At 42.5% G+C, this 288,358-nt stretch overlaps 2 protein-coding genes and 1 pseudogene across 4 annotated transcripts in view; all 3 read left to right on the top strand.

Annotated features, from left to right (window-relative positions):
* Positions 1-30,644: 30,644 nt before the first annotated feature.
* On the top strand, positions 30,645-235,230 carry camkvl (CaM kinase-like vesicle-associated, like). Its single transcript, XM_034172524.1, has 11 exons — positions 30,645-30,884; positions 203,859-203,965; positions 207,073-207,204; positions 210,675-210,749; positions 224,922-225,060; positions 226,897-227,017; positions 227,627-227,702; positions 227,915-228,051; positions 228,588-228,666; positions 228,760-228,847; positions 232,614-235,230. Exons 2-11 carry the CDS (start codon positions 203,871-203,873, stop codon positions 234,096-234,098), a joined length of 2,427 nt encoding a protein of 808 aa, XP_034028415.1. The 5' UTR covers positions 30,645-30,884; positions 203,859-203,870; the 3' UTR covers positions 234,099-235,230.
* On the top strand, positions 178,072-178,190 carry LOC117513145 (annotated as a pseudogene).
* Positions 235,231-261,212: 25,982 nt separating the features above from the next.
* Positions 261,213-288,358, top strand: part of uba1 (ubiquitin-like modifier activating enzyme 1) — a 57,150-nt gene continuing 30,004 nt past the window's right edge. The window contains exons 1-7 of one of the 3 annotated variants that reach the window (XM_034172527.1): positions 261,213-261,450; positions 283,766-283,882; positions 283,956-284,014; positions 284,139-284,307; positions 287,731-287,865; positions 287,962-288,068; positions 288,187-288,277. In XM_034172527.1, the coding sequence (XP_034028418.1) occupies positions 283,766-283,882; positions 283,956-284,014; positions 284,139-284,307; positions 287,731-287,865; positions 287,962-288,068; positions 288,187-288,277 (678 nt within the window). In that variant the 5' untranslated portion in view covers positions 261,213-261,450. Of the gene's footprint in view, positions 261,451-276,501; positions 276,743-283,765; positions 283,883-283,955; positions 284,015-284,138; positions 284,308-287,730; positions 287,866-287,961; positions 288,069-288,186; positions 288,278-288,358 lie in introns of those variants that run through there. The other 2 variants (XM_034172526.1, XM_034172525.1) reach the window with 2 other exon arrangements.

Genomic DNA, 288,358 nt, shown 5'->3' on the forward strand with positions numbered 1-288,358 from the left:
TAGAAGATCTGAAGAGTCTGAGATCCAGATTTTTGTGGTCAGTCTATAACTTTGAGATTTGGAGAGCTAAGTGCATTCCGCGTGGTTGCGCATTAATAAAACTGTCATTCGGGTTGAATGATGAACTCTTCATTTTGAAATGGGAGCAAATTTTAAATAAATGCCCACTTGATCTGATGCTTTTGATAATTGAGAAACTAAATCTGACAAGAGGAATCTGAGAATGGATGTGCTGCGGGTAGAAGAAGAATGAGGAGCAAGGTCAATGCTGAGTGTTGCTGAGATTATAGAGAAAATCCTCCATCTCCGTGTCGTCCTTTGTAAAAGATCTACAGGCATATAAGATAAGGAAGTATGAACGGGACACTAAAGACTATGTGGATGGATCAGTTTATGACTGGCATGCAAAAAGAGGAAGTTTTTTGTGAATAAACGCTTGCCTCTCTTAAGTACAAACAGGGACATGCCTCTTTCTACGGCAAGTGAGAGAGATTTCTTCTGATGAACTGAGTAGACGCGGAGGTCGTGGTGCCTCTCAATCCAGCAGTTCCTCTTTTTAGATCAAGGCCCCACTCGTCAAGAGTAAAACGCGGCCGGGATTTGAGGGGGAAGAAGAAGATAACCCCCGCTGCCCACTCGCTGGTCTATGCGGATGCATCAGAGGATTTCTGATTCTGTCCTCACAGATACTGGAGACAGCAGTTCTACAGAAAGGACTCTCCTTTGCCCGTCTAACCACCTTGACTCTTTCTCTCTTTATAGTTGACTCTTTCAAATTCTTACACAGTTGCATTTGAATATTTTTTTCCAAATCTAACAATGAGCTATAATAAAAGGGATTGGACTCTAACATTAGTGAGTCTCCAAGAGAAGTTACTCCTTTTAAAAAGAAATAAAGTTTTTTGCCGTCTTCAAATTTAATCCACTAAGTGACTGTAAGCCAGGTAGTTTGAGCGGGAACTTGCTAAATTAGGGGGCTTTATGTCCATCTAAACAATAAGATATGACAAGAGTGATTGGATGTATTACGATCTTGTGAATCCAGACGGGATATCATCATCCGCCCCCCCCACCCTCCCCCGATAAGGGGGGTGCTGTTGTAGTTATGGGGTTGGAGAAGTATGAAAATGGCATACTGAAATTGGTTGAATAATGCCAAACATTATCAACTCTTATCAGTCCCTATGAACATTTTTTTCAGCACCTTATTAAAGACTTTTTGCACTTATTTCTGTGCTGCACCAGTTATTTCTTCTTTTTTTACAAATTGGTCCTGCCTGGTTGCAATCAGATTTGTTTGTGCTGTGCAGAAGCGCGGTGAACTCTTTGTCTTTGCTTTATAAGATATTTAATGTTCAAACTGATAAACTTTATTGTTTTGTGCAAATATTTGCTCATTTTGAAATAGATGCCTGCAAACATGTTTCAAAAAAGCTGGGACAGTGGTATGTTTACCACTGTGTTACATCACCTTTCCTTCTAACAACACTCAGTAAGCATTTGGGAACTGAGGACACTAATTGTTGAAGCTTTGTAGGTGGAATTCTTTCCCATTCTTTGCTTGATGTACGACTTCAGTTGTTCAACAGTCCGGGGTCTCCATTGTTGTATTTTGCGCTTCATAATGCGCCACACATTTTAAATGGGCTACAGGTCTGGACTGCAGGCAGGCCAGTCTAGTACCCTCTAGACTACGATGCCACGCTGTTGTAACACGTGCAGAATGTGGCTTGGCATTGTCTTGCTGAAATAAGCAGGGACATCCCTGAAAAAGACGCTGCTTGGATGGCAGCATGTGTTGCTCCAAAACCTGGATGTACCTTTCAGCATTGATGGTGCCATCACAGATGTGTAAGTTGCTCATGCCATTGGCACAAACACACCCCTATACCATCACAGATGATGGTTTTTGAACTTTGCGCTGGTAACAATCTGGATGGTCTTTTTCCTCTTTTGTCCGGAGGACACGACGTCCATGATTTCCAAAAACAATTTGAAACGTGGATTCATCAGACCACAGCACACTTTTCCACTTTGCGTGTGTCCATTTCAAATGAGCTCAGGCCCAGAGAAGGCGGCGGCGTTTCTGGATGTTGTTGACGTTGGCTTTCGCTTTGCATGGTAGAGTTTTAACTTGCACTTGTAGATGTAGTGACGGACTGTGTTAACTGGCAGTGGTTTTCTGAAGTGTTCCTGAGCCCACGCAGTAAGATCCTTTACACAATGATGTTGGTTTTTAATGCAGTGCCACTTGAGGGATCAAAGGTCACAGGCATTCAATGTTGGTTTTCCACCTTGTGGCTTACATGTAGAAAGTTCTTCAGATTCTCTGAATCTTCTGATTATATTATGGACTGTAGATGATGGAATCCCTAAATTCCTTGCAATTGAAAATTGAGAAACGTTGTTCTTAAACTGTTGGACTATTTTTTCATGCAGTTGTGCACAAAGTGGTGATCCTCACCCCATATTTGCTTGTGAACAGCTGAGCCTTTGGGAATGCTCCTTTTATACCCAATCATGACACTCACCTGTTTCCATTTTCTTTGACCTTTCATCAACTTTCCCAGTCTTTTGTTGCCCGTCCCAACTTTTTTGAAACGTGTTGCAGGAATCCATTTCAAAATGAGCGAATACTTGCATAAAAACAAGTCTATCAGTTTGAACATTAAATACAACCCCTGGCAAAAATTATGGAATCACTGGCCTTGGAAGATGTTCATTCAGTTGTTTAATTTTGTAGAAAAAAAGCAGATCACAGACATGACACAAAACTAAAGTCATTTCAAATGGCAACTTTCTGGCTTTAAGAAACACTATAAGAAATCAGGAAAAAAAACTGTGGCAGTCAGTAACGGTTACTTTTTTAGACCAAGCAGAGGGAAAAAAATATGGACTCACTCAATTCTGAGGAAAAAAATACGTAATCACCCTGTAAATTTTCATCCCCAAAACTAACACCTGCATCAAATCACATCTGCTTGTTAGTCTGCATCTAAAAAGGAGTGATCACACCTTGGAGAGCTATTGCACCAAGTGGACTGACATGAATCATGGCTCCAACACGAGAGATGTCAATTGAAACAAAGGAGAGGATTATCAAAGTCTTAAAAGAGGGTAAATCATCACGCAATGTTGCAAAAGATGTTGGTTGTTCACAGTCAGCTGTGTCTAAACTCTGGACCAAATACAAACAACATGGGAAGGTTGTTAAAGGCAAACATACTGGTAGACCAAGGAAGACATCAAAGCATCAACACAGAAAACTTAAAGCAATATGTCTCAAAAATCGAAAATGCACAACAAAACAAATGAGGAACGAATGGGAGGAAACTGGAGTCAACGTCTGTGACCGAACTGTAAGAAACCGCCTAAAGGAAATGGGTTTTACATACAGAAAAGCTACACAAAAGCCATCATTAACACCTAAACAGAAAAAAACAAGGTTACAATGGGCTAAGGAAAAGCAATTGTGGACTGTGGATGACTGGATGAAAGCCATATTCAATGATGAATGTCGAATCTGCATTGGGCAAGGTGATGATGCTGGAACTTTTGTTTGGTGCCGTTCCAATGAGATTTATAAAGATGACTGCCTGAAGAGAACATGTACATTTCCACAGTCATTGATGATATGGGGCTGCATGTCAGGTAAAGGCACTGGGGAGATGGCTGTCATTACATCATCAATAAATGCACAAGTTTACGTTGATATTTTGGACACTTTTCTGATGTTTGGGGATGATGAAATCATTTTTCAAGATGATAATGCATCTTGCCATAGAGCAAAAACTGTGAAAACATTCCTTGCACAAAGACACATAGGGTCAATTTCATGACATAGGGTAAATGTCAACGAGCAGATGTGTTTTGATGCAGGTGTTAGTTTTGGGGATGGACATTTACAGGGTGATTCCATAATTTATTCCTCAGAATTGAGTGATTCCATATTTTTTTCCCTCTGCTTGGTCTAAAAAAGTAACCGTTACTGACTGCCACAATTTTTTTCCCTGATTTCTTATAGTGTTTCTTAAAGCCAGAAAGTTGCCATTTGAAATGACTTTAGTTTTGTGTCATGTCTGTGATCTGCTTTTTTTCTACAAAATTAAACAGAATGAACATTCTCCCTGGCCGGTGATTCCATAATTTTTGCCAGGGGTTGTATCTTGTCTTTGTGGTGTATTCAGTTGAATATAAGTTGAAGAGGATTTGCAAATCATTGTATTCTGTTTTTATTTACATTTTACACAATGTCCCAACTTCAGTGGAATTGGGGTTGTTATGTAAATTTTATTAATCAGGTTTGAGCTGCATTTTAACTTTATGCCACATGTATTGCCTGCCAATACATGAACATTAGTGTCTTACTGGTTGTGTTTATTCTGCATGACTGTCTCCTTGGGCAAAATTTCCAAGGTGGCATTGTCGGCTTATTTGAATAGGTAAAATTTTGTGTTAACAAGTTTGTGACACGTTTCCTCGACACTCAGTTACACACAGATTCTGCTAAGATCCCAGCATCCTCACTCAAGTCGAGGTCAGTTAACCTTTCCTCGTCAAAAAGGCCTCTAAGCCACTGGTTTCTGCAACCCTGCCTAACACCAACAGGCAAGCATTGAACAGTGTAGGAACCAGAACACATCCTTGAAGAATGCCAATTTTCAGTGGCCAAAGTCACATTCTACCCCTGCTCCTTACAGCACTCACAGCATCTTACAGGCTGGTTATGATGTCCAGCAAGTCCTTGGGGATCTCATGAGTTCTCATGCCATTTTCCATAGAGCAGCTCAATCACACCTGTTCAGCATTTAACCTTTTACACGTGCAGCTCTACAGAATTTGTACACCAATGAATGTGAGATATTTGCAGTAATATTTTCCTTTAATTTTGTCACATTCTCATTGGAAATAAAACCTGAATAAAGCTCTTAAGCATGCTCAATAAAGTACGTCTTATTTAAATTTATTTCTAACACAATTACAGAAAAGATAAGTGAACAGTAAAGGGTGTCAGATGTTCTAAGACAACATCAACTATTACAGAAATGATGCCGAGCCATCAGTGCATTTGCTTTGTGCTTGGCGTCCATGTGTACTGTTTATACTGGAGTATTCTGAAGTTTGCTTCTTGGTCTTCAAGCCTGTGGATGTCACTGAGCATCGATCAGCAGATACAGGGTTGGCACAGAGACAGCAGTGAGTGCGTGTGTCACAGCGCTTACAGCTGCAACGATGGGCCATGGGATAAAAGAACAGAGCGTAGATGTCATGAGGGCATCCTGGCACATGAGCAGTCTGGTAAACCAAAGACACTGGCAGACAGTTCCGCTGGATTCAGAACTTTCTTCCAAATTGTCCCTTTATTAAATTGGTGTCCTGGTGAAGAGGAAACATCAGGAATATTCCTGTATATTTTTACAGACAATGTCTGTAACGCCACCTGGGTGAAACAATATCTGCTGCAGATAGTCGTGTTGACAGCCACACACTGGGTGCAGTTGTGCTTCTCAACCCAAAAGGTGTAATTCTGCAGGCATACACCATTCCACCCATACGGGCGCCCAGGAGCATGCACGTTAGCACAAATGAGGGCATGCTGAAATGCGGGCATGCCAGGCGTCACATTTGGAGGAAACCAGGCACCATCACTACAGTGAAGCATGGTGGTGGCAGCATCACGCTGTGGGGATGTTTTTCAGCAGCAGGAACTGTGAGATTAGTCAGGATTGAGGGAAAGATGAATACAGCAATGTACAGAGACATCCTGCATGAAAACCTGCTCCAGAGTGCTCCTGACCTCAGACTGGGCAACGGTTCATCTTTCAGCAGGACAATGACCCTATAAGCACAAAACCAATATCAAAGGAGTGGCTTCAGGACAACTCTGACAATGTCCTTGAGTGGCCCAGCCAGAGCCCAGACCTGAATCCAATTGAACATCTCTGGAGAGATCTGAAAATGGCTGTGCACCGACGCTCCCCATCCAACCTGATGGAGCTTGAGAGGTGCTACAAAGAGAAATGGACAAATCTGCCCAAAGATAGGTGCACCAAGGTTGTGGCATCATATTCAAAAAGACTTGAGGCTGTAATTGCTGCCAAAGGTGATCAACAAAGTATTGAGGAAAGGGTGTGAATGCTTATGTCCATGTGATTTCTTAGCTGTTATATATATATATATATATATATATATATATATATATATATATATATATATATATATATATATATATAAATTTGCAAAATTGAAAAAAAACAACTTCTTTCATGTTATCATTTTTGGGTGTTGTGAGTAGAATTTAGAGGGCTAAAATTAATTTACTTTTATATATTTATTTATTGAGTCAACATGATGAGGAAAATATATTTCTTTATTGCATCGAAAATATTTTTAAAAAATATATGTTTGAATACTTCAGTTTTTGAGCACACTTCAAGGAAAATAATTTATTTGAAGATAGGAAAACTCACATTTGAGTGAAACGTCAGATGACATTTAATTTGTTGTTGCTATATTGATGAATAAAAAATGTATTCTTGTTATTACACAGAAAACAATCTCACATTTGGCTTTGGAATGTTTGGACATTTCAAATTAGATTTACTTCTCATTGTTGACACTCTGAACTTTTACGTGATGTGGTTCATTTAACAGTAGAGGGAATGACAGAATGAGAATCATATAGATTTGTGTATGCTTTATTATGTTTCATACATCTATAGGTCAACAAAATAGAAGATATTAGGACAAAAACATCTTTGCACACTTCAGTTATGACCGTATCATTATGTTCGAGGATAAGTCTGATAGAAAACCAATATTTACCAATGTTGACACTCATAACTTGGAATGATGTTGAAAATTGTGGATGATGATGAAACATGGCTGGACTCTTTTGCCAACTAAATTATTTAAAGATTTGTGTCCCTCATTAAGAGGGTGTGAAAGGGGTTTTAGAGAGATTAAGATGAGGACGATCACTTACTTGTACATTGTGAGGGATCGCCAACCTTGACATTTTGCCCATGCGGCCCATTTCTCTGTGCATGATTCAGTATACAGGTGTCTGAGTGTTGAAACCACAGTAGAAGAAGAAGACCAAGGGTATGCCTACGTTTCACCTGGTTGTGGTAGATAGATGGTTATTTTAGATGAAATGTAAAATTAAATAATTTGTAATTAGAATAGCTATGGCATTCATCATCATGCTTTGGTACACTCTCCACAACCTCATCAAACTCACTCCAGAAATCTCTCTTAATCTCACAACCTAGCTGTGGGACATATGCACTGATGACATTTGTCATTACTCCTTTAATTTCCAAGTTTACACTCATCACCCTGTCAGACACTCACCTCCGTCACACTTAACAACACTCTTTCTTTACAATGACCCCAACACCGTTTCTCCTCCTATCCACTCATGGCACTACAGTTTCAACCCACCTTTGATGCACCTGGCCTTACTGCCCATCCACTTGATTTTTTTTGTTTTATATGCACAGTATATCTAACTTTCTCCTCTCCATCATATCAGCCAACTCTCTCCCTTTGGCAGCCATGCTGCCAACAGTCAAAGCCTCAACTCTCACTACCACACTTTGAACTTTCCTTCTTATCTCTCCCACTGACTTCGTACACATTCGCCACCTCATCTTATTTTCCCAACAGTAGCCCAATTTCCAGCGGTGCCATGATGGACTATAGCACTGGAAGTGATCCTTGTTAACCAAGGCCTCAACTGATCCTGTATGAAAATTTGATTTGTGATCACCATGATAGGTTTTCAAAATTTCGGTGTGAGCATGTTCATTTGTCTATATGCAGCCTTGCATCCAGGGTGTACCGCTCACCCTGTCACATCTGGGATAGGCTCCTACCCCTGTGACACCTTTACAGTACTAATCAGTGTTAGAAAATGTATATGTATGTTTGATGGTTTGCTTTTTCCAACATCCTTCCTGCTGTGGCTGGGTCTGACCACCAGATGGTAGGAGAGCACAAGCCTAACCTTGGTTTTCAGCCACTGAAAGGGATGTTGCCTTCTCTTCAGTGCAATTTGTTCAAATCTTCATGTAATCTTAACAGTATTAATTGTGTGGGCAGAAATCTTCCATAACACTCAAGAACACACACACACAGGGATAACACAAATTTGAGAAGCAAAAGTTGGATTTGACCTGCCCCTAATATCAAAGCTTGTATCAAAGGATACATGGCCCTTCTTTTCATGATCATTCATGCATTCATTTTGTGTAGTTTATCCAGGTCTGGGTCACAGTGGCAGCAGATCAAGCAACTCATCCAACACTTCTCCATCCTCTGCCAAGTCCTCTAGCTCTTCCTGGGAGTTTATGAGCCATTCCCAAACTAGTTGGTAAATATAATCCCTCCAGCATCTCATGGATCTTCCCTGACATCTCCTCCCAGTTTGACATTTCTGGAAGTGCTCCGTAGGGAGACGACAAGATGGCATCCTCACCAGTTGCGCACCTTTTGATGCAAAGAAGCAGTGACTCTACTCTAAGTCCCTCCTGGATATTCAAGCTTCTCACCTTGTCCCTCAGTGTAAGACCACACACCCGACAGAGGAACCTCATTTCTGCCACAAATCTGTGACCTTGATTTTCCATCATTACCCAAACTCATGATCATAGATCAGGATAGGAGTGTAAATCGACTGGTAAATCGAAAGCTTCACCTATAACTCAGCCAAAAGATACAGCCTTCTACTCGTAACTACACAAAAAATATGTATTGTTATTTTATTAAAGTCAACAAACTGTATAAGGAGAGGCATAAACATGGACTGTGGAGGTAGTTGCAACACGGCCTGTACAATGGGGGACTGACATGGATTATATTGGATCCTGTTAGGAAAGTAAATCAGAAACAAGCCTGTGTTCCAAGGAGAATGCAAACTAACAATCCAGTCATGCCATTTGATGATATATAGATACTACAAAATACAAACCTATTTCTATCATACTTTTCTAAATATATACTTATTTAATTGAATAGGTTTTTAGATCATTTTTATGAGTATTTTCTTGTTTTATTTGGGATTTTGTCATATATAGATATGCAGTAATGGTTGCTGGCTAATATGTATGTTGATGTTTTATGTTAAATCTCGTTTTATTTATGTGATGATATGACACAATTCTGGCTAATTTAGACCGAAAATCTGTTATGATTTACAAATTGTTCACACCTGTAAGGCAAGCCAAGTGATCAGTTATGCTATTAAACATAAAGTTGTTTGCAACAAAAAGTAGAATGTGAGAGAGCAGAACAGGAGGAAAAGATAGCAAACCTCATTAAATTAGAGGCAATTATTTTGGATTTTTTTACAGTGACCAGTAGGTTGGAACAATACACTTATCTTCCACTTTGATAGTATCATGATACTTAAGTACTGAGTCAATATTCAATACACGTTGCGATTCTTAAGAGGAGTCCATCATGATGACATCACTACATATATGCTGCCACCTGACAGTATACAATAATAATAATAAAAAAAATCAGTAACCCTGAAATCAGAAGAGCCAGAAGGATGATGTAGAGTCTCGGAGTGTAATTTATGTGACATTATGATGTCACATATAGATCAACAGATGGTATTTTGCTTTTTATCATGATGTCACATACAGATCAGCCTATAGCAATGTGGTTCATAGCGTATATGCACTTGAAATAATCCTTGTAGCTTTCATCTTTTGATAACCTCATTTGATGATGTCATCATGATGCCACATAGAAAGTAGCAGATGGTACTGGATTTGCTGATCCATATGCACTGGAAATCATCCTTCTAGCTCTCTTTGTTTGAACGTGATTGAAGAAAAATTTGTTTTGATCATATCATGCCACATGATGTCACAATAGCATCATCATAATGCCACATATAGCTCACCAGATGGCATTGTGTTTGCTGGTTTATGTGCACTTGAAATCATTGTTCCGGCTGTCTTAGTTTCAAAGTTATTGAGGAAAATGTGATTTTTATCATTTATTATCACATGATGCAATTTGATGACATCATCATCAATCAATTAACTTTTTTCTTATATAGCGCCAAATCACAACAAACAGTTGCCCCAAGGCGCTCCATATTGCAAGGCAAGGCCACACAATAATTATGAAAAACCCCAACGGTCAAAACGACCCCCTATGAGCAAGCACTTGGCAACAGTGGGAAGGAAAAACTCCCTTTTAACAGGAAGAAACCTCCAGCAGAACCAGGCTCAGGGAGGGGCAGTCTTCTGCTGAGACTGGTTGGGGCTGAGGGAAAAAAACAGGAAAAAGACATGCCGTGAAGGGGGGCAGAGATCGATCACTAATGATTAAATACAGAGTGATGCATACGGAGCAAAAAGAGAAAGAAACAGTGCATCATGGGAACCCCCCCCACAATCTACGTCTAAAGCAGCATAACCAAGGGATGGTCCAGGGTCACCCGATCCAGCCCTAACTATAAGCCTTAGCGAAAAGGAAAGTTTTAAGCCTAATCTTAAAAGTAGAGAGGGTATCTGTCTCCCTGATCTGAATTGGGAGCTGGTTCCACAGGAGAGGAGCCTGAAGGCTGAAGGCTCTGCCTCCCATTCTACTCTTACAAACCCTAGGAACTACAAGTAAGCCCGCAGTCTGAGAGCGAAGCGCTCTAATGGGGTAATATGGTACTACGAGGTCCCTAAGATAAGATGGGACCTGATTATTCAAAACCTTATAAGTAAGAAGAAGAATTTTAAATTCTATTCTAGAATTAACAGGAAGTCAATGAAGAGAGGCCAACACGGGTGAGATATGCTCTCTCCTGCTAGTCCCCGTCAGTACTCTAGCTGCAGCATTCTGAACCAACTGAAGGCTTTTTAGGGAACTTTTAGGACAACCTGATAATAATGAATTACAATAGTCCAGCCTAGAGGAAATAAATGCATGAATTAGTTTTTCAGCATCACTCTGAGACAAGACCTTTCTGATTTTAGAGATATTGCGTAAATGCAAAAGGCAGTCCTACATATTTGTTTAATATGCGCTTTGAATGACATATCCTGATCAAAAATGACTCCAAGATTTCTCACAGTATTACTAGAGATCAGGGAAATGCCATCCAGAGTAACGATCTGGTTAGACACCATGCTTCTAAGATTTGTGGGGCCAAGTACAATAACTTCAGTTTTATCTGAGTTTAAAAGCAGGAAATTAGAGGTCATCCATGTCTTTATGTCTGTAAGACAATCCTGCAGTTTAGCTAATTGGTGTGTATCCTCTGGCTTCATGGATAGATAAAGCTGGGTATCATCTGCGTAACAATGAAAATTTAAGCAATACCGTCTAATAATACTGCCTAAGGGAAGCATGTATAAAGTGAATAAAATTGGTCCTAGCACAGAACCTTGTGGAACTCCATAATTAACTTTAGTCTGTGAAGAAGATTCCCCATTTACATGAACAAACTGTAATCTATTAGACAAATATGATTCAAACCACCGCAGCGCAGTGCCTTTAATACCTATGACATGCTCTAATCTCTGTAATAAAATGTTATGGTCAACAGTATCAAAAGCAGCACTGAGGTCCAACAGAACAAGCACAGAGATAAGTCCACTGTCCGAAGCCATAAGAAGATCATTTGTAACCTTCACTAATGCTGTTTCTGTACTATGATGAATTCTAAAACCTGACTGAAACTCTTCAAATAGACCATTCCTCTGCAGGTGATCAGTTAACTGTTTTACAACTACCCTCTCAAGAATCTTTGAGAGAAAAGGAAGGTTGGAAATTGGCCTATAATTAGCTAAGATAGCTGGGTCAAGTGATGGCTTTTTAAGTAATGGTTTAATTACTGCCACCTTAAAGGCCTGTGGTACATAACCAACTAACAAAGATAGATTGATCATATTTAAGATTGAAGCATTAAATAATGGTAGGACTTCCTTGAGCAGCCTGGCAGGAATGGGGTCCAATAAACATGCCGATGGTTTGGACGAAGCAACCAATGAAAATAACTCAGACAGAACAACCGGAGAGAAAGAGTCTAACCAAATACCGGCATCACTGAAAGCAGCCAAAGATAACGATACATCTTTTGGATGGTTATGAGTAATTTTTTCTCTAATAGTCAAAATTTTGTTAGCAAAGAAAGTCATGAAGTCATTACTAGTTAAAGTTAATGGAATACTCAGCTCAATAGAGCTCTGACTCTTTGTCATGATGCCACATATAGATCATCATATGGTATTCTGATTCGTATGCCTTTTAAATCATTCTTCTAGTTCTTAGTTCTGAAGTTATTGCAAAAAAAAGGGATTTTCAGACTGTTCAATGACCATGATTGACTTGAACTTTGGACTTCATATTGATGTCATACGGAGGTGTTACCACTCACAATTCATATGTGCAATGTGAATGAATGAGGGAAACCTGTTCCTGAAATGTTCACACACACACACACACACACACACACACACACACACACACACACACACACACACACACACACACACACACACACACACACACACAAAGTGAGGACAATAGTTTCACAAGCACTTCTGGGAGCTCATGTAAATAATGAAAGTGTTATGCTATTCTGTTAGATATAAAATTTTAAGATGTGTTACACATGTATTATGTGCAGGCATGCACATAAATGGTATGGTGCTTGCTCGTGCTAAAAATAAATGATGCACAGCAGAAAACATGAGGAAACGCTTCATTAGAGGAAAGCAATGACAGATTGCAGCATTGTATAGTAATGAAGTAAAATACTTCACTACTGTACGTTTTGGGAGACTTTGTACTTTACTTGAGTTTTTTCATTCAGCTTACTTTCACTTTTACTTCACTACATTTCCGACGTTAATTGCATACTTCTACTCCGATACGTTTTCTATGTGCCATGCCATTACTCGTTACAAAAAAAAAACATACACACACACACACACACACACACACACACACACACACACACACACACACACACGAAAAAAGTCATGTTTTCACCCAGAGACAACTAGTGACTGCAAAGAAGTCAGGCCGATTTGTCATGTTCGGTAGGCTTTTTTGCAGTTGCGCACTTGGGGAGTGTTACAGACCTGCAGCGGGTCTGTAATGAACTTTTCTGCAGCGCGGCTTTGCTTTGAACCTCGAACCAATCGAAGCAGTGATTGGCAGATAGAAGCAGTGCTTCAATCTATGATTCGTGGATTCATTGTTTAATTTCATTTTATCCTAATTTTTCCCCGCTAAAACCCCGAAGAGCATATGTCTGTGAGTAATATTTAATGTTTTTATGTTAAACCAACCTGTTATGGTCTTCTGAAACAGTTGATAGATGTATTTTATAACTTAAAAACGGGACCGATGCTAACGCGTTAGCATGTCTATGGCGTTTTCAATGTTAAAGTTAGCATTAAGCTGTTCGCATCAGCACGTTTGTGTTGATCTGTTTTCTATATAATTAATGGCTCAGCGTTTATTGTTGTTAAAGAGTCAAATTGTAATTTTTTTTTTTTTATTCATATATTAATAATAGCAGCAACAATAAATCTACATAATAGACAATAATAGACTAATAATGTTACAATACAATTTTAGAGAAAGAGACAAAAAGAACCTAATGAAACAAAACACAACAGAAAAGATAAAACCATGTAACAATGAAAATAAATAAATACATATAGAAATAAATAACTGTTTCCTGTGAACACCTAGTGAGTAGCCTACTCTCGTTTAGGTTTTGAAACCTTGTTTCTGAAGTGTTTTTGTGTGATGTGCACCATTTTCAGTACTTCGAATAATATTACCAGTCATTTACAAGCCTAGATAAACTTTCTAATATAAAAAAATCAGCCCGTTTTTGATTATTAACATTTACTTGTACTTTTACTTTCAGTACTTGAGTACATTTAGTTGTACATTACTTGTCATACTTAAGTACAATAAATACTAGATACTTTAAGACTTTTACTTGAGTAGCATTTCAATCGGTGACTTGAACTTCTACCAAAGTCATTTTTTAAATGGTATCTGTACTTTTACTTAAGTGTGATTTTCCAGTACTTTATACAACACTGACAGATTGTCGGAAAAGTGTTTCCCCTCTGCTGTGCATCAATGATGTTTAGCACACTCGAGCACAATAAGTACTAGTTATGTGCACCCCTGATTATGTGATAGTGGCAACAAGTAACCGCTCCCTTCTCCAAATTTAAAGTCACTAAGACTTCCCAGATCAGCAACATGGGGCAGGTGAGGTTGAATGGGGAAACTATCCTGTTCACTAAATGCACCCAATCCAAGGAGTTGGACATTAAGCAAATTTCTTTCTATTTTGCTCGATGTAAGGCTTGACAAATATTATTTGGAATAGATCTGTGTGTGGTTCATAACTAATGAGCACTAGGGCCGTCATAACAGCGTGCAGTGAGGCCTGTCAGAACTACCTTATGCCACTGTATTTGAGTATTCTGTGAGTACAGACACGGCTCAGTGGGCGGTAATGAACATCCTGCTTCCTTGGTCATGTAATAAATAGAGGCAAGAAGCTTTTAAGTCCTATTCACAGCATGTCTGCAGACAAAAGACGGGATAGATGGAACTGTGCTATCATCATCTGATGCCAGCTACAACATATGTTTTATGCTCAGTCCTGTATAAAAGAGAGGTGACTCTTAAAACGGAGCAATAAACCTGTCAGTGTAAAAAAATATCAAATAGTTTATCATGTTCTGTCAGTTGAGGTTATTGCCTGTATTTTCATTTGGGAGAGATATTTCTGGGACCAATTTTTGAGTGACCTTGGGACACCTCAGGAGAAAAAGAAAATAGTATGACCCAAATTGTTATTGCTGTCCTTGAAGAAACACTCTTATTAATAACCTCAAGAATCTAGAGACCACCTCTTTTCCTCTTCTCTCCCTCTTCACAGTGATGTTCCCTGGCCTACCTTTTGTTTCACGTTCCTTTTTGTGTGCCTTAGCTTTCATTCACGCAGACCCACAAGGCTCCCACAGGGCCCAAGAATCACAGCGCTTTAAATATTCAACTTAGATGAAGAACAGGGCTTATCGGTAACTTCTGTTGCCCAGCTCTTGGTCAATCCTACCCTACTTTCCTACTTTTCCTCTGAATGTGAGATCCACCACCTGTCTCAGAGCTTGACTGCTTCTCTAATATTAATATGCCTTCTTGGCATTTACTTTACGCATCTTAATTTAATGTTGTCAAGCAGGTAATTCAGTAGGATATGGAACTGGGCTACTAACATGTACACCTGGGTTTGATTCCCAGTCATGCTACAAGTACATGTTTTGTCCAAGGACACAGCATCTGCATTGTCCCAGTCCTCTTGTAAATGGTTACCAGCCTTGGCTGGGGAACTAACCTGCATTAGACTGACAACCTGTCCGGGGTGAATCTTAGATGCTCATCAGCATCATGCTATGGAGTCCAAGGATGAGCATATGGTCCTCAGGCCGTCTATCGGACACAATTTTTCTTCCGATTATTAATTAACTGTAAAGGCAGAAGCCATTGCTGTGTGTTAAATATACTAGAGATTAGATTAGCTAGAACTTTATTGATCCCTTGGGAAGACTCACACACACACAAACACACACACACACAGTCATCTTCATACACTTAGTCCAATCAAGGGTCCCGGGGGGGGCTGGAGCCTATCCCAGCAGTCATAGAGCGCGAGGCGGGGTACACCCAGGACAGGACGCCAGTCTGTCACAGGCAAACAGACAAACAAACACATTCACACCCACTCCCACACCTATGGACAATTTAAAGATTCCAATCTACCTAACCCGCATTTCTTTGGATGTGGGAGGAAACCGGGGAGCACCCGGAGGAAACCCACGCAAACACGGGGGAGAACATGCAAACTCCACACAGAAAGGCCACAGGTGGGAATTGAACCCATGACCTTCTCGCTGTGAGGCAACAGTGCTAACCACTAAGCCACCGTGCTGCCCTCTTGGGAAGACTCCCTCAGGGAAATTGATTCCACCAGCATTGTATAGCAACACACAGGGTAAGAAGTACACAGAGCATCAAAAGTAAAAAAAGAAATGTTATGACCCGGCCTAGGGGTGAACCAAGACAAAACACCCCACTCCCCACTACAAAGGATGACCAAACCCCAAAGTCTACAGTCCAAAATGTAACATTTTTTATTCTTAAATAAAACTTCAGGGTGAGAAAAAGGCCAAAATAACAAATAAAACAAACTTCCAAAACCCCTGCTCTTACCTAGAGCTCAAATAAAACAACCAAAAACAGTGGTCTTATCTAAACAACTATGCAAGAAACAGGAGAAAACTGTCAAAATAATGTGACTTCTCACTCCTACTAACAGAAAATTTACAAACAAAATTTACAAAGAAAGCAAAAGATTAACAACAAAAAAAAGCCAAGTGTCCCCAGACACACACATCAGTTGGGAACGGGAAGAGGGTGGAGCACTGGAGGTTGGTTTCAGCCTTCTTTATAATGTCTGGGCCTTCATTGCTGGTCCAATCAGCTGGTGCCATCTGTACAAGCTCACCTAAAACAAGAGAGACTCACACAGCACACAAAATATGCAGCGCCTCACCCAGGTAGGGAGGATAAATACACTTACATGCCACAATCAGAACTACATAGGACTTCAGGGTCATAACAGAAAAAAACACTTTGCAAATATAAATACAATTATACAATATAAATACCAGACATACTGATCAATACTGGTTTACTGGCTATTAGTGTTCCTCTCATTCTCATTCCTGATCTCTGTCTTCCTGTTACTCCTGTATTTTCCAGTTACTCCTGTATGTTCTCCATGTTTTTTATTCTCCCCACATCAGTAAGAATGCTGATGCCTACACCTATCAATGTCAACACCTAAATGATCTAATCAGCTTTTGGCAAAGCAGAAAAAGTGGAAAATGTGCAGGTCAGGTGGTCTCAGAGGACCAGAATTGCGAACCACCAGGCTAGATGGTCGTTGTTGACTTAGGTTTCGAAGCACACAGCGTCATTTTCTTTCAGAAACATCTGGAATACTGATTTATCTGACCACAATACATGTTTTCACTGCATGATGGTCCAACCGAGATGCCTCCAAGCGCAGAGAAGTTGAAGCCAGTTCTGGACAAGGTTAATATAAGTCTTCTTTTTTACAGTGAACATGGTCTTGTGGTCAATGAAAGAAGCAGAAACCGGAAGTAAATCCGCAAACAAAAAACCAAATGGGAAACTACGAAACATTCCACCTGCTGACGGGAGGGACACATGGTCGGACAGGCGTGCACAATACCTCAGCGACGCGATATGCACGCATGCCACATGCGTTGGGGGGGCGCGACACACTGGTATGCCACATGTGTTGGGGGGAGCTCAACACAGTTGCCCATATGTGTTGCTTGGCAAAGCCACACTCATGGGGCGCTCGAATGAGGTCAGCTGCTCTCTACTCTCATGTCAGGAGGGCGAATAGCCCCGCCTTTTCTAAGTGTCCAGCGAGTGGTGTTGGATGTTCATGTGTGGCTCCTGGAATTGGGCTGACACCTGCCAAGAAGGGTGTCGAATTGGCACTCGCTGTTTTTCGGCCGCAGATGTGTGGTGACAGCTGCACGAGGCGTTTGAGGTGGCTCTGATTTTTCATGAGTGGCATGCAATTCCTCCTTTGTGCACCAGTCGGCTTCAGTCATGTTATGTGTGAAGGGGCCTTAAGATGTTACCCTAGCTCTGACTTCAGAATACATACCAAAGCAGACTTGGGACTCCAGCAAGGGCGGTCACATCTCCTCTTTCCTCTATCTCTGCTCTAACCTTCAAAGTCCCTACTTCACTGGACTGTGAATTCTTCAGACTATATTGAATTAACCATGGAATTGATCAGTTGGTCTCTGAACACTATGGACACCATTTCAACAATGAAATCAGGGCTGGGGGACCCTGCATGCAAAAAATGGAACATACCCTGCAGGCTATGTTCTTGACGCCTGGGAGACATGGCGTGTTGCATGCTTGGTGCCATTCTCTGTGGAGGACATTGAAGATTTATTTATATTTGATTTTATCACAGGAGGGCTGGTACTTATTGATTTATGTGCTGTCCTGACCTTCTGGAGTATTGGCAAGATGGCTGCCACCAGAACCACAACCCCTCACCAGTCTGTCATGATTAATGAATTGGGCAAGGCGATACATTCTCAGACTGCGTTAACCCTTGAACTTAGACATAAGGTGGATAACATCTCTGAGCAAATGTGTGCCTTGCAAGGGAAGATGTCGGAGACCAGGGAATACTCATGAATTGGATTTGGTTGTTCATGAGAGCTGCAAATGTGTTTTCTCTGCTCAGCCCTAAACATGGCAGGCTTATCAGCCTCTGAAGGTCAAAACACCCCATTGTTTCCTCCAGAAGAATTTCTATGGCCTTGGTGAACCATTTGGCTGCCTTCTTATCTTTTGCTATCCCCGATAGTCTGCAACTCCAGACATTGACAGTAACTGTCACTCACACATGGACAGAGACTGATACACATGCTTCCATTCCCACCCCCCCCCCCCACCCCCATCCCGGCCCTCACTCACACCTCTGGGACACAGCGCGGCTTTAACTGCAGTAGCTCCCCCCCCCCCCCAAGCTGACTGCACGACCACGCATTGCTGCCCCCCCCCACACACACACACACACACTCACATTGCCTCAATTTGGATGACGGACTGTTTCAAAGTTTAGCGTACATAAACAATCAAAATATGCAGCGCCTCACCCAGGTAGGGAGGATAAATACACTTACATGCCACAATCAGAACTACATAGGACTTCAGGGTCATAACAGAAAAAAACACTTTGCAAATATAAATACAATTATACAATATAAATACCAGACATACTGATCAATACTGGTTTACTGGCTATTAGTGTTCCTCTCATTCTCATTCCTGATCTCTGTCTTCCTGTTACTCCTGTATTTTCCAGTTACTCCTGTATGTTCTCCATGTTTTTTATTCTCCCCACATCAGTAAGAATGCTGATGCCTACACCTATCAATGTCAACACCTAAATGATCTAATCAGCTTTTGGCAAAGCAGAAAAAGTGGAAAATGTGCAGGTCAGGTGGTCTCAGAGGACCAGAATTGCGAACCACCAGGCTAGATGGTCGTTGTTGACTTAGGTTTCGAAGCACACAGCGTCATTTTCTTTCAGAAACATCTGGAATACTGATTTATCTGACCACAATACATGTTTTCACTGCATGATGGTCCAACCGAGATGCCTCCAAGCGCAGAGAAGTTGAAGCCAGTTCTGGACAAGGTTAATATAAGTCTTCTTTTTTACAGTGAACATGGTCTTGTGGTCAATGAAAGAAGCAGAAACCGGAAGTAAATCCGCAAACAAAAAACCAAATGGGAAACTACGAAACATTCCACCTGCTGACGGGAGGGACACATGGTCGGACAGGCGTGCACAATACCTCAGCGACGCGATATGCACGCATGCCACATGCGTTGGGGGGGCGCGACACACTGGTATGCCACATGTGTTGGGGGGAGCTCAACACAGTTGCCCATATGTGTTGCTTGGCAAAGCCACACTCATGGGGCGCTCGAATGAGGTCAGCTGCTCTCTACTCTCATGTCAGGAGGGCGAATAGCCCCGCCTTTTCTAAGTGTCCAGCGAGTGGTGTTGGATGTTCATGTGTGGCTCCTGGAATTGGGCTGACACCTGCCAAGAAGGGTGTCGAATTGGCACTCGCTGTTTTTCGGCCGCAGATGTGTGGTGACAGCTGCACGAGGCGTTTGAGGTGGCTCTGATTTTTCATGAGTGGCATGCAATTCCTCCTTTGTGCACCAGTCGGCTTCAGTCATGTTATGTGTGAAGGGGCCTTAAGATGTTACCCTAGCTCTGACTTCAGAATACATACCAAAGCAGACTTGGGACTCCAGCAAGGGCGGTCACATCTCCTCTTTCCTCTATCTCTGCTCTAACCTTCAAAGTCCCTACTTCACTGGACTGTGAATTCTTCAGACTATATTGAATTAACCATGGAATTGATCAGTTGGTCTCTGAACACTATGGACACCATTTCAACAATGAAATCAGGGCTGGGGGACCCTGCATGCAAAAAATGGAACATACCCTGCAGGCTATGTTCTTGACGCCTGGGAGACATGGCGTGTTGCATGCTTGGTGCCATTCTCTGTGGAGGACATTGAAGATTTATTTATATTTGATTTTATCACAGGAGGGCTGGTACTTATTGATTTATGTGCTGTCCTGACCTTCTGGAGTATTGGCAAGATGGCTGCCACCAGAACCACAACCCCTCACCAGTCTGTCATGATTAATGAATTGGGCAAGGCGATACATTCTCAGACTGCGTTAACCCTTGAACTTAGACATAAGGTGGATAACATCTCTGAGCAAATGTGTGCCTTGCAAGGGAAGATGTCGGAGACCAGGGAATACTCATGAATTGGATTTGGTTGTTCATGAGAGCTGCAAATGTGTTTTCTCTGCTCAGCCCTAAACATGGCAGGCTTATCAGCCTCTGAAGGTCAAAACACCCCATTGTTTCCTCCAGAAGAATTTCTATGGCCTTGGTGAACCATTTGGCTGCCTTCTTATCTTTTGCTATCCCCGATAGTCTGCAACTCCAGACATTGACAGTAACTGTCACTCACACATGGACAGAGACTGATACACATGCTTCCATTCCCACCCCCACCCCCCACCCCCATCCCGGCCCTCACTCACACCTCTGGGACACAGCGCGGCTTTAACTGCAGTAGCTCCCCCCCCCCCCAAGCTGACTGCACGACCACGCATTGCTGCCCCCCCCCACACACACACACACACACTCACATTGCCTCAATTTGGATGACGGACTGTTTCAAAGTTTAGCGTACATAAACAATCAAATATATATATATATATATATATATATATATATATATATATATATATATATATATATATATATATATATATATGTTTGTTTTTGTTTTTAGAAATTTGCAAAAATCTGAAAAAGAACTTTTTTCACACCGTCATTATGGGGTATTGTGCGTATAATTAAAAAAAATGAATTTCATCATGAATTTCATTCATTTTGGAATAAGGTTAACATAATAAAATGTGTAAAAAGTGAAGTACTGTGAATGCTTTCCTGATACATTGTATATGACATGTAAAAGTCTAAACTGAAATTAAAATGATCTCACTTTTTTCAGATGTGTTTCCAACTAAAACATCATCTTATAATCAGGAAAATGTAGTGAACATGTTTTCATTGAATAAAATTGTGTGTAGCCTATCTGTATTATTACTTAAACTGTGTATTCATTGATGAAAATTAATTTAAATATTTAGAGGCAATGAAATCAAGAAAAAATCCAAAATAGTCCAAAATAAAATAATTGCACATATATATATATATATATATATATATATGTGCAGTTGTTTTAATTCTGATGTGTGCTATTATTACGTTCAACTAGTAATAATTTTGGATTAATTGCTGAAAATTTGTCTGAGGTAATTGGGTGTGAAATGAATTGTCTTTTTAGGGATCAATAAAGTTGTCTGAATCGGAATCTGAAAGGTCAAAACTTGGAAGTGGCTGAAACACTGGTAATGCTCACTTAGAATGCTAGCGAATGCAAGAAATCAGGACAGAGCCATAACAGTCTTGCAAGGAACATGCACAAAGACACGAGAACTTGGGGAATTAATACCTGGAGGAACCGGTACACAAGGAAACAACACTACAAAGAATTATAACAAAAATCAGCATTCTAAGGAAACAAATATTAGACTATGATCAGCGTGAGGATAAGAGAAAAACACAAATGGTACACAGGAAAGAGAACTAGTCACAACAAAGAAAACAAGAGTGAAAAATTGGTGTTAAGGTTGGTCTTTGGTGGAGGTACACATCCTAACAAACACCATTTTGTTTTATCTTGCTTGTTCTTGTTTTGGACTTTTTGAGTTTGGTTTTTAGTTGCATGATTTAACTTTGAAACCCAACTCCTGATGGACGAATCCACTCTCATATTCACTCAATCACTCACACATAACCGATATAAACACACCCAAAAAGATTCACTCCACACATTGTACATATCTGTTTCAAACTATATGCATATACTGACTCACCTCCACAGGAAATAAAAGTTATCGGGCCTGTGTCATTGCTGACCACTGTCTCAGTACGCTGCGGCCCAGACATCTAAGAGAAATATCATTGATTAGCCAGGATAAAAATAGAACTAAGAACAGGAGAACAAAGCTGGCCTGTGGCGTAAACACAAAAACTCTCTCCTTTTCGCTGCAGTTAATTAATGACAGAGTTCACGGTGATGAATTGAGCTCAAGCTCTTCAAACAGCTGCATCTCCTGTCTGTTACAACCTTTAAATAATGAGTTCACCTGTCATTTATAAGCAACCAGAAGGAAGAAATTGGAAAGCTGTCGTGTGACCCAGGTCTGATGTTAAAAGAGATACTTAACAGGGAAAAAAACAGCTGTGGGAGTTTGTTTTGCTTTTTATATTACTTTGACTGCATGGTTTAGTGTTGAAACCACTATTAAGGTTTGGATTTATGTAAGTTAGTGCTGAAGTCAAGGAGCCATTGCAACTCAAATGTAGCTGCACCAATTAAGGCCAACTGCCTTGTGCTACATCAAGCATGCGGATGACATCATTCTATATCACTGTAATATTTTTTCTCAATGTCCCCATATGAACAGATACCTGGACAATGGATGAAATAATCTGGAATGCTGATGATGTCCAGTTTAATTGGCTTCAAGGTGAACATACCAACTTTTGTGGAGATGGCAGAAATACTTGGATATCAGGATCATACTTTTTTTTTAAAGGAGAAAAGGGGAGCTGTATAGGGCAGCGCAGACTCGTTTGAACCGTGTGTGTGATATCGCAGGATTTTACCACTTATGGGGACAGCCGCTCCCGTTGCGCAATATATACACAGCATAACTTCACACGGGAAAATGGTGGACTGTTTTATTTTCGGCTGCAATCACCAAAGCAGTCGTGAAAAGTGGAGGGGTTTTTTTTTTTGTTCCCAGTGGAGAAGGGAAGACGAAGCAAATGTGAGAGTTGGTACGTTTCACCTTACACACTCTGACAGAGTAGGTGTGTTCTCTCGCCTGCACAAACACCTTGATACGTTTGAGTTCCAGGTCATAAACAAACCGCAATACATCTCCACTTTCCCGCCACATTGTCACTTTTTCTTTGCATTTTCATTTTGTTTGCGTGTAATTTGCTCAAAAACTCAGAGAAAGTGCTGTGTTTCTGTCCCCGGAAGTAGAGAAATTACGTCATGTGCGTCATATTTTACCCATTTTAGCACCCGCCCTCAAATGAGACTGTGCTGCCCAATTACAGGCACAAAATTTGGAATAGGAACAAATGAATAATCTATCCTTCTGTTTAATGTCTTAAAGCTGTCAGAACAGTAATGAAGTTAATTACAATCTGCTTCTGACCCACGCTGGCCTGCAGCCCAACAAACAGGGCCAGAGCTGGAACACACACACACACATACACACACACACAAAAGAAAGAGCCATGTGCAAAGAGAAAATGCAGCAGAAATTATTGAATAAATAAAGAAAAACAGTGAGGGACAGTGATGAGTGTGACAGAATGAGGAAAAAGAAGGCAGGTGAGATGAAAGCATGGGAGGCGAGCAGGATGGCAGAAGTAAAGAAAAGGAGGGGAGAGGAGGCACTTCCGACAAAAGGAAGCTGTAGATATTTCTGCAAAACACAAGTGAATTTATGTCAGGGAGTGCTCAAGCAATAACACTTTCAGACAGTGTGAGGGGTAGATGGTCACAGCTCTAATAGCATTATATTATGCAACGCCAAATCTGAAATAAACGCTCAAAGAACACATTGTAGGATCTTAGGGATTTAATTCTAAATTAAGCCCGTAAGGAGAACATTTGCATCTGAAGCCATGTACCAAACCATTACTGCATGTACGTATGCTCAACAATGAGAAGATTTAAGTCAAGGCGAAGACAACGGAGTGGGTGCCAAGGTAGATCATGAAGCACACACACGCACAGAAGTGTGCTTGCAGCAGGATGTGCATGATGCTAATTAAAATGCCTGAGCATTTAAACCATATTTAACAGGAAGGTTTTGTTTTTTTTTCATCATAAAGCCTGAAAAGGATGCACACATTGGAAGGGCAAAGCAAAGCCAATAGACATAAAAAAAAAAACAGTGATTTGAGAGAGATAAGGGAGGCAGAATGTGTCAGGAAGAGTGAAGGAGAGCCAGAGCTGTGAGCCCTCATTCAATGGCTGCCGGCCTTGAAACCTTGCCGGCTCCAAATGGCACATTTGGCACATGGATGTTTGCGCCGAGTCTTCAAAGCTATAACATTGGTGACTTTAATCACAACAGCTGTGCTTTTCTATCACTTTAATGGCATTTTCATTGACCTCTTCTAACTGTACAACATGCTTTTTCCAGAAGGGCAGGGTTTCTAACAATGACTGTGACTGCAGCTTAGTGGGGACACACACTCGTAGAGGTCTAAGGTCAGTGCTTAACATCACACATATACTGAATCATGATTATTCACCATCAAATATAATGGTGCACCCACGGCTCTTTGCCTTCCATTAAGGAAAAGCTGTACTTAATGCCCTTTTTTCTACATCTGATGCAGCCATTGATAGGAAGGACTGAAAAGCACCTGACAATGCAGTGCAGACACAATATCCCAAAAACACTATGAAAGGTAATGCAGAAGAGTGGAAAATGTCACTGTAGCTCAATGATTTAAAAAAAATTGCTTTAAATATCCCAAATCCCAGAAACTACTCAATAGATCAACACATATGTACATACATTCCATATCGTTCCAAATATAAGATGACCCTAATTATAAGACAACTCCCTTTTCAAAGACATAGTTTATGTAAAAGCCTTTCCAAAGGCCCAGTCTTCACTTTATAAAGAAGATGCTTTTATTTGATAATAATCCAGATAAAGGCATATTTTTGGGACAGCTCTTCAATTCTTTTTTTTTTTTTAATCAACCCAGTCTCACCGCAGTTCATGAGACTGGATTACGAAAAGTACATTAATCTGTGGGTTCATGGGTTAGTGGGGCACTTTTTGTGACGTGGGCACAAATGAATTACGTGACAGGGAAGGAAATGTGGGGTAACAAGGGTTCTGGGGGAGTTATGGTTAAGGTTTGGGGAGGGTAGACACTTACGCTATGGTTATAGATAGAGTTAGGAGTAGGAGAGGATTATGAATACCAAAATTTTAAAAATCGTGTAACGAAGATAGGACACTTTTCATGATGGGGCATGAAAAAAAGCATGAGACTGGGCTGTTTTTTTTTCCACAACCAAATACTGATACACTGCCGTTTTTAAGGCCAGACCTTTTCTGATGGTTATATTTTTTAAATATGGTCTTTTTGGGTTTGCCATCTTATTTTTACACTCTCACAACATACAGTATTTCTTGACTGCTTGAGAGTTGCTTTATGATGGTTGCATTAATCACAATAACATTAAAGTTTGCATCATAACTTCTATTCAGTTGTTGGCTTAGTATGCACCTGTGTTTGTTAGTCATGCAACACTGTATGCTAAATAGAGGGGTATATCACTACAGTCCTGGTACGCACACTGGTTTCATGGGTATTTAGTGCCACCTATTGTTATGGAGGTACAAATAGTAAATAGTAAGTCCTGTTGTGGCCCTGCAGGGCCAAAATGTGTCCCCCATACATGAAATAGATGAGAGCTTTGACAGGATGCAAGTTCAATTCAGTCCAATGCAGGTTACTTCCACAAAAATGGCCTGCACACATTTGCAGCACCCAGTGCTGTAAATGGCTCACATCAGGGTGAATGTGAGGCATTATTGTAAAGTGCTTTGAGTGTCTATTGCAGATGGAAAAGCGCTATATAAATGCAGTTCATTTACCATTTAACAATGTTATGGAGGTACAGTGCATCCGAAAAGCATTCACAGCGCTTCACTTTTTCTACATTTTGTTATGTTATGGCCTTAAAGCCAAAGTGGGGCAGCATAGTGGATTAGTGGTCAGCACTGTTACCTCACAGCAACCAAGTCCCAGGTTCACTTCCCACCTGGTCTTTTATAATAATAATAATTACTTTATTCTAGACTCAAGAGTACATACATAGATACATGACATGTACATGGGTCCATATCTGGGCAGTTACAAATTATACAGAGAAGTTTGTATGTAACATCTGTAACTAGTGGGTCCTAATATTGGACCTATATTTTAAGTTGGTGCCAAGAATAGCACATATGATGGGATTCAGAGACTTGTGTAAATGCCGCAGGAACCGATATACCAAATTCCTGATGTTTGTGGAGTTTACATGTTCTCCCTGTGTGCTTACAGGTTCCCTCTGGGTACTCCAGCTACCTCCCATTAAAAAAAAAAAAAACATGCAGGATAGGGGAACTGGACTGTGTGTGTGAATGTGTTTGCCTATAGTGCATGGAGAAAGTATTCACAGCACTTCATTTTTTCCACATTTTGTTATGTTACAGCTTTATTCCACAGTGGAATAAATTATTTTTCCCCTCAAAATTCTACTCAGAACACCCAGTAATAACAACATGAAAAATTATTTTTTTAATTCCTTTAATTTTATTATTTTATTTTATTTAAAAAAAAAAAAGAAATCGCATGTACATAAGTATTCACAGCCTTTGCTCAAGACTTTAGTGATGTACCTTTGGCAACAATTATGTCAAGTCTTCTTGAATGTGATGCCACAACCTTAATGGAACTATCTTTGTGCAGTTTTGCCCATTCTGCTTTGCAGCACCTCTCAAGCTCCAGCTAAACTGAATTTACCCCAGGTGGACTCAATTAAGCTATAGAAACATCTCAAGGATGATCAGTGGAAACAAGGTGCAGAGCTCAATTTTTAGCTTCATGGCAAAGGAAGGATTTCTTAGTTTGTTTGTTTATTTTTTGTTGTTTTGTTTTTATTGTTTTTTGTTGTTTTTGTTTGTAGAAATTTGCAAAAATCTGAAAAATAACTTTTTTCACACTGTCATTATGGGGTATTGTGCGTATAATTTTAAAAAAATGAATTTCATCATGAATTTCATTCATTTTGGAATAAGGTTAACATAATAAAATGTGTAAAAAGTGAAGTACTGTGAATGCTTTCCTGATACATTGTATATGACATGTAAAAGTCTAAACTGAAATTAAAATGATCTTTTTCAGATGTGTTTCCAACTAAAACATCATCTTATAATCAGGAAAATGTAGTGAACATGTTTTCATTGAATAAAATTGTCTAGCCTATCTGTATTATTACTTAAACTGTGTATTCATTGATGAAAATTAATTTAAATATTTAGAGGCAATGACATCAAGAAAAAAATCCAAAATAGTCCAAAATAAAATAATTTCAGTTGATCTAATGAAAATAAAATACTTCACATCACTCACATTGCCTTTTCTAACCAACAACTGAGGACAAAGGTTTTGTGAAAGTCCCTCTCTCTGTTTGATTAACTGTGAACCAGGTAACTTATAAAGCAAAGGATGTTTTTTGACAAAATTCTATGAAGAGCTGGTTCTTTGGATAGAAAATGTTCAATGAATTTTGAGGCAGAAAACTTATTTTCCTGATTTCTTTCTTTAATAGTGAGATTGCACTTTCTTTTATCTCTAAGGGTATTTCAAGAGTGAGCCTTGCAGCATTACAAACATAGATATTCTGTTCATAGCATTCTAACCTTAATGTCAACCTGTTTTATGAGCACATGGGCTCCATTTATATTCCCAGCGACACTAAAATATGAGTTGAAGTAAAAAGATCAAAGTCTTCCATGCACAGAAAAGGTTTATTTTCCTCACATTTTGTTCACAAATTCATCCAGCTAAGTCAAGTTAAGTGAATCAGTCTTGGCTCCTGGATGGCAACCACCCAGGCAACAACGGGTCCATCACCACACCTCTAACATAAAATATCTGCTGCAGCCATGGGAAATGTGGATGTTTCCCTTGTGTGAAATACCAAGGGGCTGAATACTTTTGCAACCCACTGTGACTGATGATACAACCGACAAAGGATGCACTGTACACAATTTATTTTCCAATCACAGCCTAAAACGAGGTGTCTCGAGTTGATTAGATTTTGGGGTCATTTGGACAAAGGTCAAGGAAAACATACTATGAATAAAAGCTTTTTGTATATCTCAAAAATCAAGATGCCTAGATGGATCAAACTTGGTGGAAATGTTTGTCGGATAGATATCTGAAGATGAATAGATTTTGGAGTTGTTTGAACAAAGGTCAAAGGTCAAGGAAAACATGGCATGAAAAACATTTTTTTTTTTTATATATATATCTCAAGAACCAAGAAGTCGAGATGGATCAAACTTGGTGGGAATGTTACTTGTAAAGATGGTTAAATTTGGGGGTAGCTTGATCAAAGGTCAAGGAAAGCTGTGTCTGAAAACTACTTTTTTGTATATCTGAAGAACTCAGAAGCTTAGATAGCTGATCTACAGCATATATTGATGAGCAAAATATTTGTGATTGATTTGTATGAATGACTTCATAATTAAGTCAAACAGAAGTTATATGATGAAGTCACACTTAGTCAAAAACACCATGACAGACATATGTGCACTACCAATCAAAATTTTGGACACGCCTTTGACTGGTAGTGTATATTTATTTGTACATTTGTATTGTGTTGTGGAGTACACTCAGGGTATCCATCAGCCCTCTGATGTCTTTCATTGTTATTTTTGTTGATGAATGTCATTAAGAAATGAAAATAACTAGCCTGTTGCCGGTGGGGATCCATGGACTCTAGATTGGGGAGTGTTTATAAAATAGGTAGCTGACATTTTTCAAGGGAGGCAATAAATTGTGTAAAGTTTCTATAATGATTTTAACTGAACGTGCAGGAAATTAAAATGAGACAGTTTTGTGAATAATTGTATTTATGATTTGGTACATTTACTTGATGTTTACAACTGGCAAGGTTGAGATATTTCCTTTGTTCAGAGCTTAGCTGGTTACCAGGGACTGATTAATGGTGATATCAACATCCACTGTTCACTGTTGTTACCTAATTTCTCCAAAAATATTAGTCCTGTCAAGTTTCCATTTTCACAGCGTTCATCCGAGCCCCAAAATACATAAGCATACCAAACGGCAAATGTCAGCTCTCCCCAGTTTCTCCGTGATTGAAGTTATACACACACATACTTATACACAGAGGCCTCTTGGCTATTAATATATAGATCATAAGACAAACATGGTGCAGTCCTGTCATGCAAAACCTTTATGTTTTTTATTAAAGCAACACAAGGATTCGCTGACTTGAGTGTAAATTCTCGTAGAGTGTATTGCAGGGCTGAGCTCCACCATTACACTATCTTGTGTAAAACTGTGAAGTCAATCAGAAGCAAAGTAGAATAATTAAAGCAACAATATAACTTAAATTTGTTCAACAGTTGGCAGGCATCATATTTGGAGGAAACCAGGCACCAACTGGATGCAACCAGTGCAGAAGCACCAAATGGCTTCACTGCGGGCGACGTGATGCTTCAGTTATCTTTGTTCCTGGTGAGTTGACCCTTTCCCACACACACACTTTTACCTTTTGTATCAATCTGTTTTCAGCAAATGGAAGCTGCAGCAGCCTCAAGGTCTCTTATGCATTTCTGAGGGAAGAGACTGTAAGCACCTGGACAAAAAGCCAATACCATGTGTGTGTGTGTGTGTGTGTGTGTGTGTGTGTGTATGTGTGTGATATGCTAGGAAAGAATACAAATATATCACACTTTTACTGCCGTTTACACACATAACCAACAAAAAAGAAGCTTGCAAACCTCAGAGACACATAGAAACTCAGTAGTTAGTTCCTGCGTCATTACAGTAGCCATCTGTCATTACACGGACACACATACACCAGCTTGGCTGTGTGTATGTTGCCACTACACAAAAACACACAGGGAGAGCTGCATGAAGTCACAGTGCACACACACTTATTCCCATAATAAAGCTCATCCTGGTGACCCTTTACACCCTGGCTGCACGCCATCTTTGCAGTCTGCCGTACTTCGCTGGGCTCATGTGGACCAATCTGAAAGGTTAAAGGTTCCACTCCTTCCCTTTCCTCTCTCTCTTTTCTTTCTCTCCATCCCACATGAATCTGTCTGTTTGCGAGTGCCAAAGACTGATATCACTGCGGGCAGTGACCAGCGTGTGAGATGGAATGATGAGCATTGAGGTATAATCCCGGGGTTTAATCCTGACCACTCCCAATCCGCTGCTTGTCCACTGGACAGTTTGACACACTCTCATGACAAACAGTGTGCTGAACCATCAAACGCATATGTGGATGTAATTGGATGGAGGTGGAGGTGTTTGGGGGGAGACATACATTTGGGCCTCCAGTAGCCTTCAGTAATGATCTGACATTATTCAAAGATGCCCACCTGCCAGGCAGGGAGAGGGAGAGGGAGAGAGAAAGAGAGAGAGAGATGAAAGATTATTTCTCATGGGTGGGAGACAGTGAGTGAGTGAGTGAGTGGGAGGGGGAGGGAGGAGGGCGGCAGTCAGAAACAAGCAAACTAAAATTCTGCACTAGGAGACAGTCGTGCCAGAGCTGGATGTGATCTGCGCGCACATTTCGCCTCAGTGCAGCTCGAAGTGAAACACGTTCACACCTGCAGATAACAAAGAGGAGCAGAGTTCCCATTCTGGATAGGTGCTGCAACAACAACTCCAAAAAAACAAAAACGCACCCACACTTCACCAGCACCGCGGCAACTCAAGGTAAGAGAGCCCGTCGTAACGCGCGCTGCGTTCACTGCGCTGTGAAAACTATACTCACCGAGGGCGAAAAAGAAAAAACTACCAGCGTTAAAAGTGGATGATGGGTTTTGATTTTAAGGGCAAAAAAAAATGAAGACGTGGTGTTTATTTTGTTTTTATTTATTGCCGTACTGGTGATGGTAAAAGACGCGCTCTTTGCGCCGTGCGTAAAACAGCTGCGGAGAAAATCTCCAAGCAGGAAAAAGAGATGGTTCTAAGTAATTCCTCTTATTATTTAAACGCGACACAGTTAATAACATGCTCATATAACAGGTAAATCTGATATATAAATCAACAAATCCGGATATATTTAACAATTCTCATGTGTGCGTATTGTTGGCTCATTTGAAATGGCACGTCTATTGAGGTGTGTGTGTGTGTGTGTGTGTGTGTGTGTGTGTGTGTGTGTGTGTGTGTGTGTGTGTGTGTGTGTGTGTGTGTGTGTGTGTGTGCGTGTGTGTGCGTGTGTGTTCGCGCGCGCGCGTGTTTTTTCTTCTATTCATGTTCTTTTAAGTCTGGAATAAACTTATCATACCACTCTGCACTGAGAGGAGGTACAAATTACTGTTTGTTAATTATGTAGAACTAGTCTTGTAACAGGCCTGCCACATTACTGTATACTAGATCAGCATATGTTTGAATACCTTAGATTAGAAATAGGGATGTGATCTGAGGCAGAATATCTGCAGCAGACCTACATTTGTTGCTTCTTTCTAAACGCACTAAACCCCAAGCACCAGATTCAACATTACCATTTATTTCATATGAAATGTTCAAAACTTTAGCAAAACCCACAGATGTTATATTAGTTTTGCAAAGAAATCAGCATTCACTGGCTCTTTGTTATCAAGTGGCACTTGAAAAAGGAGATCACAGAACCTCAGCAGTTCCACACCCACAGACAGATGAAAACAAAGCGCAGAAAAATGAGTGACTGACAGACAGTGAATACAAAAGAGAAATGTGAATAAAGTCGCTCACATATTTTTTCCCACACGGCAGCTTTAAGATGCTTTAAGTTTTATATAGCAAAGTGAGAAGAATATTTCAGGTGTGACATCTGTGGTTCACGCCGATCGGCTCACACGCCACCTGCAAAATTCTGTCACATGATGCATCTATCTATCTATCTATCTACACAGTAAAATCACCAGTGTAAAACTAACACTGACAGTGTTACATTAACACTGCCAGTGTACATATGGTCCTACTCTGGTCAGGGTGGGACCATATGTACACTGTCAGTGTTAATTTAACACTAGTGATTTTAATATCTATCTATCTATCTATCTATCTATCTATCTATCTATCTATCTATCTATCTATCTATCTATCTATCTATCTATCTATCTATCTATCTATCTATCTATCTATCTATCTATCATCAGTTAAACCTATCAACTAACAGCTAATTAGCTTTTCAGCTAACTTTGAAAGCCATTATCAGACCATATATATATTTGTTTCTGCAGACTAAGTCACCTAACACTTAACTTTTAAATAAAGGTAAACAATCAAAAATGAATCTAAAATCATACATGTTTGTTCCTGTTGGAGCTTATACACAAATCCAATAAGCAGAATTGACACAACACAAACGCAACAACACAAAAAAATGGCTCACTGGATGAACTCAATTCAATTGTGCGCAGGATTTCCATTGAATAAATATATGTAGCCCCGACTCAAATAAAACACATCCATGCAAGATAATGTAATTTAATTTAGTTGGAATTACATATATTAAGATGGAATCCAATCCAATGAGTCAGTTTTTTGAGTGTATCACTCAAATAAATGACTCATTGGATGAACTCAATTCAATTATGGGCAGGATTTCCGGCTAATAAATATATGTAGCCCCAACTCAAATAACGTGCATCCATGCAAGATAATTTAATTTAATTTAGTTGGGTCTACATATATTTATTAGATGGAAATCCTGCTCATAATTGAATTGAGTTCATCCAATGCATCAGTTTTTGAGTAAAGTAATGAGTAAATGCATTATATTCAATGTGTAATTTTTATTTTTTAATATTTGTTATTTAATACTTTCTGTGCTCTGAATAAGCTATGTTGAATGTAAAGTACTGTTTAATTTCATTTGTTCAAACTTATGTATGTCTTGATCGTCATCTGGTTTTGAAATGCTAAACCATTTTGGGAGCATCCATCTTTACAAAATAATGGAGCAAATAAGTACGATTTCTGGCCAGAATTGTTTACTTGGTGATACAAGCATCACATTTGGCACAACTGTTCTTCATAAATCAGTGTCTGAGAAAAAAAAAAAATCCAATATGGCGGCCAGGTTAGGGGTCAATGAAGAAATACACAGGGGTCAAAATTTGAATAACATTTTGCCAGAATTGGAGAAACTTTCACTTTTGACACCTGTATAAACTGAAATTGACATTTGTTACAATTTTTGTTGTTTTTATCCCATAACAGCATAGATGACTACTGTGTAATTCTTCATTGACCCCTCCCTGGCCGCCTGAAGATTCAAGTCAAGTCAGCTTTTTCAAAAAAGTAATGTCTAAGGCTTATTTGTGCCGAATTTGGTGTTTGTATTACCATTTGAAAGATTGTTTCAACTGTCTGCTGCACAAATATCATATATATTGAAATGTCTGTTATTCAAGATTTTAAAGCCACAAAAAACTGAGCCAAACTTTAATTCTTAAAATTAAATTTAGCATTTAATGGCTATCAGTTAGTAGGTGTTTATTGTTTAATGCTATCGCAATTAACTTTTGTGTTTGAGGATTAGCGTTTCTCAAAGCTAACTTTTATGTTAGCTGTGCCCACCACTGCTAGCTAGTTAGCTAACTAGCTGTCTGTCTGTCACAGACAGGTGGCAAATTTAAAGCAAAACCTAAATAAATGAGCAATTAAGCATTTATCATCCAGTCCTGCTTTGTGGCATGTATAAAAATGCTGATCAGGTCCAGGTAATTCAGATTTTGTATCAAGATTGAAAGACAAAAAAATTCCCTGTGACTTTGAAGGAGGTCTGTGTTGGGGCACAGATGGCAGGAGATTTATTCACAAAGACTGTTCAACTGGCTGGAGTTTCAGTCGGAACAGTGACTAAAGTGTCATCTGCATTTAGATCTGTGGGAAGGACATCAGTAAATTGGGTGCTTGATAGCTTACAGTTGATGAGTATGATGTGTGTGCATTAGTGCCATATGTAAGGACAAACTGAAGAGCAGCTCTTCCTCAGTTGAATGAAGAACATCAGTGCAGGATGTAATCGGATTTTGTCAGCAACAGCATCCAGTTGACAGATATGTTGAGAGAGATATACAAGCGAAGCGCCGCGCAACAGCACAAAGCTTGCTCTATGGGATAGGGAGTCCCAAACAGGAAGTGCCAAATTTTGAGTCCACAGTGAAATAGGAAATGTCAAATGGCAAACACTTCCTGGATTGACAGACGAGAACACAAGGAACCTCACGGGAACTCAGTGGCAAGTTCACACTGAAACAGGAAGTGCCAAATTTTGAGTCCACAGTGAAACAGGAATAGACAAATTTTGAACACTTCCTGGCATCGGTGGAGCTAGAGCAGAGGCCGGGGTTTCACTGGACTCCTCTGAAATCTGATTGACACAGATGACTGACATGTCACGGCATTGCACATCTGGTTGAAAAGAGCTACATTTTGAAATCAGTGAGTCATTCTGACTGCTAGGTTCCTCCTGTCCAGTAGTTGGTGCTATGTACCACAAAAAGTTCTAATCCACCTTAAGGTGAAGAAGAAAAATGTTTGCCTCAGATTTGACGTGAACATGTCCTTTAAACCATGGACTAATAATGACCCAAAGTTATATTGGTGAGTAAATGACCATATTTTATGCCAGAAATGAGGTCCAGGTTGTTAAAAGCGGCATTTCTCCTTTAATTCAGGTTGCCTTATATATAAATGTTTTTCCAATGATATTTAAACAAGCAGGCAGCTCTTAAATAAACTCTTAATTTTGCTGTCTGAGTGACACACCAGTTACACAAATTTAGATAAATAAATTTAAAATGATCTTTCTTAAACTCAAACTGAAAGCAAATTTCTACAACTTGATATTAATTAATTAAAAATATAAAATCCAACTTCCTGATGAAGTGGTGTAGAGGAGGATTTTCTTAAAAAGAAGACCCGATACTTCAGCTCCTATTTGCCAGAAAGTACACCTGAGATACAAGCCTAGATTTGATGTTTTGGTGAAATAAACTTTTGTATTTCTTCATAAAGTTCAAGACATATTCACTGACTTGGAAATGTTCATGTTTCCATCCCCTGGGCTTGTCTGAAGAAAACTGGCAATAAAACTGAGTATTATTTATAGGTATTACGAAGTTTTAGAGATTTGCTTTCAGTTTGAGGAAGATAATTTTAGAATTTTTTTATTCTTTATATTTTTTTGTATTTCTTGTATTTGAAATGGCATAAACAAATTAATATGTGTGAAATTCCAAGTGTTCCAATACTTTTGGAGGGTACAGTATCCTAACCTTATGATGAGTGCAAAATGAGTGTGGTATTATTACTGTTTTGTTTAAGAATGTTTGTTTTTCACTGTTGCTGCACTTTGTGTCAAATTATAGTCATATCATATATCATATTTATATGACAATATTGAGATACAGTATTTGGCCATATTGTACAGCCCTACTGTCAACTAGCTGAATCTTTGAATATTAATTTACATCTACATTTTAAAAAATGCTTATAGTGGCAGGGGGTTAAGAGGGCTGTAATTAAGAGGGTCTGGGGGGGTCGAGTCCCCCCAGAAGCTGAAAGGCAAATAAAGAAAAATGCTTAAAAAGTCAGGGGCCTGGGGGGGGGTTTCCCACAGAAGCTGAAAGGCAAAAAAAAAAAAAATGCTTAAAAAGCCCCCCCTCCCCCCAGAAGCTGAAATAATTAGCCATGCTAATGCTCTCCTGAAGCATTTACTCAAAAAACAGTCTGAAGGACCTCAATGACATGGTGAGATGCTGAAGAGCTTTGCTCATTCATGTCTGCGACATATACATATTAGTCATATCGTATATCATATTGATATGACAATATTGCAATACAATAATTTGGCCATATTGTACAGCCCTACTGTCAACTAGCAGAAACATTTGCATATTGATTTACATCTACATTAAAACAAATGCTTAAAACAACATGGGGTGAAGAGGGCTGTAATTAGCCCCCCAGAAGTTGAAGGTTTTTATTCATGCTAATGCTCCTCAAAAGAATTTCCTGAAATAAAGTGTGAAGGACCTAAAATGACATGGTTAGATGGCGAGGAGCTTCCAGGCATGTGAGAGGCGAAAAAAGAAAAATGTTTTAAAAGGCGCCCCCCCAGAAGCTGAAAGGCAAAAAAACAAAAATATTTAAAATGGCGGTGGGAGGGGAGTCTGGGGAATGCTCCGCCCCTCCAGAAGCTGAAAGGTTTTAGCCATGCTAATGCTCCCCTGAAGCATTTGCTCAAAAAAAAGTCTGAAGGACCTAAATGACATGGTGAGATGCTGAAGAGCTTCGCTCGTTCAAGTCTGTGACATACACATATTAGCAGAGCTGCAATGTGTAAACCCTTCAACGCAAAGACAATTGCACATTGGAGTGTTTGGCAGAGGTGTCAAATCCAGCTTCAGAAAGTAAAAGTGCAGCCACATATTTATTCCATCTTCCCAATAAACCAGCTGATTGTCATTAGTTCAGCTCTTCAGGCAGGTGGATGAGCTCATTATTGAGATCACCTGTTTTAGGTGCACAGGTAGAAGCAACACATGGGAGGGTTTTTACTTTCTGAAGCTGGATTTGACACCTCTGGTGTTTGGTGGTGCAAAAGCAGTAAACATTTTTTTTCTACAGAGATATGAGAAAAAGTGTTGTGTTTAGATGAGTCATCTTTCACCATATTCTTAGCAAGTAGGTAAGTTAATGTTGCGTACACCAAAAGAACAGCACAGGCTGGAATGCTTGACGTATACAGTTCAGAGCTCTGGCGGCTCTTACTGGGAAGGGTTACTGTAAACCCAGAGTTATTCTGAACTGTCACCATTATCATGCAATGATGCGTTTCTATCCCAGTGGGTGGTATTTCTTCCAGGTGACAATGCCCCCATCCACAGGGCACCAAGGGTCACCACCTCGGATCATGAGTATAAAGCAAATGATGTGGAAGAAATGATATGGCCTTCTCAATCACCCACAGTCAACCTAGCTGTACACCTATGGAACATTTGTGAGGGAATGTCTTCTGGAAGACTGACGTTCCATCCCTCCAGGGGAGTTCCAGAGACTTGGCAAATCAACACCAAATATATTGAATTGTTCTGGTGACATGTGGTGGCCGGTTGCTTTACTAAGACATTTTATGATGGTCCATCCATTCATCCATCCATTTTCTTCCGCTTTATCCAGAGTCGGGTCGTGGGGGCAGCAGCTCAAGCAAAGCCGCCCAGACCTTCCGATCCACACACACCTCCCCCAGCTCCTCTGGGGGAAACCCAAGGCGTTCCCAAGCCAGCCAAGAAATGTAGTCCCTCCAGCATGTCCTGGGTCTTCCCCGGGGCCTCCTCCCCGGGGAAGATCCAGGGGACGTGCCCGGAACACCTCTCCAGCGAGGCGTCCAGGGGGCATCCGGAAAAGATGCCCGAGCCACCTCAACTGACTCCTTTCGACGTGGAGGAGCAGCGGCTCGACTCCGAGCTCCTCCCGAGTGACCGAGCTCCTCACCCTATCTCTAAGGGAGCGCCCAGCCACCCTGCGGAGGAAACTCATCTCGGCCGCTTGTACTCGCGATCTCGTTCTTTCGGTCATGAGCCAAATCTCATGACCATAGGTGAGGATCGGAACGTAGATCGATCGGTAAATCGAGAGCTTTGCCCCCCTACTCAGCTCTCTCTTCACCACGACGGTCCGATACAGCGACCGCATCACTGCAGATGCTGCACCGATCCGTCTATCGATCTCATGCTCCATCCGTCCCTCACTCATGAACAAGACCCAGAGATACTTAAACTCCTCCACTTGAGGCAAGGACACTTCACCAACCTGAAGAGGGCAAAGCACCTTTTTCTGGTCGAGAATCATGGCCACGGATTTGGAGGTGCTGATTCTCATCCCGGACGCTTCACACTCGGCTGCAAACCGCCCCAGTGCACACTGAAGGTCCTGATTTGACGAAGCTAACAGAACCACATCGTCCGCAAACAGCAGAGACGAGATTCTGTGGTTCCCAAACCAGACCCCCTCTACACCCTGGCTGCGCCTAGAAATTCTGTCCATAAAAATAATGAACAGAACCGGTGACAAATGGCAGCCCTGGCGGAGGTCAACGTGCACTGGAAACAGGTTTGACTTACTACCGGCAATGCGAACCAAGCTCCTGCTGCGGTCGTACAGGGACCGGATAGCCCTTAGCAAAGGACCCCGGACCCCATACTCCCGGAGCACTCCCCACAGGGTGCCCCGAGGGACACAGTCGAACGCCTTCTCCAGATCCACAAAACACATGTGGACTGGTTGGGCGAATTCCCATGAACCCTCGAGCACCCGATGGAGCGTGTAGAGCTGGTTCAGTGTGCTGCCAATTTTATGATGGTTTTTTATTTAATTTGTCTACATTGCAATGAAGTCACAAAATCACCTAGGTTTGGAACTGTTAAAAAAAACAAACAAACAAGCAAAGTTGATGAACTGCAAAGTATTTGTTGGTTAACTGCAAGGCTGTCACCAGCTGCAGCACGCCATCTTGTCTGTCAGTACTAATGGCATAAGCAGTGGTGGGCACAGTTCCGATAACCGATAATTATCTAAGATAATGTTTTCATTATCGGATTATCTTTTTAGATAACTTTAAAAACCATTATCGGACTAATTATCTTGCGATAAATTTTTGTCTGATAATTTTTAGAACGATAACGTGGTAAATGAAGCTGGACAGCTACAAATATTTATAAAACTTAAAATCAGTTGAGCTCCTACCTGTTAAATGTTTCGTAGCTGATGTGTAGTTCTACCGTCTGCAAAACAAAGAAGAGCTGCTTTAAGAAGAAACCACTCTATCCTCTGCAGGAAAAGGAGAACTGGTCCCCCCCCCAAAAAAACTCATTTCTCTTAACCCCATACTGATACGCAGGCAATATCACCCAAGTCATCCAGAGGCATACATTTTTAACTTATTGTTCAACTTTTAACCAAACTAATGTCGGACAAGTTATTTAAATTAATGTCATGTTTGAAGTTTTATAAAGTGAAAATATCAGATATATGTTTTAGTTTTAAAGTAATGTGCTAATTTTTAAGGTTTTAGTGTGGATATATGCTGTGCCCAGCAGTGCATTATGGGTAGGATAGGGTAATCTCAGTACGTTCACGACATGAGAAATGCATTTGAAACACTCTGAACAGGCTCTACGGACAGCAACATTAAACTCTAGTGCCTAAAACTCTCGTGAATATATTCTTTGGGTTTATAGACGTTGTTATTGTGTCTGCGTTTATTAAATTCCACGCATCTTAAATGTAGCAGATACGGATTATCTGGAATTTTGTTTTGGCAAGTTTTCAAGGTCTCTACTGCCATCTACTGGCCAGTAGTGTTCATTCGCCCTATTGACGTATCCCATAATCCCTTGCGTGCCAGAGAGTCGCTGCAGTCAACAACATATAGAGAAGCAACACGATGACAGTTGTAAATTAATATTATACAACAAAAATGTATTTTTTATGCTTTTCATCACATTAATAAGAGACTGCATGCATGATACCCTGAAAACTTGCTAAAACAATTATAACAAATAATCCGTGTCTGTTACGTTTAATCTGCGAGGAATTTAATGAACGCAAACCGAATTTCAAATCAAAATCAAATCAATTTTATTTATATAGCGCCAAATCACAACAAACAGTTGCCTCAAGGCGCTTTATATTGTAAGGCAAGGCCATACAATAATTACGGAAAAACCCCAACGGTCAAAACGACCCCCTGTGAGCAAGCACTTGGCAACAGTGGGAAGGAAAAACTCCCTTTTAACAGGAAGAAACCTCCAGCAGAACCAGGCTCAGGGAGGGGCAGTCTTCTGCTGGGACTGGTTGGGGCTGAGGGAGAGAACCAGGAAAAAGACATGCTGTGGAGGGGAGCAGAGATCGATCACTAATGATTAAATGCAGAGTGGTGCATACAGAGCAAAAAGAGACATTTCAGACATATTATATATATTAGTCTGGAACAAAGAGGACAAACAGTGTTGTAATGAACAATAATCAAGACGTTAAAGAGCAAACTTCACTTTCTCCCACAACGACATGATCAGGAAGTGAGCGTAGCTCAAAGCAGCTCCCATTGAAAATAACGGAGAGAGAGCCTGTGATTCTCGCATGTTTACATAAAATAAACACAATAACATCTATAAACCCAGAGAATATATTCATGAGAGTTTTAGGCACAATATAAAAATAGTTTTATGTTGCGATGTTAATGGTGTTGTCTGTGTGCAGCGGTTAAAGTGCAGCGTGATCAGAGCATCTCAATACAATTCTCAATGTTACGCGGTGGCCTCTCTGAGGTTTTGTGGGATTTGAAACATCAATAGGGCGAATAGCCAACATTTATGTGTCAAGACAATATTATGCGCACGTTTTACAATATATTAAAACGTGTGCACATCATCATAAAACGTTCGCACATTCTCTCCACATGTAAAACATGTTGTGATGACACTTCCGGGGCTCCATAAAAATGCCTATTTGACAAAAAAAAAAAGAGGAATATTTTACAAAAGCACATTTATCTGTAAACACCAACACACGACACACGTTCACATTAGCGTGTTGGTTTACATAACGAATGACTGAACCAATCAGTGTTTAGCAGAGGCACATTTTACCCACAATCCTTTGTGATCTGTCTGTGTTTGTTACAAAACCTCAGAATTAGTGCATTATTCAACATTAAAAGATATATGTTATATTTTAACTTTGTACAAATGACAGAATTGACATTAATGGAGTTATTCTCTCAGTATTAATGTTATTTATAAATCAAAACCATAAGTCAGTATGGCTTTATTTTCCAAGACCTCTGCCTGACCGGAGCATTGTGACCGGTAGAGAGCTGGGCTTTATGGTTGCTCTCAGCTGGCTTCTGTGCTGGAAGCCATGAAGTAAACAAGAGCTTCCAGCAGGGTGCATGATGTTCAAAAACAGAAGTGTGGGCTCATTGTTTGGGTCTGTTGTCACTTTTGATGCTACCAGAAGCGAACGTGGTGTTAAAACTCAAATTCACTTTATTAGTAGTTGCAAATGTACCAGAGACAATACTGGAATTTATCGGTTATCGGTAATGTCCGATACATTTTTGGGTGGTTTATCGTTTTATCTTTATCAAAGATAACTTTTCAGTTATCTGATTATCTGTGTCAGAATTTGGGTCTTGCCAACTTTTATTTCTTGGCTCTGTGTTCTTCAGTTACTTTTGTTTTTTCTGTTGTGGGGTTTTTGTTCTGTTTGGGTCTGTCTTTCCTGTCTGTCTCAGCTGGCTCTTGGTGGTGGGTGTTTCCCTCTGTCTGGCCATGCCCTCCTTCTGGTGTGTTCCACGCACACTTGTTCTCTAGCTGCACCTCATCACCTGGGTGTATTTAAGCTCTCCATTGTGCCTTACTCCCTCGCCAGATTGTAGCACCTTGTGCCTCTTTCCAGCTCTGTTCGTGTATTTCCTTGCCTTGCTTCGTTTGCCTCATCGTGTTTTTTGACTACCTGCCTGTGTACCTCGACCACGCCTAGCCTGATGTATTTGTTACTGTTGCTCTTTTTGGACTGCCTATCTGTGTACCGACCCCAGCCTGTTTACAGAGTAAACATCTTATCTCCACTGAGCTGTGTACCTGCGTCCTGCATTTGTGTCCAGCCTGTCAAACCTGATAGTACAATCTGGCCAACAATGGACACAGCAGACACAGACGTCTTCCAGCTGGCGGTACGCCACCACAGTCGGCAACTCGCTCTGCAAGAGGACCAGCTAGCCGTTCTGAACTCTGGGATCAGTGAGTTAGCTAAGCAGCAGGCTTCTTTCATGGCCTCAGTGAGCTCTCAGATGGAGCAACTACTCTCTACCATTAAGCATCAGGCTATGACTAGTACGGCTCTCGCCAATGCACCACTTCCGGGACCGTTGTTAGCCCCGCCGGCTCCTGTACCCGTGGTTTGTAATCAACTCTCCCGGCCTGAGTGTTTTTCTGGAGAGTCTGGGGATGTCAAGCCGTTCATTACACAATGTGAACTTCATTTTGAATTAATGGCGTCAATGTTTCCGTCCGATAGGGCGAAGATAGCATTCGTCATTACTCACCTGACCAGCCGGGCTGCAGCGTGGGCCACGACGGAGTGGAGCCGCGGTTCGCCATCTTGCTCCTCCCTGGCGGCCTTCACTCACGCTCTAGAGCAGGTCTTCCAGCACACCTCGCCGGGGCGTTCGTTGATGAGGTTAAAGCAAGGCAGTCGCCGAGTGGCAGATTACGCCATTGATTTTCACATCCTCGCCTCGAAGAGCAAATGGAACCAGGCGGCGCGCCAAGATGTCTTCTTCCGGGGTTTGAGTGACGTCATTCAAGACCAGCTGGTGGCGATAAACCTGCCGAACGACCTTGATGCTCTGATAGCACTGGCTATTCGGACTGATCGCCGTCTGTCTGACCTTCCCCGCCGAGACAGCCTTCATTACGCCCAGCAAGACTTCTCGTCGTCGTATCAATCATCCTCTGCCGGCCGCTCTGGCAGCAACTCTCCACCCAGCTCTGCAGAGAAGCCCACGCGAGTAGGACGGACACGCCTCTCCCTGGCGGAGCGCATGCGGCGTCAAGCGGAAGGACTTTGTTTTTATTGTGGTCAGTCAGGTCATGTTGCAACCCTCTGTCCAGTCAAGGGTGCCCCCGTGCAGCCGAGGAGGGTTGTGCAGGTGAGTCAGAGTTCAGTTCATACGTCCTCTCAGAATGGTTTAATTGCCACTTTCTCATCCGACCATACCACCATGGAATGCCCTGTATTCATTGATTCTGGGGCTGATTCTAATCTCATGTCATCCTCTGTTGCCAGGTCCCTCCAACTGAAATTTTTATCAGCTTTCACGCCCATTGGTGGTCCATGCGGTGGATGGCCATGAATTAGGTCAAATTGAGTACCGCACCCAACCTGTTTGCATGATAATTTCTGGCAATCATTCTGAACAAATTAGTTTTCATGTATTTGATAACATGACTCACTCTGTGATTCTGGGGCACCCTTGGATGCAACGCCATAAACCTAGTCTAGACTGGACTCAGGGTAAAATTGAAGCATGGGGATCTTCTTGCGAAAAGTCTTGCCTGTCTGCACCCGAGGTTCCATCCAATATGTGTAACTCTGATCTAGAGGGCGTACCAGTTTGCTACCATGATTTAGCGCTTGTCTTTAGCAAAGCTAAGGCTAAGTCTCTACCTCCGCATCGGGAGTACGACTGTGCCATCGATCTTCTCCCCGGGCGACTCCTCCACGGGGAAAATTGTTTTCTCTTTCAGGTCCCGAACGAGCAGCGATGAATTCATACATCCAGGAGTCACTGGATGCTGGATTGATTCGTCCATCATCATCCCCCGCTGGAGCCGGGTTCTTCTTCGTTGAAAAGAAGGATAAGTCACTTCGTCCTTGCATTGACTATCAGGGGTTAAATGATATCACCGTTAAAAATTGCTATCCACTGCCACTGATTTCATCTGCTTTTGAGCTGTTAGAGGGCGCTAAAGTGTTCACAAAATTAGTTCTTCATAATGCCTACCATTTGGTCAGGATTAAGCAGGGAGATGAATGGAAGACTGCCTTTAACACCCCAACTGGGCACTATGAGTACCTGGTGATGCCTTTTGGGCTCACAAATGCCCCAGCGGTCTTCCAAAATTTGGTAAATGACGTTTTACGAGAATACTTAAACAAATTTTTTTTTGTTTACCTGGATGACATCCTGATATTCTCTCCCGAGCTCCACACACATACTCAGCATGTCCGTTCTGTCTTGCAGACCCTATTACAGAGCAACCTCTTCGTCAAGGCGGAAAAGTGCAAATTCCACAGGACTACTGTATCGTTTTTAGGATTCGTCTTCTCTGAAGGAGAGATTCGAATGGACCCAAACAAGGTGGCGGCAGTGCGTGAGTGGGCAGTTCCAAGCAATCGAAAGGATGTACAAAGATTCTTGGGATTTGCTAACTTTTATCGAACATTTATCAGGAACTTCAGTACCATCGCGGCACCTCTCCATAATGCAACCTCGTCCCTACAGGCGTTCAAGTGGACGCCTGAATGTGACGAGGCATTCCGGGTCTTAAAACGCTTCACTGCTGCCCCGGTGCTACACCTTCCTGACCCTGCACGGCAGTTCGTGGTCGAGGTCGATGCTTCCGATATCGGTGTGGCAGCAATTCTGTCGCAAATAAGTCCTAAAGATAAGAAGTTGCATCCATGTGCCTATCTGTCCCGTAAGTTGTCAGCGGCAGAACGAAATTACTCCCATCGGCGACCGCGAACTGCTGGCGGTAAAAGTGGCCTTGGAGGAATGGCGTCACTGGCTTGAGGGGACACAATTGCCATTTCTAGTGTACACGGATCATAAAAACCTCGCTTATTTTCGCACTGCGAAGCGTTTAAATACTCGTCAGGCCCGGTGGGCAATCTTTTTCAGTCGATTCAACTTTGTTATCTCGTACCGACCCGGTTCCAAAAACGGGAAGCCTGATGCCTTGTCCAGGCAATACGATAAAGCCGATACACCTTCTGATCCCGGCAATATTCTCCCAGCATCATGTTTTATCTCGGCCATTACATGGGAGGTGGAATCACGGGTAAAGGAAGCCCTCCGCAACGTTTGTGTGCCTTCTAATTGTCCTCCGGACAAGTTATTTATACCTGACGCCCTCGGGGGGGGGGGGGTTATCGAATGGGCTCACAATAGCCGGTTTTTGTGTCACCCTGGAATCAAAAAGACGGTTCATGTCGTGCAACAACGTTTTTGGTGGCCGCATATGGTTGCAGATGTTACGGAATATGTAAATGCCTGTCAAATGTGTGCTATGCATAAGTCCTCATCACGCCCACCTGCGGGCTCGTTACTACCTCTGCCCGTTCCCAAACAGCCTTGGACTCACATCACAATGGACTTTGTATCTGGTCTTCCCCCCTCACGCGGCAACACTGTGATTTTGACTGTTGTAGACAGATTATCCAAGATGTGTCATTTTGTGCCATTGCCCAGTTTGCCTACTGCCAAAGGAACTGCTGAAATTATGTTAACTCATGTATTTCGTCTCCACGGTTTTCCCCAGGATATCGTCTCTGACCGGGGCCCGCAGTTTGTGTCCAGGTTCTGGAGGGAGTTCTGTCGCTTACTCGGGGCCATCTCCAGTCTCACGTCCGGCTATCATCCCCAAGCAAACGGTCAGACTGAAAGATTTAATCAGGAATTGGAAAAGGGTCTTCGAATTTTGTGTTCTCAGCATCCCTCTACCTGGTCATCCCAACTGCCTTGGATCGAGTTAGCTCACAACAGTCTGCCCTCTGCTTCTTCTGGTTTCTCCCCTTTTCATGTGGTGTTTGGTCATCCTCCCTCTTTGTTTTCTTCCTCCACCCTTCGGTCCCCGGTCCCATCTGCCCTAAGTCTGATTGTCAGGTGCCAACGAACTTGGGAGCGGGTACGTCGTGCCATCTGCCGTTCCTCAGCACAATACAAAGCTGCCGCAGACTGCAAACGGTCCTCGGCTCCCGTCTACACACCTGGTCAGAAGGTCTGGCTCTCCACCTGGCATTTGCCGCTACGGGGTGTTCCTCGGAAACTGGCTCCCAGGTACGTTGGTCCCTTCCCTGTGTCCAAGGTCATTAACCCTGTTTCCTGGTTACCTGGTTCTATGCATGTTCACCCCACCTTTCATGTCAGTCATGTCAAACCCTTTAGGTCCAGCCCTTTGTGCCCTCCGGCCGTTCCCCTGCCTCCTGCCCGGTTCGTGGGGGGGGGGGGGTCTTCTCTGTGCGTCGGCTTCTGGCTTCGCATCGGAGGGGCCGCGGGTTTCAGTATTTGGTAGACTGGGAGGGGTACGGCCCCGAGGAGCGGTCGTGGATTCCCTCCCGCTTTGTCCTGGACCCCTCTCTCATTAGGGATTTTCATGCCTCTCACCCTGCTGCACCTGGGCCGTCGGGAGCCGGCCTTTGAGGGGGGGGTACTGTCAGGATTTGGGTCTTGCCAGCTTTTATTTCTTGGCTCTGTGTTCTTCAGTTACTTTTGTTTTTTCTGTTGTGGGGTTTTTGTTCTGTTTGGGGCTGTCTTTCCTGTCTGTCTCGGCTTGGTGGTGGGTGTTTCCCTCTGTCTGGCCACGCCCTCCTTCTGGTGTGTTCCACGCACAACTGTTTCCTTTCTGCACCTCATCACCTGGGTGTATTTAAGCTCTCCATTGTGCCTTACTCCCTCACCAGATTGTAGCGCCTTGTGCCTCTTTCCAGCTCTGTTTGTGTATTTCCTTGCCTTGCTTCGTTTGCCTCATCGTGTTTTTTGACTACCTGCCTGTGTACCTCGACCACGCCTAGCCTGATGTATTTGTTACTGTTGCTCTTTTTGGACTGCCTATCTGTGTACCGACCCCAGCCTGTTTACAGAGTAAACATCTTATCTCCACTGAGCTGTGTACCTGCATCCTGCATTTGTGTCCAGCCCATCAAACCTGATAATCTGTTATCGAAGTTAATTTTTTGGTTATCTGTGCCCACCACTGGGCATGAGTACTATAAGCAGGGGTGCACCTAACTGGTAGTCATGGTGCTCATGTGTGATAAACATCATTAATGCACAGCAGAGGGATTCCTTTCCTCTTCTAATGTGTTTCCCCTGTGTTTTCTGTTGCATATCATTTATTTTTAGCACGCAGAAGCACCATGATTACCAGTTATGTGCATGTCTGACTGTAGATCCAACAGAAGCCCTGGGGCCCATTGTGGCCATTCTATAACATGAACCAGATAAGTTTCTATGATTCCAACGGGACATGATGCCAGATGCTACATGCACATTTTCTTACCAACCACGGCTAAAACCCATTTACAGCTGGGAGGACGGGGACAACATAGACAATGCATCTTGTCAAACGAGACAGGTTTTGTCACAAATATGAAACAAAGCGTGATAGTAACAATAGTGAACAATTACTAGCTAGCTACAACAATTTGCAGAAGTTTCTAGCTAATGGAATTGTAAAACAAGAACCAGAAGATAAACATTAGTTAGTAGCTAGTAAATAAAAGTAAGTCCCAACAGCTTCTCCCTTGATTTTCACTTTGGGTCACCACATTTGATTTGGCACAAGTTTTATGCTGGATGCCCTTCCTGACGCAACACCACATTACATGGACAATGGGCATGGGTGGCCTTAAATTGGGAAACACACTGAACACAAGTACGCAATCGCTTGGCCACCACCTCTGCCTAGTTAGTACCTAGTAAACTCTAGGTACTAACATCTATCTATCTGTCTATCTATCTGATAAGCCACTCTGTCTGCTGGAGTTTATATTTGAGTTCATCTCTTGAGAGCTGAGTTAGACTTTGTGAAGCAGTAGCTTTGGGGACAAAAGGCTTTCAATCCATTTGTGAGCCTTTTCCATTGCTCATGGAAAAATCTGCTATTTTTATATTCCCATAGACAAACCAGATGAGTGACAAAGCAACACACCATGCTTGTAACTCAACAAATCTGGATTCAGTCACACATACGTGATGTGGTGTGTGAGCATGTACTATGGTCACAGCATTTTTTGGAGTAGGAGCTTCACCTCAGGTTATTACACCAATTCAAAAGGTTAAAACATTGAGCTTTAAGTACTGTGGATCAGTTGTGAGGATTTTCACATAACTGACCTATATGCATTCCCCACTGGCATAAACCTTTAGAAGATGAACTCAAGGAAGATAATAACAGAGAGGTAGATTTTCAAATATTAATACTGTCATTTGGAGATAATTTCATAAGACAAACTTGGCTAATTTAGAAGTTGGTAACGGTTCATATTATATATTACCTATAGTGTATTATCTATACCAAAATATTATCTTTAATTTAATTTTAGGAATTTATCTTTGGATCAGGTTTTGTGGCTCTAAAATCTTGAATAACAGACATAAAGGTTTGAAATTTCAATATCTGTTATGAGTGCAGCAGATAACTGAAAAAATGTAGGTATAAATTTTTAATATCTTTTTTGAAACTACATAATTCAAAGATACACAAGTAATGAAAGTCTTTTAAATATGAAATAATGAATAAAGTGTATTGAGGATTAAACACTAAACAAAATAAATGTTTAATTTTTCCTATAAAACTGAGCTTTTCTGGTAAATTGTTGGTTTAAAAAGAGCATCTTATTGATCAATTCATGCTTGTTCCTCTATTTCGTATACTATTTTCTTTAATAAAATGAAATCAATACTCTGGCTTTCATTAAATTAACATTTGGATTTTTCAGAACTGTTCTTTTGCACACATACTAATAACGAAAAACATTGAAAACATATTTAAATGAAGCAGTAGGACATTTGCATGCTTCTGCATGCTTGTCTTCATGTAAAAAGGTGTCATAATGTCTTCAATTTACAGTGCTTCTTCCTACAAAAAACTGGATTAAACTCTATTCAACATTATTTTTTTAATGAACATTTTAATTAATGTTTAAAAAAATATTAATGAAGGGGGACTCATATTTAAACAAAAGCACCAGGTTACCTAAGACTTTTACACAATACTGCAACTCCTGAGTAAACATTTAACACAGATTAGTAATTTGCTTCCATTTCATTACTGATGACAAGTGAGATGTGTTTAAACTGGTGTTTCTATGTTTTCTGCATTTTTAATTACTGAACAGAATATCTCAAAAACAATGTGACTGATCACTTTTGTAATGAAACTGATTAAATTTGTTGGAAAGTTACTTATTTTTGCTAAATGCTATATGATTGTCACTGTATTTTAAAGTACAACTATGCATACAGTGCATCCGGAAAGTATTCACAGTGCTTCACTTTTCCACATTTTGTTATGTTACAGCCTAATTCCAAAATGGATGAAATTCATTTTTCCCTGAAATTATACACATATTACCCCATAATGACAATGTAAAAAAAAAGGTTATTTGAGATTTTAGCAAATTTAGAAGAAGAAAACAATATTTAAAAATCATGTGCATAAGTATTCACAGCTGTTGCCATTAAGGTCAAAATTCAGCTCAGGTACATCCTGTTTCCACTGATCATCCTTGAGATGTTTCTACAGCTTAGTTGTAGTCCATATGGGGTCAATTCAACTGATTGGACATTATTTGGAAAGACACACACCTGTCTACATATAAGGTCCCACAGTTGACAGAGTATGTCAGAGCACAAACCAAGCATGAAGTCAAAGGAATTGTCTCTAGACCTCCAAGATAGGATTGTCTGAAAGCATAAATTTGGGGAAGGATACAGAAACATTTCTGCTGGTTTGAAGCATCCAATGAGCACAGTAGCCTCATCCATAAATTGAAGAAATTCGGATCCAGCACAACTCTCCCCAGAGCTTGCATAGTTCATCTAAACTGAGCGATCGGGTGAGAAGGGCCTTAGTCAGGGAGGTGACCAAGAACCCGATGGTCACTTTGTCAGCGCTCCAGTGTTCCTCTGTGGAGAGAGGAGAACCTTCCAGAGAGACAACCATCTCTGCAGCAATCCAATAATCAGGCCTTCATAAAAAGCACATGGTAGCCCATTTGGAGTTTGCCAAAAGGCACCTGAAGGACTCTCAGATTATGAGAAACAAAATTCTCTGGTCTGATGAGACAAAGGAACTGTGAGACTAGTCAGGATTGAGGGAAAGATGAATGCAGCAATGTACAGAGACATCCTGGATGACAACCTGCTCCAGAGCGCTCCTGACCTCAGACTGGGCAACGGTTCATCTTTCAGCAGGACAGTGACCCTAAGCACACAGCCAAGATATCAAAGGAGTGGCTTCAGGACAACTCTGTGAAAGTCCTTGAGTGGCCCAGCCAGAGCCCAGACCTGAATCCGATTGAACAAATGCAGGGAGATCTGAAAATGGTTGCGCACTGACGCTCCCCATCCAACCTGATGGAGCTTGAGAGGTGCTGCGAAGAGGAATTGGCAAAACTGTCCAAAGATAGGTGCACCAAGCTTGTGGCATCATATTCAAGAAGACATGAGGCTGTAAATGCTGCCAAAGGTGCACCAACAAAGTATTGAGCAAAGGGTGTGAATACTTATGTACATGTGATTTCTTAATTATTTATTTTTAATAAATTTGCAAAAAGTACATGTTTTTCATGTTGTCATTACAGGGTTCTGTGAGTAGAATTTTGAGGGGGAAAATGAATTTACTCCATTTTGGAATAAGGCTGTAACATAACAAAATGTGGTAAAAGTGAAGCGCTGTGAATACTTTCGGGACGCACCATACATAATTATGGCACATGTATCCCGTGATTGTCCATCACGACACATGCTGTAAATTTTGTTGTACATAAATTTAGGGGATGCGACTGTATTGCAAATATGTGCTCTATGAGCAATTCATTAACAACTCTGCTGCTGAGCAATTTGGCCATCAATATCAGTTTATTACACAGACAGTTTTACGCAGTATTAATTTACCGGCAGCACTGCAAAATGCTGACACTAAGGTTCTTCAAAGATGTAAAGGGCACCGATATCTATGGTTTCAACCGACAGTGAATTTTGGCTGCTAGTTCCAGACTGTCATCATCAAATGTATTGATCCGCAAACAGGTGATGAATTTTACTATTGATCCAATATAAATACATTATAAGTAATGTCTTAAAAGTAGGAAAAAAAGGGTGAAGATGGACTGATGCTGTGTGTTTACAGTAACATTAATGGTATTGATCTGCCAACATATTTCTTTGAATTGATTCACTGAAGGATGCTTAAAATGGAAAATAGAGAAAACTTCATTTCAGCTCCTTATTTATTCATGCCACTGGTCAGCACTGGAGACAGACAGCACATCATAAGTCTTACTGGGCCAACAGATAAAAGCCATCTTTACGTATTTATGATTTTGTCAGTTGGAAATTTAATCCAGGTTTGCGTAAATGTGAGAGCAGCGCAGCCATCAATATTCCTTTATGGCATAATGGTTTTCCATCTCTTGCTTACACTTATGTGGAATGAATTTAGTTTTCAAAAAAAGAAAATATGCAACATATGTAAATGTTTTAACACTTGTGTTTTCTGAATTATTCACATCGTATTTTAACATGTTATCACAAACATCTGACTTACAATGGGTTATATATGTGTTTTTTAACTATTTCAGTTATTTAAATAGTCTTTTAATACATTTATTACAGTTCAAATTTTGTTTTTGTTTTTTTAATTCCTTAACTTATCTTTTCAACTAAATTCTTACATACAAACATTCTTGTTACATCAAATGTGCTGTTACATTTATGTTGAGAGGAACACATGAGTATAGAAGGTTTTGGGTTTTGGTCTTTTCTTTTTTGTTTTGTTTTTTTGCCACATATAGTGCATGCATGTGGAAAGGATTCACAGTGCTTCACTTTTTCCATATTTTATGTTACAGCATTATTCCAACATGGAGTAAAATAATTTTCCCCCTCAAAATTCTACTCACAACACCCCATAATGGCAACATTAATTGTTTTTGTTTGATTTTCAAATTTTGCTAATTTATTTAAAACCTAAGAAATCAAATCAATAAGTATTCACACCCTTTGCTCAATACTTTGTTGATGCACTCTTGGCAATGATTAAAGCCTCAAGTCCTCTTGAATGAGATGCCACAAACTTGGTGCACCTATCTTTGGGCAGTTTTGTCCATTCCTCTTTGCAACACCTCTCAAGCTCCATCAGGTTGGATGGGGAGTGTCGGTGCACAGTCATTTTCAGATCTGTCCAGAGATGTGTACTCGGATTCAGGTCTGGGCTGTGGCTGGACCACTCAAGGACATTCACAGAGTCACTCCTTTGATATTTTGGCTGTGCGCTTAGGGTCACTGTCCTGCTAAAAGATGAACTGTTGCCCCAGTCTGAGGTCGAGAGCGCTCTAGAGCAGGTTTTCATCCAGGATGTCTCTGTACATTGCTGCATTCATCTTTCCGTCAATCCTGACTAGTCTCCCAGTTTCTGCTGCTGAAAAACATCCCCACAGCATGATGCTGCCACCACCATGCTTCACTATAGGGATGGTGTCTGGTTTCCTCTAAACATGGTGCCTGGCATTCACACCAAAGAGTTCAGTCTTTACCTCATCAAACCAAAGAATTTTGTTTCTCATGGTTTAAGAGTCCTTCAGGTGCCTTTTGCCAAACTCCAGGTGGGCTGCCATGTGCTGAGTGGCTTCCGTTTGGCCACTCTACCATACAGGCCTGATTGTTGGATTGCTGCAGAGATGGTTGTCCTTGTGGAAGGTTATCCTCTCTCCACAGAAGAATGCTGGCGCTCTGACAGAGTGACCATTGGGTTCTCGGTCACCTCCCAGACTAAGGCCCTTATCCTCAATTGCTCAGTTTAGCCAGGTCTAGGAAAGGTCCTGGTGGATCCAAACTTATTCCATTTATAGATGATGGAGGCTGTGCTCATTGGGACCTTCAGAGCAGCAGAAATGTGTCTGTACCCTTCCTCAGATTTGTGCCTTGAGACAATCCTGTCTCGGAGGTCAACAGACAATTCCTTTGACTTCATGCTTGGTTTGTGCTCTGACATGCACTGTCAACTGTGGGACCTTATATGTAGACAGGTGTGTGCCTTTCTAAATCATGTCCAATCAACTGAATTTACCCCAGGTGGACTTCAGTTAAGCTGTTGAAACATCTCAAGTATGATCAGTGGAAACAGGATGCACCTGAGCTCAATTCTGAGTTTCATGGCAAAGGCTGTGAATACTCATGTACATGGGATTTCTTAGTTTTTTATTTTTAATAAATTTGCCAAAAAAAAAGGGAAAACTTTTTCACATTGTCATTATGGGGTGTTGTAAGTAGAATCTTGAGGAAAAATGAATTTCATCCATTTTGGAATAAGGCTGTAACATATCACAATGTAGAAAAAGTGAAGCGCTGTGAATACTTTCTGAATGCACTGTAAACACACCACAAATGCAATTACAAACAAGTGCTTATAATTTTATAGTGCTTGTTGAACTGTATTAATTACCTTGAAGAAGAGAAAAGTGTAATGGAAGAGGATCAGTAAACACACATGCATGTCTTGCCTTCTCTCATCTGAAATAAACAAGGGCTCCCTCTAATTGGATGCCTGAGGCATTACGAAATAATTGCAGATCAAACCACATTTACAAAGAACTTGATTTTTAAGACATTACCAATAAACTGATGAGCAATCAACCCACATGATATTTATATGCAATCAACAATAGATGTTCTGAAAGCTGCTTATGAGTTGAGCCTTTCATGTCTATTTCCACTTGTCAGAGAAGCACAAAGAAGGGGTGCCAGTTTTTGCTGAATTCTGCATCCATCATATCCCCAACCCTGGAGTTTTCCATCACAACAGCAAGAATGGGCTGCAGCTAGTTGCTGCAGGACATTAGGAGGTGCATTGATCCATAATGTGACTTTGCGAAACCTCCGTGAAATGCGATGCAGTAGCCATACTTAGTAATCGCTAATGATCCTACTGTGTCCGAGATGCTCTGGGATAACACTGTCGCTGTCAAGGATGCACAGCATGATTGTGGCAAACTTTGACCCAGCTGAAAAACTTAAGGTGAAGAGGATCAGGAGGTGCAGAGGATCAGTGATTAGACAGTGAAGCTTGCCATGCAGTATGTCCAATATATACTGTATATATATATATATATATATATATATATATATATATATATATATATATATATATATATATATATATATATATATGCAAGTTTTGGATTTTATATCCCCAGTTATACAGCTTCATGATGAAATGGAGCAGAGGAGGATTTTCTTAAAGAAAGTTCACCTACAATTTGCCACAAGGTACATCTGAGATGCAAGCCTAGATTTGATGTTTTAGTGAAAGAAGACCCTCGTCTATACCACTTCATCATGAAACTTTATGACTGGAGATACAAAACGCAGAATTTGCACTGTGCACAATTTCTCCAATCACAGCCACAGAAGCCTTTTTGAGAACTGTCTACTCCACACAGATTTACCATAGAGTGCCATACTGTTTGTATTTCTTCATAACTGATGTAAATAAAGTTCAAGACATATTCAGTGACTTGGAAATGTTCATGTATCCATCCCCTGACTTGTCTGAAGAAAACTGGCAATTAAACTGATTATTTACAGGTGTTATACCAAAGGGGCTGATTACTTATGCAACCCATTATCTTGGCTTTTATATTTTTAATTAATTTATATCAAGTTGTAGAGATTTACTTTCACTTTGAGTCTAAGGAAGATAATTTTAGACATTTTTATATTGAGAAGCCTGATTTACTTTTTGTATTTGAAACACCATAAACAAATTAAAATGCGTGACATACCAAGGGGTTGAATACTTTTGCAAGCCACTGTGTGTATATATTAGGGCAGGGCAACGTTAACGCGCTAACGTTGCTTTAATTATTGAGGTCATTATTGCCGACAATTTTGTTCCTCCCCTTAACGCTGCGTTTTTGTTTTTTTGTTTTGTTTTGTTGTTTTTAGCCTTTTATGACTGTTGCTCGTTGCCTTTTATTTTGAAAGCGTCGGTCGGGGGGGAGCTTATGCTGCTGCTTCCTGCTGATAGCTGAGTTCACACAGAAAACGACACGAGGATCGAGAAAAGTACAGGTTATGCAATGCACAACAAAATAAAATGCAGAAAGATGCCAAACTTTTGAATGGACATTTTCGGTACAAAGTTCTACAGGATCAGGCCCGGATCCAGACCGGTTTGGACCGATGTAGCTGCATCGGTCAATTTTTTTTTTTTTTATGCATCGTTTGTCATCGGTAAAAACAAATCTTGAATAATCTCTAATAGCCGCACGTGTCCCCGTGGTGAACACAGCTTTTCGTTGGTTTTCATCCTTTCAACCTATAGTCCGTAAATTATACGGATTTTTCCGAGTTTCAGAGTCATACGGACGTACAGTTTGGTCTGTAATAAACCATTTCTGCAGCGCGGCTCCACTTTGAAACCATGAACCATAGAAGCAAAGCTTCGATCCAGTAGCTCGTTGGTTCTTTGATTCACTGCTCTTCAGAAACGGCAAGCCGCTTCTTAACCCCTCGCAAAGCCATTAAAATATCATCAGTCACTTTTGTGTGGATTAAAGTCACTAACTGGGACTCTTGTCTTGTTGCTGTCAAGAAACGAGAATCGTCCTCCGTTCCGTTCACACAGCTCGAAACGCTGCACGGCTGAGACAGAGTCTGGTTGGAATTAATAACTTCAAAATGAATCGCCGCTTTAAATCAAATGACACCTCTTTCCAAATGTAATACAGACAAGAAACTACAATCGACTCAGCGGTTTTTTTTTCCTCCCAAAATGAAACATGCTGTGTTTTCTTTTCAAATTACATCCTGAAGTGAAGCACAGCAGCTGTAAGAGCTCAGCTCAGATATATGGAAACACATTCATGCCAATGTCTGAAAGGAAATGCTTTTGACAAAAACTACAGATTTTGTTTATTCCTATTTATGTCCAGAGATCAAGGATTCACCATGTAGAGTTTATTATGTCCAAAGTTTAAGGATCCAGTGACCAAATTCATATTTATTTACTTTAAGACTCAATAAAATGTTCAATTTCAATTCAATTTAATTGGCTTATAAAGTGCCAAATCACAACAAAATCTAAATATACTAAAACAAATACATCACAATTGTACACATATCAAATTGTGGTATGTGTACAACTGTGACGTATTTGTTTTAGTACATTTAGTCATGGACATGAATATTGTTATTTTGCTATGAAACAGGATAACAAATGACCTGCCAGTGGTTTTATATTTGATTTCATTAGTGTGTTTCAGTTGAAATTTACATTTTCAAATATATGCAATGTTCATTTACATTTTGAAATAAAACTGCTTTTAAGCGGCTTTTGAATTCATTTTTGGGTTTCACATATACCATGCGATTAATCATGATTAATCACAGAAAGTCATTGAGTTAATGCGATTAAGATTTTTTATGTTTGCCCACCCCTAGTATATATATATATATATATATATATATATATATATATATATATATATATATATATATATATAAAGTACCTGGTGTTGTGTGTTGGGGGGTTTGGCTGGATGTTTTTGTGTTTTTCTTTGCTCTCCAGGTGGTATGCAAACTGGTTTTTGTCTGTGGAGAAGGTGCTGGCAGAAGAGTCCTTCACCCTCATCAGCATTATTAGCTGCACCTGTGGAGGATGTTTACGTGCAGGCCTACTGACTCGCAGCACATGTGGATGATGCTCACGTGTAAACTTAAAGACTTTCAGCTGAAGCAGATAATGAGATGGCGTTCTGCATTTAAGCCATGAGTGGTTCAAGCAGAATTGCCTGGAACTCGACCTTGTGACGTTTGTTTGTGAGACGCTGAGGACCGCGCCAGGGTTTGACACATCGTGCCTGTGAAGGAGGACGGGTGAGGTACACATGCTGTCAGCTCACATCAGAGGTGATTATTGTCTGAATGATCGTTAATAGTAATTTGGTATTTTGTTACGCAGTATATTTGAACACTGATGAGAATTGTGCAGTTTGCTTCTCACTGCCGTGGCGTACGGACTGATGATCCTCCACCTGTTGTGAGAAGCTGCTCATTTACATAAAGCTTAAATTCAGACCTGAATGTGTTGCTGATAGTGTGTGCCTCTGAAAGATATTAGCTGTAGCTCTGTTGATTTACCTCACCTTTTCCATCCTTCACAGAGTCAGTCTGTCGTGTCCACCTGGGGGGTGTTTGGCGGTGAATCTGAGTCCAGAAGCACCGAGGCTTCGATCCTTTTGGGCGCTGGAGAGCGCGCCGTCCTTCACTCCGCCAGACAAGCCAGATATTTATGTTGTACACTAATTATTGCACTGGAGGGGAAATAAAATCATTTTGTTTGTGGAACCGCTTTCTGGTTATTTAGCGCTGGGTTCGGTCAGACGTTGGTCCACTCCTCAACCTGCGTCTGCACATAACAGTAGTTTCTGGCCATTCCAAAATGGACCCAGCGGCAGAAGCGGTTCCGTTTGCCGAAAGAGTTCAAGAACACTTGAAGAAAATATGGGAGCAATTACAGCATCTCGCAAACCAAATTAAACAAACAGATGCCCGCGTTACGGAGCTTGCAGCGCAAGCCGTTCCGCTTCCTGCTGCTCCAGCTGCGGCACCATCGATACCGGTGCAGATAACTCCGTCACCCAGAGACCGGCTTCCTTCTCTTCTGATGGTAGTCGTGTCTCATATGTGACAAATTTGCTCCGAGGTGACGCTTTAGCTTGGGTCACTGCGTTGTGGAGTAATAACTCTCCATTGTTAGGATCCTTTAAGGATTTCTCCCGGGAGTTCCGCTTGGTTTTTGACCATCCGGTGAAAACAAATACCGTTGCCCAATGGTTGCTGAATCTCAGGCAGGGGAGGCGGAGTGCAGCGGATTATTCCGTGGATTTCCGAATTTGTTCTGCTCAGTCCGGTTGGAATACCGCAGCTTTAAGAGGAGTGTTTGTAGATGGTTTGAATGATCCATTAAAAGACAAGCTAGCAGTCCGTGACGAACCAAAAGATTTAGATGAACTAATATCTTTGGTTATTCTTCTAGATGATCGGATAAAGGAGCGTGGACGCGAGAGAGGACGGACATCAGAGCGGGTTTTTTCGTGTCAGGGCTTTCCCCGACACAGATCTGGGCTGCCTCTTCTTCGCCCCACTGAGACTCCTCTGACGGGACCTCTGGCTCCTCTTGCGGATGAGCCCATGCAGCTCGGACGAGCTGAAGCCGCCATATTGCCCCGGTCACATAAGCGTCAAGAAAGATAGTGATGATGTATCTCCAGGTGTTCTGGGACAGGCATAAAAATGGACACACAAAAAAAACAAAAAAAAACCCTTTGGTTGTTTAGTTATTTGGGCTATTTTTGTATTTTTTTTTTGTAAGGGGTTATAAATTGTTTGGGGATTTAGAGGCGGTTCCGGAGGAGTGAACGACTGGCAGTTCGGAGCTCGGCTGGACTCAGGTAATCGTTTGTTTTCATTATTTGGACTTAGGTATTTTCTGTTTGAGGATTGGGTCGTTTTGTTGTTTTTTATTTCCCTGCTTCCCTAACCCCAACCTCACATTGCTCTGAGACCGTTTTGTCTTTTGGGTTGTGGGGTGGTGCAGGTTGGTCACGCTGAGCGTTTCTTAGAAGACCTCTGCACCTAGGGGGGTGTTGTCAGGGACGTTTTTTTGGGTTTGGTTAGGGCCCGGTTCCTCTCCAGCCCCGGTGGGCCTTTGACCGTTTCGTCATTGGTGTTACCGGGGTGTGGTGCAGTGGGAACATACCTCAGTCGGAGTGGTGGGCCGATCTGTTGCCGTTCACCATTTCGGTAGTTCCACCCCTCCCGATAGGCTGGTGGTATGGTCGGGTTGGGGCACCGGACGTCTTTCCGGTTTTCCGCTGCGCTTCGGGGATGGGACCGGGTTAGTTTTTCCAGTTTCCTTCCCCAGCTTAGTAGTTTTGTGCCGTTCGCCAAAATTGGGCTAACGATAGGCTCGGTGAGTGATCTGGGGTCTTTCGGGGTGCTGGGGGGGGTAACAGGGTTTGATAGTTGTTTTATTTTGCCCCCGGGGTGTTTTGATGAAGTCCGCCGGGGGTTGTATTTTTGTGTGGTTATGTTTCCTTCCAGGTTCCACCTCCAGGGTCGATGGGACGGTCCTCTGGGGGGAAATTGATTGTGGGGCCGATTAACCAAGTGTGTCCAGGTCTGGGGTTCCTGGGTTGCGGGGAGGGTGCCTCCTGGGGTTGATGGTACGGTCCTCTGGGGGGCGCTGTTCCTCCGTGTAAACCTGGGGACCTCTGTAAGATTCCGGTTTTGGTTGTTCTCTCCTGGAACTGGCGGTAAAAGTCTTCTGGGGGGGGGGGGGCTCTGCATATCGTTCTGGGGGGGGGTGTTTGTTATTTTTCTTTGTGAATTTATGTTTGTATTGTGTTGTTGGGGCTGTATTGGGTTATTGCATTTGGGAGTTTTGCTTTTCTTCCCGGGGTTGGATGGGACGGTCCCCTGGGGAGGGTTTGGGTGGGTTTTGTGTTTTTCTTCTATGTTGGGTTGTATATGGGACTTGTTTGGGGTTTTTGTTGATGCCAGCCGGCCTTCCAGCCGCGGTGCCCTGTCCTGCCGTCTGCTTTCTGTCATGGACCCCGGAGGGAGGTGTTGTTCTCAGGCCTGGTCTGTTCGGTCGGCGGGGGGCTTCCCGTTGATGGGGGGGTACTGTTGTGTGTTGGGGGGTTTGGCTGGATGTTTTTGTGTTTTTCTTTTCTTTGCTCTCCAGGTGGTATGCAAACTGGTTTTTGTCTGTGGAGAAGGTGCTGGCAGAAGAGTCCTTCACCCTCATCAGCATTATTAGCTGCACCTGTGGAGGATGTTTACGTGCAGGCCTACTGACTCGCAGCACCTGTGGATGATGCTCATGTGTAAACTTAAAGACTTTCAGCTGAAGCAGATAATGAGATGGCGTTCTGCATTTAAGCCATGAGTGATTCAAGCAGAATTGCCGGGAACTCGACCTTGTGACATTCGTTTGTGAGACGCTGAGGACCGCGCCAGGGTTTGACACATTGTGCCTGTGAAGGAGGACGGGTGAGGGACACATGCTGTCAGCACACATCAGAGGTGATTATTGTCTGAATGATCGTTAATAGTAATTTGGCATTTTGTTACGCAGTATATTTGAACATTGATGAGAATTGTGCAGTTTGCTTCTCACTGCCGTGGCGTACGGACTGATGATCCTCCACCTGTTGTGAGAAGCTGCTCATTTACATAAAGCTTAAATTCAGACCTGAATGTGTTGCTGATAGTGTGTGCCTCTGAAAGATATTAGCTGTAGCTCTGTTGATTTACCTCACCTTTTCCATCCTTCACAGAGTCAGTTTGTCGTGTCCACCTGGGGGGTGTTTGGCGGTGAATCTGAGTCCAGAAGCGCCGAGGCTTCGATCCTTTTGGGCGCTGGAGAGCGCGCCGTCCTTCACTCCGCCAGACAAGCCAGATATTTATGTTGTACACTAATTATTGCACTGGAGGGGAAATAAAATCGTTTTGTTTGTGGAACCGCTTTCTGGTTATTTAGCGCTGGGTTCGGTCAGACGTTGGTCCGCTCCTCAACCTGTGTCTGCACATAACACCTGGTTTTGGATGAACTGCACAATGTATGTTTGTTTTTCTGAAGTGTGCCTGGTGACAGACGGTTCTCAGGACTTGGCCTCATTCCTTTCTTGCTCGTTTTCTTTGTACCCAGTCTTTTACATGCGTAATGCCACATCTAACCATCTTACCTGCTTCCTCTCCAGCTGCGCCCTCTATTGCCCCCCCATAACATTATTTTTCAATCATGATTCTTGAGTGAAAGTCTTTTTTTGTGTGTGTGTGTGTGTGTGTGTGTGTGTACCCTCTCTGACAATCTCTCACTTCCTTCAAATTAATTAATCTTTGACCATTTGAACTCTAACCTGTGATTGTTAACTTTGTGTAGGAGCTCAATGGATGAGATTGTACATAAAAAGCAGCCAAAGGCAATACGCTTCCTTTGCAAGATGGCAAGACTTATTTGTAGGGACAGAAGGATCTTGGGCTATAACCGCTGCTCCACCTTGTAGAAAGAAGCCGGTTGAGATGAGTTCGATATCTGATTATGACTCATGTTAAGTGCCCCACAATCATAGCTTTCATCTTTTCTCATCGCTATCACTTCCCTACTTGTGGTTTGCCATATTGTGCCCGTACTTGATACTGTATTGTCTAGTCATGGACTTTATTTCTATTACCGTGTGTTTGCGCCTCCTCTCTCCATTTTCAGAGTAGCCTGCTTCTGAGTTCAAACCTCCTCCTCAACAGGTCTCCCACTGCCGATTTCTGGCACCTGATTGTTTCATTTAGTGGCTCACAAAATAAGTAAAAAAAAAAAAGGATGCACAATCGGAGCATGTTCGAGCGTGTAATCTGTGGTAATAGTAGCATTGTAGGTCATGAATAAAGAGAAAATTTTGAAAATAAGCACATCCTGATCCAAAAAGTGAATACTCGGATGCAGTTTGTGCAAATAGGAGGAAATGTGAGGGTTTAACTTTAATTTTACAGATGATTTTGGCTTTTATTTTGTTACCGTATCTTGAAATAAATCATTACTGAGTGACTGTCAGTTGTAATCGGCAGTGACTCATGTATGCTCATGTTTAATACAATGACAACTTTGGACTGCGATTGTGATACATCAGATTTGATTTCCTTATTTTTGCAGTCAGGAATGCAAAAATCAGCAATGGGAGATGAGCTTCAGCTAGAACAGTACCACTTGTTTTGGAGTCATAGCTAAACTTTTGCCTTGGCTGAGAATAAAGGTTTGCTAAACCCCTGTCTGTGGCACTATTGAGCAATTATCATCTGGACTTTCATGATGAACTGTTCTTGTGCTGCTGCTGCATTGATTCTTTGTTACCAAATCCTGATATGACAACATTGTAATTTCACCTCTCACGGTAACATGCATTTTCATCCAAATATATGAGCCTGACATGAATTCAAAAGGGCATACGCAGTGCATACAGCACAGAAATTGTTGGAAGCCTCCCTCCCAAAAAAAACCAAAATTCAACAGTTATGCATATTAAATGGTGTTCTTCAAACCAGACCAGGTCAGTGCTTCAAATACAGAGATTTTAGCAATTAGCACACACTTTATGATGAGATCTGATTGTCTACCTGGATGGTTGCCATCCAGGACCCAAGATAGTTTCATAGTGCGGTGGATGTTTCAAAGTGCATGACCTGACCTGACGTCTGTCAAGGAGTTAGTACGCTCAGAAGCAAATACTATGAGTCAAGGTTAGATACCAACAGACAATCAGTAACAGGAAGAAGACAATGCTGGAAGTCAAAAAAGGAACATACAGGACTATCTAGTAGACTCCCTCCTCACAGATTGCTTGATGATTGTCAAATTTAAAAGTGCATGTGTTACATAATGTCATAACTCACTCACTGGATTATTAATAGTTATTTAAAAAGATGATATTTTACCTTGAATAATCAAAGAGAAACAGGGGCTAAACTATCATTATTTAGATACCATATTTACCCCTTTAAAGCCCTCCTTGTTGTGTGTGGGCCGCCAGAAGAGGAGGTACTGCTGGCCCACCACCAGTGGGCGCCCTGCCTGAAGTGCGGGCTTCAGGCACGAGAGGGCGCTGCCGCCACGGACACAGCCGGGGGTGACAGCTGTCACTCATTATCTCTTGACAGCTGTCACCCATCTACTCAACATCATCTCACTCCATAAAGACCAGACGTCATCTCCACCTCGTTGCCGAGATATCGTACTTCATCGGAGGTAATATCCTCAGTCATTGGTGTTATTAATAAGCTGTATATTGTGAGTGTTTGCAGGAGTACCGGTCCCTCTTCCTATGGAGGCTGAGTGAGTGCAGGACGGCGCTCTTTTCCTCTGAGGGATCACTGCGGTACTCTGCTACATATTGAGTGAGAGGTGGAGGTGGCATTCCCACCGTTATTGTTACTGGGTGTACACACACCTACACTTGACTGTCTTTGTTCTCGCCAGCAGTACCAGATCCGACAGTCGGGGACGGTGATCACCTGGGAATTCGGGACTTGGCGGCTCCAGTATTCACCAGGTTCTGTGGCGGCGGAAATCGTGTGGTTCCGGCTCTTCTCAGGACAGACGTCTTCTATCCTCGAGCCTGCCCACACGTCACCTTTGTGATTGGACTGTAATTATATTCTGAGATTGTCTGTATTTCGTTGTGCACATTTCACAACATTAAATTGTTACTTTTTGGCTCATCTATTGACCGTTCATTTGCGCCCCCTGTTGTGGGTCCGTGTCACTACACTTTCACAACACTCCTCCCCCGATTTTTTTTTTTTTTTTTTTTTGGCACATTGCATGTAGTAAAAATTGTGAATTCCTGAGCATAAAATGTAAATGAAATACTCCTACCTCATTGCCACAAAATCTCATCAAGTCTGTTCTGGTTTCCATGTTATGAGGCCCCAGTGCCTCGTATTTCATTCCCTTCCCTGTCATGCAGAAATCTGCTATTTTCCTTTCCTGAAGCCATTTCATCAGCTCCTTTTCATTGCCCTGACAAAGCACTTTCTTCCCCCCACCAGGTAGCCGTTTTGCTGTTTTGGCCTTGGTTGCAAGCTTATCCTTGTTCCTACACCACTCCCAGACACGTTTCTTATCACCTAGGAAAATCCAAGCAGCATGGTGCTTCCCCTTCTCTTCCGTATTTTCACAACTTTTAGCTTGAATGCTGCCAAGTAGCAATGTTTGTGCTGATCCATTTTATGCAATTTTGTAGCAGCTACTGCGTGCAGAAAAACAACATTCATTTTGAGTCTGCGCTGCTTCACTTACATGCAAGCATGTGCATGCAAACATTCGCCAATAAACACCCCGTTCATGAAAATTGCAGGCCCCCCAGGGCATTTAATAGAGTAAGTAGAGTAAGTGTTAAAGTTCATTTTCGCCCAAACAAAGAAAAACTAGCACGGATCACTTTATTCCTTTGCAGTGTCTGTATGCATGCATGAGTGTATGCATCCATGCATACAAGCAGGGGATCTTAGCATTTCCTAGATACAAATCGTGGGATCTCCAAGGAAAAAAGGTAGGAAACCACTGTTGTAGATGACTGGTAGTTAGGTTAAGCCGTATGTATTGAAGGTAAGGTAAGGACTGAAGGAAAACTGAAGCTTGAAACTGTGTGGTCAGGTGACTCAGGCAGATGGGGTTAGCAGGAGTACAGATCATGACTGACAGGAACAAGTGAACTCAAGGAGAGAGAACAGGAAGCAAATTAGTGAGGTTTTCTGGTATAAAAGTATGGGAAAGGGGGAAATGCCGATGAGTCAGTGATCATATTCATGACAGTGAGTCTTGGTGGCATTCCATAAAATTCTTAATTGTAATTATTCACTGACCTATGAGTAGGTATAAACACAATGAGATATGGTTTCTAATTAAAATATCAGCAAATGCAGTCGGAAAAGCTACTGTCAACATTGGTGAATTGGCATCACTTGCGAGCTAGTTTATTCATCTATGAATAAAAATAAAATGTAGTTTACCTTTCCAACACAAATAATACCAGCTCTTTTAGTTTAGGTGGACTGGAGAGAGTTTACCATCATATTTTGGAAAAACTCTCATGGGAGTGCAGGAAACTAGTCAATGGCGTTTGCCGAGAAGAAACATCACCATCAAAATCATAGAAATGGATGTCTCTGAAAATTGATTGGAATTCAGCAGACACTCAGGAAAGTGAGGAGAAACTGGTGTCAATGTGCTACACTTGAACCTTCACTGACATAGTTACGTCACACAAACAGTCTGTGAAATATTGGCCTTCCTGCGAGCATTACATGTTCTCTTTTCTTAAATTGTGGCTGTTTTGTTCCATGAGATTCTCATTCGAGGTAGCTGTGGCAAAGTTCATAAATAATTTTAAACTTTCTGTGAGTGTATATCTGTTCTACATCTGATTTATAAAGTTTGTATAAATGGTGTCCACAGATCATTAAAAATGATTAGATATAGGGTAAGTCAAGCAATAGAATAGCTCTTGAAAAGTGATGCCAAAAGTTCTCTGTTGTTCTTTAGTTTAAGTGAAATTTATTGGAACTGAGACAGGTCAACCTGTGCTGGTGTACAACATGGAATAGCCTTGGGTCATGGATTGCAACCTCCCATGGAGACAACTGGTCCATCCCCACTTCTCAAAAGTAAACACGTATGTGCCACAGCCAGGTAGAACATGGGTGTGTCCTTGGTTGTCTCCAGCCACCAGGGTTCTCAACACTGAAGCACCTAAATGTTGGATGTGGTCCAGAGAAACACACCACATGGCCAAAATGTCATAGCTGGCAATCCCTCATCGTGCATATCATAGACCTCATCTGCGTCTCCCTATATAACCACTTGTTCAACACAAAGCTGTACCCAAGAATGCTTTGAGGAGCCCTATTACTAAAACCTAGTCTAGTCATCACCTTAGGTCACTAGTTATTGTCCAAATCTGACAATGACACAGTAAGACAGAAAGCACCAGGACCCTAAAGTCTTGGACTTTTGTTCTCCTGCAAAGATATCAGTGTAGCCAAACACTTCTCTACAGCAATCACGTGGCTCCATGAGCTCTTTGCAGGTGTTTTTCAATCTCAAAGTTCAAATATGAGATAAGTTAATGTCTTTACAAGTTCAAAATTTTCACCACATACACTTCTGTTGAGTCCAGGAAGTCACTGATAGCCTGGGTCTTAGTCTTCATCCTGGACAATTGCAACATCAGAAACTCTGATTTCTCACTCGGCTTCTCAAGTGCTGCAATCAAGGCATCCATTGATTCCACAAAGCTCACAGCATCAATCGCTATGCCAAGACCAGTGAGAAAATTGGCCAGAATTAGTGTGGCAGGACCATGTGACACACAGAGAGTTATGATTAGAAACTGCCAATTTTGGTTACTAACTAGTTAATTTGACAGTTAAGGGAATTCATTTTTAATTTCCACATCTCTTTTACGCCTTGCTGGAATGTTGTGGTGCATGTCTATTTTTTACCTTGCTCACATTATATTGCCAGAATACCAGGTTCAATTGTGAGTTCAACAACCCATATTTACTGTGCAGAATGTGTCCAGAAATGAGCAGAATTGCAACATCTGTCTTCAGCAAATTTGGCTATATTTTTGTGCTGTGAGATTGAACAGGTTGTCCATTTTTATTTCCTGGCTGCGGCACGAGACAGCAACTTCCGTCTTAGATGTACAGTAACTACAGCTCTCCAGAGTGGATCATTTTGCTGTTCTGGGGTAACACAACTTGACTGTGACCTGACAAAACTTTCTAACAACAACACTGACATGAACCAGTCTGTGCATTGATTTTACGTTGACTGGCAGACAATAGTTGTGATGGAGACACCATCTGTCTGGGGTGTACCCAGTTTGCATCCTTTGGGGTAAGGTCAAGCCTCCCATGTGATCCAAATGGGATAAGATAAAGAAAATAGATGGTCGGTGTTAGTGCTTAGTTGCACAGTGTTAAAAATGATGTATGTGATATGCAAAAAGCAACAATTCATAGTCAGGCTGGGGTAAGAAATGCATAAGTGTGACAGTGGGATGAAATGAAGATTTACCCAAAGAAGCTGCGCTTTCTTTCATGCTTCCACGGAGAGGTGGAAGCTGCAAAGTTATTTTTAGTTTAGCAAAAAATGTTGGTTGTTCCAGTAAACAAAGCTGCAAAAACAATGGAAAGCTGGGCGCATCCATACTTTGCGACATCATTCAGGTGGATTAACGTCAACAAAATCTGCCTGGATAATAACCAGAAAAGCTGAAGCTGCAGAGACTTATTTAAATAGTTTTGTTTGCTGTACCACCATGAAAAAGCACTTGAGCTCTGATGTTATTTCTTCATTCTGTCAAAGTTAGTAAAGGAACTGGGCAAAATGGACTCTCATTATAGACAGATGTGGGCATACATTAGGTTTACACACACCTTGACTAAAAACTTTAAAACTCATTTTTTATGAATTGTCTACTCTTACCTGATAAAGCTGTTTAAAATAAAAGCTACAAGATACTTAATTTATGTTTTTATTCACAATATCAGACTTTCTGTGAGTCAAGGGTTTACATGCACCAAAGCCTAATTCTGATGGGATTTAGTTTTGAGAGTTAGGAAAGGCTACTCGATTTATCAACCACAGTCAAACCTTAGAAAAAAAGGTACCTTGCTTCCTTCTCACTGTTCTTAACTACAAAACATTGTGCCAACCAAAGGCAGGAGGTAGAGGGCAGAAAATGTATATACAGTGGCTTGCAAAAGTATTCAGTCCCTTGGTATTTCACGTATTTTAATTTGTTTATGGCATTTCAAATACAAAAGTAAATCAGGCTTCTCAATATAAAAATTTCAAAAATTATCTTCCTTAGACTCAAAGTGAAAGTAAATCTCTACAACTTGATATAAATTAATTAAAAATATAAAATCCAAGATGATGGGTTGCATAAGTAATCAGCCCCTTTGGTATAATACCTGTAAATAATCAGTTTAATTGGTTCAGAGGAGGGTTTTCTTTCACCAAAACATTAAATCTAGGCTTGCTTCTCAGATGTACAGTAGTGTTCAGAATAATAGTAGTGCTATGTGACTAAAAAGATTAATCCAGGTTTTGAGTATATTTCTTATTGTTACATGGGAAACAAGGTACCAGTAGATTCAGTAGATTCTCACAAATCCAACAAGACCAAGCATTCATGATATGCACACTCTTAAGGCTATGAAATTGGGCTATTAGTAAAAAAAAAAAAAAAAGTAGAAAAGGGGGTGTTCACAATAATAGTAGTGTGGCATTCAGTCAGTGAGTTTGTCAATTTTGTACAACAAACAGGTGTGAATCAGGTGTCCCCTATGTAAGGATGAAGCCAGCAATTGTTGAATATGCTTTTCTCTTTCAAAGCCTGAGGAAAATGGGACGTTCAAGACATTGTTTAGAAGAACAGCGTAGTTTGATTAAAAAGTTGATTGGAGAGGTGCAAAAAATTATAGGCTGTTCATGCTTTAAAATGGACAAAAACCAGAGATGCGTGGAAGAAAACGGAAAACAACCATCAAAATAGATAGAAGAATAACCAGAATGGCAAAGGCTCACCCATTGATCAGCTCCAGGATGATCAAAGACAGTCTGGAGTTACCTGTAAGTGCTGTGACAGTCAGAAGATGCCTGTGTGAAGCTAATTTATTTGCTAGAATCCCCCGCAAAGTCCCCCTGTTAAATAAAAGACATGTGCAGAAGAGGTTACAATTTGCCAAAGAACACATCAACTGGCCTAAAGAGAAATGGAGAAATAGTTTGTGGACTGATGAGAGTAAAATGTTCTTTTTGGGTCCAAGGGCCGCAGACAGTTTGTGAGATGACCCCCAAACTCTGAATTCAAGCCACAGTTCACAGTGAAGACAGTGAAGCATGGTGGTGCAAGCATCATGATATGGGCATGTTTCTCCTACTATGGTGTTGGGCCTATATATCGCATACCAGGTATCATGGATCAGTTTGGATATGTCAAAATACTTGGAGAGGTCATGTTGCCTTATGCTGAAGAGGACATGCCCTTGAAATGGGTGTTTCAACAAGACAATGACCCCAAGCACACTAGTAAACGAGCAAAATCTTGGTTCCAAACCAACAAAATTAATGCCTCGCAGATGTGAAGAAATCATGAAAAACTGTGGTTATACAACTAAATACGAGTTTAGTGATTCACAGGATTGCTAAAAAAGCAGTTTGAACATAATAGTTTTGAGTTTGTAGCGTCAACAGCAGATGCTACTATTATTGTGAACACCCCCTTTTCTACTTCTTTTACTAATAGCCCAGTTTCATAGCCTTAAGAGTGTGCATATCATGAATGCTTCGTCTTGTTGGATTTGTGAGAATCTACTGAATCTACTGGTACCTTGTTTCTCATGTAACAATAAGAAATATACTCAAAACCTGGATTAATCTTTTTAGTCACATAGCACTACTATTATTCTGAACACTACTGTACCTTCTGGCAAATTGTAGCTGAACTTTCAGGTCTTCTTTTTAATAAAACCCTCCTCTATACCACTTCATCCTGAAGCTGTATAACTGGGGATATAAAATGCAAAATAGCACTCTGCACAATTTCTACAATCACAGCCACAGAAGGCTATAACTTTTTCTGGGTTGTCTGAGTGTCTTGGTGGCTTTCCTCACTCTTCTCCTTCTTGCACAGTCACTCAGTTTTTGAGAACTGTCTACTCCACACAGATTTACCAGAGAGTGCCATACTGTTTGTATTTTTTCATAATTGATGTAAATAAAGTTCAAGACATATTCAGTGACTTGGAAATGTTCATGTATCCATCTCCTGACTTGTCTGAAGAAAACTGGCAATTAAACTGATTATTTACAGGTATTATACCAAAGGGGCTGGTTACAAAAGCAACCGATCATCTTGGATTTTATATTTTTAATTAATTTATATCAAGTTGTAGAGATTTACTTTGACTTTGAATCTTCTTCTTCTTTGTCTTTCGGCTGTTCCCGTTAGGGGTCGCCACAGCAGATCAATCGTTTCCATCTCACCCTGTCCTCTGTATCTTCCTCTGTCACACTAACCACCTGCATGTCCTCTCTCAGCACATCCATGAACCTCCTCTTTGGTCTCCCTCTTCTCCTCCTGCCTGGTGGCTCCATCCTCAGCATCCTTCTCCCTATATACCCCGGGTCCCTCCTCTGCACATGTCCAAACCATCTCAATCTCGCCTCTCTGACTTTGTCTCCAAACCGTCCCACCTGAGCTGTCCCTCTGATATGTTCATTCCTAATCTTGTCCATTCTTGTCACTCCCAAAGAGAATCTCAACATCTTCAGCTCTGCCACCTCCAGCTCTGCCTCCTGTCTTTTTGTTAGTGCCACTGTCTCTAAACCATACAACATAGCTGGTCTCACTACTGTTTTGTAAACTTTCCCCTTCACTCTTGCTGATATTCTTCGGTCACAAATCACTCCTGCCACCTTTCTCCACCCACTCCACCCTGCCTGCACTCTCTTCTTCACCTCTCTACCACACTCTCCATTACTTTGAACAGTTGACCCCAAATATTTAAACTCATCTACTTTCAACACTTCTACTCCTTGTAACTGCACTATTCCACTGGGCTCCCTCTTATTCATACACATGTACTCAGTCTTGCTTCTACTGACTTTCATTCCCCTTCTCTCCAAAGCATATCTCCACTTCTCCAGACTAGACTCAACTTGCTCTCTACTCTCACTACAGATCACAATGTCATCTGCAAACATCATAGTCCATGGGGACTCCTGTCTGATCTCATCCGTCAACCTGTCCATCACCACTGCAAACAAGAAAGGACTCAGAGCTGATCCTTGGTGTAATCCCACCTCCACCTTGAATGAGTCTGTCATTCCGACTGCGCATCTCACCGCTGTCACACTATTCTTGTACATGTCCTGCACTACCCTAACATACTTCTCTGCCACTCCAGACTTCCTCATACAATGCCACAACTCTTCTCTTGGCACCCTATCATAAGCTTTTTCTAAGTCCACAAACACACAATGTAACTCTTTCTGTCCTTCTCTGTACTTTTCCAACATATTGATGCTCACAGATCTTCACCTGTTTTCTAAGCCTAGCTTCTACTACTCTTTCCCATAACTTCATGCTGTGGCTGATCAGCTTTATGCCTCTGTAGTTACTGCAGCTCTGCAGATCACCCTTGTTCTTGAAAATAGGAACCAGCACGCTTCGTCTCCACTCCTCAGGCATCCTCTCACTTTCCAAGATTTTATTAAACAATCTGGTTAGAAACTCTACTGCCATCTCTCCTAGACATTTCCATGCCTCCACTGGAATGTCATCTGGACCAACTGCCTTTCCACTCTTCATCCTCTTCATAGCAGCCCTCACTTCTTCCTTGCTAATTTCTTGTACTTCCTGATTTACTCTCACCACATCATCCAGCCTTTTCTCTCGCTCATTTTCTTTATTCATCAACTCTTCAAAATATTCCCTCCACCTTCTCAGCACACACTCCTCACTTGTCAGCACATTACCATGTGCATCTTTTACCACCCTAACCTGTTGCACATCCTTTCCAGCTCTTTCCCTTTGTCTGGCCAATCGGTACAAGTCCTTTTCTCCTTCCTTACTATTCAACTTCTTGTACAGCTCGCAATATGCCTTTTCCTTTGCTTTTGCCACTTCTCTTTTTGCCTTACACTGCATCTCCTTGTACTCCTGTCTACTTTCTTCATCTCTCCGACTATCCCAAAACTTTTTCGCCAACCTCTTTCTCCTTATGCTTTCCTGGACCTCATCATTCCACCACCAAGTCTCCTTGTCTTCTTTCCACTGTCCAGATGTCATACCCAGTACTGTCCTAGCTGTCTCCCTCACCACATCTGCAGTACTTTTCCAGTTGTCCAAAATTGCTTCCCCTCCAACCAGTGCTTCTCTCACCTGCTCGCTAAATTTCACACAACAGTCTTCCTCCTTCAGCTTCCACCATCTGATCCTTTGTTGAGCTCTCACTCTTTTCTTCTTCTTTACCTCTAAAGTCATCCTACAAACAACCATCCTGTGCTGTCTAGTGACACTCTCTCCTGCTACCACTTTACAGTCTGTGATTTCTTTTAGCTTGCATCTCCTATAAAGAATGTAGTCCACCTGTGTGCACCTTCCTCCACTCTTATATGTTACCCTGTGCTCCTCCCTTTTCTTAAAGTAGGTATTCACCACAGCCATTTCCATCCTTTTCGCAAAATCAACTACCATCTGTCCTTCCCCATTCCTATCCTTGATACCATATCTACCCATTACTTCCTCATCACCTCTGTTCCCTTCACCAACATGCCCATTGAAGTCTGCTCCTATCACCACTCTTCCATGCTTGGGCACACTCTCCACCACCTCATCTAACACACTCCAGAAATCTTCTTTCTCCTTCATCTCACAACCAACCTGTGGGGCATATGCACTGATGATATTCATCATCACCCCTTCAATTTCCAACTTCACACTCATCACCCTGTCAGACACTCGCTTAACCTCCAACACACTTTTAACATACTCTTCCTTTAAAATGACCCCAACACCATTTCTCTTCCTGTCCTCACCATGGTACAACAACTTGTACCCACCGCCGATGCTCCTGCTCTTACTTCCCTTCCACTTGGTCTCTTGCACACACAATATGTCTACCTTTCTCCTCTCCATCATATCAGCCAGCTCTCTCCCTTTACCAGTCATACTACCAACATTCAAAGTCCCCACTCTCATTTCCACCCTTCTAGTTTTCTTCTTCTCCCGCTGTTCGTGGCAACGTTTTCCTCCTCTTCTTTGTCGTCTTCGCCCAGCAGTAGCCCAATTTCCACCGGCACCCTGTTGGGCAATAGCACCGGTGGCGGACGTTGTTAACCCGGGCCGCGACCGATCCGGTATGGGAATTCGATTCTGAGTCTGCATAGTTCGGTTGGCTTGTTTTACGCTGGATGCCCTTCCTGACGCAACCCTCCTCATTTATCCGGGCTTGGGACCGGCACTCAGAATGTACTGGCTGCACACCCCATGTGGCTGAGTTTTCACTTTGAATCTAAGGAAGATCATTTTAGAAATGTTTATATTGAGAAGCCTGATTTACTTTTTGTGTTTGAAATGCCAGAAACAAATTAAAATGTGTGAAATACCAAGGGGCTGAATACTTTTGCAAGCCACTGTATGTAAGTTAAAAATGTTATTTTAGTGATGGTCCATTTGGTGTTCTGCTCCACAGCTTGTGTTAAGTACATAAAGTATTTTTCACAGTGCAAGTAACATCGTAATATGTCGCACCTGTCATAAATTACCTCTTGAACAGCAAAAGATATATATAATTCAAACTAGAATAGAAGTCGTACCTTTTTTCTGAATGACCCTGTCTTTAATTTGGGATTTTTGTTATTTTAATTATTGGTGTTTATTCTTTTATTATTACAGTTTATTTTGTTTGGTGCTTTGATTCCTTGGAAAGTCCAGGATAAGATAAGATGAACTTGATTTATCCCAAAGGAAATTATTTTGCCAGAATACTGAAACAGTAACAGAAACAGCACAATAAGTACAACAAATTTCTGCGAAATGACTGGAAGACATTAGCACAAGATGTCTGACAATATTGCACATAACTGAGCAACTGAATAACTCTGTTCATTATGTATTCATCCTGCAGAAGGGGAAGGAATTATAGTCTGATGACCACCGGTAGTAAAGACCTCCTGTGGTGTTCTGTGGTGCACCTCAGTGGTCTCAGTCTGTGGCTGAAGGTGCTCTGATAGGACGTCAGTGTGGCATGCAGGGGGTGGGAGGTGTTGCCTAGGATGCTGAGCAGTTTCCTCAATATCCTCCTCTCTGAAACCTCCACCACAGACTCCAGCTCAACCCCCAGGACAGATCCAGCTCTCCTGATGAGTTTGTTGAGTTTGTTCATGTCAGCTCCCTTCAGCCTGCTTCCAAATAGTTATTATAATTACGTGTAATTTATCAGTATATAATTCACAATGGAGTATAATTCAGAAGATGTAATAAGCCTACAGCCGCTTTCCCCTTACTTGCGATTTATACTATTCAATTTTCTGTTGTTTTCCTGGGATTCATGTAACCGATACAGGCCGGGGGTCAGTCACAAGATGAAGTGTCATCACTGCTGAGAAAGAAGTGAAGCCACACAACATTTTGTTAATCTTTCGTAATAACACGTAATTTTAATGAACTTTTCCTGTCCATACAGTTACATATTGTGTGTACACACACACAACATACTCCCTTCTCACCCTATCTCCCTTAAAGATAGGGTGAGAAGCTCGGCCATTAATGAGAAGCTCAGAGTAGAGCCTCTGTTCCTTTGCGTTTAGAGGAGCCAGCTGAGGTGGTTCGGGCATCTGGTAAGGATGCCCTCTGGACCCCTCCCTAGGGAGGTGTTCCAGGCAGGTCCAGCTGGGAGGAGACCCCGGGGAAGACCCAGGACTAGGTGGAGAGATTATATCTCCACACTGGCCTGGTTATGCCTCAGTATACAGCAGTCAGAGGTGGTTAATGTGGCACGGGAAAGGGAGGTTTGGGGTCCCCTGCTGGAGCTGTTGCCCCCGTGACCTGATCCCGGATAAGTGGTAGAAGATGTGTGTATGTATCTATCTATATACATAGGTACATACACACTATATAGGTCTTGTCTCAGAGTGATGCTGAAAAACTAATTCATGCATTTATTTCCTCTAGGCTGGACTATTGTAATTCATTATTATCAGGTTGTCCTAAAAGTTTCCTGAAAAGCCTTCAGTTAATTCAAAATGCTGCAGCTAGAGTGCTGACGGGGACTAGAAGGAGAGAGCATATTTCACCCATATTGGCCTCTCTTCATTGGCTTCCTGTTAATTCTAGAATAGAATTTAAAATTCTTCTTCTTACTTATAAGGTTTTGAATGATCAGGTCCCATCTTATCTTAGGGACCTCTTAGTACCATATCACCCCAATGGAGCGCTTCGCTCTCAGACTGCAGGCTTACTTGTAGGTCCTAGGGTTTTTAAGAGTAGAATGGGAGGCAGAGCCTTCAGCTTTCAGGCTCCTCTCCTCTGGAACCAGCTCCCAGTTCGGATCAGGGAGACAGACACCCTCTCTACTTTTAAGATTAGACTTGAAACTTTCCTTTTTGCTAAAGCTTATAGTTAGGGCTGGATCAGGTGACCCTGAACCATCCTTTAGTTATGCTGCTATAGACTTAGACTGCTGGGGGGTTCCCATGATGCATTGAGTATTTCTTTCTCTTTTTGCTCTGTATGCACCACTCTGCATTTAATCATTAGTGATTGATCTCTGCTGTCTTCCACAGCATGTCTTTTTCCTGATTCTCTCCCCTCAGCCCCAACCAGTCCTAGCAGAAGTCTGCCCCTCCCTGAGCCTGGTTCTGCTGGAGGTTTCTTCCTGTTAAAAGGGAGTTTTTCCTTTCCACTGTCGCCAAGTACTTGCTCACAGGGGGTCGTTTTGACCGTTGGGGTTTTTCTGTAATTATTGTATGGCTTTTGCCTTACAATATAAAGTGCCTTGGGGCAACTGTTGTTGTGATTTGGCGCTATATAAAATAAATTGATTTGATATATGTTTACCTGCACGCCATCCAGGTTGGCATTTTTTTTTAATGCATGCAATGTCGCTGTGTTATGCTTTGGGACATCAACATTTTATTTGAGAATGACTCATGTTTCACTTCATTGGCCCATCCATAAAAAGTGAAGTTAAAGTACGAGGTCTGTGAGAAAAGTATCGGACCTTTTTATTTTTTTCAAAAACCATATGGATTTGAATCACGTGTGATTGCATCAGACAAGCTTGAACCTTCGTGCGCATGCGTGAGTTTTTTCACATCTGTCGGTTGCGTCATTCGCCTGTGATCAGGCTTTGTGTGAGCAGTGGTCCACCCCTCTCGTCGGATTTTTATTGCAAATAAATGTCTGAACGATTTGGAGCTTTGCTGCTTCAATTTTTTTGCAGAAACTGTGAGAGACCTCCAGGTGGACACCGTTCGGAAAATTAATATGGCTTTCAGGGACGATTTTATGGGGATTATACAGATTAAGGAGTGTTACTGCCGCTTTAAGGACGGCCCACAACTGCTGAGAGCGCGGCGCGCTCCCAGCGCCGATTGACATGCTCAAACAACCAGATCAGGCTTTGTTGATCCGGGGACCTCGTCTGACTTTCACAAAAAGGCAGGATACATGGACATCAGCACTTTTTCGGCACATTCCACTGTTACACGAGGTTTTTTCATGGAAAGAAAAGCGGAGGGACGTGCCACGGAGCTGTTCATTACACGGCACAAAACCACCTCCGTGTTGGTCTCACAGGACGGCTTTCAGGTGGATTTCAGATGGATTCTGGTTGCTTTTCAGTCATGTGATTATCCGATTGTGATTGTACATGAGCTGGACATGCCCGAACATGTCCTGGAAGGCTTCATCACGGCGTTGCTTTGCGCCATGCGGCTCCATCGTGACGCGCGGAACTCCTCCGCACGTCTGTCTTAATGATGTCCGCGTCTTTTCACAATTCCTGTGCTAGTCAGACGACATACCGGATCAAGACAGCGTCCAGTTTAGAAATGAATGGCACATTCCACTGTTACAGGAGTTTTTGTCATGGAAAGAGGAACGGCTCCACCGCGACGCGAGGTGGAGCCGCATGGTGCAAAGCAACGCCGTGATGAAGCCTTCCAGGACATGTTGGGGCATGTCCAGCTCATGCACAATCACAATCGGATAATCACACAACTGAAAAGTAACCGGAATCCAATGGCTCCGTGGCGCGTCCCTCCGCTTTTCTTTCCGTGAAAAAAACTCCTGTAACAGTGGAATGTGCCGAAAAAGTGCTGATGTCCATGTCTCCTGCCTTTTGTGAAAGTCAGACGAGGTCCCGGATCAACAAAGCCTTCACGTTGGAAATGATCTGGTTGTTTGAGCATGTCGATCGGCGCTGGGAGCACGCCGCGCTCTCAGCAGTTGTGGGCTGTCCTTAAAGCAGCAGTAACACTCCTTAATCTGTATAATCCCCATAAAATCATCCCTGAAAGCCATATTAATTTTCCAAACGGTGTCCACCTGGAGGTCTCTCACAGTTTCTGGAAAAAAAATTGATGCAGCAAAGCTCCAATCGTTCAGACATTTATTTGCAATAAAAATCCTATGAGAGGGGTGGACCACTGCTCACACAAAGCCTAATCACAGGCGAATGATGCAACCAACAGGTGTGAAAAAACTCACGCATGCGCACGAAGGTTCAAGCTTGTCTGATGCAGTCACACTTGATTCAAATCCATATGGTTTTTGAAAAAAATAAAAAGGTCCGATACTTTTCTCACAGACCTCGTATCTTCAGTCACTGTTTCTGTTCATGTGAACAGCCAATGCTTCAACCACTGCAGCATAGAGCTGCAGAGAAGTGTATGTATTGGAAACCGTAAAGCAGAAAATGCAAATGTGATAGGTTAGGCAGGCCCAGGAGAGATGAGAGAAGCCTCTTCAACTACTTTGTATATTTGGGGAGGGGAAAAAAATAATGTGAAAAAGTGCTTTTCTGAAAGATATGTTGGAATATACATATATAGATGTCTGTTCATGTGGGATTTTATAAAGTGAGGTAGTTTCTGTGGTTCATTTTAGAGAAGGTAAAAGTCATCATCATCATTACTGAAGCTGGAGTTCATGGTGTGTAAAAATGACTGAATGGCACATTTGAACAGGACTAAAATCGCTGAGAAACTGCTAATAATTACATGACCCTTCCCACGTCAAAACAGTTCTGACAAATACTGCTTAAGATGGAAGCCTTTTTAAAGAGCATTGGAAGATTCCAAAAGATTCTATAAATTGATGGAATTACTTTGAAAGCTGCTTTCTTGTGCTTAATTATGGGACGTTCTCAACCTATTAAGCCAAATATTGGATCTCCACAGGTTTAGCTGCTCAGGGGAGCCTCAGTGAACACTTAGGAATCAGGGAATTTGCTCTGACAGTCCACCGGAACCACAACTAATGAAATAATGACAGTCGTGTCGGAGGCATCAGATGGAAATGTTATGTTGCCCATGTTTAAGAAAGCACTCCGTCACCATGACCTAAAAGGCTGTCAATCAAATAGGAAGTGATGACTCTAAATTATACATAAAAATGCTATGTAAAAGTTAACAGTTAATCACCACAACAAAAGCCAGACTATTTATGTAAATGTTGGAAAAATTTCAATGTCACTTCACAATAAACTACTGACAACTAGGTCGCCAGTAGAGTACTGTTATTCTACTGTGTGCCTATTGTAACATACAACAGCTTATTCCTGTAATTATTACAGTACAATCCTAATGTTAAATTATAGTAACCACATGTGGTCACCAGATTAATTCTATTTAAACAAAAACCTTAAGATTTCATTGGACTTCTTCTGTTTTGCTCATAGTCACCATGGGAGGTTCGGTTTGGGATCTGCATGGTGATTTGGCTTTTCTAATGTGACTTTAGCAGTATAAGGAGTTACTGTGTGTGTGTATGGGGGGGGGGGCATGTCTCCCCACCTTTTCAACCAGGGGGGACAGAATATGGTATGTCCCCCCACCTTCTGACATATATGTGTGTACTTGAAGCATGCTATGCCAGCCTTATGTGCAAACCATGTCAGTCTTATGTACAAGACCATGTCAGAATAGTATCTTTGTTTCTGCAAGTTTGTATTTTTAGCAGCATTGACTTGTTTACAACAGCTGTTTCTTGTTTGTCACATTTTGAATTTTCTGGGACTGCATTTGCCCAGATTTGAAACCAAAAATAGTTGCCTCTAGGGGCTAGTATCTACACATAGGTATCAATGGACCATATGCTAATTTACTAAATTCTGAAGTTAGAAAAGGAAATCAGAAAAGCTATGTGGGATCTCAGAAAGCCCATCTGCAATTATTGCTTAATCTCCAAAATCAGTCTATGCAAGCGAAATTATGTTCAGTATGAGTGTTGTCATTAGTGCCACTTCAAAAATTAAATTCATGATAAGTAATTTATCCTAAACTTATGATCTGTTGTTTTTTCAAACTTATGCAAAAACAAATCTTGAGAAAAAAAAATACAGTATGCGATAGTTAATAATTATTAAGAGCCTGTTCTTTCATATTTATGAATAAAAACATTTTTTTTTTAATGAAAACTCAACCTATCATTCTTTTTGAGTTCTACACATGTGGTGATACCTTATTTACACCAGGATGTTAATAAAACCAGTGCTGGCTATTCTCAGAATAAAGTACTTACGCATTAATTTATAGGTCATCTTAACTCATCTGTTTCAGCCTACTGGTATAGCCTTAACAGCTATAAACAGACATGATATTTTCAAAATTTTTCATATTAACAATGAGTCGTTTACTGTAAATTAATACAGAATTCTGTTACAGTGAGGATGATGTCACATTTCTATCTGATGCCACCAAATTATTTGTCAGTTCCTGAGTTGTAATCCTGACGTTCTGTTCCTAATTCCTGTGTGTTAATTTGGGCTTCATTCCTCAATGATGTAAAGTCACTGTGGGACCAAGCGTCTCGTATTTTTGAAGGCTATAATAGACTGTACAATTCTTGTGGAATGATGACTGCTATCAAGATGGCTCCAAAGGAAGAAACTGGTCCAAAATCTTGCTTTGGTGCCTTGACATGATTTAGCATGAAGGTGCCTCAGTGTTGAGGATCCCATTAGCAACAGAAGGTTTCACTTGGCTCACAAGCATTTCACTTGACTGAGCCTTGATAGATGGTTATTTTCAAGAGGGAGGTATGGGCCAGTTGTCTGCCTGTTACCTTCCAGGATCCAAGGCAGATCCATAGTGTGGCAGATGCGGTGATAATACAATAACATGCTTTTGGAGGGCAGTATGCATTTTCAAGAGGCCCGACGTCCATGCCAAGTCGCCCAAAATGACAGCTATTCGCCCGAATAGCTGTCATTTTGGGCGACGGGATGGATGGAGGGACTCAGAAAAATGCATACCGCATGACAACAGCATGTTATTTGCATTATTATCAATTTTTACTGAGATACACAACATGTAACGCGTACATAAAAAGTTGGCTCACTTTTGTCGTGTCTTGCGCTGTCTGGCGCACGCTGCTCTCCCTCATCAAGCTGGCTGCTTTAGCTGCTGTTCATTGTCGTACTATCCATGAGAAAAATCATCCGGAATACCCATATTGGGACCAAAACACACTTCTCACCTTTTTATCTTTTCCTCTGCGGACAGTTTTTTTTTTTCCCCTCTGCGGACAGTTTTTTTTCTCTCTCTCTCTCTCTCTGCGGACAGTTTTTTTTTCTTTTCCCTCTGCGGACAGTTTTTTTTCTTTTCCCTCTGCGGACAGTTTTTTTTTTTTATTTACCTCTGCGTACAGTTTTTTTTTTTTTTACCTCTGCGGACAGTTTTTTTTTCCCTCTGCGGACAGTTTTTTTTTTTTTCCCCTCTGCTGACAGTTTTTTTTTTCCCCTCTGCTGACAGTTTTTATTTTTTCCCTCTGCGGACAGTTTTTTTTTTTTTTTTACCTCTGCGGACAGTTTTTTTTTTCCCTCTGCGGACAGTTTTTTTTTTCCCCTCTGCTGACATTTTTTTTTTTTTCCCCTCTGCGGACAGTTTTTTTTTTTCCTCTGCCGACAGTTTTTTTTTTCCCTCTGCAGACAGTTTTTTTTTTTTTCCTCTGCCGACAGTTTTTTTTTCCCCTCTGCGGACAGTTTTTTTTTTTTCCTCTGCGGACAGTTCTTGGGCTGCGCGCGCTATGATGTCATTTGTTTACGCACAGCGGGCAGGTATAGCCAGATACCGTAGACGTAAATCTACGATACCGGCCCAATTACCTGATGGTGCTCATTGAAATAATGAAAAATGACAGCAGACTGATAAGATGTTGTTCTATCTTTAAGTCCAGCAGCACTGCTGTCTTTCTGTATGTCAGACACTATTGAAAGAGATGATAACCAAGTGGAAGCAAACTGTCCTGACAGTACACGTTATTACATTACATTAAGTTAGAAAGAAACATCCAATTGACACTGACTCGTAAGTCTGTGTTCCTGCACCATGGTAATATTTATATATCCAATATGCAATTATCTATGAATAAATGGTACGAGACAGCAGGGCTAATATGTGGCGGATGAGCGGATTTTCTGATGAGCTGCACAAAACATTAGCCACTGTATATTTGTTAATGTAATAACTTTGTGTTGGTTTTACCCACACTGGAGAACATTATTGGTAAAGCAACAAAACAAACAGAAAAAAATAAAAATGGCAAAAATCCCAGATCACAGTCAAGGCCAAAGATTTATCAGCTAGCTTCCAAATTTTTTGCCAAATCCATTAACTTTCAAATATTTTCCAGCCAGAGAAACAAAACTGCCAACCAACTTGCACTGTAGAACGCAATGGAAGAAATTCAGCTTGTGTTTCATTAGAGAGCATGCACACATAACAGTGCATCCACAAAACTGAGTCTGGGTTTGTACTTGTACTTCTGGCACAATAAAAGAATAGGAAATGAAACCAGAGAATCTACAAAACTAGAAAATGATTAAAACAATGACTCAAATTCTTCCAATGAGTTTGGTTCCTACAAGCACCACGAACAAAACCACAGCACAACAGGGACAAATTAAATTCTTAATGACATCTACATTATTACAGCTCAACATGAGACAGTTCCTCCTTTCATACTTACAATAATATACACACGGATGTGCAGACCCAGTAGGATTTTAGTGCTATCAAGTGAGCTGTGTTGTAGTGTGTTATATAGTTACAGGTATTTGCAGTGTTGAGATGATAGGTTTACATCCAAAAGTGTATGTACAACCTAGTGTTTTATAGATGTGAGTATTTTTTCAGCTTACCTCACTCTGAGGAGGAAAGAAATAGGGTTCATATAACATTGCAATTGTCCACATTAACTAGTAACTGAAATCTCGCTGCTTCAGTTGAGAAACAGCACACAAGGTGTAGGTTATTTTAACTTCTGCTCTGTTATCCAACATATATACCACAGCCTCTATCTCTGCTTATAGTCATTTTATTTTTCGATATCCACACAATATTGTCAAGGAAATTGTATAATTTTATTGACATCATGCAATTTGCTTGGATATGGTGAGCAGAAATATGTGTTCTCATAGGTGTAGGGGTGTAACAGTACACTGCCATGGTCACTACAAATCAGTTTCACTAAGTAATTACTATACAGGCCCTGAGGTCCATTGGTGCCGGTTAGAGGTGGGCGGATCGATCCTAATATCAATATTATCGATATTAGGATCAATACCTCAGGAGATTCCCTCTACCTCAGGAGACTTTGTTTTAAGTTGTGTTGAGTGATATTTTTTTAAACAAAAATGTTGATTGCGATAATAAAGTATTTTGTTGTTACATACAATATTTGGCAAAATTCTGTCCTTGGTCTTTTGGATCGTTTGGATCTATGAAGCTTAAATATGAAAAATTATCGATATCGGCAATACTGGGCCTGTATTTACTTGGTATTGGATCAATACCAAAATTCCCGGTATCTCCCACCTCTAGTGCCAGTGCTTACCTCCAGATTTGGTAGCGTGAAGCAGGTGAGTCTATTTCCCCAGCCAAGGCTGATACTCATTTATAGCTGGGTGTATTGAGAACATGCAGATTAAAGGCCTGATTTACTAAGATCCCCTATAACAAATGCTTAATTGGATGGCCAATGCAAACTTTTGTGCATTGGGGTGGAAGCACTTTTGCAAGTGATTTAGTAAGAGTAAAGGCACAGTTGATAGTGGGCAGTAATGTTATGTAGACAGCGATGTGTTAATCGCTGGAAGTGCAAAATAAAAATATAACGCAATGTTAAAATACCCTCACCCTTATGAGCATTGTGTTCTTTATAAATTGCAGTTGTTTAATTAATTATTAAGATCCCCATTGTCTTATGTAGAATTTGTACATGTTCAAATCAAATTATCATTTGTTCAAATTGTGCAAATCAAGGAATATTTGTAGATCACCCTCTGTGCATTTGCATGTATTAATATTGAGACAAATTTAACTCCATACAAAGTTAGCTTTGACGTAGCGAAAATTAGCATGCAAGCTAATGTCCACAAAATGTCTTGTAAATGACACCAGAGGTGTTATCAGGTAACAAGATCAGTGTTTTCAGTTTCAGTTAAAGTGTTTGTTCCTCGCTAGTTTAAACGAAGGGGTTAGCAAGTCACTAAACTAGGAAGAGACGTCACCATGCTAACCTCCATTAAATAGCATATAAATATGTTCAGAGATGTTAATAGGTTCCAAAAACAGCAATTTCAGTTTCAGAAGAGCTTATTTCTCACTAGCGTTTACATAATATATGAGAAACATGCATATAAACACACAAAACAGTGGTTTTGAAGAGACCGGCAACTGACGTCACATGCAGCTCTATCTGACTGGCTGTCACCCGCGTCACTCAAACATGAAACGGATCAGATTAGAAGAGAATGTGACTTTTTAAAACTCTTAAAATACACCAAGGTTAGCCATCTTTGAACTTGTCCAAGGTCTGTGTCCCAAGAATGTTCCCTATGAATTTCAACACTCTGGTGATAAAAGGACTGGGCTTATGCTGACCAAAGACAGACGGACGGACGAAAAGCCTTTAAAAGACCCGACAGCCATATTTTGGCCTCGGGTAAGGAAATCAACCACTCAAATTAGTGGATGCAGGTGCACATCACCTCTTTACCCAGATCTACTACTGTGTGTGTGTGTGTGTGTGTGTGTGTGTGTGTGTGTGTGTGTGTGTGGGTGTGTGTGTGTGTGTGTGTGTGTGTGGTGTGTGTGTGTGTGTGTGTGTGTGTGTGTGTGTGTGTGGTGTGTGGAGAGAGAGAGAGAGAGAGAGAGAGAGAGACACAGCATGACACATCAACGACTGTAATTATCACAAGTTGGACCAAAACATAGTCTGGTTCCCCTGTTACACAGGGAGACATTTATTCTGGAAGAATTAAACTGTTAAAATCTTTAAACCGTTAAAATCTTTAAATATATTTGGCTACAATGAAAGATTTTTCTTATTCTGTGGATGAGGAGGCAGCGGCCTTTGTGTTATTAGAACAGCAGCTTGTAAAGCACAATAAATTAACTCCAAGTTTTTAAAGTTGCAAAATAAGGATACAGTCGGCACTCTCTGAACTGCCTTTTGACCTTGGTAAATCATGCTGCATGTGCAAACCTATTTACGTTTGCTCCCAGAAATTTGCACTCTCATGTAGACAAACACAAAATTGCATATTCATGAAGGCAAACACACTAAGTTGACGATACTCCCTATTTTGCACATTTGACAGATGCATCCCTCACTACACTATGTTAGTAAATCAGCATGCAAGTGTATTTCTGGGCACAATGTATTTGCACCTAGTTTTACACATGTAAACCTTAAGTAAATCAGACCCTAAAAGTACCATCTCACTGGGCTGTTAAGTTGAAGACTGGAATCACTGGAATCTCACTGAATTGGTACTTATATCACTTTAGCACATGTCGCGCGAATGTGGGCCAAATGTCGCACGGACTGGCAGTGAAAATAGTCTGCATACATATTGCACAATTGCCACTCAAATGCCACCCAGCACTCTCATGAATGTCAAATGGAGCCTTTGCAGGTGCAAGTATCTCACTGATTGCACACAAATGCCACATGGCACTCTCATGGATGATGGGTGACACTCGTGGCTGAAATGATGACATGTTTGTCAACAAAGCCCTCAGGATGGCTGTGGGTTGTTATTATGCTGTTGCTATGTGAAAAGAAGCTGTGGAAATACCCCAGACTGTTGCCAGGAAGGCACAGCTATGTAATAATAAATAATAATAATAATAAATAAATTATAATAATAATATTTTTAAAAACCCTAGTGTGGCTCCATGGAAAAAAAAAGCAAAAAAGAAAAGTGTGAACAGCGCAATCACCAACTTGCAGAATGATGTCCAGAAGCTGTGTCTCGAAAATATTATTGTTTCCATGGGATCCACTGTCATCGTCTCTTCTCAGGCTCTGAGATCCATGTGAAGTTTTCCTGGACGTGCTGTAATGGGTCATGTCTCTGTGAATGCGGTATCCTCAGGTTTCAGAGATCCACGCAAAGTATTTCTAGACATGCTGGAATGGTCATGTCTCTGTGACACGGTGCGGCATGATATCCAGCAATGCTTCTGGGGTATGCATCTTTTGATTTTATTAAATTGGCAAACAGACATGTATGTTAAAAAAAAAAAAACAATACAATATAGAAAACTGCAGATGATAATACAATAAAGCAATTAGTTTTTTCCATTGTTCTCCTCAATAAAATTTTAAAAAACAGAATAAATCTGGATGGTGCAGCTCCTCCGGCGCCTGACAGGTGTGGTCCAGGCTGTTGGCCATGTGTGCACGACCAGGCTGACACAAAAAACGTATTCTCATTGGAGTCCTCAAAAAATAACTATATTAATTAATTAAATAAGAAGAGGATAAATCTGGTTCACACAGTGTGTGCATAGCGGGTCGGGGTTGAAGGACTGCAGAGCCGATTGGCTGGAGGCTGCTGGACTCGCTTGACCGCTTCCAGAAATGCTGTTTCCCCTCCGACGATATAAAAAGAAAAAGTGTGCCATCACCTTTCACAGTAGTCTCACAAGTTGTTTGAACCGCCCACATGGACTCTGAGTATTTAGAGAGAAAAACTGCCGCTGCGCTATTTCTGAACTGTTTAGAAATCAAGCAACACGAGTGACACCCTGAGACACACAGGAGGGGATGGTGTTGTACAAAATCCCTCCTGAATGCTGTTTGCCAACTGTCACAGCCCAGTGAGATATTACTGTTGAAGGACACAGACAGGTAGCATGAGTGGGATTCGAACATAAGTCTACATATTGCCATACCAGCTCCTTATCCACTGAGCTTACTGTTCTACACTGGTTCAAGGTCACAATACAAAAGAAATTGTACAGGTAGTTGTCTTCATAACTGTTCTCAGAAATAGCATGTTAAGCTCATGTGCAAGCAAGTAATGCACTCTGCTATGTGTTCACTGGAGACCATCAGGTTGTTCCAAGTTAATCACTCTATTTAATAGTTTATCATGCAATACTGACATACATTTTGTGCAATGAATGATGACTGATTGGTTCCACATTGATAACACAGTTACTCAGCTTCCTGTCCCTCTGGTTTCATCAGAACACAGTCCATCCCAAATGACTCATGCTGATATTTCCTTTCATAAATCGTAAATGGAGTGCATTTCTATTTTATCTGATATAGATGCTCAATGTGCTTTACAATATGGCATCACATTCACTCCCACACTGATGTCAGTGCACGCGCTCAACTGCACACCACTACCTTGCCCAATGGCCCTCAAAGATTTTTTTTCTGTTTCACAAGGACTCAAACTTCATCACCATGCCCCCCACCACCTCCCTCCATTATTTCAACTCATTGCACACAGAAGTTAGCCAGTTACTCCCTGCTTGTCCACGGTGGTGGTGCTTGCTTCTTGACAGGCAGATCTAAGCAGTGCTGGCATATCGGCCACTTTTTATTAGCTTCTGTCCAAATTGGAATTGATTTTAAGGTTTCGCTGTTTGTTTTTCAATTCCTAAATCCTGGTAGGGCATTTACTTCATCCAAACAAAAGCTTTTAGTCACTTCAAGGTCTAGATTTAAACAGAAATGGCATATTTGCCGTAGCTTTCCCCATCCGACTCTGGAAGTTTATTTGTAATATTAGGATCTCTTCAACCTTGATAACGGTCCAGTCTTTGTTAAAGGCTCATTTCTTTTACTTTGCTTTTAAACCTGACTATGCTCAGTATTTATTTATTTATGTATAGATAGATAGATAGATAGATAGATAGATAGATAGATAGATAGATAGATAGATAGATAGATAGATAGATAGATAGATAGATAGATAGATAGATGGATGGATGGATGGATGGATGGATGGATGGATGGATGGATGGATGGATGGATGGATGGATGGATGGATGGATGGATGGATGGATGGATGGATGGATGGATGGATGGTTGTAGGTCTGGGTGCATGTGCTGGAACCACATATAGTCAAGTCTGCATTCATCACACGACAGAATCATGTTGGATTCTGAATGGCAACCACCCAGGCAGATATCTGGTCTATCTTCACCTCTTGAAAGTATCCATCTATCTGCCATCTAGATGCTGGACTCCTCAACAGTGAGGCACCTATGTGTTGAATCATGTCCAGGAAAAGTGCCACATGGCCAAAATTTCATCGCAGATGTTCCCTCACAATGCAGGTGGCACTATCTTAGTCTCCCAAAGTAATCATTTGTTTGACACAAAGTCATTCCAATGTTATCCAAGGATTCTCTGAAGATGCCTTGGATCACATACATCTTCTCACCTTAGGTCTGTTGGGAAAGTGTAGTTACACGGACCCACACCAGGGGGCGTAAATGAACGGACAATGGATAAGCCAAATATAACAATTTAATGTTGTGAATTTTGCACAACGGAATACAGACAAATGCAGTTTGATAATGACAGTCAATTATACAAAAAGTGACGTGTGGGCAGGCTCGAGGATAGAAGATGTCTGTTCAGAGAAGAGCCGGGTCCCCACACGGCTTCCACCGCCAACGGATCTGAAGAACACCGGAGCCGCCAAGTCCTGGGTCCGCAGGTGGCCACCGTCTGCAGCTGTCAGACCTAGTACTGCTGGCAGGAAGCAGAGACAGTTAATGGTGGGTGTGGGTGTGCTCCCTCCAACAGGTGTCTCCACTCCTCAAGAGCCTCTTTCACCGCAAGGAGTTCTCGATTGCCCACGTCATAGTTTCGCTCAGCCGGGGTCAACCTGCGGGAAAAATAGGCACAGGGGTGGAGGACCTTATCGGACTCCCTGCTCTGGGACAGCACAGCTCCTATCCCTGAGTCAGAGGCATCCACTTCAACAACAAACTGGCGGTTAGGATCGGGCTGCACCAGGACTGGCGCAGTCGAGAACCGGCGTTTCAACTCCCTAAACGCGGTTTTCGCACCGATTCCACAGGTGAAGGGGACTTTGGAGGAGGTCAGGGCTGTCAAGGGACTAACCACCTGACTGTAATCCTTAATAAACCTCCTGTAGAAGTGTGCAAAGCCGAGGAACTGTTGCAGCTTCCTACGGCTTGTTTGGTTGGGGCCAGTCTCTCACCGCCGCAAACCTTGGCCGGATCAGGGGCGACGGAGTAGTGGAGGAGATTATGATGCCCAGGAAGGACAAGAAGTGCGGTGGAAACTCGCACTTCTCGCCCTTCACAAACAGCCGGTTCTCCAACAACTGCTGCAGGACCTGATGTACATGCTGGACATCATATCGTATCGTATATCGTCCAGATATACGAAGACGAACCGATGCAGGAAGTCCCGCAAGACATCATTAACAAGGCTTGGAACATCGCGGGCGCATTGGTGGAGGCCGAACGGCATGACCAGGTACTCAAAATGACCTAACGGGGTGTTTGAATGCCGTCTTCCATTCGTCTCCCTTCCAGATCCGAACCAGGTGGTAACGCAATTACGAAGATCAAGTTTTGTAAATATTTTGGCTCCATGCAGGGGCGTGAACACAGAATCCAGCAGGGGCAACGGGTATCGGTTGCGAACCGTAATCTCGTTCAGCCCCCTGTAATCAATGCATGGACGGAGTCCGCCGTCTTTCTTGCCCACAAAAAAGAAAACCAGCACCCATCGGGGAGGTGGAGTTCCGATCAGCACGGCAGCTAACGAGTCCCGGATGTAGGTCTCCATTGATTCGCACTCTGGACGTGAGAGGTTGTACAGCCTGCTGGACGGGTACTCGACACCCGGGATCAAATCAATGGTGCAATCATACGGACGGTTGTGGGGGGTTAGAGTGAGTGCCAGATCTTTGCTGAAGAATCAGCAAGATTCATGTACTCCTCAGGAGCACCGCCGTCAGATTGGGGGGGACTTTAACCTCCTCGTTAGCGGTCATACTGGGGGGAACGAGGATCCTAAACACTCCCGGTGGCAGGTTTCGCTCCACTGAACCACACCCCAGACGGCCAATCAATCCAGGGATTGTGTTTATCATCCATGAGGAAGCCAAAATAACGTGGGAGGTAGAAGGTGTTACAAAAACACAATCTCCTCCCGATGTTCCCAGACACCACCAATGTTTACTAGGCTGTGTCTTGGTGTGTGATTAAAGGGAGAAGGGTGCCATCTAAGTGCCCGTACCTTCAATGGTGAAGGAAGGGCCACTAGAGGGAGCCCCACTTCCCTTGCCCATCTGCTGTCCACAGATTCCCTTCCGACCCCGTGTCCACCAGTGCTGGGGCGTGAAGGGTTAGATCCCCACTCAGGATCATAGCTGGGAGTCGTGCAGATTTACGTGCGCACCCCATCGTGCATGTTATGACCCACCCTTAGCCCAGTCCTCTAAGGGCAAGTGTTGTCGTTTTGGCCATTTGGGGCAGTTTTGCTGTATATGCTCTTTTGAGCTGCAGAGAAAACACTCCCCGCGGGCCAGCCTCCTCAACCTGTCATCTGATCTAATTTTGGCCGTGCTCGTTTCCCTAACAACGTCAACAGGGGGAGCTGTTGCCACGCGGAGCCCTCTGGCTGTGGAGCGTGGGGAAGACAGCTCCCTTTCGGACCCGGAAGGAAGAGGGACGGCTCGTGCTTGACCACGCCCTTTGCCCCGCTCCCGTCGACGTTCTGCTAATCGGTTGTCTAACTGTACTACCAGGTCGATAAGCCCGTCTAAATCCCGTGGCTCCTCCTTAGCCACCAGGTGCTCCTTAAGGACCAGAGACAGTCCGTTTACAAAGGCGGCGCGGAGTGCAACAGTATTCCAGCCGGCCCTCGCTGCCGTGATGCGGAAGGCGACTGCATACTCGGCTGCACTCCGACGCCCCTGTCTCATAGACAGCAGCACACTCAAAGCGGTCTCGCCTCTATGTGGGTGATCGAACACCAGTCTGAACTCCCTCACAAACTCAGTATATATTGTTAGGAACCGTGCATTCTGCTCCCAGAGCGCCGTAGCCCAGGCGCGTGCCTCACCTCGAAGCAGATTAATAACATAAGCCACCCGGCTGGAGTCTGACGCGTACATAACGGGACGCTGTGCAAAGACGAGCGAACACTGCATCAGGAAGTCTGCGCACGTCTCTACACAACCTCTGTACGGCTCTGGAGGGCTTATGTATGCTTCAGGGGACAGTGGGGGGGTTTGTTGAACGACCAGTGGAATATCTGTATTCGGCGCCTGAACAGCCGGAGGAGGTGCTGCAGCAGCGCCCTGCGTGCGCGCTTCCACCTGGGTGGTGAGAGCCTCCATCCTCCGATTGAGTATGACATTCTGCTCAGTCACCAAGTCCAACCGAGCACTGAAGGCGGTTAAGATATGCTGCAGCTCACCTAATACGCCTCCTGCCGGCGCCTGTGCACCCTGCGTTTCCATTGGTGGTTCACTCGATGGTTGAGGCCCCTCGGGATCCATGACGTTGGCCCAGATATCATGATGGGAAAGTGTAGTTACACGGACCCACAACAGGGGGCGTAAATGAACAAACAATGGATAAGCCAAAATATAACAATTTAATGTTGTGAATTGTGCACAACGGAATACAGACAAATGCAGATTGACAATGACAGTCAATTATACGAAAAGTGACGTGTGGGCAGGCTCGAGGATAGAAGACGTCTGTCCAGAGAAGAGCCGGGTCCCCACACGGCTTCCACCGCCAACGGATCTGAAGAACACCGGAGCCGCCAAGTCCTGGGTCCCCAGGTGGCCACCGTCTCCAGCTGTCAGACCTGGTACTGCTGGCAGGAAGCAGAGACAGTTAATGGTGGGTGTGTGGATACACACCCAGTAAATCCTCAGACACTGATACAGTTCCTCCGGGAGGGAGTACCTCCACCTCCGAAGTAGGAACACACTAGCAGCTCCTGTTACCACTTATCTGGATGGAGTGAGAGGCGAAGACGTCGCTTCTCTCACTGACCGCCAACCCAGCTGAAAGTGCACCACAGGACAATGGCTGCAAACAGATCAGACATAAGTCACAGTTCAAATACGGCAGAAAATATTACCTAAGCGGTTGATGATATCTCGGCAGCGAGGTGGAGTTGCTGCCCGGCTTTTATGGTGCTGGTGATGATGAGTGACAGCTGGTGCTGTTGATGAGTGACAGCTGTCACTCCCGGTTGCTCCGGCGCCCTCTCGTGCCTGAAGCCTGCACTTCAGGCAGGGCGCCCTCTGGTGGTGGGCCAGCAGTACCTCCTCTTCAGCGACCCACACAACAAGGTCACTGGTTAGAGTCAAAGTCTCACAACCACAGGAAGCACCAAGAATGTAAAGACTTAGGCCTTTGTCCAAGTTGAACAGCTGTTGATCAGCTTGCTCACGTTTGGTCAAGGGTGCAGCTCCTTAAGGCCCCTTCACACAGGGTAATTTTAACACAAATAATCAATTTTATAGCCACTTTTCTTTAGACAGGTAAGGGGATGGATAAGTGAACATTTCCAAGTCACTGAATATGTGTTTGACTTCATTTACAACAAGTATTAAGAAAGACAAACACTTACAGTATGGTACTGTAAGGCAAATCTCAAAAACGACGTGATCTTGTAGGAAGGCATTTTACGAGGGAAGCCACCAAGACACCCGTGATAGCTTTCAAGAAACTAGACTTGAGTGGCTACGACTGGAGAAACGGTGCACAATGCAATTTATTCCAGTTGTATCATCAGTTACAATTTCAGGGTGGAGTGGAACAGAGAAGAATTTTCATAAAAGAAAAGTACCAAATCTAGGATCCCATGTGCATTCTAGCAAACTGTAGGTGTAACTTCAGGTCTACTGTGCGTTCAAGAAAACATTCCTTAAGTCTTGCTGCAAAAAAGCTCATTTTAGCATCTTCCACATACAGACCCAACAAAGTGTCATTATATGAAGCCTTGGATTTGTAATTCCATTTGTGCCAAATAGACACATTCATAAAATTTATTCTCCTGAACACAAATAATTGTTTTTCCACTCACCCAAAAAGTTAACGTTACCTTGACAGATGCATTAAAATTAAACTGCAGTTGATTTCTGCCCTTGAGCCAGTTGCATCTGACTTCTACTTCATCATTTTCTGCTGATTATGTAAAAGACAGGAACAAACCAATATGAAATGCTTCCGGGCCTGGTAGTTTGACCGCAGCTCAGTCACATAAAAAAAAAAAAGTGTTTACTGTTGCCTTCTCGTGGGACACTGTATTAAACAGAATTCAATGCCTATTAAATACAGATGTGAGGAAAAACAATGATTTAATAATGAGTTATTGTATCCCTATGGCTCCAACAGAAAGAGAGCAAGAGAACCAGCAAACAGAGGAACAGAGGAGGGATAGAAAATATAGATTCAAGGAAAAACAAGCAATAAGACAGAAAGAGTGCATCATTAAACCGGTATTCATTACTGCATCTCGCGTGTTCTCATCTGTTATCTTGCCATCTCCCTCACCTCCCTTTTACACGTTCATATTTCATTTCTTTGCATCGCTGCTTCTTTTTCATTGTCACCTTTCTCATCTCTCACTTTCCTTTGCGTCTGCATTGCCGTCTTGGTCTTCTCCGTTTATTTATGTCAACCGTCAGGCGGGATTGTGAAGGACTCCACTGGCCTTTTGGATGCTGGAACAGAGCAAGGAAGTGCTGGCATCAGTTTCATGTCACCAAATAACCCTCTGAAGGCCAGGCAGAGTCTAACACATTCCACCTGGCCCAAAATCCAATTATACCACTCACCTATAAATTGAGGGGGGTTTTTTTCCCCTCATGTTGGTCCATATTGAACAGAACTAAAGTTGGAGTACTCGCTCTCCTGGCTCACTGTGTTGTGATGTTTTTCCCACTACTGCAAGAAAAAGTAGTGAAAGTGGGCTAGAATCTGGGCCAGCATAGCTATAGAACACACATCAGCCTGACAGAAAGAAAACACGTGAAACATATAGTCAGGTCCATAAGTAATTGGACAGAACTGGAATAATAAAGGTGTGTAGAGTTTCAACTTTAACAAAAATATTGTATTAACCATTTAGCAATTGCAGCTGTTTTTATACAGTCCATTTTCAGACCCCTTAAGTAATGAAACAAAGTCAGTCTAAGGAATTTTATTTGAATACAAGTCATCACTTTTACAGCCAGTTGTTGTTGTTGTTTTGTGGTCAAGTCAGGGATCATTTCCAAGTCATTGAATATGTGTTGGGCTTCATTTACAGTAGTGTCCAGAATAATAGTAGTGCTATGTGACTAAAAAGATTAATCCAGGTTTTGAGTATATTTCTTATTGTTACATGAGAAACAAGGTACCAGTAGATTCAGTAGATTCTCACAAATCCAACAAGACCAAGCATTCATGATATGCACACTCTTAAGGCTATGAAATTGGGCTATAAGTAAAAAAAAGTAGAAAAGGGGGTGTTCACAATAATAGTAGCATCTGCTGTTGTCGCTACAAACTCAAAACTATTATGTTCAAACTGCTTTTTTTAGCAATCCTGTGAATCACTAAACTAGTATTTAGTTGTATAAACACATTTCTTCATGATTTCTTCACATCTGTGAGGCATTAATTTTGTTGGTTTGGAACCAAGATTTTGCTCATTTACTAGTGTGCTTGGTGTCATTGTCTTGTTGAAACACTCATTTCAAGGGCATGTCCTCTTCAGCATAAGGCAACGTGACCTCTTCAAGTATTTTGACATATCCAAACTGATCCATGATACCTGGTATGCGATATATAGGCCCAACACCATAGTAGGAGAAACATGCCCATATGATGTTTGCACCACCATGCTTCACTGTCTTCACTGTGAACTGTGGCTTGAATTCTGAGTTTGGGGGTCGTCTCACAAACTGTCTGTGACCTTGGACCCAAAAAGAACAATTTTACTCTCATCAGTCCACAAAATATTCCTCCATTTCTCTTTAGGCCAGTTGATGTGTTCTTTGGCAAATTGTAACCTCTTCTGCACATGTCTTTTATTTAACAGAGGGACTTTGCGGGGGATTCTTGCAAATAAATTAGCTTCACACAGGCGTCTTCTAACTGTCACAGCACTTACAGGTAGCTCCAGACTGTCTTTGATCATTCTGGAGCTGATCAATGGGTGATCCTTTGCCATTCTGGTTATTCTTCTATCCATTTTGATGGTTGTTTTCTGTTTTCTTCCACATGTCTGTTTTTTTTGGGGGTTTTTTTTTGTCCATTTTAAAGCATTGGAGATCATTGTAGATGAACAGCCTATAATTTTTTGCACCTGCGTATAAGTTTTCCCCTCTCCAGTCAACTTTTTAATCAAACTACGCTGTTCTTCTGAACAATATCTTGATTTTCCTCAGGCTTTTAAAGAGAAAAGCATGTTCAACAGGTGCTGGCTTCATCCTAAAATAGGGGACACCTGATTCACACCTGTTAGTTCCACAAAACTGATGAACTCACTGACTGAATGCCACACTACTATTATTGTAAACACCCCCTTTTCTACTTTTTTTTTTACTAATAGCCCAATTTCATAGCCTTAAGAGTGGGCATATTATGAATGCTTGGTCTTGGTGGATTTGTAAGAATCTACTGATTCTACTGGTACCTTGTTTCCCATGTAACAATAAGAAATATACTCAAAACCTGGATTAATCTTTTTAGTCACATAGCACTACAATTATTCTGAACACTATTGTATAGCAGTTATTAAAAAATACAAACCATATGGCAATTCTCAAAAACTGAGCACCTGTGTAAGAAGGAGGCCACCAAGACACGCATGCAACTCTGAAGGAAATATGTGAAATATGTGCATGGTGCAGCTTTTGCCTGTTTTGATACCAGTTGCATACCTTCATTGTGGAGTAGTATAGTGAAGGATTTTCTTAAAAACAAGATATGAAATTTCATCTCTGATTTGCCCGATGGCGTATGGTGACACAAAATTAGATTTGGTTTGATCTGTCTTCTTGTATGAACATTTTTCTCAAAAGTTGAAGTGTGTGCAGTTTTTCCCAATCACAGACACAGAAGACTACAACCCCTGGCAAAAATTATGGAATCACCGGCCTTGGAGGATGTTCATTCAGTTGTTTAATTTTGTAGAAAAAAAGCAGATCACGGACATGACACAAAACTAAAGTCATTTCAAATGGCAACTTTCTGGCTTTAAGAAACACTATAAGAAATCAGGAAAAAAAATTTGGCAGTCAGTAATGGTTACTTTTTTAGACCAAGCAGAGGGAAAAAAATATGGACTCACAATGTAAATTTTCATCCCCAAAACTAACACCTGCATCAAATCAGATCTGCTCGTTAGTCTGCATCTAAAAAGGAGTGATCACACCTTGGAGAGCTGTTGCACCAAGTGGACTGACATGAATCATGGCTCCAACACGAGAGATGTCAATTGAAACAAAGGAGAGGATTATCAAACTCTTAAAAGAGGGTAAATCATCACACAATGTTGCAAAAGATGTTGGTTGTTCACAGTCAGCTGTGTCTAAACTCTGGACCAAATACAAACAACATGGGAAGGTTGTTAAAGGCAAACATACTGGTAGACCAAGGAAGACATCAAAGCGTCAAGACAGAAAACTTAAAGCAATATGTCTCAAAAATCGAAAATGCACAACAAAACAAATGAGGAACGAATGGGAGGAAACTGGAGTCAACGTCTGTGACTGAACTGTAAGAAACCGCCTAAAGGAAATGGGATTTACATAAAGAAAAGCTAAATGAAAGCCATCATTAACACCTAAACAGAAAAAACAAGGTTACAATGGGCTAAGGAAAAGCAATCGTGGACTGTGGATGACTGGATGAAAGTCATATTCAGTGATGAATCTCGAATCTGCATTGGGCAAGGTGATGATGCTGGAACTTTTGTTTGGTGCCGTTCCAATGAGATTTATAAAGATGACTGCCTGAAGAGAACATGGAAATTTCAACAATCATTGAGGCTGCATGTCAGGTAAAGGCACTGGGGAGATGGCTGTCATTACATCATCAATAAATGCACAAGTTTACGTTGATATTTTGGACACTTTTCTTATCCCATCAATTGAAAGGATGTTTGGGGATGATGAAATCATTTTTCAAGATGATAATGCATCTTGCCATAGAGCAAAAACTGTGAAAACATTCCTTGCAAAAAGACACATAGGGTCAATGTCATGGCCTGCAAATAGTCCGGATCTTAATCCAATTGAAAATCTTTGGTGGAAGTTGAAGAAAATGGTCCATGACAAGGCTTCAACCTGCAAAGCTGATCTGGCAACAGCAATCAGAGAAAGTTGGAGTCAGATTGATGAAGAGTACTGTTTGTCACTCATTAAGTCCATGCCTCAGAGACTGCAAGCTGTTATAAAAGCCAGAGGTGGTGCAACAAAATACTCGTGATGTGTTGGAGCGTTCTTTTGTTTTTCATGATTCCATAATTTTTTCCTCAGAATTGAGTGATCCCATATTTTTTTCCCTCTGCTTGGTCTAAAAAAGTAACCGTTACTGACTGCCACAATTTTTTTTCCTGATTTCTTATAGTGTTTCTTAAAGCCAGAAAGTTGTCATTTGAAATGACTTTAGTTTTGTGTCATGTCTATGATCTGCTTTTTTTCTACAAAGTTAAACAACTGAATGAACATCCTCCGAGGCCGGTGATTCCATAATTTTTGCCAGGGGTTGTAGAAGTCATTTAGAATTGTGTGAATGTCTTGGTGGCTTCCCTCACTTGTTTCCTCTGTTTTTGAAAATTCCAACCAGATGTGCCAATATATTTTTACCCGAGGTCATAAAATAGAAGAATTTGTGTCCGTTGCTCTGTCTGTCCGTCTGTCTGTGCTCAACATAAGTCCAGTCCTCTTACTGCCAGATTCTTCAAATTCACAGGGAACATTCTTGGGACACAAACCTTAGATAAGTTCAAAGATGGCAAACCTTGACCTATTTTAAGAGGTATTTTAAGAGGTTAAAATGTCACATTCTCTTTCAATCTGTTCAGTTTTGTTTTTGTGTGATGGGGTGAGAGCCATTCAGAGTCAAGCTGCACCGTGACATAAGTGGCTTGTCTTTCCAAAACTGCTTCATTTTGTCTGTTTATATGCATGTTTCTTATATATTATGTAAAAGCTGAAAACACTGCTTTTGGAACCCAACAACACCTCTGAACGTATTTACAAGACATTTCGCAGATGTTAACATGGTGATGTCACAGGCTGGTAGCTAGCTGCAAAACTCCATTTCATTTGTGTGTAAATATAACCTCTGTGTCATATATTATGTAAAGGTTGGAGAAATAAACACTTCTAAAACTGAAAATGCTGTTTTTGGAACCTGATAACACCTTTGGAGTCCTTTACAAGACATTTCGCAGATGTTAGCATGGTGATGTCACAGGCTGGTAACTAGCTACAAAACTCCATTTCATTTGTGTGTAAATATAACCTCTGTGTCATATATTATATAAAAGCTGGAGAAATAAAAACTTCTAAAAATGAAAATACTGTTTTTGGAACCTGATAACACCTCTGGAGTCATTTACAAGACATTTCGCAGACATTAGCATGGTGATGTCACAGGCTGGTAGCTAGCTACAAAACTCCATTTCATTTGTGTCTAAATATAACCTCTGTGTCATTTATTATATAAAAGCTGGAGAAATAAAAACTTCTAAAAATGAAAATGCTGTTTTTGGAACCTGATAACACCTCTGGAGTCATTTACAAGACATTTCACAGACATTAGCATGGTGATGTCACAGGCTGGTAGCTAGCTACAAAACTCCATTTCATTTGTATGTAAATATAACCTTTGCCTCATATATTATATAAAAGCTAGAGAGATATAAACACTTCTAAAACTGAAAATGCTGTTTTTGGAACCTGATAACACCTCTGGAGTCATTTACAAGAGATTTTGCGGACGTCAGTGTTCATGCTAACTTCTGCTAACTCAAAACTAACTTCCTATGGAGTTAAATTTTTCTCATTAATACCTGCAAATCCACAGAGGGTGATTTAGAAATATTCCTTGATTTGCACAACATGAAGAAATAATGATTTGATTTGAACATGCACAAACTGTACAACTGCAATTATAAAGAATACAATGCTCATATGGCTGAGGATATTTTTGCGTTATTTGTTATTAATGAAAGGAAAAATCATATGTTGCTTATTGATGCATTAATAAAGTGCACAAACTGGAAAAAAGAAGTGTTATGAGTAACAGCCACTGATATCTCTTTATATTTGTCATTGAGAGTTATTTATTAGCTGTGTCTCCACGAACCCGAGCTACATCACCGCTTGCGTAGCACCTCAAGCTGTTGTAAAGATTCATCCAACAAGCTTCCAATCTTTCAACTCCCCGAACAATCAGAATGATAGCTGCCACAACCAGGGCGCCCTCATCTTAACCAGCTGTTGCCTTGAACAGTGTCACAAGATTTACAGTAGCAACCTAAAGACAGCTGCAGCACAGCACGCTTTAATTGAAAACAATTATACCAAGAACTCTGCACCAGACAGGAAATGTTATTGTGCAGAGAGACGGATACAGGCAATTAACTGTGCTGCTGAAATTAGGTAGAAGACAATCTAAGTGCTAAATATCCAGGAGTGTGGATGGACCATAATACGTAACACCTGCTGTTTCGATACTCTGATTCCACTTGGTATTGCTTTGGTGATGAAGAGCATTCAGCAGCTGAATCTGTCTGCACCACAGCAAAGATAAACCTCACAGACGAGGAGACGGTGGAAGAAAAAGAGGTCAGAACTGATCCGGATTTATTGGCTCAGCTGGTCATAAAGGATGCTTTATCCTCACACTGGATTATGCAGGCCAACATCTCTACTAGCTACAGGTGAAAGATAACTACCGTGCAGACAGAGATTCTGTCCCTCTCTCTCTCTCTCTGGTCTTTTTCCTCGCTCTAATTCTTTTTCTCTTTCAGGATGGATGAGTTTAATATGGAGTGGTTAGGAACAAAAAAACAAAAAACAAAGCAGGATTCTTTTTCTTTTTTTCGGACCCATGAAATCCTCAGATCCTTCCACATCTCCTCATTACGGTGCCCTTTGGCCCTTTAGCTTTCTTTGTCTTTGCTCTTTGTTCTTCTTCTCTTTGTCCACAACCACTCCCCCCCCCCCCCCCCCCCCAACACACACAAACCTCACAGGGGCATTACAGAGGGATATCATCCAATCAGTCCTTCACTTATTCACTTGTTTTAAGCCAGACCCTTGTACAGATATAGATTCTTTATTGGCATTGTAACAGGTACAATGAAAGGTAAGGTGCAAGCCTTTCAGTGCAAATATAAACCTGAGTAAACTGCACGCAGACTTGAAAGGCCTGGGGAAGAAAAGAAAAGAAACATAAAATTGAACAGAATGAAAGAAAATGAAAAAGGTATATCCAAAATGCAAAAGAAAAAAAAGAAAAAATTATAAGTATGTAGTAGCAAAGAAACAGATTGCATATAAAAAAGAGAAAAGTAAGTACAAAACTGTGGATATTTCAGCGGCACTGGATATTGCACATAAAAAAAAATACTGCACTCATTTCAAGTGTGGCTTGTGACATGGCTATTTGGTTCCAGTGGCATTGAAAGCTCTAACAGCAGTTGGGTAGAAACTGTTTTTCAATCTATTTGTACTTAGAAACTGTTTTTCAATCTATTTGTATTTAAATGTGTTAGTACTTATACAAACAGTACCAGGTGGTACCACCCGCAAGATCTATAAATGGTCCAAATAATTAGAGCAAATGATACGGGGGACCTTCTCCAAATGAACATGAACATTATGCAGTTTTCTGCAATTTGACATCTATAGTCAGGTCCATAGGTATTTGGACACCATCGTGATTTTGCTTATTTTGCCGCTGTATGCCTTCACAGTGGGAGTTGAAATGAAACAATACAGACTCTCAGCATTAATTCAAGGTCTTTAATACAAATACTGCATTAACCATATGGAATTATAACCATTTCTATAAGGGAAGGGTCCCTATATTTGACCAGTCCCAAAATTGGACCACCAACCTCTTCGCAATTCCATACAAGCAAGGGCGTAGGTTTGTCTCAGCTTTGGTAGGGACAATACACCCCCCCGGCCCCCCGGCCCACCACCACCACCCCTAACCCACTCATACCATTAGACGCACAAGTACAGCATAATACATAACATATGACGACCATAATGCTGAATAATTTAACACTTTATTTACAATATTAAGTGTGTAGGCAAACAAACAAATAGCTAAATAACAAAATTGCACCCAAAATCACGAATCTATTCGATAGGCCTACACCTGAGAGAACAAGACAACAACAAAAAAATACTTGTGGAGCTAACAAAAAAAAAAAAAAGTTTTTGCAACCAAGATGTATAATTATTCTCTTCATCAATAATGCAGTTGTAGGTATCTGGCAACCTAATTAAAAAAAAAAACAGGGATTTCCAATGATATATATGGTAAACGAAGCCTGTGATGTCATAACGCAGAGGAAAAACACAGAAGTTTCACACTAATGCGCCGCTGATTCTCATTACCGTAAGTTCTCATGTAAGCCCTCACTCTGAAAAATTTAACACTGACAGCAAGCCAAGAACCCGTGCTTTCCAACAGTATGCTATATGTTGCATATATTACGGTAAAGTGCGTTCAGTGACTTTTGAAACGAGGCAAAAGTATGAAAAAGAGCACAAAACTGACAAAAAAGTACAGAGACAGACAGCAAACATAAATGTAGTAATTTCTGAGGAAAGGCAGGGTGTTAGTGTCATTTGTGAAGGTGTGTGTGGGTGTGCAGTTTATTTTAAGTGTGGCGCACAGCATTGTTCGCAAGCCCTCCACCCCGCCCTTCTTGTTTTTCTGCACCGGAGCAGTGTTGCCAGATATGAAATATGAAACTATCGTACCAAAACCTCAAAATTATCGTATTTGGGAGAAATGATCGTACACAAACAAAACGCATACACGTAGCTATTTTAGCGTTTTGTTTTGTTTTTTTTAATTTACAAAGAATTTTATGTCACATTTTAAACAGTAATTATAGTAATGGGGAAACTAGAACGCACTACTAGAAAGATTTTTTTTTTCTGTGAAGGGACACAAACGTGTTAATTACCAGACTAGAAAGAGTCGAATTCAACCTCGAGGTCGCTGTCGTCATCCGATGCCATGGCCACTTGTGCAGATTTTGTTGAACACAGAAAAAATGTTGACACCTCCATAAGGAACTTGAACTTTTTTATTTTCTTGTATATCTCTTTGCTCTTGTGTTTTGTTCGTTTGTTGTTGCATTTGTTGAAATAAAGTTTAAAAAAAAAAAGATGTTGGCTGGGGAATCTTCCTGTCACGGCAGAGATTGGATGGGAACTCATTACTTTGTATGGAGAGGGGGCGGGCTTTCAAATGACGTTGTCCCGGGCGGCCAAAGCTGTGTGTGTTGTGTCTTTGATGCCGCCTGAGTGCAACGCCTGCAAAATGATTCTTGGGTGTCAGAGAGAGATGCGTGTTTGGGCAACCAACTGAAATTATCGTACATATTGGATTTTTTCCCATTATTGATCGTACATCGTACAGAGGGCAAAACTATCGTACAAATACGATAATTATCGTACATCTGGCAACACTGCACCGGAGCCACCCATCCTCTGTGCTCCGGGACCTCCCACTTTACAAATGAAGCACTGCCTGCCACGAGATGCGCTTTGTTTACGGCCATGTGAGAAGAACGTGAGCCATGAATTGCAACATGGGTAACCCTGTCACTCTGGCACGTCGAAAAACACAAAACGTGAACGACTAAAATTATAGTATCGAGTTCGCAAAAAAAATAGTGAAATGATTTTGTTATTAAACAAAATTTAAATAGTGGTAGGGACTATTTTGCCATCCCAACATATTGGTTGTGACTTGTCCCTATGGTCCATATTCAAACCTACTCCCCTGCATACAGACTATACATCATTATGACATTGAAATAATGTAGCACATGAGATTTCCCCTACTCGTGGTCTTGCTGTTGTGATGTCATGATGATGTAATTGAATTGGGAACCATTGGTGTTCCAATTTCAAAACCGGTCCAGTATATCAGTCGGCACACTTTCCTACATAGTGCCTCCATTTCAGAAGCAATACGTAATTGGACAAACTAAATATGAGGACTATCGTTGATGTAAGTCATTATTTTTATAGGTTTTCTTCAGTTTAGACAGGGAATGGATGGACGATCCAAACATTTTCCCCAATCACCTTCATAACATGTCCTTCAGTAGAAGGTGGCAGCAAGGTTACTCCTGCAGAGGGAAAACACAAGAGATCTTCTTGTGGTGTTTTATGAAATGTGAATCCAAATGCATAACACAGTCTCAGAGAGACAACGTAAGAAGTAAAGATTTATTACAAATATTCAGGAAAGTGGCGAGGAAGCGCACACAGCTTCCCATCGAGACACTGGTTAGCAGCTATCGTGTGTAGGATTCAGTGGTGTTTATTAGCAGAAATACAAGTACAACATAAAGTTAATAATAACCAGCTGTTCATTACTGTATAATTATATGCAGTTGCTTCCCTCATGGAAGCCGCCAAATACTGCATCACAGACAATGCAAGATTTTTTTTTTAGAACCAAGAAAGTCAGTTGGATAAATAGCAAAAGGTCTTGAAGACCAATAAGATATCAAGTTGGAGTCAAGTATTGTTCTCTATATCTCCTATCTGAATGACTAAGATCCTGTGTTAGCATACTCACAGACTTCATGTACTTTTTCCTCTTGGACTCTAATCTACACCTTGTTGCTGTGTATTCATTTAGGTTTTCCTGCCATTTCACACACTGACCTAGATTTGGTTGTGTCACTTGCAATGTTCCTTTTATGTGTGCTGCGGTGGTTTGAATCATATTTATCTAATAGATTACAATTTGTTCATGTAAATGGGGAATCTTCTTCACAGACTAAGGTTAATTATGGAGTTCCACAAGGTTCTGTGCTAGGACCAATTTTATTCACTTTATACATGCTTCCCTTAGGCAGTATTATTAGACGGCATTGCTTAAATTTTCATTGTTACGCAGATGATACCCAGCTTTATCTATCCATGAAGCCAGAGGACACACACCAATTAGCTAAACTGCAGGATTGTCTTACAGACATAAAACATGGATGACCTCTAATTTCCTGCTTTTAAACTCAGATAAAACTGAAGTTATTGTACTTGGCCCCACAAATCTTAGAAATATGGTGTCTAACCAGATCCTTACTCTGGATGGCATTACCCTGACCTGTAGTAATACTGTGAGAAATCTTGGAGTCATTTTTGATCAGGATATGTCATTCAAGCGCATATTAAACAATATGTAGCACTGCTTTTTTGCATTTACGCAATATCTCTAAAATTAGAGAGGTCTTGTCTCAGAGTGATGCTGAAAAACTAATTCATGCATTTATTTCCTCTAGGCTGGACTATTGTAATTCATTATTATCAGGTTGTCCTGAAAGTTCCCTGAAAAGCCTTCAGTTAATTCAAAATGCTGCAGCTAGAGTACTACGGGGACTAGAAGGAGAGAGCATATCTCACCCATATTGGCCTCTCTTCATTGGCTTCCTGTTAATTCTAGAATAGAATTTAAAATTCTTCTTCTTACTTATAAGGTTTTGAATAATCAGGTCCCATCTTATCTTAGGGACCTCATAGTATCATATCACCCCAATAGAGCGCTTCGCTCTCAGACTGCAGGCTTACTTGTAGTTCCTAGGGTTTGTAAGAGTAGAATGGGAGGCAGAGCCTTCAGCTTTCAGGCTCCTCTCCTGTGGAACCAGCTCCCAATTCGGATCAGGGAGACAGACACCCTCTCTACTTTTAAGATTAGGCTTAAAACTTTCCTTTTTGCTAAAGCTTATAGTTAGGGCTGGATCAGGTGACCCTGAACCATCCCTTAGTGATTGATCTCTGCTCCCCTCCACAGCATGTCTTTTTCTTGGTTCTCTCCCTCAGCCCCAACCAGTCCCAGCAGAAGACTGCCCCTCCCTGAGCCTGGTTCTGCTGGAGGTTTCTTCCTGTTAAAAGGGAGTTTTTCCTTCCCACTGTCGCCAAGTGCTTGCTCACAGGGGGTTGTTTTGACCGTTGGGGTTTTTACATAATTATTGAATGGCCTTGCCTTACAATATAAAGTGCCTTGGGGCAACTGTTTGTTGTGATTTGGCGCTATATAAATATAAATAAATAATAAATATGTGTTAATGCATGTTCTGTTGCTCTTGTTTTGTGCCTTCTGTCTTGATAGAATGACCATAGCAGATGGTCACCTCACTGAATCTGGTCTACCTGAGGTTTCTTCCTGTAAAATACCAAAAAATTGATTCCAGAGTTTGTCCTTATGACTGTAACAGATGTGCTTGCTTGTAGTATGATTGGTGGTATATAAAAAACAGAAATGAATTGAGAGGGAGATGATGGACACACCAACAACACAGACACGCAGAGATAGAAACAGACAGGAGTATGCAAACACCACACAAAATCCCAAAGAAAAACATTGACTGCACCGACAAAGCCATGCCAACTCTTTGCAAGGCATTTTACCGTGAGAGGAGTGCCAATCCCACCTCCAGTTCCTAAAAAGCAAAGGCAGATTGGAAGGTCCTATTCTCGATCGAGTGCCCCATACTTTGAATTGCATTTAACTTATTTACAAATGACTACACCCTATGTATGCATGTGTGATTGAATAACATGTTGCTATCCTAACATGTACACATGATATGTAATCCATTCAGGCAAAACCTTAGCGGAAACTGAATTTGTGACTGATGGTCTTGAAAGAAGTGTCTGGCTTTAAAGAAGGAAGGGTGTTAACCAATCAGTCTCCCTTACCAAAAAAATGACACGCCAAAGTAATGGGAAGCAAATGAAATGAAACCAACTAAATAAAGGAAACACTAGTACATGCTCTGCCTTTGCTCTGACCTGCTTCCAGTTAATCCGCCTACTTCACAGGATGAACATTACCTCCACACTGTATTTATAGAGCCTTTTGGTGTGTGTGTGTGTGTGTGTGTGTGTGTGTGTGTGGTGTTGTGTGGTGTGTGTTTGTGTGTGTGTGTGTGTGGTGTTTGTGTGTGTGTGTGTGTGTGTGTTGTGTGTGTGGTGTGTGTGTGTGTGTGTGCGCGTATGTGTGCATCAATGTGAATTTTCTTTGACAGTGGCGTAGTTGCAGTTCAACCTTGTCGCAGCTGGCCGGTGGGAGTAATGGGAACAGTTAAGGAAAGAAAATCTCCAGTTCTCTAAGTAGATGTTGGTTGCAATGAAGCTTATTTGAAAGAAAGAAAGAAAGAAAGAAAGAAAGAAAGAAAGAAAGAAAGAAAGAAAGAAAGAAAGAAAGAAAGAAAGAAAGAAAGAAGAAAGAAAGAAAGAAGAAAGAAAGAAGAAAGAAGAAAGAAAATGTAGAAGTGATGCTAGACAGCTAGATAATAGCTAGCTGACATTTAGCTAGCATGTAGATTCACATGCCAATCTGTAAGACTCATCCATGAGTTAGGCACAAAGCATTGGTTATACACCTGCCAAATGGCGGCGCAGTCGTTGCACAACAAAAGCTCCAACATAACATAAGCTGTAAGTTTTCCAGTTCTTTTCCTTTATGTTTTTCCTCCCACATCACCATGCTTGTACAACAACATGGTCATGATAATAAGGTTAGAGCTCCCAAACAAAGAACACCCAATGTTCAGATTCAGGTTTCAGTGGTTCTATCACTACTTCATAATCAATAAACGTGAGTGGATCCAGACTGTGCTGTTAGAGGGTGGTGTTAAAAAACAGGGGCTGCATGATTGACATTAACTAGCTCTAGCTACGTATCTAGCTGGCTGTCTCGATCAATGGATGTATGGTGGGGGACGGCTCAGTAATCCTATGGGTCATTGGTCCTTCAGCTCATTGGTCGTGACATCATGACTTGCACTCGACATTATGACGTGACTGACATCACTTGATGTTGATGGTGTGATGCCACTGATGGCTTTGCTTCCTCGAAAAACACAGGACATAATAGGTGTAATGTGATGAAAAATAACAGTTCTCCCAGGGGCAGTTGTCCTGGGGCTGATCTAGGCCAATTTCACACTCAGACCAAGTTCTCCCAGGCCAAGGTCTCTGGGGGAGGCGACATCTCTTATTACCAATGCTGCATCTGGAGTCCTGTGTCTGAACTTCAACATTTGCGAGTACTTTTCCATTTCCTGGACACTGCTACAATGTTGCGGTGGGCAATTTTGTGCTTTGCCTTGCTGCACCATTTGCAAGCACCCGTAGGACCAGTGACCCATAGGACCAATGAGCCATAGGACTACAGACCAGTAATCGATGCATGAATGGAATGATGGAATTTACCAGGGGTACCTCTCCACAAAATGTCTTAAAATCTGGAAGATAGTGTTTCAGTTTTGGCATCCACAGACAGCTAAGACAGCCAGAAGTCTAATAATGTCTATGATTGTTGTTGGAGGTAATAATGTATTTGCAGCTGTGAAACAAATTGTCAACAGTAAATGTAATGTATGTGCTTCACAATCACCTAATGTGAACCAAATGTTTTGGGGCAGTGCATTAGAAAACTATCAAGTTGTATCTTCAAACAAAATATTGCCTTAATTTTCTCATAAGACATTATTTCTGACATCAAAAAACAGACCCCTGTCTGAGTGTTTGTTTAAAGATAGATTACAGTGACATTTTGTGGAAAGTTGGTCCTTGGCTCAATAGTTGAGAAATTTTTGTGGTTTCTCAGTCTACTTCCAAAGTTTTAACTTTTGTCTTTTTCTTCTGATTCTTTAATATTGCAATATAGTTTTGTTTTATCCCATGCTGCAGCATTCACACATTATGGCAGTCTGGAGGAGATAAAAGTCAGAATTCTGACTGCTATCCTCTGTTGGCTGGTGCATGTAATAACTTCTGGCACTTTTACCTACAAGAGCAGTAGAAATACTGCAACTGCAACTTTAAGGTTAACTAAATTAATGAGGCTCTAGAGTTGTTTTGAGGCATGCTGACATGAATGACATGTGCCTAAAGCTATGACACAGAAGGCTTAATACATACCTGCATACCTTACATGGACTGTACCTGCAAATGTAAAAATCACTTTATCTAGTAGGGCCGGTTAGGTCAGGTCAAGTCTGGGAGTATGCACCGGTGCCACATTGCTGCAACCACCACACTATTAGCCTTGCAGGCAGACAACCGGTCCATCGACACATCTTGATAGTGTGGCTGAGTTCCCTCACAGTGCAGTGATATACCTCATCTGAGTCTCCCGAAGTAACCATTCACTCGGCATAAAGTCATTCCAGTGGTACCCAAGGATACTCTGAAGTAACCTTGTACCAAAGACATCCAGGCATCACCCCTTAGGTCACTCGTTAGCATCAAGATCTCACAACTATATAGAAAGCACAAGGACTCTTAAAAAAAGTTGTACCTTTGTTCTCCTGCTACTGGTATCACCAAGCACCTCTGTCCAGAGGCCTCATGACTTCTGAAGAATCTTAATATGACACAGACACATGAACTGCACTGCAGACATTATAAATTAATCCCTCAACAACTTCCACACTTGCACCGCATACAAATACGCTGAGTCCAAGAAGTCAGTGAAAGCCCAGATGTTAGTCGTGATCCAGGATGATTGCAAAACAAGACACTCTGACTCTTCACTCAATTTCACAAGTGCTGTAACAGGGTATCCCTCGATTCTGCAAAGATCACAGTATCATCTGCAAAGTCAGGGTCAGTCAGTGATAATGTTACGTGCAAAACAAGATAAAAAAGTTTGCTGACTAGCTATCTTTCGCATCCAACATTTACGGGCTAGTCAAAAGGCAAGACAAGGATTTTTGTTTGTTGTTTGTTTGTTTGTTTGTTTTGTTTCCCACTAGGTTGTTCACAAAATTAGTTCTACGGAATGCAAACTCTTAAATCTCTTGAAATATCTGTTTCATTAATTGTTTACCTAACTCCAGATTATTGCATTGTCCTTTCCAACTAACCTTTTTGTCTCCACGGTGTTGGTGCATGAAGGTCTGTGACACAGTATTTGGATTAGATTAGATTAGATAAAATAGAATTTTATTAATCCCTTGGGAAGACTCCCTCCCTGCCCGATTTTTTTCAGGGTTACTCAGCAGTAGTACTTGCCCCACAACAGGGATTTGCCTTGCATCCTGTTTTCATGGGTGATCATTGTGGTGAAAACATACGCAAAGGATTGAGAGCACCCCCCACCCACTAAAATGGAAAAAGGCCCAATGGCACCCAAGGTGCTGGTCTCCACAACCTTACCCATCACCAGTCTATGTAAGCAGTATGTAGTGTAGGAGCATGGGCACGTGGCTGATGAAGACCAGAGGTCACTGGGAAAAAGGTTAAGGCTGTTAATATGATACAGCCAGTGTTTTTTAGAGCCAAGAGGAACCATATAATTGGAAGCTGCATCAGGAAGGGAATCTGATGTAAAACTTGTCAAATCAACATGCAGATCCACCTCTGATCTGCTGTGGTGACCCCAAGTGGAACAAAGGAGAATCCAAAGGGGCTTACTTACTTGCTAAAGTGGTTTGCAGATGATATACTGCTGTTAGTGATTGTGTATATATGGCAGAGCAGTAACTTTTGCTGAAGTTTGGGTCAAGGCAATTGCCAGTTTCCCAGATTAGAAAATTCCGTTGCAATATACAAGTAGCAACTCAGAAAATGATGTGCTCCAGGTTGTTGGGAATGCAGCGTAACAACTGCAACAAATCATACACCCAGCAGAATTTGATAATTCATTAACAACGTTTGCATATTAGATTTGGTCTTCCACCTTATGTTTGCTTTTCCACTTTCGGATCAGTGCAGAAACCTGTGCTGGCTTTGTGTCTCACCTCATGTTATTCCTTTGTTAAAAAAAATCAACCTCTGTGTGGGGAAATTGTGTTTGCACATTCTTTTGTGTACACATTCTTCTTACATCTGGTCTCACCTCTGCAGATACTGAATTGTGGTTGTATTGGCACATTATTTTGGAATGAGTCCAGGGACAATTACCCCCCCCCCCCCCCCCCCAAAAAAAAAAACAAAAAACAACCTTATATCCACAGGCAGCTTTTTCTTTTCTAAAAAGGTAGCTGATATAATATTCTGTCGAAGCATTGCTCCGGTAAATTCCACAGGTAGGTTTTAGGTGTGACCCAAGTACCCACACACTTTTTAAAAATAGAGGTTCCTGACAGTCCCACGAAGCTCCCTAGCAAAGACCTTTCTGTAGAAATGGACTCCAGCCTCATGATGCTTACCCAAAACTTCAATCACTACTCCTTCCACCTCTTGTTCTCTGCTCCTCCTCTCATTGGCTTTCTCTGGGGAGGGGTTCAGTCGTCTATCACACTGAATATTTCACAGAAGCTCTCCGTTTTTCACACACTGCTGACTTTCTCACAGAAGTCTTCTCACTTTCATTCCCTCGCTCTTCACATCTGTCGTCTGCCATGCTTTGTCTCTGTGTTTCCATCTGTCTCGTCCTGCCGTGGTCTGCCCTGAATGTTCGTCCTTGTCCGACATCAGAGTGCACTTTTCTTTTTGCTTCACTTTACTGCTAACTTGAACTCACCCGAATCCAACTTTACTCCTTTCTTATATATAATCCACAGACAGATTTAAAATGCACAAGCATTAAAATAACTTTTAAGGGGAATCTATTCAACTTCTGCTCCATTTTTTTTTTTTTTTTTTTTAGGTGTTTTTAGGTTCAACCTTTCCTCAGGACAAAAAACAGTGTTAATAGTTCAAATCTGAGATCATGTTGCTGTACCACACCATAGAACCATGATAGGTCCTGGATGGCAACCACATGCAAACAACAACCGATCCATCCCAACTCTCTTAAAAATAACCATCTATTTGCCCAATTGGCAACCCCTTGGACCTTCTCCAGTCTCTAGAGTCCTCAACATTGTACTTCATCATGCCCAGAGAAAATAACCACATGGCCAAAATTTCATAGCTGAAGTTCCCTCACAGTGCAAGTGATACTCATCATCTGAGTCTCCCTAAGTAACCACTCATTTGACACAATCTTATGTGTGGTCCAAAGCAGAAAGTACTAGAAACCTAAAGACTTGGACTTTTATTCTCTTGCAAAGATATTGGCATCACCAAATACTTCTGTACAGCAACCTTATTACTTCATAGGGTCTTCCAAGGCATCTCTCTATCTCAAAGGCTGAGGATCACTGCCAAGATAGGTGAATGTCTCTGCAAGTTCCACACTTTCACTGTAGAAAATTTTGGGTGGTTTCGTTGAATAAATTACTGAAAAGCTGTATCTTGGTCTTGATCATGAAATCAAGGTCAATAAAACTTTCTTCACCAACCAAGGTGCAGAGGCTACTGGTTTTCACAACCATACCCAACACCCAGTTCTAACAACACTCAAGCAAACCACTGCATCAGTTAATAGCAGTTAGCTGTTTAGCTAAACGGGTAGTACAGTATATTCGTGGTTAGCACTGTTACCTCACAGTGAGAAGATCATGGGTTTGATTCCCGCCTGTGGCCTTTCTGTGTGGAGTTTGCGTGTTCTTCCCATGTTTGTGTGGGTTCCCCTCCACATGCGCCGGCTTCCTCCCCACATCCAGTGACACACAGGTTAGGTGGATTGGAAACTTTAAATTGTCCGTTAGTGGGTGTGTGGTGTGGGTGTGAAGTGTGGTTTGTTTGTCTGTTGTGGCCCTGTGACAGACTGGCGTCCTGTCCTGGGTGCGCCCCACCTCACGCCCTATTACTGCTGTGATAGGCTTCAGCCCCCCATGACCCTTAATTGGAGTAAGCGGTTGAAGATGAGTGAGTGCTTACCTGAACATCCCGCCCCTACAACAGTGCCGGTCTCTACTGACTCATTACAGGCCAGTTTTTACAGAGGGGCTTATTGTTCTGCTTACAACAGAAATGATCTCTCATTCGCAATCAGCTTTTACTGACGTCACTGGCCACCGAATAATCAGCTGTTTTAAAGGTTTCCTTACATTTACTGAAGTATACATGCACACCGCTTATCAACCGCTTATCCAAGATCGGAGGGAACCCACACAAACACGGAGAGAACATGTAAACTCCACACAGAAAGGCCACAGGTGGGAATCGAAACCAATGACTTTCTCGGTGTGAGACAGCAATGCTAACCACCAAGCCACCGTGCTGTTGTTAAGTGTGTTGTTAAGTGTTTCACCCCCCTGTGTGATTACACCACTGACTTGCACAATCATGCCCAATATTTTGTGTGGGCCACCAGAAGAGGAGGTACCTGCTGGCCCACCACCAGAGGGCGCCCTGCCTGAAGTGCGGGCTTCAGGCACGAGAGGGCGCTGCCGCCACAGACACAGCCGGGAGTGACAGCTGTCACTCATTAACTCCTGACAGCTGTCACTCAGTCTTCATCATCGCACTTCATAAAACCCAGACGTCATCTCCACCTCATTGCCGAGATATCGTACTTCATTGGAGGTAATATCCTCAGCCTTTGTGGTATTTTCTGAATCTGTCTATTGTGAGTGTTTGCAGGAATATCGGTCCTTCGTTTGTGGAGGCTGTGCAGGACGGCACTCTTTTTCCTCTGAGGGACCGCTGCAACACATATTGAGTGAGAGGTGGAGGTGGCATTCCCACCATTGTTACTGGGTGTTCACACACCTACACTTGACTGTCTTTGTTCTTCGCCAGCAGTACCAGATCCGACAGTCGGGGACGGTGATCACCTGGGAATTCGGGACTTGGCGGCTCCAGTATTCACCAGGTTCAGTGGCGGCGGAAATCGTGTGGTTCCGGCTCTTCTCAGGACAGACGTCTTCTATCCTCGAGCCTGCCCACACGTCACCTTTGTGGATTGACTGTAATTATATTCTGAGATTGTCTGTATTTCGTTGTGCACATTTCACAACATTAAATTGTTACTTTTTGGCTCATCTATTGGCCGTTCATTTGCGCCCCCTGTTGTGGGTCCGTGTCACTACACTTTCACAACACAATAGTCATAACTGCATCATCTCTCTTCCGTGCTGTAATTCTTTTATCCTTTCTGTCTCCCCCACTTTCCCAACAGGCCAAATGACCTAATTAACATTTTAAATCTTGTTCTTGATCTCTTTCTCTCATATATATATATATATATATATATATATATATATATATATATATATATATATATATATATGCGCGTACAGAGGATCAAGTTCAGCGGTAATAGTAGTATTTGCCTTATAATAATCATTTATATGATGAGTCTCTTCCTAAATGTCTGTAATTAAACAGAAGCTTGGCATTTTATCAAGCCTTTCCGGTTCCATGCCTATACCATCTGCTCAGCTCTGACGTCTGTGAGCAGGATTTACAGACTGACTGTACAAAGACACACAAATGTGTGATGATACAGCTGTGTCCATATGACACTTTTTTTTTTTTAGAGTAAATGTGTGTTGATTTTTTGTTTATACTATGTGTGAAATTTAAGTCTACAAGGCTCAGACTACTAAGGATGACTACACAAAATGGACATTTATTTGACAGAAGCTGTACTAAAATACAAAATGGGGCGAAATGGAGCCTAATAATCAGGAAATGGGATAAAAAGTAACAAAATGGAGCAGAGTGACCCAGACTGACTCCAAATATGATTAAACTAATTACTTTTATTTAATTATTTTTAAGTGAAATGGAGTGAAATTTGGGACTGATAATAATGAAACGGTGGTTAAACGTAGCGAAATGGAGCAGACTGACTCCAAATATGATTCAGTTAAATACTTTTATTAATTTTCTTTAGCAAAATGGGATGAAATGGGGACTGATAATAACAAAATGGGGGTAAAACATAACGAAATGATGCAGACTGACCCACTGAAGTTTCATCTCTTGAACGCCAGATGGCGCACCTGCCCCTACTACATGTACTGAGCCCATCTCACAAAAAACAAAAGCTAAACAATTGAAAAGTAATTATTTGGTGTCAGTCTGGTCTACTCTGCTCCATTTTGTTACATTTTACCCCCATATTGTGATTAGCAGTCCCCGTTTTGCCCCATTTCGCTCCATTTTGTCCATTTCGTATTTTAGTATGGCCCATTTGACAGGGATAAATATGTTTAAATTTTATATATGTTCTGTTATAAAGGTGTAATACACATAAGCTGTCTGTCTTAAGCTAAATTACAGACTTTCATCTGTGTTTTAGCTTCGGAGTTCATGTCTAAAAATAACACATTTGTGTTGTAGTTTCAAGTGGTGGGCACAGCTAAGCTAAAAGTGCTAGCCCACTGGAAAGTTAACTGTGAAGGCATTAGCTGATAACATGCTGAACTGTGTCGTTGAAGTTACTGATCGATAACTTTATGAATTTTGCTTTGGTTTTTGTTTTGGGGTTTTTTTTTTGGGGGGGGGGGGTTGTTTGTTTGTTTGTTTTTGTTCTAAAACTATGGAAAAACTATGTCTCAAATAAAAGGACATGAAAAAAAGATATTGAAAAATAATGTACCTGAGCTGAGCACTGCATGTACAAAACTATTGCAAGATCCTGCGATAGTTTAGTGTATGCAGTGCCCAGTTCTGGTACAATTTTTTTTTTTCAAAAACAAGATTAAAAAAATGTACTAGAGCTGGGCACTGCATATACTAAACTATTGTGCGATCTCGCAAAACTATTGCTAGATCCTGCAATAATTTAGTATATGCAGTGCCCAGCTCTGGTACATTTTTTTTTTTCAAAAACAAGATAAAAAAACATACTAGAGCTGGGCACTACATATACTAAACTATTGCGAGATCTCGCAAAACTATTGTGAGATCTTCTGATAGTTTTGCGATATTTCGTAATAGTTTTTGCAAGATCTTGCAAAATAATTCTGTAAAATCTCACTCAATAGTTTTGCAAGACTGCACAAAACTATTTTGTGAGCTCTCGCAAAATCTCAACGTATATACTGAAAAATCATACATAATTAGAACCCAGTGTTCATCTCGATTATTACCTCTGCCGAGGAGGTTATATTTTCAGTCACGTCCGTTTGTTTGTTGGTTGGTTGGTTGGTTGGTTGGTTTGTTGGTTGGTTGGTTGGATGGTTAGCAGGATTACTCAAAAAATCCTCAACGGATTTCAATGAAATTTTTACCAGGGGTGTATCTTGGCCTAACTTAGAAGTCATTAAATTTTGGTAATGATCTGGAACACGATCTGGATCCAGTATTTTTTTTTTTAAGGATTCTTTATCATTGCAGGATAGGGCCAATTTCAGCATTTTTGCATCTAACTTCATGAAGACGGATCACAAAGGCTGAACAAAAATTAAGTTACAACACAACAATAATTTAGCATTTGTTTCTCCTCACTGAATAAACTTGTTATTATTAGAAATAAAAAAAACTTGTGTAGTTCATGTACTCCTCATAGAAGCTGTGTGATGACGTGAGCAATGTGAGTATCCAGTCAGAAATGGTTCACCATCACATGGTTTTCCAAAATACAATCGTAGGACAGATTCACCTCATGTGACACACCAAAGATTGTTTTTAGGAGTGATGTGTTACTAGTTTATTATAGTTTGCTGTGTGTTTTGAATAAATGTGTGTGGAAAATTATTTTCTGCTTTACTTTTTCCTTTCTTATTTCTAATTGTAAACCTTTATTACACTTATAAAACACCACTATAGCATATATATTTTGAAAGTACAGGATGTCCTAAAAAAAAGAGACATAAAACTTGATTTATGCCAGGTAAGTGAAATGTCTAAAAAATGCCCTCGGACCCCAGAGGGTTAGCCACTGAATCTGAAACATGACGATGTGTCAAACGACGTAGAATAAGTCTCTTTGCCAAAGGGTATTCCAGAGGTTTGCACTCTCCGAGTGCTTCTCGTCTTTAAAGTTGAAATTCATCACACATTTCATTTTATTTATGACTATCAGGTTTTCATAATTTTTAATGCTTTTATGATCTCCTGATACTTTCGGAAGATCTCATAATAGTTTTTGCATGATCTTGCAAAATAGTTCTGTGAACTCTCATTAGTTTTGCGAAAAGTGGCAAAACTATGTGGCTATTTTGTGACCTCTCGCACAAATCTTGATATATATACTGTAAATCACATGTAAATAGAACCCAGTTTTAATATAGATTATTTTTTAACTTGAACTTCATCACACAATTCATTTTATTCATGAATACTTATCAGGTTTTCATCATGTTCAGTGCCTTTATGATACATTAAATGTGCCTAAAACATTTGTACAGTACTGTGAATCATCACTTTTACAGGAGTTTTTCTTCAGACAAGTCAGTGGATGGGTACATACAAGTCACTGAATCAGTTTTGGACTTCATTTACATCACTCATTAAAAAATATAGACAGCATGGCAATGTATGGTAAATTTGTCTGGAGCAAGCAGTTTTCAAAAACATCACCAGTCAGCGCTTCATAGTGAAGTGGAACAGAGAAAGATGTTCATACAAGAAAACAGATCAAATCTATCAGCCTGAGTCTCCCATGTGTCTTCTGTGCAAACATTAGCTGAAATTTCATTCTTTTTGAAGAAATATCTTCTGGTGGTGGTGTAATGATGCAGCTATGGTGTGATGTTGTGAACCAAAATCTCTGTTAAATGTGTCCAGCATCTTGTTGAACCTTAATGACTCTATCACACCAAAAATTAGGTAAGTTTCTGAAGTCAAAAGGTGTCCAAACCCAGGAGTACCAAGGTGCACCTAATGAAATGCATGTAAAGTGTGAGCCCGTGACTGGCCTGTACTGATCTGTGCCGTGCAGCACACCAACTGGACGCTGAACTCACTCAGATAGTAAAGTACCAAACAGTTCACAAAGAAATCTATATTTTGTGTTTTGTTTGTTGTTTGTGTGGTTGACAGTTTATTTGAAAATGAGGTTTGCAACTTAATTGATTGAACAGTTTCTTTAATGAAACAGAAAAGGTCTCATATTTGATTTTTGCTGGAATAGGAATATTTTGACATTTCAAACTTGATGCTCTGTTGACCCACTGATTTACAAATGTTTGCGCATGCACACACACACACACACCAAACCAAACCACACATGCACACACGCACAGAACAAAGACCAAAATGCTTTCACAGCACTTTGCTGTAGATGTCATGCATTTCTCAAGGGCAACACATTCAATATTGTAATAGACAATTTCAACACCGTATCACTTGCTTTTACTATAATGTGCAGTTCTTATGTTTGGTCAGGCTTTCATATTTTTAAATATAACACAATGCTAAAATACAACCCCAATTCCAGTGAAGTTGGCACATTGTGTGTGCATGTGGTTCGCACCCCCCCATAGGTGAGGCGCCTCAGCTGCAGAACATGTACCTTGTTTGACAGACAGGACCTTACAACTGTCCACTGTGACACGCGTGTGTGTACTTGCTGTCCTCATGTGGAAATACATAAAAACATACATTGCTTTTGCAACGGGATGGAGAGTGTGCACAGCGTGCACATTGACAGGTTGTACCAGCTGAAATGGACCATCAGTTCATGTGGACATGCAGCAGGTGATCTGAATGGCACGTCTGTCTGACAGGACACGTGTTTCCTGTGAGCGATGCGCAGCAGGTGAAAAGTCAACAGTGCGACAAATACACCACTTTTAGTCGCGTATCACCAAAAATATGTCATAACAAACGCCGTTTTGTCAGATATTATGGCACTTTTTTCTCTTTTATTTAAAAAACAATACATTTATCTTCTTGTTGATTGTAGCCATTTTATGCTCCTCTTGTAAGACTGTGGTTGTAGTGCAGTGGTAAAGTTTCCATCTGGTAATCTGAGGTTTTGTAAATTCAAATCAAATCAAATCAATTTTATTTATATAGCGCCAAATCACAACAAACAGTTGCCCCAAGGCGCTTTATATTGTAAGGCAAAGCCATACAATAATTACGGAAAAACCCCAACGGTCAAAACGACCCCCTGTGAACAAGCACTTGGCGACAGTGGGAAGGAAAAACTCTTACTTTTTAAACCTTTTAAACAGGAAGAAACCTCCAGCAGAACCAGGCTCAGGGAGGGGCAGTCTTCTGCTGGGACTGGTTGGGGCTGAGGGAGAGAACCAGGAAAAAGACATGCTGTGGAGGGGAGCAGAGATCGATCACTAATGATTAAATGCAGAGTGGTGCATACAGAGCAAAAAGAGAAAGAAACACTCAGTGCATCATGGGAACCCCCCAGCAGTCTAAGTCTATAGCAGCATAACTAAGGGATGGTTCAGGGTCACCTGATCCAGCCCTAACTATAAGCTTTAGCAAAAAGGAAAGTTTTAAGCCTAATCTTAAAAGTAGAGAGGGTGTCTGTCTCCCTGATCCGAATTGGGAGCTGGTTCCACAGGAGAGGACCCTGAAAGCTGAAGGCTCTGCCTCCCATTCTACTCTTACAAACCCTAGGAACTACAAGTAAGCCTGCAGTCTGAGAGTGAAGCGCTCTATTGGGGTGATATGGTACTATGAGGTCCCTAAGATAAGATGGGACCTGATTATTCAAAACCTTATAAGTAAGAAGAAGAATTTTAAATTCTATTCTAGAATTAACAGGAAGCCAATGAAGAGAGGCCAATATGGGTGAGATATGCTCTCTCCTTCTAGTCCCCGTTAGTACTCTAGCTGCAGCATTTTGAATTAACTGAAGGCTTTTCAGGGAACTTTTAGGACAACCTGATAATAACGAATTACAATAGTCCAGCCTAGAGGAAATAAATGCATGAATTAGTTTTTCAGCATCACTCTGAGACAAGACCTTTCTAATTTTAGAGATATTGCGTAAATGCAACAAAACAAAGTTCTGCATATTTGTTTAATATGCGCATTGAATGACATATCCTGATCAAAAATGACTCCAAGATTTCTCACAGTATTACTAGAGGTCAGGGTAATGCCATCCAGAGTAAGGATCTGGTTAGACACCATGTTTCTAAGATTTGTGGGGCCAAGTACAATAACTTCAGTTTTATCTGAGTTTAAAAGCAGGAAATTAGAGGTCATCCATGTCTTTATGTCTGCAGGTTCGAATACCGTGAGTGGCATTTATTTTTTAAGCCTAATTCGCGAAGTAGTCAGTGCTATTTTTTGCAATTATTATCAATGTTTTAAGGCTGTAAAACCCCTCACTACACACTTTATACACTTTTCTCAAACAGGCATTAACATTTTCTCACTTTTCTCTCCTGTGTAAACACTCTCTTTTTTCTTCTGGGTGAGAAGATTATAAACAGACACACGCAGAACTCTCCCTTCGCTCACTGCCTCCGGAGGTACGGATGAGGGACCCGCAAAGAATCCAAGTCCTCTCTTGGTGGCCACAGAGCTCTGCGGTTGCGGTCAACATCAGCATCAAAACAGCGAGCGAAGTCTCTGGACCTGTTGCCACATTTGGCGCAGTTCCACACAGCAGACAGGAGGGCGGTGTGAGTGGCCCGCTGCTGCGTTTACCGAGCCCGCAGACTCAGTAAGTCTGATAAGGACGCAGAACACAATGCGCTGTTAAAGAACAAAAAGCATGCAAAATTGCACTAAAAAATGGACCGGTGGCCCGGTCCATGTTCACAGCCCTGGCTGTTGGGATGTGGAATGTCACCTCACTGGGGGGGAAGGAACCTGAGCTTGTGCGGGAGGTTGAGAGATACTGACTAGAGATAATCGGGCTCACCTCCACGCACAGCTTGGGCTCTGGTACCCAGCTCCTGGAGAGAGGCTGGATGCTTCATTTTTCTGTCGTTGCCCACGGGGAGAGGCAGAGAGCTGGGGTCGCATTGCTTATTGCTCCCCAGCTCAGTCGCCATGTGTTGGAGTTCACTCCAGTGAACGAGAGGGTCACATCCCTACGCCTTCGGATCGGGGACAGGTCTCTCACCATTGTCTCGGCCTACGGGCCGAGCGGCAGTGCAGAGTACCCGACCTTCTTGGAGTCCCTGGGAGGGGTACTAGATAGCGCTACGACTGGGGACTCCATTGTTCTCCTGGGGGATTTCAACGCCCACATGGGCGGCGACAGTGAGACCTGGGGGAGGGTGATCGGGAAGCACGGCCTCCCCGATCTGAACCCGAGTGGTGTTCAGTTGTTGGACTGCTGAAACAGTTTGGTCCTATCCGGACCGCTAACCACAACAAAGAGTTTATATTTACACAGAAACACAGCAGTTTGGGAGCACCAGAGAGAGACCAGCCAGAGACGAAATGGTGCCTCTCCACTCTGATTGGCTCTTGCCCTCCCACCCCCCCAAAAAATGGATACAGAATGGGAAACAGAATGTAACTTTTAACCTCTTAAATAGGCCAAGGTGAGCCATCTTTGAACTTTTCCAGGTTCTGTGTCCCAAGAATGTTCCCTGTGAATTTGAAGACACTGGCAGTAATAGGAATGGACTTGTGGAGAGCAGAGACAGATGGATAGACAGGTGGACGCAAAGCCTTCGCAATACCCTATAGCCATATTTTGATGGCCTCGGTTAAAAACGAGAAGGGTACTCAGAGTGTATACCTCCATCGATGTCCCACTTTCCCCTTTAATTCTGATTATGACCCAAATCAAATTCCAATTCTTAGTCCTAGACCCCTCCTGTCTGAAACTACAGTTTTGTCTGCCAAATCTGGATCACTATCCAGATCAAGATCCAGACAATCATTTGACCCTCAACACTCATTTTTGATCCTAACCATGACCATAATCCTGATCACTTAGTTTTATTTTTAGATTACAGATTTGATTAGACAGAACTTTTCTGATTCCTTGGGAAGACTCCCTCGGGGAAACTGAGATTCCAGCAACATTGTATAGCAGCACACAGGGTAAGAAGCACACAGAGCATCAAAAGTGAAAGTAAAAAAAAAACAAAATTCAAATTTCCAAACATAAATAGAAATACTGGACAATACTGATCACTACTGGTCTACTGGCTACTACTGTTCCTCTCATTCCCGTCTTCTGTCTTCCTCTTACTCCTCCTGGCTGACTGGCATCATCCATAATGTCCAGCAGTTTGTACAGTGTTTTCTACCACCGTCACCAGAGAGTCCAGCTTCATGCAAACCACAGAGCCAGCCTGTCTGATCAGTTTGTCCGGCCTGAATGTGTCCTTCATGGATATGCTGCTCCCCCAGCACACAACGGTGTAAAAGAAGATGCTACTACAGACTGGTAGAACATCCACAGGAGTTTCCTGATGATGTTAAATGACCACACCTTCCTCAGAAAGTACAGCCTGCTCTGTACTTTCTTTTGATTGCTGACATGTGATCCTTATACTGATGTTTATTCCTGATTACCCATTCTTGGTTATAATATTTAACTCTGACCGCTCATCTTTGGTCCAGATTGCTGCACTTGTGAGCTTCCTCATACAGTAGATCTGAATTGACAAACTCTAAGCCTGATCTTTGACGTGAACAGTTGTATTTGATCTTGATTGCCGACCTTTGCTCCAGATCATAGAACTTTGATCCTAAACCTTCAATTCTTATTACTAATCCAGATTTTGATCCTGATCGCTGATCTTATATCCTGATAAGTCATCTTTCATTTTGATCTTTGATCTGTATATTCATCTTTTATTCTGATCTCTGACCTTTGATCCTGATTTTGTACTTGGATGTCGATTGCTGATCTATGATCCTGACTGCTAAACGTAGGTCTTGCTTGCTGATGGCTTTAATCTTGTAATTCAGAATCAAGAAGTGCATCCTGACCTTTACTTCTAATGGCTGAACTCATACTGATTGGTTTGCAGTGATCTCCACAGAGATCCTGATTACAGAATCAGAGATCAAAGATCACAGGCAAGATCCACCCCAGATCAGAATCAAAATTTTTAAACTCTTCCTCCACCCAAGGCTGCCCTTTTTACCAAATTTAACTGAAATCTGTTCATGTAAAAAAAACAGACAAAAGCAATGAAAACAACCTCCTTGAGGGAGGTAATAAAATTTGTTAATAAATCATTTTTGAACATGTGAATATTGAGAGATGAGATAAAATTTTTGATGATTCTCCATCTCACAAGATAAGATAAATACAAAGAACGTTAAAAAAAAAATCAAATGCATATGAATAAGATCATTAGAAAAGAACAACATGTTCACATATCAAACGGCACTCGCTGTGTTGTGATGTAAGGTTTGGTTTATATGCCAGTGATGAGTGATGCTCTCATCTAGGCTGTTCTCACTATCCTGTGCCCACTCGCGCAAAGCAAATAATGCCAATCTGTGTCAGCAGAACCGCCAGCATGTGTCTGACGGCAGTGAGCGCCGACCAAAATACATCTCGAAGATGTGATGTAGTTCTGTTGAACTTTATATTTTTACTTGATTACTCGTTTAGGCAGACTGAGGGAGGGATAAATTGAGTTTGAGACGACTATCTGAACTAAAAAGTGCAATTTGATTGCAAGTTAGAATAACAAGGGGGAAAACATCCTTTCCCACTTGATTAAATATGTTGGGGAATGAAAGCAGGCTTATATCCATATCCAGTTGCATGCCTTACGGGTAAAAAGTAGAGAAAAATAAACATCAAAGGACCTGACTATCTGCGCTCGGTGTCTTCTAACTGTCGAAAAAGAGAGTTGTGAGGATGCAGTTCCTCTCGTCTCTCTTTTTTTATGCTGCGATCATTGACTTGTTCTTCCTGTAAAGTCAATAAGAAGATGTGCACACCTGCATAAGTCAGGACGAGGTACAATAAAGATGTGTTCAAGCACGCTTTCAGCACTTTGGTACATTTATTCAGGCTGTGTTTCGGTGAGGCAACCTTTGTCAGGGATCTCAATTGATGGCGTTGGAACGCACAGCCTGAACTGAGAGGTTTATGTTGCGTTTGCGAGGAGAAAAACAGAAGTGCGGCGGTGGGGTTTTCCTCGCTGTTGACTTTTCAACTGGGGAGAAACGGGCCCCGGAGGGTTCTACGAGAAACTGTTAGAAACTGCAAGAGCTCAATTCTGTGCGGTTTGTGTGTCTCCGCTTATGATTCATTGTGGTGTTTGTTGATGTGTGTGTGCAGGCGTGCAGGCGTGCGGGCATGTGGGCGTGAGCATTCGATCTGAGGTGGGGATTGAAATCTGGCGGTTCAGAGTCACACTCTGAACGGCAGTGTAACCAAAAGGCATGCTCAGCCACAAAAACAGCCACGATCAATGGACATACACACAAACATGTCTGCAAGTGCACACACACACACACACCCAGTGGGAAAGAAAGCGGTTAATTTATTCCCCTGAGAAGACCAGCCTAACAGTGAGACCAGTGGCTGAACACATGTATGTGTGCACAAGTGTGCGTGAATGGGTGTGGGAGTGGGTGAACTGTGGGTTGATGCATTAGTGGATCTCTGTGTGTTTGTTGAGAGAGTGTGAACAGAGGTGGGAGAGAGAGCGAGCTCTTCATGCACATAAGCATCTCTTGCTGATTCAGACCTGGAGAACAAGAAGTGTCTTCAGCTGTGTAGCTCACATACGCTGGAACTGACAGACAGCTGTGAACTTTTCACATTTCTCATTCAGACTCTTACATCTTCGTTTGAATGCATTAAATAGTCTCTGCACCGATGTTGACATTATCTTTCTGTTCTGTGTGCGCCATTTCTTACGTGTAATCTGTCATGTCCACCAACAGCGATTGCGCTGCTCTCTGGTGAGGTGTACGTTTCACGGTGCTGTCACGAGCCATTTCGTTCACTCCCGTGCGCTGTAACGTGATCATCTTTGCCTGGCATAACAATGATTTTATGCACCACAAACATTTCAAATGTTTCCCATGAAATACAGTAAATACACACACACACACACACACACATATATATATATATATATATATATATATATATATATATATATATATATATATATATATATATCAACTTGGATGCATGAGTGAAGCATTAATGAGCTGTCAGAGAAAATCCTGAAGAAAAAGAGAAGTTGGCTGGATGACCGTCACCGATTTCCATGAAACTTTCCAGAAGTGAAGAACAATCATAAAAACTTGGACCCATAACATTTTTTTCACTCCATAAATCATTCTGAACAACCTTAGACAATTTTTAAAATGATCCACTTTTGGCCATGCTTGCCGTCTCTACATCGAAATATAGAGTAAAAAAGCCGATTTTGAAAGTGAATGTTCTCAATTCTCGATGCCTGTATTGCTATTCCCTATGTACCAGAATTTAGGAAATATATTTTTCTAAACGTTTTTAGTGTCTGTAGCGTGGCATATTGCATTAAAGTGACCTTTTCTGAGGGAATGTCAAATTCCCTAGTTACTGTCTTGGTGGTTTTTGAAGGTCACTGGCACCCCATATGAGGAATCACACTCGCTTTTTCTATCAACACATCCAGAACTGAGAACGGATATATCAAAGTTGACCATTTTTACTCAATCCACAATCTGAGGACATTTTGACATCAAATTTTGAACTGACCAAAATTCAAGTAAAATTTTGCCTGATGGAAAAACTAACTTTGCCATTCTTAATCAATCTACTTGAAGGGTATATAATGAAAATTTCATCAAAATCGGAGTCAGTCATCCAGCCACCCCGAATGATTATCAATAAATCAATCAATCAATTTTATTTATATAGTGCCAAATCACAACAAACAGTTGCCCCAAGGCGCTTTATATTGTAAGGCAAGGCCATACAATAATTACGTAAAAACCCCAACGGTCAAAACGACCCCCTGTGAGCAAGCACTTGGCGACAGTGGAAAGGAAAAACTCCCTTTTAACAGGAAGAAACCTCCAGCAGAACCAGGCTCAGGGAGGGGCAGTCTTCTGCTGGGACTGGTTGGGGCTGAGGGAGAGAACCAGGAAAAAGACATGCTGTGGAGGGGAGCAGAGATCAATCACTAATGATTAAATGCAGAGTGGTGCATACAGAGCAAAAAGAGAAAGAAACACTCAGTGGATCATGGGAACCCCCCAGCAGTCTAAGTCTATAGCAGCATAACTAAGGGATGGTTCAGGGTCACCTGATCCAGCCCTAACTATAAGCTTTAGCAAAAAGGAAAGTTTTAAGCCTAATCTTAAAAGTAGAGAGGGTGTCTGTCTCCCTGATCTGAATTGGGAGCTGGTTCCACAGGAGAGGAGCCTGAAAGCTGAAGGCTCTGCCTCCCATTCTACTCTTACAAACCCTAGGAACTACAAGTAAGCCTGCAGTCTGAGAGCGAAGCACTCTATTGGGGTGATATGGTACTATGAGGTCCCTAAGATAAGATGGGACCTGATTATTCAAAACCTTATAAGTAAGAAGAAGAATTTTAAATTCTATTCTAAAATTAACAGGAAGCCAATGAAGAGAGGCCAATATGTGTGAGATATGCTCTCTCCTTCTAGTCCCCGTTAGTACTCTAGCTGCAGCATTTTGAATTAACTGAAGGCTTTTCAGGGAACTTTTAGGACAACCTGATAATAATGAATTACAATAGTCCAGCCTAGAGGAAATAAATGCATGAATTAGTTTTTCAGCATCACTCTGAGACAAGACCTTTCTAATTTTAGAGATATTGCGTAAATGCAAAAAAGCAGTCCTACATATTTGTTTAATATGCGCATTGAATGACATATCCTGATCAAAAATGACTCCAAGATTTCTCACAGTATTACTAGAGGTCAGGGTAATGCCATCCAGAGTAAGGATCTGGTTAGACACCATGTTTCTAAGAGTTGTGGGGCCAAGTACAATAACTTCAGTTTTATCTGAGTTTAAAAGGAGGAAATTAGAGGTCATCCATGTCTTTATGTCTGTAAGACAATCCTGCAGTTTAGCTAATTGGTGTGTGTCCTCTGGCTTCATGGATAGATAAAGCTGGGTATCATCTGCGTAACAATGAAAATTTAAGCAATGCCATCTAATAATACTGCCTAAGGGAAGCATGTATAAAGTGAATAAAATTGGTCCTAGCACAGAACCTTGTGGAACTCCATAATTAACCTTAGTCTGTGAAGAAGATTCCCCATTTACATGAACAAATTGTAATCTATTAGATAAATATGATTCAAACCACCGCAGCGCAGTGCCTTTAATACCTATGACATGCTCTAATCTCTGTAATAAAATTTTATGGTCAACAGTATCAAAAGCAGCACTGAGGTCTAACAGAACAAGCACAGAGATGAGTCCACTGTCTGAGGCCATAAGATCATTTGTAACCTTCACTAATGCTGTTTCTGTACTATGATGAATTCTAAAACCGGACTGAAACTCTTCAAATAGACCATTCCTCTGCAGATGATCAGTTAGCTGTTTTACAACTACCCTTTCAAGAATTTTTGAGAGAAAAGGAAGGCTGGAGATTGGGCTATAATTAGCTAAGATAGCTGGGTCAAGTGATGGCTTTTTAAGTAATGGTTTAATTACTGCCACCTTAAAAGCCTGTGGTACATAGCCAACTAATAAAGATAGATTGATCATATTTAAGATTGAAGCATTAAATAATGGTAGGGCTTCCTTGAGCAGCCTGGTAGGAATGGGGTCTAACAGACATGTTGATGGTTTAGATGAAGTAACTAATGAAAATAACTCAGACAGAACAATCGGAGAGAAAGAGTCTAACCAAATACCGGCATCACTGAAAGCAGCCAAAGATAACGATACGTCTTTGGGATGGTTATGAGTAATTTTTTCTCTAATAGTTAAATTTTTATTAGCAAAGAAAGTCATGAAGTCATTACTAGTTAAAGTTAAAGGAATACGAGGTCTGTCAATAAAGTATAGGTCCTTTTTATTTTTTTCAAAAACTATATGGATTTCATTCATATGTTTTCACGTCAGACATGCTTGAACCCTCGTGCGCATGCGTGAGTTTTTCCATGCCTGTCGGTGACGTCATTCGCCTGTGAGCACTCCTTGTGGGAGGAGTCGTCCAGCCCCTCGTCGGAATTCCTTTGTCTGAGAAGTTGCTGAGAGACTGGCGCTTTGTTTGATCAAAATTTTTTCTAAACCCGTGAGGCATATCGAAGTGGACACGGTTCGAAAAATTAAGCTGATTTTCTGTGAAAATTTTAACGGCTGATGAGAGATTTTGAGGTGATACTGTCGCTTTAAGGACTTCCCACGGAGCGAGACGTCACGCAGCGGTCCCAGGCGCCGTTGTCAGCCTGTTTCAAGCTGAAAACCTCCACATTTCAGTCCGCACGTCTTTTATTAAAAAAATCTCCTTTAACAGTGGAATATCCGGATAAAATGCTGAAACCGACTTCTTCTGAAACTTCTCTGTTCTCTCACGACGTCCTGGATCAATAAAGCCTGAAATGTGGAGGTTTTCAGCTTGAAACAGGCTGACGACGGCACCTGGGACCGCTGCGCGACGTCCCGCTCTGTGGGAAGTCCTTAAAGCGACAGTATCACCTCAAAATCTCTCATCAGCCGTTAAAATTTTCATCGAAAACCAGCTTAATTTTTCGAACCATGTCCACTTCGATGTGCCTCACACGTTTAGAAAAAATTTTGATCAAACAAAGTACCAGTCTTTCAGCAACTTCTCAGACAAAGGAATTCCGACGAGGGGCTGGACGACTCCTCCCACAAGGAGTGCTCACAGGCGAATGACGTCACCGACAGGCGTGGAAAAACTCACGCATGCGCACGAGGGTTCAAGCATGTCTGACGTAAAAACATATGAATGAAATCCATATAGTTTTTGAAAAAAATAAAAAGGACGTATACTTTATTGACAGCCCTCGTACTCGGCTCAATAGAGCTCTGACTCTTTGTCAGCCTGGCTACAGTGCTGAAAAGAAACCTGGGGTTGTTCTTATTTTCTTCAATTAGTGATGAGTAGTAAGATGTCCTAGCTTTACGGAGGGCTTTTTTATAGAGCAACAGACTCTTTTTCCAGGCTAAGTGAAGATCTTCTAAATTAGTGAGACGCCATTTCCTCTCCAACTTACGGGTTATCTGCTTTAAGCTGCGAGTTTGTGAGTTATACCACAGAGTCAGGCACTTCTGATTTAAAGCTCTCTTTTTCAGAGGAGCTACAGCATCCAAAGTTGTCTTCAATGAGGATGTAAAACTCTTGATGAGATACTCTATCTCACTTACAGAGTTTAGGTAGCTACTCTGCACTGTGTTGGTATATGGCATTAGAGAACATAAAGAAGGAATCATATCCTTAAACCTAGTTACAGTGCTTTCTGAAAGACTTCTAGTGTAATGAAACTTATTCCCCACTGCTGGGTAGTCCATCAGAGTAAATGTAAATGTTATTAAGAAATGATCAGACAGAAGGGAGTTTTCAGGGAATACTGTTAAGTCTTCAATTTCCATACCATAAGTCAGAACAAGATCTAAGATATGATTAAAGTGGTTGGTGGACTCATTTACATTTTGAGCAAACCCAATTGAGTCTAATAATAGATTAAATGCAGTGTTGAGCCTGTCATTCTCAGCATCTGTGTAGATGTTAAAATCGCCCACTATAATTATCTTATCTGAGCTAAGCACTAAGTCAGACAAAAGGGCTGAAAATTCACAGAGAAACTCACAGTAACGACCAGGTGGATGATAGATAATAACAAATAAAACTGGTTTTTGGGACTTCCAATTTGGATGGACAAGACTAAGAGTCAAGCTTTCAAATGAATTAAAGCTCTGTCTGGGTTTTTGATTAATTAATAAGCTGGAATGGAAGATTGCTGCTAATCCTCCGCCTCGGCCCGTGCTACGAGAATTCTGGCAGTTAGTGTGACTCGGGGGTGTTGACTCATTTAAACTAACATATTCATCCTGCTGTAACCAGGTTTCTGTAAGGCAGAATAAATCAATATGTTGATCAATTATTATATCATTTACTAACAGGGACTTAGAAGAGAGAGACCTAATGTTTAATAGACCACATTTAACTGTTTTAGTCTGTGGTACAGTTGACGGTGCTATATTATTTTTTCTTTTTGAATTTTTATGCTTAAATAGATTTTTGCTGGTTATTGGTGGTCTGGGAGCAGGCACCGTCTCTATGGGGATGGGGTAATGAGGGGATGGCAGGGGGAGAGAAGCTGCAGAGAGGTGTGTAAGACTACAACTCTGCTTCCTGGTCCCAACCCTGAATAGTCACGGTTTGGAGGATTTAAGAAAATTGGCCAGATTTCTAGAAATGAGAGCTGCTCCATCCAAAGTGGGATGGATGCCGTCTCTCCTAACAAGACCAGGTTTTCCCCAGAAGCTTTGCCAATTATCTATGAAGCTCACCTCATTTACTCTGAGACAGCTCATTAAATAATTATGCCTGTCTTGTAAATATTGCGGACACAAGCCATTTTGTGAATAGAGAAGTTAATGAATGAATGAGTGATCCCATAGCCCTCCAGATTGAGAGAGACAGAGAGAGCACATTTCTGCTCAGAAATCTTTCACATCAGAGAAACCAATATTATACAAAAACGAATGTTTATGAGTTCAATGGTATGAATATTTCATGAGGTGAAAGCTGGAATGTTTCACCTCATGAAATATTTTTTCCATTGAAAGAATGTAAAAACATTCATTATTTGTTTTCGATCCTTGTCATTTGATATTTTATTAATTTGTAAACAACAGAAAAGGGTCTTACATGTTGGTGTTCCACTGGTGCTTTGATGTCAACAGACCTGCATGATTTTAAATTGGAGTCCAAAATTGTTCTCATTCAACTTGGATATACAGTTAGTCTGTGATGCTGTGCACTGACTTTGTGTACATCCAAAAAAAAAAAAAAAAAGACTGTGTACGTATTTTCTCAGTCCAGCAAAAAATCACGTCAGAAATTTGTCCAGCTTTTCATTGTAACAGCTCTTCATGCCTCCAGACGGCTTACAGCATAGTGGATTTGTTTTGTTGTGTTAGAAGAATTAGCAGCGTCAATTAACTCCTTCAAATGGTCATCCACCAGCAAAACAAATTCCGTCATGTTTAGCTAAATGCCACTCCTGGTAGTGTGAGCACATGCGGTGGTCGGGGCGTGCAATAGCACATTTCATATAGCACCAAAATTGCACGCTTAAAAGAACTACTGCACGGTCAATGAATCACAACAGCAAATGGTACGAATAATCCATGTCACGTGACATACAACCCACCAATGAAATGACAAGTATCGTTATATACTTTCTGATAGTTCATCAGCAGTAACATCCTAAAACACAAGTAACATGGTCATACCATTATATATTGTGGGATGAGTAATTCTGTTGTGAAAGTGTCGTGACACGGACCCACAACAGGGGGCGATAATGAACGGACAATGGATAAGCCAAAAAGTAGCAATTTAATGTTGTGAATCGCACAACAAAGTACAGACAATAACAATATGGTGGAATGTCAATTATACACAAGGTGACGTGTGGGCAGGCTCGACGATAGAAGACGTCTGGCGAGAGAAGAGCCGGATCCCACACAGCTTCCACCACCAACGGATCTGAAGAACACCGGAGCCGCCAAGCCCTGCGCCCCAGGTGTCTTCAGCAGTCAGACCTGGTACTGCTGGCAGAGAACAGAAACAGTATTGATGAGTGCGAGTTCGCACACTCAGTAATCCCACAGTCTGTGTTTAGTTAGGAGGGAGCACCTCCACCTCCAATCACACACTCGTGCAGCTCCTGTTTAACCACTTATCTGGTTTGGGGTGTGAGGTGAAGCCGTCGCAGTCCACACCAAACGCCAATCCCACAGATAAGAACACACCACAGGAAAACGGCTGCAAAGAAGTTCAGATTGTTACTCAATGTAAGTCAGCAGAGACGTTACCTGAATGGTAGTTGATTTCTCAGCGAGGAGGTGGAGTCGCAGTCCGGCCTCTATGGAGATGGTGATGAGTTGACTGAGTGACAGCTGGTGCTGATGAAGAGTGACAGCTGTCACCCCCAGTGGCTCCGGCGCCCTCTCGTGCTTGAAGCCCGCACTCCAAGCAGGGCGCCATCTAGTGGTGGTGGGCCAGCAGTACCTCCTCTTCAGCGGCCCACACAACAAATTCATGGTTTTAATTTAATTTGTAAAGGTAAAATATGCAATCTGCAATATGCTTTTGTTTGTATCTTGATATTTTTATGTAGTTTGAGATATCTTGGATGTATGCCATTATGTGCAGCTTGCTACCTAGCTAGCTTGCTAGCTGGGACTGGCGCGAGGCTAGTGTGAAGTGTATCCGCCTGTGATTGCTTTGTGATGGTGGAGGAGCTCATAGAAGTCATAGCTGATAGAAGTCAGTCTCCAAACACAAGCAGCTACAAAAAAAAAAAACAGAAATAAAAGCATGATTTGTCGCTAGTCGTTTTTAACAAAGAAAATCCCGCTATGAGGATTAGGAAAGTCTCCAGTTCAACTCAGAACAGAATGAAAACGCTCCCACGGATGTTTACACCAAAAGATCGCTGATTCACTCATTTCGCTGTCAATCAAAAAGGGATTCAGCCTCAGACAGATCATCCAATCATCATGCAGAAGCTGAGCGTCCGGGCCAGCCGAGGCCAGCCCACTGCCCCATAGACCCCCAGAGATGCTGAGCGTCCGATGGGTGGGACAAAGCCCAGCATTTATCCAATGACTCGTCTCGTTTCGCTGCATGCTTTGTGTCACTGTTGAAGTCTGTGGACTGCGGGAATGAGTGAGAGGAAAGCCGCGTCATTACCAATGATAAGAAGCTGATTCTGAACAAAAGTTGAGCGCGTTGTAGCGCATATTTAGTCAATGACATGTACACACAACAGTATATATTTGATCACTTATTTTTTGACATTTTAGGGGAAGCTGAGCTTCCCTTGCAGTCTTAGAGCAATCGCCTCTGACACACACACACACACACACACACACACACACACACACACAATAAAAATTTGGACCTACTTTGAGTAGAGTGCCAGCGCTGTCCTCTCTTTCGTCCAACCCTGTGTCAGTACAGGATCCACGGAGGTAGAAATGGGTCCAGGGTTTTCCAACGACATCATGTGTTGGTTTATCTGAAGTTACTGATGTTGGGGTTTTAAACCAGTTACGTACGAGGTCTGTTAGAAAAGTATCGGACCTTTTTATTTTTTTCAAAAACTATATGGATTTGAATCACGTGCGATTACATCAGACAAGCTTGAACCCTCATGGGCATGCGAGAGTTTTTTTTACGCCTGACAGTTATGTCATTCGCCTGTGGGCTGGCTTCTAGTGAGGAGTGGTGAAATGAAAGACATGCGGACGGGTCCGTGCGTCGGGACGCAGCCGGCGCGGTGCGGCGGCACAGGAAAAACACCTCCGTGTTGATAACCATTTGTAAAAACCAGGCGGCTTTTGATGGCTTTCAGTTGAGTGAGTATCTGAGAAATTGTTTAACAGCTGGACATGTTCCAACTTGTCCTTAAGGCTTCCAACGGAAGTGTTTTTCCTGTGGTGGCGCGCGGCGCCGGCTGCGTCCCAACGCACAGACCCGTCCGCACTTTCTTTCATTACAAAATCTCCTTTAACAGTGGAATGTCCGGATAAACTGCTGATCCCGACCTCTTCTGAAAGTTCTCTGTTCTGTCACGACGTCCTGGGTCAACAGAGGCTTAAATTTGGAAGCTTTCAGCTCGAAACAGGCAGACAGCGGCGGCTCAGGGCGCGTCGCGACATCCCGCTCTGTGGGCAGTCCTTAAAGCGACAGCAACAGTCCATAATCTCTCATCACCCGTTAAAATTTTCACAGAAAACCAGCTGAATTTCTCGAATGGTGTCCACTTCGATGTGCCTCACAGTTTTTGAAAAAATTTTGATAAAGCAAAGCGCCAGTCTCTCAGGAAGATGTCAGACAAAGAGATTCCGACGGGAGGGGTGGACCACTCCTCACTCAAAGCCAGCCCACAGGCGAATGACGTAACCGTAAAAAAACTCACGCATGCGCACGAGGGTTCAAGGTTGTCTGATGTAATTACACGTGATTCAAATCCATATAGTTTTTGAAAAAAATAAAAAGGTACATTAGTTTTATCACAGACCTCGTATATCCATATTTAGGAAAGCACAAAAACTAGCTGCTGTCTGCTGGCAAAAACTCACACTTCATTTTCCCCCATAAACGCGGTAACTGATTGTTGCTGGACAACACTGACGTGATTACATGCGTAGACAAACTTTCCAACATAGTCACACGGTTTTAATATATTTAATGTCTTAGTGATTATGCAACACTGGCCGTTTTAACCCAAAGCAAGTACAATAAAATGAAATTAGGATTTTATTTATCTATTTATTTATTTGAGATCTGTGACTGTGGTCTGGCTTGGGTGGGCGGGCCCAAGCATATCAGTGGGCGGGCACTGCCCCCTAGGGCCCGCCCATAGCGACGGGTGTGGGCAGGACCTCTAGAAAACTAGAAAAAAATGGTACTTATACTCTTGAAAATCTGCCATTTATGAAGCTGTTTTTCATATATATATATATATATATATATATATATATATATATATATATATATATATATATACTGTATATTCAAAAAGGTAATTTACTTAAAAAATGTAAGATGAGAAAACTGGAGGCAGCAGTAAGGTGTCTGCACCATTATTCTGAAAGGTTGACAAGTTTGAAATTAAATGTCAGCATTTTCAAAAAGTCTTTTTTCCTCACTTTGGGATAAACAAGGTCACAAATAGTAGAGACTATCAACTGTTCGTTTAATGGAATGCACTGTACACTGGCAGCACTTATGTCCTTGATTTACCACACAATCATAATCGCATTGTGATGATTGATTCTGCAGTAGGTCTTGTTTTACAGTATATTCGGCATTGTGATTTTGATTCTGATTATTGATTTAGCAGAAGGCTTATGCTGTGATTCATTTGTGCTTTAATTGTGTATCTGCAGTCATCTTGGTGTATTAAATATGAATTAGTTTTATTGTTCTCATTTAATATTTACATTTATACTGTACTACAATGAAAACAACGTTGTGTTCTATGGTGTAGTGTTCAGAAGCAATGTTGTCAGTTATATATAGTACAATTACTTAATTATTTTTCTACACCCACTTACTCTAATTAGGGGTGGCTGGAGCCTATCCCAGCAGTCATAGGGTATGAGGCAGGGTACACCCTTGATAGGATGCCAGTCTGTTTGACTCCAGTTTCAACTGTACTCTCACACTACACGTATGTATAAATAAACACTAAACACGAAAAAATGTGCAAATAAAATGTGCAAAAAATGTGTCCAACAGACAAACAGACTGGAGTTTACATAAGGAATATGAACGAGTGAGTTTTTGGCAGGTTAAGTTGTTCATCAGTGTGATGGCCTGTGGGAAGAAACTGTTCCTGTGTCTTGTTGTTTTGACATACAGAAGTCTGTAACATCGACCAGAGGGGAGGAGTTTAAACAGTGTGTGTCCAGAGTGTGAGAGGTCTGCAGAGATGTTACCAGCTTGCTTCCTGGTCCTGGACCGTATAAGTCCTGGATGAAGGGCAGGCTGGCTCGAATGACTTTTTTTTCTGCAGACCTGACAGCTCATTGAAGTCTGTGCCTGTCATGTTTGGAGGCAGAGGGAAACCAAACAGAGATGGAGATGCACAGGACAGACTGGATGAAGGATGAGGATAAGATGATGAGCAGTTCCAGGGGCAGGTTGAACTTCCTGATCTGTCTGAGGAAATACATCCTCTGCTGTGCCATTTTTCCTGATGGAGTGTATGTGGGAGGTCCAATTCAGATCCTGGGAGATGGTGGATCCCAGGAACTGGAAAGTGTCCACAATAGGCACAGCAGAGGGGGGGAGTGTTGGGGGATTTCTTCTGAAGTTTTTCACTGCATGCAAACCCTGTGAATAACCAGAATGACTTCATATGATAACGTTGACATTACTGATGTAATGACAGATATATAAATTAAAATGTAAAAACAATAGAAAAGCTCAAGCAGATGAGTACTTTATATGGGCACTATGGGTAACTGTCTTCCTAAAACAATAATAATCATAATCTCCATTCTAATAAACAGCTAAACAGGTGGAAATAGTTTCTCAGCGTATTTGTCAAAATCAACACGATATATGATCACAAGTGATGAGGGCATCTGAATAAGATAATAAGATTTACCAACAAATGTCTCATCGTTAGTTGGATGTTAATAAAATGAATCCATTGATGTAAATTGTGAGTGTGATAAAGCAGCAGCTGAAGCAGCTGAAAACCGAAATCTAAAACAAAATTAATGGCGTCAGAAAGGGATTAAAGTCCAGAGGGTGCTCCAAGTCTGTTGAAATGATGTGAAAGACAGCTGGTATCAGCTGCAGTGTTCTGTGCACTGAGCGAACATTAATCGTCTGCTGCTAGCTTGTTAACAACGTCTGACAGACACCACATGTCAGTGGTGCATTCACCTTGAAAAATGTAATCACTGTCAAAAAAATATGGCCTTATGTCACATTTTAAAAATTTTATTATCAAAATTATTTGTGTTACTTACTGAAAAGAATAACAAGGGTGTCCTCACTTGTCCCCTTCAGCTTGTACAAAGCAATGGGTACGGTTGGACATCCAGGTCACTGATGCACACATATAGCAACGCACATAGCACAGCAAGCCACTGAAAATAAACCGTCGCGCTCATTTCCTACTTGACATCCATCGCATTCACATCGTTCTTCTGCGTTTTTTTCTACTTAATATACACCAGTTTTCACAGAGAATGCTACGATCGTGTGTTGGTGGATCCAAACTTCTTCCATTTATGGATGATGGAGGTCACTGTGCTCATTGGGATCTTCACAGCAGCAGAAATGTTTCTGTACCCTTCCCCAGATTTGTGCCTTGAAACAATCCTGTCTCAGAGGTCTACAGACAATTCCTTTGACTTCATGCTTGGTTTGTGCTCTGACATGCACTGTCAATTGTGGGACCTTATATGTCGACAGGTGTGTGGCTTTTCAAATCTTGTCCAATCAATTGAATTTACCCTAGGTCAGGGCTGGGCAACTTGTTCCAGAAAGGGCCAAGAGAGTGCAGGTTTTCTTTGCAGCCACTGACTCCACCAGGTGATTTCACTGATTAATATCACTTTGAGCAGATGGAATCAGTTAATCAGTGAAATCACCTGGTGGAGTCAGTGGCTGCAAAGAAAACCTGCACTCTCTTGGCCCTTTCTGGAACAAGCTGCCCACCCCTGCCCCAGCTGGATTCCATTTAAGCTGTAGAAACATCTAAAAGATAATCAGTGGAAAGAAGAAGTGCCTGAGCTCAATTATGAGCTTCATGGCAAAGGCTGTGAATACTTATGTGAGTGTGATTTGTTTTTTTAATACATTTTTAATAAATAGTATGTTACTATGCTTCCTACCCTTTTAAATTCATTTTATTTGTAAAATAAGGCAGAGTGGGCCTCTGCCTCAACTTTATATAAAGTCTGGGTCTGTTAGTGAAGCTTAGGGCTAGTGACCGGCGATCACCTTAGTATTTCTTCTGCTTTCCTGTTGCTTAATGCTGACAAATTACTCTTTAAGTGTAGTTTTTCTGAACAACTGATTCTATTTTTCTCTCTGTCCGAGATGCGACTGAATCCACGTGCTGGATTAAATGATTTATGTAACGGACGCGGAACAGATTCTGCTGCAGGAACAGATCCACCGAGTGGCTAGATGAATTGAATTAAATTGAATCTGCATTCATTTTAGAATAAGGCTGAATAGAATGTGCCAAAAGTGCAGCGGTGTGAATACTTTCCGGATGCACTGTATAAGACTGGAAAACACAAATACTCTATCGTAATTGTACATTTATTCTCGACTAACAACTGTGCTGGCCAGCTGAGGGTCTTATCACACTGGGCTGTGACAGCCTGTAAATGGCAGTTGTGAGGGAAATCACTTGATTTCGCATAACATTCACTAGGTGTCGCTGTACCCTTGCTTCACTTGCAGGGTGTCGCCAGCCTCGCACCTAGATTTTGAATTTTTCAAAGTTGGCGAGGCATCAAGGCTCCTCCCAGTTTGCTCCCATAGCCATCACAGGTGTCCAGTGGTGGGCACAATTCAGCTAATCCAATAGCAGATAATTATCAAAGCTAATGTTTTTGGTCTTAAATTAGCTTTTCAGATAAATTTTAAAACCATCATCAGACCAATTATCTTTCGATAAATTTGGTTCCAATAACTTTCAGTCCGCCAACATTTTTTGCTGGTAAAGTTTAATAGATAAAAACGTTTCTAAACCCGAAAATCAAACATTTTAGTAAATTTGTTGTGTGTTTATAGCCAGGGAGCAGACTGGCTGCCTGTCACTTGCTGATGATGTCATCGTTGAGCGCAAAACGTGATTGGCTGCTCAACGCAGGGAGCATTGTGGGTAGTGTAGTTCAGGTTCACTTTGGACGTTACAGTGACTTGTCCACTTGACACAAAAACAAAACAGACTTGTTGTGTGGGCCGCTGAAGAGGAGGTACTGCTGGCCCACTACCACCAGAGGGCGCCCTGCTTGGAGTGCGGGCTCCAAGCACAAGAGGGCGCCAGACCCAGAGGAGGTGACAGCTGTCACTCATTACTCCAGCTGTCACTCATCTACACCACCATATAAGCCGGACTGCAACTCCACCTCCCCGCCGAGAAATCGACTACCAGTACTAAGGATTGGCGTTTTGGTGTGACAGTGACGGCTTCACCTCGCACCCCGTCCCAGACAAGTGGTTGATCAGGAGCTGCACGAGTGTGTGTGATTTGGAGGTGGAGGTGCTCCCTCCTAACGGTGTCTGGACTGTTAATTACTGAGTGTGCGGACTCACACTCACACATTATCTTTCTGTTTTCTGCCAGCAGTACCAGGGTCGACAGCCGAAGACAGAGGCCACCTGGGGACTCGGGACTTGGCGGCTCCGGTGTTCTTCAGGCCGTTGGTGGTGGAGGCCATGTGGGACGCGGCTTCTCTCTCGTCGGGCATCTTCTATCTTCGAGCCTGCCCACACGTCACCTGGTGTTTATTGACTGTGAACATTAAGACACGTTTCGTTGTGTAATATCACAACATTAAATTGTTACCTTTTGGCTTACTCATTGTCCGTTCATTTGCGCCCCCTGTTGTGGGTCCGTGCTACGACACCTTCCCAACAGGATTTCTCGGCCATCGTCATGGACTCCGAGGGGCGTCAACTCCAGCTTGAACGGCCAATGGAAGAGCCAGGAGCGCAGGCGTCAGCGGGAGGCGGGTTGAGTGAGCTGCAGCAGATCTTAACCGCCTTCAAGGCCCGGTTAGTATTTGTGACCGAGCAGAGTGTCCTCCTTAATCGGAGGGTGGAGGCTCTCACCGCCAGAGTGGAAGCGCGCGATCAGGGCGCTGCTGCAGCCACTCCTCTGGCTGGTCCTGGGCCCGTATTAGACGTTCCACTGGTCGTTCAACGAACCCCCCCACCGTCCCCTAAAGCATACATAAGCCCTCCGGAACCGTACGGGGGCTGTGTCGAGACGTGCGCGGACTTCCTCATGCAGTGTTCGCTCGTCTTTTCACAGCGCCCCGTCATGTACGCATCAGACGCTAGCCGGGTGGCTTATGTTATTAATTTGCTTCGAGGAAAGGCACGCGCATGGGCTACGGCGCTTTGGGAGCAGAATTCACGGCTCCTAACGTCTTATACTGGGTTCGTACGGGAATTCAAACAAGTGTTTGATCATCCCAACAGAGGCGAGACCGCTTCGAACGTGCTGCTGTCGATGAGACAGGGGCGCCATAGCGCAGCCGAGTATGCAGTCGACTTCCGCATCGCGGCAGCGAGGTCCGGCTGGAATAACGTTGCGCTCCGCGCCACCTTTGTAAATGGACTGTCCCCGGTCCTTAAGGAGCACCTACTGGCCAAGGATGAACCGCGGGAATTCGACGGGCTGATCGATTTGGTTATACGTTTAGACAACCGTTTAAATGAGCATCGTCGGGAGCAGGCCGGGGGGCGTGACCGGGCACGAGCCGTCCCTCCCCCTTCTGGTTCCGATAAGATGACGTCGTCCCCACGCTTCACTGCCAGAGAGCTCCGTGTGGCTACGGCTCCCCCTGCTGAGGAGGCTAGGGACACGAGCAGGGCCAAATTAAGATCAAAAATCAGACAAAGGAGGCTGGCCCGCGGGGAGTGTTTTGTCTGCGGCTCTTACGAGCACATGCAGAAGGACTGCCCTAAAACGGTCAATCTACAACGCCCGTCCTTAGAAACTGGGCTAAGGGTGGGTCATAACACGCACGCGGGAAAACCCCGCAAATCTGCACGAATCCCAGTAACAATCCTTTGTGGGGATTTAACCCTTCATGCCCCAGCACTGATAGACACAGGGTCTGAAGGGAATCTGCTGGACAGCAGATGGGTAAAGGAAGTAGGGCTCCCTCTGGTGGCTCTGCCGGCACCATTGCAGGTGCGAGCACTAGATGGCACCCTGCTTCCATTAATCACACATCAGACACAACCAGTGACTTTGGTTGTGTTTGGGAATCACAGGGAGGAGATAGTGTTCCATGTAACACCTTCTACCTCCCGAGTGATTTTGGGCTTTCCATGGATGGTGAAGCACAATCCCCGGATTGATTGGCCGTCTGGGGTTGTGACGCAGTGGAGCGAAACCTGCCACCGGGAGTGCTTAGGATCCTCGGTTCCTCCCGGCACCACGGCTAATGAGGAGGTCAAAGTTCCCCCCAATCTATCGGCGGTGCCAAGGGCGTACCACGATCTTGCTGACGTTTTCAGCAAAGATCTGGCACTCACTCTTCCCCCGCACCGACCATATGATTGTGCCATCGATTTGGTCCCGGGCGCTGAGTACCCGTCCAGTAGGTTGTACAACCTCTCACGTCCGGAACGCGAATCAATGGAGACCTACATCCGGGACTCCTTAGCTGCCGGGCTGATCCGGAACTCCACCTCCCCGATGGGTGCTGGTTTCTTTTTTGTGGGCAAGAAAGACGGCGGACTCCGTCCATGCATTGATTACAGAGGGCTGAACGAGATCACGGTTCGCAACCGATACCCGTTACCTCTGTTGGATTCAGTGTTCACGCCCCTGCATGGAGCCCAAATTTTCACAAAATTGGATCTTAGAAACGCGTACCACCTGGTTCGGGTCCGGAAGGGAGACGAATGGAAGACGGCATTCAACACCCCGTTAGGTCATTTTGAGTACCTGGTCATGCCGTTCGGCCTCACTAACGCCCCCGCGACGTTCCAAGCTTTGGTAAATGACGTCTTGCGGGACTTCCTGCATCGGTTCGTCTTCGTATATCTGGACGATATACTCATCTTTTCCCCGGACCCTGAGACCCATGTCCAGCATGTACGTCAGGTCCTACAGCGGTTGTTGGAGAACCGGCTGTTTGTGAAGGGCGAGAAGTGCGAGTTCCACCGCACTTCTTTGTCCTTCCTGGGGTTCATCATCTCCTCCAACTCCGTCGCCCCTGATCCGGCTAAGGTTGCGGCGGTGAGAGATTGGCCCCAACCGATAAGCCGCAGGAAACTACAGCAGTTCCTAGGCTTTGCAAATTTCTACAGGAGGTTCATTAAAGGTTACAGTCAGGTAGTTAGCCCCCTGACTGCCCTGACCTCCACCAAGGTCCCCTTCGCCTGGTCGGATCGGTGCGAAGCCGCGTTCCAGCAGTTGAAACGTCGGTTCTCGACTGCACCAGTTCTGGTGCAGCCTGATCCTGATTGCCAGTACATAGTAGAAGTGGACGCCTCTGACTCAGGGATGGAGCCGTGCTGTCCCAGAGCGTGGAGGCTGATAAAGTCCTCCATCCTTGTGCCTTTTATTCCCGCAGGTTGACCCCAGCTGAACGGAACTATGACGTCGGCAATCGGGAACTTCTTGCGGTGAAGGAGGCTCTTGAAGAGTGGAGACACCTGCTGGAGGGGGCATCGTTGCCCTTCACGGTTTTCACAGACCATCGGAACCTGGAGTACATCCGGACCGCCAAGCGGTTGAACCCCAGGCAAGCCCGCTGGTCTCTGTTCTTCGGGCGCTTTGACTTCCAGATCACGTATCGCCCCGGGACCAAGAACCAAAAACCAGATGCATTGTCCCGGGTGCACGAAGAAGAAGCCAAACCCCACCGAGACCATCATCCCCGAGTCCACTGTCGTGGCCACCCTCACCTGGGACGTGGAGAAGACCGTCCGGGAGGCCCTGACAAGGAGCCCGGACCCGGGGACTGGCCCCAAGAACAGACTGTACGTCCCACCAGAGGCAAGAGCTGCCGTATTGGACTTCTGTCACGGGTCCAAGCTCTCCTGTCATCCCGGAGTGCGTAGGACCGTGGCAGTAGTCCAGCAGCGCTTCTGGTGGGCGTCCCTGGAAACCGATGTCCGGGACTACGTCTAGGCCTGTACCATCTGCGCCAGGGGCAAGGCAGACCATCGGAGGACGACGGGACTCCTCCAACCCCTGCCAGTGCCTCATCGCCCCTGGTCTCACATCGGCCTGGACTTCATCACGGGCCTCCCGCCGTCCCAGGGCAACACCGTGATTCTCACGATAGTGGACCGGTTCTCCAAGGCGGCCCACTTCGTGGCCCTCCCGAAGCTCCCGACGGCCCAGGAGACGGCTGACCTCCTGGTCCACCACGTCATGCGGCTGCATGGGATACCATCGGACATCGTTTCAGATCGTGGTCCCCAGTTCTCTTCACAGGTGTGGAAGAGTTTCTGTAAGGAGCTGGGGGCCACCGTGAGTCTCTCGTCCGGGTACCACCCCCAGACCAACGGCCAGGCAGAGCGGGCTAACCAGGAGTTGGAACAGGCCCTTCGCTGCATCACCTCCGCGCACCCGGCGGCCTGGAGTCACCATCTGGCCTGGATCGAGTATGCCCATAACAGCCAAATCTCGTCTGCTACCGGCCTCTCCCCTTTTGAGGCATGTTTGGGGTTCCAGCCCCCATTGTTCCCGCTGGTGGAGGGAGAGGTCGGTGTGCCCTCGGTCCAGGCCCACCTCAGGAGGTGCCGCCGGGTGTGGCGGACCGCCCGCTCTGCCCTATTAAAGGCCCGGACGAGGGCCAAAACCCATGCGGACCGCCGACGTTCCCCGGCCCCCACATACCAGCCCGGGCAGGAGGTGTGGCTGTCAACAAAGGACATCCCCCTCTGTGTGGACTCACCCAAATTAAAGGACAGATACATCGGCCCATTCCCCATCCTCAAGATCATCAACCTGGCCGCAGTGAAGCTCCGACTCCCGGCTTCACTGCGGGTCCACCCTGTTTTCCACGTGTCCCGTATCAAGCCACACCACACCTCGCCCATCTGTGCACCTGGCCCTACGCCGCCTCCTGCCCGGCTCATCGACGGGGAGCCTGCTTGGACGGTCCGCAGGCTCCTGGACGTCCGTCGTAAGGGCCGGGGGTTCCAATATCTGGTGGACTGGGAGGGGTATGGACCTGAGGAACGCTCCTGGGTGAAGAGGAGCTTCATCCTGGACCCGGCCCTCCTGGCCGATTTCTACAGACGACACCCGGACAAGCCTGGTCGGGCGCCAGGAGGCGCCCGTTGAGGGGGGGGTCCTGTTGTGTGGGCCGCTGAAGAGGAGGTACTGCTGGCCCATTACCACCAGAGGGCGCCCTGCTTGGAGTGCGGGCTCCAAGCACAAGAGGGCGCCAGACCCAGAGGAGGTGACAGCTGTCACTCATTACTCCAGCTGTCACTCATCTACACCACCATATAAGCCGGACTGCAACTCCACCTCCCCGCCGAGAAATCGACTACCAGTACTAAGGATTGGCGTTTTGGTGTGACAGTGACGGCTTCACCTCGCACCCCGTCCCAGACAAGTGGTTGATCAGGAGCTGCACGAGTGTGTGTGATTTGGAGGTGGAGGTGCTCCCTCCTAACGGTGTCTGGACTGTTAATTACTGAGTGTGCGGACTCACACTCACACATTATCTTTCTGTTTTCTGCCAGCAGTACCAGGGTCGACAGCCGAAGACAGAGGCCACCTGGGGACTCGGGACTTGGCGGCTCCGGTGTTCTTCAGGCCGTTGGTGGTGGAGGCCGTGTGGGACGCGGCTTCTCTCTCGTCGGGCGTCTTCTATCTTCGAGCCTGCCCACACGTCACCTGGTGTTTATTGACTGTGAACATTAAGACACGTTTCGTTGTGTAATATCACAACATTAAATTGTTACCTTTTGGCTTACTCATTGTCCGTTCATTTGCGCCCCCTGTTGTGGGTCCGTGCTACGACACCTTCCCAACAAGACTAATTTTAACATTATTTTATTTTATTTCTTTGTGGCTGTAATTTAATCGCCAAGACTCGGTGGGAGAGAGGAGCTCTCATGGCGCAACTCGGTGTACAAAGGGAGGGACTTTTCTTCATGTTTTGACACTGTTTTGCATTTTAAAAAAGGATGCTTTATGTGGATTATTTATTCAGAAGAATCCCACTGAACAGGTAAGAATTTATATTTAACATGTGTATTTTACTCTGCCAATCAATGCATTAATGGATGTATTTCGGTTGTTTAAGCTGCAGGGTTCAAAGCGTGTGAACAAAGCAGCAGCTTTTAGCTCATAAATGATGGTGTATCTAATACTGAGATAAACTGTGACTTCTAATACTGTGTTTTACTGCTTTTGAAAGATGATCACAGTATTTGGGGTTTTATTATTTTTTTTATTCATTCATTTTTCGTGGGATCTTTGTGTTTGTGATCCTTGAATTTACCCAGCAGCCCCTGCCGCGCTTAAAGTGAAACTGATTTATCAGAAGCCGACAATGTAATCTGATTGCGGCCGTGTCCAAATCAATACTAATAGTTATCGGTTATCTGTAATAAAGATAACTTTTTTAGCAGTTTATCGGTTTATCATCATAAAAGATAACTTTTCAGTTATCTGATTAATGGTTATCGAAGCTAACTTTTTGGTTAGCTGTGCCCACCACTACAGATGTCACATAACCCTCTGAATGTACTCACTGGGACTCATAGCATGAGAGATTCATGAGAGAACTGAGGCAGGGGTGGTGGTAGTGGTGTGGGGTCACACGTACGAGCTGCAGGGGAGCACGTAACAATAGCAGAGATGATCGGAGTGGAACATCCGCTTCAGGAAGTGGCCAAGCTGCTGCCAGCCTGGCCACAGTTGAAGTGGACATCAGGACGTATGGACTTACGAATTTAATGTTTGTTTTGGATTTTTTATTTGAGATGCACAATTCTGCAGGAGTGGAGCACAGCACCATGTCACTTTTAATTTTAATTTTTATCTCGAGTGCTTACTCTGTCTCCCTCTCCTCTCTGTCTCATTTCCTCTCTCTGTCTCTCTCTCCCATTTCTCTCTCTCTCTCTCTCTCTCTCTCTCTCTCTCTCTCTCTGAGAACGTATGGTGGGAGTTCTTTGATATGCTCTTTGTGAGTGAGAAAATAGGATGACATGCTTTCATTAAACGGCACACAACTCAGTTCCAGCTCCAATAGTGCACATTTCTGTATTTAAACTGGGAAAATCTTTCTGCTAAATGCTATGCTATAGAAATATGATGTGATACGTGGATGAGAACCAAAACGCAAGAGGATAGAGGAGGATGTCTCTGTGCCAAATCAACGTACAGATCCAAGTGAAACAAACAAGGGAACAGTTGAAGGGACTTACAGTGTTACTGCAGAATAAATCAAATCAAATCCAAGAACACACACACCCCTGAAGCACTGCTGGACATTTCTGTGTCACAGAGAAAAAGCTGTTCCAGCCAAATCCAGCACATGTACAATCGATGTGTGCGGGTCTCGGAGCAAAAGTGACCATTAAATGGAGTAAGTGGGTATATAAAGTGGATTAGTTATGTACTGGACATGGAAGATAGGACACAAGATCCAGCACTGAGATCATTCTACAAATCAATGAATGCACTGTAGGCTTTATTGTTGTTTTTATTAGTAGTAGTAGTAGTAGTAGTAGTAGTAGTAGTAGTATTTATTTTGTTTTGCCATTACTGTGAACAGTGGGGAAATTTCCACAGTCTGTTCACATGGGTAATAGCAGGACAATAAGAGCTGAGCACTTTGTGTGCAAACGTGTCATTCATCTTCATCTGCAAGTGGCCACTTCAGTGAGATACCAACTGAGTCACCGTCGCTCATTCAAGTGTTTGGCCGCTAATTTGCATCTTCAACTGCTGTCCAACAGTCTCACCCAGTTAGACAGGACCCTAACTACTGTACTCCAGCTGTGTAGTACACATATCGTGATGTATTTTAGCATATGACCAGAAGCAGTTTGAGAACAGAGATCAAGGGCGGAAAGAAAAAGTAAACATATCTCTATTCTGTGTCATTTTGCAGCTGTTCAACACATAAAGGATAAAAGAAAGAAGAGAACCTTCGGGTAAGGCAAAGTTTTTATTTTCCATTTTTGCAGAAATATTTGCAGTGCAGAATGTTTTCTGTTTGGACTTGGAGGTGGCTTCACTACATTTCAGTTGAACTGGGTTGTGTAGATGCCATATTCATTCTCTGTTTCAGAAATATTGATGTGGATTTGGAATACTTTGTAAAATATGAGCTAAAACGTCACAAGGACTTTCCATCCACTTTGAAGCCATTCATTTCACTTAGAAGCACAATGGATAAAATGCCATAAATTTACACTTATCAACATTAGCAGGGCATCTGGTGACACATGGCAGCTGTGTCTGTATTGTGCTGTTTACAAAAATTGAAATGGGCTAGTTGCACAATTAGTTCCATGTTCTACTTAATACTGCTCCATTGTTTCCAGTCCATTTGTTACTGGCTGATGTGAAAGCAGTTCCGGCTTGAACCCAAGAGATGCAGACATTAAGCACAGGAAATAACAGGAAACAAAGGTGATTTAACTACCGTTGTTGCAGTCATGTCCAACAGACAGAAAAAAGTCCAAATGGCAATCAAAGGAGTTAGTGTAGAACTCAAAAACAAAATGCAGGCAGTGGGAGGCAGAAACAACCAGGGATCGGACAAAAGGTAACCAACATTCAGACATATGCACCACCAAAAACAAAAAACAGGCAAGCCAACATGCAAACAGTCCAATGTGATGAGAGCAAGAGAGCGGCGGTGCTGCCAGCAGAAAGCCACGGCAGAGTCCAGAGGCCACCCATGTGACCTGCAGAAGTCCACAAAGGAGTCAGGAGGGTGGCCAGCAGTAGTCCACAGTGAAGTTTGGAGGGCGGCCGTGTGGCCGGTAGATGTTCGTGGTGGAATCAGGACGGTGGCCATGCTGCCAGCAGATGTCTACGGCAGCATCAGGAAGACAGCACTGTGGCTTGCAGGAGTCCACAGCAAAGTCAGGAGGGTGACTGTGCAGCCACAGAGATGTCATCGGGACGAAGGTCGGACTACTCCACTGGAACACCAGTGTCATTGGGAGGATAGCAGGATGGCCCACTAGAACACAGACATCGTGCAGACAACCGGACAGCCCCACAGGAACACTGGCATCATCAGGCAGATAACTAGATAGCCACACAGGAGCATCCTGCGCCCCCCTCTGGAACACACATGCCATCTGGAGTGGAGCCAAATCCCTCTCCCCCTTCCAACAGCACTGACATCATCTGGGAGAGAGCCGGATGACCCTTCAGAAGCAAAGATGTTATGTGGGGGGGACCCGGATGGACCCTCTAGAGTACAGACGTCACTGGGAGTGGAGCCGCACCGCCCTCCACAGCACTGACATCATCTGGGAGAGAGCCAGATGGCCACTCCAACGCACTGACATCATCTGGAAGGGAGCCAGGCAGCCCCTCTGGAGCACAGACATTGTCAGGAGGGCGTCCAGGCAGCCCCTTGGGGGCTGCAACTTCATCAGGAGGATGAAGAGATAGCATAAGAAGCTCAGTCATTCACGAGGAGCTCAGAGTAGAGCTGCTGCTCCTTTGCATTGAAAGGAGCCAGCTGAGGTGGTTCAGGCATCAAGTAAGGATGCCCCCTGGGTGCCTCCCTAGGGAGGTGTTCCAGGCACGTCCAGCTGGGAGAAGGCCCCGGGGAAGACCCAGGACTAGTTGGAGAGATTATATCTCCACACTGGCCTGGGAATTCCTCAGTATTCTCCAGTCAGAGGAGGTTAACGTGGCCTGGGTAAGGGAAGTTTGGAGTCCCCTGCTGGAGCAGCTGCCCCCGCGACATGATCCCGGGTAAGCAGTTGAAGATGTATGTATGTATATAAACACCTGTACCAAGCCACCAACAAGTAGTTGCATGCAAAAATGTCTGAAAAATATAAAAGTAACTCCTTTCTAGGCGTTGAGGCCCATGTTTTCCTCTAGAGTCTGTAGCATGAAGTAGATGAGACTCTATGACCCCACTCCGGATGGGGCTCCAGTCTGACACAGGTTACTGACCCAGCTGAGGCCAGCATCAATTTACAGCTAGGTGGAGTGACACAATGTAGATTAAGTGTGTTGTCCAAGGGCATATACACGTAGCATGAGCTAGATTCAAACCCATATCTACAAATTGGCACACAAGCACCTAATCCACTCAGCTGCCCATTCTCTGTAAATTTAGAGAACAAAATACAAACAGAGCCAACAGTGTATGCAACAATTTGATTTTATAGCTCACATGCTGCAATATCAGGTAACACATGCAGAAATACTAATTTACAAGAATTGGAAAGACTACTTCCCAACACCATGGACCAATGAATGCATTGTCAGCTGCACAGAGATGAGTAAATTGAATGTATTAATCGTTTTACTCTTAAGATAACTATATTTTCAACATTTATTATGGTGTTGAATGAATGGATGAATTAATTAATTCATTTATTTAGCACACAAATCAACAATAACAAAAAACTCATAACAAAACAAAACAATTCCACAACAACCCGTGTGACCGAAAGGGTGTGGGCTGAAGCAATGCTTATAAATACCACCCACCCCTTATACTAAAAAAATAAGAAATGTATACACACATATGTACATGCATGCCCACATAAATGCAATTTCATAAATACATACACACACAGATACATACATATATATATATATAATGCAAAATTAGTCAGTGAAATCAAATTTCCAAAACACAACCAAACAATGGCGCAAAAGCAACAACAAAAATTGATAAACCTAAGTCATCAAATTATAGCAATCAATTTTATTACTCTTGTAATGCCTTTTAAAGCCTACTAAAGTACCAAGTACTTTAATATTGTCAGGACAGTTGTTCCAGATATTAACACCTTTAACAGAAACACCGTGACTTTTTGCAGTAGTTCAGATCCTTAATTTCTCAAAAAATAATGTTCTTCTCAAATTATAACCGGACACCCTCAGTTTTAACAGATCCTGGACATGTTGTGGCAACAGTTTATTTTTAGCTTGATACATAATTTGTATTGTGATGTAATCAACCAAGTCCCAGAATTTTAGAATATGTAAACAGGCAAATAATGGATTCGTTGGCTCGCAATATGATTTGTTACAGATAATTCTTACAGCTTTCTTTTGCAATAAAAATACTGGATTAGTATTAGTTTTATATGTATTTTGCTATACCTCAATACAATAGGTCATATGTAGAACGAGCAATGAATGATATAAAATATTTAGATAGATAGATAGATAAATACTTTATTAATCCCGAGGGAAATTGTGTAGCATCTGTCGCTCTCATTCATAAATATAAAAGTTACACAACAAGCTAAAAAAATAAGTTAATGAATAAAAACAGCACCGAGACAAGTTAATAAATAAATAGTACAAGAACAGTATATAAAGTGCAACAAGTGACAGGAGTCAAGGCACCTGACACTATGTTTAGGCATATATAGCCCCCGTCTGCTGCCCCTGGCTGATGTGGCTACATTATACAGCCTGATGGCCAGAGGGACAAAAGAGTTCTTCAGTCTGTCAGTAGAGCATCTGAGCGAGAGGAATCTGGAACTGAAGGCGATCCCCTGCTTGGATGTCACAGTGTTCAGGGGGTGGCTCTGATTGGACAAGACTGCCCTGATCTTGGAGAGTGTTCTCTCCAAGATTTCATTTCCCAACACTCATTAAATGAGTGTTGGGAAATGAAATCTTGTGCTTTATGCAAAATTGCAGTGGCTTTTGACATTTTTAACAAAATTAATATGTTTTCCAGCTCAGTTTATCATCAATAACAACACCAAGAAATTTTGTATCGGTTACAATTTCAATTTCAATATTATTTAATGATAAATTTCTGCAGAAATTCCTGGACTTGTTTCCAAAGAAGATACACTTTGTTTTACCAAAGTGGAGGAATAATTTATTTGAATCAAACCATTGTTTAAACGTCTGCAGCTCCCTCTCCATCATGTCTAAGGTCGGTCCCAAAGGATTCCAACTACAAAACACTGTCATATCATCAGCAAACGAAATGCAACTGACGGAATTGGACAGCAAACATATGTCATTAATGGTAAAAGAACTACATTTATATAGCGCTTTTTCCATCTGCATTAAGGACCTTTCCCAAGGGTCCTTTGTGATTTTCCAGTCAGGCTGGGTGATGGTGAGGTGATGGTCTAGTGGTTAAGGTGTTGGGCTTGAGTCCAGAAGATCATGGGTTCAAATCCGCACCTGATTGGAAAATCACTAAGGGCCCTTGGGCAAGGCCTTTAATCCCCTATTGCTCCCGGTGTGTAGTGAGCGCCTTGTATGGCAGCACCCTAACATTGGGGTGAATGTGAGGCATAATTGTAAAGCGCTTTGAGCGTCATGCAGATGGAAAAGCGCTATATAAATGCAGTCCATTTGAAATCTGTTCAACAAAATCAATTACAGCCAGTGAAGTAGTGCGATTTTTTTTTTCTGAAACTATATTGCTGTTCGCGAGCAATACAGTAAATGGAAAGAACAGCAGGCTCTGCTTTTGTTCATAAATATTTTCACAGTCTGACTCTTATGACAGATTCTCAGAAATAATTCACAAGGGAAATTCAGTGAACTTTCTAAATGTACCTTGATATTTTATGGTGCAGATTTGCACGATTTCTGACAATCTTTCTTTTTTGTCTGTGCTTTTGCTCCTTGTCCTTCTTTTCTCATGTTCCTTTCAGATTCTCTGTTTTTTTTTTTTTTTGTTATTGTTGTTGTTGTTGTTTGTCTCTTGCACTTTTATGAGGGAGACCACATCTGTTGTGTTAAAAACAAGATTTCTTTAAAAAACAATAAACACATTTTCAGAAGAATTGCTGTAAAGGTTGGGTGAAGTAAAATCTATTATTAAGATTTTGAGGCAGACCACAAAAAGGAACACAACCAAGAACCATAAGATGTGAGATGGGCCATATGACTACAATCAATTCTAAAGAAACAACTATAAGCATCCTGTCATCACCTTAGGACATTGGTTAGCTGAAGCACCAGACCACTAAAGACTTGGATCTTTGTATCAATATTGTCAAACATCACAGTCCAGCAAGCTCATGACTCTGTAGTCTCTTCCCGGGCATCTCTCAATCTCCAAGGTTGAGGTCTCAGATAGTACAAGAACATCACTGCCAAGATAACTGAATGTCTCTACAAGTTCATCACTCTCACCGCATACAGGTACTCTTCTAATGGTTGAATCCAGTGCTGGATCATAGTCAAACCCAGACACTCTATCTCAGAGGTCTTTAACTCATTCCAGAAAGGGCCGAGAGGGTGCTGGTTTCCTTTGCAACCACCAACTCCACTATGTGATTTTACTGGTTAAAATCACGTTGAGCAGATTGAGTCAATTAATCAGTAAAGTCTTGCATCTATGATTCTTATGTGATAGCTATAGAGTTGAAGACCTCTGCTCTAACTCCTCAGTCAGCTTTTCAAGTGCTGCAATCACTGCATATTTTGATTCCGCAAAGATCACACCATCATCCGCAGTGTCGGAGTCTATGAACATTTCCTCAATGAAGAAGTAGTTGCCGGACTCCACAAAGTTTTCCAACACTCAGTCAATGCAAGGAGCCAAAGGACACTCCTGACAAACCCCAGAATTCCCTGGGAGGTGAATATTCTTCATACTTGTGTATAGGCTGGCTATGATGTCCAGCAACTGACGATTTCTCAGGGTGGCCCACAGAGTCGCTCATTCAACCCAGTGAAAACGCTTCACAAAAATGAACACGGGGTGCTAAGAAGCACTGTCAATATTGATGCTTGTGTTCAGTGAGTGCTATGTTGATGGTTGACTGCTTGGGAATGATACCAGACTACTGTATCCCCTGAGCAGCAATTAGCTGGAACTAAACCCTGTTGAGAATGACCATAAGAAGTGTCTAACCTGGCATGGAGAACTGTAATCCCACTTAAGCTGTTCCATTCCAGTCGATCACCCTTTCTTCTTCATAGATGGACAAGTCCTTTCTTCTGGTCTGTTGAATATGCATTTTCTCTGGATTTCAAAAATGGTTGGAGATAGCTGTAGAACAAGTGCTGAAAGATTGGTTTCTCTTTTCTCTCTGTCTTTCAAAAAAAATGTAATCTTTAGGTCAAATCAAAATATACTCAACTCGGCCCCATTTTTAATGCATTGAATTAAAAGGTCAAAGACTTGTTCTATGCACGTATTTGTCAACAAATTTGTTAAAATTTGTGTTAGTGAGTACTTAACCTTAATTCAGATCATCCATCCACCTGGTTGGTGTGGCATATCCAGATGCTGATTAAACAGCATGATTATTTCACAGGTGTGCCTTGGAGTGGAGTGGTCACAACAAAAGATCATTTTGAAGCCCTGTCCACACATACACAAGTATTTTGAAATGTAGTCTTTCTATGTGTTTTGCAGTGGTGGGCACACTTCCGATAATCCGATAACAGATAATTATCAAAGATAATGTTTTCATTATCGGATTATCTTTTTAGATAACTTTAAAAACCATTATCAGACCAATTATCTTCCGATTAATTTCTGTCTGATAACTTTTAGACCGATAAAGTAAACAAAGGTGAACAGCGATAAGCATTTTTAAAATTTAAAAAAGTTCAGCACCTACCTGTTAAAAGTTTTATAACAGATGGACGGTTATACCCTCTGCTAACAGAAGAGAGCTGCTTCGTGTGCACATTCTCGCCACATGCAAAACATTTTGCGATGACACTTCCAGGGCTCCGGAAAAATGCCTGTTTTTACAAATAAAAAAAGGGAATATTTTACAAAAGGACATTTATCTGTAAACACCAACACATGACAGACGTCACATTAACGTGTTGGTTTACATAATGAATGACTGAACCAATCAGTGTTTAGCAGAGGCACTTTTACCCAGAATCCTTTGCCTGTATTTGTTACAAAACCTCAGAATTAGTACATTATTCAACATTAAAAGATATATGCTATATTTTAACTTTGTACAAATGATAGAATTGACATTAATGGAGTTATTCTATCGGTATTAATGTTATTTATAAATCAAAACCATAAGTCAGTATGACTTTATTTTTCAAGACCTCCGCCTGACCGGAGCATTGAGATTGATAGAGAGTTGGCTTTATGGCTGCTCTCAGAGTGCCTCTGTGCTGGGAGCTCTGTAGTAAACAAGAGCTTCCAGCAGGGGTAGAATGTTCAAAGAAAAAAGTGTGGTCTCATTGTTTGGGTCTGTTGTGTTACTTTTAATATTAGTAGAAGCTATTGTGGCATTAAAACTTAAATTGGTTTTATTAGTAGTTGTAAATGTACCAGAGACAATATTGGAAGTTATCAGTTATCTGTAACTTCCAGTACATTTTTGGGTGGTTTATTGTTTTATCTTTATCGAAGATAACTTTTCAGTTATCTGATTATCTGTTATCGAAGTTAATTTTTTTGTTATCTGTGCCCACCACTGGTGTTTTGGCCTTTAGCCCACACTTAAACTTAATTTCAGATAAATGAAAATGGAGCCTTTGTAAAACTCCTTCTAAGGTGTAACTTCTCAGAAACTTTTAGTGCTTATGTGTAGCAGAGATTTGTCTTCTTTCCAGGATTAGCCAACAAGGTTATTTTGCCACCTGTTGCTTGGGCATGCTCTTGACAGTGTGATACAATATGTTTTAAGTTTTTATATGGACAGAAATTTTCTTAAACAGTATGTGTGGATTGTCATTTTTTGTTTGTTTGTTTTTAACAAATGCTCCAGGAAAATGAACCTTTTATGTGCATAGAAGAAGGCTTAAATCTATTACAACTTAAGCTCATGAAAAATGGAAGCAAACACAAACATCTTGCATTTATATTGTTGTTTATGAGTATTGAGTATATTTATTCCAGATAAATAAGAGACAGAGGTACATCACTCGCCATTTTATTGTTTATAGTAGCAGAATACTAATGATAACCAGAAGATACAAATTACTGGAGAGGAAAAACAGATCTGCAATGTCCGTGATGGGAATACTGTTTGTGATAAATATCCTGTTTTGTTTGGAAATACTAATTTGGAGATAAGGGCATATAAAAAGTATTTGTCCAGGTTTTACATTAAAAAGTTCGCAATTAGTCATAAAGACAACAGACTAGGTGTTTTTTTTTTTAATGTACACTTTGGTTTTGTTTTCAAGGTCTGTTTAGTTAATTAGCTTGATGACTTCTTTTTAGTTTTATCACGTCACTTATCACTCGTCAACTGGTTTGTGCTCCATTTCATTGCATAACGTCTGACAAATTATATGAAAAGAATGAAATTATCTCAAAGTTATGGTGATCCTGGAAATCTAAAAGCTTTCTTGTGTTTTTATTGCAACTTGGAGCATTTGGTGATTTTCTGCTCAGAGGTCTGAACTCTAACAGGTGCTCTCTCCCCCACAAATATTCATTCTACTGAAGCATTTCATTTTTAAAATTTATGTCTAACTTGGAACAGAAGTCTCCTTGCTCCCTCCTGATGATGTGTGTGATTTTGTATGCATGAACGTGTATGCCACTCGTCACAGTCACAAACACACATGCGCACAGTCAATCGTTAATTTTGTGGATGACGTACGTGCAGTGTGTACGTATGCACACGTGCCTGCAGGCCCTGCCTCCAGCTATTCTGATGTCAGAAAGACTAAATCTGTCAGTCAGCTATTGCGTCATTCCAAATAAAGTGGAAACAAACACACACATACATTTTACAAAGGAAAAAAAATGGTACTCAGCAGCCTCCCCCCCCCCCCCCCCCCCCCCCCCAAGGAGGCACTTACTGTACAGTACCTGCATGGATACACACTCCTAATGAAATGGGGGGGCTCCTAGGAAGACCAAGCAAGTGAGACAGAAAGAGTGAGGCTGAAAAATTAGGTGCTGGATTTAGAAAATCTGAAAAACAAAATACACAAGGTGAAGAGAAAAAATAACCCCATAAACGTCCTACTTTATGCTTCACACTGACATACTTGTGGATAGCTCAGAAACAGAAAGTCATGCAAGTGTGTGGTGACGCCACATAAAGTTCAAGGAGTCTTGGTGGTACTGTGGGTAAAAGCCACTTTCAAATAGAAGAAGAAATTTGCTTGTTTGGCTGGTTGGAAGCAGTTGATTGATTTGGCAGCAGAATATTACAAAATGACAAATAGAATTTATGCTTGTTGACTCCCAAAACATGAACCGGCTGCACATCGTGAATTATCTCACTCACTCATCACTCATCTTCAACCGCTTTTCCGGGTTCGGGTCGCGGGGGCAACAGATCCAGCAGGGGACCCCAGACTTCCCTTTCCCGGGCCACATTAACCACCTCTGACTGGGGGATCCGAGGCGTTCCCAGGTCAGTGTGGAGATATAATCTCTCCACCTAGTTCTCGGTCTTCCCCCCCTGCAATAAAAGACTCATTAGCAGGCTTTTAGTGAGCCTTTCATTGGATTCAGGTGTGTTGGAGCAGGGAGACAACGAAGAGTGTCAGGAAAGTAGATCTCGAGGACCAAATTTGGGCACCCCTGTCATGGATGATGCTGTGATCTTTGCTGCATTAATGGATGCCTTGACTGTAGCATTTGAGAAGCTCAGTGAGGAATCAGCATGTCTGGCTTTGTGGTTGTCCTGGACTAAGATTCAGGCTTTCAGTAACTTCCTGGACTCTGCTATTTGAAGTGATTCTGTATGTGGTGAAAGGGTTGAACTTGTAGAGATATTCACTTATTTCAGCAGTCATGTCACTGAGTCTTCAGCCTTTGAGATCAAGATACACCTGGAAAGAGCCTGTGAAGTCATGAAGTTACTGGACAGAGGTGTTAGGTGCTTCCTGTCTTACTGTGGTTGTAAGACTTAAATGCTCGCCAATAACCTAAGGGGACAACTGGCTATCTTTGGTACTAGGTCTCTTTGGATGATACTTAGGTACTGCTGGAATGACTTTGCGTCAAACAAATGGTTACTTAGGGACACTAAGACAAGAAGTGTAGTCCATTTGATGAAGATGGGTTACTTTGTGACCATGAGTGAAAAGTGCCTTGCGTTTGATGTCTCCTGCCACCATCTGTGTTGTTGTGTATAAAAAGTAAATGACAGTTCTTTGCAGCAGCTGGCAGGGTGCATAAAGACAAAAGCTCTGGTTTGTTCTTCCATGCAGCTTGCCACAATGTATAATATAGAGATAAACTGTCTTTTTTTTTTTTTTATAAAGATGATGACAGTGTTCGGGGTTTCATTTTTTTATTTGTTTATTTTTCATGTGTTTGTTTTGGGCTTGGGCAGCACGGTGGCTTAGTGGTTAGCACTGTTGCCTCACAGCGAGAAGGTCATGGGTTCAATTCCCGCCTGTGGCCTTTCTGTGTGGAGTTTGCATGTTCTCCCCGTGTTTGCGTGGGTTTCCTCCGGGTGCTCCGGTTTCCTCCCACATCCAAAGACATGCGGGTTAGGTGGATTGGAATCTTTAAATTGTCCATAGGTGTGCGTGTGGGTGTGACTGTGTTTGTTTGTCTGTTTGTGGCCCTGCTACAGACCGGTGTCCTATCCTGGGTGTACCCCGCCTTGCTCTCTATGACTGTTGGGATAGGCTCCAGCCCCCCGCAACCCTCAATTGAACTAAGAGGTTGAAGATTTTGTGTGTGTGTGTGTGTGTGTGTGTGTGTGTGTGTGTGTGTGTGTGTGTGTGTGTGTGTGTGTGTGTGTGTGTGTGTGTGTGTGTGTGTGTGTGTGTGTGTGTGTGTGTGTGTGTGTGTGTGTGTTTCGGGCTTATGATCACCTTTAAATTTACTCAGAAGCCCCTGCGGTGCTTAAACTTGAAACTGGCTTATCAGTAGCTGACAGTGTACGGAGACAATACTAAAAGTTCGCGGTTAGCTGTAACTTCCATGAAACTTTTTAATGGTTTATCGGTTTAGCATTATAAATGTTAACTTTTCAGTTAAAGGATTAGCGGTTATCAAAGCTAACTTTTCAGTTAGCTGTGCCCACCACTGGTCCGCTATGACATCATGGACATGTGGTGCATTTCTTTATGCATGATCCAGCATAAAGGTGCCTCAGCATCAATGAAACCAACAAGGAGACGCCCACGTTTCACCTGGGGCTGGACTGGTTTTCTGCCTGGTTGTTCCTATCCAGTACCCAGAGTGGTTCCACGGTGTGGTGGATGCAGCAATGCACAGCACCAGCGCGTGCTCCCAGACTCGACCTGACTTTTTTTAACTCAAGAAAACAGTCAAGAGTATGTTGCTCCCCTTGTTGTTTCTATTTTACAATCGATGACCACATCATTATTGTTTTTCCTAAATAACATGATTTGTTACGATGAATTGTTGAGCAGTACAGAAGGATACACTCTGGCTTTCACTGATTGATTCAACCCATATCTCTGTCTAGACACAAAGACTCCAACTTCACGCAAAAACCAATCTGCCACATGTCTGCCCAACACACACCAATTGTGGTGTACCTAAGTGTGCATTCTTTTGAAGTCTATTCACTCTTGTACCTGTGTGGTGTGCTCGTGGAACTACACCAATTTGGAGGATTTGTGATTGTCTGAGTTGGAAATAAATTTCTCTCGCCTTCTCCCTGGGCGGATGTGATGAATTTTCATTAGAGCGTTTCCTTATTAAGTCTGTTCCTAGCTTTTTGTGTGTGCCTTACAGTGTACATTTGTGTATCTTTCTTTTTCCTTCTCTGCCCTTCTCTTACACAACACACACACACACACACACACACACACACACGCACGCATGAAATTACAGTTTTCTACCTCAAGCATCATGTGTGTATGTGTGTGTATACATTTGTTTCATACATTTGTTTCTCCCTGTGAGGTCCCAGTGGGGGCCAGCTCCTCCGAGCTTGTTACGCACTAATTTCCCCCGTCTGAAGCTTGTGTTTAATGCATATGTATCAGTGTATTTGCGAATATAATTCATTCGCTTTCTTCCTTTCACTCGTACCCTGTAGTGCGCTTGATTCTGCCAAGCACACTAATGCTGCTAATTGGCCCTTCAGCTGTTCCTCCTCTCCGTGTTGCTTTTGGAGCTCTTCTCTCCTGTTTGAAGTCTTACCAGCACAATTCCCCCAGTCCCTTTTCACAGTCACGGTATCGCGATCGGGCCTGGAACTGACCTCCTCCCGCTCAGGTTGTACGAGCTCAGTTGGAAGAGGTCTCAGTTTTAACGTCATTATTTCCTTCCAGGAAATACATTTTGTGGACAAAGTGATATTAACGACAACGTGAAAGTGCCCTCAGCTCTATCTGGAGTATTTATTGTGTTATTATTTTCTAATTACAACCACAGCAATTTAGTTTCCGGAATTTAAAAACTCTAAATCACCGGCATTCTGTATAGGGATGGGTGAACAGGAACAGGGTACAACTGTCATGTCTTATTATATGCAAAATAAAAAAAAAGGCAATACAAAGATCAAACAGGTTGCTGTTGTTATTGCGAATCTTATTAAAAGTGGGGAAGCTAATGGTGGTGATGGGCTTTACAACCCTTATGAGAGCCTTTGGGACATTTCCACTCTGCTTACTGTCGATTCATACGTATGATGAGTGCGTCTCTTATGTATTTATTTAATTTACCTGCGTAATGCTGCTGTTGGCATGGGAGCATCGTCTGTCTTTGTCCATCACCCACCCACCCACACTCGTACACGCGTACACTCACACAGACTAGGGCAGTAAGCTGAGAGCTTGCCATTAGAGTCAGCTCTGTTATCACAAGAATGCCGACCTGTTTTCCATCAATGTTGCTGGCACAGTTCAAAAAAGTTCGCAAATTCCCAATAATCCACAGTGATGGCCTTTCTTTGCCCAGCTGTTAAAATAAATGAATAAAGAGGCAGCGATGGCCTTGTTGGGCAACAGTCCAAGGCCATAGAAATGAAAGAAACTGGAAAACAAGCTCATTTTAAGATAAACGTGACTTCAAAACCACACATAAGCTGAGACCAACAGGGGTGTCATTGCTAGTTTCCACCTGACGCAGTTATTATTTTTATGCCTACCGATTGCGTTCTCTAACTCACAATGCCACTTGCACTCCTGTGGATGTGTTGGTTTAAAAACGTGTGCTCAGGCACGGACCAGGCACATTCAAGAAAACCTTTTTTGCCTTACATCTCTAAAAAACCTAGTCTAATCACCTGGACTAGAGTGCAACAATCAGACGCACCATACATAGGCTGGTGTGTATTGTGGCCAAAGGAGAGAAAAAATATGTCTGTGTGAGAGGCAGAAAGGCTCAAGTTCTTCAGAAACTCAAAATCCATGATAACATTTAAAAAAAAAAAAAAAGAAAGTTGATAAAACATTGGCCAGGAAGCTGCAGACAACACCCAGGTTACATGTTATGTTACATGCCACTGAAAGCCACGCTGTGCACAAGCCAACCCACTCACTGGTATTAGCTATATGAGAAACTCATTTTCCGATGCACACAATCCCATTTGGCACATAGTGTCTGTTATGTGATGTTGCAACCATTAAACTAATAAATGCTAATGAAATAATGCAAAAACACTTAGGTACTACTTCACCTCAGGGAGATTTGGTGACTGCTGTCTGCTGTGTACCTTGGCAGGTTGGCGCTAATCTATTTGTTCAACAGAAAACCTTGCACGTGCATGCAATTTGTGAAGAACACAGTGTTGTGCACCTGGCACATTCTAGTTTAAAGGGCATGACAGGTATCACGTGTTAGTGAATTTATGACAGACACAAACATGCCTATTAGGAATTAGAACTGATAAGTGCTTATTGATATCAATGTAAATATCAATTCTATATCTCATTCGGATTCTTCTTTGATTCCATTAAAAATACTGAATTCTTGTCTGGTTTTTCCAAAGATTGGTAAAGGCTATGTTACAACATGACGGACAGAGCAAAACTGATTAGTTCCATATTTAAATATTTTGTCCAGTGACAAATTCGCATAATCCATTGGTCTCCCATGGATTTGTGGCTCATTTTGGACAACAGACAAAGAGTCCAAACACATTTGTACAATTGACATCACATTTCCACTGATAGTCTCTGCTGGCAACACAGACAGCTGCAGTCAGCTGAAGAATTTTCTGTTTATAAGACAGGCTGGAGGAAGCTGGATTTGAGCAGGATTTGTCCAAGTCTGAATGCAAATGTGGATGTGAATTAACTCTACAGTGCCTTTGTGTCAAGAGAATCTACTGAGCACTCTGAGGTCCAGATTTTAAAAAAATGAAAAGCACGCAGCCAAACTGTCTTTTTCTTTAGTCTGACCTGGAACAGCTGTGTCAGGCCCTCTCTCTGCTCATGCAGAATTCTCACCCCGTGTCAGAGCTTTGGCCAATCAGAAGCATTGGACAACCATAGGATATAATGAATATCGTAAATGTAAATACGTACGGGACAAAACTATAAACAAACATGCAGCCAGCAGTGAAAGCTTTCTGCCTGATCTCCGCTCAAAGTTTTGAGCACACACAAAACTTTTTTTGATGGACATCAGGTGACAAGTAACTCGTTTTGCAGATAGGAAAAGAACATATGGAGGACAAAAACAAAAACAAATCCAAAAGTCCTGTCAGCTTCTCATACGTTCCCTTGATGCATCGTGGTGTGACAGGAGTTTAATAAATCTTTGTTGGTGAGAATTTTCACGCTGTTTTAGACAAGAGCAAATTTATGGTGGACACAGTTTGATAGAATCATCAAATGTTCTTGCAACATCTAGAGTTGATTTCCAGCCCCAATAGTGTGCCATCAAAAAACTCTTGTTCTTCACAGTAAAGTCAGTAAAATGATCCCTTCTCAGATATGTAATACACCGGTTAATTTTTTTTTATTGTTACAGCACACACAAATGAGAATGTAAACAGCAAGCATGACTATGGACAATTTGATCAGCATTCGTCCTGGCTGACAGCACAACACTGCTCTTTTGGACACCAGACAAATGGATTAAACGAGTCCTTTCTCTTGAGTAGTGTTTTACCAACTGACTTATGCAGTTTTATTTATTTTGTCGCTAGAGGTAGGCAGAGCTAACCTAAAAGTTAGTTTCAATAACCAGTTTGCAAATTAAAAAGGTAACTGTGATAATGCTAAACTGATAAAACATCTAGCTGAAGCTCCCAATAGAACCCTGGAAAACAGAAGAGCTGAAATATTAATATGCTGAAGCATAAAAATGGAGATTCCCAAAATGATTTAGCATGCAAGAATCAGAATATGAAATGTCTATAAATAATGAATTTAGCAAACTGTTATTTCCATTAAATATATAACTTATCCACAGTACAGAAAGTATTAAGTGACTAATAAATGTTAAGAAATACATATGGAATACATATACATATGGAAACTGATTTTAATCATATAATTAATGTATTTATTCTGGTTTGTTCTTCTGCTCCTCATCTCCTCGAGGTGCTGCTTGTTGCCTTTGAGTCATTTGTCAATTTTACTCATTGGAAAGCTGCAACAGGAACAAACATGATTTTAGGGTTTACACATGTTTTTGACAATAAAAGTTATTCAAAAAAATGTTAGCTATCTTAAAAGTTAGCTGAACTAAATTTTGTGGAAGCTAATTAGTCCATTAACTGTTTTCAAGGTTAGACTACTGATGTAAAAAAAAAAAAACTAGCTTCGATAATTAGCTGGTAGCTGATTAGCTGAACTGTGTCCACCAGTGTTAGTCATTATTATCACTTTACCAAGGCGTTGCTAGGCCGATAGCACAAATTTACGTCAACGCTACCTGGCTATACCCACCCACAGTAGCGAACGAGTATTGGCATACCCGCCCGCTGTGCATAAACAAATGACGTCATAGCGCGCAGCCCAACAACTGTCCGCAAAGGAAAAGATGAAAAGGCGAGAAGTGCGTGTTGGTCCCAATATGAATATTCCGGATGGTTTTCTCATGGATAGTACGACAATGAACAGCAGCCAAAGCAGCCAGCTTGATGAGGACGCACTGGCGAATTTGGAGAGCAGCGCGCACCAGCCGACACGACAAAAGTTAAAGTAAGCCAACTTTTTATGTCCACGTTTGCTGGGTGTCATGCGTTTTGAAATGACATTAAATATTGTTAATGTGATTCCACGTGTTGTGTATCTCAGTAAGTGATAATAATGCAAATAACATGCTGTTGTCATGCAGTATGCACTTTTAGAGTCCCTCTGTCCATGCCCAGTCGCCCAAAATGACAGATATTCGCCCTCGTTAGTTGCCCAAAATGACAGATATTCGCCTGAGTTAGACGAGTGTTCCTCCTGTGCTTCCCAGAATGCACCATGGCGCCTTCAGAGTTCCGGCACTTCAAAGTCATGTAAACAATGACAAAGCGAGGATGTGGATGGCGCCGATTCAGTGACTTCACAAATGATTATGATGATGACACATTCTCCCAAGTTGAGAGGGTTATCTAGAGAAGGTGTAGCACCTGGGATGAACTTCTGCTGTGCCCCGATGTTGTCTTGTTGTCCATTCTTCATGAGGTGTGATTACATTGTGGCTTAAACTGGTGTTGCAGATCGAATGGTCTGCCCCTAAAAATCGGTCCGCCTTTTGCATCTTCACATGCATCATTTCGGACCACAGCAGCACATGTGAGATGGAGTCTCTTCACCCAAAGCAATCAAATGGATTCATGGGATTATTAACCATCAGATGATGTTGTGAAAGTGTAGTGACACGGACCCACAACAGGGGGCGCAAATGAACGGCCAATAGATGAGCCAAAAAGTAACAATTTAATGTTGTCAAATGTGCACAACGAAATACAGACAATCTCAGAATATAATTACAGTCAATTCACAAAGGTGACGTGTGGGCAGGCTCGAGGATAGAAGACGTCTGTCCTGAGAAGAGCTGGAACCACACGAATTCCGCCGCCACTGAACCTGGTGAATACTGGAGCCGCCAAGTCCCGAATTCCCAGGTGATCACCGTCCCCGACTGTCGGATCTGGTACTGCTGGCGAGAACAAAGACAGTCAAGTGTAGGTGTGTGCACACCCAGTAACAACAACGGTGGGAATGCCACCTCCACCTCTCACTCAATATGTGTTGCAGCGGTCCCTCAGAGGAAAAAGAGTGCTGTCCTGCACAGCCTCCACAAACGAAGGACCGGTACTCCTGCAAACACTCACAATAGACAGATTCAGAAAATACCACAAAGGCTGAGGATATTACCTCCAATGAAGTACGATATCTCGGCGATGAGGTGGAGATGACGTCTGGGTTTTATGGAGTGCGATGATGAAGAATGAGTGACAGCTGTCAGGAGTTAATGAGTGACAGCTGTCACTCCCGGCTGTGTCTGTGGCGGCAGCGCCCTCTCGTGCCTGAAGCCCGCACTTCAGGCAGGGCGCCCTCTGGTGGTGGGCCAGCAGTACCTCCTCTTCTGGCGGCCCACACAACAGGACCCCCCCCTCAACGGGCGCCTCCTGGCGCCCGACCAGGCTTGTCCGGGTGTCGACGGTAGAAATCGGCCAGGAGGGCCGGGTTCAGGATGAAGCTCCTCTTCACCCAGGAGCGTTCTTCGGGTCCATACCCCTCCCAGTCCACCAAATACTGAAACCCCCGGCCCATTCAACGGACGTCCAGGAGCCGGCGCACTGTCCAAGCCGGCTCCCCGTCAATGATCCGGGCAGGAGGCGGAGCCGGACCGGGAGCACAGAGGGGTGAGGTGTGGTGAGGTTTGATGCGTGACACATGGAAAACCGGGTGGATCTGCAGTGAAGCTGGGAGTCGGAGCTTCAGTGCGGCAGGACTGAGGATTTTGAGGATCTTGAATGGTCCAATGTAACGGTCCTTCAACTTAAGGGAGTCCACTTGGAGGGGGATGTCCTTCGTGGACAGCCACACCTCCTGCCCGGGCTGGTAAACAGGGGCCGGGGATCGCCGGCGGTCCGCATGGGTCTTCGCCCTCGTCCGGGCCTTCAACAAGGCAGAACGGGCAGAGCGCCACACCCGACGGCACTTCCGCAGGTGGGCCTGGACCGAGGGCACACCGACCTCTCCCTCCACCACGGGAAACAATGGGGGCTGATACCCCAAACACACCTCAAACGGGGAGAGGCCGGTGGCAGAGGACACCTGGCTGTTATGTGCATACTCGATCCAGGCCAGATGTTCACTCCAGGCCGTCGGGTGTGCGGACGTTACGCAGCGCAGGGCTTGCTCCAATTCCTGATTGGCCCGTTCTGCCTGTCCATTGGTCTGCGGGTGATACCCGGACGAGAGGCTCACAGTGGCCCCCAGTTCCCGGCAGAAGCTCCTCCAGACGTGTGAGGAGAACTGGGGACCATGATCAGAGACGATGTTGGTGGGTATCCCATGCAGACGGACGACGTGGTGGACCAGGAGGTCTGCTGTCTCCTGGGCTGTTGGGAGCTTCGGGAGGGCCACGAAGTGGGCCGCCTTGGAGAATCGGTCCACTATCGTGAAGATGGTGGTGTTGCCCTGGGACGGCGGGAGGCCCGTGACAAAATCCAGGCCGATGTGGGACCAGGGGCGATGAGGCACAGGAAGTGGCTGGAGAAGCCCTTGGGACCTCTTGTGGTCTGCCTTGCCCCTGGCACAGGTGGTGCAGGCCTGGATGTACTCCCGGACGTCGGCCTCCATAGACGCCCACCAGAAGCGCTGCCGGACAACTACCACGGTCCTTCGCACCCTTGGATGACAGGAGAGCTTGGAACCGTGACAGAAGTCCAAGACTGCAGCTCTGGCCTCTGGTGGGACGTATAGACGGTTCTTCGGACCGGTTCCGGGGTCCGGGCTCCGTGCCAGGGCCTCCCGGACGGTCTTCTCCACGTCCCAGGTGAGGGTGGCCACGATAGTGGACTCCGGAATGATGGGCACCGGTGGATCCGACAGCACTGTTTTGACTTCGTCTTCGTGTACCCGGGACAAGGCATCCGATCTCTGGTTCTTGGTCCCGGGGCGATAGGTGATCCGGAAGTCAAAATGGCCGAAGAACAGTGACCAGCGGGCTTGCCTGGGGTTCAGCCGCTTGGCGGTCCTGATATACTCCAGGTTCCGATGGTCAGTGAAAAGCGTGAACGGCACAGACGCTCCCTCCAACAGGTGTCTCCACTCCTCAAGAGCCTCTTTCACCGCAAGGAGTTCTCGATTGCCGACGTCATAGTTCCGTTCAGCTGGGGTCAACCTGCGAGAAAAGTAGGCACACGGGTGAAGAACCTTATCGGTCTCTCCACTCTGGGATAGCACGGCTCCTATCCCTGAGTCAGAGGTGTCCACTTCAACCACGAACTGGCGGCTAGGGTCGGGCTGCACCAAAACTGGCGCAGTAGAGAACTGTCGTTTCAACTCCTTGAACGCGGCTTCGCACCGATCCGACCAGGTGAAGGGGACTTTTGGAGAGGTCAGGGCTGTCAGGGGGCTAACTACCTGACTGTAGCCCTTAATGAACCTCCTATAGAAATTAGCAAAGCCGAGGAACTGTTGCAGCTTCCTACAGCTTGTTGGTTGGGGCCAATCTCTCACCGCCGCAACCTTGGCCGGATCAGGGGTGACGGAGTTAGAGGAGATGATAAACCCCAGGAAGGACAAAGACGTGCGGTGAAACTCGCACTTCTCGTCCTTCACAAACAGTCTGTTCTCTAATAACCGCTGCAGGACCTGATGTACATGCTGGACATGGGTCTCAAGATCCGGAGAAAAGATGAGAATATCGTCCAGATATACGAAGATGAATCGGTGCAGGAAGTCCCGCAAGACGTCGTTAACCAAGGCTTGGAACGTCGCGGGGGCGTTGGTGAGGCCGAACGGCATGACCAGGTACTCAAAGTGACCTAACGGGGTGTTAAATGCCGTCTTCCATTCATCTCCCTTCCGGATCCGAACCAGGTGATACGCATTTCTAAGATCCAGCTTAGTAAAGATTTTGGCTCCATGCAGGGGGGTGAACACGGAATCCAACAATGGCAACGGGTATCGGTTGCGAACCGTAATCTCATTCAGCCCCCTGTAATCAATGCATGGACGGAGTCCGCCATCTTTCTTGCCCACAAAAAAGAAACCTGCCCCCATCGGGGAGGTGGAGTTCCGGATCAGCCCGGCAGCTAATGAGTCCCGGATGTAGGTCTCCAAAGATTCGCGCTCAGGTCGTGAGAGGTTGTACAGCCTGCTGTATGGGAACTCAGCGCCTGGAACCAAATCAATGGCACAATCGTGCGGACGGTGCGGGGGAAGGGTGAGTGCCAGATCCTTGCTGAAGACGTCAGCAAGATCGTGGTACTCAACCGGCACTGCCGTGAGATTGGGAGGGACTTTGACCTCCTCCTTAGCCTGTAAACCGGGAGGAACCGAGGATCCTAAACACACCCGATGGCAGGTTTCGCTCCACTGAACCACCACCCCAGACGGCCAATCAATCCGGGGATTGTGCTTCAATATCCATGGGAAGCCCAAAATCACGCGGGAGGTAGAAGGAGTTACAAAAACTCAATCTCCTCCCAATGGTTTCCAGACACCACCAGAGTTACTGGTTGTGTCTTGTGTGTGATTAAAGGGAGGAGGGTGCCATCTAGTGCCCGCACCTGCAATGGCAAAGGAAGCGCCACCAGAGGGAGCCCTACCTCCCTTGCCCATCTGCTGTCTAGCAGATTCCCTTCTGACCCCGTGTCCACCAGTGCTGGGGTTTGAAGGGTTAAATCCCCGCTCAGGATTGTAACTGGGAGTCATGTGGCAATCTGTGTGTGTCTCACGTGAATGTTTTGACCCCCCCTTAGCCCAGTCTCTGAGGGCGGTTGTTGTTGTGGCCGTTTGGGGCAGTTTTTCTGTGTGTGCTCCTTTGAGCTGCAGAGAAAACACTCCCCGCGGATCAGCCTCCTCATTTTGGCCCTGTGCGTTTCCCTAACAACGTCAGCAGGGGGAGCTGTTGCCCCACAGAGCGCTGCGGCTGTGGAGCGTGGGGAGGGCGGCCCCTTTTCGAACCCAGAAGGGAGAGGGGCGGCGCGTATCCGGCCACGTCCTTCGCCTCGCTCCCGACGGCGTTCCTCCAACCGATTGTCTAACCGTATAACGAGATCGATAAGCCCATCTAAATCCCGCGGTTCCTCCTTAGCTACCAGATGCTCCTTCAGGACCAACGACAGTCCGTTTATGAAGGCGGCGCGGAGCGCAACGTTATTCCAGCCGGACCTCGCATTCGCGATGCGGAAGTCGACTGCATATTCGGCTGCACACCGGCGCCCCTGTCGCATTGACAGCAGCATTGTTGAAGCGGTCTCTCCTCTGTTAGGGTGATCAAACACTGTTCTGAACTCCCCTACAAACCCAGTGTATGCTGATAACAACCGTGAGTTCTGTTCCCAGAGCGCCTTGGCCCAGGCGCGTGCCTTACCCCGAAGCAGAGCAATCACATAAGCTATTTTACTAGCGTCTGACGCGTACATGACGGGACGTTGTGCGAAGACGAGCGAACACTGCATGAGAAAGTCCGCGCACGTCTCCACACAACCTCCGTACGGCTCAGGAGGGCTTATGTATGCTTCAGGGGATGGTGGGAGGGGTTGTTGAACCACCACTGGAACGTTCATATCCTGCAGAGGGTCGGCAGGAGGAGGAGCTGCAGCAGCGCCCTGAGTGCTCGCCGCCACCTACGCGGAGAGAGCCTCCACCCTGCGGTTCAGGAGGATGTTTTGCTCGGTCATTTGATCCAACCGAGCCGTAAAGGCGGTGAGAATGTGCTGCAGCTCACCAATCACGCCTCCTGCAGACGCCTGCGCTCCCTGCTCTCCCATTGGTCGTTCAACAGCCGGGTGACGCCCCTCGGAGTCCATGACGCTGGCCGAGATATCCTGTTGTGAAAGTGTAGTGACACGGACCCACAACAGGGGGCGCAAATGAACGGCCAATAGATGAGCCAAAAAGTAACAATTTAATGTTGTGAAATGTGCACAACGAAATACAGACAATCTCAGAATATAATTACAGTCAATTCACAAAGGTGACGTGTGGGCAGGCTCGAGGATAGAAGACGTCTGTCCTGAGAAGAGCCGGAACCACACGATTTCCGCCGCCACTGAACCTGGTGAATACTGGAGCCGCCAAGTCCCGAATTCCCAGGTGATCACCGTCCCCGACTGTCGGATCTGGTACTGCTGGCGAGAACAAAGACAGTCAAGTGTAGGTGTGTGCACACCCAGTAACAACAACGGTGGGAATGCCACCTCCACCTCTCACTCAATATGTGTTGCAGCGGTCCCTCAGAGGAAAAACATCCATGGGAAGCCCAAAATCACGCGGGCACAGCCTCCACAAACGAAGGACCGGTACTCCTGCAAACACTCACAATAGACAGATTCCGAAAATACCACAAAGGCTGAGGATATTACATCCAATGAAGTACGATATCTCGGCGATGAGGTGGAGATGACGTCTGGGTTTTATGGAGTGCGATGATGAAGAATGAGTGACAGCTGTCAGGAGTTAATGAGTGACAGCTGTCACTCCCGGCTGTGTCTGTGGCGGCAGCGCCCTCTCGTGCCTGAAGCCCGCACTTCAGGCAGGGCGCCCTCTGGTGGTGGGCCAGCAGTATCTCCTCTTCTGGCGGCCCACACAACAGATGATAAAGGTAAAACCTCTTAAAACATTCTAAAGTCAGTTTTAAGCAGAAACGAGGCGGTTTTAAGCAGAAACTTAGCAAAATTTCGTGATGCTTTGATATGACCAACGCGCGGTGAACGCATCAGCTAGCAGCTTGTTTAGCCACAGTGCTCTGATCGCTTCCACCACCTTTTATGATGAACTGAGATAGATGATGACTGGAGTGCAGTTTGAAGCAGAAACCAGGATTTGATCCATGAAATGTGGCTAATGACGCATGCGCAGATGCTAAAGGCGGACTGATTTTTAGGGGGGACCGTTCGGTCAGCAACACCGGAAGTCTGCCGAAACCGACCTCTTGCGTGAGTCACAGACTGCAAGATGGTGCAAGATTCACAACTGTGAAACAGCAAATGAACGTCTTCCCAACATGTATCAATAAAATTCTTAGCTCAGGCCATAGTTTGGATTGACCATAAAAAAGACTTGACGTCACACATCTCTTGACTGAATCTGTGGAGATTTGATTTGATTTTTTTTTTTCTTTTATCACGTTGTTTAGAAAACAAATGAGGCATATTCCTACAAAGAGTGACAATTTAGTGACCATGGTAAATTATATAACAATGGCATGATGTATGTGTTCCTTAACTGTCAGAGGAAAACTCATTTCCTGTCCATATAAACAGGTTCCTTCAATTACAGAGACCTATTTGTCTGTAGGCTCGTGTAGCACTAAAAATGGCCATCTTGGAATTTTATAAAATCCAAACTGATCATAATACAACACAGCATTTATAACTGATGCAAGTATGGTTATTTGATCATAATGCATCACAAATAGGACTTCAAGGCAAGTTGTTTTTTTTTATCTCCCACTGGCCGAAGGCCTGAAGGGAGATTATGTCGTGGCGATTTTTGTCTGCCTCTCCGTCCTTCCCAAAAAGGGTGTAAGCTTTCTGAAATCACTCCTCTCACATTTTTAGGAGTCATTTTGTGAAACTTGGTACAAGTTATAGGTTGGTAACACACATATATCATTCGAGTTGAGCCCATTTTACCAGAGTTTTGCCCCTTGATTAACAAATATAGTAAGTCCCTTCGGCTGCTCCCTTGTTTTGCACTCGGGGTCGCCACAGCAAATCCAAGTTGGATCTGCATGTTGAATTGGCACAGGTTTTACGCCGGATGCCCTTCCTGATGCAACTCCACATTACATGGAGAAATGTGGCAGGGGTGGGATTTGAACCCGGAGTCTTCTGAACTGAAACCAAGCGCATTAACCATTTGGCCACCACCCCTGCTCCTTGATTAACAAATATAAACTCTTTTTGAGTGGGTGCCTGCATTCTGAAATCATGTCCTCCCACATTTTTAGGAGAAATTTCCTGAAACTTGGTACAAATCCTTGCTACAGGTTGGTAATGCGCATATTGTAATATTGTACAAGACTGACACATTTTGGCAGAGTTATCACCCTTAATTAAGAAAACCTAGACACTGCCAGTTTCATGAGTTGGTGTCTGCATTCTGAAATCAATATCACATACCTTGAAATGCTATCAGAATACAAGCACTTGTACCAAAGCAGCGTTTGCCTGCGGGGATATTGTGCTCTCAGAGCACTCTTGTTTTGTTTTGTTGGTTTTTTTTTTATTATTTTTTATTTTTTATTTCATGTTCTGCTGAAATTTTTGATGATACCTAACCAAACTAAATTTTCTCATCTTATTATTACATAAACACTCATCAGATGCAGATTTCTGAATTAGCGAGAAAGTGTCACATAAGAGAAGAATAGAATTCTGGTTTTATGATAGAATTCTGGTGACTTGGCTTTCCATGCATTTTTGCACCTCCCTTTCTTCAGGTGTTCAGTATTATTTCCCTGTTTCATTTCACTTTGTTACACACAACTGAATTCATAGGCATCTATTGTCTGATTTCTTTGTATTTCATAGATTACATGGGGTTTTACCAACATCTGGTGAAAATTTCATGTCAGTAGCACTTTCAGAAATATATTTACTCATAAAAATGGTGACTTATCCAATACTTTTTTACCCAGTGTATACTACCAATCACAGGTTTGGACACACTTTCCCATGCATTTGATTCAAATGCAGCAATTTTTATATTAAAAATGGAGGAATTACACAAATAGAATGTGGGGTAACCTGGGAATGAAAGTGCAGTGTGGGCTGTTCTGACTGTAGCCAAAGGTGACAATGCTTAATATTCATAAAGGTTATCCTGCAGCTTCATGTATAACTCTACTTTCCTGGTCTGGCCCGCTTACAGGTTCATTGGCTATTAACAATTGCGTGCGTGCATGTGTGCAACTTTCACATATAAGCTATAAAATGATTCAGGGCTCAGGGGATAAATTAAAATGAGTGCATCAATATGTCGTAGCATAGTTATAAATCTGCAAACATATATATTATAGTTGCTAAAAAATAAATGTGACTTTCTTCAATTATCACTGACTCAGCTCAACTTCAATCACTCCAGAATTGGTGATATAATTTGCACAGTGAACCCCTCGCTGGAGATAGATTATAGGAAGCAGGCACTGGTCATCTTCAAGTTTTATTTTGAGCAGTTATTTTGAATGATCATGCAACATTTCACTTCAGAGACTGGAACTCAAGCGCTTTGGTTGCCAACTTTAAAATGGTCACTGTGTCACCTGCCGGGAGGTATGATATCTCAGAGTAGTGTGGAGCTCGATTTTGCAGCATTTGGTGCTGAACCGTAAAACAGCTTTTGGTCATTGTAGGGTACAAACAAACACATTCACAGTTATTCCCATTAGTGTAACAGATTGAACATCAGGGGTTTCCACATTAGTGAAAGCTCCTGATGTTCCTCTCTTCAACCTCCAAAACAAATTGTGGAAATTAAACCTTTAGGACCAAAATTCAGCACTGGGGTACTGGAAAAAGCAATGATAGAGAAAGGGAATGAAAGAAATGTGAGAACAGACAACAAGGTTTCTGAGTGAAGTAAAGAGATTGTCTGGTGAAAGGAATTAAGTATTACACCTGTAGAACTCTGGTGAATTCTGCTATAATAGTCTGAGTCCAGATCTTGTGTAGTACACAAGAAAGACGGTGCCAGCCTTGTCTCGTACGTGCTTATGTACAATCTTGCAGACAGAGAGGGAATTTTTGCCGTTTTGTTTACACCATCACAATGGATTTGAAATGACACAATAAAGATGTGATCACACTGCAGAGATTTAATTAATTCAGAGTGTTTAACAAAAATATCACAATCATTGAGGAATCCTTCTTCAGTTGTTGCTTGTTTATGGGTCTTTCTGCCTTCAAGTGGAAGGTTGACATTTTTCGACCTAGGGACCACTTTTAGATGTTTTAGGGGTCATGTTTTCACATGTGTGCAGTGTCTGTAGCCCTGTATGCAACAATACATGAGTACCACACATTTAGATCCAGTGCACATTTTCGAGTGGTCTTTTGTTGTGGTCAGTTGAAGACATATCTGTGCAACAATCATGCTTTTTAAGTTTATTGACACCTTGCAGAGCAGGTGACTCATTGGGATAGGAGTTGGATGACCGATATGTAGACCAGATCTTGCTACCTGAAACCTCATCTGCATTATCCCACTCCACCTAGCTGGAAATGAATACTGGACTTGGGTGAAAAAGTAACCTCTGATGGAGTGGTATCCCATCCAGGTAAGTCATAGACTCTCATGCTATGGTATCTGGAGATAATCCCCAACACTAATGGACCTCGGGGCCTGTAAAGGACTTGTTGACATACCAAACTTGCCAGATGGATGGATTATCTTGGCAGAAGTGAAGTGCTCACCAATTTTAACAACAAAATCTCAGAGAAATAAACCTTTTGTGTGCTTAGAAGATCAGTTTTTTACTTCAATCCATGAAAACTGGGGACAAAATAGAAGTGCTGCACTTGTGTTTTTGTTGAATGTAGTTTTTTGTTGTTGTTGTTTCTTTGTGCAGTGAAGGTTTTTTTCTTGAACTAGGTGTCACATAGCACAAGTCCATAGATCAGTCATTCCTGAATATGACACGAAAATACAAGATACTGGGTGGGAATCACCTTCCAATCAGTTTAACAGCATTTAGCTGAATACAGATACGGATACAAATTCTTTATTGTCATTGTTACAAGTACAACAAAAGGTAAGGTGCAAGCCTTTTCAGTGCAGGTATAAACCTGAGTAAACCATACGCAGACTTGAAGGTCTGGAGAAGAAAAGAAAAATAAGCGTAAAATTTAACCGAATGAAAGAGGTATGTCCAGAGAGCAAATTACAAAAAGAGACTGCATGTACAACATAAAAAAGAGAGAGGTATGTACAAAATTGTGGATATTTCAGTGGCAGTGGATATTGAACATTAGCAACTATTGCACTCATTTCAAGTGTGGCATGTGACGTGGCCATTTGGTTCCAGTGGCACTGATAGCGCCAACAGCAGTTGGGTAGAAACTGTTTATCAGTCTATTCGTGCTTGTTTTAATGGCCCTGTACTGTCTGCCTGATGGCAGTAGCTCAAACAGACAGTGGACAGGGTGGGATGAGTCCTTTAGGATGTGGGTAGAGGACACATGGTAGTGTAGCCCTGATGGAAGTAATCAATCACAGGACATGGCCTATAATTGATTATTTGACTTCCATATCATCAATAAAGATCAGTGACCCAGTTCCATTTTCAGCCATACATGCAGATGCCATCACACTGCCTCCATGTTTGATAGATGATGTGGTGTACTTACGATCATGAGTCGTTCCTTTCCTTTTCCATATTCTTGCCATATTTCTGGTACAAGTCAGTCTTGGTTTCATGTGTCCAAAAACTGTTCCAGAACTGGGCAGGGTTTTGTAGATGCTTTCTGTACAAGTATAAACTGTCCTTTGTGTTCTTGAATGTTACCAGTGGTTTGCGCTTTCTCATAAACCCTCAGTATTTTCATTCATGAAGGCATCTGGATAGATGTAAAGTTGTTTGCTTCACGAAAAGAATTATGTAATCAGCCATTTGGTTGACTTCCACGGCCTTCTAGATCTATTGGTGTTACTTAGTTTCTTTTTCCTTCTTTTTCTGAAAATTCTAAATTGCAACACTAGGAATAAACTCTAGACTATTTATCTGCTTAATTTGCTATGAACCAACAAGAGATCACACCACAGTTGACCATGAAACTGCTTTTCAGGCAATTGTTCATTTAGCTGTTGTAACCTCTAATAATACTATTTGCTTTTACACCTATGTTGGTAAATGAAAATTGAGGGACTGTGTATAAAAAATGGCTTTAATTCCTAAATGGTTAATGTGATTTTTTTTTTTTTTTTTTTTTTTTTTTAATGAAAGCTGAAATTCTACACTAGAAGCAAATCTTGAGTGCTTATTTCAGAAGCCATTATATGGAGTCAAAAATACAAAATTGTTACACCTTCAAAATATGTATATGCCTGACTTCATATGCACGCTCCTATTGTGTGCATATACCCTCTCTTAAGGTCACCAGTACTGCAGACTAAAAGTGGCCACATCAGAGGGGTGGCCTTTGTTGAGGGGGAGACAAAATCCAGCATGTATCCAGTACTCCATAACATGTTGCTACAAGCATGAAGTATGTGGAAAAAAATCACAGATTTATTGACTACAATCAGACAAACCATGTCTTCCACTCAATCCAAGTTCAAAACATCACAGCACAAGAATTGTATCTTTTAAAGTCAAAAAATTGATGTCAAATCAAAACAAGATCAGTCCACAAAACAGTTAAACACATCAAACCATCTGATGCCTTGGAAATATCATCCATTACCATCAGGACATGATGCAAAAGTTTCTTCCTGTACTGCATCTTCAGCGTTTGTATGAGTGTTGAGTTGCGTTTTACCAACACTGAAATAACTAAGTAAGTAACTAACTTTCGGGAAACTTCACCTTTTTCATTCAAAAGAATGACTTTCACCTTTTCTTCTAACTTTAAAGCTTTTCTTTTCCAAAATGCAGACATTTTGTCAACAGGAGTCATTTTTCTTTGTTCTTTTGTTTACTGGAGTAATCTTGTATGTTCACATGTGCAGGAGAGTTCTGACGTGACTTCTGTGGGAAAACCCGGTTACGAATGTCCACGGAATGACCACTGTTGAGGTGATTTTCATCCTTTTGAGTGGGCTGCTGGCCACGTTTGAGGGGTGGCCTCCCTCTCTTGAGAGGTGAAATCAATAGAAAGACAATTGTTGCAGTGGAAATGTGGCTGTATACAAGGGGAACCAAAACGGTCACTGGCGAGCGTGTGGCAGCCTGTCGTTTTGTGTAACAGAAGTAACTCGAGGTCAAACGCTGACCCCTACTGCTCCGATTCTACTCCCGAAGCAAACTCGCTCAGTCAACATAGTTGTTAAAATTTTCAGGAAAACAAAAACACACACATACACACATCTCATTGGTATTTATTTTCTTTTCACACCACATATTAAGTGTCACCACCAAACAAACTGTGCTGTCACTTAATCTCATTGTGTACATATGAGGATTTGTGCTGCAGCGAAGATAATGATGATGCTGAATTGCAGCCATCAGTGCTCTGCATCAGTCTGATAAAGCCAAGGACACGTTGGAACACCTAACCACTTGACACAACACAGAAACTCCAACAGCAGCATTGCACAGCAGTTGGTGAAATAGTTACATCGCATGGCAGCATCTGCTATTCTGGGCTCGGTCTGACGGATGTGGATCAGAAGCAAATCTATAGTCGGAGCAGCTTGTCACACAGACATATCATAAAATACGGCTTGTTTCCCCAGATGTCGCTCCATTTGCATACTTTGATGAGCACTGAGCTGTAAAATGTGCCACTAAAGCGAAAGAGCGAAGGAAGCTTTTATTTCTTTTTTCTTCTTCTTCTTTTTTGCAGTCATAAAAGAAGAGAATTTATAAAGAGGCAAATGTCAGCAAATACATTCTTTAGACTAATCTTGAAAACAAAATGTGTTGAGAACCTATAACACACATCTATCTTTTATAATCACTTCTCTTTGTTTTAATTCCAGCTGCAGCATAAATACAAAATGTGCAACAAGCACACAGACACACACAGATGTGTCTCTAATTCAAGGAGGTGCAGAGACAGAAAGCGTGATGTTTCACATCACAGATGTGTGATCACACCTGTGCGTGTGTGTGTGTGTGTGTGTGTGTGTGTGTGTGTGTGTGTGTGTGTGTGTGTGTGTGTGTGTGTGTGTGTGTGTGTGTGTGTGTGTGTGTGTGTGTGTGTGTGTGTGTGTGTGTGTGTGCGCGCGCGCGCATAGTAAAATATCAGTTGATGGAACTGACAAGGATTTCTTATTTTCATGCAACTTGACAGCAGCTCAAAAACCTGCAGGAGGATTTTGTATGGATTTTTATCACCTCCACCTCAGAGATTGTGTTTTGTTAGATTATTAGCAGGATACCAAAGAACAAACGAAGCAGCTTTGTTGCCAGACTTCATGAATAGATTGAGCTTGTCGTGGGAAACACAGCAATTTTGAGACACATCTGGACAAAGAGTCTGATTTTTTTTTCTTTTCTTTTTTCTTCTTATTCATATTCAGAAATATGTTTTGCTAATGAACTGAGTGTGACAAAAACATTGACGTAATTGAGCCTCGTGTGGCAAAGTGGATGCTGCTGATGTTTGGAGGAATTAAACAAATTTGAGCTGTGAAATTTTTAAAGAGACAGCAATTTAAATCAGTTTGAGCCTTGAAATATTGACTAATGTATGTGAAAAAGTGCATCTACTATAATTTCTTTAGTTTTAAAGTAGACCTGCATTGAAATAAATGTGGTCAGATTTCAGAAAGAAATAGCTGATATGTATTTATAAGACCCTTGTGAATGCAGTAAAGTAAATCTGTAAGCCCAAATTTGTAATTCAGCGGAGAAATCTTCGTTTAGAAATGACAAATTTGCAGCTAAAATTTAGCCCTCTGTGAAAACAGTTTGTACAGCCGTATCATTTCCATGACGTCAGGGACAAGACGACGCACTCCTGCCTTCAGTCCGATCCCGCATTGAAATTGATTTTATCTGTTAGTAATGTTACTTATACACGTCCTGGTTTCAACATCCAAAAGTAAGCTGCAATGAATGTGAGATACAGATCTGTGTGCTCAGATCAGCAATGACATCGACAGCGGGCGCCGTTCTTTCTCTCCCACTCTCTGCCTCCGCTACGCTCGCTGTTTTAATGGGAAGCGGCCGGTACACCTATTGCTGCAAGGACAGACTTCTTGCGGCAAAATCCACAGCACCGCACGTCTCGGCAATCGGAGCCCCAGAGCTCCATGGACGCTGAGAGAGGTTTATATATTTTTAATGACTGGGATTCTTTGCGGGTCTCGCCTCCATATCCCGCAATGGTACCGGAGGCGAAAGACAGTAGATTTTCATTGCGACACCACTCAATCAAACGGGCGTATGAAAAAGTCCCCCAAAATAATTTTCAAGCACAAATAAAAGAAATGTGTACTCACCAAACGTGCCGCAAGACAATATGAAGTTTTAAAAAAAGTAGATCCTTCCGTATAAGACACAAAAAAGGTGCAGATGCAAACTGATGTAAATCCACAAATTACAATTGGCGCAATGCATGCTGGGAGAGGGTCTTGTCCGTGACGTCTCGGCAGCGTCCATGATGAGAGGGACAATTTGCGGAGGGCTAAATGTTAGCTGTAAATTTGTCATTTTCAAATGAAGATTTCTCTGTTGAATGACAGATCTGGGCTTGCAGATTTACTTTACTACATTCAGAAGGATCTCATGTGTAAATGTAAGTCATTTTTGTTCAAAAAATCTGACTGCATTTTTTTTCAATGCAGGTCTCCTTTAAACACATTTTTTAAAGTATAACTTAAGCTGGACGTCCGTTTCCGATGGAAGCAGCCCATGACACAAGTGCTTGTTTACATGCCACATGCCAGGGCAATAAGCATAGCTGTACACCTGTCAGAGCTGTGATAATCCCCACCCCCTCACGCTTCCCCTTGTATAGCCACTCTACACCACTGCACACAATAGCTTCCCACTTATCAATGAAATCGGTCACCACTTAATACAATCTGCATTGTATTTTAATTTTAGCCTTTAATTGTAGCCTGGCATCACAATAACTGAGCACTCAAATTAGCACTCAAGCAGCAATGATTTATTGATGTACTAACAAAATCAAAAAACCAAAGCCATCTGTAAATTACATTAAAAGATGCATATTACTCCCTATCTGTACAAATTACATCAGAGGGATCAAGGTGTGTTCAAATGTCACACATTTTTGAACATGTTCAAAATCTTCCCAATTGGTGACAATGTTCAACAATGCTACTATTACCACAGCTTACACATTTTTATGCCTCAAGTGATTGTTTTTTGCACCAAAAAAGTACACAATTAGTTGTCCACAATCAGCAGTAGAAGACTGGCTTTGCAACAGTAATATCATTCAACTGATTGCTGGCTTCTCAAATTGCTCAACTGGATGTGCTTAAATACTGGCATATAAGTTCTGAAAGTAGGAGTGAGTATTTCAAAAACTTTCAACCACAAAACTATCATCACAAATTGTATTTAGATGACACAAAAATATTTTTGGAAAATATGAACAGGTGAAGATGTATGCTAATTTGAAGAGGACAGTTGTAGTTTACATGCCTGGAAGGAAAAGTAGTTGGTCAAATTGTACCCAAATAAATGCAAAGTAATGAAAATAGGAAAAACACAACATGAGCGTGTTTCTCATTTCCACCGACTGTTTAACAGCAACAGGACCTGTGTGACTATAGATGAGCTAAAGATAAACTTTACAGAACATATTCCTTCTAAAGTTACCAAAGCAAATCAAATGATTGGTGTTATTTGGCATACTTTTATTAATCTTGAAAAAGAAAAAATCCTTCTTTCAGGTCAGTACTGAAGTATGCCTCATCAGTTTGGAGCCCATTTTGTACAAGTCATTAGGAGATGACATATCCACCCCAGTCCCCACAAATCAATAGTACAAAGTGTCAGGGGATCACCCCTTATGCTAAATTTGAATGAAATTGGTCAAGTGGTTCTTGAGACTCAACCGATTACTGCGTTTTGGCTCCAATTGCCTTCCTGATTTCAGAGACGATGATATGGGCCCACGTCCCAACAGCCAGAGGCTGTGAGCGTGGACCGGGCCGCCGGGCAACCCGCCCTCGACCGCCACCCAGTCCTGTCTGCACCCGACCCCCGTGGCCCCCTCTGCAGGTGGTGAACCCACAGGAGGGCGGGCCCACGTCGTTCTTTCGGGCTGGGCCCCGTGGGCTAAGGCCCAACCACCAGGCACTCACGCGCGAGCCCCAACCCCAGGCCTGGCTCCAGGGTGGGGCCCCGGCTCTGCCATATTGGGTGATGTCTCGGTGCCTCAAGTGGAGGAGTTTAAGTTTCTCGGGGTCTTGTTCACAAGAGGGACGGATGGAGCGTGAGATCAACAGATGGATTGTGCAGCGTCTGCAGTGATGTGGTCACTGTATCGGACCGTCGTGGTGAAGAGAGAGCTGAGCAGGGGGGCAAAGCTCTCGATTTACCGATCAATCTAGGTTCCGACTGTCACCTATGGTCATGAGATTTGGCTCATGACTGAAAGAACAAGATCGTGAGTACATGCGGCCGAGATGAGTTTCCTCCGCAGGGTGGCTGGGTGCTCCCTTAGAGATAGGGTGAGGAGCTCGGTCACTCAGGAGGAGCTCGGAGTCGAGCCGCTGCTCTTCCACGTTGAAAGGAGCCAGCTGAGATGGCTCGGGTATCTTTTCAGGATGCCCCCTGGACGCCTCGCTGGAGAGTTGTTCCGGGCATGTCCCATCGGGAGGAGGCCCCAGGGAAGACCCAGGACACGCTGGAGGGACTACATCTCGCAGCTGGCTTGGGAACGCCTCAGGGTTCCCCCGGAGTAGCTGGGGGAGGTGTGTGTGGATCGGGAGGTCTGGGCGGCTTTGCCTGAGCTGCTGCCCCCACGACCCAACCTCGGATGAAGCAGAAGAAAATGGATGGATGGATGGATGGATGGAAGTTCATGTGTCATACTATTATTACAGTATATATGTATATATACTGTATATATGTGTGTGTGTGTGTGTGTGTGTGTGTGTGTGTGTGTGTGTGTGTGTGTGTGTGTGTGTGTGTGTGTGTGTGTGTGTGTGTGTGTGTGTGTACATTTTACTTTTTATGGTAAAAGAGGTGGGCGTCTATTTTTAATTTCAATTCAATTTTATTTATATATCGCCAAATCACAACATGGTTACAACAATGTTTCTGTATAGGCTGTCAGTTGTCCAGGTGGTTTCCACAGTAGAGAAGTTTGAATCTTCGACTGGACTGGGTTGCTTGACGCAAGGACGTTTCGCTTCAAATCACAGAAGCTTCCTCAGCTAATATTCTTGCTCTGGTAGTCTGACTTCTGTGTGACCCTTGTCGAGAAGAACTTCAGCCAGATCTGATCTCGGCTAAGGTTACAACAAGAAAAATAGAATAAATACTAAGGTGATCGCCGGCCACTGGCCCTAAGCTTCACTAAAAGACCCAGAATTTAGATAAAGTCGAGGCTGTGACCCGGTTTGTTTCCTAATAAAATGAATTAAAAGAGTAAAAAGCATGCAGCTGCTCTGCTCTGTGTACGCCTGATCCCGTCAGATCTCAGAAGCTAAGCAGAGTAGGATCTGGTTAGTACTTGGATGGGAGACCTCTTTGGAACACCAGCGGCTGTGTGTGTTTCTCCGGGTAAAACTGGAGTTGCGTCAGGAAGGGCATCCGGCATAAAACTTGTGCCAATTACCAATGCGGATCTGGTTGTATCTGCTGTGGCGACCCCGAACAAAAACCGGGAGCAGCCGAATGAACAACTACAAAAGAGTAAAAAGCATAGAAACATACTATGCCAGTATGCTAGCCATACGAAAGGGAAAATAAGTGCGTCTTAAGTCTGGACTTGAAAGTCTCCACAGAATCTGACTGTTTTATTGATGCAGGGATCATTCCACAGAACAGGGGCACAATAAGAAAGCTCTGTGACCTGCTGACTTTTTATTCACCCTAGGGACAAAAAGTAGTCCTGCACCTTGAGAACACAAAGTCCGGGCCGGTACGTAAGGTTTAAGTAAGCCAAGTAGGGAGGTGCCAGTCAGTCAGTTTATAAGCTTCTGCCCAAACCCTTTTGGTCACACAGATTCACTGTTAAATTGTCCTCTTTATGAGTTTTTTGTTATTGTTGAGTCTGTGCGCCGAAATAATTCATTCATTCATTCATTCATTCATTAAAGATTTATGATTTAAAACCAAGTAATAATTTCCAAGTTGCAAAGTCAAGTGTAAGAACACAATCAGTGATCATACAAAAAAATATGTTGAACATTATTAACACAGCTTCTCCCAATGTGCCATCAACAACTGAACTCCTTACCAGAAGTCATCCAGGCACCCAGTGTTCATGTGTTTAAAACCAGACAGATGGACTCATTTCATCTCATTTACAAAGTATTTATCAGGACCATTTGGTTAATTTCTTACCTCCAAAGCATCTTTGACCTGAAAGAGTTTGAGAATTTCTGCTTCCTGGGAACATACAGTTCTGATCAACCACACTAGTTAATTAATGAGTCCCAACTGTCAAGGTCATAGATACATTAAATGTGCAAGTGTAATTGTAACAGATAATAAAACAGGTGCCAAGATACAACACCATCCCAAAGGATTTAGTCTTCAAGAATCTAGACGCGTAACCCAATTTCACACAGGACTTTCTCAGAGGCAGCCAGATCTGATCTGTTTGGCACAAGCTGGATTTCAAATTCATAAATCCATACTGTTATTTGATTATTGAGCTTGTGGAGGAGTGATGAAACAGTGTGTTTGGGAGTGGTCCCTAGCCTGCTATTGAGACATTTTAATGCCAGTTTCGAACTTTGTGATTTTTAGAAATAACATTGACATTTGTGCTGCCTGGATGAACATTTCTCATCAATATTAAAATATATATATATATATATATATTTTTTTTTATTTTTTTTTTTTTTTTTTTTTTTAAGTGTTTGGGTTTCTTTTTTTTTTTTCTTTTTTTTTTGTCTACTTTTTTGGTTTTTGGTGTGTGGCGTCGTGTGGGTGAGCGGTTTTCTGATGTCAATGTTGTGGATCGAGTGGCCCATGGTGGCAGTGGGGTTATGGTATGGGCAGGTGTCTGTTATGGACAAAGAACACAGGTGCATTTTATTGATGGCATTTTGAATGCACAGAAATAACATGATGAGATCCTGAGGCCCATTGTTGTGCCATACATCCAAGAACATCACCTCATGTTGCAGCAGGATAATGCACGGCCCCATGTTGCAAGGATCTGTACACAATTCTTGGAAGCTGAAAATGTCCCAGTTCTTGTATGGCCGGCATACTCACCGGACATGTCACCCATTGAGCATGTTTGGGATGCTCTGGACCGGCGTATACGACAGCGTGTACCAGTTCCTGCCAATATCCAGCAACTTCGCACAGCCATTGAAGAGGAGTGGACCAACATTCCACAGGCCACAATTGACAACCTGATCAACTCTATGCGAAGGAGATGTGTTGCACTGCATGAGGCAAATGGTGGTCACACCAGATACTGACTGGTATCCCCCTCCAATAAAACAAAACTGCACCTTTCAAAGTGGCCTTTTATTGTGGACAGTCTAAGGCACACCTGTGCACTAATCATGGTGTCTAATCAGCATCTTGGTATGGCACACCTGTGAGGTGGGATGGATTATCTCAGCAAAGGAGAAGTGCTCACTATCACAGATTTAGACTGGTTTGTGAACAATATTTGAGGGAAATGGTGATATTGTGTATGTGGAAAAAGTTTTAGATCTTTGAGTTCATCTCATACAAAATGGGAGCAAAACCAAAAGTGTTGCGTTTATATTTTTGTTGAGTGTATTTGAGTGCATACGAGGGAACCTAGAAATAGATCTGGCACGGTATGCCTGCCGGTATGACCTGCACGTGCCACGTATAATAATTTTGAGTTGCGTTGTGCTCCTGAAGTGTGCAAACAAGAAAAAAAAAAGTTCCCTGGAAAGGCGTTCCGTCTGACGCAGGGGACTGCATGGCCCAATGCCAGTGAACTTTGGAGTGAAACTGTCTAGCTGTCGTGCTTAGTGGCCCATGCATACACACACACACACACACACACACACACACACACACACACACACACACACACACACATGGCTGAGTGATAATTACAGCCCCACGTGTGTGCGTGAAGTGCACATGAGGAAAACAGTGCCCCGGTCTGCCATCCAGACATTTGGAGATCGGGCGGTCTGCAGCGCCTTTTATGGCCATCTGACAGCAGTTTGTGTCATTTACATATGATCTGACAGGTGTGGACGAGGCAGTCTGTCTGTGCTGCGACACTGCAGACCACACTTCTTTTCCTCCTGGCTGCGTCGGATTATGGCAGTATTTGTTGTATCTGGCATGCTTACGGCACATTCTTGCTATGTGTGATGGGGGCTTTAGTGTTGACAAAATTGCAAAAAATTTCCTGAAACTATCCAAATTGAATTGGTTCTTAATTGAGCACCCTTCCGCCAGGTTTCATGAACATTAGTCCAGAAGCTATTTTCAGTAATGTTGTTGATCAATGGGCAGTACGGTGGCTTAGTGGTTAGCACTGATGCCTCACAGCAAGAAGGTTGTGGGATTGCTTCCTGCTGTTTCTGTGTGGAGTTTGCATGTTCTCCCCATGATTATGTGGGTTCCCTTGTTCCAGCTTCCTCCCACATCCAAAGGCATGCAGGTTAAGTGAATTGGAAACTTTAATTTGTCCATAGGTGTGCATGCAAGTGTGAATGTTTGTCTGTCTATATGTGGCCCTGCAACAGACTGGTGTCCTGTCCAAGATGTATCCTGCATCATGCTCTATGACTGCTGGGATAGGCTCCAAATCCTCTGTGACCCTTAGATGGAGTAAGTAGGTACTGATAATGGATGGATTGTTGATCAACACTCTGACCTCACAGCAAGTTTGTGACAGCATCACGAAAACCGATTTATTATATTAGTTTGTTGATAACATCATATGCTTTTTTCATATCACGAAAAAAAATCCTTTTTTTTCTTTTTTTTACCCTGTCTGCATATATACTGATGGTAAATGTCAAATGGTAGAACCATTTATATACACATATATGCAATTTATTCTTGCAAGACAGACAGCATGTGCCACAAAAGAGGGTGCCCCAGAACCCCACCACATGGGCCACAGTCCCCCCAAGGGAGGAGCGAGCAGCGGCGGTGACAAGGAGCCAAAGAGCCAGCACGTCTGAACCCCAAGCCTGGGCAAGGAACACTGAGCCAACGAGGGCGAGATCTGGCCCCCAGAAAAGGGGCGGGACCAAAACCCCGAGCCGGGAAACCCAAAGTGAGAGCGGGACAAGACCCTGCCCCCCCGCAGAGACCACACCCCCATCCATCCAGCAGACATCCACCCCCCCCCAGTGTCATCACATGTGCACCACAACACCCCCCCACCCCCCAATGAGCTGCGGCACCCTGGAGCCCACAAGCCCCAGAGTAGGCCCCCGAGACCGCGGTAGAACAGGACATTACTCCATTTTCGTTTGATCATTCATTAATTTTCTGTACCAAAGGTCACAGGGTGCTGGGGTATATCCCAGCAGACACAGGGTAATAGGCGGGGTACACCCTGGTCAAGATGCCAGTCTATCACAGGGCCAACACATTCACACCTGCACGCACACCTATGGACAATTTAAAGTTGCCACTTCACCTAACCTGCATGTCTTTGGAAGTGGGAGGCAGAAAATGCAAACTCCAAACAGAAACGCTCAGGCGGAAAGCGATCCAATAAACTGGTTGCTATGACGCAACAGTGCTAACCACTCAACCACCTTGCTGCCCTCATTTGATTATGCTAGGCTATTTTTGGTAGTGAGAACACCCTGTCAGTGCTTTCTGATGTGTGGGACAGCCCTTTCTAACAAGTTACACATAACCTGTTAACACATGCTGCTACACACACACACACACAAATCTCCCAAACCTTCACACATAAACAGTTGTGAAGTTGTGAGGATCAGAGCCACTCTGTGACTGCCATGCTCTTTTTTACACTTTTTGCTTTTCCTATTAACAGTATTTTTATTGTTCTTTCCACTTTTTCACTTAGTCATAGTGAGTGTGTGTCCTCGCCTTCCTGCTCCCTGTCTTTGTCACACTTTTTCCTTTGTCTCCCCATCTTATCGCCTCTCTTCTCTCAGCACACTTTACTGTCTCCTACTCTGAAGCTGCAGTTTCTACTGACTCTGTGTTCTGGACTGAAACACAACATCCGAGGCTGTGATGTTCAACACTATAATATGCTGAAAACAGAAACTAATATCAACACTGCTGAAGTGGAGAGTGGCAACTAAACTGTCTTATACTATGTAAATAGCAAGGGGAGTGCAACGCTCGTGTGTTACATTTAACACCGCATTATGCAAGCTAGTTCTTGCATAATGGCCTTGACATTGCAACACTTCTGTCAGAAATTTTACAAATTTATTCTTGATTAACACACAATCCTTCCATGTTGTATCTATACTGTCTCCAGTAAACCAGCATTGATCAGTATGCTTGATATTTATATTGTGCATTTATATTGCAAACTGTTTTCTTTTTTACTTTCACTTTTGATACATTGTGTGCTTCTTAAGCCCCGTTTACACATAGACGGTAAACTCTCCCGGAAGCGTCCCGGCAGAGATTTTGCCCCCTCTGGGCCATTTTAGGGATCAAACGCCGTAGTTAACGCCGGCGCACGGGGGCGTGGTTTGGTTCCGGCTTCACCGGGAATCATCGAAAAAATTATTCAACATGTCGAATAATTCCGGGAGCGCTCCCGGAGAAGTGGCCTGACGACGGAGACAACGTGAACAACGGTGTTTGATACTTTTTAATTGCCGTGTCATCCCGCCCCTTCCTGTAGTGCCGCAGTTTACACCGCCGTAATTGGCGGCCGGCATTGTATCCCTAACCAACGGCGTGTAAAATGGCGATAGAGCCCACATCGGCGTCCTCAAAGGCGTTTTAACCGGCGACAGAGGCAGACAAAACGGCGGCGCTAGCGGACAGTACTCCGTTCTAAACGCCACCTCCCGGTTAACGGCGTTCCAAACAGCCGATAGGCGGCGGTCAGTATAAAAACGCTAGCGCGCTGCATGCAGGCCTCTCACTTGCGGCCACCTCCAGATATTTTTGCAGAGAAGCTCCAGTATGCCTCCTAAAATAAAATTGGTAGTGGCAAGGACTTACCAAGAGGTCTGGTTCAGAAGCAGAGGGTAGCCCTGTGGTGGAGACGAGCAACACGTTGAGGAGGGAAAAAAGGAGAGAAAAGAAAAGGCTGAGAAATGATCTCCCTCCCCCTGCACTGACAGCTGCTTCAGCCTATTACACTCTGGGGGCGGTGCCTATATGCAAAAGTTCCTGGAGGAACGCAGGATTTGCCTGGATAAATCCAGCGGTACACAGGGCATTATCGGCGGCAGCAGAACACTGCCATTCTCATGCGCGTCTTAACCTGCGATTGTAAAGGATAGAACTGGGTATTAACCCCCATTGCCTGACGTGTGCCGGAAGCTACGGCATCAAAACTCCGCTTTATTCGGCGGATTTAGTGGCGTGTTATCCGCGTATTTGTGGCTCAAAACGCCGGCGCGATGCTCCACCCCTTTCCACCGCGAAAACAGCCAGAACTACCGCGAACTTCGGTCTACGTACTACCCGCCGACAAAACCGTCTGTGTGTAACCTGGGCTTTACCCTGTATGCTGCTATCCCTATACAATGCTGCTGGAACCTCAATTTCCCAGAGGGAGTCTTCTCAAGGGATCAGTAAAGTTCTATCTATCTATCTATCTAGATAGATAGATAGATAGATAGATAGATAGATAGATAGATAGATAGATAGATAGATAGATAGATAGATAGATAGAACAATCCAAGGAATGTTGATTTGGCACATTTTGCACAGGAAGCTCTTCCTGATACAACTCCATATTAGTGTGAAAGCTGGTGAATGTGTATCTTCACTGTGAAAGGAACTAGTGTATATGTTGGGTATTTTCTCCTCCAAACATTTTTAAAACCTTTAACAAGACAAACAGAGTCAAGAAACACCAGTGAGACAGAAAATCAAATATTACGCGCGGAGTGCGGCCAGGCTGTACACCAAGGCTACACTAAAGTCTGGCCTGCTTTTCCGCTCTTTTTATTAAGAGACGCCCTCATCACATAAACAAGAAACTTGTCCTAAGGGTGGGGGTAATGACGCAAGACAAGTTTCTTCCCATAACATAAACGCATACGTCAATAAGTGCAGCTGTAAGGAAGAACACTTCAGGTCAGCACATCTCGTTCGTCTGTTGCAGGTATCAGCTGTTCTGCATCTGCCTGAAGTGTCCTGTCTTCCACACTCCTTCACACTAAACACCACATCACAAACGTCAAAACAAAATTGAATTCTCAGGATTGCATTAAGACAGGTGCAAAACAGCACATCTCCGTTCTCATGAGAAAGAAGACAAAGCTAAACAAGGTTGAATAACACGTACGTTCTCAGGGTGAAGTGCAAAACAGCACAACACCGTTCTCATGAGAAAGAAGACAAAGCTAAAAAAGGTTGAATAACACGTACGTTCTCAGGGTGAAGTGCAAAACAGCACAACACCGTTCTCATGAGAAAGAAGGCAAATGTACAAACGTTTAACAGTGATAACATGTATACAAAATCTCTAACATTCCCCTCCTGTTTATCGCCTGTTAAAACATACAGTAGGCATCACTCAGCTTAGCACTTCTTTTTGAGATTTTCACTAAGAGGTTCATCATGGTATGTTTTCTCTAGGCTTACACCCCAGAGGTGATGTCATCATTGTCACCATCATCGGTGTCTGGGTCATCATACTTCCATTGGTCTGGGTACAGGTCAGGAGAGCCATCGTCCTCCTTGTCGTCATCTGTCCCCAGAAGTGGATATGATGCTGGACCCCCTCCTGGTCCTGGACTTATTGCTGTGGTTATCATTCTATTTACAAGGCCTCGGAGACATGGAATACAACAACATCCACACAATGTTAGAATTGCAGCAAATACTGCTATAGACACTAATAGTGAAGAAATCAAAGACCTCCATTTTCCCATCCCTTCCAGCCACCAATCCCAGCCTTCGGTGTTTACTCCACTGTGCTCTTTCATCTTCCTGTTCAACGTCCTCAGCCCGTCAATGGCTTGAGTGAGACTGCCGTCTGCAGCTGTGTTGTTGGGAATGAATGTGCAGCATTGTTCTCCGAACATGGCACAAACACCTCCTTTCTCTGCCAACAACATATCCAGAGCAATGCGATTCTGGAAGGCCATAAGGGACGTGGCTTCTAACTGTGAATGGACAGCCTTAAATCCTTCCTCAGTCCAATTTCCTAATTTCTGTACATTGTAGTGGATGTAGTTTATTCTGTCCACGTTTTTATTAATTGAGCACCACCAACAGATGGAAGATTCGAATCCAGCTGCTATTTGATTAACCAGTTTATACTCGTCAGGCACTCCCCTGGGGACTCCTATTGCGTCAATATATGTTGGATTTCCCACTCCTTTCCAATCTCTTTTCACTCTATGTCTGGCTACGCCTTTCTGCCAATCTTCAGGAATAAGAGAGGCTGCATATGTCGTAACGTCTTCAGGGGTCATGGGTATGGCTTCAACTGGTAACAATAATGATATTAATGCACAATAACCTGACACATTTCGTGGCAGTCTGTCAAAGATTCTGTTATCCCCACACCACCACCATACGTCACTCCTCCCGACAGGTTTGAATGTAGGAGTACTATGGACCACATTCTTACACCAGGCGGTGTGGTTTAAGCTACCCAAAGTCTTACTTGTCCCTGTCAAGTGTACATATGTATGGTTAGCATGCCCAACTTTGCTTGAGAATAAAGGTTTAATCTTAGTCAATTTGGTCACTGGATAGATCTTGTCCCACTTAGAACATTTGTTGTTTGCCGCAATGTATGTCTGTGTCATAGCAGTCAGTAGACAGTCTTTGGGTAATGCTGCCGGTATTACCTGTAATATAGGTCTGGGTCCCATACATACAACACAGTCCTTCTTTGCTGCTAGTCCTGCTTGTTCTGCCATTAAAAGCCAATTGTTATTTTGTCCACTAATTCCAGTAGTTACTAGGAACCAGTCATCTGCCTTCATGTCTTTTGTGCCTTGTACAGACACCCCCTTTGCTTGTATGGACACCCCCTTTGCTTGTATGGACACCCCCTTTGACGTACTTAATTCGGTCAATATTGGTTGCTGTACTCTATCTGTTTCACAGAGGAAGAAATGGAAATACGGATCTTTTCCTTGTTTGTATACCCAAAGGAGGAACAACCAACAGTCTCCCTCTATATCAGGTGGGAATATGGTTCCTTTTTCTGTGGTATTCACCACTATAGACAGCTTATCATCTGTTTGATACATTTTGAGACTTTGACTCTGGTACTTAGCCCACTCGGTTTGTGCCCATCTTGGTGTCCATCTACTCCATTCATCGGCTACCAACGTTTCCCATCTCCTATCTTGTTGATCGTTGGTCATATACCATGAGAAACTATTTCCGTAATTAGTCCCTCTGTCACCATCCGGCATTCCATGGGTAAGAGCACTATATGGTACAGAGATGATCACAGAAGTATTTCTAGGAATGCAGGCCTGTACACCAAATCGGTATGCATTATTCCCATCACAGCTATGTACTGTGGCATTAATTATCGGACTGGGGTCTTTGTTACTTCTTTTTGGTCTCTGCAATCTACGGATGTGATCCTTATTATCATGTCCCGTGCTCATGGCTTTTAATAATACTCCCAATTCAAAAAAGAAAAGTAGCATAACAAGGACTGTCCGTGGGGTCCAGAAACCCCCGTTTTTTTTTTTTTTCTTTCGCCATTTCTGCACACTACAGCACACCTATGTTCAGAACAGTGGCTTCTTAATGTCTTCTGCTAGCTTTCGTGTCTAACCTGGATCTCAACACCAAGCTCACACACTATTACTAGTCTTGTCCTACTGTTCTTACTGTTTGTCTGTGTCTGCAGAAATGACTTTCTTACAGTGAGTTAAATGAATCCATGTACTTCTTTCCCCAATTTTCAAAGCTGTGGGTGTTGTGAGTAGTACTTGATAGGGCCCTTCCCATTTAGGTGAATGCCAGTGTTTTCTCTTGATGCTTCTTATCAACACCCAGTCTCCAGGTACCACTTTAGGGTCCTCCTGTGGAGAAATGGGATCATCAGTGTTTGGAACTCTCCCTCGTTGTCCTTCTAACATTTTTCTCATGTAATCCGCCAAATTGGCTTCCTCAGGTACATCCCAAATTTGTCCATAATATGGCAATCGATATTTTCTGCCAAACAATGTTTCATACGGTGTCAACCCCATGGTACTAGTTATGTTTATATACATTTTTACCAAATCTACACAATGTGTCCATGGTCTGCCTGTTTCCTCCATTGTCTTTCTAAGTCTGTTTTTTACTGTTCCATAGTTATTGAAAAATAACAAATTTCTCTTAAAATGTTACTGTAATTCAGAAAGGACATCTGTACTTTGTTCCCACAGGGATCATTGTGCTCCATTCACCTCAAACAAGCACCATCCTTGCTCTCCTGGACTCTGTTAATGCTGTTGTGTTTACATAACCTTCTGGCAAAATTAGGCCTCTTCATTCCACCACTAAATACCCCATGGTCTCATCGGTACATTGCGCACATACAGGGTGCACATATGGATACACACAAACCCACACCGCCCTTTGCCGTAGTGGACAGCCACTTCCACACAGATGTACACAAACACACATGGCCATGTATTTTGTATATCAGCAGACTGGATTTGGTGTGCAGATTAGAGATTAGGGCCAGTAGTGGGATTACAGTTTTCTCCAACCTCGTTGCCACCATAGATCAAAAATACCTCTGGTCCTGTCATCTACAATATTGATCCTGTCAGAAAGACAAGAAAGAGCACTGGTAAAATGTTGTTACTTTTGATCATTTCCTTTGCCTTTCTGTCTTTGCTCCTTACTTTGTGTCATCTTTTTTTTTTTTTTTACGTTGTTTCATGGCCTGTCATAACAGTGCTCCAGTCACTGTGGCATTATTAGCTGCCTTGAGTGTCACTGATGTTACTCAACATTCCCTCTCAACCATCTAATTATTTACTTTCAGGTGTTTGATTGGAGTCACTTCTGATATAATATGGTTTCAAGCCCCTACAGAGACAGAACATAAACTGTAGGTCAACTCAAGGAAAGTTACAAAAAATTCCAGAATTGAATAATCCATCAGATGCTGGGTAGTTTGAGTATTTAGGAGAGGTAAAGTACATTGAGGATAGAGTCCTGAACCTTCTCTGTGCTACAGTAATTTGGGTGTTTAACATTCCTGGGTCCATGGACTTGCTGGAGAGTCCAGCTCAATAAGTTTTAATGTTTCTGGGCCCCTGAGGATTAAAGGATGAGGTTGAGGATTACTGATTCAAAATTGAGGTCCTTGGTTTTCCACCTGGCTTGTGTTCTGTGCTGTGAGGTCAAAAGCTTTTTCAGGTCAGGTCAAGTTTGGAAATCAAATTCACTGCTGTGGTCCATCCTTAGCACCCAAAAAAATAGCTTTCTCTGTGTGGAAGTCAAGTGTTGCATTGCTATTCCTTTAACCTACAACCCCTGGCAAAAATTATGGAATCACCAGCCTCGAAGAATGTTCATTCAGTTGTTTAATTTTGTAGAAAAAAAGCAGATCACAGACATGACACAAAACTAGTCATTTAAAATGGAAACTTTCTGGCTTTAAGAAACACTATAAGAAATCAGGAAAAAAAATTGTGGCAGTCAGTAACGGTTACTTTTTTTAGACCAACCAGAGGGAAAAAAATATGGAATCACTCAATTCTGAGGAATAAATTATGGAATCACCCTGTAAATTTTCATACCCAAAACTAACACCTGCATCAAATCAGATCTGCTCATTAGTCTGCATCTAAAAAGGAGTGATCACACTTTGGAGAGCTGTTGCACCAAGTGGACTGACATGAATCATGGCTCCAACACGAGAGATGTCAATTGAAACAAAGGAGAGGATTATCAAACTCTTAAAAGAGGGTAAATCATCACGCAATGTTGCAAAAGATGTTGGTTGTTCACAGTCAGCTGTGTCTAAACTCTGGACCAAATACAAACAACATGGGAAGGTTGTTAAAGGCAAACATACTGGTAGACCAAGGAAGACATCAAAGCGTCAAGACAGAAAACTTAAAGCAATATGTCTATGTCTCAAAAATCGAAAATGCACAACAAAACAAATTAGGAACGAATGGGAGGAAACTGGAGTCAACATCTGTGACCGAACTGTAAGAAACCGGCTAAAGGAAATGGGATTTACATACAGAAAAGCTAAACGAAAGCCATCATTAACACCTAAACAGAAAAAAACAAGGTTACAATGGGCTAAGGAAAAGCAATCGTGGACTGTGGATGACTGGATGAAAGTCATATTCAGTGATGAATCTCGAATCTGCATTGGGCAAGGTGATGATGCTGGAACTTTTGTTTCGTGCCGTTCCAGTGAGATTTATAAAGATGACTGCCTGAAGAGAACATGTAAATTTCCACAGTCATTGATGATATGGGGCTGCATGTCAGGTAAAGGCACTGGGGAGGTGGCTGTCATTACATCATCAATAAATGCACAAGTTTACATTGATATTTTGGACACTTTTTTATCCCATCAATTGAAAGGATGTTTGGGGATGATGAAATCATTTTTCAAGATGATAATGCATCTTGCCATAGAGCGAAAACTGTGAAAACATTCCTTGCAAAAAGACACATAGGGTCAATGCCATGGCCTGCAAATAGTCCATATCTTAATCCAATTGAAAATCTTTGGTGGAAGTTGAAGAAAATGGTCCATGACAAGGCTCCAACCTGCAAAGCTGATCTGGCAACAGCAATCAGAGAAAGTTGGAGCCAGATTGATGAAGAGTACTGTTTGTCACTCATTAAGTCCATGCCTCAGAGACTGCAAGCTGTTATAAAAGCCAGAGGTGGTGCAACAAAATACTAGTGATGTGTTGGAGCGTTCTTTTGTTTTTCATGAATCCATAATTTTTTCCTCAGAATTGAGTGATTCCATATTTTTTTCCCTCTGCTTGGTCTAAAAAAGTAACCGTTACTGACTGCCACAATTTTTTTTTTCCTGATTTCTTATAGTGTTTCTTAAAGTAGACCTGCATTGAAATAAATGTGGTCAGATTTCAGAAAGAAATAGCTGATATGATATTTATAGACCCTTGTGAATGCAGTAAAGTAAATCTGTAAGCCCAAATTTGTAATTCAGTGAAGAAATCTTTGTTTAAAAATGACAAATTTGCAGCTAAAATTTAGCCCTCTGTGAAAACAGTTTGTACAGCCGTATCATTTCCATGACGTCAGGGACAAGACGACGCGCTCCCGCCTTCAGTCCGATCCCGCATTGAAATTGATTTTATCTGTTAGTAATGTTACTTATACACGTCCTGGTTTCAACATCCAAAAGTAAGCTGCAATGAATGTGAGATACAGATCTGTGTGCTCAGATCAGCAACGACATCGACAGCGGGCGCCGTTCTTCCTCTCCTGCTCTCTGCCTCCGCTGCGCTTATTAAGTCTGCGGGCTCGTTAACGAGCTCGTTAACCGCCTGACGCGGGCCACTCACACCGCCCGTGTCTGCTTTGCAGCCGCCGGCATCACCTCTCTGTCTACTGAATGGAGCTGCAGCACACTTGGCACAAGTCCTGAGATTACGCTTGCTGTTTTAATGTGAAGCGGCCGGTACACCTGTTGCTGCAAGGACAGACTTCTTGCGGCAAAATCCACAGCACAGCACGTCTCGGCAATCGGAGCCCCAGAACTCCATGGATGCTGAGAGAGGTTTATATATTTTTAATGACTGGGATTCTTTGCGGATCTCGCCTCCATATCCCGCAATGGTACCGGAGGCGAAAGACAGTAGATTTTCATTGCGACACCACTCAATCAAATGGGCGTATGAAAAAGTCCCCCAAAATAATTTTCAAGCACAAATAAAAGAAATGTGTACTCACCAAACGTGCCGCAAGACAATATGAAGTTTTAAAAAAAGTAGATCCTTCCGTATAAGACAAGAAAAAGGTGCAGATGCAAACTGATGTAAATCCACAAATTACAATTGGCGCAATGCATGCTGGGTATAGGGTCTTGTCCGTGATGTCTCAGCAGCGTCCATAATGAGATGGACAATTTGCGGAGGGCTAAATGTTAGCTGTAAATTTGTCATTTTCAAATGAAGATTTCTCGGTTGAATGACAGATCTGGGCTTGCAAATTTACTTTACTACATTCAGAAGGATGTCATGTGTAAATGTAAGTCATTTTTTCTTCAAAAAATCTGACTGCATTTTTTTCAATGCAGGTCTCCTTTAAAGCCAGAAAGTTGCCATTTGAAATGACTTTAGTTTTGTGTCATGTCTGTGATCTGCTTTTTTTCTACAAAATTAAACAACTGAATGAACATCCTCCGAGGCCGGTGATTCCATAATTTTTGCCAGGGGTTGTAATAAAGTTATTGGGGGATTTCAGTAGTGCTTCAGTTGCATGCTCCTATCAACAAAAATGTCATATGGTCATAATGTTGGAACTAATGGCACCTCAAGTAATAGTGATACCCAAGGATTCACTGCAGGGGCTGAGTAATAAAAATATTCAGTCTGTTTTATGGTGACATGATGAAATAATGAGAAGACTTATTGATGCCATAAAGGGCATCCAAGAGTAGGACTTTGTCACTTTGTCACATCTGATTAATGAGGAAAGTGTTTTTCCACATTGGTTGAAATGATGGTCAGGTTCTTGCAGATGTTACTAAAAATTACTCTAATGTTCAAAGATTGAACAAATTCTTTGTATGAAGACACTCTTAAGTCTACATATTTGATGTCCAAAGTCAAGGACATGACAGTGCTTTGTGTCACCACTGCTAACCCCTAATTTTAATTCTAAACCTAATGCTCACACTAATCATAACCAGGACCTAAAGGAAATCCAAATCCCCTGTATCCTATCTAATAATGATGGTCCTTCCTAAGTGGTTGTCATCTAGAATCCAAGGCAACTCCGTAGTGTCATGGATGCCACAACATTGCATTCCACCAGACCTAGCCTGACCTTGCCATCTTTGGACAGGATGGTTCCTGTCCAAAGATGACAAGGTTGTTGTGTGATTCATCTGTTGTGCCAGGCAAAATACTCCATGTTGAGTGCATTGGACACCATACAAACATTAACGATCAAGGCAATCACAAGAACACACACCTCTGACTGTATCACTAAAAGTAAAACTTGTAAGATGGATCTGGTCCAGAAACATATAGATTAGTGTGAAGCTACACTGTGTAGGTTTTAGGAGTGTGCAAATGGAATATAGCATCTGTTCGTGTGTGTAATTATCTGCAACAATGAATGGACATGCTTTCATGAGTTTCAAATGAACCTCTGAATCAACATGGAAGCCCGATGTTGATACAGTCTCCCAAAAATGATAAACTTAATCCTCCTTTTACATTTTGAAAAACAGTTTAAAGACTGAAGAAAAAAGAAAGGAATTAATGGTTGCTTCCCTATAGCCTGTCTGTTGGTTGCTAATTCATTCTAACAAATTGAAAAACCCTAATTTGTGTAAAATAGTATAGAAATTATTGTATGTAACATTCCATCTTTCAACTCATGCAAATATTCTTCTATCCTGTGACTGACCTGCCAAAAAAGCCTCGGCAGATCGATGGATGGATGAGGCAATAATTGAAAAAATAATACCAACACTCTCATAACTCAGCCACATGGGGTTTGAAGCCAGTACATTCTGAGTGCTGGTCCCAAGCCCAGACAACTGAGTAGGGTTGCATCAGTAAGGTCATCCAGCATAAAAAAAACTCCAAAAAAAATGCAGGTCAGAAATTGAAATTCCATTCTGCATCAGCTGAGGGCTGGGTTAACAATGACCTCTACCGGTTGCCACCCAACAGGGTGGCAGCAGAAATTGGGCTGCTGCTGAGCAAAGAAAAAGAGGGGGAAGAGAATGTGTCCAGAGACAGCAGGGGAGGAGGAAGGTTAGATGGGTGGAAGTGCAAGTCGGGAATTTGCTGATATGTTGGAGAGGAGAAAGGTAGGCATATTCTGTGTACAAGAAACCAAGTGGAAGGGAAGTAAAACCAGGAGCATCTGAGGTGGCTCCAAGTTATTGTATCATGGTGTGGATGTAAGGAGAAATGATGATGGGGTCATTTTAAAGGATGAGTATGGTAAGAGTGCTGAAGGTTAAGCGAGTGTCTGACAGGGTGATGAGTGTGAAGTTAGAAATCGAAGGGATGATGATGAATATCATCAGTGCATATGCCCCACAGGTAGGTTGTGAGATGGAGTAAGAAGATTTCTGGAGTGAATTAGATGATGTGGTGGAGAGTGTGCCCAAGCATGAAATATCATCAGTGCATATGCCCCACAGGTAGGTTGTGAGATGGAGTAAGAAGATTTCTGGAGTGAATTAGATGATGTGGTGGAGAGTGTGCCCAAGCATGAAAGAGTAGTGATAGGAGCAAAATTCAGTGGTCATGTTGGCAAAGGGAACGGAGGTGATGAGAAAGTTGTTGGGAAAGTGTAGTGACACGGACCCACAACAGGGGGCGTAAATGAACGGACAATGGAAGGAGTCAAATTATAACACTTTACTGTTGTGAATGACACAACCAAACACAGCAGATTACAGAATGTGCAAAAGTCAATCAATAAAGGTGTCGTGTGGGCAGGCTCGATGATAGGAGACGCCCGTCTGGAAACGAACCGGAACCACACGATTTCCACTGCCACCGAACCCGAGGAATACTGGAGCTGCCAAGTCCCGAAGTCCCCAGGTGGCCACCTTCATGGCGTGTCGGATCTGGTACTGCTGGCAGAAAGCAAAGACAGTCAAGGGTGGGTGTGTGAACACCCAGTAACAATCCTGGTGGGAATTCCACCTCCACCTCTCACTCAATACGTTGCAGCGATCCCTCAGAGGAAAAAGAGTGCCGTCTTGCACAGCCTCCACAAAAAGGACCGGTACTCCTGCAAACACTCACAATAAACTGATTTACAAAATACCACAAAAAGGCTGAGGATATTACCTCTGGTAGAAGATGATATCTCGGCAGTGTGGTGGAGGTGTCTTCCTGCTTTTATTCCAGATGTGGATTGGATGATTAGTGACAGCTGTCACGGATGATGGGTGACAGCTGTCACCATGGCTTGTTCCTGAGGCGGCAGCGCCCTCTCGTGCCTGAAGCCCGCACTTCAGGCAGGGCGCCCTCTGGTGGTGGGCCAGCAGTACCTCCTCTTCTGGCGGCCCACACAACAGGACCCCCCCCTCAACGGGTGCCTCCTGGCGCCCGACCAGGCTTGTCCGGGTGGCGACGATAGAAATCGGCCAGGAGGGCTGGGTTCAGGATGAAGCTCCTCTTCACCCAGGAGCGTTCTTCGGGTCCATACCCCTCCCAGTCCACCAAATACTGAAAGCCCCGGCCCATTCGACGGACGTCCAAGAGCCGGCGAACTGTCCAAGCCGGCTCCCCGTCGATAATACGGGCAGGAGGTGGCGCCGGACTGGGTGCACAGAGGGGTGAGGTGTGATGCGGCTTGATTCTGGAGACATGGAAAACCGGATGGATCCGCAGTGAGGCCGGGAGTTGGAGCCTCACTGCAGTAGGACTGAGAACCTTGAGGATGGTAAAGGGTCCAATGAAGCGGTCTTTTAGTTTAGGAGACTCGACCTGTAGTGGAATGTCCTTGGTGGAAAGCCATACCTCCTGCCCGGGCTGGTATGTGGGGGCCGGGGACTGTCGACGGTCTGCATGGGCTTTAGCCCTCTTCCGGGCCCTCAACAAGGCCGAACGGGCGGTGCGCCACACCCGACGGCATCTCCGCAGGTGGGCCTGGACCGAGGGCACACCGACCTCTCCCTCCACCAAAGGAAACAAGGGGGGTTGGTACCCCAGACACACCTCGAACGGGGAGAGGCCGGTGGCAGAGGACACTTGGCTGTTATGAGTGTACTCGATCCAGGCCAGATGTTCACTCCAAGCCGTCGGGTGTGCGGAGGTCGTGCACCTAAGGGCCTGCTCCAACTCCTGGTTGGCCCGTTCGACCTGTCCGTTAGTCTGTGGGTGATACCCAGACGAGAGACTTACGGTGGCCCCCAGTTTCCGGCAGAAACTTCTCCACACCTGCGAGGAGAACTGGGGACCACGATCCGACACGATGTCTGTTGGTATCCCATGCAGCCGGACAACATGGTGGACCAGGAGATCCGCCGTCTCCTGGGCCGACGGGAGCTTCAGGAGGGCCACGAAGTGGGCCGCCTTGGAGAATCGGTCCACTATCGTGAGAATGGTGGTGTGTCCCCGGGACAGCGGGAGGCCCGTGACAAAATCCAGACCGATGTGGGACCAGGGGCGGTGAGGCACAGGAAGTGGCTGTAGGAGTCCCTGTGCCTTCTGGTGGTCCGCCTTGCCCCTGGCGCAGGTGGTGCAGGCCTGGATGTAAGCCCGGACATCAGTCTCCAGGGACGCCCACCAGAAGCGCTGCCGGACCACTGCCACGGTCCTACGCACCCCTGGGTGGCAGGAGAGCTTGGACCCATGACAGAAGTCCAGAACGGCAGCTCTGGCCTCTGGTGGGACGTACAATCTGTCTTTCGGTCCTGTTCGGCAGGGCTCCGTGCCAGGGCCTCCCGGACGGTCTTCTCCACGTCCCAGGTTAGGGTAGCCACGATAGTGGACTCCGGTAGAATGGGTTCTGGTGGATCCGACAGCTCGGTCTTGACTTCCCGTTCATGCACCCGGGACAGGGCATCTGATCTTTGGTTCTTGGTCCCAGGGCGGTAGGTGATCCGGAAGTCAAAATGGCCGAAAAACAGTGACCAGCGGGCTTGCCTGGGGTTCAGTCGCTTGGCGGTCCTGATATACTCCAGGTTCCGGTGGTCCGTGAAAACCGTGAAAGGCACTGACGCTCCCTCCAGCAGGTGTCTCCACTCCTCAAGAGCCTCCTTCACCGCAAGGAGCTCTCGATTGCCCACGTCATAGTTCCGCTCTGCTGGGGTCAACCTGCGGGAAAAATAGGCACACGGGTGAAGAACCTTATCGGTTTCTCCGCTCTGGGATAGCACGGCTCCTATCCCTGAGTCAGAGGCGTCCACTTCAACCACAAACTGGCGACTAGGATCGGGCTGCACCAAGACCGGTGCAGTCGAGAACCGGCGTTTCAACTCCCTAAACGCGGCTTCGCACCGATCCGACCAGGTGAAGGGAACTTTTGGTGAGGTCAGGGCCGTCAGGGGGCTAACTACCTGACTATACCCCTTAATGAACCTCCTGTAAAAATTTGCGAAGCCGAGGAACTGTTGCAGCTTCCTACGGCTTGTAGGTTGGGGCCAGTCTCTCACCGCTGCGACCTTGGCCGGATCCGGGGCGACAGAGTTGGAGGAGATGATAAACCCCAGGAAGGACAAAGAAGTGCGGTGAAACTCACACTTCTCGCCCTTCACAAACAGCCGGTTCTCCAACAACCGCTGCAGGACCTGACGTACATGCCGTACATGGGTCTCAGGGTCCGGAGAAAAGATGAGTATATCAACCAGGTATACGAAGACGAATCGGTGCAGGAAGTCCTGCAAGACGTCATTAACCAAAGCTTGGAACGTCGCGGGGGCGTTAGTGAGACCGAACGGCATGACCAGGTACTCAAAATGACCTAACGGGGTGTTGAATGCCGTCTTCCATTCATCTCCCTTCCGGATCCGAACTAGGTGGTATGCGTTCCTAAGATCCAACTTTGTGAAGATTTTGGCTCCATGCAGGGGGGTGAACACCGAATCCAACAAAGGCAACGGGTATCGGTTGCGAACCGTGATCTCGTTCAGCCCCCAGTAATCAATGCATGGACGAAGACCGCCATCTTTTTTGCCCACAAAAAAGAAACCTGCTCCCATCGGAGAGGTGGAGTTACGGATCAGCCCGGCAGCTAAGGAGTCCCGGATGTAGGTCTCCATTGATTCGCGCTCAGGTCGGGAGAGGTTGTACAGGGGATGTTTCAACATCCAGGGGAACCCCAGAATCACACGGGAGGTAGAAGGAGTCACAAAAAACTCAATCTCCTCCCTATAATTCCCTGACACTACCAGAGTTACTGGTGGTGTCCTGTGTGTGATTAAAAGGAGTAGGGTGCCATCTAGTGCTCGCACCTGCAATGGTGTAGGTAGCACCACCAGAGGGAGCCCTACCTCCCTGGCCCATCTGCTGTCTAGCAGATTCCCTTCTGACCCTGTGTCTACCAGTGCTGGGGCCTGAAGGGTTAAATCCCCACTAAGGATTGTAACTTGGAGCCGTGCGGCAATATGTGTGTGTCCCACGTGAATTTCTTGGCCCACCCTAAGCCCAGTTTCTAGGGGCGGGCGTTGGTGTTTAACCATTCGGGGCAATTGCTCAATTGATGCTCCATTGAGCCACAAACAAAACACGCCCCGCGTGGAAACCTCCTCTGTCTATTAGGTGGTCTAAATGTGGCCCTGCTCGTGTCCATAGCTTCGTCAGCAGGGGGAGCTGTCGCCCCACGGGACGTAGAGGCCAGGGAGCGTGGGAAGGGCGGACCTTTCTCGGACCCGGAAGGAAGAGGGACGGCGCGCGCCTGGCCGCGTCCTTCGTCTTGTTCCTGACGGCGTTCCTCCAACCGATTGTCTAACCGTATAACGAGATCAATAAGCCCATCTAATTCCCACGGTTCATCCTTGGCCACTAGGTGCTCCTTTAGGACTGACGACAGTCCGTTTACAAAGGCGGCGCGGAGCGCAGCGTTATTCCAGCCGGATCTCGCAGCCGCGATGCGGAAGTCGACTGCATAAGCAGCTGCGCTTCGGCGTCCCTGTCTTATCGACAGCAGCACAGTTGAAGCGGTCTCTCCCCTGTTAGGGTGATCAAACACAGTTCTGAACTCCCTCACAAACCCAGTGTACATGTGAAGGAGCCATGAATTTTGCTCCCAAAGCGCCGTAGCCCAAGCGCGTGCCTCTCCCCGAAGCAGAGTGATCACATAAGCTATTTTGCTTGCGTCTGACGCGTACATGACGGGACGTTGTGCGAAGACGAGCGAACACTGCATAAGAAAGTCCGCGCACGTCTCCACACAACCTCCGTACGGCTCAGGAGGGCTTATGTATGCTTCAGGGGATGGTGGGAGGGGTTGTTGAACCACCACTGGAACATTTATATCCAGCACAGGGTCGGCAGGAGGAGGAGCTGCAGCAGCGCCCTGAGCGCTCGCCGCCACTTGCGCGGAGAGAGCCTCCACCCTGCGGTTCAGGAGGATGTTTTGCTCAGCTATTTGATCCATCCGAGCCGTAAAGGCGGTGAGAATATGCTGTAGCTCACCAATCACGCCTCCTGCAGACGCCTGCGCTCCCTGCTCTCCCATTGGTTGTTCAACAGCCTGGTGACGCCCCTCGGAGTCCATGACGCTGGCCGAGATATCCTGTTGGGAAAGTGTAGTGACACGGACCCACAACAGGGGGCGTAAATGAACGGACAATGGAAGGAGTCAAATTATAACACTTTACTGTTGTGAATGACACAACCAAACACAGCAGATTACAGAATGTGCAAAAGTCAATCAATAAAGGTGTCATGTGGGCAGGCTCGATGATAGGAGACGCCCATCTGGAAACGAACCGGAACCACACGATTTCCACTGCCACCGAACCCGAGGAATACTGGAGCTGCCAAGTCCCGAAGTCCCCAGGTGGCCACCTTCACGGCGTGTCAGATCTGGTACTGCTGGCAGAAAGCAAAGACAGTCAAGGGTGGGTGTGTGAACACCCAGTAACAATCCTGGTGGGAATTCCACCTCCACCTCTCACTCAATACGTTGCAGCGATCCCTCAGAGGAAAAAGAGTGCCGTCTTGCACAGCCTCCACAAAAAGGACCGGTACTCCTGCAAACACTCACAATAAACTGATTTACAAAATACCACAAAAAGGCTGAGGATATTACCTCTGGTAGAAGATGATATCTCGGCAGTGTGGTGGAGGTGTCTTCCTGCTTTTATTCCAGATGTGGATTGGATGATTAGTGACAGCTGTCACGGATGATGGGTGACAGCTGTCACCATGGCTTGTTCCTGAGGCGGCAGCGCCCTCTCGTGCCTGAAGCCCGCACTTCAGGCAGGGCGCCCTCTGGTGGTGGGCCAGCAGTACCTCCTCTTCTGGCGGCCCACACAACAAAAGTAATGGGTAGATATGGCATCAAGGACAGGAATGTGGAAGGGCAGATGGTAGTTGATTTTGCAGAAAGGATGGAAATGGCTGTCGTGAATACTTAATTTTGGAAAAAGGAGGACCACAGGCTGACATACAAGAGTGGTGGAAGGGGCACACAGATGGACTACATTCTGTGTAGGAGATGCAAGCAAAAACAAATTGGAGACTGTATAGTGGTGGGAGGAGAACGTGTAGCTAGACAGCATAGGATGGTGGTTTATAGGATGACTTTACAAGTGAAGAAGAGGAAGAGAGTGAGAGCTCAACAAAGGATCAGATGGTGGAAGCTGAAGGAGGAAGACTGTTGTGTGAAATTCAGGGAAGAGGTCAGAGAGGCACTGGATAAAAGGGAAGCAATTTTGGACAACTGGAAAAGGACTGCAGATGAGGTGAGGGAGACACCTAGGGAGGTACTGGGTGTGATATCTGGACAGTGGAAGGAAGACAAGGAGACTTGCTGGTGGAACAAAAGATGTTCAAGAAAGTATAAGGAGAAAGAAGCTGGTGAAAAAGAATTGGGATAGTCAGAGAGATGAAGACAATAGACAGGAGTACAAGGAGATGCAGCGTAAGATGACAAAAGAAGTAGCAAAGGTTAAGAAAAGTGCATATAGCGAGCTGTACAAGAAGTTGAATACGAAGAATTTATTTTCAATTTAATTTTAAGGAGATGGTAATGTGCTGAAAAGTGAGGAGAGTATGTTGAGAAGGTGGAAGGAATACTTTGAGTGGCTGATGAATGAAGAAAGTGAGAGAGAGAAAAGGCTGGATGATGTGGAGAGAGTAAGTCAAGAAGTACAAGAGATTAATAAGGAAGAAGTGAGGGGCTGCGATGAAGAGGATGAAGAGCAGAACAGCAGTTTGTCCAGATGACATTTCAGTGGAGGCATGAAAATGTCTAGGAGAGATGGCAGTGGAGTTTCTAACCAGATTGTTTCATAAAATCTTGGAAAATGAGAGGATGTCTGAGGAATGGAGACGAAGTGTGCTGGTTCCTATTTTTAAAAACAAGGGTGATGTACAGAGCTGCAGTAACTAAAAAGGCACAAAGTTGATCAGCCACAGCATGAAGTTATGGGAAAGAGGAGTAGAAGCTAGGCTTAGAAAACAGGTGAAGATCTGTGACCAGCAATATGGTTTCATGCTAAGAAAGAGCACTACAGATGCAATGTTTGCTTTGAGAATACTGATTGAGAAATATAGAGAAGGTCAGAAGGAGTTACATTGTGTGTTGGTGGATTTAGAAAAAGCTTATGACAAGGTGCCAAGAGAAGAGTTGTGGTATTGTATGAGGAAGTCTGGAGTGGCAGAGAAGTATATAAGGGCAGTGCAGGACATGTACAAGGATAGTGTGACAGCGGTGTGATTACACCAAGGATCAGCTCTGAGTCATTTCTTGTTCACAGTGGTGATGGACAGGTTGATGGACAAGATCAGACAGGGGTCTCCATGAACTATGACTTTTGCAGAAGACTTTGATCTGTAGTGAGAGTAGAGAGCAGGTTGAGACTAGCCTAGAGATGTGGAGAGACACTCTGGAGAGAAGGGGAATGAAAGTCAGTACATAAAGTCAAGACTAAGTACATGCGTGTGAATGAAAGAGAGCCCGGTGTAAAAGTGCGGTTACAAGGAGTACAGGTGGAATATCTGCAAGAGTGAAAGGGAAAGTCTCCAAGACAGTAGTGAGACCAGCTATGCTGTATGGCTTAGAGACAGTAGCACTAACAAAAGACAAGAGGCAGAGCTGGAGGTGGCAGAGCTGAAGATGCTGCGATTTTATTTGGGATTGATGACGATGGACAGGATTAGGAATGAGGATATCAGAGGGACAACAAAAGTGGGACCGTTTGGAGACAAAGTCAGAGAGGCAAGATTGAGATGGTTTGGACATGTGCAGAGGAGAGACCCAGGGTATATAAGGAGAAGGATGCTGAGGATGGAGCCACCAGGCAGGAGGAGAAGAGGGAGGCCAAAGAGGAGGTTTATGGATGTGGTGAGGGAGGACATGCAGGTGGTTGATGGAAGTAGTTGACCTGCTGTGGTGACCCCTAAAGAAGAATATCAACACTCATGGTGAGAGTCATAATAAAAAGAAATGCAGTCTGATTTTCACACAGTCCAAACCTGCACAGACACACACACCTACACACATTATCAACAATCACTGTTGTTCTTGTTCCCAAGTGCTAAGTGATTGCTAAAGGCCCGGTCACATGGCACACAGCGATTGCTGAACGAAAGAAAAAAGTCACAAAGTCACAAATCGTTGAGAAAAAGTGGACAAATGAGCCGGTGTCCCGTCGAGATGAGGTGAACATCGAGATGAGGTGCGTCGCGCTACTGCGCATGCGTGCGCATGCGCACATCGCTGTACCCTGGAGTTGAAGACATCACCCGTTGAGATGAGGTGCCTCGCGCAACTGCACATGTGGAGATGATGTAACTCACTTGACGTGCAACTGCGCATGCGCATTTTGTTTTTGTTTTTTTTTTTCCATCAAAGTTTTTTTTATTAATTGTATTCAGTGTATTTATAGCCTAGTAAGTAAAACATTTTCTGTATTTTACGTTAGGAGCATAAATGTATGTATATGTATATTTTGCCTGTCGAAATAAGCTAACTCCAGGTTAAAAATACTTATCGTTTTATAGTGAGTAGATTTTATACATTACTACGTTTGGATAAACAATTTATACATTTACTTGCCCATCAAAATAAGCGAACTTCGTCAAGTAATTTTTTTTCAGTGTACACATATGCAGTTACGCGAGGAACCTCATCTCGACGACGCACCTCATCTCGACAGAACACCGGCACTTCTCCCATCACCGAAAAGCCTGCAAGTCCAGAGCACATAAAATAACGAAATAAAACCGAAACTAACAAAAGAAAAACGAAGTGAACAGTGACCTTGACGCTTTAAACAAAATCAACATTCATGATGACGTGACCCGACAGCGGGTATCAGACAGCCTGTGATCATGTCTGGAGCCAACGTGCCCTCTCCACAGCACCACATTCTGCACATGTTACAACAGCATGGCCTTGTAGTAGTTGTAAAAGAGTGCTGCTACTAGACTGGCCTGCCTGTAGTCCAGACCTGTTGCCCATTGAAAATGTGTGGCGTATTATGAAGTGCAAAATACAACAGAGACCCCGGACTGTTGAACAACTGAAGTCGTACATCAAGCAAGAATGGGAAAGAATTCCACCTTCAAAGCTTCAACAATTAGTGTCCTCAGTTTCCAAATGCTTATTGAGTGTTGTTAGAAGGAAAGGTGATGTAACACAGTGGGAAACATACCACTGTCCCAGCTTTTTTGAAACGTGTTGCAGGCATCCATTTCAAAATGAGCAAATATTTGGACAAAAACAATAAAGTTTATCAGTTTGATATGTTGTTTTTGTGGTGGATTCAGTTGAATATAGGTTGAAGAGGATTTGCAAATCATTCTATTCTGTTTTTATTTACATTTTACACAACATCCCATCTTCATTGGAATTGGGGTTGCAGAAATACTGACATTTATATACCGTACGTATAAAGCTCAACATGCACTTGACAGATGTTGCACAAACCCCAGACTTTAGCCGTGAAGAAAGAAGAGGCTTAGTATCTGTCAGCAAGACTGACAAGCAACCAGACTGCCAGTGTTTGTGCAAAGATTTACTTTACTGACTTTGTGTGTGAAGTTTTTTTTCTGCATTCTGTATCTTCAAGGCTAACAGTGACATCACACCCTTGGAGTTTTTGCTTCAGCAACTGGAGGCTTTCATGATATTTCATCAGTACCTCTCTTCCTCTTTATCATGCTTACCCGTGCTCCACTGCAATCTTAATGTCTGTTTTACCAAAAATCTTGTCTTCCAAACTATATTTACTCTTACTTTTTTATCTAAATGATTGAAATGTGTATCTTTGTTTGTTAGGTGGATGCTGTCATGCCATTCGGGTGCCTTGCCCTGCGAGATGGGCGGACTTACAACAGCATATCTGAAATCACCGACAAATATGAGATTGGACAGGTCCTCCGAGCGTGAGTATGATTAAAGGCACATGTTTTTGCTTTTCCCTTCTCGTCTTGCATTCATTGATGTACTCCGGTATACGCGAACGGTCTCGTAAATTATTTCCAAAGAAATCGATCACTTTCACTGCAGATTTGGCTCGGATATATTAAACCATTTGACTGAAGCCAAGAAAGAAGGACTTGTATAACAGACCTATGAGACACATTTTCCAAGTACTATAGAATCATTGTGTGTATATTTCTGTAAATAATATCCAAAATTTATTCAGTTTTGAAAAAAAAAAAATCTTTTGAACATGTTTTCAAAGAGCAGTGAAAATCACCCTGCTGCTCATCTGGCAGAATACTGACCTTTTTCTTCTTCTGAACCCTTCTCCTTGACACATGGAAGACATGCACGCATGTACATACACACTGATGTGCATGTGCACAGACACACACATTCACATATACCAATCAGTGTAAGAGGCCATATGGCAGCGTGAGCATCTGGCCTCAGAGATTTCTGCTCATTTTTTTACATAACACACACATACACATGCACACATACAAGTTCAATTTTTCAATATGTAAATCTGTCTTGATTATACTGTTGACAAAGTGGAGGTAGCAGTAAAATGACTCTTCCTACTTTTGGTATTGCAAGAAGCATTAATTACTACTACAGTATGTTCTTCTCATGTAGATTTGGTCTTTTGATAAGGGCCCCTTCACAGTGCGAATAAGTACAATACGGCGAAACAGCTCGTATGAGCGCATCACCAAACATCGCAGGCAGGTGTGCACGATCACGGTGCGACGGTTCGTGCACTCAATGGTGTCTTTTGAGCAGGACCACAGCTGCTCGCGCTGTGTTCCATGGGATGAGCTGCACCTCATTGCACTGCTGATGTGGAGGAAAATAAAATGAAAACCAGCTGTATAATTAGTGAATATCACTGGGCTGATATAAATAATACATAAGAGGGAACGCAATACAGAAGTAAAAAAATGCCATGGGATTCAAACCAACATGCTCTGATTACCAGGTGGAAGCTTTACCACTGTGCTGCAATCACTACAAATCAACAAGCAGATAAATGTATTTTCTAAAAAAAGAAAAAAGCACTGGGATAACTGAACAAACGGCGTTTGGTACGGTGTATTCCTGTTAATACTTGACTAAAAGTGGCGTATTTGTCGCACTGTTGGTTTGTCCTGGTCCTGCGGTACGCTGCTCACAGTCCTCATGGCCCGACACGCGTGTCCTGTCAGACGTGACATTCAGATCATCTGCTGCGTTTCCAAATGAACTGATGGTCCGTTTCTCCAGCCCATCGCAAAAGCAATATATGTTTTTATGTATTTCCACACACGCGCACACACGCGCACACACGCGCGTGTCCATCAAAATATGGGATGTGTGCTGCACCTGTGATGTCCAGAACTGGAGATGTCCCAACAGCTGTGGGCAGGCAGCCACACCCCCTGTCTTGTCAGCGCACAGACCAAGATGTCACTCTGTGATCAGATGAGAGATGCCTCGGCTGCAGGGTGGGGAGTGTGAACCACATGCACAAATGTGTTGGGGGAAGTGATGGGGACCACACGAAACACACGCACACGTGTTGTGGGGAAGCCGACACTCTGGCACACCACATGTGCACTTGACAACTTCACAGTCGTGGGGCACTTAGACAAATTTCATATCCACCTCGACAGTGATTGTCTGCAGACTGTTGTCATGTTAATAGTACGAATTAACTGAATTATCCAAATTAATTAGTACTAACACAGCTCGCTGTGTGAGCGGTGTTAGATGTTCATGCGTGTCACCTGGAATTTGGCCGACTCTGCCGCGAGAGGGTTCGATGGGCTCGCACAGCGCACACTTTTTCTTTCAGCCGCTGGTGTGCACAGATAGTTGTAGCAACAGGTGTACAAGGTGTTGGAGGCAGCTACAATTTTACATGTTTTACATAGGATTCCTGCTTCTTGCGCACTTTATGTGCAAATCGACCAAATTTGCACTATGTGTGAAGGGGACCTAAGCAAGAAACATCTTGCAGACCTACTGCAGACTAGTGGTGTACGACACTGCAAAATTTTATATCGGTCCAATACCGATACAAAGTAAATACAGGGCCAGTATTTTTGATACCGGTTCTAGAAAGTAAGTCCCTTCGGCTGCTCCCTTGTTTTGTACTCGGGGTCACCACAGCAAATCCAAGGTGGATCTGCATGTTGAATTGGCACAAGTTTTACGCCCGATGCCCTTCCTGACACAACTCCACATTACATAGAGAAATGTTGTAGGGGTGGGATCCAAACTGGGAACCTTCTGCACTGAAACCAAATGCATTAACCACTTGGCCACCACCTACTAATACTTTTTAATAATTAAGGTGTATGCATCATCAGAATGCTAAGTCTGAATGAATTTTCATGACCTTTTAAGTGTTTTTGTGTGTGTGTTTTTTACTGCATACTATAATTTGGAAACTAACCATCCAGCAGGTGGCAGACATGTCTATGGGATGTCACACAGGCAAAACAATTTTGGTTTGGGAATCAATCTGGTGTATCAAAATTCACAACAAATTTATCACTTCCTCCTCATGATGTTTTCTTTTCTATTTGGTGAGCTCGAAGATGATGGTGCGTTGTTTTTATTGTCCACAAAAGCTGACTGGGATAGACTAACATGCCCACATTTTTGCTGTCAAAGCCCTATATTGTTACCAGCACAGGGAATATGAAAGCTCACTCAATTTTCAATCTTGTTGCAGTTATTTCAGAGATGAGTCATCTCTCTCATCATATTAAACCAAAATCTAAAATCCCCTTAGCAAGTGCATTGGTAAAACAAGAAAACATCACTTTATCTGACACATTTTTAGGAATAACATCAAATGCATCAAACACTGCAAAGAAAAGCTGCTCTGAATTCAGAAGCAATTTTAATAATTTTATAAAAACTACACACATTTACTACAGTTCTAAACTCTGCCGCATGTGTGTGTGTGTGTGTGTGTGTGTGTGTGTGTGTGTGTGTGTGTGTGTGTGTGTGTGTGTGTGTGTGTGTGTGTGTGTGTGTGTGTGTGTGTGTGTGTGTGTGTGTGTGTGTGTTTTAGGAAGGAGTTCTGCGAGCTGTGCCTGGCTAAGGACAGACAGACAGACAAGGTCTTTGTCTGTAAGAAATTCCTGAAGAAAGACGGTAGAAAAGTCCGCAAGGCTGCCAAGAATGAAATCATGATCTTAAAATTGTACGTAGTCAGTTTCTGGACAGATGGATGAGCAACACAATGAACATTCAAAACAGAGCCAAAGTATGTATGTGTTTGTGTGTGTGTGTGTGTGTGTGAGAGAGAGAGAGAGAGAGAGAGAGAGAGAGAGAGAGAGAGAGAGAGAGAGAGAGAGAGAGAGAGAGAGAGAGCCTTAAGCCACCTTGACACTTGCATGAATTTGATCCCTGCACTGGCACACAGTCTTAGCAGCACGAATTCATCGTAAACTGTGCGTAAACTGTGCGAGACCCGAAATGTATGCGTGCCAGAAATTTTTAACATTTCAAAATTTTCTTTGTACAGTGGGAAGCAGTCTCGCACAGTTTACGCACTGTTTCCAATGACTTTATTCACTGACACGTAAGATTGCATCCCAGTGCCAGGATCAAATTTGTGCAAGTGTCAAGGTGCCTTTAGATTGTGTTTATATTACCACTCTATCTATCTATATATCTATCTATCTGTCTGTCTGTCTGTCTGTCTATCTGTCTGTCTGTCTGTCTATTTCTTACTTATTTTCATTCTTACTCCCGTGTTGTCACATTTTTACTGTTGATCAGTGCCCCTTTCTGTGGTGATGTAACAAATCAAGTACCCCTGTTGTGTCATTTTATGACAGGTGTGTAATTTCTCTCTGACAGTGCACGGAGCTATTTGCATCACCAGAGAACAGTCATCTATGTTTTGGTTATCGTTATTCTGGATAACCAACTCATCACAGATAGATATTTGGCAAAATAAGCCATTTGTATGAACATTACTTTGTTGATCTGTCTTGTCCTGCATAGTATTGTTACTATGCTTGAATTTAAAACAGAATTTAAAATGTACAATCAAAACATTTAATAAAATGTTTGTTTGTTTGTTTGTTTTTTTAAAAACATGTTTTCATAAAAAAAAATACAGACACAAGACACAAGCTGAAGGTATGACTCAGTTATTGACAACTTTTGATCAATTTCAAGTAAATCATCACTTTTACAGTCAGTTTTCTTTAGTTAAGTGGATGGATACATGAGGATTTCCATGTCACTGAACATGTCATGCATTATAAATCTGTGTAGTGTAGACTGTTTACAAAACTGAGTCACTATGCAAAAAAGAGGTTAGTGAGTGAAGCCACCAAGGCACCCATGACAGCTCTGAAGGAGTTATAGCCTTCTGTGGCTGTGATTGGAGAAACTGTGCATAGTGCAACCTTTGTTTGCCGCATCAACAGTTCTACAGCTTCAGGCTGGAATGGAATGCAGAAGATTATGTTACAAGAAAAGCACATCTAATCTAAAGATCTAAACTGGAGCGTGTATTTCACATCTTCTTTTTAAGAAAAACCCTGTCTGTCATGCATGCTGTTTGTATATGTCTTAATGATTGAAGTAAATGAAGTCCAAGTCATATTCAGAGTCTTGGAACTGTTCATTTGTTTGTTGCTGTTGTTCAATATTTACTGAAAAGCATTTATAATAATTAATTTATGAACCTATTTTAAAGGGAAATTTTGTGGATGGATGGATGGATGGATGGATGGATGGATGGATGGATGGATGGATGGATGGATAGATAGATAGATGGATAGATAGATAGATAGATAGATAGATAGATAGATAGATAGATAGATAGATAGATAGATAGATAGATAGATAGATAGATAGATAGATAGATAGATAGATAGATAGATAGATAGATAGATAGATAGATAGATAGATAGATAGATAGTGGAGCATAAAAAGATTTTCTTTCAACAAAACAGATCAAATCTAGACTTATATCTCCAATGTACCTTCTGGTAAATTGTAGCTGAACTTTCAAGTCTTCTTTTTAAAAAATAATGCTTCTCTATACCACTTCATCATGAAGCTGTATAACTAGTGATGCATAATTCTCAATTTGCACTCTGTACAGTCTATCCAGTAGCAGCCCCAGAAGCCCATAACATCTTCAGTGTTGTCTGGGTGTCTTGGGGCCTGTAAAATGTAAATTAGATCCGACAGTAAAAATAGCAGTTGTGCGCACATCCAATCCTAATTAGGCCAGGTGCAAGATTATCAAGAATAATAGACAAAAAAAGAAAGAAAATCCACACACCAGTAAAGCTCCCAAATCTTTAATTGACCAAAAGCAAAGTTTCGACCCTGAGGTCGTCTTCAGGCAAGTATCCTAGTCTAAAGAACTATCCTAGTTGCCTGGAGAAGACCTCGGGGTCGAAACGTTGCTTTTGGTCAATTAAAGATTTTGGGAGCTTTACCTTTGTGTGGATTTTCTTTCATTTTTTGTAAATTAGATCCAAGACATATTCATTGACTTGGAAATGTACATGTTTCCATCTCCTGACTTGTCTAAAGAAAACTGGCAGTAAATCTGATTATTTGCATGTGTTATACCAAAGGGGACCTTCATTTATGTAACCCATCATCTTGGCTTTGATATTTTTATTTAATTTATCTCAAGGTGTAAAGATTTGCCTTCAGTTTGAGTTTAAGGAGGATACCTTTGGAAAGTTTAATATAGAGAAACCTGAACTTGTGATTGAAATGGCATCAACAAATTTAAATGTGTAAAAGCCCGAGGGGCTGAATACTGTACCAGATCTTTCGAGACATGGACTTCTGTTGACTTCTGAATGTGTGCTGGCACCAACATGTTAGCAGTAGATCCCTTCTGTTAGATCAAACCACATGGACTAGCCTGTACTCCCCCACATACGTCAGTGACCCTTAGCATTTATATTGCGCTTTTCCATCTGCATCAGACGCTCAAAGCACTTAACAATTATGCCTCACCCCGATGCCTTGCCCAAGGCCTTAGTGATTTTCCAGTCAGGCAGGGATTTGAACCCATGATCTTCTGGACTCAAGCCCAACACCTTAACCACTAGACCATCACCTGACCCTGCCACCAGTTCACCAGTTTTCCTTCCTTAGACCATTCTTGGTTGCTATTGACCACAACAGATTGGGAACATCCCACAAGAGCTGCAGTTTTAGAGATGCCCTGGTGCCCTTGTATAACCATTACAATTTTGTCCTTTTCAGAGTCACTCAAATCTTTAGAAATTTGCACTTTTCCTACTTCCAACACACCAAACTCGAGGACAAAATGTTAACGTGTTACCTAATATATCCCACCTACTGATAGCTGCCATTGTAATGAGATCTGTATTCATATTTATATTTGCAAGCTGTTTTTCTTTTTTTTTTTCACTTTTGATACTCTTTGTGCTTCTTACCCTGTGTGCTGCTATACAGTGCTGCAGGAACCTCAATTTCCCTGAGGGAGTATTCCCAAGGGATCAGTGAAGTTCTATTTACTCCATTTTAATCTAGTAGCCAGTGATATTCACTTGAGCTGTCAGTGGTCACGTTCTTATGGCTGATTGGTGCATACAGACATTTAATCAGATATGTCATCAACAATTTTGTTTGTTTGTTTGTTTGTTTGTTTTTTCCAAGGGTCAACCACCCAAACATCCTGCAGCTGATAGACACCTATGAAACCCGGAAAGAATACTTCATCATTCAGGAACTGTGAGTGCTGCGTTTATCCTTCTTGTGTAAGCAATCCTGTCAACGCATTTGTGCTTTAATTGCGAGTGTGCCTTCATGTACCTTAACAAGCGCTCATCCATCAGCTTGAGGATAGGGTTTGAATTTCTCTTCTTATTACTCTGTGCTCTGTTGCTCCCCTCTGCAGCAGGGGAAGCTGCGAGATTTGATGAGATATTTGCTCTACGTAACACTCCACATTACTCAGTGCTCCTGAAGCATTTCTTTGCCATAAGAGGCTCGCTGCAGAGAGCTTGGGGATTAAAATGCAGGAGCGCACCCGAGCGGTGTCTATGCGAGTGCATTTTTCAGCGCGTTCAAAGCAATAATACTGATTGAAGTAGAGTGACTGAAGAATTTCCATTCTTTTATTGAGAGAGAAAATGCAGAAAGATGTTTTACGCACTTTGCACACATTTGTCTGTGCATCAGTCTTTCTCATGCATGTTTATGGGTCCTTAATGGCCCTCATCTTTGCCCAGGCGGTGACTTGGCTGCTGAGGACGGGGACGATCGCACACACACACACACACACACACACACACACATCATTTACTGTATGCTGCAAAGTTAAGCAAGTGTTTAAGATTAATGGGGACAGTGTAATTTTTAGGGCTTCAGGGACCAAGTCACAGATATTTGTGAAACCAATAACGCAGATGTATTTATAACTGTGTGACATAAAACATTTCTACCGTCTTGCAGTACATAGTGTACTGCAGAACTTTACTGCATTCATCTTTACCGCCATCAAGTATATTTTGAGTCACAGCTGTTCCTTTTTAAATGTGGATGGATGGATGGATGGATGGATGGATGGATGGATGGATGGATGGATGGATGGATGGATGGATGGATGGATAGATAGATAGATAGATAGATAGATAGATAGATAGATAGATAGATAGATAGATAGATAGATAGATAGATAGATAGATAGATAGATAGATAGATAGATAGATAGATAGATAGATAGATAGATAGATAGATAGATAGATAGATAGATAGATAGATAGATAGATAGATAGATAGATAGATAGATATGGTCACAAAACCTGGTGAGAAGGTTGGGACTAATCTGAATACATAACCATTGAATTTTGGGTCAGGTCCCCCAAAAGGATGGCATTATTGTGTTTTAAAGGGGTCATGATGTATTTTCAAATAGGTGTGTTAGTCAAACATAATTGGAATTGCATTATTTTGTTGCATGATTTTGTTTGCGCATGTTGAAATGACCCTGGTTCAAATAAAATGAAGACTGAAACAGGTGCAGTGCTGACTTTCGCTACATCACGACAAACCTATAAATAGTTAAAGAGGTGATTCCGTTGTCTGACAAAAGAAGCCTGAACACTCCCCTATCTTCGAGTCTGAACCAGCTGAGCTAACAGACTAAGGGCCCCTTCACACATAACACGATTAAAGCCGACTAGCACATGAAGGAGGAATTGCAGGCCAATCGTGAAAAATCAGAGCCGCCTCTAACACCTCGTACACCTGTCGCTACAACTATTCGCGCACACCAGCAGGCAAAAGACAGAGAATGTCCTGTGAGAGCTCATTCGATTCCTCTCGCGGTAGGTGTTGGCCAAATTATAAGTGACACACACGTACATCTAACACCACTCGCGCAGTACTTAGGAAATGTGAGGCCATTTGCACATTCAGCATGAAAGTAGTGAGCAGGCGACCACTTTCGAGCTGGCTGTGATATTTGTCTACATGCCCCCACGTCTGAGGTGTTGACAAACAACACACATGTGGCATACCAGAGTGCTGGCTTTGCTCTCAACACATGCAGTGGTGGGGACAGTTCCGATAATCCGAAGATAATGTCTTCATTATCGGATTATCTTTTTAGATAACTTTAAGACCATTATCGGACTAATTATCTTGCCATAAATTTTTGTCCGATAATTTTTAGACCGATAACGTGGTAAATAAAGCTGAACAGCTACAAACATTTATAAAATTTAAAATCAGTTGAACACCTATCTGTTAAATGTTTCGTAGCTGATGTGTAGTTCTATCCTCTGCAAAACAGAGAAGAGCTGCTTCAAGAAGAAACCACTCTATCCTCTGCAGACAAAGAAGAACTGGTCCCAAAAAAAAAAACTCAATTCTTTTAGCCCCATACTAATATTGTTATATGGCTGGGGGGGCCTGGCTGCCTTTTTGTTTCTGTCCTTTGCTTCTCCTTCCAGGTGGTTTGCATTTGGAACTGAGTGGCTGTGTTGCTGAGTTTATCAGGACCTCACCCTGATCACCTGAGGCTGATCACCTGCGGCTCATCAGGACTCACAGCTGTGGTGCATCTGCATGGATTGGAACATGGTGGCATTTAAGACTGGAGTGCACAGTGTGTATTTGCCAGAGACTCGACCTTGTGACCAGACGGGTGAGATCGTCGTCTCGGGAGCCATCTCATCATCAATGGATGCAGAGAACGTCCAGGTTTGATGCACGGTCTGTGAAAGAGGAGGGGGTGAGGTCTCACGCTCGTCAGCACACTTCCTGAGGTACGTTAGATTTTGTGACTAACATTTATACAGTCAGTAAATGTGGTGTCCCTCACACCTTATTATATTGAGCTGTATGTTAGTCATGTATCGACTTCCACTGCAGTGGAGTTTTGTGAACTGGATGTTCCATGCCTGCAGGTTGGGAAGTTGATTAGTAATCAAGCCAGGAAGTGTTTGCTGTTTGTACACCTTTAAGTGTTCTCTCTGTGTGTAGAGTGTGGACTCACATAATGGTTCCTTCTTTCACAGACTCGGTTTGTTGCGGCCACCTGGGGGGTGTCGGCGGGGTCCTTGAGTCCGAACAGCTTCTGGCTCCGGACCGTTAGCGCTGCTGGGAGCGCACCACGCCAGACCGCACTTTTTGTATTTTTATGTATCACTGTTATGTATTAAATTCAGTTAGCCTTTGTACCGTGCTCTGCTTATTTCATACTGGGTCCTTCAAACGCTGGTCGGTTCTCCGAGCTGCGTCCGACACATAACAAATATAAGGGCAATATCACCCAAGTCATCCAGAGGCATACATTTTTAACTTATGGTTCAACTTTTAACCAAACTAATTTCGGACAAGTTATTTAAATTAATGTCATGTCTGAAGTTTTATAAAGTGAAAATATCAGATATATGTTTTAGTTTTAAAGTAATGCGCTCATTTTTAAGGTTTTAGTGTGGATATATGCTGTGCCAAGCAGTGCATTATGGGTAGGATGGGGTAATCTCAGTACGTTCACGACAGGAGAAATGGATTTGAAACACTCTGATCAGGCTCCACGGACAACAGCATGAAACTCTAGTGCCTAAAACTCTCGTGAATATATTCTCTGGGTTTATAGACGTTGTTATTGTATTTGCGTTTGTTAAATTCCACGCATCTTAAATGTAGCAGACACGGATTATCTGGAATTTTGTTTTGGCAAGTTTTCAAGGTCTCTACTGCCATCTACTGGCCAGTAGTGTTCATGGCAGTATTGGCCCTGAAGTTGGGCTGATATATTTTCAATCACTGTACTCGGCTACAGCTCAAAATGTACCACAGAACCACACGGTATAAAAGTTCAGAGCGCACGATTTATGTTCTCACACACATTGTACGTTCAAAAACCACACGCCAGACTTGTGTTTCCAGAAGCAAAACGTAAACAGAAGTTTTTTTTTCAAACGTACAAAAACTCTCGATGGGAGTACGGAACCCGGGAGAGGTCACTTAAAGTGATATTTTTTTCTGGCCATGATAATTTGTGGGCACATTTTCCTTTAATTGAGCCCACAAATTAATAAAACATGCTCTCAAATTAATAAAACGTGCACATTTTCCTAGCCATGATAATTCTTGTGCATGTTTTCCTTTAATTGAGCCCTCAAATTAATAAAACGTGCGCACGTTTTTCCTTTCATTCAACATGAACTTCATAATAATATGATCTAAATTGTCATCCTCACAACGGGGAGACGCTTCACCCTCAGCATCCTTTTTAATGTGCTTAAACTCCAGATGATGCCATGTTGGGCAGCTGGAGTTCTCTATATGTCCTTGTGCGCCCAAACCATGATGATACACTCTGACCAGATCCATTTCAAATGGGGAAATTTATTACACTGTCTCCTGGTTTGTTGGCTAATAGCCAACATTTATGTGTCAAGACAATATTGAGTGCATGTTTTACAAATTGTGGCCACGTTTAAGTAGATTGTGCCCTTGTATTACTCAAACAATGCTTAAAACGTGCGCACAATATCATAAAACATGCGCACAATATAATAAAACGTGTTCACAATATAATAAAATGTGTGCACAACATCATAAAATGTGCGCACAATATAATAAAACGTGCCCACAATATAATAAAATGAGCGCACATTTTCTCCACATGCAGAACATTTTGCGATGACACTTCCAGGACTCTGTAAAAATGTCTGTTTTTACAAATAAAAAATGGAATATTTTACAAAAGCACATTTATCTGTAAACACCATACACGACACACGTCACATTAACGTGTTGGTTTACATAATGAATGACTCAACCAATCAGTGTTTAGCAGAAGCACATTTTACCCAGAATCCTTTGCGATCTGTCTGTGTTTGTTACAAAACTTCAGAATTAGTGCATTATTCAACATTAAAAGATATATGTTATATTTTAAATTTGTACAAATGACAGAATTGACATTAATGGAGTTATTCTATCAGTATTCATTTTATTTATACACCAAACCATAACTCAGCATTGCTTTATTTTCCAAGGCCTCCGCCTGACGGGAGCATTGTGATTGGGTAGAGAGCTGAGCTTTGTGGTTCCTCTCTTCTGTGCTGGAAGCCTTGTAGTAAACAAGAGCTTCCAGCAGGGGGCAAGATGTTCAAAGACAGAAGTCTGGACTCATTGTTTGGGTCTGTTGTTGCTTTTGATGCTACCAGAAGCGATCGTGGTGTTAAAACTCAAATTCAGCTTGTTAGTAGTTGCAAATGTACCAGAGACAATACTGGAATTTATCGGTTATCATTTATCTGTAACTTCCGATACATTTTTGGGTGGTTTATCGTTTTATCTTTATCAAAGATAACTTTTCAGTTATCTGATTATCTGTTATTGAAGTTCATTTTTTGGTTATCTGTGCCCACCACCACTGAACACATGTGGCGTGCGTGTGTATCGCACATGAGCGTGTGTCGCAGTTTGTCTACATTCCAGTCAACAGCGTGCTGGGACATTTGCTCAGAGTGACGTAAACTCTGTCAGAAACACTCGGGAAAATGAGTGCTAACGAGCACTTTGTTTTCGGCAGTCTCCGTAGTTTGTTTTGATTGGCATATGCTTGCACATTGCACACTGTTCACAGAAGTGCACAAATAAATACACGTACGAGGTCTATTAGAAAAGTATCCGACCTTATTATTTTTTTCAAAAACCATATGGATTTGAATCATGTGTGATTACATCAGACATGCTTGAACCCTCGTGGGCATGCGAGAGTTTTTTCACGCCTGTCGGTTACGTCATTCGCCTGTGGGCAGTCTTTGAGTGAGGAGTCGTCCACCCGCTCGTCGATTTTTTTCATTGTTTAGGAATGGCTCAGAGACTGTTGCTTTGTTTGATAAAAATTTTTTCAAAACTGTAAGGCACAACTGAGTGGACACCATTCAATAAATTCAGCTGGTTTTCGGTAAAAATTTTAACGGCTGATGAGAGATTTTGGTCTGGTAGTGTCGCTTTAAGGACGGTCCACGGCGCCTGACGGCGATCTGCGCTTCGAGGCGGCAGCGTCTCGCCGTTTCAAGTTGAAAACTTCCACATTTCAGGCTCTGTTGACGCAGTAAGTCGTCAGAGAACAGAGAACTTTCAGAAGAAGTCGGCATGAGGAGTTTATTCGGACATTCCATTGTTAACGGTCATTTTGTAATGAAAGAACGTGCGGGCAGAGTCGCATGTCGGGCTGGACCCGACCGCGGGGGGTCGCGGCAGGAAAAACACCTCCGTTGGAAATCTTAACGGGCAAGTTGGAACATGCCCAAGCTGTTAAACAATTTCTCAGTTACTCACTTGTTGAAAGCCATTAAAAGCCGCCTGAATGGTTTTCAACACGGAGGTGTTTTTCCTGTCGCGGCGCACACAGATTTGCCGAGTCGTCACGGAACGACTCGGCGAATTTGCGCGTACGTCTTTCATTAAAAAAATAAAGAACAAGATGCAGCTTGGTGTTGGCACATGATATCAAATTAAAATAACACAATGACACACTGCTAAAATACCCTCGGCTGTATGAGCATTGCATTCTTTATACTTTGCAGTTGTTTAATTATTAGGTTCCAAAAGCAGCGTTTTCGGTTTCAGTGTTTATTTGTCGCTGGCTTTTACATAATATGTGAACATGAGCTTTTGAAAAGACCGTAAGTTAGCTTTGAGTTAGCGGGCATTAGCGTGCACGCTCACATCTGCTAAATGTCTTTTAAAATACTTTAGAGGTATTATTAGATTATAAAAACAGCGTTTTCAGTTTTAGAAGCGTTCATTTCTCACTCGCTTTTACTTAATCTATGACAAAGAGGATATAGTAACACACAAATAAAACTGAGTTTGCAGCTAGCAACCAGACTGTGACATCACGGTACAGCTCTACTCTGATTGGCTGTCACCCCGCCACTTAAAAACTAAACTGAACAGATTCAAACAGAATGTGACTTTTTAACCTCTTAAAATACCTCTTAAACTAGGTCAAGGTTAGCCATCTTTGAACTTGTTCAAAGTCTGTGTCCCAAGAATTTTCCCTGTAATGATGAAAATGATGTTGAACAAAGAAAGATATTAGTCAATACATTTGGTTTTGGTCATTTAATGATTAACTTCACACTGTTCAAGGTTATTATCATTAACTAAGGTAATGTTCCTTAGTGTGTTTTGTAAAGATAACCACAAACTAATTCCATGCTTTCTTAAATTCAAATGATATACAAATAATGAATGTTTATGAGTTCAATGGTACAAATATTTCATGAGGTGAAAGCTGGAACATACCATTCAACTCGGCTTTGCCTCATTGAATGGTATGTTCCAGCTTTCACCAAATTAAATATTAGTTCCATTGAAAGAATGTAAAAACATTCAATATTTGTTTTATATAACAGCTAAAATAGATTCTTGTCATTTGACATTTTATTAATTTAGAAACAACAGAAAAGGGACTTACATTTTGGCGTTCCACTGCTGCTAAAGTCTAAATTGTAACGTGTAGTCCAGTGATGCTGTGCACTGACTTCGGACTTCCATAAAAAAAGACTTTGTGTAGTTCCTCAGTGCAGCCAAAAATCACATCAGCCTGTCATCTGAAGAGTTCTTCATGCATCAAGATGGCTTACAGTGGAGTGGATAGTGTGTGTGTGTGTGTGTGTGTGTGTGTGTGTGTGTGTGTGTGTGTGTGTGTGTGTGTGTGTGTGTGTGTGTGTGTGTGTGTGTGTGTGTGTGTGTGTGTGTGTGTGTGCGCACGTGTGTGTGTTACAAGAATTAGCAGCGTCAGTTAGCTTAATCAAATCATTGTGCCGTTGTCCCCTGCACGCGCGCGCACACACACGCAACCGGATCGGTGTTTTTGCATGCGTGTACTACCAAAAAAAGACTGTACATTCTCAGTGCAGCAGAAAAAAAAATCACATCAGAAATTAGTACAGCTGTCAGAAATTAGACAGCACAGTGGACTTGTTTTGTGTGTGCATGCGTGTGCATGTGTGGGTGCGTGTGCATGCATGAGCATGTGCGTGCGCGCATGCACAACATGCATGTGTACATGTATGTGTGCATGTGTGTGCACATGCAGAGTGCAATGGTACCAAACGTATGGAACCAAATTTGCACTCTAAATGGAACCAAGCTGCACTCAAAATGCAATGCAACACAAATGGGATGAATTAATCCATGTCATGTGACATACAACCCCAATTCCAGTGAAATTGGGATGTTGTGTAAAATGTAAATAAAAACAGAATACAGTGATTTGCAAATTCTCTTCAACCTATATTCAATTGAATCCACCACAAAGACAAGATATTTAATGTTCAAACTGATAAACTTTATTGTTTTTGTGCAAATATTTGTTCACTTTGAAATGGATGCCTGCAACACATTTCAAAAAAGTTGGGACGGGGCAAGAAAAGACTGGGAAAGTTGATGAATCCTCAAAGAATGCTCAAAGAACACCTGTTTGGAAACAGGTGAGTGTCATGATTGGGTATAACAGGAGCATCCCCAAAGGGCTCAGCCGTTCACAAGCAAATATGGGGCGAGGATCACCACTTTGTGAACAACTGCATGAAAAAATAGTCCAACAGTTTAAGAACAATGTTTCTCAATGTTCAGTTGCAAGGAATTTAGGGATTCCATCGTCTACAGTCCATAATATAATCAAAAGATTCAGAGAATCTGGAGAACTTTCTACACGTAAGCGGCAAAGCTGAAAACCAACACCGATCCCTCAGGTGGCACTGGATTAAAAACTGACATCATTGTGTAAAGGATTTTACTGTGTGGGCTCGGGGACACTTCAGAAAGTCATTGTCAGTTAACACAGTTCATCACTACATTTACAAATGCAAGTTAAAACTCTACCATGCAAAATGAAAGCCATACATCAACAACATCCAGAAACACCACCGCCTTCTCTGGGCCCGAGCTCATTTGAAATGGACAGGCGCAAAGTGGAAAAGTGTGCTGTGGTCTGATGAGTCCACATTTCAAATTGTTTTTGGAAATCATGGATGTCATGTCCTCCGGACAAGAGGAAAAAGACCATTCAGATTGTAACCAGCGCAAAGTTCAAAAGCCAGCATCTGTGATGGTATGGGGGTGTGTTAGTGCCCATGGCATGGGCAACTTACACATCTGTGATGGCACCATCAGTGCTGAAAGATACATCCAGGTTTTGGAGCATCACATGCTGCCATCCAAGCAACGTCTTTTTCAGGGACGTCCCTGCTTATTTCAGAAAGACAATGCCAAGCCACATTCTGCACAACAGCGTATCTTCATAGTAAAAGAGTGTGGGTACTAGACTGGCCTGCCTGCAGTCCAGATCTGTTGCCCATTGAAAATGTGTGGCGATTAAGAAGCGTAAAATATGACAACAGATACCCCGGACTGTTGAACAACCTAAGTCTTACATCAAGCAAGAATGGGAAAGAATTGAGTGTTGTGAGTGTTGTTAGAAGGTTGTTAGAAGGAGTGCTGCAGGCATCCATTTCAAAATGAGCAAATATTTGCACAAAAACAATAAAGTTTATCAGTTTGAACATTAAATATCTTGTCTTTGTGGTGTATTCAATTGAATATAGGTTGAAGAGGAGTTGCAAATCATTGTATTCTGTTTTTATTTACATTTTACACAACATCCCAACTTCATTGGAATTGGGGTTGTACAAAGCACCAATGAAAGGACAAGGATCCACTCAGCCATTATATAAAACACAATATTAGTTGTTGAATTAAGTTTTGAAGCTTGAAGAAGAAGAATACAAGGATACTGACATTATTAGTGTGTGTTTGTGTTGGGGGTGGTGCCAAATAAAATCTTTGAAAATAAATCCCCAAAACTTCATCATAAAGGACTGAGTTGATAATAAGCATATTTTATGTAATTTGGGTCTATGTTTTTTGATTGATATGTTATATTATACTATTAATTGAATATAGTATTTAATATTTTTTTTTAAAAATCAGTTTTATTATCAATTATATGACAGTAAAAGGATTCCTATGAAACAGGTTATTGGAAGAGACTTACACTAAATTTAACAGAACATTTAGAATACCGGTATTTGAAACACAGTACTCCACCTCCTGAACACAGTTTATTTAAACAAACTCACCGCAAATATAAGATTTTATTCAGCTTACGTGTTTACTGAAACATTCTACAAATGGATTTTACTTACCATCTCCTCAGTGTTGTCAAGTTAAACTCAGTCGCAAGGAACACTGACAGCATGTGTTTCACAGTAAACGTATTTGCTGGGATGCTGGCATTAAATGTTTTATTGTGAAATGGTGCGAGTAACATGAAGTATTGTCATGCCTGGCCCCGACTCGGTTTAGGTCCAGATTTTCAGCTCTGTGTCCTCTATGGTTTTCTGGTTTTAGTTTTCATATGTGTATATTTTCTCATATAAATCTCAGTTTGGTTCTGTTTATTGCTTTTCTTTGTTTTGCACTTTCGTCACTGGTTCATTCTTTGGTTATCATCTATTTTGTAGCTGGTTATTGTATTATTTCACTCTGGGTCCTTTAAGTAACTTTAGTCTTAGTTTAGTTTTGTTTATCACAATTATTGTATGATGCTTAGTCATAGATTTTTGCTATTATTTATCTTTGGTGTTGCTCTTCAGATTATGTTCCATTTGTTATGTATTGCATTTTCTGCTCTTCAGTTATCTTGTTTTATTTATTGCATAATTCTATAGTCACCGGGTTTGTTTAGTTTCTGTTATACCAGTAGTTTGTTTTGTCATCATCATTGTTTTTATTCTCTTTTATGTCTCAGCCAGTTTCAACTCTGTCCTAGTTTGGTTTATTATTAGATCTCATGTTCTTTCCCCTGTTTTGACTAGTCACAGTATTTCTTCGTTCTGCCCCTTTTGTTTTGTCCACGCATTATTGTTTGTCTGGAACACGTCACGTTATTGAGTTAGTTTTTCTGTCATTTACTTTTCTTGCTTTGCAGGGCTTTGTTTTGCCCTCCTGCATTCTCTTGCCTTTCTTCCCTCTTCTTTGTGTCACAAGGTCACACCTCTTTCCAGAACCTTCCACACACTTGCTTCACATCTACTTGATTAGTTTGCTCCTTATTTAAACCCTCACAGTTCCACAGCTCACTGCCCAATTGTTGACTTTGTTCACTCTCTCGCCTCTTGTTCTCGTCCTGTTTGCTCTTGTGTGTTTTGTGACCTTGTTGTGTACTCCAACTTCCGCCTCGCCATTACCTTGAACTCAACCTGTTTTTGACTCTGCCTCTGTTTTGCCTGTATTGCTCCGTGGCACTGCTTGTATGAACTTTTCCCGTTTCTGGACTATGACCCAGCCTGCACCATGTCTGATAACTCTGCCTATATATCTGACTACCTGTGTACTGAATCTACTGCTTGGTTACACGATAAAGCCTTTTATTCATCAAAACCAACCATGCCTGAGAGTTTGCATTGGTCTCCTACCGATTCCTATGTCAAGCCACCACCAGTCCTGACAAGTATCTGATGTTGTTTAACTTTGTGACCAGTAACATCTGCGAGCCATGCCATCTTGGAAGTACAAATGTTAATCAAAATTAAGGTTTCAAAATAAAGGCTTTGAAAATTAATTCCCAAAATTTTCATAATAAAGGATGCATATCATCATGCCATGCTCAACCCAGTCTCAAGGCAAGTCATGATTCAGCAACACGAAATATACATTAATCTCTTGGTTCATGATATTGTGATGAAAAGCACCTCATTTTCATCCCAGCAGCATGAATTCATTCTAATTCATTCCGTGATGGCTGCACAAAATTAAAAGTGAAGCAGGTGGGTCGGGGTGGTTATGGTTAGGGTTGGGGGTAGTAGTAGGGTTCGTAATAGTGAGTTTAAAAAAAGCCTGTCATGAAAATTTGACTCATTTCGTCACGGGAGCACGAAAAAAAAAACGTGAGACTGGGCTGGCCATGCTCAATCCATATCTGAAAGCTGAGGCCGATCTGACAAATAGAGGGATATGTAAGCCACATACTCACACACAGACACTTCTTACTTTATAGATAGATTTATATCACGTGTTCACTCCTGCCATGACACGGCCTTTTTTACCAGCAGCAAAAAAAAATACAAATAAAACACTGACTACTGCATGCACAATTTTAGAAAAGAACAACAACATTATTATAAAAGAGAAGCTTGAATCTTCGACTGGACTGGGTTGCTTGATGCGAGGACGTTTTGCTTCTAATCACAAAAGCTTCCTCAGCTAAAATTCTTGCTCGGGTAGTCTGATTTCTGTCTTGACTCTTGTAGAGAAGAATAACAGAAGCCAGCAAAAGCTGGAGTTTTAAACCTAACCAAACCCCTCCTACCGAGAGGCAGACTGCTATTGGCTAGTGACTAACAATTGCTCTAATTAGCACCTATTGTGCTCTAGTTAGAACCCTCCTAATGACAGGGCAGCTGTCCTACGAAACGATGGGACTGACGACTCTCCTGATGACGTGAATGACTCATTACCATGAACAAAAGATTGGAACTGCCTTGACCGTACCCCATTGTCGCAGACCCCCTCCCCGGTTAAGGCTGGGTTTCAACTGTTTCACATACAATGCTTCCTTTACTCCCCTCTCAAACCATTTCTTTTCTCAGGCTAAGATTTTAACTTCCTTGTCCTCAGATGTGTGGTTAGTGTCTTTAAGGTGGAGATGAACTGCAGACTGAGGTCCACCGGTGCCCTCTCTGCGGTACTGGTATAGCCTTTTACGCACCGGCTGCTTAGTCTCACCTATGTAGTGTTCGTTACGGTTTTCCTGACATCTGATAGAATACACTACATTGCTCTGTTTGTAATTAGGGATCCTGTCGTTAAGGTGAACTAATTTCTGTCTCAAGGTGTTAACAGGTTTAAAGTAAACTGGGATTTTGTGCTGTCTGAAGATCCTCTAGTTTTTCCCCTACTCCTCCTAAATAAGGGAGAGACACTCCTCTTCTTCTTGGCTCTGTCTCCTGTCTGTCTGGTCTCTTGGTTCTTTGGGACTTCTGCACTTTATCCAGGGACCATCGTGGGTACCCACATACTGTGAGGGCTTTCTGTACAGGCAAATCCATGGTTGTGCGATGGGGTGTCCGGTATCCCCCATTGTGGCCAATCTGTACATGGAGCTAGCTAGTGGAGAAGAGAGCCTTGGCATTGTTCACAGGCATCTCTCCCAGTCACTGGTTCCAATATGTCGATGACACGGGTTAAAATCAAGCAAGAGGAACTAGACTAGAGCAAAATACATGCTAAATAGAGCAATTGTTAGTCACTAGACAAGAGCAGTCTGCCTCTCGGTAGGAGGGGTCTGGTTAGGTTTAAAACTCCAGCTTTTGCTGGCTTCTGTTATTCTTCTCTACAAGAGTCAAGACAGAAGTCAGACTACCAGAGGAAGAATTTTAGCTGAGGAAGCTTCTGTGATTAGAAGCGAAACGTCCTCGCATCAAGCAACCCAGTCCAGTCCAAGATTCAAACTACTCTACTATGGAAACCACCTGGATAACTGAGATCCTTCACAGAAACAACATTGTTTGGCACTGATCACTTCTAGGGTTTGGGTGAAAGTTGTGAAAGATGCCTCCTTCTCTTCTCCGCGCCTTCTTCTCTAAGAAGAAGAAGACGCGGCCAGTAGCAGCACTTTTTCATTTAAAGCAACAGGCACAGAAGCAGAATGGAAAGCCATTCAAGTCCAAATTCCAAGTCAGAAACCCAGGCAGGATACGTGTAGACAGAGGTCACCGATCTGACCTCACACAGTGTGCTTTGAGCAGAGTTACCTTTTCGTCCATTTTTACTTGTATGTAGTGTTTGAATGTTCCTGAATGCTCCTCCCACATTTAAAGACATGCAGTTTAGGTAAATTGGAAACTTTATAATTGTCCAGGTCTCTCTTGCAAAAGAGATCTCAATCTCAAAGGGACAAATATAAATTAAATGAAATAAACGTATCTGACAGGTACAGACTGTAGACCTTGGTGGTGTTGTCAGTATGGTGGTGGGCCACAAACACATCACAGTCCCTCTTCCCAAAATGGCAGATGAAAATATCACAGAAAAGGCGCTCAGTGTCCTTTTCCAGAGCAATTGCACTGGAATGCATTCAGATCGGACGTCGAAAATACCAACTTGGAGATGTCAACTTCCGACAGCGTGAACATGAGCATGTTTTTGTGCATAACCTATAATAGTCACCACAACATATTTGGGGTTGAACTGCAAGGGGTAGAACCAGGAAATAAACTTTTATTGCTGTTTTGTTTTAGATAGAAATTGAAGTATTTGGGGCATAGGTAGAAGTACGCTTTCAACAGTGTAGTTGTACATGCATTAATATTTGAAGGCGTGTGTTTGTGCTTTGTTTGCTTGTGTGAATGCCTGCAGTGCCACAGGAGGAGATGTATTTGACTGGATTCTGGACCAAGGCAATTACACAGAGAGAGATGCTTCCAATGTCATCAGACAAGTGCTGGAGGCTGTGGCGTACCTGCACTCCCTCAACATAGTTCACAGAAACCTGAAGGTACACCATCTCTTTCTCTCTTAACCACTACATTTATGCCATCTGCACCATATGTGTTAGCTGCTGCAACAATTAAAAAAAGCCATACAGCATCTGTTGAAACAACTAAAAAATAATACAATGAGAAAAATGCAACAAACAGATTTAAAGTGGGAGTGTCCCTCATCAGCATTGCAGACCAGAAAGCAACATTCATCTTTTATATAGATAGATAGATAGATAGATAGATAGATAGATAGATAGATAGATAGATAGATAGATAGATAGATAGATAGATAGATAGATAGATAGATAGATAGATAGATAGATAGATAGATAGATAGATAGATAGATAGATAGATAGATAGATAGATAGATAGATAGATAGATAGATAGATAGATAGATAGATAGATAGATAGATAGATAGTCTTTATAATTGACTACAATCTACTAACACATGCACACTCTTGGTCCTTTAGGGCTGTTGTTCAGACTTCAGCCTCCCCCTGCTGGTGGAAAATGATACCATTCTGCAAATAATTCTGTTTGGATTTGTTGATCCAGTGGATGAAATTGAATTCAGTCCAACTGTCCCAATTATTATGCTGGTCTTTCCATCTGCAAAAAAATAGTTGTGCAACAATCTAGAAACCCACCTAGTAGTCCATTGAGCCCAAATTTTTATCACATAAATAAAATTTAATTTATGTATGTAATTTATTTTCTTACATTCACATTGCAAGATGTCAACATTGTTTTGAATGAAATACTTCAGTTGTTTGGATAGAAACTGGTCTTTGTATGAAATTATATGACAATGAATGAATGAATGAATGAATGAATGAATGAATGAATGAATGAATTTATTCGGCACACACAGACCAAAAATAAAGAAAACTCACAAAGAAAACAATCCAACAACACACCCATGTGCCCGAAAGGTTGCAGGCAGAAGCAAAAGTTTATCCACCCCTTTAACCAAAAAAATTTAAAAAAATGTATACATATGTATAGAGAAATATACATATACCCATGATAACTAATACAAAATATAAATTAATCCCTTTTTTATCAAGCTTGCAGCTAAGGTGAATAGTAAAACCAGTACCAAAAATGGTTATCATTTCCGGCCTGTGGCTATCCAAATCAGAGTATTTGTGTACCTGAATTTTTCAGTGAGCATTTTCAGCAAATTCCCTAAAAATGGCAAAGACAGAAGAAAAATACTACAGATGGGCAACAGTAGTTAAATGGTGGGAGCCTATGTGAGGGACACATTTCATAGATTAAGGTGCTATATTTTCATTTGTATGAAGTCTTGGAAGACAGTTGAATTCAGCATATACACTATGTCACTACAATCACAGTGGTAGTAATTTAAACATTAAGGGTGGTGATTCCGTTAAATATGGTATACAAAATACACATGTCATTGACACTGGCATAACATTGTGTTAAGGCATTTTGCAGTCTTCTGTCCATTGAAGGTCAGGCCATTTGGTAAGGATAACAGATTCTGTTGCTGTCAGTTTTCCAACATACAGTATCTGCAGTTAGCATCATCATCAGGTAGGCTTTCCCAATCCTGAAATTACATTTTTACCTTGTTTACAACCAATATAGGCAACTCTATACTCATACATTTATGTTTTATTTGAGCCATTGTCAGCAAAATGGCCAGGACCTGGTTGTTGTGTATGGCATGTCACTGTTATGTCAACCCAAATCGGCCAAAACAACAAGGACATGCAAAATGAAAAACATTTATATCAGTATGAGCTGTGTATTCATTAATGTTCACAGATGTATGTGTGTTTGACAATATTTTTCAATATCTATGATTTCTTTTTCCTCAGCTGGAAAACCTGATGTACTACACAGAAAACAACCATAATAAAGTAGTTCTGCGAGATTTCTACCTGTCCAGATTTGAGAATGGACCCATCACAGAGCCCTGTGGAACACCAGAATATCTTGGTAAATTAGAGCTACAAGTTTTTCTGTATCTTTTATTGTTACCACATCTTGTGAACATAAACTGAGCATATGTTTGGTGTGCAATGCTCCGCATTTGAAGATGATAAATAATTATAGGATAACTGGAATCTTCCCAGTAAAAGAAATAGGGAATTTAAAACATCCTCACTCACACACTGTAGTGTGTTAACTCAGGTTAACTCACACACACTAATTTATTTTAAAGCTGTTGGTTGTACAGTCATTTGGTTCCAGAAAAAGATCAGTTCCAAGAAATCATTGAGAGCCCAGTCTTGCCTTGACATTCATGTCAATGATGAATGCATATAAAATTCTGACCAAAAATGTAGTACCATTCCAATTATCTCGCTCTCTGACATTTATGTGAGAGCGACTTGGGAGTCCAGCACTGTGCTTTGATTGAGTTCTATTCAGTGAAAGACCAGGGTACTTATTCAAAATGCTGAACTGAGCAACTGAGTGTATAAATAAAGAAATGAAGCTGAGGCGCCGACAGGAAAGAAATGAGAAGAGAATGAAGTACAGAATTTTAATCCGGTTAAGAGATGAAAATCTGTTCTGATATCTCCCTCCCTGTCTTTGCCGTAGCTCCTGAAGTGGTGGCCCGTCACAGATATGGCCGCCCAGTGGACTGCTGGGCTGTGGGTGTCATTACATACATACTGTGAGTTAGAAACAGTAATTCTCCAAATTCTGAATGCAGTCTTGCAAGACAATGCTAAATGAATTACATATAAATTTAGAAGCTGCATAATTTAATAGCTTAATTTACAATTGAGTGCATTTAAATGAGTTACTTGTATAAATTCAAAATACTACGCTGTCTTTATCTGTCTGTATCTTTTTTTTTTTTTTTTTTTTTGCTCTATCTTACAGTTTATCTGGAAATCCTCCTTTTTATGATGAGACGGAGGAGGAAAACACAGATCTGCATAATCGCATCATCTTCTGCCGCATTGTTGCTGGTGACTTTGAGTTTGACTCACCCTACTGGGATGACATTTCACCAGCAGGTACATTATGAATTAGACATCACATTTATCATCAGTCTATCCATCATTTACTTGTGCATGCTTGTCGTGGAACCTACACACACACTGTGCATGAGGCAGATTACAAAACAATATGGGAAATGCTAAAAACAAGCTATTGTTATTTGTGGTCTCTAATCAAATGATTATGATTAAATGGACAAAATAAGACACTTTGTCTCAAACAGCACAAAATTACAACTAAAAATCAGAAAAGGTTTGAAGGCTTAAGGAAAATGCAAATAAATAAATAAAAAAAATGCTGTGATTCATACATTTACTTTGATTTTTATTTCAGCCTTAGAGCCCTATGAGTACTTTTTATTTTACCATACCTTATGAAATTCCCTTAACATTAAGTGTTCATTTGACCATGAAAAGAGGACACATTTAGACACGTTATCATGTTCATTTAACACTGACAGTTTTGTTGCATATTTTTGGTCAATCTCCAAATCATACACTTTAAAACCCCTTAAATTTATACTTAACACATGATGTCACACTTTCTCTTTTAGCAAAAGAGCTTGTCTGTCGACTCATGGAGGTGGACCAGATGCTGAGAATCACAGCGCAGGATGCACTTTGGCATGAGTGGTAATTGTGTGCACACAATCATGATCACAGAAATGCTTTTGTAAGCAATTAGAGTTCACATGTAGTTGTACTGTATGTTGTTGCTTATGGTAGGATTGCTGGAAATGGTGCGGCGGAGAAGAACCTAAAGGATGGCGTATGCGCCCAGTTTGAAAAGAACTTTGCTAAGGCCAAGTGGCGGGTATGAATTCTTTCTCATACACTGTTTTTGTGCAGCAGTAAGCAAAACTGAAGACAATAAAGATGATTAAGCAGAGAGAAGTCTGTGCAGGCCAACAACTGAAATCAATGAAAATGATTGTTGGGATAATTCTTTTATTTATCATCATACTTGCACCTTGTGTCATTTTTACTCAACTATTCTGCAGAGGTGTGCTTCTTAAATTAATGTAAATAAAACTCCAGGGATTTTAGAAATGTTGGTGGTGGTCATACATGTGAATGATAATGGCCAATAAGGAGAAATTTAAAATGCTTGTGCTGGCCTAACAGCTATAACCTTCTTCTCTCTTTCTCCATGTGATTCGCAGGAGTTGAAGGTATTGTAGCTCATTGTTTTGGAGATTGGTAGGACAGAGCATGGGTAGAAACTCACAATCAGCCCCACATGATGTAATAACAGAAAATATTTCCCATTTACTGCATAACAGCTTGAATTTAAAACAAACGAGATGACTTTCAAGAATTTCTAAAATAAAACCAGTCATGAAAAAAACTGAGTTTAACCTCTTTTATCAGGTTGACAGTTGTAATGATCTTGTTTTCAAGTGGTGAAGCTCTACTCAAAAGCTCTGATCCTGCCACTGTCACTCTGCCTGTCCCAGAAATGATCCATGCCCTCAGTCCCTCTTTTCTTCAGTGGAGTAATCTGAGAAGTTCAAAGTGGCCTGCTCTACTCCTGATTTACTCCTCAGCTGCACATCTATGAGATACATATTGATTTAAATAAAACATACATTAGCAAATGGGAAGAGAGTACTTATTACTTGTGTAGCTTTTAAATTCATGTAATTATGGAAAGGTACACATTCAGCCAGGTTCATAAGTATATGGACAGGTTTTTGTCTCTTTGTGCACCACCATGATGAAATTAAACAATCAAGATGTGCTTGTAGTGTCGACTTTCATCTTTAATTCAAGGGGTTGAATAAAAGCAGGTACTCTGGCAAAACAATTTCCTTCGGGATTAATAATGTTTTTTCTTATTTTTATCTACATTATGATAGCGTGCGTGCGTGCGTGCGTATGTGTATGGCTTCAATCACGCAAAAACCAGGAAGAGCTGACATTTGCTGTTTCGTATGCTTATGTATTTTGGGTCAAGGATAAACTCTGTGAAAACAGAAAGTTGATAGGACAAATATTTTTTGAGAAATTATTCATTTTATCTCACCAATAAACAATGGATGCTGTGCTGCAATGCACCATGGGAGTTCTGTGTTTTGAGGTTTTAAATGTTGTTATTAATGGTTAGTTTAACAGTGTTGTTTGTGTTGTTGATTTATTGTGTTTTTGTAGCTCTGTTTGTTTAGCCGGCTTAGATAAGTCTCATGTTGCTATTACCATGAGTGACAAATTTCATGTTGGTACCATGTGTGAAATGTTTAGTGGTTTAAATGTCTTCAGCCACTGTCTTTGTTTGTCAAATTAAAACCACCTGCTTACAGCAGCTGTGCATGCGTGCGTGCGTGCTGCTAACTACTTTCTGGACTCACGCCATTCCAGCGGGGAGCAGTAAGTCATCTTTTTATTAAAAGCGTGAGTGATTTTAAGTTCAATGTACGTACATAATATAATTGTAAATACGTTAAAAATACATGGACGACACAAGAAAGTGAAAACACTTATTTCCATTGTGGTCCATTTAAAAATCAAATGACAAAATAGAAGTAATAATAAAATAAAAATAACAGCAATGATAATAATGATGATAATAATAGTGTGTATATGATAACAACAACCTAACCAATTTAGAAATACATTAAAACAGCAAATTAACATTAAAAATGACATAATTAACAGGAAATAAAAGGGTTGAGTTCCTCTTCTTAAAAACTGTTGAGGTCTAAGATTCTAAAAGCATTCTGAACTGACATGCCATTCCAACTCATTACTTAATTTGTTACCACCCTTGAAAAATATCAGCTCCCTATTTTATAAACACGACCCAATCAAGAGCCCGTGGATCCCCACGGGCAACACACTAGTTCTTATTCTTATTCTCTTATTCTTAGAAATGATATCCATTTGCATGCAATGTACATCCATTTTCGGAGTCCATAAATAATTGGACAAACTACATATAAGGAATATTTTTGAATATAATTCTTCACTTTTATAGCCACTGTGATTTTAACAAATCAGAGGATGGATATGTGAACATTTCCAAGTTATATCCTTGACTCTCATTTACAACAACCACTAAGAAACACAAACCGTATTGTAATGTGTGAGAAGGTGATGGTCCAGAAGTCAAAGTGGTGGGCTTGAGACCAGATTATCCTTGATGAGGGTCCACTTCAGACAGGACAATCAGTAAGGTCCATTGGACAAAGTCCTTAATCACCAAGTTACTCCCACTGTGCAGTGGGTGCCTTGCGTAACAGCATGCTGCCATCAGTGTATGAGCCTGTGTGGGTGCAACCCAATCTCACACCAAGTTGTTGATGGCACCACGGAAAGTGATTTAATCTATTAGTTCATGATACCACCACGAAATTGAGTAGATTTTCATGATGGCGTCACAAAAAAATCGTGATGGTATCATGAAATTTGGGGTGACATTTGGGGGGAGCATTGTGGTTAGGGTTAAAATTAGTGATCGAATGATGAAAATCATGAAAATGTATTACATCATGAAAATGTAATGTATTTTGTGATGGTATCCTGAAAAAAATTGAGACTAGGCTGGTGTGCAAATGGTTGAATGTGAGGCATGATTGTAAAGTACTTTGAGCACCTGCATCGGATGGTAAAACCCTATAGAAATGCATCCATTTATATAGCATTTATGTTAAATCTGCGTGGAATAGGCAGTTCTCAAAAACTGAGTGACAGTGCAAGAAAGTGACCAGTGAGGAAAGCCATCAAGACACCTAGAAGACCATGAAGGAGTTACAGATTTCTGTGGGTGTGGCTGGAGAAACTGTGCATGGTACCATCCCTTGTATTAAAGTTAAAAATCTACGCAACAAGCACATCTTGTTTGTTTAATTTCAACTCAGCTGGAGACAAATTATAAAAAGTCTGTTGCTGTCCAAATACTTATGGACTTGACTGTAGAACTAATTTTACACACGTAGGCCACTGTGGACTGTTAAAATGCATCTGTTTCAGCGATAAGGCTATGCCACTCCTCTTATGTTAGTCCTGGCTCATGTCCCGTACTGTACCCCAATGTTGCATTCATACTTAGAGCTACAGAGAAGCTTTAGTCAAGCTGTGTTGCAGTTGGTGACAGCTTTGCACTTCCAGAGAATGAATGCCCTGGTTTAGAAACAACTTCTGATCCTGCATATTTTCCCTACTCCTTCAGCATTTTGTGAGCAAAAGGAGTCAGGTAAGGTGTCTGTATATTTAGACCTGATTTACATTTTGCAGTGCATTTCCCTTTGTCACTCAGCAAACAATCAAGGGTGGGTTTTTTTTTCTCAGAGGTTGAAAATAAACCTTGAGGTTGATTTAAACCAGGGTGCAACATGTCATAAACTCCTGGAAGTGAATTACAGGCCCTAGGCTTTCTGCATTGTTCACAACAATTGCATCTCTGCAGTTAGTATGATGCCGTTATAGGTTGTTTCAAATAATACTTGTTTCTAAGGCTTGGCTCTAACCAACTTTTTTTTCCATTGAAATAAGTGACTGGTGTTTGTTGGAAAAGGTAACATGCATCCCTTTTTCTTCCCCCCTGCTACCCTCTCCTTTTTCTTTGTGCATATATTCTACAGAAAGCGATCCGTGTCACCACCTTCATGCAACGACTGAAGAATTCAGAAGCATTGATTGACAGTTCGGCAGAGGTACAGAGTGGTGAAGAGGCAGGGGAAGGAAAAAGAAGGAGTATTTCCCAGGAGACTAAGGATGAGACTCAGGTAGAAAAAGAGGCTAGTAAAGGAGGGGTGATGCCAAGTAATGTGTCTTTAGAGGTAACTGTTGAATGTAGACCAGCACGTGTAGAACAGGACAAAGGAGTGATGAATGTAGAAGATAAGCGCGATGAGTCTGTAGGAACATCCCCAACACATCTTCAAGAGTCTCTCTGTCAGCAAAGCCAGTCAAAAATACTCTCGAAATTTACAGAGGAGGGAGCTGAGGCTGGGGCAAAGAAACAAACAGTTGATGGCACAAAAAAAGTAGCTGCTAATTTAAGTCAAACTAAACCTGTGTCAGAATCCAAACCAACCTCTGCACTGACCCCTGAATCCTGCAAGCTGTCAGATGGTTCCTCGAGTGATCACGTTGATAGAAAGCATACATCCAACTCGCCTGACGGTGGCAAGCATAAGATTGCTGCAACTCTCCACGGCCCTCCAACCACGGCCGCTGCTGCTGCATCACTTTCATCTGAGAAGAGGTTCACCACACAGAGAGACCAGAAGGATGAGTCTGATGGAAGCTGGTGTCAGACCCAATTACCCGAGTCAGTGGCCGAGAGGTCAGTGGTAGCCTTGGGCACGCCAGGGGTGGTCACTGCAGGTGGAGTAGCGGTAGAAGCTGCAGTGAAGTTGAGAAATGAACCCAGTCCAGAGGTTACAGTGGACAGTGATGCTAGGAGGACAGAAAGACACAGTAATGAGACTAGAATATCTCGGGCAGGTGCAACAGCAGGACATGTTTGTTATTCGGTGGGTAGCTCAGGCAGCTTAGGCCGTCACACCACATCATTCAACCCAGATGTTGGAGCTGTAGGGCTGGGAGTGGCAGGGAGCTACGGGAGTCCATACAGCTCTCTCTATACAAGCAGAGGAGGTGTAGGGATGTATGGCACTGGCCTACAGCATGGAGGAAGCGTAAGCAGCGCAACAAGCGACTGGCAAATGGACAGTGTGATCGAGCAAATAGAGAAGCAGATGGCTGCTGTGCTGGAGAGAATTGAGGGAGACATGCCCTCACTGCTAGAGCAAATCAGTGACTGCCCCCCTGAACTGCCACGTGCCAGAAGCGCCCATGCATCACCCGCCACCCCCCGCGCACGCTCCTCACACCACTCCTCGACCACAACCTCATCCACTCCTCCACCCCTTCCCACCTCTCCCAGGCCTGTGCTGCCTTCCCTACCGCACCTTACTATCCCTCCACCTGCTTATCCTCCACCATCCCCACCTACACAAGCCTCGAGCCAGTCCGCAGGAGAGCAGGAGGACAGGGGTGGACCGAAGGGCGCTGCTCGGTCTAGCCAGTCGCCCGGGGCTGGAATGGGTGGGGGGTTATGAAGCAGATTTTCATGGTGCAATACAGAAGGTTGAAAGACTCGGCTCACCCAAAACTGTCCGAAATTACTTCACACACACCATCTCAAGTAGAAAGGTAGCCATGTAATATTTGTGATTTGCGTATGTTATCATGCTGAGATATTAAAGTTGACTTAATTTTTTTTAAATGTACAAAGTGATTGAGTTTTGTCATGGCTGGAATGAATGAGCAAGAGTCTACTGCAGCTCTTATGGCAGTTTCAGGAAGAAAGATTTCAAAATTTTGTTTGCATCCCAAATCCAGATTATATGCATAAAACGTTCACCACACAACGCTCCTCATATAGCCAAGCACTCCACATAGGTTGAGAGATATTCACTCTGCACAATTTAGAACAGCATGGCACCATAAATGACAGGGATTAAGTTTCTAAGGAAGCGTTACGAGTTGTTGTATCCTACAAATTGTAAATACACACATGATGTTTCTTATTTTTATTCGACTACACTGTTGTAAATTTCTTTATGCTTATACTGCCGCTTATTCAAAAACCATATCACCCCATTTCATTACTTTTACGTTCCTTTATTTTTATGTAGCTATCCATTCCAGAGTAAGGCTGCGGGTGTCACACGGTTGTACAGATCATAAAATTGAGGCAACAAATTTACAGGGTTTCCTCCATGGATGTGGTTTTATTATATATTGTGTAGGCTGTTTAAACATCGTCATCAACATCTGTGTTTTCATTTCTTATAGGATATGCACCGCAAAAGCAGGAGGAAACATTAAATGTGAGATGGTTCTGTAATAACACTTTTTTCTTTTTCTTTTTTTAGAAAACATCACAAAAATGCAATATATATATATTTTCCAAGAAGTTTGTTTCACGTTTTGTCTGATTTGTATTTGTTCACTTGGGACTGTTTTTTGGACAGTGCTGTCTATTTTCTCCTTTTCAGCTTCAAATGTGCAAAAACAAATAACCAAATCAGCAACACTTGCTAAATTTCATGCAGCTTTTGGATATATGTAGTAAAAAAAAGAGGTTCCATGTTGTTGTCCTGACCAAGTCTAGACATCTGCTCTACTTCTGTCTTTATGTAAAGTGTGTTCTGTTTGCAAGGCTTTCAATAAAAGTCATGAATCAAGGGAGATGTTGGGTTGTTCTTTTGGCCAGTTTTTTAAACTCAGTCTAATTTTTTCTGCGTAGAGCACTGGATGCAGAAAGCACTGAGCTACACTGAGCTACTGCATGCAAATCGACACAACTGTACACTGTAGAAACTAAGTCGGTTGCTCCGAACGTTGAGTGGTAGAAACAAGCCGGATTGTGAGCGCTGCTGTGGAGGGAGAGATGCAACTGCTTCCTCAGTGGGCGGTGCTGGTGTGTGGTGCGGAGCTTCTGCTGCTGCGTGTGATGGGGCGAGTGCGACTGCTGTCATGCCATGGTGCTGGCCAGCCAGGAAGAATTTATCGGTCTCCTCCGCCACCACACAGCAGTCTGTGATCATGGTGTTGGCCAGCGCTGTGCACACTTGAGGAGAGAGTTGCTCCACAAAAAGTCCAGCCGGTGGCCTCTCAGGAGCTGCAGCATTCTGTCCATGAGCTCTGCGGGTTTGCTGTTCTCTAGCCTGTGCAGAGAGGAGAGCCTGTTGGCCCTTTCAGTGTCTGACAGTTCAAAAGTTTTGAGGAGGTGATCCTTGATGGCTGCATATTCAGGGGGGCTTTGCAGGAGCGTGATCAGCCTCGATCAGTCTGCCAAGGAGCTGCCGAGGGGTGAGACGACATCATAATATTTCATGTCTGTGGAGATCTCTCAGAGCGAACTGCACCTCTGTTTGTGCAAACCAGGCGGCAGTTTACAGAAGCGTGACTTTGAGCATCAAGTGTGAAAAGTTTCAGCAGCAGCAGACATTCGCGTGTGAACAGCTTTGATCCACAGAGGTGTGACATATAAAAACAGAAAATCCAGTGTGATTGCAAATGGCTGCATTCTTTTCTGAACAGCATTTCAGTCACTGAATTAAGCACGGGACAGTCCTTTTGTGCGCGCGTGTACGTGCACGTGTGCTACAACACATGCAAACACTGAATGCATTCATCTAGAGTGAATCAGCTGGAGAAAAGGTGAAGCCAGTGTGTGTGTGGCTGATCCACGTATGCAGCACCTGTGCATGCATGAACAGAATTGGACATGTGCCTGATCAGAACAGGTAATTGTACCTGCGCACATGCCTGTGACTGACTGCATGATCCACACAGCCACAGCACCCGGTGATAAGAAACAGCAGGGTTTTGAAAAAAAAGGCAGAAAGAGAGACAGTGCTATCCCTCTCACTCTCTTCCCCCTCTCTCTCTTTCTCGCTCTCTCTCCCTTTCTTTCCTTCTGTCTCGCTCTCAATGGCGAAACAAGAAACGGGATGTTTAAGTTTGCTTGTGAGTTTAAATAGCAATATTTTTTACTTTTTTCTTGGGGGTGGGGGGGAGACAAGGACTCTGAATTTTGCGATCTGATGTTCCTGCTGTACATCTGGAAACGTGAGTGGCGTTTGCTTTTTACCGTTCTGTGAACGGAGCGCATTGTTACAATGCAAAAAAAAAAAAAAACGTCAGAAGTTCGACAAGGGTACACGTGACAGCACATATACATTAAACGCAAGCATATGCAGCTGCAAGCAAATCTACGAACACAACGATAAGCGAAAATGCAGAGTATGTGCACATTTCGAGTGTACTCTAAACGCAACACAACACCACAATACGCAACTCTATGTTTGTGCCTGTATGAAAGGGGCTTTACGTAAATTTGGTGTTTTGCAGTTGTGAATCTCGCTCTGTCTCGCTGTCCATGACTCACGTGAGAAATTGGTTTCAGCAGTGTTCTCGTTCAGGACACAATGTAAACAAACGCCGTGAAGTACGGACAACAAGACAACATCGGGGCACGGCAGAAGTCCATCATAGGTGCTACACCTCCTTTAGATAACCCTCTCAACTTGTGAGACACCGGAACTCTGCTGGCACCATGGTGCATTCTGGGAGGTGCAAGGAGCCACCAGGGGCATTATGTGAAACATTAAAGTACCAAATCAATCAATCAATCAATCAATTTTTTTATATAGCGCCAAATCACAACAAACAGTTGCCCCAAGGCACTTTATATTGTAAGGCAAGGCCATACAATACTTATGTAAAACCCCAACGGTCAAAACGACCCCCTGTGAGCAAGTACTTGGCTACAGTGGGAAGGAAAAACTCCCTTTTAACAGGAAGAAACCTCCAGCAGAACCAGGCTCAGGGAGGGGCAGTCTTCTGCTGGGACTGGTTGGGGCTGAGGGAGAGAACCAGGAAAAAGACATGCTGTGGAGGGGAGCAGAGATCGATCACTAATGATTAAATGCAGAGTGGTGCATACAGAGCAAAAAGAGAAAGAAACAGTGCATCATGGGAACCCCCCAGCAGTCTACGTCTATAGCAGCATAACTAAGGGATGGTTCAGGGTCACCTGATCCAGCCCTAACTATAAGCTTTAGCAAAAAGGAAAGTTTTAAGCCTAATCTTAAAAGTAGAGAGGGTGTCTGTCTCCCTGATCTGAATTGGGAGCTGGTTCCACAGGAGAGGAGCCTGAAAGCTGAAGGCTCTGCCTCCCATTCTACTCTTACAAACCCTAGGAACTACAAGTAAGCCTGCAGTCTGAGAGCGAAGCGCTCTATTGGGGTGATATGGTACTACGAGGTCCCTAAGATAAGATGGGACCTGATTATTCAAAACCTTATAAGTAAGAAGAAGAATTTTAATTCTATTCTAGAATTAACAGGAAGCCAATGAAGAGAGGCCAATATGGGTGAGATATGCTCTCTCCTTCTAGTCCCCGTCAGTACTCTAGCTGCAGCATTTTGAATTAACTGAAGGCTTTTTAGGGAACTTTTAGGACAACCTGATAATAATGAATTACAATAGTCCAGCCTAGATGAAATAAATGCATGAATTAGTTTTTCAGCATCACTCTGAGACAAGACCTTTCTGATTTTAGAGATATTGCGTAAATGCAAAAAAGCAGTCCTACATATTTGTTTAATATGCGCTTTGAATGACATATCCTGATCAAAAATGACTCCAAGATTTCTCACAGTATTACTAGAGGTCAGGGTAATGCCATCCAGAGTAAGGATCTGGTTAGACACCATGTTTCTAAGATTTGTGGGGCCAAGTACAATAACTTCAGTTTTATCTGAGTTTAAAAGCAGGAAATTAGAGGTCATCCATGTCTTTATGTCTGTAAGACAATCCTGCAGTTTAGCTAATTGGTGTGTGTCCTCTGGCTTCATGGATAGATAAAGCTGGGTATCATCTGCGTAACAATGAAAATTTAAGCAATACCGTCTAATAATACTGCCTAAGGGAAGCATGTATAAAGTGAATAAAATTGGTCCTAGCACAGAACCTTGTGGAACTCCATAATTAACTTTAGTCTGTGAAGAAGATTCCCCATTTACATGAACAAATTGTAATCTATTAGACAAATATGATTCAAACCACCGCAGCGCAGTGCCTTTAATACCTATGGCATGCTCTAATCTCTGTAATAAAATTTTATGGTCAACAGTATCAAAAGCAGCACTGAGGTCTAACAGAACAAGCACAGAGATGAGTCCACTGTCCGAGGCCATAAGAAGATCATTTGTAACCTTCACTAATGCTGTTTCTGTACTATGATGAATTCTAAAACCTGACTGAAACTCTTCAAATAGACCATTCCTCTGCAGATGATCAGTTAGCTGTTTTACAACTACCCTTTCAAGAATTTTTGAGAGAAAAGGAAGGTTGGAGATTGGCCTATAATTAGCTAAGATAGCTGGGTCAAGTGATGGCTTTTTAAGTAATGGTTTAATTACTGCCACCTTAAAAGCCTGTGGTATATAGCCAACTAACAAAGATAGATTGATCATATTTAAGATCGAAGCATTAAATAATGGTAGGGCTTCCTTGAGCAGCCTGGTAGGAATGGGGTCTAATAAACATGTTGATGGTTTGGATGAAGTAACTAATGAAAATAACTCAGACAGAACAATCGGAGAGAAAGAGTCTAACCAAATACCAGCATCACTGAAAGCAGCCAAAGATAACGATATGTCTTTGGGATGGTTATGAGTAATTTTTTCTCTAATAGTTAAAATTTTGTTAGCAAAGAAAGTCATGAAGTCATTACTAGTTAAAGTTAATGGAATACTCAGCTCAATAGAGCTCTGACTCTTTGTCAGCCTGGCTACAGTGCTGAAAAGAAACCTGGGGTTGTTCTTATTTTCTTCAATTAGTGATGAGTAGAAAGATGTCCTAGCTTTACGGAGGGCTTTTTTATAGAGCAACAGACTCTTTTTCCAGGCTAAGTGAAGATCTTCTAAATTAGTGAGACGCCATTTCCTCTCCAACTTACGGGTTATCTGCTTTAAGCTACGAGTTTGTGAGTTATACCACGGAGTCAGACACTTCTGATTTAAAGCTCTCTTTTTCAGAGGAGCTACAGCATCCAAAGTTGTCTTCAATGAGGATGTAAAACTATTGACGAGATACTCTATCTCCCTTACAGAGTTTAGGTAGCTACTCTGCACTGTGTTGGTATATGGCATTAGAGAACATAAAGAAGGAATCATATCCTTAAACCTAGTTACAGCGCTTTCTGAAAGACTTCTAGTGTAATGAAACGTATTCCCCACTGCTGGGTAGTCCATCAGAGTAAATGTAAATGTTATTAAGAAATGATCAGACAGAAGGGAGTTTTCAGGGAATACTGTTAAGTCTTCTATTTCCATACCATAAGTCAGAACAAGATCTAAGATATGATTAAAGTGGTGGGTGGACTCATTTACTTTTTGAGCAAAGCCAATAGAGTCTAATAATAGATTAAATGCAGTGTTGAGGCTGTCATTCTCAGCATCTGTGTGGATGTTAAAATCGCCCACTATAATTATCTTATCTGAGCTAAGCACTAAGTCAGACAAAAGGTCTGAAAATTCACAGAGAAACTCACAGTAACGACCAGGTGGACGATAGATAATAACAAATAAAACTGGTTTTTGGGACTTCTAATTTGGATGGACAAGACTAAGAGACAAGCTTTCAAATGAATTAAAGCTCTGTCTGGGTTTTTGATTAATTAATAAGCTGGAATGGAAGATTGCTGCTAATCCTCCGCCCCGCCACTCAAATGTGGATGAGTGGGTACAATATGCAGCGGCCTGCTGTTCTCTGAGCAGAAACCTTCTGATTCTCCTCCACAACATGAAACCCGTGAAAACCATTTAATTATCTTCAAGAGAAGACAGTTTTGAGATATTAACAGAGACATTTTAGCTTTTTGGAATTGTGTGGGTAAAACACTGATTTCCATGTTGTGCATGCGCCATCACATGTGCAACAGAAGTCCTGTTCGTAGTACTATTTGACAATGCTTTTACACTGGTATTTGCCTGTTATTTTTAAATATTAGGACTTAACTTCCTCAATTTTGAAATTGGGATGGGAATTGGGGACAAATATTGGCAAAAGGAAATGCCTCAAAAAGCATTATATTTTTGACAGTTCTTTTAAATGTGAAAGCTGTGCACCCTTTTAAATTTCACAAAACTGACAAAATTTAGTTTCTAACAAAACCCAGGTACTTTGGTATAGGTTTATTTTTGTAACATTGCAAAGTTACAGCTCATTTTAATGACGAGAACATATTTATCCAGGGGGAATTCCATAGGGAATATTTTCCTTTTAACACAGTGTACAGGAGGAAGCGTCTATGTGTGACGTTTTGAGATTATCTTTGACCTTATGCACTTGCGTGATGCACGTTGCAGGGCTGTGCACGCTAAAATCCATAAGATGTCATTTAAATCACTTCAGAGGTGTGTCAGAGTTGAAACTGAAAAAGAATAACTCAATTAACACAGAAAATAATCACGCAGGAGACACTGAATTTCTTTTCCTGAATAAGGAGAGAGCAAACGAACGTGACCCTCGTCACCGACCGTCTCGTCAGCTCTGAAGGGCCCCGCCCACTTGCCTTCCACAATTTCTCGGATAATCACATGGCTGAAAAGCCACCGAAAGCCGTCTGAATCTTCCGAATGGTGGAAGAGGTGGGCATGTCACAACATGTCCTGTGAGACTTCAACACGGTGGCGCTTTTGCTCCGTCAGCTTTGTGCCAAAGCCATCGCCATGAATTTCGCTGCAACTCTTTTCATGGCATAATCTTCTGTCACAGTGGAATGTGCCGAAAAAGTACTGATGTCCACCTCTTCCACAATTTCTCAGATAGTCACACGACGGTCCCACATCACCACAGTGTTCACTTTGGAAATGATCCGGTCATTTCAGCATGTTGATGGTGGAGCGTCGCTTGCTCTCCACCGTTGTGTGGACGTCTTTAAACCAGTTGTACCGCTCCTTAATCTGCGTGATGCCCATAGGATCGTCACCAAAAGCTGTCTGAATAATCCGAATGGTTCCAGCTGGCTGTCGCATAGTTTCTGGCAAAATTTGATGCAGTAGCACTGCTCCAGTCGTTCTGCCATTTCCTTGCAAAGTAAAAATGACGAGAGACTCCACCCATCCTCACACAAAGGCTGCTTACCAGCAAATGATGCAATCGACAGGCGTGAAAAAATTCACGCATGCGCACGAAGGTTCAAGGTTGGCTCATGCAAGCACACGTGATTCAAATCCATCAGGTTTTTGAAAAAAATAAAAAGGTCCGATACTTTTCTCACAGACCTCGTACATACATTTGGATTACTTGTAATCTGATTACTTTTGGATTACATTTCAAAATAACCCTACCCAACCCTGGATAATTACTTTAGCAATTCAATGATTAACTAAGAGAGTAATATTAAATGAAACACATCTATACGAGGTCTATTAAATTATAAACCGACCCTTTTATTTGTTTTTTTAACTATATGGATTTGAATGACATGCGATTACACCAATCATGCTTGAACCCTCGTGTGCATGCGTGAGTTTTTTCACGCGTGTCGGTGACGTCATTTCCCTGTGGGCAGGCCTTGAGTGAGATGTGGTTCCGCCCTCTCGACTGAATTCCTTTGTTTCACACGCTGCTCGAGACGGTGCGCGCTGCTTTATCAACATTTTTTCTGGACCTGTGAGGAATATCCGAGTGGACACTATTCGAGAAATTAAGCTGGTTTTCGGTGAAACGTTTAACGGCTGATGAGAGATTATGGGGTGTTTCTGTCGGTGTAAGGACTTCCCACAGAGCAGGACGTTGTGCAGCGCTTCCAGGTGCCATCGTCGGCCTGTTTTGACCTGAAAACATCCTAATTTAAGGCTTAATTCACCCAGGACGTCGTGAGAGAACAGAGAAGATTCAGAAGAGGCCGGCATGAGGACTTTATGCAGACATTCCACTGTTTAAGGACATTTTTTAATGAAAAACATGCACGCAAATTCGTCGAATCGTTTCCGTGACGAATCGGCAAATCTGTGTACGCCGCGACAGGAAAAACACCTCTGTGTTGAAAACCATTTGTAAAATTCAGGCGGCTTTTGATGGCTTTCAACAAGTGAGTAACTGAGAAATTGTTTAACAGCTTGGGCATGTTCCAACTTGCCCGTTAAGGTTTCCAACAGAGGTGTTTTTCCTGTCGCGACCCCCCCGCTGTCGGGTCCGGCTCGACATGTGACTCTGCCCGCACGTTCTTTCATTACAAAATGTCCGTTAACAATGGAATGTCCGAATAAACTCCTCATGCCGACTTCTTCTGAAAGTTCTCTGTTCTCTGACGACTTCCTGTATCAACAGAGCCTGAAATGTGGAAGTTTTCAACTTCAAACGGCGAGACGCTGCCGCCTCGAAGCACAGATCGCCGTCAGGCGCCGTGGGCCATCCTTACGGCGACACTACCAGACCAAAATCTCTCATCAGCCATTAAAATTTTTACCGAAAACCGGCTGAATTTATCGAATGGTGTCCACTCAGTTGTGCCTTACAGTTTTGAAAAAATTTTGATCAAACAAAGCAGCAGTCTCTGAGCCATTCCTAAACAATGAAAAAATCGACGAGAGGGTGGGCGACTCCTCACTCAAAGATTGCCCACAGGCGAATGACGTAACCGACAGGCGTGAAAAAAACTCTCGCATGCCCACGAGGGTTCAAGCATGTCTGATGTAATCACACGTGATTCAAATCCATATGGTTTTTGAAAAAATAATGTCGGATACTTTTCTAATAGACCTCATATAAATGAAACACATGTATAAATGAAACACGTATATATATATATATATATATATATATATATATATATATACGAGGTCTGTTAGAAAAGTATCCGACCTTTTTATTTTTGCAAAAACCATATGGATTTGAATCACGTGTGATTGCATCAGCCAAGCTTGAACCTTCGTGCGCATGCGTGTTTTTTCACGCCTGTTGGTTGCGTCATTCGCCTGTGAGTAGGCTTTGAGTGAGCAGTGGTCCACCCCTCTCATCGGATTTTATTGCAAGTAAATGTCTGAACAATTTGGAGCTTTGCTGTATCAAATTTTTCCAGAAACTGTGAGAGACCTCCAGGTGGACACCATTCGGAAAATTCATATGGCTTTCCGCGACGATTTTATGGGGATTACACAGATTAAGGAGTGCTCCAGCCGGTTTAAAGACCACCCACAGCTGCTGAGAGCGCGGCGCACTCTGAGCGCCGATCGACAGGCTGAAACAACCAGATCATTTCCAACGTGAAGGCTTTGTTGATCCGGGACGTCATCTGACTTACACAAAAAAAGGCAGAAGGCATGGACATCAGCACTTTTTCGGCACATTCCACTGTTACAGGAGTTTTTTCATGGAAAGAGGAGCAGAGGGATGCACCACCGTGCCGCTCATGGCGCGGCACAAAACCACCTCCGTGTTGGTCTCACAGGATGGCTTTCAGATGGCTCAGACGGTTTTCGGTGGCTTTTCAGTCATGTGACTATCCGAGAAATTGTGCATGAGCTGGACATGCCCCAACATGTCCTGTGAGGCTTCATCACGGCGTTGCTTTGCGCCATGCGGCTCCGCCACGACGCGCGGAGTTCTTCCGCTCCTCTTTCCATGACAAAAACTCCTGTAACAGTGGAATGTGCCGTTCATTTCTAAACTGGACGCTGTCTTGATCCAGGACGTCGTCTGACTAGCACAGAAATTGCGGAAGACATGGACATCAGCACTTTTTCGGCATATTGAGACAGACGTGCGGAGGAATTCCGCGCGTCGGGACGTTTCCGCATGGCGCAAAGCAACACCGTGATGAAGCCTCACAGGACATGTTGGGGCATGTCCAGCTCATGCACAATTTCTCGGATATTCACACAACTGGAAAGCAACCAAAAGCTGTCTGAGCCATCTGAAAGCCGTCCTGTGAGACCAACACGGAGGTGGTTTTGTGCCGCGCCATGAGCGGCACGTGGCGCATCCCTCCGCTCCTCTTTCCATGGAAAAAAACTCCTGTAACAGTGGAATGTGCTGAAAAAGTCTTGATGTCTACGCCTTCTGCCTTTTTTGTGGAAGTCAGACGATGTCCCGGATCAACAAAGCCTTCACGTTGGAAATGATCTGGTTGTTTCAGCGGGGTGTCAGCCTGTCGATCGGCGCTCGGAGTGCGCTGTGCTCTCAGACGCTGTGGGCGGTCTTTAAACCAGCTGGAGCACTCCTTAATCTGTGTAATCCCCATAAAATTGTCGCTGAAAGCCATATGAATTTTCCGAATGGTGTCCATCTGGAGGTCTCTCACAGTTTGTGGAAAAATTTGATGCAGCAAAGCTCCAAATCGTTCAGACATTTATTCACAATAAAAATCCGACGAGAGGGGTGGACCACTGCTCACACAAAGCCTGCTCACAGACGAATGACGCAACCGACAGGCGTGAAAAAACTCACGCATGCGCACGAAGGTTCAAGCTTGGCTGATGCAATCACACGTGATTCAAATCCATATGGTTTTTGCAAAAAATAAAAAGGTCGGATACTTTTCTCACAGACCTCGTATATATATATATATATATATATATATATATATATATATATATATATATATATATATATATATATATATATATACGAGGTCTGTCCATAAAGTATAGGTCCTTTTTATTTTTTTCTAAAACTATATGGATTTCATTCATATGTTTTTACGTCAGACATGCTTGCACCCTCGTGCGCATGCGTGAGTTTTTCCATGCCTGTCGGTGACGTCATTCGCCTGTGAGCACTCCTTGTGGGAGGAGTCGTCCAGCCCCTCGTCGGAATTCCTTTGTCTGAGAAGTTGCTGAGAGACTGGCGCTTTGTTTGATCAAAGTTTTTTCTAAACCTGTGAGACACATCGAAGTGGACATGGTTCGAAAAATTAAGCTGGTTTTCAGTGAAAACCTCCGTGTTGATAACCATTTGTAAAATCCAGGCGGCTTTTGATGGCTTTCAGTGGAGTGAGTATATGAGAAATTGTTTATCAGCTGGAGATGTTCCAACTTGTCCTCAAGGCTTCCAACAGAGGTGTTTTTCCTGTGGCGGAGCGTCGCGGCGGCTGCGAGCCGACGCTGCAATCCGCCTGCACGTCTTTCATTAAAAAAATCTCCTTTAACAGTGGAATATCCGGATAAAATGCTGAAACCGACTTCTTCTGAAACTTCTCTGTTCTCTCACGACGTCCTGGATCAATAAAGCCTGAAATGTGGAGGTTTTAAGCTTGAAACAGGCTGATGACGCCGCCTGAGAGCGCTGCGCGACGTCTCGCACCGTGAAAAGTCCTTAAAGCGACAGAATCACCTCAAAATCTCTCATCAGCTGTTAAAATTTTCACTGAAGACCAGCTTAATTTTTCGAACCATGTCCACTTCGATGTGTCTCACAGGTTTAGAAAAAATTTTGATCAAACAAAGCGCCAGTCTCTCAGCAACTTCTCAGACAAAGGAATTCCGACGAGGGGCTGGACGACTCCTCCCACAAGGAGTGCTCACAGGCGAATGATGTCACCGACAGGCGTGGAAAAACTCACGCATGCGCACGAGGGTTCAAGCATGTCTGACGTAAAAACATATGAATGAAATCCATATAGTTTTAGAAAAAAATGAAAAGGACCTATACTTTACGGACAGCCCTCGTATATATATATATATATATATATATATATATATATATATATATATATGTGTGTGTGTGTATGAAGAATAAGATCGAAGACAGCAAATCAAAGTAAAGACATTAATAATTGATAATACATTGAAAATTCCCCATCAGGTGTTATGTGGTTACAAAAAAATTGTTTTTAGATTTAGAAGTGTTTATTTCTCACTACCTTTTAGAAAATATAAGTGAAATATATTAGGTTTATACAGAAAGAAGCATTTTCCAAACATTTTCTGCGATCTTGGTTTATTTTGTTTGAGATATCACACTGCCTACTTTACTCTGATTGGCAGCTGCTGTGTCCTTCCCAGCATCCCTCGCACAGATCTGGGGAAGCCCCCACATGATCCATTAAATTGCTAGCAAATGTAGGACATGACATCTGATCACTTCAAATTCTCCCCTTCAGGGGGAGAAATTCTAAATTGTTTCCACACAATGCAAATTTTGATAATGCTGGCAATATCTTATCATGAATCCCTTATTTAAATGTTAAGGAATAAAGTTAGAGTGGTGCCCCCCCTCAAAATATGACTTCAGTCTTTAAAAAAAAAAACCCAGAGGCCATACAGCTTTAAACTTCAAACATATTACATTGCCCTGCGGTAGACTGGCGCCCAGGGTGAAACCCACCTGTCACCCTATGACTGCTGGGATAGGCTCCAGTCCCCACACCCGCTTGATTGGAGTAAGCGGGTATCGAAAATGAATGAATGAATAATATTTAATTTTATTCACATTCTCTTGAGAATTTTTTTTTTTATCTAAATGAGGTTTGTTGTTTGTTTAATCTTGATAAAATAAATAAATGTGTTTTTTGAAAGTCCCATGTGGACTTGCGTCAACTTCAGATTGACCTATAAACGTGAAAACGTTTATAGATTAAACATTAGCTACTAGCTCTTAGCCGGTTTAGCATGGCGGCTTCTCCTGTCTCTCCCGCACTTTTCTGCTCTGGGTGTGAAATGTTTATTCCTCAGCCTCCTTTAGCAGTAATGGTACTTGTAATAAGTGTAGCTTATTCGTAGCTTTGGAGGCCAGGCTGGGTGAATTGGAGACTCGGCTCCGCACCGTGGAAAATTCTACAGCTAGCCAGGCCCCTGTAGTCGGTGCGGACCAAGGTAGCTTAGCCGCCGTTAATTCCCTTCCAGCAGATCCCGAGTAGCCGGGAAAGCAGGCCGACTGGGTGACTGTGAGGAGGAAGCGTAGCCCTAAACAGAAGCCCCGTGTACACCGCCAGCCCGTTCACATTTCTAACCGTTTTTCCCCACTCGGCGACACACCCACCGAGGATCAAACTCTGGTTATTGGCGACTCTGTTTTGAGAAATGTGAAGTTAGCGACACCAGCAACCACAGTCAATTGTCTTCCGGGGGCCAGAGCAGGCGACACTGAAGGAAATGTGAAACTGCTGGCTAAGGCTAAGCGTAAATTTGGTACGATTGTAATTCACTTCTGCAGTAATGACACCCGGTTACGCCAATCGGAGGTCACTAAAATTAACATTGAATCGGTGTGTAACTTTGCAAAAACAATGTCGGACTCTGTAGTTTTCTCTGGGCCCCTCCCCAATCGGACCGGGAGTGACATGTTTAGCCGCATGTTCTCCTTGAATTGCTGGCTGTCTGAGTGGTGTCCAAAAAATGAGGTGGGCTTCATAGATAATTGGCAAAGCTTCTGGGGAAAACCTGGTCTTGTTAGGAGAGATGGCATCCATCTCACTTTGGATGGAGCAGCTCTCATTTCTAGAAATCTGGCCAATTTTCTTAAATCCTCCAAAACCGTGACTATCCAGGGTTGGGACCAGGAAGCAGAGTTGTAGTCTTACACACCTCTCTGCAGCTTCTCTCCCCCTGCCATCCTCTCATTACCCCATCCCCGTAGAGACGGTGCCTGCTCCCAGACCACCAATAACCAGCAAAAATCTATTTAAGCATAAAAATTCAAAAAGAAATAATAATATAGCACCTTCAACTGCACCACAGACTAAAACAGTTAAATGTGGTCTATTAAACATTAGGTCTCTCTCTTCTAAGTCCCTGTTAGTAAATGATATAATAATTGATCAACATATTGATTTATTCTGCCTTACAGAAACCTGGTTACAGCAGGATGAATATGTTAGTTTAAATGAGTCAACACCCCCGAGTCACACTAACTGCCAAAATGCTCGTAGCACGGGCCGAGGTGGAGGATTAGCAGCAATCTTCCATTCCAGCTTATTAATTAATCAAAAACCCAGACAGAGCTTTAATTCATTTGAAAGCTTGACTCTTAGTCTTGTCCATCCAAATTGGAAGTCCCAAAAACCAGTTTTATTTGTTATTATCTATCGTCCACCTGGTCGTTACTGTGAGGTTCTCTGTGAATTTTCAGACCTTTTGTCTGACTTAGTGCTTAGCTCAGATAAGATAATTATAGTGGGCGATTTTAACATCCACACTGATGCTGAGAATGACAGCCTCAACACTGCATTTAATCTATTGTTAGACTCGAATGGCTTTGCTCAAAATGTAAATGAGTCCACCCACCACTTTAATCATATCTTAGATCTTGTTCTGACTTATGGTGTTGTGTGTTGGGGGGTGTGGCTGGATGTTTTGGTGTTCTTTTCTTTTCTTTGCTCTTCAGGTGGCATGGAAACTGATTTGTCTGTGGAGAAGGTGCTGGCTGAAGAGTCCTCACCCTCATCAACATCATGTGAAGCACCTGTGACTGGTGCTCACATGCAACCTTAAACACTTTCAGCTGAAGCAGATAATTGGATGGCGTTCTGCATTTAAATCATGTGTGATTCAAGCAGAACTGCCGGGAACTCGACCTTGTGATGTCCGTTTGTAAGACGCTGAGGACCGCGCCTGGGTTTGACACATCGAGCCCGTGAAGCAAGGAAGGGTGAGGACACATGCTGTCAGCACACATCAAAGGTGATTAAGTGTTTGACTAATTGTTGATAGTAACTTGGTGTTTTGTTATGCAGTATACTGGAATTGTGATGAGAATTGTGCAGTTTGCTTCTCACTGCTGTGGCGTGCAGGATAAGTGATCCTCCACTTGTTGTGAGAAGCTGCTCATTTGCATAAAGTTAAAAAATACAGACCTGAATGTGTTGCTGATAGCGTGTGTCTTTTGAAAGATATTGTTGTAACTGCTGACTTACCTCACATCTTCTTTGCTTCACAGAGAGTCAGTTTGTCGTGTCCACCTGGGGGGTGTTTGTCTGGTGGTAGTGGGTCCAGGAACGCCTGGCTTCTTTCCTTTTGGGCGCTTAAGAGCGTGCCAACAGTCACTCCACCAGAAGGACGTTCTTTTAGTTTTGTACACATTATTATGCACAGGTGAAAAATAAATTGTTTCTGTTGTTGGAACCGCTTTCTGGTTATTTTTAGCGCTGGGTTCTGTCTGACGCAGGTCCGCTCCTCAACTCGCGTCGACACATAACATATGGTATGGAAATTGAAGACTTAACAGTATTCCCTGAAAACTCCCTTCTGTCTGATCATTTCTTAATAACATTTACATTTACTCTGATGGACTACCCAGCAGTGGGGAATAAGTTTCATTACACTAGAAGTCTTTCAGAAAGCACTGTAACTAGGTTTAAGGATACTTCATCCAAACCATCAACATGTCTATTAGACCCCATTCCTACCAGGCTGCTCAAGGAAGCCGTACCATTAATTAATGCTTCGATCTTAAATATGATCAATTTATCTTTATTAGTTGGCTATGTACCACAGGCTTTTAAGGTGGCAGTAATTAAACCATTACTTAAAAAGCCATCACTTGACCCAGCTATCTTAGCTAATTATAGGCCAATCTCCAACCTTCCTTTTCTCTCAAAAATTCTTGAAAGGGTAGTTGTAAAACAGCTAACTGATCATCTGCAGAGGAATGGTCTATTTGAAGAGTTTCAGTCAGGTTTTAGAATTCATCATAGTACAGAAACAGCATTAGTGAAGGTTACAAATGATCTTCTTATGGCCTCAGACAGTGGACTCATCTCTGTGCTTGTTCTGTTAGACCTCAGTGCTGCTTTTGATACTGTTGACCATAAAATTTTATTACAGAGATTAGAGCATGCCATAGGTATTAAAGGCACTGCGCTGCGGTGGTTTGAATCATATTTATCTAATAGATTACAATTTGTTCATGTAAATGGGGAATCTTCTTCACAGACTAAGGTTAATTATGGAGTTCCACAAGGTTCTGTGCTAGGACCAATTTTATTCACTTTATACATGTTTCCCTTAGGCAGTATTATTAGATGGCATTGCTTAAATTTTCATTGTTACGCAGATGATACCCAGCTTTATCTATCCATGAAGCCAGAGGACACACACCAATTAGTTAAACTGCAGGATTGTCTTACAGACATAAAAACACGGATGACCTCTAATTTCCTGCTTTTAAACTCAGATAAAACTGAAGTTATTGTACTTGAAACATGGTGTCTAACCAGATCCTTACTCTGGATGGCATTACCCTGACCTCTAGTAATACTGTGAGAAATCTTGGAGTCATTTTTGATCAGGATATGTCATTCAACGCGCATATTAAACAAATATGTAGGACTGCTTTTTTGCATTTGCGCAATATCTCTAAAATTAGAAAGGTCTTGTCTCAGAGTGATGCTGAAAAACTAATTCATGCATTTATTTCCTCTAGGCTGGACTATTGTAATTCATTATTATCAGGTTGTCCTAAAAGTTCCCTGAAAAGTGTTGTGTGGGCCGCTGAAGAGGAGGTACTGCTGGCCCACCACCACCAGAGGGCGCCCTGCTTGGAGTGCGGGCTCCAAGCACGAGAGGGCACCAGACCCAGAAGAAGTGACAGCTGTCACTCATCCTCTGCACCAGCTGTCACTCGTTTATCATCACCACCATAAAAGCCGGACTGCAACTCCACCTCCCCGCCGAGAAATCGACTACCAGTACCAAGGTAATTTTTCTGCTGACTAATACGTTGTCTAACATTGTTCTGTGTGCAGTCGCATTCCTGTGAAGACCCAGAAGAGGGACAAACAGGAGCTGCACGAGTGTGTGTGATTTGGAGGTGGAGGTGCTCCCTCCTAACGGTGTCTGGACTGTAAATTACTGAGTGTGCGGACTCACACTCACACATCATATTTCTGCTTTCTGCCAGCAGTACCAGGGTCGACAGCCGAAGACAGAGGCCACCTGGGGACTCGGGACTTGGCGGCTCCGGTGTTCTTCAGACCGTTGGTGGTGGAAGCCGTGTGGGACGCGGCTTCTCTCTCGTCGGGCGTCTTCTATCTTCGTGCCTGCCCACACATCACCTGGTGTTTATTGACTGTGAAAATTACGACACGTTTCGTTGTGTATTATCACAACATTAAATTGTTACCTTTTGGCTTACTCATTGTCCGTTCATTTGCGCCCCCTGTTGTGGGTCCGTGCTACGACACCTTCCCAACAGGATTTCTCGGCCATCGTCATGGACTCCGAGGGGCGTCAACTCAAGCTTGAACGGCCAATGGAAGAGCCAGGAGCGCAGGCGTCAGCGGGAGGCGGGTTGAGTGAGCTGCAGCAGATCTTAACCGCCTTCAAGGCCCGGTTAGAATTAGTGACCGAGCAGAGTGTCCTCCTTAATCGGAGGGTGGAGGCTCTCACCGCCAGGGTGGAAGCGCGCGATCAGGGCGCTGCTGCAGCCACTCCTCTGGCTGGTCCTGGGCCTGTATCACACGTTCCACTGGTCGTTCAACGAACCCCCCCACCGTCCCCTGAAGCATACATAAGCCCTCCGGAACCGTACGGGGGCTGTGTCGAGACGTGCGCGGACTTCCTCATGCAGTGTTCGCTCGTCTTTTCACAGCGCCCCGTCATGTACGCATCAGACGCTAGCCGGGTGGCTTATGTTATTAATTTGCTTCGAGGAAAGGCACGCGCATGGGCTACGGCGCTTTGGGAGCAGAATTCACGGCTCCTAACGTCTTATACTGGGTTCGTACGGGAATTCAAACAAGTGTTTGATCATCCCAACAGAGGCGAGACCGCTTCGAACGTGCTGCTGTCGATGAGACAGGGGCGCCGTAGCGCAGCCGAGTATGCAGTCGACTTCCGCATCGCGGCAGCGAGGTCCGGCTGGAATAACGTTGCGCTCCGCGCCGCCTTTGTAAATGGACTGTCCCCGGTCCTTAAGGAGCACCTACTGGCCAAGGAGGAACCGCGGGAATTTGACGGGCTGATCGATTTGGTTATACGCTTAGACAACCGTTTAAATGAGCATCGTCGGGAGCAGGCCGGGGGGCGTGACCGGGCACGAGCCGTCCCTCCCCCTTCCGGTTCCGACAAGGTGGCGTCGTCCCCACGCTTCACTGCCAGAGAGCTCCGTGTGGCTACGGCTCCCCCTGCTGAGGAGGCTAGGGACACGAGCAGGGCCAAATTAAAATCAAAAATCAGACAAAGGAGGCTGGCCCGCGGGGAGTGTTTTGTCTGCGGCTCTTGCGAGCACATGCAGAAGGACTGCCCTAAAACGGTCAAACTACAACGCCCGTCCTTAGAAACTGGGCTAAGGGTGGGTCATAACACGCACGCGGGAAAACCCCGCAAATCTGCACGAATCCCAGTAACAATCCTTTGTGGGGATTTAACCCTTCATGCCCCAGCACTGATAGACACGGGGTCTGAAGGGAATCTGCTGGACAGCAGATGGGTAAAGGAAGTAGGGCTCCCTCTGGTGGCTCTGCCGGCACCATTGCAGGTGCGAGCACTAGATGGCACCCTGCTTCCATTAATCACACATCAGACACAACCAGTGACTTTGGTTGTGTCTGGGAATCACAGGGAGGAGATAGTGTTCCATGTAACACCTTCTACCTCCCGAGTGATTTTGGGCTTTCCATGGATGGTGAAGCACAATCCCCGGATTGATTGGCCGTCTGGGGTTGTGACGCAGTGGAGCGAAACCTGCCACCGGGAGTGCTTAGGATCCTCGGTTCCTCCCGGCACTACGGCTAATGAGGAGGTCAAAGTTCCCCCCAATTTATCGGCGGTGCCAAAGGAGTACCACGATCTTGCTGACGTTTTCAGCAAAGATCTGGCACTCACTCTTCCCCCGCACCGACCGTATGATTGTGCCATCGATTTGGTCCCGGGCGCTGAGTACCCGTCCAGTAGGTTGTACAACCTCTCACGTCCGGAACGCGAATCAATGGAGACCTACATCCGGGACTCCTTAGCTGCCGGGCTGATCCGGAACTCCACCTCCCCGATGGGTGCTGGTTTCTTTTTTGTGGGCAAGAAAGACGGCGGACTCCGTCCATGCATTGATTACAGAGGGCTGAACGAGATCACGGTTCGCAACCGATACCCGTTACCTCTGTTGGATTCAGTGTTCACGCCCCTGCATGGAGCCCAAATTTTCACAAAATTGGATCTTAGAAACGCGTACCACCTGGTTCGGATCCGGAAGGGAGACGAATGGAAGACGGCATTCAACACCCCGTTAGGTCATTTTGAGTACCTGGTCATGCCGTTCGGCCTCACTAACGCCCCCGCGACGTTCCAAGCTTTGGTAAATGACGTCTTGCGGGACTTCCTGCATCGGTTCGTCTTCGTATATCTGGACGATATACTCATCTTTTCCCCGGACCCTGAGACCCATGTGCAGCATGTACGTCAGGTCCTACAGCGGTTGTTGGAGAACCGGCTGTTTGTGAAGGGCGAGAAGTGCGAGTTCCACCGCACTTCTTTGTCCTTCCTGGGGTCCATCATCTCCTCCAACTCCGTCGCCCCTGATCCGGCTAAGGTTGCGGCGGTGAGAGATTGGCCCCAACCAACAAGCCGCAGGAAACTACAGCAGTTCCTAGGCTTTGCAAATTTCTACAGGAGGTTCATTAAAGGTTACAGTCAGGTAGTTAGCCCCCTGACTGTCCTGACCTCCACCAAGGTCCCCTTCGCCTGGTCGGATCGGTGCGAAGCTGCGTTCCAGGAGTTGAAACGCCGGTTCTCGACTGCACCAGTTCTGGTGCAGCCTGATCCTGATCGCCAGTACATAGTAGAAGTGGACGCCTCTGACTCAGGGATAGGAGCCGTGCTGTCCCAGAGCGTGGAGGCTGGTAAAGTCCTCCATCCTTGTGCCTTTTATTCCCGCAGGTTGACCCCAGCTGAACGGAACTATGACGTCGGCAATCGGGAACTTCTTGCGGTGAAGGAGGCTCTTGAAGAGTGGAGACACCTGCTGGAGGGGGCATCGTTGCCCTTCACGGTTTTCACAGACCATCGGAACCTGGAGTACATCCGGACCGCCAAGCGGCTGAACCCCAGGCAAGCCCGCTGGTCTCTGTTCTTCGGGCGCTTTGACTTCCAGATCACGTATCGCCCCGGGACCAAGAACCAAAAACCAGATGCATTGTCCCGGGTGCACGAAGAAGAAGCCAAAGCGGGGCTGTCGAACCCCACCGAGACCATCATCCCCGAGTCCACTGTCGTGGCCACCCTCACCTGGGACGTGGAGAAGACCGTCCGGGAGGCCCTGACAAGGAGCCCGGACCCGGGGACTGGCCCCAAGAACAGACTGTACGTCCCACCAGAGGCAAGAGCTGCCGTATTGGACTTCTGTCACGGGTCCAAGCTCTCCTGTCATCCCGGAGTGCGTAGGACCGTGGCAGTAGTCCAGCAGCACTTCTGGTGGGCGTCCCTGGAAACCGACGTCCGGGACTACGTCCAGGCCTGTACCATCTGCGCCAGGGGCAAGGCAGACCATCGGAGGACGACGGGACTCCTCCAGCCCCTGCCAGTGCCTCATCGCCCCTGGTCTCACATCGGCCTGGACTTCATCACGGGCCTCCCGCCGTTCCAGGGCAACACCGTTATTCTCACGATAGTGGACCGGTTCTCCAAGGCGGCCTACTTCGTGGCCCTCCCGAAGCTCCCGACAGCCCAGGAGACGGCAGACCTTCTGGTCCACCACGTCATGCGGCTGCATGGGATACCATCGGACATTGTATCAGATCGTGGTCCCCAGTTCTCTTCGCAGGTGTGGAAGAGTTTCTGTAAGGAGCTGGGGGCCACCGTGAGTCTCTCGTCCGGGTACCACCCCCAGACCAACGGCCAGGCAGAGCGGGCTAACCAGGAGTTGGAACAGGCCCTTCGCTGCGTCACCTCCGCGCACCCGGCGGCCTGGAGTCACCATCTGGCCTGGATCGAGTATGCCCATAACAGCCAAGTCTCGTCTGCTACCGGCCTCTCCCCTTTTGAGGCATGTTTGGGGTTCCAGCCCCCATTGTTTCCGCTGGTGGAGGGAGAGGTCGGTGTGCCCTCGGTCCAGGCCCACCTCAGGAGGTGCTGCCGGGTGTGGCGGACCGCCCGCTCTGCCCTGTTAAAGGCCCGGACGAGGGCCAAGACCCATGCAGACCGCCGACGTTCCCCGGCCCCCACATACCAGCCCGGGCAGGAGGTGTGGCTCTCGACCAAGGACATCCCTTTGTGTGTCGACTCCCCAAAGTTGAAAGACAGGTTCATCGGACCCTTTAAGATCCTCAAGATCATCAACCCGGCCGCAGTGAAGCTTCAACTCCCGGCTTCACTGCGGATTCACCCTGTCTTTCATGTTTCCCGTCTCAAACCACACCACACCTCGCCCCTCTGTACTCCGGGACCTACGCCGCCTCCTGCCCGGCTCATTGACGGGGAGCCTGCCTGGACAGTCCGCAGGCTCCTGGACGTCCGTCGTAAGGGCCAGGGTTTCCAATATCTGGTGGACTGGGAGGGGTATGGACCTGAAGAACGCTCCTGGGTGAAGAGGAGCTTCATCCTGGACCCGGCCCTCCTGGCCGAGTTCTACGCAAGACATCCGGACAAGCCTGGTCGGACGCCAGGAGGCGCCCGTTGAGGGGGGGGTCCTGTTGTGTGGGCCGCTGAAGAGGAGGTACTGCTGGCCCACCACCACCAGAGGGCGCCCTGCTTGGAGTGCGGGCTCCAAGCACGAGAGGGCACCAGACCCAGAAGAAGTGACAGCTGTCACTCATCCTCTGCACCAGCTGTCACTCGTTTATCATCACCACCATAAAAGCCGGACTGCAACTCCACCTCCCCGCCGAGAAATCGACTACCAGTACCAAGGTAATTTCTCTGCTGACTAATACGTTGTCTAACATTGTTCTGTGTGCAGTCGCATTCCTGTGAAGACCCAGAAGAGGGACAAACAGGAGCTGCACGAGTGTGTGTGATTTGGAGGTGGAGGTGCTCCCTCCTAACGGTGTCTGGACTGTAAATTACTGAGTGTGCGGACTCACACTCACACATCATATTTCTGCTTTCTGCCAGCAGTACCAGGGTCGACAGCCGAAGACAGAGGCCACCTGGGGACTCGGGACTTGGCGGCTCCGGTGTTCTTCAGACCGTTGGTGGTGGAAGCCGTGTGGGACGTGGCTTCTCTCTCGTCGGGCGTCTTCTATCTTCGTGCCTGCCCACACATCACCTGGTGTTTATTGACTGTGAAAATTACGACACGTTTCATTGTGTATTATCACAACATTAAATTGTTACCTTTTGGCTTACTCATTGTCCGTTCATTTGCGCCCCCTGTTGTGGGTCCGTGCTACGACACCTTCCCAACAAAAAGCCTTCAGTTAATTCAAAATGCTGCAGCTAGAGTACTGACAGGGACTAGAAGGAGAGAGCATATCTCACCCATATTGGCCTCTCTTCATTGGCTTCCTGTTAATTCTAGAATAGAATTTAAAATTCTTCTTCTTACTTAGAAGGTTTTGAATAATCAGGTCCCATCTTATCTTAGGGACCTCATAGTACCATATCACCCCAATAGAGCGCTTCGCTCTCAGACTGCAGGCTTACTTGTAGTTCCTAGGGTTTGTAAGAGTAGAATGGGAGGCAGAGCCTTCAGCTTTCAGGCTCCTCTCCTGTGGAACCAGCTCCCAATTCAGATCAGGGAGACAGACACCCTCTCTACTTTTAAGATTAGGCTTAAAACTTTCCTTTTTGCTAAAGCTTATAGTTAGGGCTGGATCAGGTGACCCTGAACCATCCCTTAGTTATGCTGCTATAGACTTAGACTGCTGGGGGGTTCCCATGATGCACTGAGTGTTTCTTTCTCTTTTTGCTCTGTATGCACCACTCTGCATTTAATCATTAGTGATTGATCTCTGCTCCCCTCCACAGCATGTCTTTTTCCTGGTTCTCTCCCTCAGCCCCAACCAGTCCCAGCAGAAGACTGCCCCTCCCTGAGCCTGGTTCTGCTGGAGGTTTCTTCCTGTTAAAAGGGAGTTTTCCTTCCCACTGTAGCCAAGTGCTTGCTCAGGGGGTCGTTTTGACCGTTGGGGTTTTTCTGTAATTATTGTATGGCCTTGCCTTACAATATAAAGCGCCTTGGGGCAACTGTTTGTTGTGATTTGGCGCTATATAAATAAAATGGATTTGATTTGATTTGATTTTGAAACGTGGGTGAAAGAAATACCGGATTTGTAAAGCGTATACACATAAAGATTGCACAATAAAAACAAAGATGGAGTTATGATATACTAATCTATACTAAACACCTGAAATGAAAGCTTAGTAATGAGATCAGGTCATGCTTTCTCTTAATTTTTTTGTGAACCCTGCGGATTGGAATGATGGTTCAGCCTGCAGCGCGCATGTGTTGCTGCTTTGCGCTTTGCTTGTGATGGAGAAACGAACCAAGTTTCATGAAGCGCGAACACTTGGAACCGAGAAATGACTTGAGGCTCATGCATGGCGCTTGTTGGAGCCATCTGGTGGCGAAGTGTGTGTAGTACAGCGCCACAACAAGGGAGGTTGAGTGAGCCCCAACCCACATATGTGATCAGTCAAGGACTGATTTCAAAAGACTGCGTGGACACATGATCCTTATGAGGCAGCTCCAGATTTCTTGCAAAATTGTTTACGAGGTACATTCAAAAAGTATCCAACCTTTGGCCACGAAAAATACAATTACCTAGGATCTGAAATCTTAACCCCCTTCAAAGTAGTCTCCTTCGGACCGCACACACTTCTCCCAGCGGTCCTGCCATTGTTGGAAGCATCTCTGAAAGGCCTCTTTTGGAATGGTGTACAGCTGGGCCATCGTGTTCTGCATGGTGTCTTCTTGCACCTCCCTGTCAGTTTTAATCTTAGGGAACAGCCAAAAATTCGAGGGAACCATGTCAGGAGAGTCAAGAGCCTGACAAATACAGGAGTGTTGCATTTGGCCAAGAAAGCCTGAATCAGCTGAGCAGAATAAGCAGGTACATTGTCATGATGGAGTTGCCAACTTTTCCCCACCCACAGATCCGGTCATTTGCCGTGCATAGCATCATGATGGAGAATCAGGCCCTCCCAGTATTCTTTATTAATATTTTGGCCTTCAGGTGTGTACTTATGATGCACCACTCCATGGGGGTCCAAGACAATGGTCAACATGACTTTGACATTGCTGCACACCTGCAGCGCTTCCTTTGGCCTCGGTGATGTTAGATGTTTCTATTGCGATGAATGAAATTTAGTTGTCTGGGTCATACCCGTAAACCCACGTCTCATCAGCAGTGATGAGGGTGTTCAGGAAGTCAGGGTCCCTGTTTGCAAATTCCAGCATGTACTGTGAGACTTCCAGATGCAGTTGTTTCTACTCTTTGGCACAAATTTTGCTGACATTTTTGACACGCCCAAATCCTCTGTCAAAATGGACTGTGTTGAACCTGTGCTTAGTCCCACCTCGTCCACTCGCTCTTGGAAGGTGACACGATGGTCATCCATGACCAAAGTCTGCATTGTGTCAATCACTTGGTCATTTCATCAGACCTCAGAAGTGAAGCAGTGTGGGGCCTGGCAAATACTTTGATGGGAGACCTCTTTGGATAAACAGGGGCTGTGTGTGTGTGTGTGTGTGTGTGTGTGTGTGTGTGTGTGTGTGTGTGTGTGTGTGTGTGTGTGTGTGTGTGTGTGTGTGTGTGTGTGTGTGTGTGTGTGTGTGTGTGTGTGTGTGTGTGTGTGTTTCTCCAGGTAAAACTGGAGGTGCGTCAGGAATGGTATCCGGTGTAAAATGTGCCAAATACCAATGCGGATCCGGTTGTATCCGCTGTGGCAACCCCGAACAAAAATGGGAGCAGCCAAAATTGACAACAGCATTATTATTTTCCTTGTTCACACAAGATCGTAACATAATATTGACAGGATAATATTTTGCTCGGATGGACGAAAATCTTGGGGGTGACAACATAGCCCCCCTGTCCGAGCCTTGCTTCCCTCAATATATCACTGTAACTGACTTCAGTGAAACCTTCTGCTTTTACAGATTCAATCACAATATAAAGCTACTGAGAACTGAGTCCATTGATACACATGTAACAACTTCACAATATATTTAAAAACAACTGAACATGTTCAAGTTATTTACCGATAATCGAGTGCACACAGTCGACCATAGACTGTGTAAGGACCACAATGGAAGTAATCGTTTGACTTTCTTGTATTATCCTTGATTTCCATGAAATGTATTAGGTATATGTTTTAACGTGTTATTTTGTTTATGTTTTTATGGAATTTCTGAATCAATCAATCAAAACTCGACATCAGCCGTGGTGCTCCCTGTTTCCACCATCAGGTGTCACCATAGACAAGTATTTTTCTTCTTCTTCTTCTTCGTTGTAACCATGATTGTAACCAATAGTTTATGCCAACAATTGGTCAATAATCCAAATTGGAATTCCCTCGATAGATTTTTAATACAAGCACAATTTTGGCCTTATTATTGTGTGCTCAGCCCCTCAAGTGCTCTTGAGTTTTCCTGTTTATTCCCGAACAGTAAAATGAAATTTGTTCCCAGAACAAGATCATATCCTATGATCATAACTTGTGTGTGTGCAAGACAAGTATCCATTTTAACTCATTCCCACAAGATAATATCTTGAATTAATTTGTTCAAAAGCTTCCTTCCATAAAACAAGATAATTATCTTACCTGTCCATTATAAAAAGTCATTCCCACAAGATAATTATCTTGAATTATCTGCTTCAAAAACTTATTTCCATAAACCAACATAATTATCGTGTGCGTTTATTATAAGAAGTTGTTGTTACAAGACAAGGCTTGTATGTCTATCTTAAAACTCCTTCCCACAAGATAATTATGTTCTGAAGACATAATTATCTTGTCCACAATTAAAAACGTGTTACAATTATCTAGTCTGTCCAATATAAAAACTCATTCCCACAAGAGAATTATTTTTGTCTGTCAATTATAATTGACAATTGTTTATTTTTTTTGTTTATTTTTTGTTAGGCTTCCAAAAAACAAACGTCGAAAAAACTCATTAACAATTGTCTTTCGAGAAAAAAAAAATCATATGGATTTTACATACAAGATAATCATTAAAAATATATATTTGGGATATCGGAACTGATTTGTTGACTTAATTTCTTTACTAAAATAATGTGCAAAATACAAATATATAGTGCACAGATGGATGACACAATAAGGTATAAACATTTGTGGTTCGTAAAATAAGGTGACAAAATAGGGGTTAACAGCCTCGAAATATAAAGCTCGTAAATAATAATAATAATAATAATAATAATAATAATAATAATAATAATAATAATAATAATAATAATAATATAGTGATAACCCTTACCAAAAAGTAGTATATGCAATTATGTTTCAAGTATACTTCTAGTTTACTTTTTATATACTTATAAGTACTATTTTTTGGTAAGGGAATAAATGTAAAAAAGTGTTATTTCCATTCATATTATAGACATATTATAGCCATATATTTGTCACAAATATATAGTATTAATGACCAGAGAGAGCCAGAGAACCACTGATATCAAATGGTTGACATGAAATACTTCAGAAAATGTCAGTGAAACTCGTTTTTGTACAACACCGTTTCTTTGTGAATGAAGCGGGTCTCGTTACAGTGTTCGTGGTGAAAAGAAAGCCAGCGAGTTCGACACGTGCTTCGAACCCTTGGTGTCAGCGGTATCGCTGCCAATTTGGGCTGAAATAGAGTGACGGGGAAGCGGTTTGGAAACAGCAGCCGGGCACGCGGCCGTCTGACGGAAAACACACCGAGCTTGCGCTACTCACACACTTTTTAGCGTGGCGTTAACAGACACTGGGTGGCTTCTTGTCTGGTTCTTTGGCGGAATTCTTGTTTAAGTACAAGTCGAATTTTTAATACTACGCGTCAGGCCGAGTAATATCGGATGTGGTAAGTTGTGCATACAAGCTCACGTTTATTTATTTATTTATTTATTTATTGGGGGTAACCTCGGCTAGCTTTAGCTCGGCCGGTGTCAGCTAGAAAAAAAAGGGGAAAGTGGTAGCCTGAAAGCTAAGCTACACACGAGCTAACAACTACGCAGTGCTTTCAGCTGAGATAGCTGGTACTTGGTAGCGTTAGTAGTTGATAGTTTTTTTTAACACGGTTAACGGTCCCTAACGTGCTGCTGTCATTTATAAACGGGTTTTTTTTTTAAACTTTGCGTTTATTGTGATAACGTTAGGCAATGATGCTCCGCTAACATCTAGTGCTACATAACTGATGTTAATCGCGGCTTATCTCCTAACGTTAGCTTGTTAAGTTGACAAGTCAGGTTTCGTGATGTTAGTGGGTTAGAAATTGTGAAATATGATGACGCTGGGGATCCCCGAAATATGCGGCCCATATTTTTTCCCCTTTTTTTGTGGGCCTTTGTCATTCACCAGACACCCCCTCCCCCATTACAGCTCCTCAGCGAGGAATGCTCACCCCTTCACCTCCCTGTGACTGCGGGCCACACAGCGGCTAACCCAACCAGCAGCGCTGCTGCATTCGTCATAATGTGCTGGTCTGAACCTGGGAATTATGTCTTACCGCTATCAGTAAACTCGCAATATTTTGTTGCGCAGTGAGATGAGATGAGCCCAAAAATATATTTAATAATGCACCATATCAGAGCTTGCAGTATGCAGTGCCGTTCCACGGCAAATCGAATTATTTCTCTTTTTGACCAAACAGGTGGCTTTTTTAATGCACTACCGGCGGACTAAGTTTATTGTCCAGCAGCGCACTTGTCTGTCGTGCTCCATGCATGGAGCATGAAGTTCATTTTGTTTTTTCTTTCAATCACACATGTAATTCGCTTCACAAGTGGTTTGAGGTCTTGTTCATTGTACAGTACCACGCAGCATGCGTTTTGTGGCAGGGGCGGGACGAATGTGTTGGCTTCAGTGTTGCCAGGTCTTAGGAGAAGAACAAGCAACCGTATCTCTGGAAAGAAGTTCAAAATAAGGCGGCAGTGAAAATTGCCGAACAAATTGCCAAACAAAAACTTGGACTGTGCAAGACGGCTGTTTAGCCATTGCAACTTAATTTTGTCAAGATTCATTACAACTTAATGTTTTTGCACTTGATGTTTTAATAGTGAATCCCAAATGCTTATAACATGTTTGTCAAGACTCCCAGTTTTGGGGAAAAAAAGCATCTGAAGTTGTGTCCTTCCCCAACCCCAATTTTCATCAATATTTCTTCAGTACTCTCAATATTTGTAGTTGATGGGTCATTAGAGGTTGAAGAGGCAAATTTTGTTTTGGTTTATGGAAACGAGTGCCTTGAAGCTCTGAGTTACAGTTACTGTAACTCAAGATTTGGAATGAACATATCAACCAGACAACACAGGTGAGACGGTCTGGAGACAGAAAGGTGAGAGTGAGATGGTTTGGACATATGCAGAGGAGGCAGTGGGGCAGATATGTGAAAAAGATGTTCAGTTCTGGCAGAAAGTGAAATTTTGCATACATGGGTATTTTCAAATGGTGAATTCAAAAATGCCTGATCCAAGCGGTCTAACCATTGGGTTGGCTGCCATCTTGAATTCCAATATGGCTGCTATGTTGAAACATTGATGGTCACTATCTTGGGACACAGGTTACTGAATTTTGTTACACAATGGTATTTTGATATGCTGAATTAATAATTATTAATGTATAATATGTTAGTTATTAATTCATAATACAGTTAATTTAATTCTACTACTTCTACTACTAATTCTACATTTCATCGGCCACCAGATACCGTTACCACAAGTCATAAAAAATAAAGAGCACAAGTTAAGAAATTATTGGAAAGAAGAGTCAGTCCTGTTGTTATCCAAAGCTTCTATTGCCTTCAAAAATATTATTGTATTATCAACAACCTGAAATAGACTCTTTAACAAGCCTTCCACATAGGAACAACCACCTGAAAATAGAGGAAAAATGACAGGTTATAGTATGTCAGCCAGTTTTAAGTGTAAAATATCTGCTTAATATACCTGTAAATGTACTCAGTGGTATTCTATGCCATCAAAATACTGCTGCATATCATTTGGATTTCATCAAAACCAACAGATTAAAGCCTGTTTAACATTAGCATGTTTACCCAGGACTTCTGCTTCAGTTCATTTGAACTGGTCTCCCAGGAGAGCCTGAATTTTACCTGGATTAGTGGACCAACACTCTAACCACTGAGCTATCCTGACTCCTACTGACAAACTGTCCTACTGACATTCAAAGGTGATGATGTGTCAGAGATTGGAGTATGCAATCTAATGAACCAATAATGTCTGCGGTCGTCATCATTAATTCTCATTTTACTTCTGGATTCCTTGGGAAAAGTGCTGGGATCCGGCTTAATTTGAAATCAGATTACTTCAAAGATTCTGTATGCAAATTTACGTACTTCTGCCAGATGTGATCATCTTGGGCAATTTTTGTTAAGTATCTGCTCCACTAAGGGACCCAGGGTATATAGGGAGAAGGATCCTGAGGATGGAGCCACCAGGCAGGAGGAGAAGAGGGAGGCCAAAGAGGATGTTTATGGATTTGCTGAGGGAGGACATGCAGGTGGTTTGTGTGACAGAGGAAGCTACAGAAGACAGGGTGAGATGGAAACGACTGATTTCTGTGTCGACCCCTAACGGAGCAGGTGAAAGAAGATATAACATCAGATGACATGGAAGTGTAACACAATTATGAAAAATGAAATTTGCATCATATTTCACTTGAACTTAAATTTGCTGAAGTTGTGGCTATTACAATAGATAAAAACGTGATCAATCTTGATGGCAAAAATGGTCTGTTGGCTCAGGTGCTGAGGGGCCATTCGCTCGTACACCTCTTTTGAATTATAAATCACTGATTTAGTTTGTGTGTGTATGTTTGTTTTTTCCACATTTAATTCTGGTTTTGAATATTGAGAATTAAAATTTCCTTGCTCTTTGAAAGAAGATACTTGCAAGTTTATGCTATACTAGCTGAGTTACCTGTTCTACAACCCCTGGCAAAAATTATGGAATCACTGGCCTCGGAGGATGTTCATTCAGTTCTTTAATTTTGTAGAAAAAAAGAAAGATCACAGGCATGACACAAAACTAAAGTCATTTCAAATGGCAACTTTCTGGCTTTAAGAAACACTATAAGAAATCAGGAAAAAAAATTGTGGCAGTCAGTAACGGTTACTTTTTTAGACCAAGCAGAGGGAAAAAAATATGGAATCACTTAATTCTGAGGAAAAAATTATGGAATCATGAAAATCAAAAGAACGCTCCAACACATCACTAGTATTTTGTTGCGCCACCTCTGGCTTTTATAACAGCTTGCAGTCTCTGAGGCATGGACTTAATGAGTGACAAACAGTACTCTTCATCAATCTGGCCCCAACTTTCTCTGATTGCAGTTGCCAGATCAGCTTTGCAGCTTGGAGCCTTGTCATGGACCATTTTCTTCAACTTCCACCAAAGATTTTCAATTGGATTAAGATCCGGACTATTTGCAGGCCATGACATTGACCCTATGTCTCTTTTTGCAAGGAATGTTTTCACAGTTTTTGCTCTATGGCAAGATGCATTATCATCTTGAAAAATGATTTCATCATCCCCAAACATCCTTTCAATTGATGGGATAAGAAAAGTGTCCAAAATATCAACGTAAACTTGTGCATTTATTGATGATGTAATGACAGCCATCTCCCCAGTGCCTTTACCTGACATGCAGCCCCATATCATCAATGACTGGAAATTTACATGTTCTCTTCAGGCAGTCATCTTTATAAATCTCATTGGAACAGCACCAAACAAAAGTTCCAGCATCATCACCTTGCCCAATGCAGATTCAAGATTCATCACTGAATATGACTTTCATCCAGTCATCCACAGTCCACGATTGCTTTTCCTTAGCCCATTGTAACCTTGTTTTTTTCTGTTTAGGTGTTAATGATGGCTTTCGTTTAGCTTTCTGTATGTAAATCCCATTTCCTTTAGGCGATTTCTTACAGTTCAGTCGCAGATGTTGACTCCAGTTTCCTGCCATTCGTTCCTCATTAGTTTTGTTGTGCATTTTCGGTTTTTGAGACACATTGCTTTAAGTTTTCTGTCTTGACGCTTTGATGTCTTCCTTGGTCTACCAGTATATTTGCCTTTAACAACCTTCCCATGTTGTTTGTATTTGGTCCAGAGTTTAGACACAGCTGACTGTGAACAACCAACATCTTTTGCAACATTGCGTGATGATTTACCCTCTTTTAAGAGTTTGATAATCCTCTCCTTTGTTTCAATTGACATCTCTCGTGTTGGAGCCATGATTCATGTCAGTCCACTTGGTGCAACAGCTCTCCAAGGTGTGATCACTCCTTTTTAGATGCAGACTAACGAGCAGATCTGATTTGATGCAGGTGTTAGTTTTGGGGATGAAAATGTACTGGGTGATTCCATAATTTATTCCTCAGAATTGAGTGAGTCCATATTTTTTTCCCTCTGCTTGGTCTAAAAAAGTAACCATTACTGACTGCCACAATTATTTTTCCTGATTTCTTATAGTGTTTCTTAAAGCCAGAAAGTTGCCATTTGAAATGACTTTAGTTTTGTGTCATGTCTGTGATCTGCTTTTTTTTCTACATAAATGGTACATGGACTGCATTTATATAGCGCTTTTCCATCTGCATCAGATGCTCAAAGCGCTTTACAATTATGCCTCACATCTACCGCGATGTCAGGGTGCTGCCATACAAGGCGCTCACTACACACCGGGAGCAATAGGGGATTAAAGGCCTTGCCCAAGGGCCCTTAGTGATTTTCCAGTCAGGCGGGGATTTGAACCCATGGTCTTCTGGACTCAAGCCCAACACCTTAACCACCATCACCTTCCCTCTACAAAATTAAACAACTGAATGAACATCCTCCGAGGCCGGTGATTCCATAATTTTTGCCGGGGGTTGTACTCATGGGTAATGGAGAAGAATTTTAGCCATGTCATTGTATATTTCATGTCACCTTAGCTGAGGTGTAGTAAGGTGCATTGTGTGTATGTTGTCAGTTTTCATAGAGCAATTTGTGACATTCATGCAACTCGAGTGAATGATGAGGGAAAAAAGGTGATAGCATGTCATGTCACTGCAATGCTGTGGGTTATATAATGTTGGTGCCTCTGCTGATGTTTCCCCAGCTCTATTACATTCATCCGTTTTGCACTTGGAGTTTTGCTAGGGATGTGAATCGTACAACAACTCACGATTCGATTCCGATTCTTGGGGTGACGATTCGATTCAGAATCGATTTTCGATTCAAAGAGCTCTGGGAAATAGTTATATTACTTTAAAAAATGTCTATGTTTAAGAAAATGCAGCTTTACAAGGTTAATCAAGTGATTCTAGATGTAAATTTACTCATCTGCTTTGCTCGTTCGGTGTTGGCTGGCAGTTTAGCGAAGCGCTGGTCAGTAGTTGGCAGATACCGCTGCTCCCCTCTTTTAGCTCAGGGTGATGACATAGCATGTGGGCTTGCGGATTTGAAGTGTTTCCGAAGTACTTGACTTTCATTTTGCAGATTTTGCACACTGCATAAGTCATGTCAAGCTCCTTCTTACGCAGCAAATAATAAAATCCAAAATGCCCCCAAACATTTGCCTTCAGCAAAGACGGTGCTGGGTGAATTAGCTCTTCGTCCACCATGCTAAGCTACAGCTCACAAATGTTTGAAGCACGCAGGATCTCTTTACTCTGTTGCATTGGAAAGCGGTCGCTTTAAGGGCTAAATTATTAGCTGTTACACGGCTTGAGCGCATCCTCTAGTCTTCTTCTGCTGTTTTTCTGGGGACCTTACAGCACCACACACAGGCCTGGCATATGTACTACAATGTTTAAATGAAGCTTCAAGGCACAGAATTGGCCTCGAACGTTTTTTGTAATCAAATTATTCGAGTAATCGTTTCAGCCCTAGATGCTTGCTACCTGACCTGAGTACCACGTGAACTGTGAAAATAGGGGCTCCAGTAAGCTGTGTGTGTGTTGGCGCACGTACACTTTCAACCTTAGGGCCCCACTGACCTCCCCTTTGGCGCCTCCAGTCACCAGAGCAAGTTTGGTGTGGATTGCTTAATTACTGTGGGTGTGCATAGTGATAACAAACTGCCAGTGGGGGGGTGGGGGGAGTGATCTTCCCACTTCCAGCTGTAGTTTTTGTTCCCAGTTGGGAAACCTGGATGGTGGTGTTTAAGGTGCATTTTTAGGTTTATTGTATTTCCAATTTTTGTTGCCACTGCTTTCAAGCAAAGTTGGCATACCAGTGTCGCCAGCCGAACGGTCCTCCCCTAAAAATGGGTTCGCCCTGCCTTCACTGTGCATGTGTCATTGCTGTACGTCGGCCACGGTTCACTGATTATCACCTTTTTTCTGCTTAAAACTGCACTCCAGTCATCATCTATCTCAGCAACAGATATCTGAAGCTTTTGTACAACAATCATTTCCACATAAATTCAGCATTGTGTCATAAAAAAGACGGGAGGAAGTGATCAGAGCGCAGCAGACATGACGAGTTGCTCCTGCGTTCACTGTGCCTCCGTCATCTCAAAGTATTACAGATTATTGCCTCATTTCTGCTTAAAACGGCCTTGTTTCTTCTTAAAACTAAGTTTAGAATGATTTAAGAGGTTTTACCTTGTCATCTGATGGTTAATAATCACATTATTCCCTTTGATCGGTAGGGATGGGTATCGAGAACCAGTTGTTTTCGAGAATTAAGAAATTATTCGATCCACCGGCATCAATAGCCTTTTTGCTTAACTATTCCCTTATCGGTCCTTCAGAGCGGCCGCTGTTTTTGAGGGTGTTTATCAGGAAAATGATAATTTCTCTACGTTGATTGCAGACCCTGCAGCGGGTCTGTAATCAACCACTTCTGCAGCTTGGCTCTGCTTGAACCAATGAAGCAGTGTGCCAACCCGCTGATTCGTTGGTTCTCTGCTTCACTGCTTTTCAAAAGCGGCAAGTCTGCTTCTTAAACCCTCTCAAAGCCATTTAAAAATGTCAGTCATGAGTCACTTTTGTGCAGATTAAAGTCACTAACTGGGACTTTTGTCTTGTTGCAGGCAAGAAATGAGAATCGTCCTCCATTCCATTCACATAGCTCCAAACGCTGCACCGCTCTCTGCTGAGACCGTCTGGTCGGAATTAATAACTTCAAAGCAAATCACCATTTAAATCAAATGACACCTCTTTCCAAACATAACACAGACAACAGACTAAAACTTTTTTTTCCTCCCAAAATGAGATGTCCTGCATTCTTTATAAATTACATTGATGTTGACTTGCAGCACAGCCAGTTGTAAGAGCTCAGCTCAGAGTTATGGAGTCACATTCATGCCATTAATGTCTGAAAGGAAATGCTTTTGAGAAAAACTACAGATTTTGTTTATTTTTATTTATGTCCAGAGATTAAGGATCCAGTGACCAGTTTCATATTTATTTACTTTAAGACTCGATAAAATGTTATTGGCAAAGAAAACCTGTAAAGCCTACTTTTAGTCCACAGAAAATTCACAGGATGTATTGATAAGGGAATCGATAAAATCTTACCAAAATCTAAAGATGTTTAAAAAACAAAGATGTTTAAAATATGACAAAAGATAAAAATAGAAGAATAGAATGTTCTTTAAAAACACATTTAAAATGTTTGAAAACAGTGTAGAATGTGTGAAAGAATAAAAAGTTCTTAAAAACAAATACTTTTAAAATGTGTTTAAGATGTGTAAAAGAATAAAAAGAAACACGAAGATATTGAAATTGTATGGGGGGGGGGGGCAGCTTTTCATTTGTTCTATTGGGGGGGGGGGGCTCACTGTCCCACAATTTGAAAACCCCTGTGTTCTAAAGTCAGTTTGAAGCAGAAATGAGGCTGTTTATGAGCAGAAATTAGGTGATAATCACCTCATTTAGCTATTTAACCTCCAAAATGGCATAGGTGCTTCAGCTCATCAGTGTCAGACGTGCTGCTGTGCGCTATGATCAGCCCACTGTCTTTTATTGTGAAATAATGTTGAATTTATATGGAAATGATTGTTGAACATAAGCTTCAGATATCTGTCACTGAGACAGATGATGACTGGAGTGCAGTTTTAAGTAGAAATGAGGTGACTGTTCGGTCGGCAACACCGGCAGGAGTTGGTTTCTCCTTGCTCATTTGATTTCAGTCTGAAAAGTTCCCACACTGGAGTAGTACTAATTTTGTCATCTGTTTTTAATTTGGTCTCTTGTCAGATGCCCCTTTTTAGTGTTAGTCATACTCGTATTTAGTCATTAACATACCGTTTTTATTTAGTCATGTTTTAGTCAACTAAAGGTCTGTTCATTTTAGTCTAGTTTTCGTCCAAAGAGAGCTGAATGTATTTGTCTAGTTTGTCTTTTTAATTAAAAATGCATTAAATTTTTTCTGATAACCATTTCAGGCAATGTAGTGTTTCATGCATCTCAGATACTGAGTGTTGTCATTACCTGACAAAATACACTTGTTGAATGATTGAAGGCTTTTGGGGTTTTTCCACAGTATTTTAAATCTGCAGTGCTTCTCGCCAGATACAGTTAAACATTCGGTTTTATTGTCAATCCACAGTGCAGTAGGGGGTGTAGGTCTTTTGAAATTAAATATTTGTTGGATCTAGTTATTGTATTTGCATGTTCAGAACTGGCTGGAAATTAGTTAAAGCAAAACTGAATAAAATAAGTAATTCAAGATTTGCAGTGTTTTTCACTGTAGAAGGGAACGCTGTTGTTTACTTCCGACTTTCCCGCACATCTGCACAGACTCATAGGCAGAAAACACCAGATTCTAAGCAGATACAGTGAGAAAACACACGGGAAGATGACTTTAGATTACTTGTCAACTCTTGATCCCAAAGATTGAAAGTGATATTGTGAGAAATTAAATCTTGGAGACGACGACTATGAAGGCTTCAAGTTTTTGGAGGCGTACAATTATTTTATCAGCAGTTGCGTGAGGGAATACTGTTATCAGCCTGTTGCTGCAGATGTAGTCTTTCTGCTGTCTGGTCCCGTCTTTGTAGGCTGAGTGAAGTGTCGCAGCAGGATGTGCTCTGATGTTGAGAAACTTTTTAAACGTAATCCAAAAAAGACACTCCTGCACAGTCCGGCCGGTGTGCACATCCGTGTTCCAGGCAGCAGTTCACCTGTGTTGACAGTCATTAAATGCAGCAGTTCTGTGTGTGCACCCAGTGCATGGTTGAAAAAATGATGGAGGAAAAACAACAAACCAAAGGTTTCTCTTTGACCAAAAAAAAAGCCACCACAATGAGGTGGCCACTTTAATTATACACACCCGCACATTTATTATATACACCTATAGTGAGGGAAAATACGTATTTGAACACCCCGCGATTTTGCAAGTTCTCCCACTTAGAAATCATGGAGGGGTCTGAAATTTTCATCTTCTGTGCATGTCCACTGTGAGAGACATCTAAAAATAAGAAAAAAAAAATCCGGAAATGGCCGTGAATTTGTGGCGTCGCATCGTGCCTGCTGTGAACACGGCTTAAGAGTTTTCTGCATACTATTGTGGCCCTGCCAGGTGCGTGACCTCATCGTGATTCCTTCTATTGTAAGAGTGACAACTTAATTTAAGTATGATGCACACTTAATATTTCATTATTCTATTATGTTTCATGTCATTTGTTACATATTGGTTTCATGTCATTTGTTACATATTGCAGTTATGTCAGAATATGTGATTGGGTTTAATGTTGTGTTTGGGACAGTAATTTCTAAAATCTGAATTTGACGAGTGATTGTGAATGTCTTAAAATTGTGCACAATAGGGTCTTTTGACTGAACTTTGACTTCATGGAGATGTTTAGCGAGTCATTCATTTAATGTTATAAAATGAAACGGCTTTTCAAAAAATAGTGAAGTAGTTGCGGTTTAAAGAGCCTTTGTTTTATTTAGAAGCAGGTGTTGGTTTGCTGGACTCTCGAGACATTTAACCAGATGAAGGTCTCTTCTGCAGCTTTGACCTCTGGTGGAGTTGTTGAAGACACTTTTCTCCTGACTGGACTTCATGGTGTTCAGCACATTACTGGAAGTTTTTGAAGTGTGTCTGTATTTAAGTTGTCTGCACAGAAAATGTTCCTGATTGTGGGACAAATTTTCATATATATACTCAACAAAAATATAAACGCAACACTTTTGGTTTTGCTCCCATTTTGTATGAGATGAACTCAAAGATCTAAAACTTTTTCCACATATACAATATCACCATTTCTCTCAAATATTGTTCACAAACCAGTCTGAATCTGTGATAGTGAGCACTTCTCCTTTGTTGAGATAATCCATCCCACCTCACAGGTGTGCCATATCAAGATGCTGATTAGACACCATGATTAGTGCACAGGTGTGCCTTAGACTGCCCACAATAAAAGGCCACTCTGAAAGGTGCAGTTGTATCACACAGCACAATGCCACAGATGTCGCAAGATTTGAGGGAGCGTGCAATTGGCATGCTGACAGCAGGAATGTCAACCAGAACTGTTGCTCGTGTATTGAATGTTCATTTCTCTACCATAAGCCGTCTCCAAAGGCGTTTCAGAGAATTTGGCAGTACATCCAACCAGCCTCACAACCGCAGACCACGTGTAACCACACCAGCCCAGGACCTCCACATCCAGCATGTTCACCTCCAAGATCATCTGAGACCAGCCACTCGGACAGCTGCTGGAACAATCGGTTTGCATAACCAAAGAATTTCTGCACAAACTGTCAAACTGTCTCAGGGAAGCTCATCTGCATGCTCGTCGTCCTCATCGGGGTCTTGACCTGACTCCAGTTCGTCGTTGTAACCGATTTGAGTGGGCAAATGCTCACATTTGCTGCCATTTGGCACGTTGGAGAGGTGTTCTCTTCACGGATGATGCGAAGGAGATGTGTTGCACTGCATGAGGCAAATGGTGGTCACACCAGATACTGACTGGTATCCCCCCCCCCAATAAAACAAAACTGCACCTTTCAGAGTGGCCTTTTATTGTGGGCAGTCTAAGGCACACCTGTGCACTAATCATGGTGTCTAATCAGCATCTTGATATGGCACACCTGTGAGGTGGGATGGATTATCTCAGCAAAGGAGAAGTGCTCACTATCACAGATTTAGACTGGTTTGTGCACAGTATTTGAGGGAAATGGTGATATTGTGTATGTGGAAAAAGTTTTAGATCGTTGAGTTAATCTCATACAAAATGGGAGCAAAACCAAAAGTGTTGCGTTTATATTTTTGTTGAATATATATATATATATATGTATATATATGTATATATATGTGTGTATATATATATATATATATATATATATGTGTATATATGTATATATATGTATGTATATGTATATATATATGTATGTATATATATATATGTATGTATATATATATATATATGTATGTATATATATATATATGTATGTATATATATATATATGTATATATAGTGTGTATATATGTGTATATGTTAAAAAAAAATGCCTGAAAAAAATCTTAGGTTATTTAAAGTTGAGTTTTTTGTGGTCTCAACAGTAACAAAAAAAACCTGTAGCTTTATTTGGTAAAAATTAACTGAACCATTTATAAATTAAAGCATTCACTCAGCTCAACTGTGCTAAAAGGCTAAGCTAACATTAGCTGAGCATTAAACCTTCAGCAGTGCAGTCGCATCACATTTTATTTTTAAATTATTCTCACCTCAGACTAAGCTGCAGAACTAAACTCCGTTGGTCAAACTGGGTGTTTGTATATATCCAAAAGTGAGGAATTTCAGATTTAGTGGGTCTGTTCCATCACCCCGGCTGCATGTCTCGTTCTGGCCAGGAATGAGGCCTGAACTCCGGCTCCTCCATGCGGCTCTGCATGCTGTCGTGGTTAGATCAATACCCCACCAAGTCATCGGTCCTCCCTCGACTTGGCGTCACTTTGAAAAGTAGCTGGGAAAAAACTTCTCCCAGCAGGATGATGGGAGACTCATTCGCTGCTGTTTTTTAAGCTTTATGGTTCTACAGATGCAAATCCAAGGTGGTGATCGCTCAACTTTTTTGGGCTTTGGAAAAAGTCAAGAGTGATGTAGAATCCCCCCCTTGATCTGATGCGGCACGTTGGGAGACGTCTGCTGCATCAGACGCTTGCAGTGTGGAAGGCCCAATAGACTATGCTCTCTTCGTGTCTCTTGGCAGCGGCTGCTAGCTGCTGTTGAGTGCTTTGTCTGTTGTTTTGAGCATTTTATTGCAAACACCTGGACTAATATGGCTTGTTGTGTGGTGAAATGTCCAAAGTGATCACGCAGAGTGAAACTCTTGTCTTAAGCTTGGCAGACACTGTACGATATTGTCAATCGTTGTATTTGGCTCCAGCTCAAACTGCGACAAAACTGCAGGGTGTAAAAGTTCAGAGCGCACGATTAATGTTCTCACACTGTACGGCCCGATGCCCTGATGTGATCTGACTACTCACATTGTACGTTCAAAAACCACACGTCGGACTTATGTTTCCGGAAGCAAAATGTAAACAGCATTTTTTTTTTTTTTTTTTTTTTTTTTTTTTTTACTTTTTTTACATTTCTTATTTTTACAAAACTCTTGAGGGGAGACATCAGTTTTAACAAAAAAAATACAAGACTTTAAATGAGTTGAAGAATGGGGGGGGGAACGGAAGCTGCTCTCCCAAAGAGATGATCGCTGTTTATGCTCTCTCCGGTGTTTGCACGTGCACAGTGCGAGAGACGCTTGTAGCACTGCTTCAACAGCGCGAACCTTCACGACAGCCGACCAGAATAGAGCCCGACCGATATTATCGGCCGGCCAATATTATCGGCCGATATAAGCCCTTTTCAGAGTACTCACTATCTGCCGAAATTTTGCCGATAGAACGCCGATAAGTTCTCATAAACAGAACAGTTACTGAAATAATGTTTGTCGGCAATGTAAAATGTCCTTGCACAGTTTGTCCAGTAGATTAAGCTCTGACTCCATTCAACTGAGAGCTACTTACACCCCTGCTTAAATGTGTTCATCACTGGCCGTAGTTCGCAGTCACACTGCACTGATTGGCTGACAAAAGCATACAAGTAAGTTTATGAGGCTGTTGTTTGTAAAAACTTTGCAATTACATTCACCCCACACTTCTCCCGTTTCAGTTCAACTCAGTTTGATTAACTCAGTTTATGTAGTAATGTGTCAAATGTGCTTCATTGCGTCAGACACGCTTTTTATTAAGTCCAACGTTGTGTAGACCTTATTTCTAGCATGAAAAATTTTCGTTTACTGCTAAGAGGTTGAAACATTCAGATTCACTGGTCGTCCGTCCGGAATGGATCTGGGAATTACTGCCGTTCGCCAGTAACCCTCTGGGGCCAACGCCGTCGTATACGACAGCTGGGACCAAGCTTTACTAAATTGTAAATAACTTTTTAATGATATGAGATAGAAACTTTTTTTGTTTTTGCTGAAAAGTTAACTCCGCGGACTTTCGATCCACCGTCGTCCATCTTGGTACTCCTCATAGAAGATGTGATGACGTGCGCAGTGTGAGTGTCCAGTCGGAATTTGTAAAAATCCAAAATCCATTTGTCGGGCAGATTTACCTCACGTGATATGGCAAAGATCGTTTTCAGGAGTGATATCTTACTAGTTGGCCTGTTTGAATAGCTCCCTAACTGCTCCAATTGCATTGTTGCATTTTTTGAACTTGAAAATTCTTCTCTGTTATAAAGTTAATCAATATGAGGACAAAGCTTCAGCTTTTAGCTCGTACCTTTTATTTAAGGGTCCAAAAAAGAACATTTTATTCATTAAAAAAAAAAAATCGGCTGATCTATCGGCAAATCAGCCGATTTATCGATTATCAGCATTTTTTTTTTTTTTTTTTTTTTTTTTTTTTTGCATCCAAATATCGGCATCGGCCTCAAAAAATCCTTATCAGTTGGGCTCTAGACCAGAATATCAAACAGGTTTGATTTTCATCCGACCATACGATTGCTGATCGGGAGGTGGTCGTGAGAGGTTAAACGCAGCTCGTTACCCCGTGTATACTACATGATGCAGGACACGCGATTATCCTGAAACTCAGCGCGATCCCAAAAATTCTTGCACGAGTGAAAAATCGTCTGAAAAAGGACCAAAACTGGCACAGTGTAAGCCCAGCTTTATTTAATGTATGCTAATGCTGTTGGCACTTTCAGCAGCTGTCAGTAGCTTAGTCTGTTGAGCACTGTTAATGCATGATGTCACCACAGGGAAAATTAGAATGTTAACTGGTTATTACCCAAATCTTTAAGAATTACATAATTTAAGAGCTAAATGTGAAGTTGGGCTTTACAGTGTTGCTGTTGGAACTTTTGTAGATATTTTCATTGACTAACCGTTATGCTTATGCATCCCCTGCTGATCAACAGGAACAAAACAGTGCTTTTTGTAATGACTAGGAAATTACACTGAGCTTTAAAAATATTGCTGTTTGGGGAATAAATTAAAGCAACTCCCACATTTGTTAAATGTCTGAGTTGCTTCAAATCACCACACATTGCGGACAATCCTCAAATTAATGTTACAAGCCAAATTTGTAATAATGGTGTAATACAGCCTGAAATATGGTAAAATTTGTAATACATCTTGGATATAACTTCTATTTTTATAGCTGAATTACTGATTGTAATTAGGGACATTTAACTAAGATGGGGTATGACTTATTTATGTTATGTTTTATTTTTTTTTTATCCAGGCAGCAGACAATTGCCAGTCTGACTTGCAGTATTTAATGCTTGCTTCAGGTAGGCAAACCTGGCAACATTGGTTGGCTTCGTTTCCGTGGCCAATGAGCGCAGGGCCCAGCTCCGCGTTCTCAGTCACCCTTTCCTGGTGAACATTTCAGCCGATGCGTCACAACGTTTACGCCCCTTTCTCCCCATCTGCCATTTTGGTTTTGTTCCCGTCCGCAGTCGCAGAGCCAGCAGCGCTTTGACACAGGAGACGCTCGGTGAACAGCTATAGTGACTCGACAGTATAGTGCAGACAGTTTTCATTCTGCTTCGCGCGTTATCGCCCCCCCCCCTTTCTTTTGTAATTTTTAAACGAATCAGTATTTTTTTTTTTCCACTGATTGATATTTTAGTAATCCTAATAGCACGGAGAGGGGAGCGGGTTCGCATTAGGAAGGGACCGAGAAGGATTATTGGTAAGCAAATGCAAATCAATGGAGCACGAGCGTTAACAGCAGGTTTTTGATTCCCAACATTACTTAGTGTCCTAAGAATTGACTGGTGGGCTTCGTTAGTCGTGTAAATATTGTCGAAAGTCAGCCAGCTCGTGATTGTAGACGTTTTCGCCGTGCAGGTTGTAAGGTAGCCTTAGCTGCTAGCATGTGAAGTTGTTCCGCACTGGCTGCAGCACAGGCCTCGATCTGCTAATGGATCCAGTCTGGTGTTTTCTTGCTACCTAACTTATTTATGTTTGACCTAAAAAAAAAAAAAAAAGTCACTCAGCTGATTATCTCATCCGCCTGTGGGTAGTTAACTGATGCTTAATCGTTCAGCGTTTTAACAGTGTTATTACCGGTGGTGTTTCGAACGAATGGGAAGTAGCCGGCACTTCTCGCTGCTTTGCTGCATCATGCCGGATTACTTCATTTTTGTTTTGAATAAGCGACGAATGTTTAAGCGCCAATCAAAATAAGGCTCTTCTTTATCCTAATTTGTTCTAACCTGTCTATCCCAAACTGCCATCGCTTTTGTGTTATCGAGTACAAGGTTTATGTACGTGTGATTTTTTTTTTTTTTTTTTTGGTACACTAGCATTAGCTTGTTTGGCTGCGGAAACGAGCTGATGCTGTTAGCGGTGCGAAAAGGCTCTCAAAAGTGAGGCCCTTTTAGTTCCCGAAAATTACTACAGATCTCGGGTGTTACATTCATTGCGTTGTTCGGGACATTTCGTTCGTTATTTATATATAAATGATTTGAAGATGGTGATCTTTATTGCACTCCTATGTGTTTTAGCTCAAGTTTTAATTTATTCAGCTCTTTGTGTTGAAAATATGTTTGTATTGCTGTACCACTGGGGTAATAAACTCACAAAGTCAGCTCTGTCCCTGAACATGAAACATAATGGTGTTGTTCATGTCTATTCTCTGGCTTAGGTCTTTTTCTGGCAGATTTGTTTGGCCTGTAGCCAGCCCAGCTGCTCCCTCAACTAAAATCCTTTCTGCCCTCCCTCACAAAGAAGACTGCATACACATAAATAAATCCAAAGCACTGGATTAAACTTTTGATTCATGTTCACTGGTGACAGTTTCTGGTTATTTAATTGATCTATTTTTGGATAGGGCTACAGCTAAAGATTATTTTCATTGACTTAATAATTTTCTTTAATATTATTATTTTTTATTAATTTTTCTTTAATTGATGAGTTGTTGTGGACCATAAAATTTATGAAAATGGTGGGAAAATGTCAGTCATGTTTCCCAAAGCCCAAAATGACATTTTCAAATCTCTTTTGCCCTCAACCCAGTATGTTCCATTTACAGTGAAAGAGGTGTAAAGGAGTTGGAAAAATGTTCACATTTAAGAAGCTGAAATAAGACAATATGGACATTAAAAAAAATACACTTTAAGATTAACAAAGTAAGGAACATGACAAACTCATATCTATAGTTTCCATTCTTATGTTGAATGTCTTGCTTGGTAAAGTACAACTAAGTTTGTGAAAGTTAGTCATATTACTTTTTTAAGGCGGTCTATTCTTATAATGTTCATCTTGATTGCGCTTGTGCAAAAGTATCCTTGTGAAATAAAGTTTTACTAGGATTTTGCCCATGGTGATGCAGGCTCTAGATTGGGTAGTGTTTATAAAATAGGTAGCTGACATTTTTCAACGGTGGTAATAAATTAAGCAAAGTTTGTATAATGAGTTGGAATGGTGTGTGATTCCAGAATGTTTTTAGAACCTCAGACCTCAACAGTTTTTAGAAGAACTCTACTCTTTTATTTCCTGTTAATTACGTAGTTTTTAATGTTAGTTTACTGTCTTAATGTAGTTAAAAATTGTTTAGGTTCTTGTTGTCATATACACACTATTTTTACTTCTATTTTGTCATTTGACTTTTAAATGGACCGCAATGGAAATGTGTCTTTATTTTCTTGTCATCCATGTATTTTAATACATTTACAATTATGTACTTAACTAAATATCACACACTCATGATTTTAATATATAGATGACTTACTGCTCCCTGCTGTATTGGCATGCAAGTTCAGAATGTAAATATCAGTGTCCAATTGTTCAGTGTTGTTAACTGATATATGGAGCTTCTCTAAAAATATTAGTCCGCAGCACCCCCCCACAGGATACCTTGAGGAACCCAATCATACGCCTTTTCCAAGTCCACAAAATGCATGTAGAGTGGTTGGCCATACTCCAGAGACCCCTCTAATATATCTTTGCAAGGGTAAAGAGCTGGTCCACTATTCCACGACCAAGGTGGAATGTGCATTGCTGTTCCTGAATCTGAGGTTCAGCTAATGGTCTAAGTCTCGTCTCCAGTACCCTGGCATAGGCTTACCCAGGGAGGCTGAGAAGTGTGATTCCTCTGATAATTGGAACACACTCTGGTCTATTATTATTATATGGGAACCACCACCTCAGTTTGCCAATCCAGAGGTACTGAGCCCAGACTTCCATGTTATCCATGACAGCCCAACAACATCCAGAGACTTCAGCAGATCGGGGTGAACCTTGTCCGCCCCTGGCAACTTGCCACAGAGTGTAAAGATATGTTTGGGAGATGCGTTTATGATCCAAAGCCTTCAGGTGACCTGGTTTGACACTTTTTGGAGAAAAAAAAATTCACGCTTTTTAATCTGTTTCCATATTTGAAATAAAGATTTCATTCACCATTCATTCAATGCGTTGCACACTTCATGTTGCTAGAATATCCCACCAGCCTCATGCTCTGCTGCTACATGCTCAGTGCACTTCTGTATCCAGAAACCCAGACGCACTCTCAAAAATGAAAAAAGTTGAGGACAAAGTGTTTCTTACCCCTGAGAAGTTGTGAGCCCAATGAAGTGAGCACTCAAGTGCATGCTCAGCCTAGCTTGCTGTAAGTCCACACCACTTTTGGCAAACTACAGATGTGCTGCCATGTGTCTTTAACTAAGGAGTGACTTTTCTCTGGCCACTCTACTCTGGCCTGATTGGTGGATTACTGCAGAGATGGTGGTCCTTCTGGAAGGTTCTCCTCTCGCCACAGAGAAATGCTGGAGCTCTGACAGCGTGACTATCGGGTTCTTGGTCACCTCCCTGATTAAGGCCCTTCTCCTTATATCGACAGCTGTGTGCCTTTCCAAATCACGTCCAATCAACTGAATTTACATGGGATTTCTCAGTGTTTTTGTTTGTAATAAATTTGCACAAATCTAAAAAAAATTCATTGTCATTATGGGGTATTGTGTATAGAATTTTGAGAACGAAAATGAATTTCATCCATTTTGGAACAAGGCCGCAACATAAAATCTGGAGAAAGTGAAATGCTGTGAATACTTTATGGATGCGCCGTAATAAGGCACCCCAGTGGATTAGTGATTAGCACTGTTGCCTCGTAGCAAGAAGGTCATGGTTTCAATTTCCACCTGTGGTCTTTCTGTGTGGAGTTTACATGTTCTCCCTGTGTTTGCATGGGTTTTCTCCGGGTGCTCCGGTTTCCACCCACATTTAAAGACATGCAGGTTAGGTGAATTGGAAACTTTGTAATTGTTCAGGTCTCCCTTACAATTCAATTTTTTTTTCAATTTATTGTCCTTTATATAGCGCCAAATCACAACAGAGTTGCCTCAAGGCGCTTCACACAGGTAAAGTCTAACCTTACCAACCCCCAGAGCAACGATGGTAAGGAAAAACTCCCTCTGAGGAAGAAACCTCAAGCAGACCAGACTCAAAGGGGTGACCCTCTGCTTGGGCAATGCTACAAACATAAATTACAGAAATAATTCACAGAACCATTCACGGACGAATATACAAGAATTGCTGTGGGTGCACAGGACAGACACAACTCCCATCTCTGGATGGAGCTGCACCTTAAACAGAGACAAAAACAGAATCAGGAATCAGAAAGACAAAAAAATACTGTATAATTTGCCAGCATTAATCAACAAGAAAAACAGAAGAAATACTAAGGTGATTGCCGGCTGCTAGCCCTAAGCTTCACTAAAAGACCCAGAATTTAGGTTAAGTTGAGGCCGCGGCCCACTCCAATTACTAATAACATGAATTAAGAGTAAAAAGCGTAAAACAAAACTGTACCAGTATGCTAGCCATATGAAAGGGAAAATAAGTGCGTCTTAAGTCTGGACTTGAAAGTCTCCACAGAATCTGATTTTTTTATTGATGCAGGGAGACCATTCCACAGAACGAGGGCACGATAAGAGAAAGCTCTGTGACCCGCAGACTTCTTATTCACTCTAGGGACACAAAGTAGTCCTGCACCCTGAGAACGTAAAGCCCGGGCTGGTACGTAAGGTTTAATTAGGTCAGCTAGGTAGGGAGGTGCCAGTTCATGAATAATTTTATAGGTTAGTAGCAGAACCTTAAAATCTGATCTCACTGGGACAGGAAGCCAGTGAAGAGATGACAAAATGGGTGTAATGTGGTCGAACTCTGCTTCGTGTCAAAAATCTGGCTGCAGCATTTTGAACCAATTGGAGAGCCCTAATGCTAAACTGCGGTAAACCAGAAAATAGAACATTGCAGTAGTCCAATCTAGAAGAGATGAACGCATGGATCAGGGTCTCAGCATCAGCCATAGACAGGATAGGACAAATCTTCGCTATATTCCGCAGGTGGAAGAAAGCAGTCCTAGTAATATTTCTGATATGGAGGTCAAAGGACAATGAAGGATCAAAAATTACCCCAAGGTTCCTCACTTTGTCATTGTGATGTATGACACACGAGCCTAGGCTGAGTGTTAACTGGTCAAATTGATGCCGATGTCTCACTGGACCAAGAACCATAATTTCAGTCTTTTCAGAGTTTAAAAGTAGGAAGTTTCTATACATCCAGCTTCTCATTGCTGCAAGGCAATCTTCTAAGGATTTTATGTGAATGAGATTACCAGCAGTTATCGGCATATATAACTGAGTATCATCTGCATAGCAGTGAAAGGTAATCCCAAAACACCGCAATATGTGCCCAAGGAGTGCTATATAAAGGGAGAAAAGCAGGGGGCCTAAGACAGACCCCTCAGGAACCCCAAATTTCATGTCACTAAGGTTAGAGGTAGTGTTACTGTACAAAACACAGTGAGAACGACTGGTCAAGTATGACGTCAGCCATGCAAGGGCACTCCCAGTAATCCCAAAATGATTTTCCAGCCTTTCAAGTAGAATATGATGATCCACTTTATCAAATGCAGCACTGAGATCTAACAGCAGCAGAACCGTAGTGGTGTCCGAGTCCATTGTAAGCAGAAGATCATTCACCACTTTAGTGAGAGCCGTCTCTGTGGAATGATATTTTCTAAAAGCAGACTGCAGTGGCTCAAAGAGATTATTCTCAGTAAGATAGTCTACAAGCTGTCGTAACACCACTTTTTCCAGAATTTGAGCAAAATGATAGATGTGATATCGGCCGATAGTTTTTCAATACACTAGGGTCAAGATTAGATTTCTTAAGTAATGGTTTAATCACTGCAGATTTGAAACGTTTAGGAACAGATCCAGAAATTAAAGAAAGATTAATCATTTCCAGCACATTCGGCTAGACACTATCAAATTCTGTAAATCTAGGTAATACCTCAGTAGTTGCACCTACCTCAATAGCAGGATGTAATGGCATGCTGGGATATGTTGAACCTAATGTCATCTATTTTCTTCTTAATCTAGGAAATCTTGTGCTGTAAAAGGAGCGTGAGCAATAGGTGGTTGTCCATGAATAAGTGTTGCCACCGTGTCGAACAAGAACTTTGAGTTATGCTTGTTTTTGTTGATCAAATCAGAGTAATAGGTCTGCTTTGTAGCCAATAATGTATGCTTATAGTCTAAGATAGCATCACGCCACGCAAGGTGGAATACTTCTAATTTTGAACAACGCCATTTCCGTTCTAGACCTCTTGCTTTATGCTTGAGGTCACGCAGGTAATCATTGAACCAAGGTGACTACGATTTGGGGGAGCGCGGTTTCAACACAGGTGGTGCAATCATGTCGAGTGTCGTTTTGAGCACTGAGTTTAAACTATCAACAAGTCTGTCTACTGACTGGGTAATTGTCAAAAGTGAGGCTAAGACATCAGGCAGTCTAGCTTCTAGTTCAGTCTTAGTTGAGGTGATGCATCACTGCAGTGATACATAAGGTTGTTCCACTAAACACAGCAGCGAAACTGTAAACTTAAGTGAGTGATCAGAGACCACTGATGTAAGAGGCACGATGTCAATATTCGTGACAGCAATACCACATGCGAGAACCAGATCCAGGGTATTTCCACTAATGTGCGTCGAATCCCGAATGCATTGCCGAAATCTTAATGCATCCACAATTTCCATAAATGATTTGCAGAGGGGATCAGAAGGCTTATTTATATGAACATTAAAGTCACCAATGATCAGAATGTTATCTGCACTAGTTGACAAGTTAGAGATGAACACACCAAATTCATCTAAGAATTCAGAATATGGGCAAGTAGGCCTATATACAGTGACAAAGTAATACGGCTGATTTTTATTCTTCTGACCTTGGCAATGCGTAATATCCTGAGCGGAGTGGAGAATCAGATGCTCAGACGAGTTATATTTGTGAACCCCAACAGCTAATAAGCTAAACCTAGATTTATAAATAAGAGCAACACCCCCACCTTGCTTCGCATCACGAGGGACGTGACTAAATGTATATGCTGGTGGGCAGGCTTCATTTAAGGGGAGGACAGCTGTAGGTTTAAGCCAGGTTTCACATAACCCAATCATATGAGTGATGATCAATAATTAAATCATTAATCAACAATGATTTTGAGGACATTGATCTTATGTTAATGAGACCCAGTCTAAGGACCTCAGTGGGTTTACAGTTGAACTGTTTGGGTTTAGGGGTGGTTCCAGAGTAGCATATATAAGATGCCTAGAAGTAGGTTTAGGTGGATGGGACTAACCTGGTTAAATTTAAATAAATAGTTGCAACTCTTTGCATTAATGTGTGTGTGTGTGTGTGTGTTGGTATGCAGATGTCCAGCTCGCCGCTGTCAAAGAAGCGTCGCTTGTCAGGAACAGAGACGAAGACGGGATCCCACTGCTCCTCCTCTAACTCTGTCAGAACTGATCTGTCCCACACACCTGCCAACGTAAGCACACATGTGTAATTGTGGTTGTGGAGATGGCATAAATTGATTGCATCTTCCTGCTATCCCCTTTCAGGGCATGGCTAAGAATGGCAATGATGCTGATATTGATGAAGGCCTGTACTCCAGACAACTGCAAGTGTTTTCTCCATTTTTTTTTCTTTTTTCCTGTATCTTGTATAAACTATGAAATTTTAGTTTGTTGTAGGCTAGTTGTTGAGAGCGGTGTCACTTTATTGATGCATGTTGTGTTTTGTAGTTATGTGTTGGGCCATGAGGCTATGAAGCGCATGCAGAACTCCAATGTCCTCATCTCTGGTATGAGAGGGCTGGGAGTGGAAATTGCCAAGAACGTCATCTTAGGAGGAGTAAGAAGTGTCACTGTGCATGACCAGGGCATTGCAGAATGGAGAGATCTCTCTTCACAGGTAAACACATGTTGCCATCTTGGCGTACCATAGTATAGTTTACAATGGAAGATGGCCACTCACAAAATAATATGAATTACATAGTTTAAAAGTTGTTTGATTTTTCGGCTGCCTCAGTCTTGTTCGGGGTTGTCACAGGAGAGCCAGTACAGATCTGCATTGGGACCTGGCACAATTTTCACGTCTGGTGCCTTTCCTGACTCAACATCAAAGTACTAATCAGGACCTACCAAGCTTAGCTTCTGAGATCTGACACGATCAGACTTAAACAAACAACAGCAGCTACATAGGGTTTAAAATTTTTCAATCTGCAGCAACTTGACACAATGTAACATTATTATTGGTACAAGCTTGGGGTGTGAGTCTTTCAGTATCTCACCATTCGATTCCAGTTCATAAAGTCATGATATGATTCAAAAATCGATTTTTGATTCTAAATTAATTCAGTACATAAAGCTCCTAATTTTAGGATCTGCTCAAGTGTGCTGCAGTGTGCTAGCAAAGGTGATGTGGTCAATTATGCCATTAAAGTAAAATGTGTCTTAAGATTGTGTAATTTTATATTTGATAAAGATAATGTAAACAAAGAAAGCAAATAAAGCGATGTTCCACGACGCTGTAGCAATGCACGTCATTTGAAATGAAACTGATGTTTGATCGAAGTAGAATCAAACAAGAGCAATCAGAGATTTCTGATATCCGCCAATCTGGACCCGGATCACCTTCAAAATTTAATAGTCTTCTATGCACTAATATCTATCTGTGGTGCAAAATTGGTGAGAATCCATGAAGTACTTTTGACATAATCCTTCAAAGCGTATATAAAGTGAAATCTTGATCCAGAATCTGGATCATCTCCAAAATTTAATGGAGTCTTCCATGCTCTAATATCTATCTGTGGTTCAAAACTGGTGAGAATCCGTGAAGTAGTTTTGACATAATCCTTCAAAGCCTATATAAAGTGGAACTTGATCCAGATCAGCTCCAGAAATTAATGGATTCTTCCAAAGCATAATTATCTATCTGTGGTGCAAAAGTTTGTCAAAATCTGTGCGGTAGTTTTGACGTAATCTAACAGGCAGAAATGCAGGTGATTATTAAAATTATTACGTCCTTGGCGTATGTAATCATTTTAAATTTGTAATGGTTTTTATGTGTGTATTTTGTCAGAGCTGCAACTTGAGCCAATTTGTTAAATATGCAAATGTCATATTTCATAATTTTGTTGTCATTTGATATTATGTCTGTGAGAATGTTAAAACACATTCATATTTGATGGCTATGGCATTTGATGCTGTGTTCAAAAGTTGGCATACAGTGCATGTTAATCTGAGCAGCAGAGAGCTGCGTCAGGCACTTTGACACCATGAGATGGAGTGTAAATGTAAACTCTTTCGTTAAATGTTTTTGAATTGGATTACATCTCATCAATAAAATGGAAGACAAACAAAACGGAGGCAATGTTACAAAATAAAAGGTCTCTTAGCATTGTGAGATAAAGCGATTGCATACACTTTCTCAAGAGTTGTTTGGTCTCGAGGCTGGCCAAAAGCATCATTTGGAAGTGGTAGAGTAACATCTTCTGCTTTGTGTGTCACAACAGCTTGTCATCATCCAGACATCTTGCGCTCTATTAAATTGTAGCACAAACCAACACTAAAATTGATTTTTCTTTTGGCTTCTCAAGCAAGTATGGTAATATAGTCATTAATGACATGATATATAGAACAATTCCAGATGAGCTGGCACTTGGTTTCATTAAATGCTGTAGATTTAAGCATTCACTGTATAGCTTTTCTTGGTTATATGTTGGGTTATTTGTTACAGTGAAACTTGACTGTATTTCAGATTTTCATTTCAATGAATTTTGTGTGCAAAAGTACAGCAAATACTGCCATTTCAAGTTGGGAAAAAAAATCCTTGTTTGGGGAGCAGTTTTGGACCTTCACTTTGGAAGATTTACTCATTTTAAAATTTCCCATTGGCATCCCCGTTTTATTACATCATATACCATAAAAGTATCATAAGTTGAATTTATTTTGCTCACAATCAGAAATGCTAATGTCGAAATTCTTACAGAATATGTGAAAAAATAGTGGCTTGTAGCCCAGTTTAACTTGCACCCACCCAGTATAAGTGATAAAGCCGGCTTTCATATCGGTGCGTCTTTTTACACTTGGTGAGGGACGTAGAGTATCTTTATACACCACTTATGGCACATTTCATTTATTTGTTTATTTGACAGGGACAATGCAGTCAACATAGATCAAGCAATATCTGCTACTGATGCACAGTTTATAGCTTCAACTAATTCACAACTCTTGTCCCTGGTTGGACCTTTCTACAAATTACATGATTCATAATTCTACAGTTTACATGATTTGTAATTCTAAAATTTAATTAAATAATAAACAACCTCATTCATCATTTCATGAGATCATCGACCCACCTTCGCACATTACATTTCCACACCTTCCAACACACATCCATAATTTACAAAAACTTAAGAACTGATTTTCTGTGGGTTAGCACACACACTCCTCCATTCAATCCTTCCTTGACCCACTTTTTTACTCACAATGCTTTGTCTGCACATGGGGGCAACATTGGTGACTTTTAAGCCAAAACTTGAGCCTTGAGGTGAATATCCTAAACTCAGATATATTCTTGAACTCGGTGGGCAATGAGTTCCACAACTTTATGCTTTTAAAAGAAGAGGCAGACTGACCAAAGGGGAGGTGATGGTCTAGTGATTAAGGTATTGGTCTTGAGTCCAGAAGATCATGGGTTCAAATCCCCGCCTGACTGGAAAATCACTAAGGGCCCTTGGGCAAGGCCTTTAATCCCCTATTGCTCTTGGTGTGTAGTGAGTGCCTTGTATGGCAGCACCCTGACATCAGGGTGAATGTGAGGCATAATTGTAAAGCGCTTTGAGCGTCTGATACAGATGGAAAAGCACTATATAAAAATGCAGTCCATAAAAAATGCAGTCCAAATGAAGTCCTAAACTGTGGAATGTTACAATTCTTGTTTATACAACCTCTCATGACTCTACCTCCGCTTGGTCTCTGAACAAATGAACTGAGTGGTGTGGGTGCTTTATTATTAATACATTTAAACAACAGTTTGAGGAAGCACAGACTATCAAAGCTCAGCAGTCTGTACTTCTCAAGAATAGTGCAGTGATGATAGCACCTCTTCACTTCTGTTTTTCTCCGGGTCGCCACAAGGAATTAAGTATGGAGCACCATGTTGATTTGTCAAAACCTGTCAGATGTCAAATCCAAATTACACAAAGAATGGGTATGGGTGGTAGGAACGAGCAATCTTCTGTTTTGGAAGCAAACAGCTACCTGCTTGTTCCTCCATGTTGTTCCTGTGATTCATATTGTATAACTAGTAATGTTATTAATTTGTGTTCAGTTTTACCTCTGGGAAGAAGACTTGGGGAAGAACAGGGCAGAGGTGACGCAGCCTCGTTTGGCTGAACTCAACAGCTATGTCTCAGTGAATGCTTACACAGGAGAGCTCACTGAAGACTATCTGACCCAGTTCCAGGTATAAGTTGGCATGGTGCCAGTGTCACACTTATTTTAGCCTACTAACAGAGGAGATCTTTGTGCTAATTTATATTTGTCTCTTTTTGTATTCAAGATGGTAGTGCTAACTAACTCCACACTGGACGAGCAAATTCAAATTGGAGAATTCTGCCACAGTAAGGGAATCAAACTGATTGTTGCTGACACACGAGGCCTGTTTTGGTAATACTTTCTATTCTTTTTTTAAAGTTCCAATTTGGTGTTTGAACACCTTATTTTTGTGTATATGGAGGTGTGTTCCTCAGTTTGTGAACTTTGTGTGCATGTGCTGTTTTTGCAGCCAGGTTTTCTGTGATTTCGGTGATGAGATGGTAGTGTATGACACCAATGGAGAACAGCCCCTGAGTGCCATGATTTCAATGATCACTAAGGCTAGTCCGTACATCTCATCCACACTGTTTTTCACTTGCTGCTTCAAACAGCAATGTCACATCTTAAAATGATTGTAATTT

Source organism: Thalassophryne amazonica, chromosome 6 (assembly GCF_902500255.1).
Source record: "Thalassophryne amazonica chromosome 6, fThaAma1.1, whole genome shotgun sequence".
Classification (NCBI taxonomy): domain Eukaryota; kingdom Metazoa; phylum Chordata; class Actinopteri; order Batrachoidiformes; family Batrachoididae; genus Thalassophryne; species Thalassophryne amazonica.

What these genes read in the sequence shown, in the direction of transcription:
- camkvl (XM_034172524.1), top strand. Translation starts at nt 203,871, where the DNA reads ATGCCATTCGGGTGCCTTGCCCTGCGAGATGGGCGGACTTACAACAGC. An exon ending in GAAATCATGATCTTAAAATT is followed by an intron (nt 207,205 to 210,674) that starts GTACGTAGTCAG and finishes GTTTTTTCCAAG; the next exon opens with GGTCAACCACCCAAACATCC. An exon ending in GGATGACATTTCACCAGCAG is followed by an intron (nt 228,052 to 228,587) that starts GTACATTATGAA and finishes TTTCTCTTTTAG; the next exon opens with CAAAAGAGCTTGTCTGTCGA.